The sequence below is a fragment of the Phyllostomus hastatus genome, unplaced genomic scaffold (assembly GCF_019186645.2).
Source record: "Phyllostomus hastatus isolate PE091 unplaced genomic scaffold, TTU_PhHast_1.1 phas_scaffold_55, whole genome shotgun sequence".
In the NCBI taxonomy this organism is placed as follows: Eukaryota; Metazoa; Chordata; class Mammalia; order Chiroptera; family Phyllostomidae; genus Phyllostomus; species Phyllostomus hastatus.
In genome coordinates, this window is record NW_025334035.1 from 10,086,398 (window position 1) to 10,374,755 (window position 288,358).

A 288,358-nucleotide genomic window follows, 5' to 3' on the forward strand; every position below is an offset into this window, starting at 1 on the left:
GTGTAAAGGGCCAAGAATTAACAAGATTTATTTATATCACAAACTCACACACACACACATATGTGTATATATAAGCAGTATGAAGGGACTTGCCGTAGGGAGGACTTCTTATAAAGTTATAGTTTGGGGGCAGTGTGGCTTTGGCATGAGGGTAGACAAATTGATTAGTAGGAAAGAAGAGAAAACCCAGAAATAGGTAGCAAGAGATGTGACATGTGAGATTAGTAGGGAAGAAAAGAGACTTTAATAAATGGGGCAGGAAAAAAACTGGTTGTCCATATGGGAAAAATAACTGCATCTCTATCTCATACCACATATAGAAGTCAATCTGAAATGAATTAAGGGTTCAAATATCAGAATAAAACTTTAAAATACTTAGTATAAATTATAAATAGTATTTAGACCTAGGTATAAGAATGATTTTCTTAAACAAGGAACAAAAAAGACCATGTACAACAGGAAAAAAAACTGGCAGATTTGACTTTTTAAAATTATTAATTAAAACATACTTTTAAAAGGGAAAATAATTTACAAACTAGGAGAAGATATTTTCAAAGTGCAGAAATAAAGCATTCATATCAAGAAGAGGTAACTTATATAAAAAAGTAATAAGAGAACAAATAAAAGATGAGCAAATGTCTTAAACAGGCAGTTCACACATAGCCAACAAACATGTTGGAGATATTTGATATCATTAATGATGATGTCAATGCAATTCATGGTGATAACATTTTATACTCATCTGATTGACAAAAATTTATGAAGCTGACAATATCTGGTGCAGCAGGAGATATAGATCTGTCAGTTCTCTAAGATACAATAATTTTGAGTCATTTGTTCCCAACATTGAATGTTCACATACCCAGTAACTCAGCGTTGCCACTCCTAGATGTATACTAAGAGAAACAAGCATACAGGAGAAATGTACAAGACTGTTGTTAGCAGAGCTGTTTGCTATAGTAAAAACCAGAAAACAACTAAAATTTCCAGGAAGGAAGAGTAGTTGAATAATCTACTATACTGATATAATGGAATATTATATAGCTACCCAAATCCACAAATATAGTGGCATGCAACAGTCTGTATATCTTAGCAATACACCATTAAGTTTGTGAAGACTACATATAGCTCCATATCCTTCTCATAAAACTAAAAATTGTATGTGCTTATAATCTTAGAAACACATATAGGTACTATAAGTGCACATGAAAGGGAATGCAAGGACATTATGAATACAGGACTTGGGACAATGGTACCTCAGGTGGGGAAAAGCAAGGAGTGGGACAGGAAAATCACATGGCTATATGTAAGTTAGTGCCCAATTCCCACTTCTCATTTGGGATGTCAGGATCATGGATACTTATTACATTATTTTACATTATTATGAGCTAAGAAAGAAATAAAGGAAAAAAAGAAGGGAGGGAAGGAGAGAGGGTAGAGAAAGAGGGAGAGAGAGAGAGAAGGAGGAAGAAAAAGAAAAAAAGAGGAGAGCAATGAAGAAAACAAGAAAGCAAGCTTATTAAATGCTGCTCTATCTCTCAACAAGATGAAGTTCTCAAAGCAGACTCTCAAAATTTTTCTCTGCAGAGCAGCACTTGCTAACTTGTTTCCCGGCCTATGGGCTCTGGTTAAATCTGTCCTCATTAGGGATATGAAAGAAAACACTGATGCACCTGGGACATGCACGTATGTGAACAGTTGCCAACCACAGTGGCAAATCTCTGGCACATATTTAGGAAACACACACACATTAGAACAGATATATCCTGTATGCAGAAAAGACAAACCCTCCACCATTTGTATGCTTCCCTTCCTTTACTTTTTCCTTCTCTTCTTTTTCTTTTTTCCTTTTCCTCATTTCCTTTTTCCTAAACCTCTACACCTTGCTCACACTCTGAAGGTACGATCGTGTTGAATTTCCCTAGGGAGAAGAAAGTATGTTAAGTCTTTGTCCTGGTGGTACCAGAATACATTTTGTTTGGGCAATTTATATTTTATGACACACATGTAAATTACTATGTGGAATTTAATAGCCCAATTGAGTACCTTCAGTTGGAGCCAAATTGGCATTTATTTCCTGATTTTTGAAGGGGGTTTCTGGGCTTAAGGATGGGGAACTTCTCACAGATGGCAGCATTTTGATTTAAAAAATTTTTCTGTGGGGAGATCAGTTCCAGACTTGCCCGACTCATAGAGCTTGGGGGGAAGAGAGGAGCGGAAGGTGGTAATTTGCTAAGAAAGGAAGGAAAAACAATAATATTTATTTGATTACATTTTCTCATGTTCTAGTAGGGGGTAAATTATAGGCCTAATGACTTCAGTGTTGAGGGTTTGCCTGGAACAAAGCCTCCTAAGATGCCGAGGGTTTCGGAGTTAAAGGGAACTCAGCAAAGTGGAAATTCTTCCTATGTCCCCACTAGGGTTTTATGTACAAGGTCAGCATTTCCAATGATACTGTTTGGCTCCAAACAGCCACCATTTTCCTGCTCTCCTTATGTTGATCAAAAAAAAAAAAAATAGCAATAAAATAATAGGGGGAGAATTAGTGGATTATTATTGATAAAAATATGAATGTAGTAGTACTTTTACTTCCATTTTAAAAATGAAGAAACTGAGACTTTCTGTCCCTTGCATATGATTTACTGGATGTTTAGACTTGAACTTTGTGCAAGTGTGTGATATTATTTTCCAAACACTGAATTCCCTAGCCTTGCCACAGTAGTTCCAGACCCCATTTTGCAAAGCCTCCCATGTCCAGAAAAGGCAAGGCAGGGTGGGCTCCAGGATCAAATGCGCTGGAATGGCCCTCAACCCGCCTGACTGACCAATCCCAAGGATTTGGTTCACCCCGGTGCCCGAGTCTGCCTGAGGTGAATCCATGCACTGGAAGAGCAGAGGCTTGGGGAGTTTGCGGGCTCGGGATCTGAATCCAGACCTTCTACCACAGGAGTGACCTCGGAGGGATTTTTGACCACTTCAAGTTTCCCATTGCTCACTCTCCATTTAGGAAAGATAATACCTGCCTCTTGTGATGGTTGGAAGCCTATAGAAGCTTCGCCAGCAAAGCCCCAGCACAGCGCCAGGCCAGAGGGGCGGGGGGGGGGGGGGGGGGGGGGGTGGGGTGGGTTGTCTGTGGAGCTGCTCCAGTCCACAGTCCTGGACAGGGGATTTTTATCTTAAAGAACCACAAGGCTTTACACTCTGTTTAGAGAATCAAAGCGACAGAGAAATGGAAACGCACATTCAGGTCCTCCGATAGGATGGAATTGCTTGGAATTTCTACTAGGCCAGAAGGGAAGCCTCTCCTCTTCCTGCAAAACTGAGCCCCGCCCTCCTTAGTGATCCTGGGAGGGGACTGCAATGGCAGAAAGAACACTGTATTGAAAAAAAATCCTTATTACTCAAAATCCCAGCTCTGCCGCTTCAGAGCTGGGTGACCCTGAACCATTCCCATGGCCTATATGAGTCATATAAATAATACCTGCTCTGTCTCCTTCCTGATGTTAAAAGCATTGAAAAGAGGCCAAACATGCAGAAAATACTTTTTAATTATAAAGTAACCTCCAACATAAAGCTGCATTATATTTACTCTTGTAATTATTAATATTCTATTCTGCAACGTATATTTCTCTATAAAATTTCTCAAGGAGACCAATACTTAAAAATCTTCCTAAAATAGACCAAAACTTTCTTTGTTGGTAAAAAGTCTGACTTCCACTGCCCCTGGTGGCCTGGACTCTGTGCTTATGAATATCAGAAGGGTCTAGCTCACTGAGAACCATGGGGAGGTTGGGGGCTATTTGTAATCTATGAGACCAGAGGAGAATAATATCATGTGCTTCCTCATCTCAGTGGCAGAGAAATTCGTTCTTAACATAGCTAGCAACCTTCAAATAAATGGTCCTTGTGACCAGGTATTTGTAAAAGGTTAATTGAAGGTTCATTTCACATTTTCATGGAATCTCAACCCAGGGACCTGATTGCACTTGGCTCAGTTCACTCACTGTTCATCTCCCTTCTACCTGCACTCATCCAATGATAAAATGCCATCTTTCTGTTACTGGCATTTGACCTTTAAATGGCAAAGAGCTGCTTTGTCATCGGATAACATTGTGAAGAGCCATAAAGGGGGAAACAAAGTTAGAATACTAACTCATTTCAAGCCACTGCATTATAAAGCCCTTAGACTCAAGCATCTGTCAAAATAGGGGGAAAACAGGGTTCTAAATCCCCCCCATCCCAGAGTTGATTACTGCAACACTATGTCATTTATTGAGAGCCAGCTTTGCCATGGTTCATCCATTCTCTCTTTCAAATTCAGACTTAAGATTACCGTTTCCTTCTATCTGTCCACCCACTTCCTCTGTTTAGGGTTATGCTAATAATTTACACCTGATTGCTGTTGCATGCTAATGCATAGTTCTGTTTCCTTGGGTTGTCCAGGGTCCCCAGTCATGGGAACTGAAGATTCCCCAGTGCTCGAGCATCCTCTGTAAGCCCCTGTTGGGCAGCCTCAGCAGTACACAGGGTACTGAGGAGTCATGTGTCTGCCGTCAAGTTGCTGGGCCACTCTGCCAAGCCTTTCTGCACCTCTGCTTGCAGAGCTGTAAGGTAGCATGTGTTCAAGAGCATCACCTCTTCCAATGGGAGTATTCTGAGGAATAACTAATGCTAAACCTTGTAAAACACATGGACACCATAAAACAGGATATGAAAATGTGCTTTTAACTTTTCTTTCAGGACTGTGGGGAAGAGAGAAGAGAACAGAAGAAGAAGGCACTGTGTCTGCATGTCAGTGCCACACTCTGAACATCCTAATCCTTTTATGTTTTTGCACCCCACAAATCAATAAGTAATATCTCTGGTATGAAAGACAACTATGTAGGATGGTAAAGGAGAATGAATCCATCAATGAGCCAATGCTAGCTTTTCTAATTCCAGCAAGGTTTCTGGATACTTTAGGAATCTAAGGTGACAAGTGTTCCTCATTACTTGTCAGCCTGTCTCCCTACTCTTGGCCATCATCACCACTCTTCTGCCACTCCTCACTTTGCATCATGGGGAGTTGTCATTCAAGGGGGCATGTTGGAGAGACAGCTGAGTTCATTGTTATCAAATCAGCACCTTAAGAAATTCTTCTCAAGGCCCTGGTGTTTACACTTAAACCCCTGCCTCGTACTGTTTTCAAATCAACACATAAAATGCACAAGAGTTAGATAGGAATTTAAGAGATGTAGAACTATAAGAAATGGTACCTGAAATAGCAGGCATGGAACAATTCAAACATCACATAAAACTTTATATTAGTCAAAGTTAATATTGAATGGGTTGTCAATTTGTAGGGTTCTGGAGAAGAAAAAAATCCTATAAAAATAAGAGTTGTCAGAACAACCTTTGCAAGTAAATAAGAATTGAACCAAGACTTTTAGGTGGATAAAATTGGAATTGGGGCAGGTTGGGGAGGAGATGAGGATGCCATTACAGGGAAGGCAGGATAAACACAGGTACAGAGAAGAGAAAGGGCTGGCATGAGTGTGAGGGGGACATTCTGAGGAACTGGAGAGGGACTGGAGAAAGTGTGTGCTGGGGCAGGGGAGCTCGCTGTCCAGAGCCAAGATTTTGTGGGAATTTGAAAGCAATGCTAATGGCCTTACTTTTCATAAAATGGTTAGATGATGAGGTCTAAAGGAAATGCTACTTGTTTTGTTGTGGACTAAAATTTATGAACATTGTGAGAGCTATTTACAGCTCAAAATCTTTTTCCCTCTAACTTCCCAGTGTAATTTGATGTTTTGGAATCCAGGAATTAAGAGAGGTAGAACTTTTAGATAGCTGGGCTTTATTGTCCCCACTGCAGGTCTACTTTGCAGCATCATTATTATAAACAAATCATTGAAAATATTGTTCAGATGTTATGAAAATATAAAACAGAGTGTAGGATAGAAGAACCCCCAATTCTCTAGCTGCACAGGGTGAGCTTAATACTTAGGCAGAATAGGTAAATGTCTAGTCATGGTGTGGATTCAGGGATTTTGGCAAGTGCACAAAGTGTCAAAGAAGAAAAGGCTCCCCCAGCTTCTAGCTGACTGCAATTCCACCAACAGCCCTAATCTCTTTACTTTAAGGTGTTGATCCCTGTAAAAATGTCTACCTCATGGAAGCGGTAAGAATTTAAGCTGCCCCTCAAGCTACGGTCCCATTTTTTTTGCTTCCTTTTATTGTAAACTTTTTAATTAAGTGGACTACACCCCACAGCCCCCATTTCCTTACCACCCACTTTCTCTTTAATCTTGAAAAATCTAGTTTCTGTCCCACCTTTCACCAGAAGCCATTCTCCCCAAGGTGACCAAAGATCTGCTAACCACCAACTCTCTCCTCACTGCTCTGAACCCTTTACAATGTCCTCTTCCTGAAACTTGCCTTCCTCAGCATCCAAGTCACCATGTGCCATGATCTTCCCCTATTGGACCCAATGGTTTTTCTATGTAACTTCACTGGTTCCTTGTCCTTCTGTGATTCTTTACAATACCTAATACTTGTAAATTCCTTTACTGGTCACTACACACATTCATTCCTATTTTCTCTGATTTTCAAAGCTTTTAGAGGTAGCTATATTATCACCATATCAAGGACGAGAACATCAAAGCTCAGAGCATTGCAAATAAGCCGTGCAAGTGAAGAGTGAATGCAGGTGTCCTGACTCCACTCCTGGCCTTCACTCTAATTACAGACACATATGCACAGCCAGATTCCAGTCCTCTTTCCTTCCTCTGGACTTCCCACTACAATAAATCCAGTTGCCTCCATAACTTCAACGTGCTCATTTATTCAACATGAATTAAGCTTTGTTCCAGGATTTTAAGAATCTGGAAATAAAATTTGGACAACACATCTCTAACTAAAACCCAGCAGTATAGGAAGGCAGAATGAGGAAGGGTTGAGTTCTGTGTTAGAATCCTGGTTTTTCTACTTAGTGGTCTTATATTGTAGGGAAAGTAATCCTTGCTATTCTTACTTCCCTTTATTTGTAAAATAGGAATAATATGAATAATTCTTCCTAGTTTCATAAGGGGGAAAGGAAATAACATGGACAAAACATTTAACATGGGGTCTGAGACATTGAGAGAGCTCACACATACATGTGAGGTACTGTTATTGGCTCTAGTAAAGAGGCCTGAAGAAATGTCTTTGGAATTAGACCAAAGACCTCCTTCTTTCTGTCGATAGTACCAACATCACTCATTCCCCCAGTCACCTGGATTTGAAATCGGGACCTGTTCTTACCTTTATCCAATTTACTACCAGCCCTGGTTTGGTCTTCCTTGACTGGGTCCTCCCATTTAAGTCACCAGTGACTCAGTCACCATGGTCTCTCAGTTCCTGACCTCTCCTGACCCCAATTCAACCTTCCTTTGTTAGTTAGATTACTTTTTCAAAACCACAGCTTTTACTATTTTTTCTGGACTGAAAAACACCTAGTAGTTCTCTATTACCTATAGCAGAAAGCACAAATGGTTCCACATAGAATTCAAAATCATCCTGAATGTGATCCCCACACCTAACCCTCATTTTCTGTTCAAAGTCTGAATTCCAACCAGAATCACTACTCACAGCCCCAGACATTTGACTTGTAACCCTACCTTCCCCACTGCTATGTCCTCTTCCAGGTACTCTTCTGAGATACCCTCTGTTTACTTCTCTTCTCACTGGTCTTGGCCCTAGCTCAGCTTCCACATCCTTCTTCTCCAAGTCATCTCTACTATATTCAAGCCCCCACAGTTACAGCAGCCACTATTTATTGATCACTTGCTGTATACTTTACCCACATTATGTGTTATCAAATACTACTACCCTGCAAAGGAGGTATTGCTACCATCCACATTTTATAGCTGAAGAAACAAAGCCTTTAAGGGTTAATAAACTTCACTATTCACTCATTTGTAACATCCTTTCTTCCATTTAAAAATAAACACCTGTTATGTTGTATAAATATTTTAAATATTTCTGTGATAATCTTCTTTCCTTGCAATGGACTATGTGCTTCTTGAGGCCATCTTTGATGACTTAACAGAATATATACCTGTAGCTATAAATGACTCATGTCTAGATGTTCCATGGAAAATAAAAAAGATTAGTATACCTGATTGTCATGTACATTCTCAATAAATTCTCTATATCTTGAGATACCTGACAAAGGAAAAAGAAGCTCATACTAGCCGAAAGGAGCATGAGTGTGTATCAGTCAAGTTATTATACTTAGAGAAAAAGAGAGGGAAGGTACTGATTTTGATGTAAGAGGTCTTCTTTGAGTACACACTTATATTACTATTTAATGATACTCTTGAAGGCATATTACCAACACCTGGGTCACTCCAGAGATTTGGGGTCACAATGTACCACATTTTGTGACATTGTGGAATGGATCTACATGCCAACTTTGATATTGCTATCCCTAGAATCAATATTTTTGACCACAAGTTTTTTCCCTTTGTTTTTGTGACAATGCATCTTCCTTATAAGTAGGGGTATTGTTCTGTGTTCGCATTGGGATATCCAATATGTGTTTGTATATTACAGGCAGCACTAATTCATCTTCCATTATAGACCCGATAGATAATTATGAGAGAAAGGTGAATGTGAGACCTTAAAAACATTCCACAGAAGGCTCTTCATTTTCTCTTCTCATTCCAATACTCATCCAAATTCTGAAACTAACTCAGTTATTTAAACCTGTGTTTTTGGGAGTACAATTTTAGGAGAGGTTGTCTAATAGATAAGAAAAAAGGACATTCTTTAAAAAGTTAGTAATAAACATAAAATTAAAAGACATTGTCTTGAAAAGACATATTTCTAGGCCAATCTTAAAGACATGAGAATATCTAGGTACAAGATCAAGCTTTCTCCTTGATCTTTATTTAAGGCTCCTACCCTGGGGTTGATGTTCTCTAGTCCCCTCACCTGTGGTGGCTTCTCTGGGTCCCCCAGCTCCCTTCAAAGGGAAGCACCTTGTGTTGTTTCTCTCCAGTTCTCTATTCTTGTTGATTCCTCAGAAGCTTTTATCCCCTGCTTCTTTTTAGAAGTCAACTTTTTTCTTTCATGCAACTTGGCAGGAGCCCCCAAAGACTGAAGATTATGGTATTTCTCTGTATCTGTGTGTGAATCTTTGTAATTATATTCTCAATCACAAAGGAGTAATTTTCTTTACTCCTAAGCCCCAAAGCTCCCCTCTAAAATTTACAACCTGCTTCTGACTCAACCTGCTTTAAGTTGCTAACTTACTAAATTCCAAGACTACGAGAACATAATTACTTTTCAAAAGCAGATTTGGTCAGAATATACAAGTACTAAAAAAGGAATATGAAGCATTTGCCCACAGTCTTATTCCATTATATCGGTCAAAAGAATCAAAGTGAACTCTATATATTCTTGGCATCTCTGGATCACAAGTCTATCAAGAGAGGTGTGGTGTCCACATTAAAATCCTTTTGGTTTCTTAAGTCAAAATTAAGTTTTGAATCCAGAACAGAGCAGACAGCAATGATTCAGCAGTCATTGGGCTCCTGCTCTGTGGGGTCCTGTGTTGGGCTCCATGGGGAATAGGAATGTGAACCAGACACAGCTCTTCTCTTCAATAAGCTTAGAGCCTACTAGATGACAGCAGAGTACACACACAAATCATTCAGACACAAAGCAGAATTTCAAGGGAATAAATAAGAGAGAAGACAGCTAAAGACTCAGTGATAACTTTGTAAATGAAAGACATTTAGGCTTTACTTTAAAAGACAGAGATGATATCAGCAAGCAGAAATGATGGATGGGCGTTCTGGATACAGCAAGAGAGTGAGCAAAGATGATGCAGGCTGAAAAATCCCAGCCATGATCTCAATAATTAAAAAGTCACATTTGGCTAAAGCAGGATTAAAATTAAGTTGAGTGGTGAATAACTGGCCTAAAACTGAGGTTGGTAGCATATAAAGTGAGGCTTAAATATAAAGAAGTTTGAACTTTATTCTTTGGCAATAAGAAACCACTGAAATTTTCAGAAATGATACGATATCAAATCCTTTGGTGATAGAAAATTCAAAATCACCTTTGGTGTGGAATCTTGTCAGAATATGATTGTAACCCTTGGGGTGTGGAAGTCCTTTTTAAGTTTATCAGCACTGAAAAAGAAAGAAAGAAAGATTAATAGAGCAGTGATGGAGGACAGAATGAATCCAGGCATTCTTTGTGGATATTAATGTTCTGTTTCACAGTGCAGGATGCCAACTGCCTCCACCATCGTAACAATGGATGCTCAAAGCCTGGTGTTCAATTGGGTGTTAGGCAACATGTTCCAGAATCTTTCTGTTCTCTAAACAGCTTTGCCATCCATGGGAGAAAATATGTGGTCTCTCCCAAAAATTCAAGCATAGTCTTTACGGGCATTTTGTCGGCATAACAGCAGACTGTTAGCATACAAACAGTCATTAACCACAGGCTGTAGGCAATGCTAATCCAGAGTGCATGGCAACCCTTTGGAACCAGGAAACCTGAGCTATAGCTCTTAGGCTCCCAGCAGCTCAGTCCTTAGCCCAGTTTGGCCCAGCTTCCCATCCATGATAACAGGGCTAACTGCTTGTGCCCTAATGTTTAATTTTCGTTAGTGGATGTTTAACTGGATGAAAGGAAAATCAAAGGTCAACATTCTTTTTCTCTCTGAAAATACAATGTAAGAACTGGACAGGGATCTTAAAATCTTAATGTTCAGCTATAATTCATATGTGGATACTGAGACCCAGAAGAGGAAGAGTGACATGCAAAATTGTGCAGTGGTTTGTGGACGTCTTCCCATTTTCCAACACTACTTCTCTCACCTTCTCATGTTCAATAAATCCAGAAAGCAATGATTCCTTTTCTTCAGTTTTTAATTCATGAATGCCCTTCTTTCAGTGTTTCTCCTGGAGATCTAAACTTATAAACCATTTCATTTAGTTCTGATCCTTCTCCACAATGTCTCCTGAACATAGATCTTCATAGACTGCTTGACAGAATAAGAGCACAGAGAAAAGGAAGTACTGACAGACCCAAGGAGCCAGAATAGGCAGAAGTGTGAGGGAATGTGCCCACAGTGGCACAGCCCACTCAGCCCAATGGATGTCAAGGACAAACTGTGGGATGTCTGTCATGTCAAGGTCATAAGAAAAACAATTCTGGACGTCTCATCCCAACACTTTATTTGTGTATGGACTAAATAAACTATGAAGGCTGTTACCACATGTGAAGTGTTGAGTTTGCTGCAGAGATTGGCCATCCTTTATTTTGCCTATGAAGTTCAAATTTCTATGACATAGAATCTAGACCATAGATCCATATCCTAGTGGCAGCTGCCTCTCACCAAAACTCACATAGGGCAGAGTTGTATAAATGCAGGATGTTGAGTGGCCAAAGTAAATAACCACCCCATGCAGGTGAGAAAACTTATTACCATAAAAAGGCCAGTTCTGGGATTGGATACTGACCATGGCAGAGAGATCCCAGGGTCCAGAAGATATGTGGAAGGGCTGCAGGTAAAAGAAGAGCAAGCTGAAACATTTGGATGCCACACCTGTTCTCCTCTCCAAGTTCCCAGAAAAGAAAGGGCCTTGGCACATTCAGATGGCACACTTTGATCAACTGAAATGATCACAACAGAATCATTACCTCATACTCAGGGAATATGGCACCATAGGAGACATGTTAGACACCGTGACATAGATCCAATGAAGTGCTTTTATATGGAATTTTACTTCCCATGATGGATCCTGGCTTGAAGACAATGCAATTGATCATATTGCTTGGTGTGTAGTTATATGTGTTTTTTGGTGGGGCAGGAGTGAATATAGGACTTGGAAAATTAGGGATATTTTTCCTCTCTGGGATAAAGTTTCTTTGATTCTTGTCATTATAACAAGATAGGGAAATTCAGAATTCTAAGAGAATACCTTAGACTAGTCTCTCTCTGCTCAAAACATCCCCTTTATACTTATTAAAATTCCCTTTTTCAAATTCAATGGGATGTTATGTACCATTCACATATTAACCTTATACCTTTAGTGTTCCACCAAAAGGGAAATCACTTAATAGCCAGAGTAGACTAGACTTTGGCAATAATTTGACTTTCCCAGTGATGGGCTGGGAACACAAGTAGATTTCTTCTATAACCTCATAGCTGATGTTCTGTAGGGGCAACTGGGCAATTGTTCAAGTAGTTGGAGATATTCTGACTCATTTTATTTCCTTCCTTGTGGCAGAATTGTATTATAAACAATTTTATTTCCTAATTTATTTGGGGACACTGAAGGGAAGCTTTCTCTCTACATATATGTACTATATATAACACCTATTATATGGAATATATAATATATATCTCTATGTATAATATCATGCAAACATGATTTCTAAACAAAGAGAGACTTTAAACATGGAAATTATAGATATAACATATTCTTCTCTTTGTCACAGATATGAAACTTATTTTTTGTGAATGAACTTGTAGTTTGCCTCTCTAGGTTAATAACAATACAAAACATTTATATTATCTATTTGCTTTCTATAAAAAAGAAAAATAATTACATTGTAATGTTAAAGGTTTTTGATTCTCAAAAGATCATGTCTTCTTTGCTTGGGCATGAGAGTATTAGGGAATAAGATCGATATTAAATTATCAAATCTGTGATTTCTAGTTCTCAGGAAGAAAGTCTTTTATTTTTTGAAATATAGGCTGACTAGCAATCCTGAAACTCTGATTACCAAAGACAAATTAAAAAAAAATTAGAAAGCTTTTAAATTCACAGATCAAATTGTAATAAAGCAAGAATATTCTTCTAAAGACAGGAAAAATGTGAGCACATGACTTCAGGATGTGAAGTGAACCCAGGAGCCACCACTGTCCTTGGGCAGGCTCTGCTCTAAGAAGCCGGGAATTCTGGCATTAGTGACCACATGCAGATGAGGGAGAGGGGACAAAGCCTTTGGCTTTTCCAGGGTGAAGAGGTATATCAGAGGAATGTCTGTGATTATATATATCTATATATATATATATATATATATATATATCTGTCTGTATCTACCTATCTATATATATACACACATATACAAGAACTTATAGTTTTTATATATTATATTATATATAAATTTTGTATATGTATATAAAATCAGTGGCACATAAGAAAAAGGTGAACTAGGGCAACTCCACAAATGTCTTGGGCTTTGGCTCTAGATGAGCAGGGAAGTGCAGAGAGTTCTCCTCTAAGAAATCACAGTCATCACTGGCTTCACATGGGTTTATACACTGAATTTGCAGTATTTATGTGGCTCCATAACTTACAATTTGAGAATTTTAACTAAAGCTCACTTATGGCTGAACTAGGTTTGGTAGTAGGCCAAGGAATCTGGCAGAAACAAATGCTGTTTCTTCATGACAAATAATCACACTTCAGGCCTTAAAAAATTTCCACTGATGGAGTCTGAGCAAACATATACTCACAATCAAAAATAATAAAACAGCTCTGGCTGGTGTGGCTCAGTGGATTGAGTGCTAGTTTGCTAACCAAAGAGTCGTCAGTTCTATTCCCAGTCAGGGCACATGCCTGGGTTGCAGGCCAGGTCCCTAGTTGGGGGTGGGCAAGAGGCAACCATGCACAGAAGTTTTTCTCACTCCCTTTCTCCCTCCCTCCCCTCTCTCTAAAAATAAATAAATAAAATCTTTAAAAAATAAATAATAACACACATAAAGCTACTGAGCATAATGGGTTGAGAGCAGAACCAACAGCAGAGTCATTCCTTAAAAATTTCAGGTGAAAGTTATTAGATACAGAATACAAAATATGTATGTTTAATATGCTTAAAGAAATATAAGGATAGAAATTATGAATAAGAAGAGGCTATCAAACTTAACAAGATTTATATGTAAATATACTATAATATCTTTATTTCAAAATACATAAAATGATGCAGATATATATTTAAATCAAGACTCAATAAAAGGAGCAAACAGAAGATTTAATTGAATTGGAGAGTAAATAAAATGGAAGGAACACTTAGAGGTATAAACAGAATGCATTACAAAGAGAAAAACAATCAGAAAAAAAGTGAAAGAGATATTGAGTAATGTTGAAGAAAGAGCAAGAATGGTAAAACATGCATTTACTCAAAGTTCCAAAACTTTAATGGAAAAAAAACAAGGGAAATGTAATGTTTATATTTGATGGTTGAGAATTTTCCAGCACTGATAAAAGATATGACTCCTTAGATTCAAAAAGCCCAATAATCTTTATATAAGAAAAATAAAATAAATTGATAATTTAAACATGTCATAGTGAAACAGTAGAACTCTAAATGAAATAAATTGACTTTAAGATGGACAGTGAAAAACAAACATGTACACAGAAAAGAAAGTAGATTGCATCTGACTTCTCAGTAGCACCCAGAAGACACCCAGAAGACAATGGTATAATATTTTTAACTGATGAAAGAAAATAATTTTCAACCTAGAATTGCATTTCTACCTGAGTTACTTTTCAAAAACAAGGATTAAATAAATACTTTTCCTGAGAAAAGTCTGAGAAAGTTGATCAGCATGGACTTGCATTACAGGGACTTCTAATCTTTATATTTCAGGAAGAAAGAAGGTTGAGAATACAAGGAAAACCGAGTAAAGAAAATGGTACTAAGGAAAGAAGTGTAAACAGCTATGGCTTGTATAAGCAACAACAACAACAACAACAACATCTAATTTATTGAGTTAAAAAATGCAGAACTCAAGTACTGGACAATAATACCACATAAACCAAACTGCTCAGCTAGATTTTAAAAACTCTAAGTTCCTTGTATATTTCAGAAAGAAGGTAAAGATTAACTTAAAATTATGCTAATGATACATGTTAATATTTCAAAGGTAATCACTAAATAATATAAATGTGGTATATCAATTTTAAGCCATTAAAAGGAAAAGATGGAATAAGAAGGAAAATACCTCAATCATTCCAAAACAACAAGAGGAAGGAAGAAAATGGAAATAAAGAAAAAAAAGATATCCTAGTGTGGGTTGCCTCCCAAGCCAAGACTGAAAGGAATACTTGTGCGCAGGTAGTTTATTTGGGGAAACTGCCCTGGAGATCTAGGACAGTTTCCTACTCTTCCCAGTAGGATACTGGGAAGAATGAGACAGGGAAGAATGGAAAGCCAGTTCAGGGATGCATTATTTATAGAATCATCACTGAAATGTCAGCAGGAGCCCAGTGTGAAGTCATGGAGAAGATACCCCACAACTGTGCCCCTGAGGTAAGGACAGGGGGAGTGTGTATCTGCTAGTTTCTATCCATCACCTATTGGCCAGAGGGTGTTAGCTGTTCACCACTCCAAGTATCTGCATGCATTGAAAAGGTGAGTGTATTCTTGGAGCTAGGCCATGTGGCGGCAACAGAGCTGCCCCAAGGGGAAGAGATGAAAGACACATGGGGCAGCTGAGATGAATCGCTGTTACGTTACATCTGTGTGGAGACGGTTGCCACAACAATAATTGCAATAAAGTGGTGGATTAATATGATGTATGGCTGGGCACAGGAGATGTCTGATCAAAGCACAGATAGGAAGCAAAAACAAGATGATAGAAACACATACAAATTTATCAGAAGCCACAAGTAATGTAAGCAGGCTCACGTGTAGTTAAAAGGTATAGAGCATCAGTCCAGATTTTAATATTTGTTCTTTGGTGTTTATGAGATAGTGAAACACAAGGACAGAGGGGTGGCAGGTGAAGGATGAAAGGAAATCTCCCTCTTCCTATCATTGGCTCGTGTACTTCCATCTCAGGGACAGGCTGTTTCTTCCCTCTGCACGCCCTGCAGTTCTTTCTTGCTGGCAGCCTTGGGCCACCTTTTTTACTGGGCTTCAGAGTGAAAGTTGCGAAAGAAATGAGAAATCTTTACAGATGAAGACATCGAGACATAGGGAGAAAAAGAGACCTGTTCAAAGACACATACTCATAGAGGTAGATCTGGGACCAGCAGCTGGCTATATTAACTTCAAGTCCATTTTCTCTTCCTAAGACCAAGGAGTTGGTGGACATTTTTACATGAAAGGTCAGTCTTTGCATGCCATTAGGTTCTGTTGCAACTGCTCAGCTCTGCCGTTTCACCACAAAAGCAGCCATAGACAATATGTAAATGAGTGGCCAGGGCAGTATTTCAATACAATTTCACTTACAAAAACAACTCAGTTTGGCCCATGGGCAATGGTTTGCTGACCATCACACTACACCATGATCATTTTCTCAGCTATACCAAAAATAATGTCAACCAACATCATTGCCCAGGTGTCCCACTAGAGAGAAACAGCCTCACATGTTCAGGGATGCTCAGGTTTTGGCTCAGCAAATAAGAGGTAGTGGTCTCCACCTCACCCCACCAGCTGAGGAAAGAAAAAGAAAAGAGAAAAGGTTGATGATGATTCTTTTCAAGATGACCATTTGAGCCCATACCTTTCTGTTTTCTCCAAAACTGCCGTGCAGGTCAGGGTGCCAGTGACCTCCCAATGCGGGAGTCACACTGGGTGGAGAAGGGCCGTCCCTTCACTTCACACCACTCAAGGCGATAACACATTCCTGGATCTCTCCTTCACCCCCACTCTCTCGGCCCCTTGGATAAGTTCCTTCTCCCTGTGAAGACCTTTCCCCCCCTCATTCTAGACAAATACAAAAGAGACCACCCAAATCTAAAACAATATACATTTTCCCTCTTTCCCATTTGTCCAAGAGTAGGGACAAATTTATCTTTTTTCTTATATACATTTTTTCACATTTCCACAAGGATCATAGGTTTCACTTTTAAGAGACAAAAAAGAGTTCAGGACTGCCACAGAAGTACTTTTTTGTCCTTCTTTTTTACTGCTGTAAGCTTCTCTCCCTCCAGACATGACAAAGGATGGCTTATGCTTGTTAAAATACAAAACTTGGCACTCTCAAGGCTAAAAAAGGACAGAATTTAATTTGTCCTTTGTAGTTCCTCTTTTCTATCCCTTTTGGTAACATTTTATTAACTTTGTGCTTTTCTCAAAAGTTAGTGTATTATTCTTTGTTTTTGAAAAAACAAAGCACGATCCAAAGCTAACAGTCCTTCTACAAGTAATAATAGAAAATGAAGAGTCAGGCAGTGATGATGAATATTATTATGAATCTTTGTGAGAAAATGTCACTGGGGCTTGGCCTCAGAATTGAATTCCTCTTACCAATTTCATTGGCACTTACTGGGTCTGACAGTTTCATGAGAGAATAGTGTACTATTTGGAAGCTCTTTCATCTCTGATCAAATTTAGTTTGATAAAAAGCATTTATTGAGTATTACTTACAACGTCAGCTACTGCAAGGAGGAAGAAGAAAAATTTAATCTGATGCCTTGCCTCTAGGAGGAGAGGGAAAGGAGAAATTCATCTTTTTGTACATTTAACCAAGATTTAGTCTTCACTTACATTTTACATGGCCAAGGGAAGAAATGTACAAATTGTTACAATACAGAATGATTAAACAGAGGTTCTCAAGGGGATCTGGAAAATGGGGTGGAGATAACAGGGAAATTTCTCCTCAGGGATTAAACAACGCTAGATCATTAAGGAAAAAAGAAAGTGAGACTCTAGTTTAAAAGAGCCTCCTCTATGCCTAGGATATCACAACTGCAAATCAGAAGATGTACAATTATTCCTTCTTTGAATATTCCCATTCTTTTAAGAAAAACATTTAAATCTCTACCTGAAAAAAAAAGTACCTGCTTCCCTTCCCACTGCTGTTGAGTGTGGGTTGGACCTAGACTCAATCCAAAGAGAAATTGAAAAGAGAGACCTGGCCGATACCACTGGCACCAAGTACCCGGAGTTAGCATCACTAGTGATAAGACACATGGATTTCAGCTGTGCCCTGAGTTGATGTGTTGAGAAAGGCACCTCATCTCTGTAGTATTCTTTCTCCAAAGCCTCAACCCCCATATAATCATGAGAGCAACCTCAGACAAACCCAAGTTAAGAATATTCTATATACAAAATGCCAGTGCAATACACCTTGAAACTGTAAAAGTTGTAGAAAACAAGGAAGGACTGAGAAACTGTCACAAATCAGAGCAAACTGAGGAGACATGATAATTAACTTCAATGAGGTATCTAGATTGGATCCTGGGACAGAAAAAGGACATAAGTGGAAAAATTAGTGAAATCTGAACATAGCCTGTAGTTATCAGTAATGTACAAGTAGAAATGTACCAAAGTGTGGGAATGATTTTTAATTTTGGCACATCCACCACAGTGATGTAATATGTCGACAGTGGGGGGAACAGGTGAGGCGTATATGGAAGCACTCTGTACTATGTTTACTACAGTATTATGAGTGTAGAATAATTCCAAAATGAAGAGTTCAAAGCAATGGAACCAGTTGAAAATTTGAACAACCGCCCCAAGTGCAGCAAATGCTAAAGGTGAATGCTATGATTTTCAGACTGTCTATTGATGTGATTTTGAACTTCAGTTGTATCTGAATGATTTGCCATAGGAAGATCCAGTTTACATGTTCTACTTCACAAGAAAAAGTAATAAAATATGGACTTCTGGCCAAGATGGAGGCATAGGTGACACATTATGCCTCCTCGCACAACCAAAATTAAGGACAACAAAAATTTAAAAACAAAAAACAACCAGAACAGACAGAAAATTGAACTGTATGGAAGTCCCAACAACCATTCATCCAGACCAGTAAGTGGGGCAGAGTCCACGGCTGTCGCAGAGGGGTCTTGGCAGGAAAAAGCAGTGGCTGGCAGTCCCAGGAGCACAGGGTGCAGGCTGTGGCTAGCAATCCCTGGTAGCAGACCCAGGCGCAGGCGTGGGGAGGCAACAGACCCAGTGAGGTGCTCAAGGCAGCTGGCTGTCCACAATCAAACTTTCGCCCACAGATAAACCAGGTGAAAATGGTCAGTGAGACAGACCAAGCAACCTAGGGCCCCAGCACTGGGAAATAAAGCCTAAAAGCACTGACTGAAAACACTTGTGGAGGTTGAGGTGCAGGGAGAGACTCCCAGTCTCACAGGAGAGTTCACTGGAGAGACCCACAGGGTCCTGGAACACACATAAGCCCACCCACCTGGGAACCAGCACCAGAAGGGCCCAATTTGCTTGTTGGAAGTGGCAGAGGGGGCTGAAATCTGACAGAAAGCAGAGCAAGCACCATTGTTCCCTCTCTGACCCAGCCCCCACATACAACTTCACAACCCAGTGACTAGGTTGACCCGCCCTGGCAAACACCTAAGGCTCCTCCCCTTACCCTAAAGTATCCTGTTACATAACAGGTACAACCAGACCCCCCCCCCCGAAAAAAAATGGCTCAAATGGAAGCACAAATCAAAGCCTCAGAGCCAATACTTTTAAGCGACCAGGAGATAGCCAACCTATCCGATACACAGTTCAAAGCATTGGTGATCAGAATGTGCACAGAATTGGTTGATTTTGGTCGTAAACTAGATGAAAAAATGAAGGCTACACTAAGTGAAGTGAAGAAAAATACACAGGGAGCCAATAGTGATGGAAAGAAAACTGGGACTCACATCAGTGGTGTGGACCAGAAGGAAGAAAAAAACATACAATCAGAAAAGAATGAAGAAACAAGAATTCAAAAAAATGAGGAGAGGCTTAGGAACCTCCAGGACATCTTGAAACATTCCAACATCTGAATTATAGGGGTACCAGAAAGAGAACAGGGAGAGCAACAAGTGGAAAACTTATTTAAACAAATAATAAAGGAGAACTTCCCCAATCTGGCAAAGGAAATAGACTTCCAGGAAGTCCAGGGAGCTCAGAGAGTCCCAAAGAAGTTGGACCCAAGGAGGAACACACTAAGGCACATCAAAATTACATTAGCCAAGATTAAAATGAAGGAGAGAATTCTAAAAGCAGCAAGAGATAAGGGGACAGTCACCTACAAAGGAGTTCCCATCAGACTGTCAGCTGATTTCTCAAAAGACATCTTGCAGGCAAGAAGGGACTGGAAAGAAGTATCCCAAGTCATGAAAGGCAAGGACCTACATCCAAGATTGCTCTATACAGCAAAGCTTTCATTTAGAATGGAAGGGCAGATAAAGTGTTTCTCAGATAAGGTCAAGTTAAAGGAGTTCATCATCACCAAGCCCTTATTATATGAAATGTTAAAGGGACTTATTCAAGAAAAAGAAGATAAAAAATATGAACAGTAAAAAGATAGAAAACACACAGTTAACAACCACACCTAAAACAAAAAGCAAACTAAGCAAACAAATAGAACAGAAACAGAACCACAGAAATGGAGATCACATGGAGGAATAGCAACAGGGGAGTGGGAAGAGGAGAGGGGGGAAAAGGTACAGAGAATAAGTAGCATAGACAGTAGATAGAAAATAGACAGGGGGAGGGCAAGAATAGTATGGGAAATGTAGAAGCTAAAGAACTTATGACACATGGACATGAACTAAAAGGGGGGACTGTGGATGGGAGGGGGTGTCCAGATGGGAGGGGAGCGAAGGGTGGGAATGGGACAACTATAATAGCAAAATCAATAAAATATTTTTAAAAAGAAAAAGTAATAAAATATGAAGAATCTTTTTTAAAAAGATAATCTGTAACAGCCACTATTGGATCCTTTGTCAGCTTCCCACTGAGTTGCACATGAGGATGGAACAACACACGCAGATGAAGGCTCCCTCATGAGCAATGAGCACTGAAGTGCAGTGTCCATGCTCCTGGACTCTGCCAGCTGGTTGGAGCTGACTTAAGAAGCACCAGGCAGAGTTCACCTAAATACAGAAAATACCTGCAACCTACAAACTGATCTCAGCCCCTGGTACTCTCCTTGTTCACTCTCCCCTAGCACACTGACCTCCCTGCTATTCCTTGAACATAACAGCTATATTTCCACCTTGGGACATTGCATTGGCTTTTTCTTCTACCTGGAAATTCCTTCCCTTAAACATTCTTATAGCTAACTCTTCTCCTCCAAGTCTTTTGCTATTAAAATATTCAACCCCATTAATATTTCAACTTATACCTACATATCTATTCCCTAGCCCCCTTACTCTACTTTAATTGTTCCATTTTAAACTACTTCCCACCTTCTAACATTCTATAACATTTATTTATGTTTATTATTTGTTACCAAAATAATAAAATCCATCATAATATAATTTTATGAGAAAAAGGATTTTTTTGTTTAGTGAACAATGTCTAGCATATAGTAGGTACTCAAATATCTTGGAATGTAAATGATTCACTGAAGAAGAATGTTTAGTAGGGCAAGAGATGAGAAGAAGATTACAGACCAGCATGCTAGGTAATGGGTAATATAATTTACTACCCATTAATTTACTATATTATTATATTAAATATAATATATTAATATATAATATATTAATTTATTATATTATTTACTATAATATAATATAGATGGGCTTTATAGTGGAGAACAAGACAATGTGGTAAATGGTAGTTTCTTGATAAAGAAGAATTGCTCCAGTGAAAGTCTTCTAAGTCCAGGGAATTGAATGTGGAGCTATGCATGTCAACATGTCCTCCACTGCAGAACTATGAAATATATAAATGGATTTGGCCATCAAATTTTATAGTCAGGTTCTGTAGAAGCATCTGGCCTGTTGATTGTCACTGAGTCTGGACAGTTCTTGTTTTAGTAGAGGATGTGATTTTTTTAAAAAACACCTAAACAGATGAAAAGACAAGTCACATTACTGTCATAAATATACTTGTTACATTTAGTACAAAGGTTGTATATCCTTAATATATAAAGAATTTTCCTGTCCATGAGTAAAAGACAACACTAACACTGGAAAACAAAATGGGCAAAAGATATAAATAGGCACATCACACAGGAAAAAATGTTTAATTTATTTGGTATCCTAAGAAACAGAAATCAAAATTATGATATTGTTTTCTATAGTGAGATTAAAATATGAGTATTACAAAACTACTCACAACAAAGATTGTAGCAATATATACAACATCTTTAGATTTGGCAATCTCATGCCTAGATGTTTATTCCAAGGAAACAACCATGGAGGCATTAACTAATTGTTACAGCTCTATTCATAACATCAAGAATTGGAAACAATCTACACACCTGTATTTAGTTGGTTAACCCAATGGATCACTCAAAGGAAAAGTGCATGTGATCTATTGTCATTGCTTGTATTTCAATCCCAACTCTCTTTCAAGCTGTGTGACTTTAGGCACATTAGTAATCTTCGCAAGTATTTTACAGGAAGGATCCATGGACTAGTGTGGTATATTTTAGGAGGGACAAGAAATTCAGTATGAGTGCATTGTAGTTTCCTTGGTAGGGCTGGTAGGGGTCTGGGCGAAGATGTCTCTGAGAAGACAGGTGAGGTTTAGGCTTTAAATGGTGCTTGTCAATCACAGCAAGCAGTAAAGGAATTGTAAGAATATTCAAGTGATCAGTTCAGCAGAACTGAGAAGTGACCAAGAGAGGTGATGCTAGCGAATGCCTCATAACAGTTCAGCATTGGAAGTAAGGATGATGGAAAATCTGCACTTTGCAACTGAATTGATCCTCACTACTTTTCTTGTCAAAGTCAGGAAACAACTGGGTTGGAGAATGAGACCCTATGTGGGAATGAGAAAAACATTCAGAGACATTGTTGAAATGATCCAATGATAGTGAGTATTGCAAAACATACCTCACCTCCTTCTCTGGTTGAGCTCATCAAGACAGCTGGGATTTAATTTCATATTAAATTGGACAACAATCTAGACAATTTAGAGACCAGTCCTAAGCAACCACATGCTAGCTGTCTTCATGCTTTTGTTTTCCTTCCCCTTAAATACTCAGCAAACAAACATGCATTTTAATACTTTCCATCTTTGGCCAGTGGTTGGGGGAGCTGGCAGTGGCCCAAACAGAGGTCAGCAACTTCTGAATCTTTCACTGTCAAGAGAATGTCCATGTACAATTGGCAAACCAAAGCCAGAGCTTCAAGTTTGGGAGAGAAATATTTGTGCATGTATTGGGGGAACAGAGAATAGGCATAAGAAAAAAAGGAAGGAAGGATGGGAGGGAGGGAGGGAGGGAGGAAGGGAGGGAGGGAAGAGCTGCAAAAGAAAACCTGTAAGGCCAGCTTCAGAAGTCAACACAGCTGCAGCTCTACATGCTGCTGCAGTTATCACACACAGAGAATGATATTCAGTAATCTTTTTGATCAGTTGCTGAAGCTTCAAAATGTGCCTTTGAAACACAAGGCACCATCTGGAGAAAATGACTTCCAGGGGAGCCCAAAGGCCCCATGGGACAAAGAACCATGGCTCTGGAGTTGAATGTTCTAACTCGCCACATCCCTGCACTATTCCCTTCTCCAGGGTGAATCCCCATGAAACAGTTGGCCTCTGAGGCCCAGGGTACTCACTGAGTCTAATTCTTCAGACTTGGTTGCACAGAGAAGAATATGGTTTGTATGTTTCTGCTTTGGGGTTTCTAGATTCAGTTAAGAGAATACAGGGAGTTGGGTACAAATTAAATGACTCCTTAACACAACTCCAGTTTTTCCATCCCGTTTCTACTTTCCTTCTCCCCACCACTCACTTCCAGCATTATGCAGGCCTATCTGGGAAGGGTGTAAATTAGGATTAGCTTGGCTGCAAGTCACAAAGATAATTATATATTACAGTGGCTTAAACAATTCAGAAATCTATTTACCTCTTATGTAAATGAGTTAGGCAGCCCAGGTACTCAGGGAGTTCCAGAGTCAAGAGTTATTCATGTTCTTTTCAACTCATCAGTTAATAATTCCTGGATGCAAACTTGTTCTCATGATCAAAGATAAAGAATGGAACTCCAACCATCATATCTGAGCTCTAGATATCAAGACAGAAAAGATTAAAAAAGAAAAGGAGCAAAGATCACACATCAGTAATCTCTGAAAGACATTTTCTAGAAGTAGCCTCACTCACATATCATTGACCAGAATTTAAACATATTTTCATATCTAAATGTATGGGAAACTGGGAAATGAAAGTTTAGCCAAAATCTGAAATATTCTTACTGAGGCAGAAAGGGTGAATAGAAACTGAGTTATTTGCCATGTTTGAAATTTTGGCTTCTGAAATAATCATGGGAACATACATTATGCACAGGACCACTCATGCCCCTTTCCAAAGGGACAAATGCAAAGTTTCCACCATTTGCTGCCTCCTACCTCACAGTCCAGAATCCATAGTCCTCTTCATCCATCTCCAGGGACTGTATCTGGCAACTCGAATATTTAGAGATAAGTTAGCTCTCGACACACCATGACAGAGAAGGAACAGGCTAATGGCAATGAAATGGTCTGCTCCCAAACAAGGAGAGTGGCAAAGACAGCAGTACCTGGTCCACAGCAAGCTCAACCCTGCTGGGCATAAACTCTGTTGCCCCTGATTCAGAAGTGGAGAACATTCCTCAGTTAAAGAACTTTCCTGGTACCTGACCCTGGGGGGAACATCTTTGTCTGGTGTCATCCAAGCCTCTGTCCCTGGTTGATTCCTGTACATTGTCATCGAAGGGGTCATCTAGACAACACCATTGCATTGGACAGTGTGACCTCCATGTGTGCCATCCAGCTCTCCAGGCCACTTTCTGCTAATGCAAGTTCAGGGGCCCAGAGGTTGTCAGAGACTGGGTTTTAGCAGGCCTGAGTCAGGATTCTTTGGCAATATCTTAACCTTAAAAATGAAGTAGGATTTTGGAATACTTGCTCTTAGTCAATTTTAGGTTTAAGTACCCATAGCCAAAGACTTTGTCCTCACCTAATGTTTGAGCCTGGTGTTTTTATCTGGTATTAGTGTCCTGCCCATCTGGATGCTGCTTTGAAGCATCTGAAATGATAGATTTATGACAGAAGGACCATCCTTCCTTCCCTCTTTGCCACTGGGCCGTAGTCTTCAAATTGCAGAGTAACAGCCTTGCCTTCTGCTAAAACTGCACTTTCACTGCCATCCTGTGTCATTGTCTCTGTATGTGCCACAGAAGTAGCAGCTTTTCTATCTTGCAAGTCTCCAAATTATAGAATGCAGTTGGCTGCAGAGCAATGATTCTACACTTACAGAGCTGATAGTGCTAAGAATGGGCAACCAAGACCACCATTCTGAAATTTTTAGACTCTTGGCCTTAACAATACAAGCCTAGTCAGCTTGTGGTCTCTCCTCCAACCTTGAGCAGACAACAGTTTGACCAATTATATCACTAGTATTTTACACAGGTTACACACTTTCCAGCTCCCATAACCGAGTCCTTGCTCTTTTCCTCCCTTCCTCTACTAATCTAATGTCATACCTCAGGTATTGATCTTACAATTTAACACTTTCCAATGCTAAATTCTGCATCAGTTAGTATTATCTTAGGCATGGCTTAAGCAAGGAGGAAATTTATTTCTCAGGCAAGCAAAGTCATGCATGCAGACAATTGAAAGCATGTTAGTTATGTGGCCCTACAAAATCATTAGAAATGTGACTCCTTCCAGCTCAGGGATTCACCATCCTTCATCCCCAAAGTTTAGATGAGGGCCAGAACTCCAGCTGGTGTTTCTCAGCTCCAGGTATGGGCATGGAGGAAGGGAGAAGAAAGACCCAGCTAGAACCAAAATTTCTGCTGAAAAGCTGTTATCACCTTAGTAATAGCTAAGGTAAAGTGTGCTAATGAATGTTGCCACTAGCAGTATTTGCCACAGTAGTATTATCAACATTTAAAATGAGTTATCTGGAGAGATTTCATCCAGAAATGGTAAGAATATAAATTGGTGCACCATCTGAGGAGTACAGTTTAGCAGTATTTACTTAAATTTGAAGTGGGTAAATTCTTTAAACAAGAAATTTCACTTTTAGAAATTTATCCCACAGAAATACTTATTCAAAGAAAAGAAGAGTTAAATGCAGCCTGCCCTCCACATGCTTGGATTCTGCATCCTCATATTCAACCAACCACAGTTGGAAAACAGTTACCTCGGTCTGCAGTTTGGAATCTGCAGGTGCAGAGGGAGGTCCGTGTGCACTGTGCTATGGGACTTGAGCATCCTGGATGTTGTGAAAAGTGTAATGGACCAAGAAGAGATGATATAATTTTCAGAAAAAGAAAAAAAAACATGGAGAACTTGTCTTGCCAGATATTAAGACATTATTATGCCAGTGCAGGGAGATACTCACAGATCAATGGAGTCAACGAGAGTATATAAAACACACCTAAACCTTTGTGAGGTTTTGTCTTAGGATAGAAATGTTATAATTAAATAGAGGGAAAATGGGGTGACTGTAGCTATATGTCCCTGCCTCACAGTATGCACAAAATAAACTCAAGTTATATCTAAACTCTGGGTGTGAAAATGTGAAACAATATGACAAAAATATAGAAGAATATCTTTATGACATTAGGGTAAAAAAAGGTCCTTTTATTATTAAAATTCATTTTTCAATTATTGTGAAAAATGTGGTTTACTTCATTACAAGTTTAAATATTTAAAAAGAATATTAATTATGGTCATTTTCAAGCATATACAAAATTAGAGAAAATTGTATAAGTAACTCCACTTACCCATTACCCAACTTCAACCTTTTAAAAACTTTGTTCTATTTTTGTCTCATTTAGTCTTCCCTCGCCTCTTCTTTTTTACTTCTTGTTGAAAATTTTAAAACCAATTCTCAGAACAATATCACTTCACCTGTAATGTGTTTCTAATAGAAAAAACTTAAAAATAATATTCTACAGTACCAATTATCATACCCAACAAAATTAATAATAATAATTCCTTAATACCCCCTAATGCTCTGTACATTATTTTCCCAAATTGCCTCAGACATGTCTTTTTACAGTTTATTCAGATCAGAATGCAAAAAGCTCTAAATATTTGCTTGTTATATTTCTTAAGCCCTTTGTAATCTACAACAGTTTCCACTTCACATTCCCTCTCCACACCCCTCTTTTTTCCTTATCTCATTTGTTTTCATGACAAAATTAGCCCACTTTTTTTCATCTTCTACATTTGGCCGACTGCCTCCTGTATCTCCTTTCCTCTTGTAGATAGGTGGTTTGAGCTGGAATTTTGGTTAGTTCCAGTGTTTGTTTGCCAAGAACAGTTTCCAGGTGCTACTGTGCATCTTGGAGCATCCCAGTACATCTCAGTGGGTGCACAGTAGGCCTGGTTATCTCATTGTTAAGATGTCACAATTGATTGCAAGCCTCTGTCCATTAAGTATTCATGAAGTTTTCACCTGGTAATTTCAGCAGTTGTTGGAACCACTATCTTAGGCCCATGTTTTAAATATATTTTATTGATTATGCTATTACAGTTGTCCCATTTTTCTCCTTTTATTCCCCTCCACCCTGCATCCCACTCCTACTCTCATTCCCCCCAGCCCTGCACTTAGTTCATGTCCTTGGGTCATACATATAACTTCTTTGTATTCTACATTTCCTATGCTATTCTTAACCTCCCCCTGTCTATTTTGTACCTACCATTTATGCTACTTATTCCCTGTACCTTCCCCCCATTCTCCCTCCTCCTCTTCCCCACTGATAACACTCCATGTGATCTCCATTTCTGTGATTCTGTCCCTAGGTGCTGCATGGGGCTATTTTCTAATTCTATCCTCTCTCCTGCATTTATTTGCTTAATTCTCCCATAAGAATTCCCTCATCTACTATGTAGTTACTTGGAAGAGTGGTTCTTACTGGGGAGGTAGATCATATAAGGTGGTGCCTTAGCAACTTCCAAAAGTAATCAATAAAGTTTATTTTTTGTTTTACATTACTATGACCTCGTGGACTTTTATATATTTAACTGGTTTTGATTTCCCATAGTCATTATTCATTGTGATGCTCAAATTGCCCCTACTCTAACCAGATTGGTCCCTTCAAGTTGGCTCAGTGTTCTTTTGACACTGCCCCATTATTCTTGATAACTTTCTTGCTTTCAGGTATAAAATGTTTCAAGATCATCTTTTATACTGTCAGTCCTGGATATGAAAACATCAATTTCCCAAGGGAGATATTTACTGTTATGGAAAAATTATATTTGGAGACCATGATATTTATGCTAAAGAAGAAAAGAATTTCTTAAATAGGACATAAAAACTGTATCATGTAGCAAAATGTTGTTTGATTTTGTCAAAATTTTATTATTAAAAAGTTTTAAATGTTTATTTTTATGTAAAATAAATAAATTTTAATTTTAAAAATTATTTAAAATTTTCTGTGCTTCAAAAGGTGCCAAAAACAAAGGTAAAAGTCAAGTCACAGATTGAGAAAAAGAACTCTTGCAAGGAAATAGTACTTAGGACAGATAAAGGACTCCTGCAGCTGAAAAAGTAAAGGGTAAATGTCACATAGGAAAAAAAATCCAATGACAATAACAAGGAATTAAAAGTAGTACAAAAGTAAATAATCAATAAACATCTGGAAAAAGACTACTTCACTAGTGACTAAAAAAATAAATATTAGAACAGGAATGGTTTTACACCCATCACATTGGAAAAACTATGTTTTATAACAGACAATACCAAGTGTCGACAAACATGAGAGGAAAATAATTATAGTCTTGCTACAACTTCAACAGAATTTGATAATTTTTAGTTAGATTAAAAAATGTTTAACTATTGATTCAGTAATTCCCTTTCTAGGTAGTTACATAAGAGAAGCTCTCCATCTGTGTAAAAAAATATGCACAGGAGTGCTCATTGCAGTGTTGTCTGCAGAGGTGAAAAACTGAAAACAACCTTCCATTTACCAATGAGGGAATGAGGTGAATAAATTGTATTATCATCACAGAATGGACTCCTACACAACATTAAAGTGAATGAAGTAGATCCTTATGCATTGACATAGAGAAATCTAAAGAGATACTGAGTACAAAAAGGAAAGTAGAAGAAAATCACAGATGATATTACTCTATATTAATTCAAATCAAATCTAAAAGTGACCACATATTTTTAATCTATAAGTAAATAGATATAAAAAATATAGGCAAGTCGAATATCAAAGTCATGAGTATAGTTTCATCTTGTGAGATAAGAAAACAAAATGGACTTCAGTTTATCCAGTCTTTTCTTAAAAAGACTTTTACTAAAGACAGTACTTTAAAATTACTAAATAATAGCTAAAGTAATATGATAACATATGAACATATATCCATTTTGTTATACTCCTATGCTCATATTAATATTTCTCTATATGTTTTGCTTTTAGTCTTTTAGAAAATATCACTTTTTAGGCCTGGCTAGTATGGCTCAGTGGACTGAGAGCCGGCCTGTGAACCAAAGGGTCACTGGTTCAATTCCCAGTCATGGCACATGTCTGGGTTGCAAGCCAGGTTGCAAGCAGGGGGCACATGAGAAGCAACCACACACTGATGTTTCTCTCCTTCTCTTCCTCCCTCCCTTCCACTCTGTCAAAAAATAAATAAATAAATCTTTTAAAAATATCACCTTTTAAATAATATTTAACTCAGGGCTTCCTCAACAAAGACCACTGAATGTTTTTTAAGTCATGTTGCAAAATACTCTGAGGCATACTGACAGAGAATACTTGAAACTATGCCCAAAACAGTAAGAAATAATGATTTAGATATTTTTTTCTGGACCAAATTTTCCTAAACACCATATGTGAAATTTTCAGGAAGAGAATTCTTTAAATAACAAAAATTTAACAGCCTAGAATGTTTATAAATGACTCTATCATCCTTCTAATTCTGTTTCAAATATTTTACTTTTAAAAACAGTCTATTCCAAAGAGGGGGTAGGATCAAGGGTGGGAAGTGGGGATGACTGGGGTTGGAGGGAGTGCTGAGGGGAGAGTAGAGACAATTGTACTTGAACAACAGTAAAAAGAAACAATAAAAAAACTATTAAAAAAATAAAAACAGTCTATTTTGTCCAGAAGTAGGTTGCTTACACAGGAAGTTGGAAAGTACCGTCTGAGTCAGAATCCAGCTGAATCAGGATCCCCAGAATGGTAGCCACTGTGCTCCCCAAGGTGGCTCAGCAGATGTGCATCAGTTCTAACTCCCAAGACACGAACATTATATGAAAATAGAAGCTAAGTGAAACCAGGAGTCAGTCATAGTCAAAGTATTTTCTAAGGTCTATACAACTTTCAAAAGACTGATTTATTTCAAGTCTTGTCCACTTTAGTACTGATTTCCTTGGCTCTCTTGACATATCAATATCCATTCAGCTGGGGTACCTAATCAATAAAGCCCTAGGTGGAAATATATTATCTAATTTTCACTCAAAGATTCAGTGAAAGGAGATCATAATTTTCACTTGCTATGGAAACTAGGGCAACAAAGGCAAGTAAGTGAGCTTTTAAATGATGTAAGACTGTGTTTTTAATTTACTGTGAATGTAGTAACTTCCTGCTCAAAAAAAACTGTAGAAAGGTTTGTAAGCTTTGTCTCATTAGTCACCAAATTGGACATCTATTTAAAGGCACCAAAATCCAAGTGCTATTACTGGTGGTAGAACCATATTGAGCATTATTTGGAGGGTTTATGTTTTAAAAAGATGAACTGAGCCATATTTTTCTCACTTTCTTAATGATTCACTAAAATACAAAAAATCAATTTACAAAAGCACTAATAATGGGGACAAGTTTGGGGGAATGGAACACAACAGCAGACTAAAGATTTTCCATAGCTTTGGAAAAGATTTAAGTTTATTAGGTTAGCAGAGGTAGTCCCAGCTTAGAGGACAGCCCTGCCACAGACACGGGAGCATTTTTCATAACAAAATTCTGAAATTTAAATGTTTATAAAGCTGGAGGAGGAACAGAAATTGAGGATGGTACTGGAAGATCCTCTAAGAAAAGTTGTTTAGACAACCTCTCTCCATGTCCCTTGTCCATCCCTGTGTGTGCAGCAGACTGGAGCTGAAGATATTCCATTTTAATTAGGCATTTTTGAAGGAGAATTTGAGAGTCCCAGAAAGGAAACTTGGCTCCCCAGAGTTAGCTTCTTTATTTTAGCATTTTATGGAAGTGAAGGTAGTGCTATGAAAGTTCCATCCTGCACACCGTGAAGCAAAGCCTGGGAATCAGTGTCTTGCTTTGCATGCATAGAGCTTTTGTCACCAGGAAAGGGCTGATCCCTGCAGGGAAATTTAACTGTATCAGAAAACTTCACCTCTCTTTCAGAGAGCTGAGTAAGCACTCAAGAATCACCAGACATTTCAGGAAAAGATTAGTACACAACACACAAATGATGTGCACACAAAACACTCACAAAGGATCAAGGGGAAAAACAGAACAGACCACAGAGGCAGGCCAAGTTCCGAAAGGAGAGAGGACCTAAAAGTTATTCTCAACATTGTTCTTAGTGAAACTTGCAAAGATAGTTTAGATACAAGAAAATTATTGGTTGGTATGAAAGAGAATAAAGCACATAAGAAACAAATGTACTTGAAATTAAAAATACTACTGCCAAAATAAATTACTTAGGGAAAGGAACATTAGAAAAAGTTGAAGAAACATCAAATAGAGAGTAAAAGTTGTATAAGATCAGAGATAATTGAGGGGAAGCACTTAAGAAATTACATTAAGAAAAACTGTCATGGAAGAAAGGAGACACTAGTTTTCAGACTAAAACTGTCTGAAAAAAAAAAGAATTACACTTAATCATGTCATCATAAAATTCTGAAATGTGTATGTGTTTTTATGTATTTTCCTTGCCATCCAAGAGAAATTAAATCAACTGACTTCAAACTGTATCAGCAACTCTGGATTCTGGATGAAAATGAAAAATAAATAAATAAAACAAAAACTGTCTTCAAAAACTTAAGAACAAATAAGTTTGTGAAAGTCTCTACCCCCCTGAACTATAAACCAAGCATAAGGAAAAATACTGTTCAGATGGACTCAAAAAGTTGATTAACTACCTACCAAGCTGTACATCAGAGAAATGATAAAGGATCCTGAGAGAGAGAAACACTAGTTCCAAGAGCAGAACAACCCCATTTTTAAAAGTCCAGAACAACCTCTCTGCAGTAGATCTAAACAGCAAGCAACCACACCTAGCTGAAAGTTCAAGGTCCCTGAGAATAATGTCAAAAAGAAAATTAATTTTCCATGAAAATTAAAATGAAGAAGCTAGATCACTTTACTTAAATGATAGAAAATATATAATATTAACTTTAAAGATGTGTAATGCACAGGTCAGTCTCTTCACCCCTCTCAACTACCTATACTAAAACCTATATTTCTAGGTGACATGTGTTTAATGACATAGGATTAGCATTTACTTCTCCATAAATCAAGCTCACTACTTGGATATGCAGTAGATGATATTTAGACAACCATAACATGTTAAATGTCAATTACCAGTACTCAAATTTAAAAATTCATTTGTAGATAAAATACTAATGACTTTTCAGTTACAGTATGAAATATGGAAGCTGTAGACCATGACAATATAAAAGTAATGATTAGATGAATAAAGGGTGGAATAAAGACAGAAAAAGGGGTGGGGGGAAATGTGAGGTGGCTGAAGATTTCATATTGCATAATGGTAAGTTAGAGAAGCTCCTTAAAACAGGTGAGTCAAGAAATAGTTGTTATCGTGTAGCTTTGATGGTAAGCAATAGATGGACTAAACCCTTAAGAGTAGATGACTGGTAAAGAATCAGAAAGGTGGGCAATTATTGCGAGGTCACTAAAACTTTATTTTCATAACAAAGAATCCAAAGGCACTTTCTAAAGATAATCAATCAAGAAACAGAGGTCTAAGAAATTATTTAGAGTTCAACAGAAGTGGTAAAATTTGGTGATCCCTGGGCTGTGAAATTAGAAGTGAAGGTAAAATAGATAATTAATTTTAATTTTATTTATACTCTACAGTCCTAATTAAATTTTCATAACCATGTATGTCTATTGGGGGTAAATAAATCTAGGTATATTTACTTGTAGAACCCAGAAGAAAAAGCACTAGACACCTTGGTGCCTCAAAGGAACAGAGAAAACCAAGAACATGGCAAATGTGAATGGAAGTGATACCTAAATTTGTGAGTAGAGAAAAGAGAGGAATTCTGATCTTACATAGTCATGTAACTTCCATGTTCTATTTTTTCATCTGTAAAATAAAGATCAGTATAGTAATTGTACAGAGTTTTTGTAAAGATGAGTGAATATATGAGTTTCATCATGCCAGCACATGGTAGGTCATCAGTGAATATCAGTTCTTTCTTTCATCGACAAATTAGATCTCATAATCCCCATATTTCTGTCTTTTCCATATACTCAGTGTCCACAAGTTTAGTTCTGTTCCCCGTGCCTTGGCCACTCATTAAGCATAAAGCTTGAATGGAGGGTGCAGGGTTAGTGTCTTGTGTCCCACGCTAACTTGTGAATACTTCCCTCTAATTCCAGCTCCTTGGAAAGTGTCCACTTCTAGTCTGCTGGACTCCAGGTTCCAGATGCTCCTAGCTTGCCCTGCTAGCAAAATAAAACCTGTTTCTACCTTCATAAAATTTCAGTTGTGATGCAAAAACAAGGGCACATCATCCTCATCCCTTCTCACAACATGGTAGCATGAAAATATTTCATATTAAATTTTATATTTTATAGTATTATTGTCGATCATTTACTTCTACAAGTTTACCAGTGAGATCTTTTTATTGTTGTTATCTCTTCTGTCTCCCATGTTGGTCCTTATTATATTTTTTGTTTGTTTTGCTCTGTGTCTATCTGAGAACCCCATCCTTGAAAAATACCAAGAGAACCAAGGTCTTTGAATACAGTGACTGAAATGAAGGGACCAAGAAGGGCAGAGGTGCCTGCAATCTTTGCATTCCCATTCCCATATCAGAGTAGATCAAGACAGAGCTGAGTCTTAAGTTCACTCCCTGTCTTTCTTGCTCTTTCTTATCCTCAAGGGCAACAGACTGGCTTTGCTTGCCTGTAAATCAGCAACAGCTATAAAACACGTCTGTCCTCAGCAATGACTTTCCCCTGTAGGATACCTTACAACCATGGAACCTGCCCAACATATTAATGACACAAATTCATTACTCTAAATGTGCATTCTGACAGACACATTGCAGAGTTGTTGGAAGAGATGTGTGTGGACCAGAGTGGGGCGTGGCAAACACTGGCTGTTTCCAACTGACTCTGAGGACCAGACAGATGAGCAGATCTGCCCCCATCCTCAGACATTTTTCTTTAAATATTTTATTTGTTTATTTTTAGAGAGATAGAAAGGGAGGGAGAAAGAGAGGTAGAGAAATATCAGTGTGTAATTGCCTCTCACCTTCCCCTTACTGGAGACCTGGTCCACAACCCGGGCAAGTGCCCTGACTGGGAATCAAACCAGCAACCCTTTGGTTCACAGGCCAGCACTCAATCCACTGAGCCACACCAGCAAGGGCCCCATCCTCAGATCTTTAATGAATGAATGAGTTTCATTGAAGCAACCTCCCATAGAACCAGCATCCCATGGGGACTTGGGAAACAGGGAGCTCTGAAATGACAGAGGCAGACTGGACATCCCAAGTCACTTGAATCATTTCACAAAAGGAACACTGGCCAACTTACCCAAACCCAGTGCTGTTTCTACATTTTATACATTCTCTGTTCCTATTGTTTAAACATTTCAGCAATAACAAGAGGATTTTAAAATTAAGGAATGGGCTATTCACAGTCTAGTTTTTTATGCTTCTCCTCCCAGGTATCATTGATTTTTGGAAAGATGTTTACATCATTAGAGTATTGTCACAGGTTGCATATTGTTTCCACACATTTACAATGAACTAAAATCCCTAGGGCTCATATTCAAAACTGTAACTGTACATGCTCAGAGACAAGCCACCATGCCTTTCCTGGAGCCTGGGCCAGAATGGCACGAGAGTGCTCACTCCTAAATGCTTGCAGTCAGTGGTTCCCATTGGGTTGGCTTGTTTTTCTAATTGTTGACTTAATATAAAATGTTGCAATCTATACATATCTCTTTCCAACTCCTCAGGGCTCAGCATGCTGGCCTTGCTGCCTAGACAGTAAGAACCTTCTCCTTGGGCTCACCTGAAGGGTCTGTGGGGCCGTGTGGTTGTGATTATTCACCTGGAAAAAGAGCAAGCCCATGTGAATGCGAATAAAGCAGAACTGGCTTCCCCAGGACTCAACATCACCAGAAGCAAACCAGACTGCAAGACTGCACCATAAAAGGTATAAGAGCCCCAAATGAATATATATATATATTGTTTTTTTTTTAACTAAAAGTAACCATTACTTGAAACCATACAGAATGTGTGGGGTTTGGCATGAGTGAACAACAAAGACATTTCTCCTTTAACGCTATTGGTTGATGTAGCCTTTTAATAAAATGATTATTCTCTAGAACCCTCCTATCCACACACAAAAATTATGTGTGAAACCCCCAAAGCAAGGTCTGAAAGGTACCATTAGGGGCACCAAGCCTGTTACAAACTGGTCTGTCTGACAAAGGGGATGAATCTGTGACTGTCTTAGTCAGGATAGATGGTTGTGCCATAGAAATAAATAAATGACCTCAAATCTTGGATTCATTCCCCCACCCCCTCTCCAAAAAGATTATTGTCTTATAGGCTAAATGGCCATTACAAGCTGGTTAGGAACTCTACTCCATGCCATCACACTCACTGGGGCCTGGGGGGATGGAGCAGCCATCAGAGTGCCACTGGCAGTGACCAGAGAGGCAGAGGGAAGGGTCCTGTCATCAGGCACAGGCGTGCACGGGCTCCTCAGTGGGGAGGTGACCACGTCACATCCACTTGTCCTGCATGGGTCAGATTAACTCCCATGGCCACACCTGAAGGCTAGGAGCCCTACCAATTGTCTGGAGGAAAAGAACATTATTTTCTTTGTTGTTGTTGTTGTATGGACAGAACGTTATTTTCAATAGCCCCTGTGACTTCCCCAGCGACCTAGTGACTTCCACAGGGACCTTGCCACTTCAAGACCACCTAAAAAAGAAATCTTGTGAAAGTAAAGAAAGTGTGGTTTATGGGTTCACATGCCCTAGAGAAAATGGAGGAGTGATACACCGATGGTCCAATTAACTTATCCTATCATCTTCAGGGTGGGGCTGCCGTCATCCCCTCCTTCAGAATGGTTATTTGGCAAGATTCCCAGAAGAGATCTACCACTCCTGAGAATGGCAGCACCCACAGACTTGCTCCACAACCCACACTGGGTGGAGCATTGAGCCAAAATCTGAGGATAAAGTGACAGGAGCCAAAAGGTTACCTGTAGGTTACAAGCCACAGAGCTTACAAAGGGATTCCTTTATCCTTTTCAATTAGCTGAAAATCAGAAAACTACATACACCTAATCAGTTAATTAACTAGTTGCTTCTTGTGGCTAGAGATAGGTGTAGACTTTAATCTCTGCCTTAAAGAGGCTCTAAATAATTGTGGAATTAAGTCATATGTATGTGTAGGTGAACGAGGACTATGCATTTGCTTCATAGGTTTATGAAAATATAGTATTTAGTTCAACCCTCAACCCAGTTGGCTTTGTCTGATTTCTACTCTACAATTCTTGCTCACCCCTCCCCAGACACACAGACTTCCCTTGTTTACTTTTGCAGTAAAATGGTGTTTTCACATGGACCCTGAACGAGCCTCACTACGCCAGTGTGTAGAGGTCAACCCTGGCACACAGGAAACCCTGGCTGTGACTGGCAGTGGTAAGCACGGACACAGGCCAGGACACTTGCTACCTGTAATTGAAAGGAACACAGATGCCAAGTGATTTTTTTCTTTACTGAATTGTCTGAATCGCTGAATTGTTTTGGCTTCATCTGTGACAGCCGTGTGTATATCTTACAGCACTTGCACAGTCTGTGCTCAGTCACAGTGACTGAGAATGGATGGATGCAATCTGACGAAGATAAACTCATTGACGAAGATAAACTCATTAAATTCAGATAAGATGAACTTATCTGAACAGTAACTCCAAGATCAAGGTTCAGTTGGTTGTATGGACATAGTTTTGCTCTTCCCAGCCAAAGTTTAGTAGAAGGTGAAGATGATGATATGACTACTCTAAATTACTCAAAAAACTAACTCCACTTACTGGGGACCTTAGCTGAAGAGATGGTGTCAATCATCTTCTAGAAAGATCCAAAGAATTTCACCAATGTTAGTGGCTTGTGACCTGAAGAGGTGTTATACAATTCTGAGCAAAGTCATGCAAAACCTGGGCAGAGGAACTGAGTGTGTGGGATTAGTTTGAGAATGACTTCCTGCACAGAATATCATTACCCACAATTTTCAGGCATTTGCAAGTAGCACTTAGGGTCATTTTGAGCCCATTAAAATGCTTTTTAGGCATGATGCTGAACTAAAAAGTAGTCATTGCTTTAAATCCCAGTGAAGAGCTGATTGCATTACTACGCAAATTACAGGCTTTGGGAAACTATTTGCTGAGAATCCTTCTAACATCAGTTGTTGAATAGAACTTCAGTAGCTTTAATTTAATTATGATTAAAGTAAATTCCTAAGTGAAATGAGTGGGTGAGAGTGGAGAATTTGTTGCTTTTGTTTGAACAAGGGAAAAAGAGTTCTGGAAGCTGTATTGATCTAGTAAATAAAAGAGTGAATGAAGAAGTCACTGATATGACACTTCTTGTTTGACAAATGAAAGGGGTCATTACGCTGCTCAGTTACCTCTTTAAGTTACTGCTTTTAGGATTACTCAAGAAGGAAAAACCAAACGTTACTCCCATTTAATGAACTAGGCAAGAATTGAGTGTAAAATGAACTTTTATTAAGAGCATTTATTTCATCCTACTAAAAAGGCAGTTGAGTCCAAATGTATGAAATCATTCATCGGCATATATTCTTGAACAATTGGGGAAAAATGTTACACTTGGCCTCCTTTTAGATTTGGACACATTGAATTGTGCTACTTATCACCATTCTGCAACTCAAGTTACCACTGGAGGACATTGACAGAATGGAGAAAAGTCAAAGCAAAGCCCAAAAGGAACTGAAACTTCCCAGCACCTGGCACTGCAGCCCCTAGGGTCTGGGATTTGAAAATCGGTGGTATTTTCCCAAACTAGTTCTCAGCAGCTTGTCCACAGGCAGGCAAGTCCCTTTGCACATCTGAGTGGCCCCTTTTAAGTGTGAAGACCGCAGTGGCCTCCCTCTGCTTTCTCTCACCTGCAAAAAGCGTAATACATGTTTTCAGTTCACTGAAGGAAAGTGATAATGAGACACACATTCTTCCTTTACCTTCCAGAGCACAAGTGTCCATCATCATTTTGTTTAAACTCTGTCTTTCCCCTCAGCACTGTTTTAGACACACCTGGGCCCTGTCTAGGGTGACAAAAATGAACTGGGCAGGGTGTATGGGGAGGGGGACACAGGAGACCATCTTGGGAAGCTTTTCTGCACCATGAAAAACAGGATGTGTTTGTTCCCCCCAGTCTTTAGGCCCCACGACCTTCATGAAGTCAGGTCCCACCCCGTTTGTAGGGACTCTGGTCTTGGTCCCTCAGGCCCACTCTGTTCTCAGGACAATCCAGAAGCAAAGCTCACTGAGTGTCCATGTTCTGTTTGCTCATTGTACCTCATGTTATGGGGACCAGGTAAGAAAAGGTGGCTCTTGCCTTCGTTAGTCTTCATCTAATAGCTTCAAGACCCTCTACACCTTGGCCAATGGCCTCCGTGGCCCCAGACAGATGGTGCAATTGCACCACCAGGGCATGGGGTTAGCTCCCTCCTTCCATAATGTTGGTCCATTGTTCTAAGTGAATGTCCCTCACTAGTGGCCCTGTGATTTTGTGGAAGAAAAATGCCACCTTTTTCTGAAGCCTCTGTTCATCATATTAGCTATTTACAAATGCCAGAGGCTCTCCCAATTTACCTCAAAACCAACACTCCTTCTACCCTTACCACCAGCCCCTGTTACATATTGGAGAAATGTTTTAAGCTGAGTGTGTTTGTAGAAAATACGGTAAGCACACAACAGCAAAATGCAAATTCTTCAGGTATTCAATCTTCACATGACGTGAGTCTATTTTTGTACTTTCTACTCTAGTCCAGTACTTGTCTGTGTATTCATGCACCAGTGCCATGCTATTTTAATTAAGGATTTATAGTCTCTTTTGTTATCTGGAAGGGCTAATCCCCCCTTCACATGTTTGTCTTATTCATTGTTTTCCTGGTTATTATTGCTTGATTGCTTTGTTTTATGCAACTTAGTATCAACTTGTCTAGCTCCATAAAAAAAGCTTGTTGGCTTCCTTATTGAAAGGATCTGATTCGTTATTCAAATCTATCCCAACGTTTTCAGCCTGACTTCTCTTGGCTGTCAAACATAAGGCTTGCATTACTTTCCTAGGGCTGCTGTTACCAATTACCACAAACTGGGGAGTTTAAACCAACAGAAATGTGCTCACTCACAGTTAGGGTAGAAGTCTGCAAACAAGGTGTCTGCAGAGCCAGGCTCCCTCTCAAAACTCTAGAAAAGAATCATTGCTTGATTCCTTCTAGATTCAGGTGGCTCCTGGCAACCCTTGGCCTTCCTTGCCTTATAGCTGTATCTCTCCAGTTTCTGCCTCCCTACTCACGTGGGGCTCTCCCTGGAATATGGCTACCTGTGTATTTACATGACCTTCCTATAAAGACACCAGTCACTGGGTGTAAGGCCCACCCTAGTGCAGTAAGACCTCATCTAAACTAATATCTGGAAAGGCCGTGTTTCCAAATAAGGTGACATCCTGAGGTTCTGGGAGGATGTACATATTCGGAGTGCACTATGCAACCCGGTGCAGGGATGCTGATTAAATAAAAGGATGTATGTGGAGACCTAGTGAGAGCCAGGTCCCTCAAATGCTAGCTCTTGTCTTGGGAAAATCTCTCCCTGGTTTGGCCCCTCCCTGCAGCTGCCATCCTACTGTGCTGTGCCCTTTCTCAGTGGACTTCTACACCAAGCAATATGTTCTTTCTACTTCTCTTTCCCTCGGTCACACTCTCCTAACTATCTTTCTTCTGGCTAATAGCTGTCACCACCTAAAGTCCCCTTTTACTAAGCTGAAATCTCCTTGAGGGTAAAATGTGTAGCTCTTGCTTTGTACCATTTGCACATTGAAAACAATGTGCCCTGGGAGGCCTTTGGTACGTTCAGCTTCTCCTTTATTACTCAGCCACAGAATGTGTCTTTCTGTGCCTGCAGTATATTTTCCAGAGCTTCTTGGACTATTTTACTGTTTAGTATTGACATGTAAGTCACAAAGTAGTGGTCCATGAACCAAATTAGAGCAGTACAGCTTTAAACATTAGCGATGATTCACTGATAAGTTTTCTAAGACTTTTGTGGTCCAGTTTACCCAGGCCTCACCACTTCCCATTGCTATGCAGGCATCACACAGCTAAACGCCCACATCTGAAGACATTTGAATTTGGAGCCACATTTAGAGGCTTAGGCCACGAATTACAACCAACTTTGCCCAGGAGCTGTTTGTTTTGCACCAGGAGCTCAACACCTCACTGCCTGCTCCTTTCTAATTCTTAGACATGTCTGTGAAGATTGTTGGCCTTGTTGGCAGTGGGTATTATTTTCTCTCATTGTTTTATAAGAATTAATTTTATATATGAAGGCTATTGAGTTGTTATCTGTGTGATAAAATTTTGCCCCTTGTTCAGCATTCACCATTCAATTATTCCTAAATTGCAGAAGTTAGATAGTTTCACTTAATTGCCAATTTTATTTTATGGCTGTTTCTTTTAGTAGCATTATAATAAAGTGTAGATATAAAAGTGTAGCTAAAATTGTGAGTAAAAAAACATGACATTTTATTGATTATTTTATGAAAATGATAAGAACCAATATATGCAGATTATTCTATGTATTTTCATTTGGTATTCTTATAGGTGACGCACTTTAAATATGTTGTATTTTTAAATCACCTTTTATTGTTGCAAAAACAGATATACAAATTTTTAAAAATTGTAAAATGCAGGGAACAAAACTAGAAATATACAGACATTCTATCCCATTACTCACAGAACACCCCTTTTAACATTGCAGCAGGTTCCTTCCCAGATCCTGTTGTAACTTTTATGCCAAAATGAGTTCGTACTGTACGTAGTACATTGTAACTTTTTTGTTACTATTATTATTCTCTTTATTTCAATAATTTTTCTTATCTGATGGCTAGGTCATATTTAAATTTCCCTACTTGCCCTCAAAAGTATTTTTAGCTTCCTTTTTCAAAATTGTATTTAATCCAGAACTACACATTGCATTTTCTTATTATGTTCCTTACGTTTCTTTTATTTTATTTCATCATTATTGTATTTTTCCCATTACCATTTAGCTCCCTTATATCCCCCTCTACTCAGCAATCACCATATTGTTGCCCATGTCCATGAGTCCTTTTTCCTTTTTGCCCAATCCCTTCCACTCCATACCCTTCTACCACTACTCCCTCACTCCCTGACTGGCTGTCATCCTGCTCTTCATCAGTGAGTCTGTCCCTATTTGCCTTGTTAGTTCACTTTGTTCATTAGACTCTACATATGAGTGAAATCATACGGTATTTGTCTTTCTCTGACTGGCTTATTTTGCTCAGCATAATGTTCTCCAGGTTCATCCATACTGGTTCAAACAGAAAAATTTTCTTCCTTTTTTACAGCCAAGGAGTATTCCATTGTGTAAATGTCCCATAGCTGTTACATCCACTCATCTACTGAGGGACACTTGGGCTGCTTCCATATCTTGGTGATTGTAAATAACACTGCAATGATTCCAGAAGTCTCTTTCAAACAGCACTGGCTTGGGTTAACAGATCAAGCCAATGGCTCAACAGAATGTTTCTCCTTTTGTAATCAATTGCTTGTTCACTATATCATCTAGCTTTTTCCTCTATCTCATGTGCAGCCAGCCCTTAGTACCTGTGGGTTCTGCAGACATACTGGACTGAACTAACCATGGATTGAAATGTATGTTTTTAAAAAAAATGTTACCCTATTGTTGATGTATACTATGTAGTTAGGCTTATGTGTTGCTGGTTGCATCTGTACCAAACATGTACAGACTACTTTTCTTGCCATATTCCCTGAATAGCTATTTAAATAGCATTTATATTGTATTAGGTATTACATGTAATCAAAGGTGACTTAAAGTATATGGAAGGTTGGGAGTGGATTATATGCAAGTATTACTTGGTTTCATATAAGAGACTTGACCATCTACAACTTTTGGTGTCCACAGGTGGTCCTGGAAGCAATCACCCACAGGTAGTGAGGGGTAACTGTATATCTAGTAAAAGAGTTAAATTTAAAGCTTGATGCATTGAAGTCAAATATTTTGACATGTAATGTGATAATTAACATAAGTGATCTGGACTTCATCTTGAACCCCATTAAAAAATACATATTATCTGATTGACCCACTATTTGTGATACTAAGATGGGACAAGATGCTAGATTAACTAAGAGATTAGAGTGATGCAAGTCTGATCTGTTTATAGTACGACTGTATTCCCCCACCCCAGTGACTATGTTGTGTTGTGCACTATCAAAACTCCAGTTCATCTAATTTGTCTTAACAGTGATTTCTAATCATTTTCTGAATCAATGATTTCATTAATGTTTACAAAGTTATATGCTTTAATACTGTAGTCCTCCTTAGTTTTTAGCAGGTATTCTTCTGTATTCACTCATTAGCAGGGCTATTCAGTTGCCTGGAATATGCATATATTTCCACTGTAAAGGCAGGATGAACACTCTCATCCTTCTCATTAGTTAACAATCGCCAAAGAAAAGAGTTGCTATAATTGCTGTCTAGGTTAGGAATTTTTTGTCTTTTTATTTTTTAAGTATTTTTATGATTCATGAATTTTCAGTCTTTGAATTCACTCTAATATCATTTTTAAGTATTATTTTTAAGACTTTATTTTTTCAGGGCAGTTTTTAGGTCTACAACAAAATTGAAAGGAAGGTCCAGAGATTTCTCAGACACTTCCTGTTCCCCTTCAACATGCAAAGCCTCCCTCACTATCCACATTACTCACCAGAATGGTACATTTTTAACCAAGGATGGAACTACAATGACACACCATAATTACTCAAAGTCCATAGTTTACCTGGGGTTCATGTTTTGTGTTGTAACTTCTATGGGTTTAGACAAACGTATAATGACACATAGTTATCATTATAACATCATACAGAGTACTATCACTGCCCTAAAAATCCTGTGTGCTCTGCTTCTTTATCCTCTACTCCCTCCATGCTCCTCCCCTTGCAACTGCTGATCTTTTCATTGTCCCCGTAGTTTGCCTTTTCTATGATGTCATATGTTGGAATCATATAATATATAGCCTTTTAAGATCAACTTTGTTTACTTAGTAATACGCATTTAAATTTCTGTCACATCTTTTCATGGCTTGATAGCTCACTTCTTTTTCACACTGATAATAGTCTCTTGTCTGAATGTAGCATACTTTATTTATCCATTTGCTTACTAAAGGACATCTTAGTTACTTCCAAGCTTTGGCAACTATGAATAAAGCTGCTGTAAACATCCATGTGCAGGTTTTCGTGTGGATATAAGTTCTCAGCTTCTTAGTAAATATCAAGTGATGATTATATTTAGTTTTGTAAGAAACCTCCAAACTGTATTCCAAAGTGGCTGTGCCATTGTCCCTTTCCACCAGCAATTAAAAGTTCCTGTTGCTCCACATCCTCATTAGGATTTGGTGTTGTCAGTTTTCTGGAGTTTGGCCATTATAATAGTGTGAAATCATATTTCATTATTGTTTTAATTTGCATTTTTCTGATGACAATGTGAAACAACTTTTTGTTTGCTTATTTGTCATTCATATATCTTTTTTGGTGCAGTGTCTGTTAAAGTTTTGGGCTTACCTTTAAGTGAAATTATTTACTTATTATTGGGTTTTTATTATTATTTTTAATTTATATCAATACACAATATATTACTATTACTATATATTGTGTTACTATATATAACTATATAGTAATATAGTTATATCAATACACAATATATTACTATTACTATATATTGTGTATTGATATAACTATATTACTATATATTGTGTATAATATATACTTATATATACTATAAAATATATATTAATTTATATCAATACACAGAAAGTATTAGTTGCTGCAAATACAGATAATTCTGTAGTTATGAGCAAGATAGTCTCCAAAAGATCATTTTTAAGCTCATTTTCTTGGAAGTTCAAAACATAATTATAAATACTATTACTAACAATTAGTAGTAGGCAGAGTTGACAAAATTGTGATAGCCTATGTGCTATGAAAGCCTGTATCTGTTCAAAAATTTTAAAGGATCTTGACTACAAAAATAAATAAAGCATGCTTTAATAAAATTTCAGTCCATGGGTAAAAAAAGAGAGTAAATACAATTATGTTACAACATTACCACTTCAAAAAAAGGCAGCCTGAAAAATGTAGATCATTCTCAACTTTTTAAAGCCCTTTATTATGGAAAATATCAAAAATGTAGAAAATTAAACAGAACATTATGATTAACTTCATGCAACTATCACCTCGCTTCAAAAGTTATCAGCACATACCTGACCTTGTACTGTTTATACCTTATTCACTTCTCCCTAGCCCCTGTATTGTTTGAAACAAATTATAAATTGCTCAAATATTTCAGTACCTGTCTCTAAATAGAAGGACTTTTTAAAACATAATTAAAATATCACTACAACCCTATAAAATAAGCAATAAATCCTTATAATATTATCTTGTATTGTTCATATTTTTCCAATTGTTTTATACTAATGATGAACCTTGGTATATTTTTAAGGTAAATTTGAGTCTTGGTTCAAATAAGTTCCAAAAATTCCATTTGATTGATTTGTTACTTTAGATTCAAAGATTCTTTCTCAAAATATTTCTTTCTTTTTGCAAATTTATACTGAAGGAACCTATTGGTTCCTATTGGTTTCTATTGGTTCCTTCATGTAGAACATCATGTAGAATTTCTCACAGCCTGGATTTTGCAGAATCGGGCACTGTAGAATTCCCCATAACATCACATCACACAATCCTTGTACATGGTGTAAATGAACAGTTAGAGTGACAGAGGTGAGTTTAACTCAAAACTAAATTAATTCATTAGTGCTTGCAAAATGTGATGCTTGAATTTTATCATTTTTTCTTTATTCATTAGCTAGAATATTTCTCTAAAGAAATCACTGCTTCCTCATAACTTAGCTACCCAGTGCTGCAATCATACAGAAAAGACAAAATAAATGCTTTTCTTTTATTTACAAATTTTAAAAATAATGGGAAGTATTCATGGAAAAGGTGATCAATATCTTTAATATTATCATGAGTTCATAAGTTTAAGTACATTTAACATACTTCAATCCATTATTGTTACTATTTATCATGCTCTAATTTTCCATTTTTTAGCCAGTGGGAGCCTCTTCAAATTGGTTCTTGAATCCTTTCAAATGATCCCAGTAAATTTTATCTTCTTTACCTTCTTACACCACAACATGCCCACCCTGTGCATTTTCTTCAGACCTGGAATCAGCCATTGTCCCAAGGAGCTCTGGTTCCTTCTAGTGGGAATGGTGTTCAGAAACCATTACACGGGCTCCACACGCCAACAGGGCATTGCATTTTTCATTGGAATTGCTGGTTTTGATAGAAACAGTGATGTCCATTAACTTTGAAAGCAGCCACCCCACAAAACTGCTATTGGCTCACAAACTCTCATTGGGTTCTCTTGGAATGTCCAGGTGGACAACAGAATCTGCACACACAAGTTAATTTTGACTTCTCCTTTAAAATATTTGTTCCCCCTTTAAAAATTTCATATCAGTATCTTGAAATGAACTCTAAGAATGACAAGATGATAAATAGCACTGATAACAGTTGTTACTCTACTCTGATTTCTAATATTAGTGGAAATATAGCTATACATTGCCATTAAGAATGATAGTTGTAATATTTTGAGATAAGTATCTTTTTACATGTAGTTTACCAAGACTTTTTAATTTTATTTTTTTAACAATAAAATTATTTAAACAAGACAGTTGAAAGAAAAACTATCTAGGATTCAAATTGTCCTTGGTTTTACAGTGATAAATAAAACATTAAAATTCTCCAATCAAACAAGGTATGCTTATTTGCAAGGTATGCTTTGCTATGTAAAGGTTTTTATGGTTTCTTTTTTTTTTATTTCTCTCTCTTTTTTTTTGTTAAACAGTGAGAGCAAAATAACTTACTGGAATATAAAAATAACTGACTGATCTTCTCCTAATGAAAAAAGAAGGTATTTTCACAGGACCAGTATTTTCCCCTATCCCATCTCTATTTGATGTCGATCAAAATATATCATTGGCCTTTCAGTTTTAAAAATGCAAGTGCTGCCCTGGCTGGTGTAGCTCAGTGGATTGAGTGCGGGCTGCGAACCAAAGCATCGCAGGTTTGATTCCCAATCAGGGCACATGCCTGGGTTGCAGGCCACGGCCCCCAGCAACTGCACACTGATGTTTCTCTCTCTCTTTTTCCCTCCCTTCCCTCTCTAAAAATAAATAAATAAAATCTTTTTAAAAATCTTTTAAAAAAACGATTAACTAAAAAAATGCAAGTGTTTGTGTGCATACTGCAGTTACTTTATGTACAATAAAGAATAGGGAAGGGGGAAAGGAAAGAATAGAAAAGCCCACACTGTGGTGAAGGATGTGGTAGATCCAAACGGCGTTTTCTGTTCAAGGATGTCTTTTTGGTCTGGAGGAACAGACTCCTGGAGTAGAGTAGCAGGTTCCCTTTTCAGGGAACACACCCATTGTATCTTCGCCCTCCACTCCCATCTGTGCGGTTGCCTCACCCACTGGCTGCCCCGCAGATCTGCATCTGGTCGGCCTCGCTGACAAACCCTGCCCTTCCCAACAGGCTCTCACTACTCTACTCAGTGGCAGGTGTGCTTCTTCGCCTTACACTGCACCCCAGAACAATCCTGTCCCACCACCTCCAAATTAGTATGACCGCTGTTCTCAGTCTGGAGCCCTTCTTTGGGCTTCATGTTGGCCATGGGGAACGCCCCAGTCTCCTTAGCTGCCACCTCACAGAAGAGGAACCAGGCTCGCTGCTTCGAAGCAGCGCGCGGCAGTACCGGGAGCGGGCACGGGAAGAAGGCGGCCCAGGCGGCACAGGTGGCCCAGGCAGCCGTGGAGGAGGAACCTGCCTGCAAGCCCTCAACAAACTCCCTCCTGGCGCCCCAGATCCACAGGCACCAGAACGATCTGCTGGGGCTTTCCATTGGCTGCCGCCTCTTTGGAGCGCGCCACACCCACAGAACCGCATCCAACCCCTCCCCAACCCCGCCCCGCCCCTGCGCTGCCAAGGGCACTTGGCCGACTGCTACCTAGACCTTTCAGAAAAGTAAAGTTGCTGTGTACCAAATCTGTTTTCGATACTTCACAAGGTTGTGAGTGCTTCTCTTTTGATGTAATGATACAATGAGCAGTATAAATATATTTTCTGATACTGAGGATTCATCTCACTCGGTCATGATGCATTACTTTTTTAACGGAGTATTTGTTTAATTTGCTTATATATTATTTAGAATTATGTAATGATATGAATATTCATAAGGCTTTTTAAAAAAATGTTCTTTGTAGTGCTACGCATCAAGATGAAGCTATCCATATGAACTGAATAGGCAAACTTTCTATCTTTCCCTGAGCTAGAGCTGTCTAAGTGGTATAGAAATGTTCCTTTTTGAAGTCTGAAAAACTCATCCCCAAAGCATCTGGAAATGACACCTTTTAAGTTGTTAACTATCTAAAGCTCTTATAAATTCTTTCACTATTACTAATCAACTCGTTTTCAACCTCTTTTTAAATTCATTTCTGTCATTCATATATTTTAGATTAATTCATTCTCCTGCTTGACATTGTGCTCTCTACTCATGGATTTTGTCTAATTTCTATATTTTGACTTTTTTGAGTTTTTTCTTTGTTGCCTAGTATATTAATTATTTGTATAAGTGTTTAATGGATTTTTGGAAGAAATGTATCTTCTTGGGTGAAAATTTTGATATGTAAACATGTTGGTAAAATAACCTTATTAACTTTATTACTCAAATAATCTATGTCATTATGTCTCTTTAGTCTAATGTCCTAGTCTAATTATTAGTTTGATGATCGTAACTTTAGCTAATGTACCTTTGTATACACAATAATTATTTTCATTTATATATTTTAATTCTAGGCTATTTGGACTGTACAGGTTCACAACCATAACAGTTTTATTATGGATTTTTATGCCTCCCTATTTTAAAATTTAATTTTGTCATAAATTCTGTTACTTCTGGCATTAGTTTTGTTAATCTAGTTTTCTCTTTTTATTTTCCCATTTCTTCTATCCTTATTTCTTCCTTCTTCCTGACTCCCTTCTTTCCTTCTTTCTCCCTTTTTTCCTTCTCTCTTAAAATTTATAATATAAAGTTTATATGTGAATAAAGCTTATGCTTTATAATATAAATGTAATCCTCCTCATTTTCTATTAGTCTAACTTTCTACTTTCCCCCATGACTTTTGAAATTAAAATTGTTTGTTTTTTCCCAACTAATATGAGAATCTTCAATTTCAATATAGATGTTTAATAATCCATATTGGTATTATAAATACCATAATTTCCTTTTATTATTATGTGCTTAGCTGTCTTTCTGTAAAGATTTTATTTATTTATTTTTAGGTTGAGGAGAAGGGAGGGAAAAAGAGAGGGAGAAAAACATGGATGTGAGAGAGAAATGTCAAACATCTGTCAGTCACCTCTCACAGGCACCCTGACGGGGACCAAACCCTCAACTCAGGCATGTGCCCTGACTGGAAATTGAACCCGCCGCCCTTTGCCTTGTGGGACAGTGCCCAACCAAATGAGCCATCCTAGTCAGGACTATGCTTTAAGCTTTTTATGTTCCCTGTTGCTGTGTTGCTCATGTTGTTTCTCAAGTACTTTTTTTTTCCTAGTATAGTATTTTTTAAAGAAACTAGGCAAATTAATAGTTTGAGGGGATGCTAATAGACACTCTGGAAAGAAATATGTAACATGTTCCATGGTTAAACAAGGTGAAAGTATTTGGGGAGTTTTCTGGGGGAACCACAATAAATATAACAAAAGTAGTACTCCTAAGATTCTTGGATATTGAGCAGTCTTTTTAACTATGTTTAATCAGATATCACAACCTTATATGAACTCAAAACATATTTTTCATAATACATTTAGTGGCATCCCAGTTTGTAGGAATACCAGGTTGGGAAATGCATGCCTAGTGATTTGGAACATGTACATTCTATATTATTAAATTGCTGTTTACCTTTCAGTATTGTAACAGTACACATTGAACTTATTTTCCAACCCTACTTTTGAGCTGATCTCCTGTTTTGTGTGTCTCTTCAACTAATTCCTTGGATTTATTGCTGCTCCTAACTTGGTGTCATGGTGTAATTCTATCACCACTACAGTCTAAAGCTGAGACATTTGATTAGCAAATTATTAAATTGAACTCTTACAAGAGAAATGTATAGTGACAACTACAGTTTGGCCTCAGGTAGACGTTCATATCACCATTGGTAAGAAAGGAATGTCTAATGGGTGGTAAGAGAGAAACAGAAGATCTGAAAAGTCTACACAAAGATGGACAGGAGATTACCTCCTAAGACATGGAGATTGGTTTTAAAAGGAGTAACATCAGCACAGTAAGCTGGCCCTTTTATTCCAAGGAGTTCAAAGAACTTCAAAGGTTCCACAAAAGAAGTATTTTATTAGAGCCAAGAAATAACATACTTGGCTTTGAAGCAGCCATCAATGGTTTGATGGTTTATTAGTTTGCAAGGAAAGAGAATAGGTGGCCTGTGAGAAACAGTAGTTGAGAAGTCAGAGCAGGGTTCTGCTGAGAACTCAGCACCCACTCACTCCATGTGTCCGAGACTAAGTCATTTCACAACTTCATCCTCAGTTAATGCAGCTGGAAAATCAAGTAGAAAAGTGGATGATGTTCGCATCATTTCATTATGGCCCCAGGGAATCTACAAATCTATGAATGAGTATTGGGATGTTGCTGTAACAATGTCATAAACACCCTTGTGTACATCTCCACGTGTGTTTTTGAGTGTTTCTCAGGGGGAGTATTGGGTGCAACCCACTTAGATGATTATAAACTAAAGTTAGTAAGTCACTATCAAAAATTATTAAGAAAGGTGATAGAGTAGTATAAAAATATGAGAATGTATCACATAGTTATAGGGAATGAATGTTTAATGAAATTATGTTTTATTTTACTTATAAATATTTATGTATATGTACTGAATTGTTCTGTAGAAGGTACTTCTTATTGTGGGTTGTTCAAAACAATTTGAAATACACTCTACCAACAGTAATTTTCCAGATACGGATTTGATGAGTCAAATGCTCTGTTGAAATTTAACTTCATTAAGGATGGCAAGCTTTTCTCCACAGTAGTGCTATCAGCTTACACTCTCACCAGCTACCTTTGGGAGTCTGAATATTTATTAACACATTTTATTCACATATGCAATTCTTTCAAGCTAGAGGTTATAAAACTATATGCTATTTTCAATTTCCAGTTTGAATTTCCTGACTGCTTGCGAGGCTGAACAACTTGTCTTAGATCTATTATTGGTCATTTGAGTTTCCTAATCATTGATTTATTTGTTCTTTCCCTTTGTCTACTTTTGCATTTTTTATCTGGTTCTAATTGGCTTATAAGAGTAAATACACACACAAACATGCATATATACACTTGTATTGTGGATACTTCATGAGATATATCCACTGCTATTTTTTTTTCATTAAGAAATGCAAACTTTATGACTTGCAGTTCAGGTCTTAAATTTTAACATGGTCAAATTTATCAATTTTTCTTTGTTATTTGTGCTTTTTTGGTCTTGTTTAAGAAATGCTTTCCTCTTCCAAGTTCATAAAAACATACTTTCATATATTCTTCTAAATGTTTTAAAGCTTTGCCTTTCAGATTTATGTCTTTATTTTATGTGGAGTTGTTTTTGCTCATTGTGTGAGATAAGGATCTGTCTTTTTCAATATGGAGAGTCAATTGCCTCAACACCATTTATTTAGTAATTCATTTGTTACTCAACTGTGAAGTGAACTTTCTCACACACAATGATTCCTGATACAGGCAGCTCTAAAATGACTTACACCTTATGAAGATAATTTTATTTGCAGTTCGACACTCCCCATAATTCCTAAAAATAGTCTAGAAGAAATTATTTTACAGAAGACTACAGCCTTGCATTGATGTTTAAGTGGTTTCAATTAGCAAGAAACTGGAAATGCAGGTTACATGCATTAAGTAAACATTAAAATATACTGGTATCTTCTATGCAGGAAGCATTCAGTTACAAAATAGTAATAAAGATATAAATATGATTGTTATCCTTGAATAATAAGGAAGATCTTCAAGGAAGTTATGGCCTGATAGAGTAGTTCTCAACCACATCAGACTGAGCACTAGCTTTTTTATAACATTTTTTATTTTACTATTCTGGATTGTATTTTTTATGCAGATAATATAACCCATCTGCTGACATATCAAAAAATTAATAAAACAGCTTCTTGAAGTATAAATAAAAAAATAAAATTGCTGTATAAGAAAATATGTATTTCTATATGTAAATGCCCAGGCAAGGCTCACTATAATGAAGTCATGAAATCCCCACCCCATATCCACAGTCACCTGGGATATGCCAGGAGCAGTTGTAAACTCATATTATTTAGTTGTTACTTTTTATTGACTCAGTTACTACAAGAAACCTTTCTGCTGAAATAGTGAACAATTATCTAGGTTGTAAACAAAGTATAATCTTCCCTTGATTTACATAGTAGCCACATTCCTAGAAAATTCAGTATATATGAAAGTGTGGAAATTTACTTTGTATATAATGTAGCATTAAATTATAGGTTCAGGGGAGTATAAACTGGGTGTTCATCTATATGAATGTCCCTCCAGCTGAACATTCAAAAATCAAGAGAGATGAGGGCCACTTCTTTGTATGGACCTGCCCCCTATATTGCAGGAATGTCCAGCCTCTCGTTAAATGCCAACAGTACACTCTAAATCATTGTGACAACCAAAAAAATACATCTTCCCCACCAGCAAATTCCAAAAATGCTCTCTAGAAAATAGTGCCCACTGATCTATGAGAACTAGAAATACCAAAAGCGCTACCATAATGCATGTGCAGGGTGCATGGGATTTGGTTCCAGAACCCTCTGCAAATACTGAGATCTGTGGATGCTCAAGTCCCTCTTAGAAAAGGGCCTAAAACAGTGAATCCAGTTGCTCCACTGAATATGAAATGGGATATGAAACCTGGGACACAGAGGGTTGACTGTATATTTTTTTAAAGAAATTCCTGTATAAGTGGACTTCCTCAGCTCAAACTTGTGTTCGTGAGAGGTCAGCTGTATGACAGAGGGGTGGCCAGTGCCACCAGGTGGGATTAAGTGTGATCAGCAAAAGGAGCTCTGACAGCCAATAGGAATCTAGAGAACAATGAGAATAGGTGATACTCAGCTGGTGGAGTCTGAAGAGTGGGGTGGAAAGCATTTCTCATTTCTCTGTAAAGAAAACCTTTCTCCTTTTCTGCTGTTAGAAGGCAATTGTAATGTAAGTCACAAACATTGAAAAAAAGTATACATACAAAAATGTTACCACCCAGGAGTCAAAACACTCTTTGTCTTAACTAGGTTAAGACAGAAAAGATACATTACTTTTTTTTTTTAATTTGAGGCAGCAGATTTTTCCCTTGGATTTCTTTCATGTGAAACACTTGTCTAGTTTCATTGCCTGGAGAACTGGCAGCTTTGCCTCAACTATATCTCTCCGAATCTGTTTTGTTAATACATCTCTTCCTTGAACTGAGATCTGCAAAAGGAAAGAGAAAATGAAGAGCCCTTTAATTTTGAAAGGATACTACTCTTTACATGACCCTGTAAAGGTCATTTCTTCCCTGATACATTTATTTTAGCATCAATAGGCAAGTGATAGAAGAGAAAGAGAAGATCTGCTGAATTATAATGCAGAATATTCTCTGTATAAATTTATTAGTGCATCCAGGAATCTCACAGCTGGGACAGGCTGTAAAAATAGTGCATGCCTCTTCCCCTAGAGAGGTAACAGCTAAACCAAAACCTAATAGAAATGATCCCAAGTGACGTGTTTTACAAGGAGACATCTTAACAGTAGATGAGGCAACTCTTGCTGTATTTAACTGTCCAAACATAATGTTTCTGATTATAACTCCATACACATTTTCAAACATTTTTTTTGCCATTACTGGATATGAAGTCTTGATTCCAATTCAACCTGGCGCCATGATTAAGAACAGCATGTCCTCAGCACTGACCCTGTGCCTAGCATAATGAATTTTTGCTGAATTAAAAGAAGAATAAATGAATGAATGGTTGACTCCAAGAAATCAATCACATGAGCAAGTACACTCTGTTAACTTACTCTGCTGATGTTATTTCAGCACTCCATCTTATCCACATTCCTAAATGTCACCATCTAAATCTATAAGGAAGACCCAGTGAGACCTTAAAGCAGGAAGCCCTCAAGCTAAGAGGAACCTGGAAGTGAGCCTAAAATACAACTGATGGCATCTGGTTTTTCTTTTTCAGTTGATCACAATGCTCAGCACTCAATATTTCCATTCATGTTCTTCTCCAGTACATTCCTGCCCAACCTGGGATTCTGGGCAACCTTAAAGAGAGAAATAAAATAAATACTGAGACAAGTAAATACCATTTAATACTCCTACTGGAAAGAACTTCTGTAATGATGGCATCAACTAATGTAGTTCAAAGTCTTTCTTAAACTGTTAAGTACAGCTATTTACTGAGTGTCTAGCACATGTCAGTCACAAGCCTGTATGTTTAGAATATGAATAGGACTTAGCTTCTGTCCTAAAGGAGTTGGCAATCTAGTGAAAATACTGACATATAAAAATTAACCACAGTTTCAGGACAGAACTAAGACTTGTTAAGAGATATCTTAAAAAGGGCTGCAGTCCATTCAGTTTCAATATTGATGCACAAAATAGATAGAGGATGCAGTATCTTAAGAAGTTATGAGGCAATCACAACATCTGACGATAAGCCTGGCCAGGTGACTCGGTTGGGGTATCATCCTGTACACCAAAATGTTGTGGGTTAGAATTTCAGTCAGGGCACAGTCCTAGGTTGTGGGTTCAATCCTCAGTCAGGGCACATATAAGAGGCAACTGATCCATGCTCCTCTATCACATTAGTGTTTTTCTCTCTCTGTCCCTCCCTTCCTCCCTTTAAAATCAAGAAACATCTCCTCAGGTGAGGATAAAAAAAAATCTGATGATAATGACCAGTAGAAATAGTGGAAAGAATATTACATAAAGAATTTATACACACACTCACAAGGGCAGCCAAAAGTAGAAAAGCAGAGATGATAGATAGATAGATAGACAGATAGATAGATAGATTATAGATATAGATATAGATGATATAGGTATCTGTCCGAAAAGAGTCCAGTCATTGTTAATATGATGAGAATGGTTTGCCTGATATGGATATAACCTGGCAACTAAGGAGAGTGGACCGGAATGTGCATGTGTGAACAATGATGACTTCACTGTACTACTCAGCGGGGACAGTAGATGCTGTTGAGTGATTATGTGTACTTTGCAGCTGTCACATTCAAAATGACTGAGTGAGTAGAGCAAAGAATCAAACAGTCCTCCATGGAAACAATTCAGATGATTCAGAAGGCTCCAGCTATGGGCAACTGATGATTGGCAGCTTCATCACAATATGCCCATTCATGCATCACATATCATAGAGTATTTTGGTGAAACATCAAATCACCCAGGTGACTCAGCTCCCCTACTACCCAGATTTGGTGCCCTGTGACTTCTGGCTATTCCCAAAACTAAAATCACCTTTCAAAGGGAAGAGATTTCAGACTATCAAAGAGAATCTGGAAAACACAGCTGGGCAGCTGATGGCAATTAGGAGAACTGTGTGAAGTCCCAAGGTGTTTACTTTAAAGGGGACTGAGGTATCATTGTCTTATGAACAATGTTTCTAATATTTTGTATCTTTTTCAATAAATGTCTCTATTTTTTGTATTACATGGCTGGATACTTTCTGAGCAGACCAATATTGTGTGTGTGTGTGTGTGTGTGTGTGTGTGTGTGTAATCTTAGGGGACATACAGTAGGTTCAGAAATCAACATCTGTTCTCACAAGAAGCTGGTGAAAACCGGCAACCAGGCAGGGCTGCTGCTCTTCCAGTTTGTCCTCACTCTTTTCCTTCTTGTCTGGACTGTGCTGACTGCCTCCTTCTTGCTGAAGAGCCCTGTTAGAAAGCTTTAATCTTTTCTTATAGGCTTATTAAAAACAGAATCTTTATTAATAAATGTCTTTCAATTTTTTATTTCTCTTCAATACATCCAGAAAATGTTAACTAAGGCTTTTGACCTTTCTAATCTGAATGTTGCCTGTTTTTATCTTTGACCTTTTTGGGGTAACTGTTCTGATAAAGATATTTTCTAATTATTTATTTGCCAATATGAGGGATGCTTAATTGATTTAAAATAGAGAAAGTGCTAGTTCAGAAGCTGTGGTTTCCATGTGGAGAGAAGGAAAATACCATACAGATGCTGAAAACTTTGTCTGCAGATTGTCTCTTTTTAACGCCTTCTGGGAATAATCGTTCTCCCGCTCCCATAATCTGGAATTATTGCAACCACAACTGCATGGAATAATTAAATGTTCTCCCATGGTAGAGACAGGCACTGAGGTCAGTTTTGGTGGGAAGGTTTGTGGATTGGGGTCAAGGCTGCGGGGGCAGGGGTGGGGAGGGGTGGCCATGTCCAGTCAGTGAATAAGCAGTGGACCCAGGCTTCAGGCAGAGAGGGATCAGCAGAGGAGACGTCAGTGCTGAAAAGGAGTAGCTGCTCTGAGCACATGAGGCAAATCACAACCCTTATGGCACTTGGTGGCTTTGGCTGTACAGGCGATGCCTTTCAGATGCACAGCTCAGCTGTGCTTCTCACTGGTCCATGTGGCCTCTGCAGCAATGTTGTCCCTTGTCTGCCTGTGCCTTTTGATGCCGGTAAAATTATAGCGTCATCCCTCCCTGCTGCATCAGGTGCACCTCCCCTCCCGGATGGTCTGCCCCACATCCCTCAACAACAGTCTTACCTCGGCTTCCGCTTTCGGATACATTCTGTACCCCTCCGCGGGGCTGGAAGGCCCTCTGCAAGGCTTCGTCATCACAAAGAAGCTGCAAGTCTCCCACATGCAGGACTGTCTGATGTCAGTTTGGGGTTACTATTGCCAGGACTCAGGTTTATTCTGTAGCTGGATAAACTAGAAACTACACTCTCTAAAATCCTCTTTCCCAAAATGGCTTGGGGCAGAGTCTGCCAATGAGGAATACTCATGGGGCATTTAGAAGATGGTTGAGGAGAGACATTACTGCCCAGAGGCAGCCAAAGATGCCAGCAGACATGAGATCCTTAGTGGTCCCCTGGTATGCTCTTGAGAACCCCCCAAGTTGGTGTTCCAGACTGAAACCAATGAGGGCAGCCTTCCATTCTGTTCCTTCACACTTCCAGGCTTTCCAGGGGTTGTCTAAGACCATAAGTCCTTATATAAAAACCCCTCATACCCAAAACACATACAGTATCTTCTTTTCTTGACCTAATCCAGACTAATGAATACATGTAGCCTCTTCTTGGAGGCCCAGTGGGGAATTGGGTAAACATGGTCTGCTTCTGGTTTTCTTCCCATCCTGCTATCTCCTTCCCCCAGGGACTTGGCTCACCCACCCTGCCACTTCTTAGCTCCTGGCGTCCTTCCCCCTTCCCTCACTATTGGTTGGGAAAGGCTTGAGCTGTCATAAATAATACCATGTAATCATAGTATATCATCTTGCTCAACATTCAAAGACATTTAAATAGCCAATGGAATAGGTGGGAGATTTAACTAGAAGTAACTATAGGGGGAACAGGAGATGGAGGACAGTGAAATCCTTAGCTGTGATGGCAGGAAGTAATGTCTAAAATGCAGAAGATGAGAAGACAGTAATATGAACATGCTCTTTAGAAGTGTTGAATTACCTTTTACAGAATCAACTAAAATAACTTTTTTGTTTTTAAATATGTTTATTGACCAGGGAGAGAGAGGAAGGGACAGATAGAGAGAAACAATGATGTGAGAGAGAAACATTGATTGGTTTCCATACATGCCTTGACAGGGGATTGAACCTGCAACCTAGGTATGTGCCCCAACCGGGAATTGAACCCCTAACCATTTGTTGTACAAGAGGACACTCCAGCCAACTGAGCCACACTGTCCAGGGCTCAACTAAAATAGTTTGAAGTGATTGACTCTGGAGATGAAGATTAAGAGGCATGGAGAGATTGAGACAGAATATGGTTATTTTTCACTTTAAGCTTTTTGGTAAATTGTTTTTAGTCATGTATATGTAATACCCCAATTAAAATATTGTTAGAAAATGCAAAGCGGCAGGCAGTGGGCAGTGACAGTCAGAGAGGCAGCTCTACAGGAGAAGTGTGGCTCCTTCCCCCTTCCTGCCTCTGCGTCTCAGGTATGCAGCATGCCAGCAGCAGTCTTGGGGAACCAGCTGAGAAAATAAGATGATACTAATACTCCCCAACAAGTGAACGTGGACACACAACACAAACAGAGCAAACAACTGTCCCTCAAGGTCACACCCAGAAAGCTAGAGAGCTTGGAGAGGTAATTTGTGATCCCAGAAATGGAAGCTTTCTCTTTATCTTGTCTTTTGCCTGTCACAAATGTAGAAATAGGTCCTAAAACTCCCATGAGCTAGAGAGGGCAGAGACTATGATGGTGCACTCAGAGGCAGGGGCTGGTGGGACTGCCCAGGTGTGGAATAAGCAGCAGCAGAACTACAGGCAGTGGCATCACAGGAGTCTTGGGGACTAATAGCCTGTGAGGGGGCCCATCACAGGGGTGAGGTTTAGGTGAGTGTGGGTAGGGGTAGGGGTTGCCATTTCAGACAACCAAGACTAGGTAGAGACAGGTAGGACATTGGAAGGTAAGGGTTATATGTGGTTGCATCAAGATTGGAAAATATAAATCATTACTTGGTAAACTGCAAAAAAGGAAAGTTGGCCACTGAATGAGTTGGCAGGGGCTGCAATAATATAATACCACAGACTTGGGCTTAAACGACAGAAATCTATTCTCTCACAGTTTTGAAAATTGAGAGTCCCAGATCAAGGTTTCAGCAGGGTCACTTTCTCCTGAGGCCTCTCTCCTTGCTTGCAGATGGCCGTCTCTCCTCGTGTCCTCCCGTGATCTCCTCTCTGTACTCTCTGTGTTGAATATCCTCTGCTTATGAGGGTACCAGTCATATTTAGTGACTTCGTCTTAGCTTAAGTACCTCTTTAAAGACCCTATCTCCAATACAGTCACATGATGAGGTGCTAGAGGTTAGGGTGCAACATGTGAATTTGGCAGGGGGTGAGGGGACCCATAGTTCAGCCCATAATGGCCATAATGTCACATCTGACATGGCATGTCACTTTCCCTCCTCCACCTTCCAGATCTTCTGTAAACATCCTAACACATCCATATTTTTAGTCCCTCTGTGTGTTCCTCAGGCCCTAATTCTCTCACACGCCCCACCCCACCATCCTATTTGTTTTTTCTATTGTGCATAACATGTCTTCAAAGATGCGACACTCCCCATGCACACTGCACAGTGCTTTATGACTCCACACTTTGAGAAAATTTCCCCTGAAGTGAAATCCATCAATGATAGAAAAATAATGAATGACATATTCCTTAAATCCTGTCGCATTCCCTAATTAAAAACAAAATATATGTTATTTCTAAATATAAAAACGATGTTAAAAACAAACATTTTAATACTTTTATAATTGGTGCTTGTGATAATGGGGTTGCTCATCGCTGATCCAGGGGTAGTTGAAATCCTGCGTGTGCATGGACACATCCAGCCAGGCCAAGCAAAGGCTTTCTGCAGGCTGCCTTTTCGCTGACACTCTGTGAAATGTTGACAAAAGCAATGCATAATTACAAGCCTGGAATTTTACCTGTTTCAATTAGCATCAAGGCAACAACAAGCACTGTTTTTTCTTTAGAAAGAAAATGCATGAAACCAGATTGAGGAACAGAGAAAAAATAATTCTTCCTTCTACCCTGGGCCACAATACCAAATGGATCCAAAAAAGGACTTAAAACACCATTAAAGTGGTGCCTTGGTGCTTTAAAATAAAAGTCTGAGTAGCAGCGGAGATTTTTTCAAACTTTACAGATGACTAATTATTGATTTTTTTTGTCTTTTGTTGATGTTGGTTTCTCAAACTTTTGACAGGTGGAAAGAACAAATATTTTTTTAATGATTCAGTCTTTTGGATTATAAAAACCTGTGAAGTGCCCATGGAATGAGTTTTATTTTATTTAATGTTATCTGACATTTATTTCAATGTTCATCTGACATTTTGGAACATAGGCTTCTTAGAGTCTTCTCTGCATTTCAATTATTTTTCAGTAACCAGTCTTTTGCTTTATTTCTCTCTGTGGATAAAATCCCTTCTTATCCCAGATGACTCTTTCTGGAAGCTAAATCCGTCTTGTTTTTTTGTTTTTTTTTTTGTTTTGTTTTGTTTTGTTTTAAGCAATAGAAATATATTATACCTTTCTTAAAAATGGATCTACTGTAAGGAAGTGGGAATTTCACCCCTTCACAGTGTGGGGAATGCTGACTCAACCTCACTAGCCAGGGTCTGAGATCAAACTAGAAGGATGCCCACCCCAACCTGCCTGGGACCACCACCACAAAGCCTGGACCCTGGGTCATTACAGTCTCTTTCCAGAGACTTCAAAAGTAGCTCGTTACTTAGAAGTGATTCAAAAGCATGAATTCACTGAATTTCATGACAGTAAACATAGTATCTACCTCACCAGATTGCCACAGGGACCAGAGGAGCTGGCCTGCTATCTGGGCCGACTAGGAATAGACACATATTTGAAGAAATACTGAATTAAAAAAAGTGACAAGTGGAAAGGAGATCAAGAAAATCTCCCGAAACAATAGGAAACTGTTTCTAAAAGCTTTTCCGATTACACATAGCAACATTATAATTTCATCACTGCCTGTGTACCTGGATGGCTTGGCAGGCTGCCCTAAAATAAGCAAGGGCATGCCGGAAAAAGGAAAAAGATAAGTAAGAGTAACCAACAAGCTTACAAAGCTGCATGCCACCTAAGTGATAATTAACAACTGCACATTTCAACGGCAAATTTCTGTGTGGTAGTTTTGCAATAAACAATAAGCACTTTAAATGTGCATGCTCTTCAACAGAATTTCAGATTTGGAAACGGATTCTAAAGAAACAAATAGAGAAATGAGCAAATATTTAGCTGAAAGAATTTACACCACAGCATTCTTTATAAGGGCAAAAAATTGAAAGCAATCTAAATGAACCTCAGAAGAGTATTAAATAAACCTATTTAGTGAAATTCCACATAGCCATTAAAAATTCCACTGGAGAAATATTTTCTGCACACGAAAAAATGTCCATAATGTATTTTAAGTAAAAAATAGGTTACAAAATGATATATTTAATATGATCCCATTCTCTTCCAAAATATATATAGAGAAAAGCTATTTCTAAGAAGAGGTATTGTTCACAGGGTTTACCTCTGATGTATTGTATACAATATTTTCTACTTTAAAAAGTTGTTTTGTACTTTTTTCCATAATAACAAGTTTAATATAAAAAGGGAATTTGATGAACCCTCCCAAAAGTGGAAGACTCCTTTGAAATGTAAATAATCCTATCTTTTACTTCTTAATGTGGGACATGTTGTTTCCTGCAGTGTGCCCCACCCATACAGATGGAAAACTAGCAGTTTCTACTATTCCCAGTCCACGTTTTCACCATAGTCTTTCACTTAAGGAGAATTACATTTTCTCAAAGTGGAATTTGTGTTTCTGAAGTGGAAAACCTTCCCCAAATCATCCACATAGCTTCCATCCGTTGATTCAGCTCTCGGGGACATGCTGTGGGGGTTTCTGTTTTGAGCAGGATTTTGAACTTCCGCTGGAGCTTGCCCAGGTTGCAGCTAGCTGGGTTCTGTGATGCGGGTGCAGCCCCCATGAGCCTGGGAACCCCAGGGGGCTCCTGTGGAGAAGGGGCAATGCTCTACTCCCCAGCCATCAACGTCGGCCACTGCCCGGTTGTATTTCTTCTGAATACCCCCAGACCCTGGAAAGATTACATCAGAAAAAAATCTTTATAGGTCAGTACTTCTATTTTTGACAGGTGAACTCCCATTGACCTCCACGGAATTCTGCCTCTATAAGCCAAGCAAACGCAGCATTCTGCAAAAAACAAATAAAAAGAATTGTTTCATTAATTGTACTGAAAGAGGTATCATGCTAGTTCTTGACATGCTAATGACTGCTGGTTCCTGAAGATGCTAATTTTCAAACTCCAGCTTGGAAAATGTGTTCATTTCCCCAGAAATTCAGCGTTAGCCTTTTTCTTTCTTTTTTCCTTACCTAATCTGGATATTAGTTCACATTTGCATCTTGGCCTAAATAAATAAATTAGAAATAATACATTCAAAAATAAATACATGTTTAATGCCCTCCTCCAAAAAACTTTATTATTATGCACATTTGCACAAAATACAATGTTTGATCTTAAAAACAGCCTCCTCTTTTTTTATCTGAGAATAGCTTTTCTCAGGTATAGAATGAATAGCTTTTATCACATATCTAAAGGCCTTTATATTTTAGGGATAATTAGACTTTTAATTACAGTATGTGCTGGTCTTCATTCTAATGCTTCCCCATTAAAAAAAAAGTTAATTCTTTATTTGCTATAATGTAAATGAGAAAAAGAATGAAGATATATAAATATGGACTTTTCTTCTGTAATCCCTGGGCACACTGGGGGTTTGGCATTACCTCTCAGTGGGAATTGCTACAGCTTGATTTGCTAAGCATCTACCTTTCCAAAAGCAGATGAGCTCTTTTTCTAAAGTTGCTTCTCAAACAAGAGAGGGTGTGGGTTAACAGCTGGGATGAGAGGAGGTAAGTGGCCGTGGGGATTGCAGAGACTTCCCCCTCAGGGTACAGGAGGAAGCATTTTGACAAGTACAGAATAGCTAAGTTAAAAGGAATGCTGGTGGTCAAGTATAAATACCCCATTGTAGCATTTTGACAACTATGAGCCAAACCGTGGTCACTTACTGTATGTCTTCAACAACAGGTCCACTCTAGAGTTTTTCCCACCATTTCAAAACTTTACTTCCACCTACCCAGGCCGGTGTGGCTCAGTTGGTTGGCCATCATCCCATAGACCAGAAGGTTGCAGGTTCGATCCCGATCAGGGGTTGTGTTGCAGTTCTGTCTCCAGCTGGGGCGCCGTGTTTCTCTCTCACACTGATGTTCCTCTCCTCTTTCTCCTTCCCTTCCCCTCTTTATAAAATCAATAGGCACATCCTCAGGTGAGGATAAAATTTTTTTTTTAAACAAAACTTTACTCCCCCCTCCACGCCACTCAGTTTGGCTAGAATGTAGACAGATCCCAGGAGCTGCCAGGTGTTGCTGCCACTCAGGAGCTAGTCTAACTCAATTTCACTCAACAATCACAAATTGAATCATTTCATGCAGACTTCCTCCCAGGCACTGGTTTGTGGGTCGAGGCCAGGGCAGGGGGTTAGGGCCTGGCCTAGCAGAAACAATCCAGGCTTCAGACCAACCAGATTTGAAAATTTATATTCCAATCCTAATGCTAAGTATTGGATCTTGACCATGTTATAATGTTATAGGCCTCAGTTCCTTGTCTGGAATGTGGAAATGGTCATCATACTGTCCTGAAGGAGAATTAGAGTGGGCATAAGCAGAATACTTAGGTCTCTGTGGTTGCTCAACAAACAGCTGTTACTACTCTTACATCCACTTCTAAAATAAATAAAACATAGTCTCTGCCCTTACAGAGCTGACAGTCAAGCGAGAAACATTTCAGGCAACATGGCCTTACCATGTCTGCAGCTGGGTGAACAGATTAGTCACTGGGTTAGTCAGCAAATTGGTTACAGTGGCCTTGTCAACCTAAACAATACTGTGCTGAGGAAATTATCTAAATGTCCTATTGCAGATCCTTGGAATGAGGATGAGAAGAAAGGAGAACCTGGTAATGGGGTAAATTAGACAGGATGCACCCCAAATTTGTCTCATTAGCCAAATCTGGTTGCTGAAAAACTCACCTGTAAACATAAGACATTTGTCTTTTTTTTAAAGATTTTATTTATTTATTTTTAGAGAGCGAAGGGAGGGGGAGAGAGAGAAAGAGAGAGAGAGAGAGAGACATCAATGTGCGGTTGCTGGGGGTTATGGCCTGCAACCCAGACATGTACCCTGGCTGGGAATCAAACCTCTGACACTTTGGTTCACAGCCCATGCTCAATCCACTGAGCTACGCCAGCCAGGGCCCGACATTTGTCTTCATAGGAGGGTGCAGCCAGGGGGTCCCCAAAAGGATTTGAAATGGGGTCCAGAACTCAAGGTGTCTAGGAAATATTAGAAAGATATATAGGATGTCCTCACCCTCCACCACAGGTGTGAGTTGGGGGAACTGACACATGGAGCAGGGCCATTGAGAGCTGTTTTGTATAGCAACAGCTTTGCAGCTAACCTCTGGCGTGGTCATTTAACACATCTATAACCTTTAACTGGTTGCATAGATATGTTAAATAGCTGTGGCCATGCTTTTAGCCAGGGGCCTGGAAGGAACTTTCCCCCAAGATGTAACCGGGGGGCAACTCCCCCTAGTTACAATGCCTGAGTGAGAGCTTGGAGATGATTGGCTCCACAACATGGGGCCACCCCTGCCCAGACTCATGATGACAGCCTAGTAAAGCTGGGAGGATATGGGAGTGCTGGCAAGTGTAGACGATTGTGGGAGGAGTCAGAAATGGGGTTACAGAGGAAGACTGGCACAGGGATTTAAACCCAGACATGGCAGCCTTTGAGAGAGGACCACTTGGCTGTGGCAGTGAGGAGAACCAAGTGCCTTTGGCAGAGTGAGGACCCTCCACAGCCATAAGAAGAATCACCATGCAGCTTTAGCAGAGAACCACCACTCAGGTTTAGCTGGAGATCCAGGTGACACAGCTGATGGTGCTGGGAACCAAGGGAGGCCTCTCAGCTGAGCACGGATTACTGGGAAGAACTGGAGGCTGCCTGAGCCATGGACTTCTATTTCTTTTCCTGAGATACAGCATCCCAGACTGGGCAAAGGGGGGAAGGAAGGACTGTGTGTGTTTGTGGGTGTTTTAAGGGACTTTGGGATTTTGATGAAGACATTAAGTCATTACTCTTAAGTCTGTATAACTTGAATAAATAATTCCTTTCCTTTTCACCAATCTCTAACATGGAGAGCTATAATTCTCTGATGAAGGGAAAGGTGAACCTAGTACAGGGGGACACCAGGAGAAAGGGGGTCAATTCGGTAGCATTGTGGGACCCTCTTCCCTGGTGGTCAATCAGGGAAAATCATGGGAGACCACATGCGAGTAGCTTTAAAGTAATACAACTACTTATCCATGAGTAGTAAAGCCCACCAAAACTAGCCAGAAAGGATCCGTCCTATAAGAATAAAGTCCCTCCAGCCTATGAGGTCAATCTGTGCTTGGAGTTGGCCTGCTCGCATGTTCTCTGCTATAAATTCTGGGTGTTCGGTTCAATTCTTTGTCCTAATCACCAAGAACCTGGTTACCTGTGCCCACCTGTGACATCTTAATTCTGATCGAATTTCAAAATGGAACAGGTTCAAATTGGAATTAGAAAGAATGTAGCTACTTCCTCAAATCCTTCCTACTTGTGTAGGTAGAAGTATATTCTCCTGCTATTCTAATGGACTGTGGAAATAAAAATATTACTAATAGATATCTCTTACAGAACAATGCTTCAATTCTTTGCTCATTGCTTTGTCCACACGTTGGAGAGAAATGAATGGTAACTAGTTCACAGTGCTTGAACTGGTCTCGAGTGAGCACATATTCCTTGCTAGGGCATGGAACAAAGAAAAGACATTTTTTTATGTTTCAAATTTTGTCTTACTATTTTTCACTTCTCTGAGTGAAAAATAATATTAAATATTATTTCTAAATATCAAAGAAATATCTACAGGTGGACCAATCTGTGCTTGGATCAGAAAGACCTCCAGCCAGATGTGGTTCTTCCCCCAAATTTCAAGGCCATTTAATCAGAAGCACAATTCTCTGTAAAGTCTTCTAATTAGCAAGTAGGAGCAATCTGATAAATTCTTTCTTGTTCAAGCAGGAGGAAGGTTCTCAAATTTTAGGAGGCACTAAATCTGTTGAGCTACAGTGTTTGTTTGCTTTCTGACCAGTCTATCTAGATCTGTCCTTCTGGCATATGTAAATACATAAATATCCCATTTAAAATGGGATAAATGAGTTAAAACATTGTTCTATAAACTAAGTGGGTTGAGAAGAAAATAGTGTTCCTTGTCCCGAAAGCATTTGAAATGAGCTGGGGAAACAAGAGTCACAGGAATAGTACGTGACTTCTGAGCAAAAATGTCAATTTTGTTTTCTACTAACTTGGGACAATTAACTTAAACTGTCTGCTTTATTTTTTCATCACTAAAATGGGAGCAAACATATTTATCTTATAGGGTGAACACAGAATTAAATAAGGTCATGTACTTAAAGCATTTAAAAGTGAACTTGCTAATATCAACAATCATGTTGAGCTATTAATATTACTGTTAAAAACTGATAAGGATAAGGGGCAAATAAGGAAGAGAAGAGGGAGTGAAGGCAGTGGTTGCATTAGAAATACAGTTTGGGGGTGGTGGCAATAGCAATGTGTCATCTGGGAAAGCTGGCTGTTGAGGGGACTCTCTGACGTGGCCTGAAAGATTAGGATACCAGTTACATGGCACCAATTGGTTAATTGACTGAGGTTTCTGATGTGTGGGATGAGAACGGGAAGTATCAGTATGAACTGGTGATTCTTATTAAACATCAGGGTGTCCTGAAAGTCTTAGTGCAAGTTTATACTTTAAAAAGTTCAGAAGGTAAATACTGCATACTTCCAAAAAACTGCATTTGAAAGTTTATATGTCTTGTATACAGTTGTTTAATTTTGAAAAATTAATCTTTAATTTTAGGTCTTTGGTGTCAGTCAGTGTCTGCCATCTTAACAGGATTAAATGTAATATAAAAATGTTAATTAAGTTCACAAAACTAAATAAATACGAAAGAAAATAATGAAACTCAAGTTTTACTTTTATAAGTTTGTGATATCTATACACTTCAAGTTACTAAAGCTTAATAGTGCAAAAGATGTTTGGGGCATGACTGATCTCAAAACAGTCATAGACTATGTATAGATGAATGTACATATATGTATATTTGTATGTGTACACATATAGTCCCTACCTCTGACCACTGTGAGGCTTCAAAACAGCTCCCACCTCTCCCCAAAGCAACAAACCCATCTAATGTCCAGGCAAGTTCTAAATACTTCACTAAAATAAACCTAGGCACCTTGAAGGAGTGACCTGAGCCAGAGATGGGGCAATAAAGTACAAGCCAGCCCTGGGACACTGCCAGACAGTCCAGAAGAGTTTGAAAAATGAGGGGCACGTGTCTAAGAGTGTAGAAGTCTGTGTGAAGGATCCACAGACCAAAGCAGGAACACTTGGAGCATGGTGGGGCTAAAAAATATGAATACTTTTCCTTCCATCTTCTAAGTTCTTTGGCTAGACTAATTATTAAATTAGCACAGACAGGTTAACAGGAGAAAATCAAATTTCTAATACATGTCCATAGGAATTCACATAGGGCATGAATATTCCAAAAACAGTGAGGCAACATTGACTACGTAAAACATTTTTGGACAAAGGAGAAAGGGGGGAACAGGGTATTAGATTTCAGAAGTGGGAGTGGGCAATTTACAGGTAGTTGAGGAAGAGTGAAACACACGCACATACAGGGCTGGTGACTCCAAAACAATGGGACACAGGGTGTATGTAGCCAACAGGCACCTGCTGAAGCCCTCTATTTACCCTACTAAATCAAATTAGAAAGGTGACATCCTAACATTTCCTCTCTGAAGCAGGTTTCTCTGTCTAATTCTCTTGGACTGGGAAGGGGAGAAGGTCAAAGGTGCTTTCTGAGTCTTTTGTTTCTTAATGAACAGTTTAGAATTTATAATCCCAAAAGGTAGCTATAGGATGGTAAAACTTTGGTTCCCTTGAGCATCAAAACATTAGATTGCTGCCACAGGGGTTAATATCCAAAATATATAAGGAATTCATGAAGCTCAATAGCAAAAACAAACACAAAACAACCCATTAAGAAGCTGACAAAGGACCTGGATAAATGTTTTTCCAAAGAAAACATACACATGGCCAATGGGTACATAAAAAGGTGTTCAATATCACAGATACCAGGGAAAGTTAAACCAAAGCCACAGTGAGATAGCACCACACATTTGTTAGAATGGCCATTATCAAAATGACAGGAAATGACAAGTGTTGGAGACGATGTGAAAAATGGGAAACCCTAGCACACCATTGGCGGGAATGTAAAACAGCACAGCCTTACAGAGAGATCTGACCAAGATAACTCAGATCACTGGAAAGAAGTAGGAAGGGGCCCTAGGAGCAGTTTGTGGAGGCAACTGTGGGCAGTCTAGGGTGGGATTGGCTGGGAAGTGGAACACCTCCAGAGCCAATGGAAATAAAAGAGGGGGCTGGCTGTCTGGCTCAGAGATTGAGCTCTGGCTCCTGAATTGGCTCCAGCTCTGGTGCAGGCTCTGGCTTGGGCTCTAGGGTCATTCTTAGGCTTGCTCTCAGGCTCTTCTTTCTCGGGGATGCCTGGATGATCATGCTGCAGCTGCCTGAATTCCCCAATGGATGGTATTTTCTTTGGGAAGGAACTCCAGGCACAGCCTAGGATTGTTACAGCATGCAGCCAAGAGGGGGGACCCCAAATAGGCATATGAAATGGGGTCCAGAACTTAAGGTGTCCAGGAGATTTTAAGATGTCTCCACGCCCCCACCCAGGGTGTGGGTTGGGGGAAGGGACAAATGGAGCAGGGCCATTGAGATCTGTTTTGCATAGCAACAGCCTTGCAGCTACCCTCTGGCATGGTCATTTAACATATCTATAGCCTTTGGCTAGTCGCTTAGATATGTTAAATAGCTGTGGTCATCTCTGAGCCAGGGGAATGGAAGTAACTTCCCCACCAAGATGTGACTGGGGGCAGATCCCCCAAGTTGCAGCGCCTGCGTGGGAGCTCGGAGAAGATTGGCTCCAGGACATGGGGCCACGCCTGCCCAGACTCAAGATGGCAGCCCAGTAAAGCTGGAAGGATACGAATTCTGGCATGTGAAGCTGAGTGTGGGAGAAGCTGGAAATGAGGCTGTAGAGGAAGATTGGCCTCGGGGATTTAAAACCCAGACTTGGCGGCCATTAGGAGAGTGAACCACGCGGCTTTGGCAGAGTGGGGACTCTCCCCTTCCCGCAGCCCTGAGAGGGAGAACCACGAGGCCTGGACAGAGTGGGGACCCCCGCAGCTTTAGAAGGGGGAACCACCACCTGGTTTTAGCAGAGATCCTGGCGCCTCAGCCGAGGGTGCCGGGTACCCAGGGAGGTCTCCCAGTCGAGATGGAGGACTAACTAAGAACCAGAGGACTGTCTGAGCCATGGACTTCGTTTTTCTTTCCTGAGATACGGTACTCTGGACTGGGCAAAGGGGGAAGGAAAGAAGGACTGTGACTGTGTTTGTGGGTGTTTTAAGGGACTTTGGGATTTTTGATAAAGACATTAGGTCACTACTTTAAGTTTGTATAGCATTAAATAAACATTTCCTTTCCTTTTCACGAATCTCTGGCATTGAGAGACGTCTTTCCTCTGGCGGCGGACATGACGGACCTGGGGGCCTTTTAAATAATAGTATATTGTCCCAGACCCCCCTTGTCTGTTCTGTAACAGGATCAGGCTGGCCTGGCAGAGGGTGGCAGGTTTATTCTTTGGGTGTCCTAGAGGGAACAGACTCTGAGGCAGAAGCCAGCCATTCTTTAAAAATGGTGTAGCTTTTGTATCTTATGTTGTTTTAGTTTATAAACTAACCCTTTGGAAACAAGGTAACGAAAAACTAATACAGAAAAGCTAGAAGAACTCAGGTGTTGGAGTTTAGCCTTAATTGATAGACTTAAGTGATTAAAGCTGTGACTTGAAAGACTGAAGTAACTGCTTTGGAATAAAGACTTTCTCCCTTTGTCACCAAACCTTTGCCTCTGGAATTTTTGCCTAGAGGGTGGCGGCAAGCAGCAGAACCCTAAATGCTGTTCAGTAACATAGCCACTGTGGAAATAGTATGGAGGTTCCCCAAGAAATTAAAAATAGAACTGCCATCTGATCCAGAAATTCCACTGCTGAGTATTTATTCAAAGGAAATCACTGTCTTGAAGAGGTTTATCTGTATTCCCATAGCCAATGCATGGAAACACTCCCAAGCAACACATGGGAGTGTTCGTGAATACATGAATAGAGCATGAAAATGTGAGAATATATATATGAATATTATTCACCCTTAAAGAAGTAAATACTGTAATTTGAGATAGAATAGATATTTAGTATGCTATATGAAATAAATCAGAAAAAGATAAATAATACTGTATCATATCACATGGGGAATCTAAAAAACAAAAACAAAACCAAACAGTCAAACTCAGAGAGTAGAAAATGACTGCCGGGATGGAGGGGTGAGGGAAAGATTGGTAAAAACTTCCAGGCATAAGATGAGTAAGTTCTGAGGAACTAATGTATAACATAGTAACTATAGTTGATAACACTGTATTTTATAGTTGAAATTTGCTAAGAGAGTAGTACTTAAATATTCTCACCCCAAACAAAATAAAACAATCCCCACCCCCAAATTAAAAACTGGGTAAAAACATGTGAGATTATTAATGAACTTGATAGAGGATGTTTTAATTAACTTGATGCTTTAATTAACTTGATAGAGGAGAATCCTTTTATATATTGTGTGTGTATATATCAAATCATCACACTGTACACTTCAAATATGTCATTTGTATCTCTAACACTAAAAAAATTGATTGCCAGTCACATACTGATATAAACAAATGAATGAATACAGGTGAAGGGAGCACTCTTTCTTACAGCGAAACATCAGCTAACACATGCAGAAGCAATGATGGGGATAAAGGAGTCACTCTGGTAAGTGGTAGGTGATGCAAAGGCTCTGTTAGAATTTGGACAGCTGGCCCATCCAAGTTTCTTCATTCTTTCTGATTTTGTTTAGGAACACACATTACATTTACGTGCTATGTCTCATTACCTCTTTCAGAAACTTACTAGTTTCTTGGTTTTTCCTGGTCAATCACATCTTTGAGTCTTAGAGTACAAGGCCTTCATTGTCTAGGAGAACCCTCAACATGAGTTCATCCAGTATTTCCTTATTATCATATGCTGGTCATATATTCTTGGCACGAATACCACAGAAAAGATCCTGGCTCTTCTCAGTGCCTTGCAGCAGAAGGAACATAATGGCCATGCATGCTCTGTTACAGACCGAATGTTTGTGTTCTCCTAAAATTCCTGTGTAGAAGTTCTAAACTCCAGTGTTATGGTGTAAGGAAGTGGAGCTTTAGGTTAAATGATGTGGGTTCTTATGAGGGAATTAGCACCCTTATAAAAAGAGACCAGAGAGCTTGCTCTCTCTCTCCTGTGTGAGGACACAGCCAGAAGGCAGCTACCTACCAGCTAGAAAGAGTGCTCTTACCAGACCCCAAAGCTACTGGGACCTTGGTCTTGGAATTCCAGCCTCAATCTTTTGAACTTGAATATGGCTGTGAGCTGCTTTTCTACTGTGTTCCAGGGAAGAGAACTACCTAGTGCTCTCTTGGGCAGTGGACTCCTGCCCATGAGCTGCTTTGAAGTCATCTACTGGCCTTCCTGGAGGAGGACGTGATGAAATGGAGTCTCAGCTTTGAGGAGGATTTATTTCACTCCTCCAGACGCTTCCTGTTTTTCCACACTGGTTACATAGCCTCAGGCTACTGTCACTCATGGCTTCCCAGGGACTGGCTCTTGTCATGAGATTGTTTTGCTTATCCTAATTCCTGACCTTTCAAATTGAGTTGAAGTTGTTTTCTTTCTCAACCTTGCAACAACCCTCAGCTGTTTGAGGAGCGTTCACTAGAAAATGTTTGTTTTTCATTAACTCGTTTCTCTCTATTAGAGCAAACAGAAAAACAGAAGAGCAAGGAATAAAGGGGTCCCTGTTCAATTAGCCTAATTAAACTTCCCACGTCAGGACTGTCCCATCAATTCACCACAGCTGGCCCTGGAACAGTCATGTGACTGGTCAGAGCCTCATTGGTTCATCCACTCATGCCCCTGAAGTTCTTATGATATGCTAAATGCTCTTATTGCTATGTTTTTAAAATTTTTATGGTAACACTGAAAGATACGGTTTATTAACGCCATTTAAAGACTAGGAACTTGAAGTTTAAAGAAGGTAGGTAACCTGTCTAAGGTTCAGGTGGGAAATGGTGGACCCAGGTTGGAATCTTTTAATGCCAAGTTGTTTCCTACTCTCAAGGTGTATTTGGGGGAGGTGGTGTAGGCTTTGTTTTGTGGCTGTTGTGGCCTGCAGAGCTTAGGCATGGAGGACATTCCACAGGCCTGGCCTGGACCACTGGCTCATTGTCTTAGGTGTGGGATTATGACATGAGCTAAAGACCTAATAGATCTGAGAACTTGGAAAGGATGAGAAAAGATTGTCCTGTCATTATGAGCTGAAAGCAAAAGGTAAGATTGTTTAGCTCATTTCCCTCTTTTTGGAAGGTGAGGAATAATCTAAGGCCAGAGAGGGAAAATGCCTAAATTTCCTAGCTCATTAATGTCAGAACCAGATGTGAAATTAAAAGTAATGTCAGGGACAGGATGAATAGTTAAAAGTAAACCTAAATATCTATAAACTAGGGTGACAGTATGAGGAACAGGAGATTTGGGAGCACAAGAAATATTCTGCAACATTGTATTCGGATCCTCAATCCTTCTGCTCTCCCAGTGAGTAACATACTCAACAGGCTCAGAACTCTCAGGGAAGGAATTGAAAACATACAAAACTGGCAAAAGTCAACCTGTGGACAGTGTTGGCATATGACAAGGAATATTGACTTATTTCAAAAACAACTATGTTAAGGTGTATATTACATATTGTGAAATTTACCCGTTTCAAATGTACAATTCAATGATTGTGGCCATCTTCATAAACTAATTCTAGAATACTTTATCACCCCAGTAACAGATTCTATTACTGTCTTGCCTCTCCACCATTTGCCAATGAGGAGTCATGGGGAGGTCAGATAACTGCCCAAGGTCACTCAATACCTGGGTGATTTTGAACAAGTTATCTGTCTTGGGTTGGAACCCATGGCCTTGACTTCAATGCATGTTCATTACTCTGCTATCCTGTGTCCACATTAAGAAAGCAGCCCAGCAGAGATTTTCCTATGGTGTGTGCTTCTTTTATGAGGTTCCACAACCGCATTTCTCTTTCTTATTCTATCTTCTCACATTCATAAACATATGGCAGTTCCCTTTAACTAACCAGTTGGCACAGATTGCTGGTTGATGATGTTAAATTGTGTCTTCAGATGTGAAATCCTTTTAAGCAATGCATGGGTGTCTGCATGGGAGGAAGGGGGAGAGCAGCACAATGTCCTGTTAATAATGGATGCTGGAAGCTACGGGTTTCATGTAGCCCGTAGATTCAGAGCACCATACAGTGAGACAGAGAATAGCCATTATGGAGAAAGAGGTGGGAGATCTGTCCACCTCAGTGCATAGAGATGTCCCTGTATAGATGTCTTCTAGAGGTGGACGTCGGGCTGGAAGATGTTTGTTAAGATGTTTAGAAGGGAGATGGGACCCACATGGACCCCCAGTCAATCTACTTGCCTAGAAAAGCCTTACCCTATGTCAGTGTAAGAGGAGCAGATCTCTGAAAATGACTTTTCCCAGGATACAGAAAAAAAAAGTTTCTGGGTTACTTGGTCACCTTAACAGAATACAAGATTGCATAGCCTCGAACAGAAATGATAACTCTCAAGGAGACAATTGTGTAAGACAAAACTGCAACAAGATGAAATTTAAAGGTAGATGACTGACTAAGGAAACATGTCATGGGAACCAGGAGTTCAACTGTAGAGCTGAAATCCACAAGGGTGATGTAAGAGCTGCTGTGACGATGAGGTGGAACAAATCACAAGCAGCTGAACATGATGAAACGATGGAAACTGTTTGTTGGAGACAGACAACAGAGGTCAACATTTAAGAATCAAATATGTTCCTGAAGAATAACACAAATTCCATAGAATAATTAAATGCACATACATAATATATTATATTTTTAGGTTCCCACAATAGCTCTGCAGGTTGACTTTACTACATTATTATATTGGAGAAAAAGATGAAATGAAACCCAACACTCAGAAACTCTGGAGCAAAGCTTTTCCTTATAAGATGAAGAAAAATCCTATGAATGTCCCAAGAATAATTATTGGGCAGATCAAAAACAAAAAAAATAAAAGTCTAATGTTTTTAGATTTCTTCTGTGATATGCCAAACAGCAAAAAATAAGAGAATCAAAAGCAAACAAACAAACCAGTTTAAGGTGAAAGTATTGTGATTAAGCCATAGTGAATTATGCCATTTTTATTTTATATAGGAGTGCAATAGAAATATTGCCAAATATCTGAAGACCTAAAAATATACTCCCAGGTTATATTTTTTGAAAAATATGACTCAAAATTTTAGTCCATGTGAAACAGGAAACAAAATTAAGAACTCAAGACCAGGAAATTCTGTGGGAAAGAACTGGTAGTAAACATTAAAACAGTTGAACAAGGAGTTAATTCACAATACTTGTTGAAATAATAATTTTAAAGCTAAAATTTATTCAGTGCTTACTATGTGCCAGGCACTATGCTAAGTGTTTATCTCTATGTTTATTCATAAAACTTAATGCAGATATGAAAAGATTAATCATTAAATAACAGATTTTTAATATAAAAATAAGCATGTAATAATGACAAGCTGGACCTAAATCTTCAGATTATATACTCAAATCAATCATTGAGGAAAGAGAGTAATGAAAATGCTCAGCTCTTCGCCCTAATATGGGAAAGGCAGACACAAAAGGTACTGTTTTATTTATTGACTTTGATAATCAGAAGAATATTGGACTACAAAATAAGAAAAAACTAAAAGTTACGAAAGAAAATGATAAATTGGAAATGATTTTTCTGACAAAAATGTCAAAAGAAATTATCGATAGGTTAAATTTTTTATAAACAAATAAGAAAATTCATTTAAATGTTGGGAATAAAATAGATCAAGGATCCGAATAGGCAATTGACAGCTATCATTTTAACACTTTAAATGTAATGTAAAGGTGCAAATTAAAGCAGCAACGGCCTATTATGTTAAACCCCTAAAACTGGCAGGTGCTTAAAAAATAATAACAATCCTAGTGTTAATTAGGACTGAGAGAAAGGACCCTTTAATATAATCCAGTAGAAGTATAAACGGACAAATGTGCTCTTCTGGAAGGGAGTTTGGCGTCAAACTTCAAAAGCTTTGTAAAAGCAGATACCTTTGGACTCAAGAATTTCATTTCTAATGGGAGGTAGTTTGAGGTGGCCACACAGATTTAACTCCAAAGACGGGAAAGGCTGACCCCTGCTTGGGGCTTCTCCTTTAAAGTGGAGGCTGTTACCCCGTCCAGAACAAGGAGCAGAGCGATGGTGGAAGGTTAAAAGGCAGCGAGGGTAGCTCCTGAGAGCCCCCAAAGTCTGCTGAACCTGGGCCCTTAGTTGCGGCCTCCATCTCGGGTTTATGTCCTGCTGTATCCCTGAAGCTTCTCTAAAGTCCTGATGAAACATTTCAGGTCACCTCCGCGGTACTCTAGGCACCCAAGGGAAGGGTGGAAAGCCAGGAAGAGCCAAGCTAGAAAAGCATGGGGCGCTGCGGGAGGCTGGATAGGCCAGAACTAGAGTCACAGTGCACCTTCAGGACACAGGTGAGCTGTCCCTGACACTGCCACTTCTTCCCAACACTGTTGTTTCCAGAACTGAACATTGGCCCGAGCTGCCACTCCTGCCCCTGCTGGAGTGAATCCCCAGCGCCTCTGCATGTCTGTATCTCTGGATCCTAGCCAAAATCCATGCAGAGGGCACGGGTAGCCCCATACCGAAAGAGCACCATGCACTTGTTGACATGCACTTGAGGACTGTGGCATCTGGATTGTTTCTGGCTTTCTCAGCTTGCAGCTCACTTTGTGAAAGGGGCTTGGGAGCTAGGGAGCCCCACCCTCTCCTACCTGGGTAAAAATCTTGCAAGTACCTTTCACACTGATACTAGGAATGGAAACCTGCCTTGGGATGCAGGGTGCTTCTTTCCTTGCCCACTGATGCCAGCCTAATGCCCTCCTCCTGACTTCCTTGTAGGAGGAAGCCCTTCTCACTTGCTTCCTAAAAAAGCTCTTAGCAACTTGGAAAGGAAATTGGGAAAGAGACTCAAAGAAGACTTTTGTATACTCAGGGAGCAAGGGCCTTAAGAAGTAAATCCCTACTTGTTTACATTTAGGATCAGGGTTCAGGTTGAAGCTCTCCTTTCTCTGGGCCCCTGCTGTTTCACAAGGGGATGAGAAATGCCTGCCCACAACTCTGGAGCTCTAAAGTTTATAAAGTGCTCCCACACATACAAACCCTAAGTTGCAATTCTGTTGTGCTGTGTGTGGAGTGTATAGACAGGGCTGCTCCTGGTGGGGATTTAATTGTGGATATAATTATGCATATAAAACTGAGGCAGTCAATAAATCAATACTTTGGACCTTTTCTAACTTTATTTTTATTGTTGACACTATTATAATAGGTGGTTTTGAACACCTATCATGTGCTACCTGTGGAGTTCTGTGCTGCAGTGGGTATAAAGGTAACAAAGCCCAGTTACTGATTCCCGGCCACTGGAGGCGGGAGGCAGGGGTGATTACATAGAGAAGTGGCTGTCATTTAGCCAAGTAAGTTGGGCAGCGGAGATTGGGGTAGGAGCTGTGGGAGCTGCAAACATCGGGTCTGAATCCAAAGGTGTGCTGGTCTGGCCCATGTTTGTTAACCTGGCTCTTGGTGCCCACGGACACAAGTATGAGTGGGAGTCTGGGCATCTCCCTAGTGAGAGCTGTCACATCAAATCTCTCTGGAAATACCCTCTGACTGGTCCTCTTCCTTCCACCTTTGCTTCTCAGGACTCTGCTCTGCATTGTAATCCACTGCCCTTTTACTAGATTAGTATTTGTGGAATAGGTGAGCATTCTCACAGACTGCACCCCAACAAATAGCATTTCTACTGCACACAAGAGATTGCCAAGAGGCTGCAGTGACTTTTCTTTGTATGGGGGGGGGGACAGGTACAGTTAATCCAGGGACTCAGCATTAAGTGTGCCTGTGCCCTCCTCTATGGGAGGGGTGGGTTCCCGGACCTCTCAACCCAGTTCAGGATATCACTTTTGCCTTTCATGATGACAGTGGGCCTCTAGGGACTCCATGCCAAAAGTTTACCTTCCAACCCAACCAAGAAATGACACTGCATCCAGACAATGACCAACTTTACAAGAAACACCTTTAATGAAAGGATGGACTGTGAGCTTTGTATTAATGAGACCAAGTTGTCTAGTTCAGCCTCAGGGGGACCTTATGAGGTCACAGAGCCATGGGGCAGGAGGCCATTCGGGCCAGCTGTCCTGCTAGCACACAGGTGGCAAACACAGGCCCTCAGGCTAAATCCGGTCCTCCACCTTGTCTTACCTGGCCCCACACCTTGTTTCTACTAAGCGGAAGCACCAAGCTCTGGCTTAATTGTTAAGGAGTGGTTACATTTATGCAGTTCTAAAATTATATTCAGCCCATTGAAGGCAACCATGAGGCTGATATGGCCCCCAGTGAAAATGAGTTTGACACCCTTGCTCTAGTGCATAGCCTGGACCCTGGAAGGGCTGCTGTGGAAGCGCAGTAGTTCAGCACAGACGCAGCCCTGGCACTGCAGAAGCAGACCCCCCAGGACTGATCAGCACTCACTGGAGAAGCAGACAGCCCCCAGCCAGGGACAGCTCAGGACTGCAGCTGGCCTGCCCGGAACCTGGCTCACCATTACAGACAGGACACTGTGTGTCCTCCCACGGAGCACAGGTGAAACATTTGAACTGAAAAAAACCTGCAGTTGTCCCCATGTAGCAAGCAAGTCAAACTTGAAAAGTTCTTACTAATTTCACCGAATAAAGCAGTAAAAAAAAATAGTCACCAAACATCTGCCTCATTTTAGCAGCTTCATGGCCATTGCACACACAGCGAATCCATTTCTGCTTGTTCTCAGTGCTCCGGCCGCCCCTTCTGGAACTGGAATGTGGAGGGGTCCTGTTCCCTTCAGCCTCCTTCTCTGGGAAAACCAGGCCACTCCAGAGAGGCTGCTGTTGGCTGTGGTCACTGCAGTGCCACCTGGGCTCCTTCCAGAGAGGGAGGGTGGGGGCAGGGGGTGAAGTATTCTCTGTGGTTCCTTCTCTGGTCAGGCGTTTGGAAAACAGCAACCTTCCAGCTCTGCTCTGTCCACTGGCTTCTGGAGGGAAGCTTCCCATTCCATGAAAGCAGTCCTCATTTGCTTTCTAATTTTGCTTGGTTAATAAAAATAAAAAGAATAAATTAAAAGGGGCAAATATCAATAACCAAAAAGAAAAAAAAATCAGTAAGAATACTGCTCTGGTGTATGTCTTTTCCCCACTTTCCTACTGTGTTTCTGTACACACATCAGATGTGTTTGTGTAGAGATGTACACACACACTTCTCCCCTTTCAGTGGCAAGCACCCCTGTCATCTGGGCAGGGCCACACCTTGTCACAAGGGTGGTATTGATTTTGCCTGGTACCTGCTTCTGTTACAACATGTCCTACTCCACTCCCCCAGCTTGCCTGCCCCTGCCTGTGACTCTGGTCCGAAGGTCCTGGCAGGCTTTTCCACACTTGCGCTCCAGCAGGGTCTCTGTCAGAACACCAGCACCGGGAGCGGCACTGGCACGTCCCACTTTGCTGTCTTCAAGTTGCCACATTCCCTTGGTTGGCATTTAAAATATCAGTTCATAGAGAATTGTCTGGTTTGCCCTTAAACAAAGAAGAAAAATGGATAAAGCTTATTTGTTAGGAACTTTTCTGTTACTGGAAAAGAGAGTAGAGAATGCTGGAACCTTACAAAACAATTTGTAAACAAATTGTTTACATGTGAACTTTATCTTAAAAGATAGGTTAGAGATCAGTTTCCCTGTGTGCTCTGGGCAAACTTAGTTAAGTCTAGATCTGGAGGGACAACATAACTGTATGTGAGGGGCCTCTGAGGGGTACTGTCAGAGTGGGAAGGTTAACAAACCTCTTGCAGCCTGAATTCAACCTGTGAGTGGAGCCAGAGCAGCTGTTGTCCTGTCATGAATCTCTCTACAAAGCACTAGCTCAGAGCAGACCCCCAGGGAAGTTGCTACGATTTTCTTCCTTTCTTCCTTTCTTCCTTTCCTCCAACTCCCTACCTGCCTCTGGCCTCCACCCTCACCTTTCTGCTCCCTTTCTGCAGAGAAGATAAAACTTGCATTGTTTCTGTGCTGTGAATTCTTAAAGAATTAAGTGAAAAAAATGCCATGTAAAAGAGCCCCCAAAACCTAAAATGTGATATAGGTATAGAGCTATCACAATGCATATAATAATGGGAACATTGCTCCATGTTTTGGGTCTTTAGTGCTTGTGAGGAATCTCTGGGCAGCACTTGGGAACCAGAGGTGACTACTTGGACCTGTGCTTCCTGATCACAAGGACAGCTGAGGTAGTGCACTCCCTGTCAGCAAGGTCCAGCAACCCCTAAGATGGCGGAGGTTTCTGCCTTCCTTGTCCTCCAGGTCTTCTGTAAAACGGAGCCCCCTCCCCCAATATCCCGGTGTCCATTTCTCCAGCCATTCCTTGCTTTTCATTCATGGATTAACCTCCACCTTTTATATGATCTGCTTGAACCAGGTCTATCTGCACCATTCCCAGAGGCTACCGATCAGAGGGGATTTGGGCCGCAGATGCATCAGCATCAGTTATGGTGTGACACGCTTTCTCTAGCAGGCTGGGCACCCTCAAGCCTCCCTTAGCCTAGGGGCTTTATGTTGGCTTGTTTCCCTGTGGTGGCAGGAAGATGCCATTGTCTGCCCATAAGGCAACCCAAGGGACCACTGCCACTTGCAATATAACTTTTAAATTTTAAACACTTTAATTTATTTATTTTCTTATTTTAAAGGAAACATAGAAAATAAAGGGTATGCAGGAATTTCACTTTGGGATATATATCCAAAGGAACTGAAATCAATACTTTGAAGAGATAGCTGCACTCCCGTGTTCACTGCAGCACTATTCACAACAACCAAGACATGGGGACAACCTACTGACAGGTGCACATGAAGTGCCCATCAATAGGTGAGTGGATAAAGAAACTAATATATGTGGGACAAAATATTACTGAGCCTTTAAAAGGAAAGAAATATTAACGCTTGTGACATGGATGAACCTTATATTAAAAAAGAACATTATATTAAATGAAATAAGGCAGACACAGAACGACAAATACTGCATGATCTTGCTAATATATGAAATCTAAAATAGTTGAATTCATTGAGGCCAAGAGCAGGGTGGTGGTTTGTTGGGAGCTGCCCTGCCTGGTTTCAGGAGCTGTAACCCCCATGGCTAAGGCTGAGTAAGCGACTTTCAGACCATAAGCCACTAAGGAGACAAAGCTTATCTCCCTGGCATGACTGCCACTTCTGCTCCTTTTACTTCACCCATAACAGGCCCCCAGTGCTTGATCAGTTAGCCAATGACAGGTAAAATTCCCCAAGGAGGGAATGACCTAAGGCAGGCATGATCACGTGGAGGTCCCAGGGAAGGATTTGCAGGGGCTACAGCAAAAGGGGGTGTTGGACAAAGCCTGAGTCCTCATTCTGCCTGAGAGAAGTCTCCTAATTTCTTGGCTATCTTGCCTCCTCTGCCAGACTTAATCCTGAAACAATGACAGAGAACATTGCAGCCCTGTGTTGGAAAGGGTGGGCTCCCTGGGTGATCAGGCCTGAGAAATAATACATAAACTCCTGTGAAACCTGCTTTGCTAAAAATGCTCTCAGTTAAATGACAAGGGTCTGAGCAAAAAATGAGTTTGTTTCCCAAAGTTTTGTAGCCCTTCAGCTAACAGACCCTGACTCAACATAAGCCCTGGTAGTTCTTTGTATGCTATCCATTGTTTGACCCTTACTGCCTGACAATGATTAATGAGCTTTACTTGAATTCCTGTGCAGACAAACCCCCCAAAAACCTCTGAAGGCAAGGATTGGGACTCTCTCCCCTAGAGAGAGTGGCCAGGCCACTCAGAGGCACCCTCCCCTTGAGGGGATAGCCGTGCCCTCCCTTTTCCTCCACAAGACTCGGCAGTCCATGTGAATGTATCTCATGTCTCATCCATAACGCCCCGGACACTGCTAGTCAGTGTCTGCATCAGTGGCTGCCAGGAGCTGGGGTGGGGGATGGGAAGATGTTGGTCGAGGGGTACAAACTTTCAGCTATGCAAGATGAATGAGCTCTGGAATCTAAGTTATAGCAATGAGACTATAATTAACAATGCTGTATTACATACTTGAAATTTGCTAGGAGGGTAGATAATAAGTGTTCTCACCACTCACATACTCTCCAAATTAACTATATGAGGTGATAGTTTGATTATAGTGATCTTTTCATAATGTGTGCCTACACCAAAACATCATGTTGTGTACTTTAAATATATATAATTTTTATTTGTTAATTATGCTCAATAAAGCTGAAAAAAAAAGAAAAATTGTAGGGAAGGAGTGATCCTACTGTCCAGAGGTAACCTCTATTAGCAACTTGGTATATAACCTTTTTTGGGGGTGGCAGGAATTATAGCAGAGACTGGGCTTATACTAAACATACAAGGTCTGTCCAGAAAAAGTCCAGCCATTGCTAATATAATGAGAGCAGTTTGTGTGACATCGATGTAACCTGACAGCCAAGGAGAGTGGACTGGAATGTGCATGAGTGAATAATGATGACTTCATTGTATTAGTCAGTGAGGGTGGTAGACAGTATTGAGTGAGCATGTGTACTGCGTGACCATCACATACAAAATGACTGAGCGGGTAGAGCAACAAGTCTGCATCAAATTTTGTGTTAAGCTTGAACATTCCTCCATGAAAACTATCCAGATGATTCCAAAGGCTTTCAAGGATGATGCAATGGGTGCTGCACAAATGAAAGTGCGGCAGAAATGCTTCAAAGATGGTCGAGAATCTGTTGATAGTGATCCATGTTCTGGAAGGCCTGCAACAAGCAGAACACCTGAGAATGTTGAATATGTATGGGCTGCAATAACAAAGATCAATGACCGACAGTGTGAGAAATAGAAGCTGCTCTGTGAATTCCAAAAACTACTGTGTCCAATATTTTGATGCGGAATCTTGTCATGAAATGTGTCCTGGTAAAATTCATTCCACGGCTTCTGCTACCAGAGCAGAAGGAAAGTCATGCTGCAGTTACTAACGACTTGATTCAAACTGCTACCAATGAACCAGATCTCTTAAAGAAGGTCATAACTGGAGGTGAGTCATGGGTCTACGGCTATGATCTGGAAACAAAGGCCCAGTTGTCCCAATGAAAGTCACGTGGTTCTCCACATTGAAGGAGGCATGGCAAAGTCACAGCAAGATCAAGACCATGTTAACTGTGTTTTTTTTATTGAGAATGTGTTGTCCATCATGAGTGTGCCCATCCAGGGCAAACAGTTAATAAGGAGTACTACCTCAATGTTATTCATTGGTTGAGAGATGCAATATGACGAAAACTGCCATAGCTATGGGTGACTGGTGACTGGCAGCTTCATCACAACAATGCACCCACTCATGCATCATGTCTTATGCACAGTTTTTCAGCAAAACATCAAATCACCCATGTGACTCAGTCCCCCTACAGACCAAATGTGGCTCCCTGTGACTTCTGATTTTTTCCAAAACTAAAATCACCTTTGAAAGGGAAGAGATTTCAGACCATTGATGAGATTCAGAAAAATACAAGAGGGCAGCTGATTATTATTCCAGCGAAGGATTCTACAGAGTGTTTTGAACAGTGGAAGAGATGATGGGAGAACTGTGTGAGGTCCCAAGGCACCTACTGTGAAGGGGACTGAGTCATCATTGTCCTATGTACAATTTTTCTTGTATCTTGTATCTTCAATAAATGTTTCTATTTTTCATATTGAATTGATGGATACTTTCAGAACAGACCTACTTGTATAATTATCATTTAAAAAATTTTTCAATTTCAGTATATATCCATTTACTGCACTATCCTTAATGGCTGAATATTATTTCATTGCATGTATGTACAAAAATATTCCTTCAATTGGAAATATTGGTTGTTTCCTTATAAAAACAAGTCAGAGGAATGGACCATTTTTAGAACTATTTTGGAATAGAACCTCCCATACAACTCTGATTAGTTGCTGAAGAATAAGTACCTAGAAGCACTATTTCTGAATGAAGGTCAGGCTCCAGCAGGACTTTTAGTAGACTGGCATCCCAATGGTGAAGCTCATTTGATTCCAGGTGGTAGGAATAGACAGATTAATAACTACAAGGAGGCAGAGAGAAAAGACTCTATTGATACAGAATCTCCAGGTGGGCTCTGAGTCAAGGAAAGATAGAGTAAAAGTATAGAGCATCTTTTCCTCTTGTTTTTGACATTCTCTGTCTTAAGAAGGAAAGCTAGGTTACATCACAAGAGGAAAGTAGAGAAGATGTTTCCCCAAATTAACCTGTCTGTATCAGTTTTTGCCAGATCCTGGCACTGGGTTGTCTCATGTTTTTAGTGTTATTTCTATAATTTAATGTTCTTTGTCTTCATACATGTTTCATTGAGAAGGAAGGAGAGGCTGTATTCAGGCCTCCTCACCCAACTCCTCTGGAAACAGATGTCCATCAGGACATTCTTGTACACAGCTGGCAAGAAATTCCAACTCCCCTGTGATCCTCTCCTGGACAACTGACATCTTCGACCTTCGACCGACTAAAACAGAGATGCCCTTGGCCCATCATAGCCTGTGACTTTCTGCAAGGCTGAGTTCTGCTGCAAAGCCATATTCCACTCTTCAGATTTCATAAAGTGTGAGTATTTATAGATAACCTCTTTATAAGGGACTATTGTGTGAAGATAGAGGGGACTTATTAAAGATGTATCCTTGTCATATTTCTATAAGCCTTTCTACACATTTCAGAGGCTGGCCATAGGGAAATAAGGAAAGAAACTATGTCATATGTGTCTTTACATTTCTAGGGCCTAGATCTATATTTGGAGTTCAGTAGGTGCTCAATGAGCACTTGTTGAGTGTATTAATTTTCTACAACCTCACCATTATACTAATACAACTTGGCTTTGGCCACACCAATTCTGTATTTGCTAGTAGCACATGCCCCACATAGTCATGGCTGTGTGTCTCTAGAAAGCCTACTTCAAGCACTTATTACCCAAGGGCACACTAACTCAAGTTAGACAGTGCCTTTTTAAATGACTGGAAGAGCTGTACTCTAAGTGTGGTCTGGGGACCCCAGGGGTTGTTGAGACCCTTTCAGAGTATCTGTGAAGTCAAAATTAGTTTTATAATACTAACGAGAAGTTATTTTCCTATTTCACTCTCATCTGTGATGCATAGAGTGGAGTTTTACAGAGGCCAGCCACATATGATGATGGCACTGTTTTGGTACAGTGTGTCACTGGGTATTCTTACAGTTTAAAAATTCTCAGTTTTGATTTCTAATGTGATAAATATCAGTAGATGTAACCTCATAAACAAAAGTTCTTTGAAGCCAGAAAGTTTGAGAATCTCTCGACTTGATCATACTTCATCTGGTCTTCACCCAAGTAAGCTGGCCCTTATCAGGGAATAAAATTGCCCTACTTTTCCATTTCCTAATTTATTTGTTCAATGCATATTTCATGAGTTTCTACTTTGGGTCAGACATTGTGCAAGGCCCTGGAGATTTAGCACTAAACAAATTGATGTGACCAAGTTGTTAAAGTCTTGTGGTGAAGATAGATATTCAGGGAAGGCACCGAGGCCCAGCTGTTTAAGGTGGGATCTCACAGAAGAATGGGAGTTACTTGAGGAGGGTGGGGACAATGTTTGTGGACAGGAAGACACATGAAGCTCCTGAAGGTCTCACAGAGGGCCTCGGTGGCTGCACGAGGGGAGCCCATGGTGCTTGAGATGGAGTTGGAGAGGGTAGTCATCACATGATGCCTGCCGCTCCAGGGGAAGGTCTTAGTCTTGACTCAAGGCAATGGCCAAGGGCCAGTGCATGGTTGAGTCTTTCGACTTTTTAAAAATTGTGATGAAATACACATAACATAAAATTTGACATTTAACTATTTTTAAGTGTTCAGTTCAGAGTCATTAAGTACATTCATGTTATGGTGCAACCACACCCACCATCCATCTTCAGAACTTTTTAATCATGCCAAAGTGAAACCCAGAACCCATTAATAGTAATTTCCTATTGTGCCCTGCCTCCAGCACTAGGTAACCTGTCTTTCTGTCTATGAATTTGCTTTCTGCCTTTGCTTTCTGTCTATGAACTTGACTACTCTTGTTCCCTCATGTAATTGGGATAACATGTGATGATGTCATTGTCTGTCCTTTCAGGTCTGGCTTATTTCACTTAGCATAATGTAGTGGAAGGTTTTCAAACCTAAAGAGTTGTTGAAAAAAATGTCTTGGCAAGAGCCCTGACTGATGTGGCTCAGTGGGTAGGACATCGTCCTGCAAATTGAAAGGTCATTGGTTCAATTCTCAGCCAGAGCACAGGCCTGGGTTGCAGGTTGGGCTCATGCAAGAGGCTAATTGCACATTGATATATCTCTCTCTCCCATTCCCTCTCTAAAAATAAATAAATAAAATCTTTTTAAAAAATCTCAGCAAGAGAGTAACACTTTAATCTCAAAAGTCTGTCTTTTCCCATGACCTCTTTTGATGCAAATAAGCTTTGTAATTGTAATGGCCAGTTTCACAGTTCTCTCCTCCATCTAAAGACCAGGCAAGGGCTGTCTTCAGTGACTCTTCTTCAGCTGTTGGCACTCAGAAGGGAGATTGCATTAGATTCTTGCAGGGAATACTAGGTGTGTGCTCAGAGACCATATTGAGATTCAACACTCCAGGTCAGCAGAAACCATGAAATGGACTTAAACAAATAAAACTCAGGATCTGAGACATGAGAACCACGTGTCAACCCATAATCTGGGTGCAGGGTACTGGGTTCTTCTTTCTCTCAACTCTCTTAAGGCCAACACCGGAGCTGAAGTGAGTGTGCTGCAGTGAGGGAGGGGCTTGAATTTGGTGACATGCATTGCTATCCGTCATCTTCCTAGGGCCTCTGTTTTAACAAGAACACATCTCTGATTATTTATTTGATGGGGCACAGACTGATTGTTTTTGGAAAATTTAGCCATCGCAGTCAGGGTGAGAGGAAAGAGGTATAATCAATGGAACCTAATTTCTAGAGCATTGTTCTCAGACTTGCAGGAGCAACAGCATCACCTCAAGCACTTTTTCCCCTCTAATAGGCAAACAATCTGATTAGACAGTTCTTCATAGATGTACAAATGGTCAATAAAAACATGAAAATCAAAACCACAATGACATACCATTTTATATCCATAAAACACCTTTTCAAATACAGATCAATGGACCTCAGCCCCAGAATTTTTGATCCAGTAGATCTGGGGGCGATGTACTAGTATTTGCATTTCTAACAAGTTCCCAAGTGATTTTCATACCTCTGGTTCTGAGACCACAGGTTGAAAATCACTCCTTCAGTGACAGACAAGAATTAGAAGAGAAGGCTCATGATTTGTAAATAGAGACCACTCTAGAATGCATATTCCTCTGTCTAAAATGTTCTTTCCACATGTCTCAGCCTGATAAGGAGCAGAGACTTCAAGGCCATTATATAATATCTTTGCTCCTTTTCTGGCTTATTGAACAGAAGTCACCTGTCAGCTTTCTTATTCTTTCTGCTTTCTGGAGGGAGGGACTAGGGTTTCCTCTGGGGCTTTTGGATGATGAAAGAGGATCCTCACCTTTTTATCACACTGCTGGCCCTGGGGAGGTCTGTGAAGGCCCATTTATTGCATCTGCTGAAGCTCAGTTCCCCAGGGTTTGAAGACACTGAATCTACTGCTCCAGGGTCATTCTTTATTGGGAAGCAGAGTCACTGTCCCTCAGTTAGCCAGGTTTTTACCTCATACTTCACAGATTGGACAATTAAGGCGGGGGAGGGGGGGAGCTTTCAGCCTTAATTGCAAATGATTTAAGTGTTGGGTCAGTGAACTATAGTTTCTTCTGAAGATTGGTAGGAACAATTGACCTCTGGTTAGGGATATAGGATGTAATCACTTCATCCTATTGCTGCTGTCATATCTCTGCATTATCGTGTGAGCGAGCTGGTAGAAAAGCTTGTTTCCCTGAGGAATAGCAGAATAGGCCAACCAGCTCAGCTCAGACCATGCTGCATGAGACAGAGACCCTCAAGACCCTCTGCTGTTCACATTCAGTTGCCTTACCAAGCACAGCCCATTGTTCTTGGGGCTTTTCTGGGCAAGGTTTAATAAGTGACCTAACAACACTGAAGTATGTAATGCCATCATCTCCCCAGTCAAGATGCCTCCCCTTGCTGTAAGAACAGCTACAGCAATAACTACAGCTAATATGTATTAATGATTGGACCATGACCAAATACTGCTACATACACTGTATTCGAATTTATTTCTGATTTTGATGTGTAACGATCTCCAGTTTTCAGATGAAGAAACCCATTCAGCAGTGTTAAGTAACGTCAAAGTAAAAAGAGCACCGAACCCTTGTTAATGGTGGCAAGACAGATCTTATTCAGGCTACTGTAGTCAGGGGAAAAGACTCAGGTATAAACTGAGCTCAACTCCAACTAAGACAAAGGTAACTGAGGTTTTTAAAGGGAGAGCATCTGGTGAACAAAAAAGGGACTATGAGGATGTAAAAAGGAGGAACAAAAAAGGCATGGAGGGTTTTGATATAGGAAAATGATAAATGACAGAAGGTGTGAGAGGAGAATAACTAGAAATGGTTGGGCAAGGTAGTTTGGGAAAATGTATATTCAATGGTTTGGCAGCATTGTTTTTTCTTGAGCAAAGACTCAGCCCTGGGGCTGGGGTCCCCTGTAGGGACATGGGCGACTACAAGAAGAAGCCACACTAAGGTTCAGGCAAGTCTTATGTGCTGCATGGGCATTCACAGTTCTCTGTAACTTCTGAAGCAAGGCCCAGCAGTGAGTAGGCAACAGTCAGGAAGTTAAGCTCAAGCAGTGTGATGGAGTTCAGAAGCACCATCTTTACCGGCCCTGAAGACTTATGTCTAGTATCAGCCTTTCCTTGTTTCCAGAGCTTACACTCCTGTCTTCCTGGCCCATCTTCAGACCCGTCAAGTTCAGCTCAATCTGTTGTTCCCCTACTTCAGGGCCAGAAATCCTGCCTGAAAATAAAGTCCCCAGAGCCTTGGCCTCCTGCTTTTTTGCAATCACAGCCCTGTTAAGATCAGAAGTGCCCTTGGTCCTGGATAACCCTCATCTCCTTACCTTCACCCCTCCCTTCACTCCTCCATATCCTCTGTGTTCTGCCCAAGCTGGGAAAAGAACCCATTTGACCTCTATCAAGGGCCCTAATGACAAGGGAAGATACTTATTTTGCAAGGTTTTATTAACCTTAGAAAAATGCTCCCATCCACTGATAACAACTGACCTTCCCTGCCCTAACACAAAACTCAGCCAAGGGTCCTGGAAAAAAGAGACAAAACAGGAGCTGTCTGTGCAGTTGAAACTGGACGGTTTATCTCACAGGCAGTATATTTTATTTATTTTTTATTTTATTTTTAGACATTTATATAATTTATGAAGTGACCCCCCCATAAGTCTAGTACCCATCTGGCACCATTCACAGTTATTACAATATACTATTGACTATATTCCCTATGCTGTACTTTATATCCCTGTGACTATTTTGTAACTGCCAATTTGTACTTCTTAATCTTCTTTACCTTTTCTCTCAGTTCCCCAGCCTTCTCTGTTTGGCAACCATCAGTTTGTCCTCCATATCTACGATCTGTTTCTACAAACAATATATTTTATAACCATTAATAAAAAAGCTGCTTCCAATGAAAAATATATATATATTTTTGGTTTCACCCTGGGCCACCAGGAAAGCTCACCTATCATCAAAAAGAGATGTGGGACAGTTTGGCACATTCTGGATCCTATCTTTTCTAGGGTCTGAGTTGGGAACAAAAAGTGATATTTTCCAATATCGGTTTGAACTGCCAAATTGTAGCCACATGCCTGACCTCCGGGGCTGTGAAGTCTGCGTCTGAACCTTAGGAGGGCTCAGAGCATCAGAGATCCTGGAGCTCCAAGGAGCTGTCTCTGAGGAGTTTGGGCCACTGCCCAGTCCCAGAGCCCTGCATCAGGGGCAGCGTGCAAGGGGACACAAGTCGTGGTTAGCACTGCACCTAGTACTTCTCAGACAATGTCCATTTTGAGTTTTTATAAAAACCTTATGAAGTCAGCATTGTTGTCTTCAGGTATAAGTAGACTGAGGCTCAAAACAAATCAAATTTCTCATGCTCAGCAAGGAATTTCTGATTTTCCAATGGCTTCTTGTTATCCTTCAGGGTTGCCCTGAAATGTCCCTTCCATGGAGGACCTTTTCTGATCAGCTAATAGAATCCACACCTGTTTCTTCCTTCCACGTCATTCTATATACAATTACCCTGCTCTCTTGTCTTCAGAGCAGTCACCATTACGTGACATTTGTGTTTATTTGTTAGGTTTCTTCTCTATGTTCTGTCTTCTCACAGTAAAAATACAAGCTCATAAAACAAGCAGACTTACAAAAGACTTGACTTGCTGGTACATGGTTGTGCTCCCAGCACCCCAGACAGTAACTAATAGACACTCAACAAATGTTTACTGAGTCAGGTAAGGAGTGAACCTAGAAATTGGAATGAGGACTGTGGAGCCAGAAACCATGTCTGTCTCCTCACCAGAAGCCCAGAGCCTTCCTCTGTTATCATCTCCATCATCATATATCTGATGGTCAGTGTGATGGGAGCCCAGGGCCCAGCACAGTACCCTTATGATGGAAACATTGCTGTCTACTCACAAAAGAGCAACACTTCCTGCCCAATTTTCTTTTTTATTGATTGATTTGAGAGAGAGAGAAACATCTATTTGCTGTTGTACTTATTTATGCATTCATTGATTGATTCTAGTGTGTGCCCTGAACAAATATCAAACTCATGGCCTTAGCATATCTGGACAACTCTCTAACCAACTGAGCTACCTAGCCAGGGCACCTCCTGTCCAAAGATGAAGGAACCAGGCATGTTATCTTCATTTCTTTAAAGAGATCCAGAAAAGAAATCTTACATTTCATTAGAGAGGATATGAAATCCCACTGTTAGTGTATCATGGAAGTGGCCCTCACCTGAGTTCTACTTGGCTTCTTCACTGGTCTTGTTTTGAAACCTTAATTCAGTATCACAAGCTGATTCAGGTCTAAATCAGAGAACTGAGAGAAGCAGGAGCTCTACTCTTCCTGCCAGACAGTACTCTGCATTCTTCCCTATGACCTGATGAAACCTACAGCTGATAGTCATCTCTCCTGCCTCAGGAGTCCCCTGCTACTTTATCTGAAACCCTCCTAAACCACTGGTTTCCTAGATGGCATTATAATTGGTCATCTGCATGCCTCATTTCCCCAGCTATTCTGTGACCTTCTCAGAGATAATTACTGGATCTTAATTGTCTGTGCATGTACCACAAACCTCCAGAGCCTGCAGGTGATGAGAGAGAGGAGATACAGAGACAGAGACAGAGACAGAGAGAAAGGAAGAAAAAGAAAGAAAGAAAGAAAGAAAGAAAGAAAGAAAGAAAGAAAGAAAGAAAGAAAGGAAGGAAGGAAGGAAGGAAGGAAGGAAGGAAGGAAGGAAGGAAGGAAGGAAGGAAGGAAGGAAATGGGAAGGAGACAAAGAACTTGGAAGTGAGGAGGAATGGGGATGGGGAATTACTCTGTCAGGAAGTTATTTCAAGATTACATCCTGGTGAAGCATTTGAAACTTATATCTGCCATATATTAGGCATATAGCTCAATAAATGATTTTTTAAGGATGGAATTGACCTATTGTTCTACTCTGGTTGAGGTGGTCTCATCTAAAAAAAAAAAACATCAGGAAAGTTTATTTTCTGAGTTTTTTTCCTATGAGGGCTGAAGGTTTTACTTCAAACCTTGTCTTTCCTTGTACTTGGTAGTTCTTTGGAATTTTATTCCATGTACTAAGTGAGATTTAACTCGGCCTCTAGGAATAGAGTCATGAAGACAATGGTCACCATGTACTCCCAGCCTACTCCATTACTCAAAGGTCCCGCTCCTTCTCCCCAGCCCAACACACAACTTCCTTGTCCTAAGAAGGCATAAGTCTGCCTTAGAACCTGAAGTAGTTACCTTGATATTTGTGGAAGAACTTCTGGAAGAAACATCTTCAATGGCAGTATAGAAAAACAAGCAGTCATCAAGTCCCAATGAATGTTTCTTTTAATTTGTGAACCCTAGAGCAATGGTTCTCAAAGTGGGGTTCCCAGACCACAGCACCAACACCAGTGGGGGACTTGTTAGAAATGAGAATTCTCAGGCTCCACTCAGACCCAGTGAATCAGAAACTTGGGATGTACTTTAAGAGCTACCAGCCATGGCTGGCATAGCTCAGTGGATTGAGCGTGGGCTGTGAACCAAAGCTTCACAGGTTCGATTCCCAGTCAGGGCACATGCCTGGGTTGCAGGCCATGGCCCCCAGCAACCACACATTGATGTTTCTCTCTCTCTCTTTCTCCCTCCCTTCCCTCTCTAAAAATAAATAAATAAAATCTTAAAAAAAAAGAACTACAATTCTAGAGCATGGACAATATTGACTTGATGGATGGTTTCAATACATCTTTTGTAAGCTGCATTATCATTTTTTTCCATTTTCTAATTTCTTGATTAAAACTTACATTTGCATGTCCTTTGCCACTTATACTTTTTCTTCATGTGTGTTAACACATTTGATATTTATAAGCATTTAATAATGTTAGCAGGGAAGGTATCATAATACCCATTTACTGATGAAAAACTGAGATTCTTTTCCAATGTCACATGGTTAGAAAATCACACACTTTCTGGAGTTAGAACCTGAATTTTTCAACTTTTGTTCACTTGATTATTCAGTCCCATTCTCTCTCCAGTCTTGTTCACCAGTCTCTTACTTTGTTTACACTAAGCTTCTGTCAAAGCTGGTTGCTTGTTTCCACAGAACCTGCTTTGGGTTCCCTTATTTCTGAACACTTCCTTCTTTATTGCCTACTGCTTTGAAGGCATAGGACAATGTTTCTCGAGTTTCAACATCCACACAAGCCACTTGAAGGTCTGGGTAAAAAGGCAAGTTCTGTTCAGAGGTGTGGACTGTGCTGGAGATTGTGCATTTCTAGCAACATCCATGGATGTTCCAGGTCTCCACCAGGCCGGTTGGACACCCTGGTGCTTCGGCATGTGCTTTCCCCTGAGGACATTGCAAGTTCCTTGATGGCAGAACAAGCATTGTTCATCTTTATATTCTGGAATTTGAGGAGTAGCTCCTGGGAAGGAGGTGAGGGAGGAAGAAGGAAGGAGAGGAGAGCACCTTCACACCAGCATGTGAGAAGATGGGTTGTTCACATCCAGTGTCTTGACCCTCACTTTTACCTTAGCATACCAAAAGCAAACAAAACAAACAAAAACAAACCCTGAAAATACTTTATAATTTTTCAAAGTCCAAACACAGATAAATTAGGGAGGTTTGCAAATGCTGAAACTCTGGCTTCTATTTGGCATCTTATTTCTCAATGTCTATCCATTAAAGGATATTGTTCAATATGGAGAAAACATCAGGTCTGGGGTACTCAGTCCCAGCACCATGATTGCAAGAAGCTGTGTCCCTGCCAAGGAATTGAATTGGGTTGCTCTTGTGTCTGCCTAGAATTACCATGTAGGAAATAATCTCCTTAACACCATTAATACTAAATTTAAGTATTATACTTTAGCAGGTAAAACTACCTATGATCTTGTAAAATGTAGCACAGCCATCTGGCAGAAACTTGGCATTGTCAGAAGCAAAAGGGAGATGCAGGGTAATGTACAAGTCATTTTTACAATCCTCCCCATGTGGAGCAAAGTGTGTGGCTTGACAGCCAAGCCCCTCTCACTGTTTGGAAATATTTAATGACTGATGGAAAGGGTTTCTCTCTGTCTCTGAAAGAAAGAAACAGAGCTATAGTTATTGGGGTGGCAGCTATAGATCGATGGTGCTGGTGGGGCTGAGTAAAAGGGGTGGTAGTGGGAAGTGTATATGTCAAAGCTTCTTCAGTTCCAAGAGTATGGTTATGGTTCCTTTGGCTCCTACACTGCTCTCTGGGAAATTCCTGTTTTCACTTAGCCTTTCTGGTGACTACACATGCCACCCATCTGCACAGGAGAGCCTTGGAAGCAAAGGCTGGTGACAATATCTGGGCCTCACCTGGGCTTCCATTCTCCTCCCATTTGTTGATCATAACAAACCTCTCCCCTCCAGCCATTATGCATAATTTGCATAGATGAATGTGCCCTGCTCTTTGGGCACTCTATGCCTTTGTACGCATTATTTCTTCCACCTAGCTGCCCTGACTTCCCTTTTCCTGTCTCACAGGTGGCAAACACTAGGCCTTCAGACAAAATCCTGCCCTCCGCCTTGTTTTATCTGGCCCAGCACCTTGTTTCTACCTGGCAGTAGTGCCAAGCTCCTTGCCCCTAAAGAGTAGTTACATTTATACAGTCCTAAAATTACATTTGTCCCTTTGAAGGCAAACGTGAGGCTGATATGGCCCCCAATGAAAATGAGTTTGACACCCCTGCTCTATCTGGTCAGCTCCAATTGCCCTTCAAAATTCAGCTTAAACTTCTCTTAAAAGTCCTCTGTACCCCTCCCCAATTCTTCCCTTCACACTTAGGGTAGTATCCCATGCCTCTCTACATGCTTCATATTTTGATTTTCTTTATTTGTCTCAACTACTAGACTCATATGTCCTTGTCAAGAAATATGGTGAGTGCCTAGTAAAGTTCCAAGCACTTAGAGGCTCAACAAATTTTAAATACTTAAATGAATAAACACAACAGAAACAAACTCATAGCTACAAAGAACAAATTGATGGTCACCAGGTGGAAGGGAGTAGGTGAAAAAGGTGAAAGAATTTAAAAAGTACAAATCACCAATAATAAAAACAGTCATAGGATCAATATAAAGTAGAGCATAAGGAATATAGTCAATAGTATTGTGATAACTATGTGTAGTGTCAGATGGATGCTAGATTTATAAGGAAGTGATCACTTCATAACATATATGAATATGTAATCACTATGTTGTACACTTGAAACTACTATAATGTTTTGTATGTCAACCATAATTGAAACATAAAATTTAAAAATATGTCATAATGGATATCTGTCTATAATTATACCCTGTGAAGTAAAAGGCCATTTTTCTTTGGAAGAGAGTGAAGTGAAGAGCTTGCTTCCTTCCCAGCTTTAGCCTTAACATGTCTCATGTCATGTGTACAAGGGATGACAGGGAAGAGTTCCAAAGTCCTAGATATAGTAGCAGATTTCCATCTAGAGCAAAGCCTGCTCCCATGTCACCTTGGCACTTCAGTTTTTAGCATGACCAAAGCCACATATCACTTGAAAAGCTACTGGCCCCAAGTACAGAGTTTTCTGGCAGACTCCAGCCTGAGCCTGACGAGTGGCTGTTATTAAGCATCACTCAGGGAGGCTCTGACAGGCTGGAACAATGCCCAGATCAGAGGGGAAGAGATTGAGCTGTGGGGCTGAAGGGGAGGGCCAGTTCTTCCATGTACCTGAATAGTGCTACCACTCTGGGATTGGCCCACCCCTGTTTCCCATGTTATCAACCCAAGGAGAAACACTGACTCTTTCCTGCCCACTGCTGGAGGACCTGCCCTTCAGGAATCACTCCAGTGGAGAGGTTTCTGGTGGACCCTAGCCTGGGCCTGTCATGCAGCCCTTATTGAGGAGGTTTAGGCAGGCTCACCCAGTACCAGAATCTGAAGGGAAGAGACTGAGTGGCAGGGCTAGAGGGGAGGGCCCCTTTTTCCTGTGTGCCTGAGTAGGCCCCTGTTCCTGTGCAGGGCCCTCATTCCATGTGGCCAGATATTGGTCTGTTTTAGCCAGGTGAGCTCTGCTGAGCTCATCCTGATGACTACCTGAGATCTTGCCCTACCACAGAGGCTGGAATATCCCAGGGAGGTGGCAGCTTGCTTTGGTGTACCCTGAGACTTTTTCCTGAGTGGTCTTAGATCCAGCACTGGCACCAACTTTGAATCTGTATCAGCCTGGTAATACCACTGGTCCCAGCTGGTGACTCACTGAGAACCTGTCTCATACAACTTGCAAATTATCAGGGGCTCTTCCAATGACTGAGCCTACCAGGCAGCCATAAGGCAGAGGCAAATCTCAGAGCACCTTGGGCCTTTGGCTTACCTACTCCAGGCCAGAGCTAGTGGAAACCAGCCTTGGTATACATTTTGAGCCCTCCCATGCACATCCTGGCCCAGCAGGAGAAGCCACAAACTGTGGATCACTTGGTAGCTCCAGACAGGTAGCCCAAAGCCAGTTACAGGCAGAATCTGACATCAACCTGCACCAAAGTCTCTCCCAAGAGGCCCCAGAATCAACACACCTGATGGTGGGCTTAAGACCACACCAGAGCATGACCCAAATAGCTCCACAAGTAGCACAACCAAAGGGAGGTCTCAGCAGGCACCAGATCCTGCAGGGGCCAACTCTATTTTGTGGTTCAGCCCCCAAATAAAAGAACAGAAGAAATCCCCAGAAAAAGAATGAAGTAAAATGGGGCAACCAAGGTATCAGATGCAGAGTTCAAAACAGTGGTTATAAGGATGCTCTAGGAACTCAGAAAAAAAAATGGGTGAACCCAGTGAGAGAGAGGTAGTAACCATAAAAAAGAACACAGAAACCATAATAAAGCAGTCAGAAATGAAGACTACAGTATCTTAAATGAAGAATACACTAAAATGAATCAATAGGTTAGATGAAGCAGATGATCAAATCAACAATTTGGAGACAAAATAACAGAGAACACCTAAGCAAAGAAGAAAAAGAATTTGAAAATATGAGGAATGGCTAAGGTACCTCTGGGACAATATGAAGAGTAACAACATCTGTATCATAAGGGCACCAAAAGGACAGGAGGGAGAGCAAGGAATTGAGAACTCAATTGAAAAAAGTTACTGAAAACTTCCCTAACCTGTTGAAGGAAAAAGACACACAAGTCAAGGAACCACAAATATCCCAAACAAGATGAACCCAAAGAGGCCCACACCAAGAAACAACATAATGAAAATGGGAAAGGTTAAAGATGAAGGGAGAATCTCAAAAGCAGCAAGAGAAAGATAGTTATCTACAAGGAAGTTCCATAAGAGTATCAGTTGACTTTTCATCAGAAACATTTAAAGCCAGAAGGGATTGGCATGAAATATTCCGAGTGATGAAAAATAAGGATCTACAACTAAGACTACTGTACCCAGTGAGGCTATCACAAAAAAACTGAAGGAGAAATAGCTTCCCAGGCAAGAGAAACCTAAAGAGTTTCACCAAAAACCAGTATTACAAGAAATGTTAAAGGCACTTCTATAGTAAGAGAGAGAGAGCATATGTCTAAATACTAAAATGGCAATAAATATGTACCTATTTACACTCACTTTAAATGTAAATGGCTTAAATGCTCCAACTGAAAACACAGGGTAGTGAATGGGTAAGAAAACAAGACCCAAATATATATTGTCTACAAGAGACCCACATCACAGCAAAATATACCTACAGACTAAAAATAAAGGAATGGAAAAAGATATGCTATGCAAATGGAAGCAAACAAAAAAAGCTGAGGTAGCAATACTTATACCAGACAGAATAGACTTTAAAACAAAGGGATTAAAAAAAAAAACAAAAAGAATCATTATATAATAATAAAGGGATCAATCTAACAAGACAAAGTGATCTTTGGAATAATTTATGCACCCAACATAGGAGCACCTGAATATTAGAGAGAATATTGATAGACATAAAGGGAGATATCAATAGTAATGCAATGATCCTAGGGGACTTTAATATCCTATTGATATTAATGGATAGATCTTCCAGACAAAAACTCAACAAGGAAACAGTGACTATAAATGAAACAACAGACCAGATAGATTTAATTGATATTTTTTACAACATCACACCCTAAAACTATAGGATATACATTTTTTCAAGTTCCCATGGAAGATTTTCCAGGATGGCCCACATGTTATACCTTAAAACGAGCCCCAATAAATTTAAGAAGATTAAAATTATTTCAAGCATTTTCTCTGACCACAATGGTATAAAACTAGAAATCAATTACAAGAAAAAAAAACACACAAACACATGTACACTAAATAACATGTTACTAAAAAATGAATGAGCTAACAAAAAGATCAAGTAAGAAATCAAAAGATACCTTGAGATAAATGAAAATGAGAACACAACAACCTAAACTCCATGCTACACAGCAAAAGCAGTACCAAGAGGGAAATTCATAGCCATACAGACTTACCTCAAGAAACAAGAACTACCTCAATTAACAATTTAACCTTTTACCTAAAGAAACCGGAAAAAGAGCAACATACAAAGCCCAAAATGAGTAGATACAAGGGAAAAAAAAGTTCAGAGAAGAAATAGATAACATAGAATAAAAAAGATTAATGAAACCAATATTAATGAACCAATAGAATCTACAAAGAAAAGATTAATGAAACCAAGAGCTGGCATTTTGGGGAAGGTAAACAAGATTATTAAATCTTTAATTGAATTCATCTAGAAAAGGGAGAGAGGAGACAAATAAATAAAACAGTAAATGAAAGAGAAGGAATAACAGAAATACAGAAATGCTGAAAATTTATAAGAAAATACAAAAAAAAATTATGTGGCAATACAATGAAAAACCTGAGAGAAGTTGAAAAATTGCTAGAAACATTTAAGCTCCCAAGATTGAATCAATAGAAATCAGAAAATCTGAACAGATCAATTATATCCAACAAAATCAAAGCAATAATCAACTCCCAACAAAGAAAAGTTCTGAACAAGATGGCTTCATAGGTAAATTTTAGCAAAAAATTAAAGAAGAACTAACATCTATCCTTTTCAAGCTATTCCAAAAAAAAAATACAAGTGGAAGGGAGACTCCCAAGTTTATTTAACAAGGCCAGCATTATCCTGATTCCAAAACTAGGTAAAGACACTTAAAAATGATAAAATTATAGGCCACTATCCCTGATGAGCATAGATGTAAAAATCGTCATCAAAACATTAGCAAAACAAATTCAGCCATATATTAAAAAGATTATACACCATAATCTATTGAGATTTATTAATCAGATGCAAGGACTTTTCAACAAACACAAATCAATTAGCATAATATACTGCATAAAGAAAACGAAGAATAGAAATCATATAATCATATCAAGGATGGCAGGAAAAGCATTTGATGAAATTTAATATCCATTTATGATAAAACTTCCCTGCCACGTGGAAATAGAGAAAACATATCTCAACATAATAAAACCATATGTGTATACCAAACCCACATCCAAGATCATATTTAACAGGGGAAAGCTAAAGTGTTTCCCTTAAGACCAGGAACAAGGAATGTTTATTCTCACCACTCTTATTCCACACAACACTGGAAGTCAGCCACAGCATCAGACAGGAAGAAATAAAATGTATCACATTACAAAGAGGTAAAATTGTCAATATTTTCAAATGACATGATAATGTATATCGAGAAACTTAAAAATTCCACCCAAACTACTAGAATAAATGAATTTAGTAAGGTAGCTGTATACAAAATAATTATTGAAAAGTCAGTTGCATTTTTATACACTGACAATGAACTATCAGAAAGTGAAACTAAAAAATAACAATCCCAAGTACAATTGCATCAAAAATAAATAAATAAATAAATAAATGCTTAGGAACAAATTTAACCAAGGGTGTAAAAGACCCCAGAAAATTACAATACAATGAAGAAAGAAATCAAAGAAGATACTAATAAATAAAAGCATATACTGTGCTTATGGATAGGAAAAAATACTCTTTAAAAAAAAAGAAGAAAACATTATCCTTTGCAAGAGTATGGATGGACTTGGAGAACATAATGCTGAGTGAAATAAGCCAGTCAGAGAAAGACAAATACTATATGATTTCACTCATATGTGGAATTTAATGAACAGACTGAACTAACAGGCAAAACAGAGACCCAGAGATGGAGAGCAGGTGACAGCTCTTGAGGGGCGTAGGTTAGGGAGTGGAGGGATTGAGCAAAAAGGAAAAAGGACTCATGAACATAGACAACAGTGTGGTGATTGCTGGGGGGAGGTAGGTTTAAGGGGACTAAAAGGTAATAGAAAAAATACAATATAGATTAAATCAATAAAATAAAATGTTCATACTACCCAAAGCAATCTATAGATTCAATGCAACTCCTATCAAAATACAAACATCACTTTTCACAGAACTAGAATGAGTAATATTCAAAAATTTGTGTGGAAATACAAAAGACCCCACATAGTGATAGCAACCTTAAACATGAAAAACAAAGTGGGAGGTATCACACTACCTGATATGAAACTATACTACAACTATAGTAATCAAAATAGCATGTACTGGCATAAAAAAAGACACACTAGTGTCTTTTTTTAGATCAATGGAACCAAAAAAAGAGCCCATGCCTATAAGTTCAGTAGGGAAAAATAAAACCAATGCCTATAAGTTCAGTAGGGAAAATTGGACAAATACACATAAAAAAATGAAACTAGACTACCTGTTTATACCATACACAAGAATACTCTCAAAATAGATCAAAGACTTAAACATAATACCTAAAACTATAAAACTCCTAAAAGAAAACAGGCAGTAAAATCCCAAACATTGCTGTCAGCAATAATTTTTCTGATATATCCTCAAGAAAGGGAAACAAAAGAAAAAATAAACAAATGGGACTACATCAAACTAAAAAGATTTCACAGAATAAGAGAAACCATTAACAAATCAAAAAGATAACCTACTGAATGCAAGGAAATAGTTGCCAATGATACATCCGATAAGGGCTTAACATCCAAAATTTATACAAAAGAACTTATACAAGTCAACATGAGAAAAACAACCCAATTAAAAATGGGCAGAAGCCCTGGCTGGTATAGCTCAGTGGATTGAGGCTGCGAACCGAAGGGTTGCGGGATCAATTCCCAATCAGGGCACATGCCTAGGTTGCGGGCCAGGTCCCCAGTAGGGGGCACATGAGAGGGAATCATGCATTGGTGTTTCTCTCTCTCTCTTTCTCCCTCCCTTCCCCTCTCTCTAAAATATAAAGAAAATCTTTAAAAAAATAAAGTGAGCAGAAGACCTAAATAGACACTTCTCTAAAGAGGACAAACAGATGGCCAACAGACATAAGAAAAGCCGCTCAGTATCAAAAAAATTGCAAATCAACACCACAATGAAAAGCACCTCACACCTGTCAGAATGGCTATCATCAATAAATCACCATTAACAAGTGTTGATGAGAATGTGAGAAAGTGGAGAAAGGGGAACCCTCATGCACTGTTAGTGGGAATGCAGATTGGTGCAACCACCACAGAAATCAGTGTGGAGTTTCCTCAGCAAATAAAAAAATTGCACTGCCTTATTCTCTAGTGATTTCATGTCTGGGATATATCCAAAGAAACCCAGAATACTAATACAAAAGAACATATGCACCCTATGTTCATTGCAGCATTATTTATGATAGCCAAGATATGGAAGCCACCCAAGTACCTGTCAACAAATGAGTAAATAAAAATATGGTTGTATATTTGCACATTGGAATACTATTTGGCCATGAAAAAGAATGAACTCTTACCTTTTGTAACAGCATGGAAGGACCTAGAGTGTATAATGCTAAGTGAAATAAGTCAGACAGAGAAAGACACACACCATATTCACTTAAATGTGGAATGTAAAGCACAAAATAAACAAAACTGAAACAGACTCACAGGTACAGAGAACAAACTGATGGTGACCAGAGGGGAGGAGCATTGTGGGTCTGGGTGAAAAAGGTGAAGGGATGAAAAGTAAAAATTGGTAGTTTAAAGTGTAGTGTAGGGGATATAGTCAGTAATATTGTAGTAACTATGCATGGGACCAGGTGGATACTTGGAATATTTGGGAGAACCCCTTTCAAAGGTATGACTATCTAACCACAAAGCTGTGAACCTGAAGCTAATGAAGAATAATACTGAATGTTAACTGTAATTGAAAAATTAAAAAAATTAAAAATAAAATGACATATAAATACAGAAAAATAAAACAAAACCAATTTATTGGAGACCTCTAACCACAAATTTCCCTTAAGGATAGTTAAGTGATGAAGATTGCTTTGAAAGCAAATCATAGCTCCCAACCAGGTAGAACTGTCTTGGGCTGAATTGCTCCCATTTAGTAAGACAAGAATCTAAGGGAAAATGGTTTATTTGGCTCCTGTGCAGATAACTGAGGCTTTGTCCCACTGAGGACCTCAGGAAGATGGAGTGGAACACACCTCAGGCTTGACCTACACTAAAGTCAAGGAGGTGGGGTGTTCACTCTCTCAGTTTGTTCATTCATTCACTAGTTGCTGGGCATTTGGTTGTTTCCAGCTTTGGGCTATTACACATAATGCTGCCTTGGACATTCATGGATTTTTGTGTACATGTTTTTATTTCTGCCTAGGAGAACTGCTTGGTGGAATGGTAAGTACATGTTTCACTTTATAAGAAGCTGACTGTTTTCCAAGACAGCTATACCACTTTTAAAAATATATTTTATTGATTATGCTACTACAGTTGTCCCATTTCTCCCCTTCACTCCCCTCCACCCTGCACACCCTCTCCCACCCACATTCCCCCCCCCTTTAGTTCATGTCCATGTGTCATAAGTTCTTTAGCTTCTACATTTCCCATACTATTCTTACCCTCCCCCTGTCTATTTTCTACCTATTATCTATGCTACTTATTCTATGTACCTTTTCTCCCTCTCTCCTCCTCCCACTCCCCTGTTGCAAACCCTCCATGTAATCTCCATTTCTGTGGTTCTGTTCCTGTTCTAGTTGTTGACTTAGTTTGTTTTTGTTTTAAGTGTGGTTGTCAATAATTGCAAGTTTGCTGTCACTTTACTATATATGTTTTTTATCTTCTTTTTCTTAGATAAGTTTCTTTAACATTTCATATAATAAGGACTTGGTGATAATGAACTCCTTTAACTTGACCTAATCTGAGAAGCACTTTATCTGCCCTTCCATTCTAAATGAAAGTTTTTCTAGAGAGAGCCATCTTGGATGTAGGTCCTTGCCTTTCATGACTTGAAATACTTCTTTCCAGCGCCTTCTTGCCTGCAAGATCACTTTTGAGAAATCAGGTGACAGTCTGATGGGAACTCCTTTGTAGGTAACTGTCCCCTTATCTCTTGCTTCTTCTAGGATTCTCTCCTTCATTTTAATCTTGGGTAATGTAATTATGATGTGCCTTGGTGTGTCCCTCCTTGGGAACAGCCTCTTTGGGACTTTCTGAGATTCCTGGACTTCCTGGAAGTGTGTTTCCTTTGCCAGATTGGGGAAGTTCTCCTTTATCATTTGTTCAAATAGCTTTTCCATTTGTTGCTCTTCCTCTTACCATTCTTGTACCCCTATAATTTGAATGTTGGAATGTTTAAAGATATCATGGAGGTTCCTAAGCCTCTCCTCATTTTTTTGAATTCTTGGTTCTTTCTTATTTTCTGTTTGGTTGTTTCTTTCTTTCTTCTGGACCACGCCATTCATTTGAGTCCCAGTTTCCTTCCCATCATTATTGGTTCCCTGCACATTTTCTTTCATTTCACATAGTGTAGCTTTCATTTTTTCATCTAATTTGGACCAAATTCAACCAATTCTATGGGCATCTGATCACCAGTGCTTTGAACTGAGCATCTGATAGGTTGGCTATCTCCTCATCACTTAGTTGTATTTTTTCTGGAGCTTTGATCTGTTCGTTCATTTGGGCCATTTTGAGGGGGGGGGTTGACACTCCTGGTGCGTTGTGAGGGGCTGAGCCCTAAGTGTTCACGAGGGTGGGTCAACCCTCGTGGGTTGTGATGCTGTATGTGGGGCAGGGGTCTCACAGAGAATAATGGCGCTTGATCCACTCTGCCAGATTTCAGTCCCTTCCACAGCTTCCCCCAAGAAAACTAGGCCCTTCTCGTGCTGACTTCCATGTGGCTTTTGTACATTCTAGGACCCTGTGGGTATCTCCACTGGACTGTCCTGTGAGGCTGGGAGTCTCTCCTGGCACCTCAAATCCCACAAGTGTTTTCAATTGGGGTTTTAAGGCTTTATTAACCTGTGCTGGTGTAACAGGGTGCAGGCAAGCAGGGAGGCTCAATAGGGATCTGTAATAAGATCCAGAACAGCTTGGAGACAATTGGCTCCACACCACAGGGCCACACCTGCCCAGAATCTGGCAGCTGTAGCCAATTGTGAGAGGAGCCGGAAATGGGGCTTCAGACGAGGATTGGCGATGGGATTTAAACCGAGAAGCAGCAGCCATTGGAGGGGGAGAGTCATGCTCAGCCCTGCAAGAGAGAAACACACAGCTTTAGCAGAGTGAAGACTCTCGCGGCCCTGAGAGAGAGAACCACGCGGCTCTGGCAGAGTGGCAACTCCCGTGGCCCGGGGAGAGAGGACCACGGGCCTTTGCCAGAGTAGGGACCCCCGCAGCTTGAGGAGATACGGAACTCTGGACTGGGCAAAGGGGGAAGTAAGGAAGGACTGTGTCTGTTTGTGGGTGCTTTAAGGGACTTTAGGATTTTTGGTGATGACATTAGGTCCCTACTTTAAGTGTGTATAGCATTAAAGAAACGTTTCCTTTCCTTTTCACAAATCTCTGGCATTGAGAGACGTCTTTCCTCTGGCGGCGGACATAACGGACCTGGGGGCTTCTTTCAGTAATCGTATATGGTCTCAGGCCCCCCCTTGTTTGTTCTGTAACACTGAAGCCCTGTGTTTTGCAGTCTGTCTTGCTCACCAGTTTTGCCTGTTTTATCTGCATGAGCATGTGGGACTGCCACGTAAGCGTGTGACAGGACATAGTGTCCAGTAGCTATTCCCAGATAGGAGCTGGACAGCAACCAGTCTCAGATAAGTAGTTATCTCAAGGTCATACACTAACCCTGCTTTCTGCTCCTGCATGCCTGCTTTCAGCAGCTGCATTCCTCCCCCCTCCTCCTTTGCCTTTGTAACAAGAATATAAATCAGCCCCAGTCTAAAACTCGGTGCCCAGAATTTGGAATTTATCTCCTCTGGGTCTGCATGCGTGAATAAACTCCACTTCATAAACTCCCAGGCCGTGTGAGTCGTCTTTTTCGTAACAAGCCAACTGCCTCACTGGGTCTGCCCGCTGCCATCTTGCATCCCGAGGTCCACCAGCACCTCTTTTTTTTTGCACTGAACCCTCTCCGCCTGGCCTCCTGACTCCACTCCTCCTACCGGTCTGGATTAATGTGTCTATTTTCACTCCTTGGTTGTTGTACTTTCATACAGTTCAATTTTCTGTCAGTACTGGTTGTTTTTTTGTTTACAGTTCAATTTTCTGTCAGTACTGGTTGTTTTTTTGTTGTTGTTTTTAAATGTTTGTTGTCCTTATTTTGGTTGTGTGAGGAGCCACAGTGCATCTACCTACACCTCCATCTTGGCTGGAAGTCAGTCAGCTGTACCATTTTTACAATCCTATTAGCAATATCGAGTTTCCAAATGCTACTAAAAAAGGCAAGCCTGTGGTTTGCCTTTTTTACTTTCTTAACAGTGTCTTTTGAAGAGCAAGTGTGTTAAACAGTAAAGTCCAACTTATCAGTGCATTTTCTTAGTTGATTTTTCTCACAAAGTCTTCTATTTTTTCTAAAGTTTTTGTTTTAACTCATTTGTGTGATCCAGTTTGATTTTTTTAAATGTTATTTATTTTTAGAGAGAGGGGGAGGAAGGGATTAAGGGAGTAAAAGAAATATTAATGTGTGATTGCCTCTTGCACATCCCCTGTTGGGGACCCGGCCCACAACCCAGGCATGGGCCCTGACTGGGGATTGAACCAGAGACCCTTTGGTTCAGAGCCCTCACTCAATGTACTGAACTATACCAGCCAGGCTTGAGTTAATTTTTAAGTATTACTATAATAAGGGTTGACATTTCTCTATCTGTCTATCCGTCCACCTATCAATATACATATTTATTTATTGGCATATGGATAGCTAATTGTTCCAGCACCACTTATTATAAAGACGATCTTTCAATGAATTACCTTGATAATTTTACTAAAATCAATTGGCCATTTTTATCTGAGTCTATTTCTGGACTCTTTATTCAGTTTCACCCATCTATATTTCTACCTTTCCACCAGTACCACACTGTCTTGATTACTATAGTTTTTAGAGTAAATATTGAACTCTAGTAGTTTATGGGCTCCAATTTTGTTATTTTTCAAAAATTGTTTGGCTATTCTAGGTCCTCTCTACATTTCATATTTTTAAACATATTATTTATTTATTTTTAGATAGAAGGAAAAGAGGGAGGAAGATTGCAAGAGAAATATCAGTCAGTTGTCTGTTGCACATCCCCAACCAGGGACCTGGCCTGTAATCCAGGCATGTGTCCCACCTGGGAACTGAACTGGTGACCTTTCCATTCTCAGGCTGGTACTCAACCCACTGAGTCACACAAGCCAGGGCAGTCCTCTACATTTTAATATAAAATTAAAATATGTATGTCAATTCCTGCCAAAAAGGCCTGATATAATTTTGAGTGAAATGGTGTGGAGTCTTTATGTGAGCTTTGGGATCATGGCTATCTTAATTGTATTTAGTCTTCTAATACATATTTTCTTTATAGTCTCTCAGCAATGCTTTGTAATTTCTAATGTACAAGACTTGCACATATTTTATAAATTTACCCATTTCACATTTTTATTCTATTGTAGGTGGCACTGTTATTTTTATTTAAAATTTAAGCAACACATACTTAACCTATGTTCTTCTTAGGTCATCTATATTTTATGTACTTATATATGTATAATTATATATGTGTTGTTTTGTGAAGTTATTGCCTTCCTCCCAAACAGTTTTAAGGAAGTCTACAAAAACATATAAAACAAAAGCTTAAAAGAGAGAGTAGAAAAAGGAAACAAGAGGATAGGCCCCTCTAGTAGAGCCAGACATGAAGCTAATGTGCACACATATCATACAATCTTTCTTCATTCACTTTTTCCAATGTGATAACTGAAACCTGATTATTACGTATTATAGAGCATCCTTAAGTGACAAAGAAACCAACCATTCCAGAAATCATAGGTATTTTCTATACCTTTCTCCAGCAAAAATCCTCAGAAACAGGATAGAACATAATGTTAATAGAACAAATAGGGTCCTGGACAGTGTCATTATGGAAGTTAATGTTCATTTTGATGCTCTGTTTCTTATATCACTGAATGTATGGAAGAGAAGTGCTGAGAAGAATGTCTTTGAGGCCATTTCATTTGTCTGCAACCTCAGGAAAGGCCCCAAGCCAGAACCGCTCACCCAAACTGGTCGATTCTTTACCTTCGAACCTGCCAGAGATATAATGTTTACTGTTTTAAACAGCTAAGTTTGGCAATTTATAAGGTGGCACTAGGTAACTAACATGGATTTGGGTTCCCAACTACCATGGAGGCAGTGCCTACTTCATGCTGGACAGTTTACTAAGTGCTCTGTAAGTGCTGTCTGATTTAATTCCCATTAGCTCTAGGAGGAAGGAGTCATTCCTGGACTGTTTAACAAGTGAGGACATTGAAGTCCAGAAACATTCATGTCAAGTCACTCATAGGGAATCTGATTTTGAACTTTGTTATCTCAAACTCATGTCATTCTGCCTTATCACATCCCTCTCCCAACTCGATGCTGCCAGTGGCTCATCTATGCATGGTTCCTGGATGGAGATGGCCTTGTCCCAAAGGGGGTAAACATAGGCTTGAGAGAAGTGTGGAAAAATCTTAGTGCAAGGGTTTGTGGTCCTCCAGGCCTCAACTCTCCCTGGCAAAATCATATTATTTATTTAGTTTCTTTTGTTAGGGAGAACTTAAATGAAATATTCTCTTTAGAGGAGCAATAATGGCAAAAACTGACGTATGCTGCTTTATGACAAAGACCATTTTAGTTGTCTCAATGGCCTACAGTCTTGGAAAAAAACCTTCCTAGTGCATAGCAAGTTCTTAGTTAACACTGACTGATAAGTTCTCACACAGGAGACTCAAATCTCTACTTAGGAAATAATCACTACAGAAATAAGTGACACAAGCCAAGTGAGGCTCTGGGCTGCACAGTAAATAAATCAAGTCCTCTGCAAAGTTACCCCTGTGAACAACATCCTTAGGAATGAGGACTCAGAGGCAGCTGGTGTGAATGCCACCTGTCAGTAACTGTGATGGCAAATACAAGTTTACATGCTTCAGTTCCCTGGTGACTGACTCAGTTATGTCTGAGCAACAGGTCTTACCACACTTGATAATTGGTGGATATATAAATAAATGAAGATAATTAATTCAGATGGCTAGACTTCAAAATGAAATGAGCTTCTGGTTTTCAGGAAGTACAGCAGGTATCTGAGAGATCCACAATTCACATTTGGCCCACTCCTGGTGCCTGGGGGAGAGCTAACCTCCTTGGTCTGACTGGTTCAGGGGTACACTCATCCCTTTATGCCCACACTGAGGGCTGTTACCCTGGCCACTCTCCAGTGTGAGGTAAGGGAGGAGGGTGGTGGCTGATGCTCAGGTCTCCCTTCCAATTAACTCCCTTCTAAGCATATGGGTAAGTTCAAGATTATAGAAATCTTAGAAGGATGCTGTCACAGAAGCTCAGTAAGTCTGATGGAAGGGCTCAGGGTTATGCTGCTGGTCTGCAGCAGTGCTGGGCCAGGATCCCCAGGGCCTGACATTCCACCCAGGGCTTTTCCCCTGAGCCCGCCCCTCTCCTCAGGATGCTCACACTTTGCAGCTCATCTCTAGAGGGAGTGAGCATGAGGGAACCTACTTATTTTCTTATAGAAAGTTCATGGCTTCTCTCTCCACATTCCCCCTCCCCTTTCAACCCGACTTCTGTCTGGTTTGAGTTTATTGTCAAAACACACCCAGTCAAATTACTTGTCTGCAGACATTTTTGCTGGCCTTAGTGTATCCACAAGAGAGCTGCTAATGACTACCCTTCCTGCCCATACTTAGCTCATCCTCAGAAGGGAACTGCTCGTTATCATTCTCTGACTGCAGCCTGCACTGTCTGGAAACAGTCGGGCTGGATTCCGGTGGCGGAGTGAAGTCCCGGCATCTTCCGTTGGGTTGGATCTCCACCAGGAGCAGTTCTCAGCTGTTTCATAGCCCTGTGCCTGTGGTCCCTCAGGTCAGGCTCCTCTGAGCTTATGCTGGTGGGGGGGGGGGGGTAAGTAGGTGACAGGCACTTCCATTTATGGTTGACTTCCTACAATCCCTACCAGGGCTAGCTGTGTAATTTTCAGAGCCTGATACAAAATGAAAATTTGGGGCCCTTTGTTCCAAAAGCAGGAAAAAAATCACCTTTTCCTTTTTCCTGAAGTGTCTCTTTCTCTATTTGTATTGATATTGTTTTGCCACTTAATGTACTAAGTAAAAAAGAAAGTAAAATTTTAAATTAGCATAAATTTAGCATCCATCTTTATATTGTGCAATGTCAGCTTTCCATGCAAATCTAAAGGCATTAACCTGTACACAGAATCACCAGAGTTGCATACACTGTATTTTGTAGCTCAAACATACATAATATTCCATTCCATGCTGCACAAAAGTAACTCAACTGTTTTTATGTCATGTCCTGATACCTGTACATTGTACCAACTCTGTCTTTGCCTTACTGATGCATAAGAAAGGACTGAGTAAAGGAATCATTTTCAGTGTAAATAGGTGGCTGCTAAAGGGGAGTACCATTAATAAGAAAGGATATAAAAGGGTTTCTTAGTCCCTTTTGTTACTTACAATGCCATCACCTTCTTTCTGCATTTGAAACAATTTTCAGCTTAAATGGAAAAAATGGCCTCTTGGTTATTCAGTGTACTTGTGCTCATGTTGAATCTCACTGAAGCCTATGCATCTTGGGTCTACCAGAAGTCTGTTCATGGGCATTGTGAATGGTATATGTAAATGGAGTAGCATATTGCATATCTCTTTGCTTGTATGCATGCTCCATTATCCCATAGAATTTTATTTACCAAACAGAAGTTCAAAGATTAAAATATTAGAAATTTTAAGACAAGAGTACCAGAGCATTAAGCCAAGTATGAGGCCCTTCTGAGCACAGGGCCTTGTGTGACAGCATATCTATCACACATCAAGGCAGTGTCCTTGGCTCCCACTCCCACCCCTCAGGCTCAGGCCTCACTCTACTACCAAAATATGGAAAAGGACTCTAGAAATAGATGGAATCAGGAAGCTAAATACAGAACAGTAACCAGCTGAAAGTTCCTTTAGGTTCAAAGATTCTCATTCCTGCTAATATGACCTGGAGAACTAAAAAAAATATATATATATAGATATATATAGATAGATATATAGATATAGATATATAGATATATATACTATATATATATATCTATATATCTATATCTATATATATACTATATATATATATAATGCTGAGGCTTCAGGCTCGGAGCTCTGACTTAATTGATCTGGGGAGGTTCCTGGTAAGCTGTCCAGGTGATGCTAATGTGTATCCAGAGTCCATTGAGTCTCACCCTCCAGCTCTATCATCCAGCTGAAATGTCTGTTTTCTTTTTTGGATTTTTTTTTGTTTATTTATTTAGCCATCCTATTAGAGTGTTTTAATTTACTGTGATGACACAAAATAGATTTTTTTCTCTCTCTTTTTTCAGCTGAAACAACTTTTTTTATCATGTTTAAAATTTAGTGCAATGAACATACTTGCTATGGATTATTTATAATGGTCCAATTTCCACTTCATTCCATCTCAAACGCTAGATGACATCTCTCGTCCTTGTTAGAGATGGCTGCTGCACGAGCCTGGTTGGGCCTGGCTCAGTGGTTCAAGTTTCAGATTTCTTCCCACAAAATGTGAACAATCCACAAATACCTTCAAATAAACTTGAGAGCTTCACTATTTAAAGAACTCTCACACTGAATTGTTTTGTAATAAGAAGTCATCTCCTAATTTGACTTTTAGTCAATGTTTAAAGACTTAGCTAATTTTATCATTTAGATCAATTAATATTTACAAGTTAAAAACTTCTTTTGCCAGATATTTTTTATATTCTATTATACTACAAACATTCATGAAATATATAAATGGACCTTAGATATCAGATTCTGTACATCTGCTCTGGAGTGTAAATAGTCATTGTATAAATGTTTCTTAGTTGGTTTTGACTGCCAACTAGGTTTTGAAATAATGGATCTAACCCAAATTCTTATTTTTTTAAACATATATCATCCCTAGTACTAAAGTCAAATCCTAGAAGCAAAGTACTAAAAAATATGTTCTTGGCAGAAATTCTAGAGACTATAAAAAATAAAAACATAAAAGCTATCCTTAATCTTATTGACTATAGAGAAGTACCGTTTGCCCCTCCAGCTTTTAAAAAAAAAAGAATAAACAAGTGATATTAAAAAATATAGTTGTAGTATGGGCACTAACCAAGGCTCATTGACTGTTATATTATTGGGTACTTTCCTAGAAAAAAACATAGGCTGTAAACACTTTAACATTGCTCTTAGCAATAGCTTCTTGGATACATTTCCTGCAACAAGGGAAACAAAAAAAATAAAAAATAAAGAAAAATGGGATTACGTCAAACTAAAAAGTTTTTGCACAGCAAAGGAAACTATCAACAAAATGAAAAGACAATTTACTGAATGGGAGAAGAATATTTGTAAATGATACACCCAATAAGGGATTAATGTCCAAAATATACTTTTTAAAAAGTCATACAAATTAACACCAAAAAAAAAAGAGTCCAATTAAAAACATGAGCAGAGAAGCCAAATAGACATGTCTCTAAAGAGGATATACAGATGCTAAACCTCACTAATCATCAGAGAAATGGAAATTAAAACCACAGCAAGATATCACCTCACCTGGCAGAATGGCTATTGTCAATAAATCAACAAACAACAAGTGCTGGTGAGGATATGGAGAAAAGGGTATATTTGTGCATTGTTGCTAGTGTTGTAAATTAGGGTAGCCACTATGAAAACCATCATGGAGTTTCCTAAAAAAATTAAAAATAGAGTTTCCATATGAGTCAGAATTTCCACTTCTGGGTATTTATCTGAAAAAAAAAAACCCAATTCAAAAAAATATATGCACCCTTATGTTCACTGCAGCATTACTAGTAATAGCCAAGATATGGAAACAACCTAGATGTCCATCAACAGTTGAATGGATAAAGAAGACGTAGTACATATATACAATGGGACATTATACAGCAACAAAAAGAATGACATCTTGCCATTTGTGACAATGTGGATGGACCTAGAAGGTATTATGCTGAGTGAAATAAATCAGACAGAGAAAGACAAAAACTATATGATTTCACTAACATGTGAAATCTACACAAACTAAATAAATAAATAAGCAAAACAAAACAGAAACAGAATCATAGATATAGAGAAGGTTGCCAAAGGGAAGAGGGTAAGGGGATAGGAATAATAATCATAACAACAACAACAATAATAAAGTTGCAAAAAATAAAAACATTCATTTGGGTTTGTGCATAGATTTGACTGTAAGTTTAGTGTAAACACTGTCAGAGAAAAAATAAATAAGTAAATAAATAATATATATGTACTGCCTACACATATATCATCTACATTATAAAAAACCACAAAAACAGAAAATTTTAGTGAAAATAAATAATGTATAAACAAGTCATATTCAAAGTACTGTTGCAGCACAGGCCTGAAGCAAGGTTTGTGAATTCTTACACTATTCTGTACATACTGACCAAACATTAACCCTGTGTATAAACATATATTTTTTTACTAAAAAAATACAACATGGTATGTACAGTTTGGTAATTTAATATGTTTTCACCTAAAAGTATTTGTAATTTTAAAGTTGGAATTCCACAGGTCCAGCCCTAAGTGTTTCATTCTTTTCGCTCTGTGCTCTTTCCCTTGACTACCCCATCTACTTCAATGAGCACCTCTGTGTTTAATGTCAGATTTTGCCTGTCTGTAGCCATGTTTCTTCTCTGAGGTTTAGACTTCTATACACAGCTGCTTATCAGATATCTCCATGTAGACATCTCTCCAGGTACTTCAACCTCAATATGTCCAAAACTAATTCATATTCTTCTTCCAACTCAGAAAATGAGACCACTTTCCTTTCAGAATCTCAAGTGCTATTCTCGACTTATTCCTCATCTTCAGTTTTCTACATAACCTAATCAAAGACTAAATTTAAATAACTCTATATTCTAAATATCCCTTCAAGCCATGTATTGCTCTTCTCTTCACTGTTATCTCCCTGTACCAAGCCACCATCATTTCTCACCTGGAGATGTGCAATAGATTCCTACCTGGAACCCCCTCCTATAGGGAACCTATCCACGTGGAATGGCAAATGTAGCTCAGCCCTATGGGAAAGCCCATAGGCACATGGTGGCACACAGGATGCCAAATCCACAGATCTGTTCTCCCATGGGAAACCAGGGCTGCATTATACCTAGGCTGCTTTGTGACTTGCTCTTCCTAAAACTCCCTCACCCTGAGTTGAAGCAGCCAAAGCTTACTGCACATCTTTAAAGTAATTTCCTGAAGTCTGTGCGGATTCTCCCAAGGACAGAGCGTAACCAGACCAATTACTCTTATCATTCCCTTGCATTTGCAACATTTCCTCCTTGTTAATCCATAGGAAGTAATCACTAACATCCTTTCCTTTGTTATCTGTAAAAAGTAATCACCTAAAACAAATGTGAGCATAATGAATGAGAACCTTCTTTGATGTATGCTATCAGAAAGCCAATAAAAGCCTGCCAAGGCAAGGGTCATGGAACTTTCCTCTTGAGAGAGTGGCTGAGGCACTCTGAGGTGCTCTTCCCTTGAGAGAGTGGCCATGCTGTCCCTTTTTCTCCATAGGACTCAGTAGTCCGTGTGAATTTGTCTCATCTCATCCACAACACCACAAACACTACAGGCCAGTGTCCACCTCACCCTCCTGCCTTTATTCCCACTGAAATCAGTGAACAAGTATCAGTACAATATTTTGAAGAAGAAAAAAAAAAGGCTATCTTGTGCTCTGAGTGCTTCATTCGCTAATGACACATTAGAAATACTACAGACTGAGGCTGAGGCTTGATTGCCCAACAGAGGACAGAACTCTGAAAATAAGAAGTCAGAGACTTCCCTTTTTACTTTTAGAATTGGCCCATGAAATGATAAAATGGTATTATAATTTTTAAATTAAAATTTTGTTTGTGAGCCAGGGCTTTTCTGCTAGGAAAGGTTTTGACTCCTCAAAGGCCCCGAGTCTGAAGTTTACACAATAGACACTGAGACTGGGAAGCTGATGTCTTTGTCATCATATAAGTACCTATTCTCTCAGAATAACATGCCATTCAAAGGGCCTGAGCAGGGAGACAAGGGGAGAGAGAGAGTGAGGCAAATGATAGTAACTAGGTAATTTTGAGATGACCCCAGTAGAGAATTCATCACTTTCTAGGATACATTCCAGGAAGATTTCAAGGATTTCAAGGTACATGTGGAAGCTTTTCTTTAGCAAGACCCTGGAGAGAAAATTAACAAAGAAGAAAAATCATGTGATCATCTCAAAAAGGACAGAGCAAGCATGTGATACTATTAATCATCTGTTTGAGGTTAAAAAATGTCATAACAAACTAGCAATAGAAAGAAACATATTTAATAAGATACAGTGTACAACAAACCTACAAGAAGAATTATATTCAATAACAAAATAATAAAATCTCTTCTCTTTAAGGTTGAGAATGAAACAGGGATACTTAAATTACTACTTATATACAGCACCACACTGGACATCTCATTATTTTAAAAGAAGGCAAAGAAAATAAATAAAACATAGAGATTGTAAAGGAAGAGAAAAACTCATTTTTTCACAGATAGTATGACTAGAAAATTTGAACTAGAAAAACTGTGCAACTAGAAAAATTGAAAAAATATGGGGACAAATTATTAAATTAACAATATGGCTGGATATAATGTCAATTGTAGCTCTTTATACCAACAACAATTAGAAAATAATATTTAAAATTTACACTATTTACAATACTACCAAAAATATTATATGCCTAGGAATAAATCCCATCTAAGACTGAAATAACTCTGTAAAGAAAATAGACAAATGTAACATATTCTTAGATTGAAAACCTTAATATTAAGAAAATGAACTTTTTTTGTTGTTTTAGCCAAAAACATTGGAGCTGTTCTTTGTTGGGAGCCACCCTGCCTGGTTTCAGGAGCTGTAACGCCCCATGGCCAAGGCTGAGTAAGCGACCTTCAGACCATAAGCCACTAAGGAGACAAATCTTATCTCCCTGGCAGGAGAGCCACTTCTGCTCCTTTTACTTCACCCATAACTGGTCCCCAGTGCTTGATCAGTTAGCTAATGATGGGTAAAGTTCCCCAAGGGGGGACCAACGTAAGACAAGCATGGAGGCCCCATGCTTGGAGGGTCATGTGGAGGCCCCAGGGAAGGACTTAGGGGGCTATGGAGAAAGGGGGTGATGGACCCTCGCCCCTCGGCCTTGACAAAGCCTGAGTCCTCATTCTGCCTTCAAGAAGTCTCCTAATTTCTTGGCTATCTTGCCTCCTCTGGCAGACTTAAGCCTGAAACAATGACAGAGGGCAGTGCAGCCCTGTGCTGGAAAGGGCGGTCTCTCTGGGTGATCAGGCCTGAGAAAATATACATAAACTCCTTTGAAACCTGCTTTGCTAAGAATGCTCTCAATTAAGTGATAAAGGTCAGAGCAGGAAATTAGTTTGTTTCCCAAAGTTTTGTAGCCCTTTAGCTAACAGACCCTGACTCAGAATAAGCCCTGGTAGTTCTTTGTATGTTATCTATTGTTTGATCCTTACTGCCTGACAATGATTAATGAACTTTACCTTTATCCCTGTGCAAATTAAAAGTTAATAAAAACCCTGTAAAGGCAAGGATCAGGGAACTCTCCCCTAGAGAGAGTGGCCAGGCTGCTCTGAGGCACCCTCCCCTTGAGAGGGTAGCCGTGCCGTCCCTTTTCCTCCACAGGACTCAGCAGTCCGTGTGAATGTATCTCATGTCTCATCCATAATGCTGCAGACACTGCAGGCCAATGTCTGCATCAGTTCTTGATGCCTCTGTTTTCCTCACATCCTGAATCCAATTCATGAGATAATCCTATTAGCTTTTTTTTTTTTATTGCATTCCTCTTCTTTTTTACTCTCTGTATTTTCAAAACACAATTTCGGTTTCCCTAAAAGCAAACTGTGAGTCAAAATTCAAGTGGAAATATTTTATTTAGAATTTAGGGAAGATCAAGGGAGTGGGAGAATGAGACAGGGAAGAGGAGAAGGGAAGAAGTCAACATAGAAGTGTCATCTTACCAATTTATTGTCTTTTAGTTCCACATTCATCCTTCATTGCCTGCTCTGCAATATTATAGATGGGCCCGGTAACTATTTTTTTCTATGCCAGCAGGCACAATGTTAGACGTTTACAGCAGAGGGCGCAGGAGGGATAGTGGAGGAAAAAGGTTTCACTTACAAAATTATGGTGCTGTCCTCTCTTCAGGTTCCTTTAGTTCATCCAGCTCCTCCCCCTCAGTGAGTCTGCCGCAGCCCAGACACTTCTCCAGTGCCCAGCCTTTGTAGTGTGCAGTGGTCAGCAGTGTCAGAGCCCAGAAGCTTCCCCCGGAACCCCCTAGCACAACCTTGGAATGGAATGTCACCATGAAGCACTGCCTTATGTCTGTATCCCCTGGCAACCATGAGGGAACTTTTGAGGTGCATTCTGAGGAATGGAATCCCTCTTGGACAGTTTCCCCTGACAACCCAGATGGAGAATTCTCAGAGTTTTCCATGGCATAGAACCGCAAAGACTTCGTCATCCTGTGAGCTACATGTGGTGTGTGGCATCCTTATTCCAGATTTTTCCTCTGCCTCTGCTGAGGCAGAGCCCTAAGGGTAGGTGTTGCTCCCTATATCTGCTTTTTCTCTGTTCTTTAGAGATCTCTCTATATTTTACAGTACAATCCCTGCTGCTCCAAACCCTCTTATAGTTAATAATTCTTTATATTAAACTTTCCATGCTCAAATACCTGTGTGACTCTGTCTTTCTGATTTGAATTTGGCTGATGCAGATACCTTATTAACCCAACTGCTTTGGTGGACCTTAGAATTAACTTGAGCTAAGGGAATTCTGACAAATCATGTAAAATATTATTCCAGTCAATGGTGAGCAGGCTGTGTTATTTATACATCAACTTTCATCAATCGTTCAATCAGTGATTGGGAGGGGCTGCTGGAGAGTGCTAATTCCTGGCACCTCCCACCTGTCTCCACACAACAGAGATACTTTCCACTGTTCCTGAAGAAGACCCCAGTCACACAGTCACAGGTCCTGGTAGGTAGAAACCATGCAGAGCCCACTGAAACAGTAGGGTCCATGGGTTGCAGTTGGGCCATTGACAAAATCTGTTACAGCCTAACACCACACCACTCAGATCTAGTCATGCCTCATATTAAGGTCATTCCACCTTGTTACTGATCCCTCAGGGTGACGACCGGTCCCCATTTTTATAAAGCTAATGAAAGAAGAAGAATACAGACAGAGAATAGAAAAGGCCAGTCGTCTCGACTACTGCAGTTGAAGCTCCTAATGATGTATCATCTCTCCCCTATTCCACCCATTTCTAGATTCCCCTCACTCTCAGCCAGTGTTTCTGCTGGTTTAGGATGCTTACTCAGTGGGAGTGTGGGAGGTCCAAGTGCTGTCCCCTGATGGAGTCTGGGCCCCTGCTGCTCCTTCTCCTTCTGGCTGTGTTTGCTCTAACTCCATGGTGTTCCAGATATGACTCTTCCCATCCCCATTATGCAATAGCATGCCTACTGCCTCAAAATAATTAGGGTCCAAAGTTGCTATTTCTCTGCCTATTGACCTATTGGAATAAAAAGTCCCAAATTGCCAGCTGGTAGCCATAGTTACAAATTCACTGGGATGCTTCCATGGTTCCCTAGTGGAGCCATTCTTCCTTGGGAACCAGGACCTGTAACCCCGAAGAGCTGGAAGATGCAGGGATAGGAAGCATACATCCCCAAAGTGGGTCACTAAAGGATCGGGAAGAGGAGCCACTCTGACTTCCACCCTGTCGTTCTTGTCCCCATGAATTCTACCTACTGCAGACCTGAAACACAGTGCCTCCAAGTCATTCTGCATGTGTTAGAATCGTCTAGAAAGCTTGTTATAACAGGATTCCTGGGCCTCACCAATGAGAGTTTGATATAGAAGGTTTGAGGCAGGGCCTATGGTTTTGCATTCCTAACACACTCCCAAATGGTGTTGAAGTTCTTGGTCCAGAGCCCATAATTTGAGGCTCACTGAGGTATAGTCTACACCTGGAAGGACAGGCTCCCCACTCCACAAACTGTCAGCCCTATGTTGGGGTGCTGAAGTCCCTGTAAGAGGCACTCCACTGTTCCCCAGGCCTAGAACCATGGTGTCCATGGTGCCCATCTCCTTTTGCTAGAAAGTAGGTTCCTTGGACTAAAGCATGTTAGGTGGAGTCCAAGGACAATGACTCAGATACTCCGTGAGCCACTGAATGGTGGTCTTGGAGGGGCACTGTGGGCAATGTGACTTTCTGAGACCCTTAGGAAAAGCCTTCATACACAGAGATGCAATGGAAGATCATATTTCTCATGTGCTCAGATTATGACTCCCAGGGCTTATCCCACAAACTGAAAGGAATGTATTTTTCTCTCCCTCACATGATAAATCCAGATATCAAGGGGAAGTTTGCCTGCTACAGGGAGTCATTCCACTGCCTCATGGATAAGAACCCCATTGTCTGGAGGTCACCAAAGGGCCCTGTCCTCAGCTAGTGCTTAGACACCACTCCCAGACTTTGAAGAGGGCCCACACTCCCATGGATGACCCACCCAAAGCTGATCTGGGCTTCCAACACAACCGCTTTCTTCTAATCTATGCACATGCAAAAAATGTTATGCTTTCCACAAAGTATACTTATTATTCCAGGAAGCCTAGAGAGAAGATATTTACCATGAGCTCAGAACAGGCTGTCATGGGATGATGGTTATTTCTATTAAGCCAGGAGTTACCAGGTAAGAGTACCCTGACTCTTATGATAATTTCCCCTCAGGGACCAATATGCTCATTTTCTGACAACTGGTCTCCATTGGGCAACCTCAACCCATCAGACATGTTGCAATAACTTCAAACCACACATCGAAGGAGCCAAAGCTTGCCTTCTCCCTTCCCAGCTCTTGCTATGAGGGAGAGATGACTTCATTACATATGAGAATGGAGTGTCCATTCCTGGTCTCATCAAAGTATCCAGTAATTGATTATATGGATATTCTGGTGACTTAGCCAGGACAAAAGGGATCATCCAAAGTATTTTAACATCTGTCCATCCTTGGAAAGCAGAAATTTTATTTTCATAAAAGGAGTGATCTCCCAGAAGAAATGAGCCAGCCACCTCTTCAGCTTTGGATGCATTATCCTAAGCCTAAGGCAGGAGAGCAAACCCACACTGAGTTGTCAGCAACTAGAAGATAAACTCCTTGTGTTGTGTGTTCCAGTGGCTTCTTAAATTACATAGGTATTTCCATTTAATGCCTTTTTCAGAATAAATAAGGACTCTCTAAATCTTTATCAATTCTAAAAAAGCATCCATTATATCCAAAACACTTTATTTATTCTATCCATGATTTGGTAGCGTTGCCAAATGGAAGACATTTCCCCCCCCCCCCCCAAAACCCAATTTGCTCAATCCTCAGGGTAAAAACAGGAAAGGGGAACATGCCAGTGTGCAGCCCTTAAATTCCCTGAGAGCACCTCTAAGTGTGCCATGCCAACTCCTGGTGCGATCTGCTGAGGTCTTTGCATGCCATGGTCAGGAGCTTTTAAACACCCAAGTTGAAATCACTCCATCCCACTAGGCTGCTTTCATGACTTGCACAAACTCAGTTCTGCTAGTTACTGCTTCAAAGGCTGACCTCAGCCACTGTCCCTTCTAGGAATCCAAAAAGTTTTCTTCAAAGCTCCAGAAAAGATGGGTGATCATTTTCCATCTTAGATCTTTTAAAAAGTGAGTTCTCCCTGGCTTCTTTTTTCTCTATCTCTCCTACATCCTCAGAAGGGAGAGGGATAAAGGGATGGAGCAGGTCGGAGGGAACCAGGGCGGGGAGAAGAAGCTAGGAAGGTCCTAAGTGTACATATGGCCTCCCTCTGCCTCCACAACTGTTAATGCCTTTGAAAGTACTTTTTAATAACTATAACTGTCATCTGAGCCTCACAGCAACCATGTAAGGCAAATAAAGATGCCCATCTCTCTTTAGCAGGTGAGAGAACCGCAGCATGGAGATATTGCCCCAAAGGCATAGAGTCTGACATCAGGATGTGAACCCAGATTTTTGCCAAATCATAAGTGATTTGATGATGTATTTCCTTAAAAATGTTTTTGTAACTTGGAAAGACTTTTTTTTCCCTTAATGCTGCCTGACATACAATACCCTCCTCCCCTTCCCCCAGATTTTTGCACTGTTATTCCAGCCCAGGCTGAGTAGCAGAAGGAGTTGTGCCGGAGTAAATTAAACTATGAGACATGCTCTGCCACAAATCACAGTTGCTCCTCGCAAGAACTTCCCTGACCAACCTCCACAGGACTTCCCTAAAATGACATTCCATCTGCAGGACACCACCAGGGCAGGGCCACTCAAGCATGGAAAGAAGTGCCCAGAAGTGCTGGAGATGAGACAGAAAAGCAATCTGAATGCAGGTGTTCCCAAACATCCCCCATGAGCCTGTGTTGAAGCATATCGACTGCCCCAGGGAAAAACAAATGAGAGAAAAGGTCATTTGTTAAAACCTAGTCATAAATCCCACAGGACAATGCCACACTGTCAGGCTGCCCCCTCATAACATTTCCCCCCCGATAACACTGGTATGTGTGTGGCTTGGAGAACTCCCAGTAGCAACAGAAAAGAAAATATTGGCATGTCGGCATATTCAGTGAGCTCAGTTTTACAAAGCTCATCATAATTACGTGAGTCATAAAGGTCTACAGCTTTATTTTTCCTGCCCCCAGTCAGGATTCTGTCAACCTTAGTATAAACCTAGTAGCATTGTCTGTGGTCTGATTTAAGGGGGCTGTGAGGTTCATCCTACTCCTCTTACTTATCTTTTCATGCCCATCACTCATAGCAGAGTAATGATGTAATTAAAACTAGAATCCCCGAGAACATGAGGTATTCATGGAAGTTATCACCGTAAAATATCAGGCTTAGGAAAGGCATCAGAAATTACCCAGTTTGAAGAGATAAGTAAACATACCTTAATGATGCTTACCTTCCGGGACCCATGCCTTTTGTAGATCCCAAGGCTGACCTGTGTAACTGACAGGATATTGAAGAAATAATGCTGTGTGACTTCTGAGACATAGCAGTTTTGTTCGTTGTCTATGGCATTCATTCTGGAGGAAATAAACCACCATGTCACAAGGACATTCAAGCGGCCCTAGAGAGGGGTTCATGTGAATAGGGACTGAGGCCTCTCAGCACAGGCAGTGACAACAAATTGTCAGTCACATGAGTGGGACATTTGGGAAAACTTCCTGCTCCATCAGACCTTCCAATGAGTGGAACTTGAGACTCCACCCCAAATTCCTGACCCACGGAAACTGAGATCATATCCGAATAGTCTTATTTTAAGGAATTAAGTCTTGAGGCAATTTATTAAACACCTATAATAATTAATATAGAACCCAAAGTGGAAACATGGAAATCCCAGCCAAGATGGAGGCATAGGTAGGTACACTTTGCCTCCTTGCACAACCAAAAGAAGGACAACAACAAATTTTAAAATAAAAAATAACCATAACTGCCAGAAAATTGAACTATATGGAAGTCTGACAACCAAGTAGGTAAAGAACAAATATTCATCCAGACTGGTAGGAGGGGTGGAGATGGGAAGCTGGGAAGGAGAGGACTCATGGCAAGGCAATAGCTGGAGGACTAGGATGGGCAAGGTGGTAGCTGGTGGAGAGGGCAGTCCTACATTTGCATGCAGATAAACCTGGACAGATCGCACAACCCAGGTCTCCAGCATAGGGAAATAAAGCCTTAAAACCTCTGATTGAAAATGCCTATGGGGGTGGAGACAGCAGGAGAAACTCCCAGCCTCATAGGAGAGTTCACTGGAGAGATCCACAGCATCCTAGAATGTACACAAATCTACCCACCTGGGAATCAGCACCAGAGGGGCCCAATTTGCTTGTGGGTAGCAAAGGAAGTGACTGAAAGCCCTGAGAGCTGAGCAAGTGGCATTGTTCTCTCTTGGACCCCACCACCACATACAGCACCACAATGTAGCAACATGGGTTGCCCCACCCAGGCAAATACCTAAGGCTCTGCCCCTTACTACATAACAGGCACACCAAGACAAAAACATATGGCCCAAATGAAAGAACAGATCAAAGCTACAGAAAAAATACAACTAAGTGATGAAGAGATAGCCAACCTATCAGATACACAGTTCAAAACACTGGTAATCAAGATGCTCACAGAAATGGTTGAGTATGGTCCCAAAATAGAGGAAAAAGTGAAGGCTATAAAAAGTAAAATAAAGGAAAATGTACAGGGAACTAACAGTGAAGGGAAGGAAACTGGGACTCAAATCAATGGTTTGAAGCAGAAGGAAGAAATAAGCATTCAACCAGAACAGAATGAAGAAACAAGATTTCCAAAAAATGAGGAGAGGCTTAGGAAGCTCCAGGATAACTTTAAATGTTCCAACATCCAAATCATAGGGGTGCACGAAGGAGAAGAACAAAAGCAAGAAATTGAAAACTTATTTGAACAAATAATGAAGGAGAACTTCCCTAATATGGCAAAGGAAATAGAATTGCAGGAAGTCCAGGAAGCTGAGAGAGTCCCAAAGAAGTTGGACCCAAGGAGGAACACACCAAGACACCTCATAATTACATTATCCACGATAAAAGTTAAGGAGAGAATCTTAAAAGCACAAGAGAAAAGGAGACAGTTACCTACAAAGGAGTTCCCATGAGACTATCAGCTGATTTCTCAAAAGAAACCTTGCAGGCATGAAGGGACCAGGAAGAAGTATTCGAAGTCATAAAGGCAAGGACCTACATCCAAGGTTACTCTATCCAGCAAAGCTATCATTTAGAATGGAAAACTAGATAAAGTGCTTCTCAGATAAGGTCAAGTTAAAGGAGTTCATCATCATCAAGCCCTTATTACATGAAATGTTAAAGGGACTTATCTAATAACAAGAAGATAAAAAATACGAACAGTAAAATGACAACAAACTCACAACTATCAACAACCAAACCTAAAACAAAAACAAAAACAAAAATAGAAACAAAAATGAACTAAGTAAACAACTAGAACAGGAAAAAAATCAAATAAATAGAGATCACATGGAAGGTTATCAGTGGGGGAGTGGAGGAGAGAGGTTAGGGGAAAAGGTATAGAGAATAAGTATAAATGGAAGGTACAAAATAGACAGGGGGAGGTTAAGAATAGTATGGGAAATGAAGAAGCCAAAGAACTTGACATGTATGACCCATGGACATGAACTAAGGTGGAGGAATGCTGGTGGGAGGTGGGGTGTAGGGAAGAGAGGAATAAAGGAGTGGAAAAAATGAGACAACTATAATAAAATAATCATAATCAATAAAATATATTAAAAATTTAAAAAAACAAAGTGGTGACACGATAGAGACAAAATGAGAAAGGTACAGGATTAGCTTACTGAGTAAAGTCTAGACTCGTTTCTTGGCCTATGAGGCTTTACTTTGATGCAGGAGGTCCCAACCAGTGTGTCACCAGCCACTCTGGCCTTCTGTTTTCTTCCCAACTCTGTTCCTCCCCGGGGACTTCTATACTTACTCTACATTCAGCCTGGCACACTCCACCCCCAGGCTTCACATAGGTGAAGCCTCCTGTCCAGCTCTCACTTCGAAGTCACTCAGAGAGGCTATCCATGGCGACCAGTTCTAAGAATGTGCCTTCTCCATGCTCCCCCCACCCATCCACCCACTGCTGCCCATTACTCTGTATGACAGCACTTGTCTCTATCTGAACATACTTATTTCTGTGTTGACTTGGTTATTGTATTTCCCCAATAAACTACAATGTTCATAAAAGTATCTCGCTTTTCTTATTTTCTTCTCTTTCTCTGGAAGATTAAAAATATGCTTACTATGGTAAGATGCTCAACAATATTTCCAGTAAAGAAGGAATGAAGAATGGAGAGAAGGAAGAAGGGAGGGAGGAAAGAAAAGAGGAAAGCAAGGAAAGAGAGAGGAAGGGAGGGAGAAAGAAACAGAAGGAAAATTTATAAGGAGCACCCCATGTCTTGAACCCTTTCTTTAAAACAGTGGCACCACTTCCCAGCAGCGTCTGTTGAATGAGCACCTACTTTCTGCAGACAAGGCTTGCACAAGCACTAGGGATGAAAAGCCACCATGCCTGGTCCCTCAAGGGGAGCTGGATGTTAAATTAACTTACCAGAATCCTTCCAGCTCTTAGAAGTCAAGTGCCAAGAAGGAATAAAGTCTAAAAGGGGAAGTGCTTCAAGCAAAGGTTGAAAGGAGTGTTGGCATGATCTGGGGAAAAGTGCTGACAGAAGAGCCGGAAAAGAGTTCTCACCAAACCTGTGAAAGGTTTCCCAATTTTTGTGTAGAATCAGCAGGAAGGCAGAGTTGAACCAAATACCCGCAGCCTCTTAACAAGCCAATACTCCATGAACATCTTTTAAAAATGAAACAGTTTTTTCTGGTCCCTGAACAGGGCCTGAAAAGGCTACATCTATGACTTCTCCGTGGGCAAACTCCCTCCCTTTCAGCTTTGGGAAACACAATCCCCCAGGAATCTTAGATCCCCCCCATCACTACACCCTCATCCCCAAGTAGAAACAGGTGGTATTGGTGTGAAAGGATGAGGCTGCAAAACGCACCAGGTAAAAGGGGTGTTTCTAAGCGTGCTGGGCTCATTTGAACAGAACAGAACAATTTATATTTGAATCATAAAATATCTAGAGAACAATTTCAGGGATCTGAGTTCACATTGCTCCTTAGTTTGTTTCTATAATTCTTCCCATTTGTACTGGAAGGAGATACTTGGTCTGGTTGGACTTGTTTGCCATTCCAGGCAGGCTGGGCTCATGTGACTCGCTCTAAGAACTAGTCCTGCGAACTGAGCTGCATCTTTAGGGTTTAAACCCCAAAAGGTGGAGGCTGCAGTAAAGTGAGATCCAAAAAAAATGAAGTAATAAGATGAATTTAAAGAAAGGAAACTTTGGGCTAAAGATGAAAAGCCTTCTTAACTGTGAAAATCTATTAGAATATATAATTTCCTCTCTAGAACCAAAGTTCCATTTCTTACATTATTTAACACAGAGAACAAAGACCCAGAGAACAGTCACTGATCTCACTTCAGCCCCAGAGAGGATGGCAAAATGACCTAATAGTGATTTCCTATCTGTAATTTACATGACAATCTGACTCTGAGAATATTTGAAAATATTGAACCTGACTTTCCCAACAGCAGAAGGGCAAGTGGGCGTGGCCTTCGGCGTCTCTCTGGAGTTTTCCTGGGAGGAAGGACTTCCGGGCGGGTTCCACAAGCCCCACAGAGGAAGCCAACGGGTGGACTGTGGCTCAAACTTAGGCACAGCGGAGGTCCCTTCAGAGGGTCACAAGGTCCCAGTCACAGCGCCGGAGCCCCACAGGCCAAGTGCTTCCCTCACAGAGTTTACTTTAGAGTGGTCGTGTCTAAGAAGCAGGTCTTCCCGGAGACAAGAAAGCATAGGGAAAAATGTTCAGTCTTGTAGTTCAAACACATAAAAGCTCAGTTCTGTTTCTGTCCCTGGTGTAAAGCAGAAGCTGCGTGCAGTACCCGAGACAGCCACCGCTGGATCGTGCAAGTGTTTGGGGGGGTTTCAGAGCCTTCAGAGCCTTCCAGAGCCTTCAGTGCCTTCAGATCGGGGAATCTCAGACCTGCAAGGAGTTTCAGGGTTTACTTAATGCCGCTTTCTCCCATTTTAAAGGGAGCTGTGTCCAGGAAAGGGGCACTGAAACTAAAGAAATTCTGGGAGTAGCAGTAGTCACCTGAGGCCGGGGGTGATCTCAGGAGTTCAGCAGAAGGGGCCTTCGAAGTGTCTGGATGGAGGAAGACAACTGGAAATATTGGCAAAACCCTGAACAGCGTGAGACTGGACTTGTAAACTTCCCTAATTTACGTGCAGGCGGCATTGCACTGTTTCTTTCACGGGAGTAACTTGTACGCATTTCGAAGGTTTACCTGCTCTGTGGGATGAGAGAGCTGCTGGGAGGGGCAAAATTGTTTTGGAATATCTGCCGGGACCACATGTTTTTCCATCCTTACATGTCCAGTGCCTAGCTGGGGCTAATCTGAACAATTTGAGAGTGAGTGTAAAAGAGAAGGTTTCCAGCACCTCATCTGCAGACAGAAACCCTGTCCTCTGGGTGGTGGCGGTGGCAGAGATTTCATCTGAACCTTTCAGACAGACGGGAGCCGTCCTCCTTCCGCTGTGGATTTCCAGAGGAGGCAGGGCTGTCTAAGTCGCCAAGGGAGAGTGACTTGCACCAATTAGGGAAAGGGTGGGGGTGGGACCGTTGGGGTCCGTTTCAGTGCAAAGGTCGAATATATCAGAAACAAGTGCTGCTCTGAGGCCGTTGGCTGCACAGCCTAATCAGACTTTGACATCTCGGTCGCACCCCAGGGCTCGCTCCTGTTTTCACCAAGGAGCAGGGGCTCCTGAAGTTTCCTTCCAGCCCCCGAGGGCCCCGGGAGGAGCCAGGCGCCTGCAGGAACTCCTCCCTGCCTGGCTCCCCTCTGCAGCTCCCTCCAGAGCCAGCGGGTGCTGGAGAATCTCCGCTCTGCAGAGGCTTTAGCAGTGGGGGAGGAGGGAGGATGAGGCCCTCCCTCTCCCCCTTGCCTCGAGGATTAAGACACTCTATTGTTCCTGGCTTTCGGGCCCCAGCTTTTGCATACATCAAGTCCCTGGAGATGGGAAGGGAAGCTCAAGCTGCACCTGCCGCCTAGGGGTCGGAGGGCTGACCCTAGTCAGCCTTTCCTGGTAATTCCATTTGGGTCACCACAAACTCCGGAGTCCAGGCCCAGGAGTGGAACTGTGACTCGAGAAGGGTGCATGACACAGGTAAACAAACACACACATTCCCAGGATGGCTGAAAGTGGTCAGAGGTCTGGGAACAACAGGGCTTAGAATCCGTGGCGCTCATTTAAACAGGCCTTTCTGTGGAGAGCCTTCCAACCTCCTAAGCCTCATTGAACTTGAAAAGCTACAAGCTTCTTTTCTTTCCCGAGACCCTCTGGCCTCTTCGCTTACCGCTTTCATCGAAGCCAGTGTTAGGGCTGCATCAATGGGAACCCTGTCCTTCAGAGGAGGCTCAGTGTCCTATCACAGATGTAAAAATGATGGAACAAAGCGTCAAACAGTCCAACGGAGGGTGGAGAGCCCAGAATGATGTGGGAGGGGATTCAGCCCCACATCAATGACATTTTTCAGTTTACAAATGGCTTACAAATATAGAATTCGCTTTGTCACTCCAACAACTAGTATTTCCATTTGGCAGGTGGTGAAACAGATTTGCCAGCAAGACCTGGAGAGACACTGCTCATCAGTAATATGCCCTGGACCCAAATGCGGGACTTTGACTCTGTCTTCCATCCTCCCACAACACCTGCCACGTGTGCAGGACTCCAGGAAGGAACCTTAGGACAAGTGTCCTCAGGCTTCTCACTTAGGCAGAACTTAGCTACAGGGCTCTGCTTATCTGTTTGTATAATTTTGGTTGGGGGGCATTTTTCTGGCAAACCAAGGGAAAGCATATTGAGCACAGAGGTGTGCAGATCTGGAAGCTGGGCACAGTGCTGCTGAAGCTGCACTCCATGAATCATTAGCAGGTGAATGGTTTGATTCCAGCGTGCACAGAAGAACTGGGATGGGCTCTCCTAAATCACAAGAGGAAGCTTCACCAGCTGGTCGCCTGCCAATCTCCCCTTCAGCCTTATTTTCCTTCTCAAACCTCTAGCACACAACAGTCCTTAGCATTTGTTCTCCCAAATCAGAAAGGGTCATAATGTTACTGTCAGTAGTAAACTAGTTATTAATAAAGGAAAGAGGGCAAAGGGAATTAGACATCAAGTTGACTAAACTGGGAGCATGAACCTGTTTGCTTCACCAGGAAGATAAAACTTCACATGCCAGAGGCTTACAGCATTGCTCCACCAAGGAGATTAACAATCCCCCATTCCCCCTTCAGTACAGGATTGTTGAGGGGTGCAGGGTGAGGTTCTTGACCAAATATACCTGACAATCTAATTATGGGCTGGATCCTATCAAAAGCCTGTGGAAGTCTGAGACGTGATTGGTTCTTTTGAAAGAGTACCTGGTCCATCCCACACCCAAACTAATATAATCCCAACAGAACAAAGAAGGTCTCTCTTACTCACCCACCCGGTAATGCACTTACCCTGTGTACTCGCTTGTCCTGTCTCCATAGACACGTGGCCTTGGAAGCCACCTGGCTGCAGCCACACAGGCTCTGTCTCCAGAGCAGCCAGGAACAAGCTAAGCTATCTGGATGGGGACTGAGATTGCTTAGCAGACTGTGTGGGTTCCAAAAGACTAAGTTTTAATATGAAGCAGAAACTCTGGACACTGGCTTTTGTTTCAGCCTTGCTGAGAACATGGTTGGATTTTTTCCATGGTGGGACAGAGGGAGATGAGACATTGGAAACCCAGGAGGCAGCTTCTATTTCCACCGGAATAAATCATCTTGCCACACCACAATCTCACATGTGTGGGCCCTTGGAATGTTACACTGACAGCATTGACACCAACACAACCCTGGCAGTTGTTGGCTCATTTCCCATCTTTGGGCTTTTAGCCTAGTGTTATCTCTCACAGTTATTTGCATTTTTAACTTAAAAAATTTTAGTGTAATGTACATAGATCAAATTCACTCTATTAAAATGGGACAGTTCTGTGAGTTTTAGCAACTTAAACCATTTCATGATCACAAATCAAGATATAGAACAGTTCTAACACCCCCTAAAACTCCCTTATGCCTCTTTATAGTCAACATTCCCCCACTGGACCCACAGTTCTACCTTCTCTAGAATGTCATTAAAATGACATTGGGCTTCTTTCATTTAGCATAATGCTTTTGAGATGTACTCATGCTGTTGCGTGAACCAGTATTTCATTCCTTCTTTTTTTTTTTTTTTTGGTGAATACTTGTTACTGTGTGTGAGTGTTATATTTGGTTTGTTCATCAGTTGAAGGACATTTGGGGTGTTTTCAGTTTGGGGAAATTTTGAATAAAGTCACTATAAACATTTACATGCAGATTTTTCTGTGAACATATGTTTTTATTTCTTTTGGGTAAATGCCCAGGAATGGAATTAGTCACATATGTTAAGTATATGTTTAACTTTATAGAAATAGCCAAATTGTTTTCCAGAGTAACTATATCATTGTTGCATTCCTACAGTAACAGATGAGAGTTCCAGTTGCTCCACAATCTGGTGTTGTCTTTTATTTTTATTATTATTATTATTATTATTATTATTATTTGCCCTTCTAACAGTTACATGGCTATATTTCATGATGGTTTTAATTTGCATTTCCCTAATGACTAATGATGTTGCTTTTGTATGAGTGTGTGTATTTTAAGAACTTACTTATTTTTCAGAGTAGTTTTAGGTTCACAGAAAATTTGAGAAGATGGTATAGAGATTTCCCAGATGCCCCCTGTTCCCACACATGCACTACCTCCCCTATTATCAATATTCCCCACCAGAGCAGTACCTTTGTTGCAACTGATGAACCTACATTAACACATCATTGTCTCTCAAAGTCTACAGTTCACATTAAGGTTCACTTTGGTGCTGTACATTCTATGGGTTTAAACAAGTGTATAATATGGCATTTTCCCACCATTAAGTACCACACAGAGTACTTTCACTGCCCTAAACATCCTTTATGCTCTACCTATTTATCCCTCTTTCCATGATAATCCCAGGCAACCAATGATCTTTTCCTGTCTCTATAGTTCTACCTTTTCTGGAATGTTGTATAGTTGAAATCATACAATATATAGCCTTTTGAGGTTGGTTTCTCACACTTAATAATATGCATTTAAGGTTCCTCCATGTCTTTTTATGGATTGGTAGCTCATTTCTTCTTAGTGCTGATTAATATTGTCTGTATGTACCACAGTTTATTTACCCATTCAACTACTAAAGGATATCTTGGTTGCTTTCAAGTTTTTCTTAAGTTTTTACTATAGAAAATGTAAAACATATTGGAAAGTAGACAGAAGATTATGATGAACTTACTGTATCTATTACAGAACTTCAAAAATTATCAATACCTGACTAATCTTGTTTCATCTATACCCATATCACTTTCTTTAGCCTCTGGGTAATTTGAAGCAAATTCCAGATGTCAATCATTTATAAACATTTCAATATTTATCTCCAAAAATGGGTTTCTAAAAACATAATCCTATACTACTATCACCCTTAAAATGTACAATAATTTTTACTTTATCAAATATCTTACATTGTTCACATTTTTTTCAAATGTCTAATACAATTTTTTAAAGTTGTTATGAGTCTTGAGACCAAGATATCTGGTTCAAAGATTCTCCTTCAAGATCTTTCTTCTTGCAAATTTGTATTGAAAGGACCAATTTATTTGTCCTGTAGAAATTGCCAGTCTAAATTCTGCAGATTCAGGTACTGCAGAAATTTCCCACAGTGTCATTATAACATCAGTCTTGTATTTTCTGTAAATGAAAGTTACATCCAAAGAGGTAAATATAACCTTAATCCAAATTAATTCATTAGTGTTTGTAAAATGGTGATACTCAAGTCTAATCACCCCTTTTATCATTCATTAGCCAGAATATTTCTTAAAAGATCATTGTTTCATCATCAGTTACTTAATTACCCAGTGCTACAAGTCACATACAAAAGGCAAGATAAATGCATGATTATTTTGTGTTATTATACAAATTTTCAAAATAATGGGGAGAAAAGGGGACCAATTTCTTTAGTATCAATATGAGCTCATAAATTTAAATGTATTTGACATACTTGAATTCATAAAAGTTATTATTTTTCAAGCTCAAATTGTCCCATTATAGAGGCTATAGGAATCTATTCAAATCAGTTCTCTAATTCTTTCAGTATGACCCCAGTAAATTTTGTTAGCTTCCTTATTTCCCAGCACCACAGGTTGTCCCATCTTGTACATTGTATGCCAAGTATCATACTATTTTAATTACTGTAGTTTTGTAATATAGTTTTAAATTGAAAGCATGTGGCTTCCAGCTTTGTTTTTTGTTCTCAAGATTGCTTTGGCTATTCAGGATTCACAGTGGTTACATAATAATGTTCTCATTATTGACTTTTTAAAATTCTTTGTATATTTTGTATAATAGCCCTTAATCAGATATGTCTTTTGAAAATATATTCTCCCAGCCAGGCCTGTCTTTTTACTCTCTTGACAGCATCTTTTGCAGAGCAGAAACTTTTTGACTTTCATAAAGTCTAGCTTATCAATTCTTTCTTTCATCAATCATAACTTTAGTGTTATATGTAAAAAGTCATCACCAAACCCAAGGTCATATAGATTTTCTCATATGTTATCTCTTAGGAGTTTTGTAATTTTGTGTTTTACATTTGAGTCCATGATCCATTTTGAGTTAAAATGTTTTATTGTAAACTGTTTATTTTCATTTATGAATAGAATCTTGTCTAGTTCAAGGAATTTTTGTACTTAATTGCAACTTTCAGACATTTCCATGAGTTTGCTGAGCTTGATTTTTTTAAGTCCTTTGAGGATTATTGCACCTCAGTGAATAATTCAGAAACTTGGAGTCATTCTTCATACTTCCCTTCCAGTACATCTAACTCATTACTGACTTTTATAGAATTTGCTCCTTGAATTTGTCTGCTAAACCAATGTTGGAAGGTTTGCTTCAGGTAGTGTCAGTTGAACCTCAGACCTAAATTTCAGATCAAAAACCTTCCAATGACCTCCTGATCTTTTTCCCTAATCTTGCTTTCTCATAGCCTTCCAACAAAAGGAAGAAAGAGGTAAGGAGAAATCTAAGCATGGGGTAAAACATGAAGGAAGAAAGTCTTTCTCCCTCAAGTAAGACCTGTTGTTTGAGTCTACCACCCTTTCCTTCTCCTCCAGATTTTATTCATGTTGCCTCATTCTCATTAAATTACTGAACACTTGCTCAATTAGAAACTTAGGGGTCAGTCTGTCTTTTAATTTTTTATTTCCAAATTTCTATTTAACTTTTTTCCTGAAAACTTACCCCCAAAAGTTGAATGAATAGGACAATGAACTTTTGTAGAATTTTTGCCTTGTTGCTTTTATTGGTCCTTTTATTTTTGACTGGCCATTTTAAAGCAACTTGCAGATATCATGCTTTATCACACTTGAATACTTCAGCACAAATCTCCTAAAAATAGGCATGTTGTATTCTACAATATGATTGTTTCTTAAGAAAATTAACACGAATTCTCTAATATCACCTACCATCAGTTCATATGCGAATATCCCCAGATGTCCTTTTTTGTTTCAATGATCTGTGATCTAGGACCCAGTAAAGGTTTGTACATTTGGTTGTTAAATTTCTTCAGTCCCCTATCTTATTTTCTTGATCTTCTGTGAAGAGAGTAGGCTAACAGAAGGCCCCAACCCTGTATTGTCAGGACCCCAACCTAATAACCCTGGATTGTCAGGTTGCTTTATTGTGGTGTCATTTAATTCTTTCGTCTATTCATTTATCTCCTGCAAACTGAAAGTTACATGTAAAGGGTCAGTTAGATTCAAGTTGAGCATTTTTTTGTAAGAATTCTATGGACCATAGGTGATATTCTGTATTTCATAACATATTACACAGAAGGCATATAAGGTAACATGTCCTACCATTAGTGATGCTAAATTTGATCACTTGGCTAAAATGCCTTTCCCTCATTGCAGTTAACATGCAAACTTTGGGGTGCATTTTGGCATGTATGAACATTCTGCTCCCCATCTGCCTTAGTAGTTTTATTATCTACTGTTTCTACTTGCCTGAATAAGTTATTTCCCTGGGGATTCCCAAAAGGTGAATTTACAATTTTATTATTTCTTTTACATTCATTAGCTGCCATTTTATATAGAGATTTCCATAATTAATAAACTATATTTTACATTAAAAAAGCAGGACAAATGCTTGCCTTTTTCCTTTAATTATGAATATTTTGAATAAGGTGTTGGTATAATACTCACTTTTAATGGTAGCAAATGAGTCTTTTCTTTTTTCATCCCTCTTCCCTCCCTCCATCCCTTCCTCTCTTCCTTGTTTCCTTTTTCTTTCTCTCTCTTTACATCAATATGGACTCTAATCTTATTTATTCAGTGTGTTTCAATCAGTTATAGATGGTATTCTCCTCGATGCTTTTCTTAAACTAAATTGGTTGTGAGAGCCTCTTCAGGCTGGCGTCTCTGCCCTTTAACAGACTCTCATTTTTTCCTGGGTACTTTCTTATTTTCTGGGCAACAAAATATTTCAGATTTTGTACTTTCCCTGCTCATGATCTGAATTAGCAATTTCACTGAGGAGCCTTATTGACTTCTCATAGGGAATGATACTCAGGAAGCAAATCTAGGTGTTAAGGGGTACTCCTGTTACTAGGGTATCATTGATTCTAAGCTCTTTCAGTGGACTTACACAAAGTATATACACACTTTTAAAAACTGAGTTCATGTTGATATTTCAAATTCAAATTTAACAATATAGTTTTTTCTTTAACTTTAATTTTACATAAAAAAATTGGTTCCTACTAACATCGATATATATATTTCTTTGCCTTGTTCTATACTATACATAAACATACTTAAAACAATAATGCTTTAAAATTATTGAATATATTTTAAGATTTTTTCAATTATCAGTTTTTTTTCTTATTTTTTTACACAAGAAAGAACTGTATACTAAATACACTAGCTTACACTCTACTTTTAGATTCTGGAAATCACTTTTTCTCAGTACATACAGATCTTTCCCCTTCTTTCCTTTCACTGCATAGCATGCCAGGTGATAGACATACCACAGTTTATTCAACCAGTCTGTTAGTGATGAGCATTTGGGCTGTGTTCAATCTAATGCTATAAAAATAATGTGATAATATTTTTTAAAATTTATAAGACAATCCATTCCCTTCACTGCTGTTGGTGTTTAGGGGTTTCCTTGCTATTCTTACTTGTTTTTTAAAGCTTTACAATTATTTTCTCTAGTTTTTTTTTCTTTTTAAGAAAAAAACACAGGCTTTGTTTTTCACCATGTTTTAGGATTATGGCCAAATTCATATTGTCATTATTCCCACTGATGTGTTATGCAATATGGGACATCTAAAATGTACTACAAATAAAATTATTTTCATTTGAATAGAGAAGAAACTTACAGATTCAAAAAAAATGAAGTTTAATGTCAACAGAGGTAATACATCAAAGATCTACATTTCAAAAAATCTGATGGTTAAAATATTACCACTTCGGTAAGGATTGTGATACCCTTTGTGTTTGCCTCTGAAAACTTAGGGGGAGGGTTACCGATATTTTTCCAGCTTTACTGAGATATAATTACCATAGCTTATTTTATAAGTCTAAGGTGTATAGTATAATTGTTTGAAGTAAGAAAGCATAGTAACCGAAATATATGTTAAATAATTACTACTGTAAGTTTAGTTAACATTCATCATCTCATATGCATATAATAAAAAGAGAAAGCATAAACAGAAAAGAAAACTTTTGCCTCTAGCTTTTGGGGGAGTTATATTTGTTAGGTAAATGCATTGGTATTTTTATTGGAATAATTTAAAATATATATATTAGTTTTGGAGAAGTCAACATATTAATAATGTGGAGTCATCCTAACTAAGAACAGAAGATGTCTTTCTGTTTGTCCAAGTCTACTTCTGTGTCTTTCAGGGGAGTTGTAATAATTTCTTAACATAGTTCTAGCAAATTTTTGTTGAGTTTACCTGTGGAAATTTTGTCTTTTAATAGCTCTTTTGCTGTAGATCTACTAGCTGTAATCCACTTCTCCTGGGTGGCACTGGCCTCTTATTTGCAGTTTCTCTTTCCATAGTTTGTTACCCTCAGTCAATCGCAGGCTAAAAATATTAAATGGATAATTCCAAAAGTAAACAATTTTGTAAGATTTAAATTGTGTGGCACTCTAAATAGTGTGATGAAATCTCCACCCCCACCCAGAACATGCATCGACCCTTTTTGTCCAGCCTGTTCAGGCTCTGTATGCTCCCTGCCTGGTAGTCAGTAGCCCTCTTGGTTATCAGATTAACTGTCAACGTATCACAGTGCTTGTATTCAAGTCACCTTATTTTACTTGATAATGGCCCCAAAGCACAGCAGTAGTGATGCTGGCAATTTAGATGTGCCAAAGAGAAGATGTAAAATGTATGGATGGATGGATGTAGAGCATACTCATGTATGTATGCATGGGAAAAATATAGTATATATAAGATTTGGTACAATCTGCAATTTCAGGCATCCACTGGGGGCCTTGGAATATATTTCCCATAGATAAGGGGGACTACTATATTCCAATCAAATATCTACTTCAGTTAAAGTGCCATCGAAAGTCTGTAATGTCCCTTTGCCTGAAACTCCACAATGACATCGCAATGTAGGGTTCCCCCTCATGTCTATGCTCCCTCCTCACCTCTGCTCCAGACCCATGGGGTCGTCTTCCATTGCCGTGTGCTCTTGGTTTTGCCTGTTACAGTCTCTGTCACCATCACTCCCTTCTACTCCCTCTTCCCAATCAACTATTCATCACCTAACTTTTGTTTATCCTTCTAATTTCAGTCACTTCCTTTGGGAAACATTCACTGGCCCATCTAAGACTAGCTCAAGTATCTGAATGTTCCTACATAGAATTTTTGTAATATGTAGCATGTTGTTTATAATTACCTGATTTCTCATCTATAGCCTCAATGGACTGCCAGCACCTTGAGGCAGGGGCCCTGTCTTCACCAGAGCTGTGTTTCCAGTACAAGCACGGTACCCAGCCCCCATTCTCTGTCAGTGGGATGAACGCCCACATTGTGCTGGGAGCCATTGCTCCCCCAGCCTGAGCACACAGGTGCTGGTGATGGACTACAGAGTAGCTGGGTGCCTGAATTTGGATTTAAGGAAGTTCAGAGGTAGGAACAAGGTGCAGGGTTCTCCCTAAGCCAGCCCCATGAGGACTTTGAACATTCATAATTACACTCCCTTTTATTTCTCTGATTATCTTCTACCCCTACCCATAAAGTTCACTTAAAGCAACCTGACACATGAGAAAGGAAGGTTTTGCAGTTGGACCTGGTTTGGCATTTTAGGGTATTCTGTCTTGCAGAGTCTTATGTGGGGCTGATAAGAAATACACAAACTCATATGCTCTTCCTCTCTGCCCCATCCAGAAGCAGATGAGCCTCAAGGCACCAGAGAATACTTGCTGATCTGAGGTTCACTTTGCCCTTTCTCTAATTCTGCTAAAATTTCATTACCTTTAGGGCTCCAAAGATTTAAGGCAAAAACCAGAAAAAGAAAACAAATCCTTGTTTAGCCTAGAGATAGCATGTGAGAGGCCTATTTAGCTCAGTGTCCTGCCAGCAAACCGATTGAATGCAAACCTAACCATCCCTCCACTTTATTCAGAAAAGAAACTGCAATGCAGGCAACCTGAGTCCAGCTCTGGTGATGCTAGAGGATCGATGGTTCTCAGTCTTCCATGTTCTGCCGAATATTTGGAGGGCTTATTAGAAGGCACATTTCTGGGCTCTACTCACAAGCTCCTAATCAGGAGGTCTGGAGAAGGGCTAGAGTATTTGCATTTCTAATAAGTTCCAAGGGCATACTGATGCTGCTGGTCCACAGGCCACACTTTGACAAACTCTATTCTAGAGTTTGCACAGCATTGAAGTGTCAGTCGTGGTGAGAAGGTGAAATTGTCTGTGGTCAGGAAGGGGCAGCTACCTCCCACTCTAAACAGACAAGGGACATGTTCTCTCTTCTTGTCCACTGTCACTATGTCTTGTCTCTTCCTCTCACTATGATGCACTGCACTTGTCTATCAGGACCCTGTCACTAGGGGTTCAAGCCAAGTGGTCAAAACTAAATTAATTTAAATTTAAATTAGGAAATAAGCTTACACTTTCTATTCCTTTGAGAGGTACGGAGGAAGGATGGAAATAAAGTAAGGCTTCAAAAATGAGAGAAGCCACAGTGAGTTGTTAAAGCTCAGTAAGTTCTTAGGGAGGCTGGTCAAGACAGAAGTGGCCCTAATTGTGAGGCTTGTGTCCTTCCTGATGTTTTGGATATATTTGATTATGAAGAATATAAAAATGAGTAAGACCGGACCCCAGGAATTCTCAAGGGCTCATAGTCCAGCCAGAGGGCTGACATAGGATGATATGAAAAATATGCAGAGAGAAGATGCTGCCCCAGAGACTTGGGCAGTACATGTCAGCACAGGGGAAGGAAGGGCTGACTTGAGTTCAGAATATACAGAAGAAAGAACTCGACTCGTATAATCATCTTCTTTGTTTAGGGGCTTTACATGTGTTCTCACATTTTATTTAATCCTCCCAGCCATCTCCCATCTGTGGGGTCAACTGTGTGTCTTCTCATGGCCAGAGTGTTCTGTGGTGTGAGCCCCTCTTTGAGATGTGAGAATCATTGAAAGAAAGCAATGAGCTGTACGCAACAGACCAGGTCAGCGGGGGCAGAGGGAATAAATGATATATTATTACCAAGAGGACCCCTCTTTTTTCTACAGTGATTCCCCTTCCCATACTGAGTTCGCTTTGCCCACTGCCAGAGGAAAGACATCTCTCAATGCCAGAGATTGGTGAAAAGGAAAGGTATTATTTATTTAATAATTATACAGGCTTAGAGTAATGACTTAATATCTTCATTAGAATACTAAAGTTCTTTAGAATATCCACAAACCTACACAGTCCTTCCTTCTCCCCTTTGCCCAGTCCAGGGTGCTGTATCTCAGAAAAAGAAGTAGAAGTCCATGATTCAGGCTTCCAGAACGATCAGCTGTGTCGCTGTCATGATCTCCAGATTATCTAAAGCCATTTGGCACCTTCTCATGGCCCACCAGCCAGAATCCTTTCACCCCTTTTCTTCCAGGCAAAGTCTGTCCTGCTGCCTAAGCCACATGGCAAAAGGGAACACCCCAGAGCCACATGGTCCTGACTCTCACCCAAGCCAAGTGGTCCCAACTCCTCCAAAGCCATGTGGTCCTGACTGGTACAGCCACCATGCCTGGGTTTAACTCCCAGTGCCAATCTTCTTCTGCAGCTCCATTTCTGACTCTTCCCACAATCAGTTACACCTACCACCATTCCCATATTCATCCAGCTTTACTGGGCTACCATAGTAAGTCTGGGCAGGCATGGCCCCATGGCATGGAGCCAATCATCTCCAGGCTCTTATGCAGGTCCTGTAACCAGGGGGAGTTGTTTCCCAGTTGCATCATGGGTTGAAGTCACTCCTATCCCCCTGACTCAAAGCATGGCCACAGCTATTTAACATATCTATGCAACAAGTTAAAGGTTATAGACATGTTAAATGACCATGCCAGAGATTAGCTGCAAAGCTGTTGCCATGCAAAACAGCTCTCAATGGCCTTGCTCCATGTGTCCCTTCCCCCAGCTCAGACTGGTGGGGGTGAAGACATCATATGCATATTTTTCTCTAATATTTCCTGAACACCCTGAGTTCTGGACCCCGTTACAAATCCCTAATTGGGGGCACCCCTTGGCTGCACCCTGTTACAGAGCTACTTAACTAGCTGAACTTGAACACAAAGTTTTATTATTCTTGGGAAGCTTTGGGTTCATACAAAAATAAACCATCTTATACCTTAAACCTGCCTGAAAGTTTTATAGATTTTACCATGACTTACAGGAGCTAAAGATGGAACAAAACAAAACCTTCAATCATAGCTTTACACAGTACTTCCCCTCTCCAACCCCTAACATAGAACCTGAAGTGAATCTCATCCTTCATCTTTGGGAACCAGCGTGATCTCCTGAGCTCTTGGGATATTCCAATGTTTCACACAAAAATGCTAGGGTCCCTGGTCTTACTAGACATTTTTGTCCCATGTTTAGCATTAGAGGTGAGCAGCAGAAAAGGGAGGGTTAGGATAGGTCACAAGGAGAGAGGTTATAGTTCTGTGGCCTGAAATAATAGATGAGCAAGTGCAGGCCTGAGGGCTGGTACTGTGTTTATCCCTGAAGTAATCAAGAATTCAGACCCCTAGTCTCAAGTGAGAACCTGAGAATATTACCCTCCTTCTGATAAAAGGCACCCCCAATATACACACTTCACAGATGAGGAAAGTGAGGGACAGAGATAGGAAATGTATTTTATTTGGGTTTGGTTTGTTTCCCAGTCACACAGGCCCAATTACCTCAGCGCACTGCTTCCCAAGGACATTGAGAGCCCCTCACCAGGCACAGCATCTCAGCTGAGAGGTTCTAATTACCTTACTGTTAACTCCTGCTTTCCTTCCTAGTGACCCCCAGAGAATGCAACTCCAATGTGAGTAAGAAAATGATGGCGGCTGCCTAATGTTTGCTATGTCTCTGAGAAAATGTAGAGCATAAGACTTACGTTACTTACTATATCTGCACACACTGGCACAAACCCATTCATGCACACAGGCACTCAAACCCACATGCAGGCACACACCCATGTGCACACACAGACACCCTACATGCATACAGGCATACACCAGTGCACACACAGGTACCCCACATGCACATGCAAGCACATACCCATATGTACACTCAAGCACGTGTTGGGTGGATTCTAACCCCAGTTTCCAAATTCTCCATTAGGCCTCAGGCCCTATGTGCTGTCCAGATTCCTTTGTGTTCAGTGTTTTTATTACTCCTCCTAGAGGAAAATACTCAAAACCTCCTGGGTCTGCTCATTGCATTCTTCAGTGCTTCTGCTTCCACCTAGAAGGGCCTCATGGGTGCATGCCTTCTAATCCTCTAAGCTGCTGCACTGAAGCATCACCTCCTCTGGGAAACCTTTCTCTCCTAATCTCAAGGGTGATGGTGTGCCTAGGACTTCACCCTGTCAGGGCTTGACCAACCTGGAAACTCCTGTTCATTTCTTAAACTGCCTTTAACTCTGCCTCATTGAACTAGCCTAGACTTCATAAACTGCTGTCACCAGTTAGAGCAATGAGGTGTCTCATGTATTCCTTTCAGCAGGAGCCCAGGATTTGTCAAAATCAAACCATTAAAATAGGGTCATTAAAAAAAAAAAACTTCAGGTGTTGAATGAAGCCATTTCCGGACACAGAGTCAAATGTCTGCTCAGGTATAAATGATGCCAGATTTGGTTCAGACTCATGGAAATTTTTTTATTCTGTAAGATTGTTTTTAATGTTTTTTTTTTTTTTTTGCACTGCAGTTTGAGCATGGTGGGGATGAGGGGAAAAGGAGAAAGCACAGGAAATGTAAAGAATTCTGGAATTTGAAATGTATGGGAAAGATAAGTAACTTCCCTGAATCAAAGCAAAAAGTAGGGGCTGGAAGTTAAATTAAATGGACCACCTGCAGAAAATGGGGACCAGAGGAAGAACACCCCATTGGCACAAATAGAAACCACACATTTCTAAAAGCTTCCATCAGTGGATCATTAAACCTGTAGTGCTGCTTGTCTCAGGTTTGGGTACTTTGGCAACTGTGGCAGGAAGAATGCCAAGGCTCATGCACCCGGGCTGAACGCTCGCCTTGCAGTTCCTGGCAGACACCTTCACTCCCACACACAAGATCTGGTGAGTGTTCAGGAAGAAAAGCACTTGTGTCAAAGCAAGGAAGCCAGTTGCACTTCCATAGCTAGGCTACATGCACACGCAGGTTTATTTTCAGAGAGCCAAGAGCAATTTCCACCTTAATGAAAACATCCTCAGGATGAAAGAGAAATGAGGCCACCACACTGGCCACATCCATCTGTTAACAAAAATCATTCATGCTTCATAGTTTCTTACTCGGCCCCTATATTGAATTCACACTTTGGAATGGATAGTGCCCTTATTTTACAAGGAAGGTAGATGAAGCTTAGAGAATTTAAATCATTTTCCAATTCATTGTAATTGAATTTAATAATGCTGAATATTTATTAAACACTTCCTATACACTGGACACTACGCTAAGAACTTAATTTACATAATCTCATTTATTAATCACAAAATCATCCTTGTTGGTTCTTCCATCAGCAGAGGCAAGACCCCTGGTACCATTTGACTCCTGTTTTACCTCGTGGGTGGTTCCTCCTGTCTGAGCTTAGAATAAAAGCCAAATCCTCAGTATGGCACCCAAGGCTTTGGCCAGCTCCTAATGCCAAGCTCCTTCCTGCCTCACTGCCATTACCTTTGCTCTCCACACTCTCCCCAAACACATCCGCACATAAACATCATCTTAATTGCTACTATCTGCTGAGTAATGTCTACTCATCCTTCATGTCTCAGAGTAAATACCACTCCTTTCAAGAGGTCTTTCCTGACCCTCCTGTCTGAATCAGGTTTCTTTATTTCCAGCTCCCCAAATACCCTGTATTTTCATTTGGAGCACTTACAGATCTGTAGTTCTTTATTCATGTGCTTGGCTTTATCTTTCCCATTAGTTCTTTTGAAGCTACAGACTGAGAGTCTTTTTTATTAAATCCTCACCTGGAGGACATTTTTATTTGCTTTTTTAGAGACAGAAAGGAAGGGAGAGAAGAGAAAAAAGAGAGAAATATCAATGTGAGAGAAGCATCAATTGGTTGCCTTCATTTGCAACCAGACTGAGGATCTACCACTGAGATCATGTGCATCTGGCCTGTGGGTCACATGTGGCAAGACTGGGGATGAACCCACAACCTAGGCATGTGCTCCCAACAGAAACTGAACTCACAACCCTTTGGTTATCAGAAAATACTCCAACCACTGAGACACACCAGCCAGAGCCAGGACTGAGTGTTTTGATCATCATTGTACCCTCATCAGGTAGCTAACCTGGCACATAGTAATTTAACAACTGTTAATAAAAAACAAAAACAACATTTTAAAATTTCTTTTTTAATTTTTAAATTACAGTTGACATTCAATATTATATTTGTTTCAGGTGTAAGCATAGTGGCTAGACTTTTATAAAACTTACAAAATGATTCCCCAATAAGGTGAAGGGATTAAGAAGTACACATTAGTAGTTACAATAGTCACAGGGATATAAAAAGTCTAGCATAGTGAATATAGTCAATAATATTGTAATAAACATCATTTTGAAATATATATATATTTAATATTTTATTCATTTATTTTTAGAGAAGAGAAGGAAGGGAGAAGTAGAGGGAGAGAAACATCAATGTGTGGCTGCCTCTCAAGCACCCCCTAATGGGGACCTAGTTTGCAACCCAGGCATATGCCCTCACTGGGAATTGAACCAGCAACTCTTTGGTCCTCAGGCCAGCACTCAATCCACAGAGGCACACCAGCCAGGGCTGAAGTACATTTTAAAAGTTGCAAAATATACATAGCATGTGCTTTATTGGGACATATGTATACGTACAGTAGTCCCACCTTCTCCTCAGGGTATATGTTCAAAGACCCCCAGTAGATTCCTGAAACTGCAGATAGTATCAAACCCTAAATATACTCAGTTTTTTTCTGTACATACATACCTGTGATAAGGTTTAATTTATAAACTAGTCACAGGTAAGAGATTAACAACAAAAATTCATAAAATGGAATCATATAACAATATACTGTAATACAAGTTATATGAATCTGATCTCTCTGTCTCTCTGTCTTATTTTACTGTATGTACAGTGTGAGGAGGCTAGATGTAAAGGATGATTTGCATCCCAGGTAAAACAGAGCAGGATGGCTCAAGGTTTCCTCACCCTACTTGGAATGGCATGCAATTTAAAACTTATGAATTGTTTTATTTCTGAAATTTTTCATTTAATATTTTTGGATTGCAATTGATTGCAGATAACTAAAACTGTGGAGAACAAAACTATGGATAAGGTTAAACTACTGTTATATATAGTTTCTCAATTTTTGGAATCTAAAATTTTATATAGTATAGTTTATTTTACTTTTAGATTCAACTTACAGACAAAGCAGAGAAGGCTTTATGGAGGCTGTGGAGGTAAATATTAATGACCTTGACACAGGAAGAGTACAGCTGATGGAAGTCAGGTGGTAGAAGTGTGGCCTTGATAAGGCCATGGAACCACTATTAACCTGACTGAGTGTCAATATATACTGTATGAAGCTTTTATATTGAGAAATAAGGGACTAAATATATTATTTTAAATATAACCAATAACAGAACCAAGTATAACAATATACATATTGAACCAAGTATAACAGAACCAAGTATAACAATATACATATCAAATATTGAAGAATGAGGGTGGAATCAGTAAAGTGGCTAAATATTCATCTTTCATGTTAAGAAGTACATAGATATCATCTACACTAGTTGTGTTAAAATAAAGAGATATCAGCATTTTATCTATAATTTTGAAATTACCAAAACTAAAAACTGAAGGAATAAATAAAATTCCTCCTTGAGGAGTTGGATTTGGAAGGAATGGGATCCTTGAATTTTATCAGAGGCTAGTCTGTTCTATTTAACTGCTATTGGGTTGCTTTGGTTTCCCATAGAAGTAGACCTTGAATCAGGACTTGAAGACAAGTTGTCTACCGGGAGATGCAAAGAACACCTGCAAGGGAGTGGGGGAAATGATATAGGGAAGAAGGAGAACCAATAACGACTAGGTTATTAAAGCAGCTCCCACAATGGGCAACTAGAGCTAATCCCAAGGGAAAACTAAAAATAGCATAATCCAAGGTCATACTTACCTTACCTGAAAAGCAAGGGAGCTGGGGGTACTTATTCACGGGGCTGTGGCAGTCAGAGGCTGGCAGTTCCTCCCAGGGTGCTGCTCAATTCCCAAAGCTTTGCACAGCCCACTGTTCAGGAGAGGGCAGAGCCTCCTGCTGTGGCTCCAGAAAGAAAGCCCTCAGGTGTAGCAATGGCCCCAGCCAGCAGTCTCAGGACCAGAAAAGATGAAGGATGGAGGCAGGGCACTGATGGTGTCTGCTACAGCCGCCATGTGTGCATATTACCTTGATTCAGAAATAAGCAAAATAAAGTAGTGAAATGCATTTTAAAATTTATTAGGTATCTCCATAAGGAAATTAGCAGTTTTTAGGCATCAGCTGCATACCAGAAACTGTGCTAAACAGATCTATTTATATCGTATCGTTTAACTCTTATTATGACCCTGTTGTTGTATATACAGTTATTTCTTTCAGGTAAGATGAAGGAAGAGCATGAGGATTACAGGAGAACCAGAAGATGATCATTTTACTTTGGAATATGTGGCGATTGTGGCAGGATTCATGTGCAGCTGTGACTAGACAGCTGGTGATACAGCGGATGGGTCTTGTCTACAGCACAGAGGTCCCTCTGCCTGAAATGCCTTCCTGGACACTTTTGTCTCCCTACAGAGCTCATTCCTTCATACCATTCAGATTTATGCTAAAAACTCTTCTCCTCTGAAAGATCTTGTCTGACCATGCCAACTAAAAGAACCTGCCCCAACCCCACACTTTCCACAGACCTGGATCCCATTTGACACCTAGTCACCTCTGTGCTAGCACTTGAGGACAAGACAAATGTTTGGTCAAGGTAAAAAAAAAAACAACCTGAGGAAGCCAGGGAACAGAGTTGTTGTTTTCCTTCTAGCTAATATCTTTCCTATCTCTGATATCTCATTGACTATACCCAGCTGAGAGATAATAGGTGTGGGGCTCTGTGGATGTAGTTTACCCAGAACTTAGAGTTTGTGAAGGCAGAGGAACTGTATCTGGAGGGATGTGGTGGTTGCTCGAAAGAATACCCCAGTTTCTACCTTTTTATGTTTCCATACTCTTTTAAACTTGATTTTGCAGGTTCTCCTATCCAAAAGTTGAGCCCATTTTCTTATTTCTTGAATCTGGACTAATTTGACTTGCTTTGTGCACAAAAATATGATGGCAGTGATGTACCATTTCCAAGTCTAAGCCTCAGTGGACTTCACACAGTCCTACATGCTCTAGTGGAATACTGCCGCCACTTTGAGAGCCAGCTTTGATAACCTGCTAGGGGATGAGAGACTCTTGGAGGAGAGGCCAGACACTATCCCACTAGAGGCCATTGTAGATGAGCCAGTTTCCAACAAACACAGCAACTAACTGACTGCAGTTGCAACAGTGACACCAGCCAAGAGTGGGAGGACTGCCCAGCCAAGCCCATCTCACACTGCTGATCCTCAGAATTGTGTGCAAAAAAAGACATATTGCTTTAAAACTGGATTTTGGGGTAGTCTGTTATTCAGCATTATAATACTAGATTATTGATAGAGAGTCCTGGCAGAGTGCTCAAAAATATTTGTTAAAATAAATGAATGGCTGCTTTTTTATTCCTTTACTTCTAACATAATTTTACAATATTTACTTTCCCCTAGTAAATATAAACATATTATGTTTCACAATGTATGAAACTGTTTTTGTAGGTGTTTAAATGTTACCTCACATTTTTAACAGTTGCAATGTGTACCTTCACTAGGATATGAAGACATTGCTTTGAGGTGCTGAGTAGCTTAGGTTCATTCCTATCCTCCCTCCACATTTATATCGAAGTGATTACAGATATTATGAAAATAGATATATTTCTGAAGATGATGAGTAAGTAGGGCTAAAGATAAGGAAATGGCCCGTGAGGCATGCTCACAGCTTAGTTTGTAGAGAGAGCAGAGAGAAGAGCCAAAGGAGAGAGACTGCCTTCAGATTTCACCCCTTTTATTTGTAACCTTGACTTATTTGGACTAAAGTGAGTTTGACTGTTTATTTCATTAGTCACTACATTTTCTAAGGGCCAAAATCATCTAGGATCACAAACCTTATGTTTAGGATGAGAGATCAAAGTGTAATAATTGAAGGGATGACATGAAAGAGAGGCATCTTTTCCTCTCTTATATATAAGAAGTCTGAGTTAGCTTTTATCTGTGTAAGAAAAAGAGCTCAGAATCCACACTTTTCTGTTGGTCTTCACTTTAGGTTCTGACACTTATGTAGAATTCTCTTCCAGGTCTGGAGAGAAGTTGTGTCTGAATCAAGCCAAAATGTCTGAATGAAAAATGGAGCAATTTGGTCAATCACTCACATGCTAGGCCTCCATGCCAAACATCTGGACACTTGGAAGCATCTGGGCAATTGACCATTGTGCACTTTCTATTTAGAAATATTAGCAGATGTACAGTCATATTTCACTTAACTAAGGGGCTACATTCAGAGAAAGGAACCATTAGGTAATTTCCTTGTGGTGTGAATATCGCCAAGTACACTTACACACACCTAGATTATATAGCATGCCACACACCTGGGCTACATGGTATAGCTTAGTGCTCCTAGACTACAAGCCTGTAACTGTAGGGCATGTTATGAAACTGAGTACCATAGCTAATTGTAATACAGTGGTAATTATTTATGTAACTGAACATACCTAAACATAGAAATGTATAGTATAAATATGATAAAAGATAAAAGTGGTCCACCTGTACAGAGCACTCACCATGAAGGGAGGTTGCTCTCATTGAGTGAGTGAGTGAGTGATGTGAAGACCTAGCACATTACTGTGCACAACTGCAGATTTTATAAACACTGTATACTTAGCCTGTACTAAACTTATAAAACATCTTTCTTTAATAATAAATAACTTAGCTTTCTGTAATGTTTTTAATTTATAAACTTTTTATTTTTTAACTTTTTGACTTTTTTGTAATAATACAGCTTAAAACATATACCATTGTACAGTTGTACAAAAGTACTTTCTTTCTATCTAAATTTATAATCTTTGTCCTATTTTTAAAATTTTATACATATATTTTACCTTTTAAGCTTTACTGTTAGATACTAAGACACAAATACACACATTAGTCTAGGTGAGGATCACCAATACCACTGTCACCCACCTCTGCATCTCTTCCCAGTGGAACATCTTCCGGAGAAACAACACACATGGAGCCATCATCTCCCAGGATAACGAGGCCTTCTTCTGGGACACCTGCCTGAAGCTCCTCTTGAGGGGTGTCACTCTTTTCAGAAATATGTCCATGGTTGTTTGCTTCATTTGTTTCTATTTTTTTAAATCATATGTTTTTTGTAAGCATATAATGCACCATGAGCATTCTACTCTATTAATCAAAACCTTTCAATGTCCGAGGTCTGTGTTTCAAGCATTTTATGCAGAAGTCTGCATAATGCTTTTTCTGCAGACTTGTTGAGGTCTACAGAAGCTTCTCTTAAATGCTTTACTGTGAATGTTCTTGGAGGCTCTTGTTTTTCTTCTGCAGTCTCCTTTTCTCTTGTCTTTTCTTCAGCTATGTATTCCTGTACCAGTTCCCAGAACTCCATATTACCCAGTTTCTTAGGAACAACTTCTAGGTCTCCTCAATGTCATCCTCATCCACATTCAAATGAAAGTTGTTTGCCAGCTCAACCACAGCCTTGTTGATTTTTGCTACCTCCTCACCCTTGGCAAATTCTTAGAAGTCATAGATGAACCTCTTGAGTGACTTCATCCAAATGCCATTCCTACACAACCCGGTGACACCTCCCAAGTCCAAGCAAGGTTCTCGATGCTGTCATAGATGTTGTAATCCTTCTGGAATTGCATCAGCATCTTCCTTAGTTGCAGTGATAGCCTGGGAAATGTGCTTCTTAGATTGTAGGCCTTAAAACCTGCTGTAACTCTTTGACCCTTTAGTTGCATCAAAGAGGTGGTGTTTTGAAGAACACTACTTTGATATTAGGATGAAGACTGCCATTAAAAGGAAAATATCCAGGAGTATTATCAACAATAAGCAAAATCTTGAAAGCTATGTTCTCCAAAGAGTATTTCTTCATTTTGTTGGTGTAGCAAATTAGGAGGGTATCTTGGAAAAAGAGCAGGGTCATCCATGACTTCTTATTGCTAATGTGGGACAATGGCAGTGTGTGCTTAGTGATATGCTTGGCCATCTTGGGTGCTCACTGCTGCAGATCACAGAAACTTTCAATCTGTAGACTACAACCTGGACCCAAGCAAGACTGCTAAATGTCTTTTTCTTTTCTTTTTATTTAATTGTTGTTCAAATACAGTTTTCTGTCTTTTACTCCCAGCCCAGCCCACCCCCTAGCCCTCTCCATCTCCCTCCCATTTCCATCCCTACCCTAGTTTTTGTCCATGTGTCCTTTATACTTGTTTCTGTAAACCCTCCCCCTTTTCCCCTGAAATTCCCTCCCTTCTCCCTTATGGTCAGCCTGTTCTTCATTTCAGTGTCTTTGGTTACATTTTGCTTATTTGTTTGTTTTGTTGTTTAGGTTCATGTTAAAGAGAACCTGAAAAAGATCATATGGTTTTTGTCTTCCACCGCCTGGCTTATTTCGCTTAGCATAATGCTTTCTATTTCCATCCATGCTGTCACGAAGGGTAGGAGCTCCTTCTTTTTCTCTGCTGCATAGGATTCCATTGTGTAAATGTACCATAGTTTTTTGATCCAGTCATCCTATTCTGTCTTTAAAGGCCTTGAAACCTGGCATTGTCTTGGCCTCCTTATGGATGAGAGTCCTTTCAGGCATCCATTCCAGAACAGGGAGGTTTCTTCCACACTGAATTTTTGCTCTAGCAAGTCATTTTCATTCACAATCACTTCATCCAGAGTTTTCAAAAATTCCTCAGCTGCCTTCCCATCAGCATTCATGACTCACCGCTTGCTTTCACTTTATGTCCTAAAGAACAATTCTCAAATCATTTAAACCATCAGAGCTGGCAGCAAATTCAATATTGCAATGTAGTTGGGTCCAGCCTTTTGTTTTAATATCACAAGCAGACTTTTTGTTTTGCATGTGACTGTCAATACACCAAGGGAAATATACTTTCATGTATGGTGTCTAATCCAGGCCATTGGAAGTTTTTCTATGTCTAATCTAGGACCTTTGTGAGTTTTTGTTAGTTTCATTGCCTTCGATGAAGCATTTCCTTTAAACACTTCTGTTACTTTGTTCTTCTTCAAGATTACAGCTATGATGAAATGGAACATGCCTGACCAGTGAGCAATGACCACCACTGATTTTCCACCTTTGTAGTCCTTAATCACTTTGCTTCCAGGCCATTCACTGAACATGACCTCCTATTGGCAATATCAGCCGTGGATTTTCTATGCTTAGGGATCATGATGAACAGAAAAAGAGGGGATTAAATCAAGCACAAGAGCTCTGGCTGGTATAGCTCAGTGGATTGAGTGCAGACCTCAGAACCAAAGGGTCACCAGTTCAATTCCCAGTCAGGGCACATGCCTGGGTTCTAGGCCAGGCCCCCAGTAGGGAGCTAGTGAAAGGCAACCACACATTGATGTTTCTCTCTCCCTCCCTTTTTCCCTCCTTCCCCTCTGTCTAAAAATAAATAAAGAAATTTTTTTAAAAAATGATAAATCAATCAAGCAGAAGAGAAAATGATACAATCATGAGAGGTCAACATGACATACAGGAGGCTGCTGGCAGTGCAATGTGGCATATTGTTTTACAGCAAACTTTTTTAATAAGTAGAAAGCATATACTCTATAATAATGATAGCACTGGAAATATATAAACCAGTAACATAGTAATTTACTATCAAGTATTATGTACTGCTTCATAATTGTATGTGCTATACCTTTATGTACCTGGCAGTGCAGTAGGTTTAACACGTAAGTGCTACATTGCACTGTGACATTATTATTGCTATGATGTCATTAGGCATAAGAATTGTTCAGCTGCATTAAAATATTACAGAACCACTGTTGTACATGTGTTAATTGTGGATCAAGATGTATCCATGCAGGTCATTGCTGTAGTCTCAAGGAAAGACAAGCAGAGGCTGCTGATCAATTTACTCATGCCCATGACCACATGAAATCCCTCCTAGAATGTTAGACTTGGAAGAGAATTCCTATACAATCTACTGTACCTCTTATTTTACAGATAAAATAAAGCAATAAGAAAAGGGTAACAGAGCAAAAGAGAGGGAAACCATCCTAAGAGCTCTGCAAAGATGATTTCCTTGGTTACTACTGTAGAAACAGAAAAGTGACTGGTTTGCATTTCAAACAAATAGAAAGAACCATTGTTATATCTGAGTGTGAGCAGGGTTAGTCACAGGAGTCTGAATTCTCTGTTATATCCGCTGGCCAGAATTCAGCTGGCCTCATGCTTTCTTCTGTCAAACCCTGAAATGGACCACAACATTTGAACTAAAATGCTGCACACCCAACTCAAGACTCAAACAGCTCTGAAAATGTTCACCACTCAGCAGTCAATTTTAAATCATTCTTGCCCTTGGCTATTTTAAATCATCTCCTCACCATCACCCTGGAAAACATTAGACAACTTTTTATTGCCATATTCCTTGCCAATTTAATTTTTGTAAATCATATCCCAGTGCTTTAGATTTCCCTGTGTTACTGAGAGATTTTTTTCAAGTGAGCTGTTGAATCAGACAGTGGAGTCCGTGGCTTTGGGATCACCATACTCCATCCTTAAAGGGGAGTAGGGTTCACTGGTAGTTTACTTCCTTGGTGTGTTTTAGTCTGTCTGAATACCACTCACAATTACCATGACTAATATGACATGGGCGATTTTGTGGAATTTGAAATATTACATGCCCAATGTCAGCCAAAATAACAGTGGAGGAACTGGCAGAGAGGGATCTGATGAGCATATTTTGTTCACTCTAATAGACCATTTGAATGAAATTCATTTTACCCCCAAAGTCAGAGTAAATGCTCAATAAAAATCTCTCTTAAGTTTATACTTTTATTTCAAGATATTTTTAATTATAAAAGTAATAATAATATGGTCAATACAGAATATAGAAAATGTTAGATACAGAAAAATCACAAAAAAGGGGGAAAAACTCTACTATCCAGTAATAAATACTGTGACTTTTTAGTGTAATTACCTTAAATCAGTCCTTTCTCTCTTTGTTAGGGTGTGTGTGCATTTTTATATTTCTGTTTTAGTATGATTACAGTTTTACCCAATCATATTTGAATCCTTACTCAAAATGGCTTTTTATGACTATCACACAAATATATTGAGCAGTCTTCTATTATAATACATGTTTGTTCATGTCAGTTTTTCCCTGTCATAAGCAACAGTGCAGGAAATATTTTAGATAAATATTTCCATTTATTCATGATTATTCAAGACAAATTCTAAGTTTTTAAGCTTATGAAGTATATACTTTCAGGATTCTTGATAACAAGGACAAATGATCTCTCAGAGTGTCTTAGAAACGTTTGAGAACTGCCAGCCCACACTGCCTATTATCTTCTCTTTTTATTTACTCTCATTTGATGAGGCTGCACTTTTTCATGTGTGAGGGGCATTTGTTTTTTTCTTTTGTAAGCTATTTGTTCCTGCTTCTGCTCCCTTTATTACTGTGGCACTCATATTTCCATGCTGGTTTTTAAGGACTGCAAAGCAAGTTGATGAACAACAGCATGACTGAAGACAGAATTCTTGGGGCACATTCTTTTCCTTTAAGACCTGTTAACCTTGCTTCCTAGGCCTCCTGTGCATAATACTGTAAATGTGAGGTGGAGGGGATCATGGAAGCTGAGTAAATTTGTCATTAAGCAGTTTCTATTCTATATTTTATGTAACCATGTCACAAATCATCATCTCTGCCAAGCTGAGGTAATATCCTTTCCCTTTGAAAGGACATTCCTACGCTCTAGATTAATCATCTCCTTTGAAATTACATGAGTTTATTGCTTGCAGATTAATAGAAATCCAATTAGCCATGTGTTATTTAGAAAATGCAGTCATTCACTTGTCTTTTGTTTTTGAGTCTCTGATCTACATAAATGCCTTCCTGGACTCTCTACGTAAACATCTACTCTGCCTATTACAGATCTAAGGTTTTCCAATTAAAATTAAACTTTATACTGACTTTAAGAAGACCTTGACACAATGCCTCTCTGGAAAACAGTATAGCAATTCCTCAAAAATTAAAAAATAGAATTATCATATAATTCAACAACTCTACTTCTAGGCATATACCCCAGATAATTAAAATCAGAGACAAGAAGAATTATTTGTACACCCATACTTATCACAGCAGTATCAATACTCCCACCAAGAACAAAGGTGGAAGCAACCTAAGACAGATGAATGGATAAACAAATGCAGTATATACATACAATGGAATATTATTCAGCTTTAAAAATATAAAGGAAGGAAATTCTGATACATACTATAACATGGATGAACCTCAATGGCATTACAGGCTAAATTAAATAAGCCAGTCACAAGGGACAGATACTGTATGAGTCCATTAATATGAGGTACTGGAGCAGTCAGATTCATACAGCACAAAGCAGAATAGTGGTTTCCAGTGACGGGGTGGAGGGGGAGGAAGGGATGAGGAGTCACTCACTGTTTAACAGGCACACAGCTTCAGTTTGGGAAGATGAAAACTTTCTGTAGAAAGATGGTGGTGACAGCTGCACAACAATGTGAATGTTCTTAAAGCCACTGAACTGTGTATTTCAAAATGGTTAAAATGAGAAATTTTATGTATACTTCGCTACAATAAAAAATAATAATTCTAAGTTCCACTCCTGCTTCACCCCCTTCAGAGAAGACCCTGAGTGGGTGTTCCACCTTCAGTTAGGACTTATGAGGTTACAGGAGACTCTCTCTCTCACCTAATAACCAAAACAAGCCAGATAAGCTGTAAGTCTCAGGGATTGGTTTTTCTTTTTTCTTTTTCTCTGAACAAATCAAAGAGCTGAGAAAATTAAGTGAACTAAACTTCAGAAAGTGACGATTTCTTTATAGAAAAAGAGATGCTGTTCTCTTACCTGGCAGAGACAGAAGAAATGCCCTATATGATAAAGTATGAAAAATCTAGCTGAAAGTTTTAAATACTTGCAGCAGGTATGTATACAGTGTATAATGACTTAGGACTCTGAGGAGCCCAAGCCATGGAACAAATCTGCCCTCCTCACAGAATCTCTTCATATGCTGGCCTGTGAAACAAGTCTCATATAATATATTATCTGATCACAATAGTATTAAATAAGAAATCAATAACATAAAATACCTTTGAAAATACAAACCATTTACAAATTAAACAACACACTTGTAAATAACCAAGAGGCCTAAGAAGAAATCATAAGAGACTAGAAAACATTTTAAACTGGATGATAATCAAAATGCAACAACCAATCTGTGAGGTGCAGTAAACATAATACTTAAATAAATGTGATAGTTTTAATTACTTATGAAAAAAGGTCTAAAATAAATGGCCTAAGTTTTCATTTCAAGGGCCTATAAAAGAGGACATGAAACCAAAAATAGGATATAAAAAAGGATAAAAATAAGAACAGGAAACAATAAAACAAAACAATCTAAAAATAAAAGTAATTCTTTAAAAATAATAATGAAATTTCAACTCCAGTGATAAAGAATAAAAAAGAGAAAATACAAATTAGCAAGATCAAGAGGAATGAGAGGATACTATTTCAGACCCTACAGACACTAGAGGATAATAGTGAGACATAAACATGGTGATGTCGATAAATTAAACAACTTTGATGAAATTGACAAATTCTCTGATAAGCAAAATATATTAAACTGACAATAAATTGAAATTCTAAATAACTCTATATTTATTAAAGCAATTACATTTGTAATTGAAAAAATCTTTCTATAAAAACTTTTTAAAATCCTTGAAGGTTTACATGGATTCATTGATGAATCCTATCACATTTGAAGAAAGAAAAAATAACAATTATATGAAAACTCTTCAAAAAAAGGGAAGTAGAGAAACTTAAAAATTAATTTTTAAGGGTAGATTAAAACAAAGATAAAACATCTCCTAACAAAATATTAGCAAACATAAGTAAGCAATAGATAAAAATGCATTATGTACAAGTGAGATTAATCCCAGAAATGGAGTGTTGGTTTAATAGTTTAATAATTCATCAATGTAATTTACATTAACAAAATAGAAGAATATATCATCATCTTTTAGATGTAGAAATTATATTGGACAGGATTCAACACTTATTAATGATTTAACAACAAAAAAACCTCTGAACAAAGTAAAATTAAATAGAACTTACTCAACCAGATAAAGAACATTTGTAAATAACCTATTGTTAACAGCATATTCAACCGTGAAATTTTAAAACTTTTTTCCTTTAAAATAAAGAAAAAGGCAAAGATGTCTATTCTCACTATTATTCTCCAACACTAAAATATAAGTTTTAGCCAGTGAAAAAATGCAGGGAGGCAGGAAAGATTGGGGAAAAATGTAAATGTGTCTTTATTCTTTACTAACATGATTCTATATGTTGAAAATTTCATTGAATCTATAAATAAATCTACTGTTACTAATAAGTGAATCTAATAAGGTTGCAATCTACAAAGCCAATATATTAAAAATTGATTGTTTATATTTTAGCAACAATTAAAATATTAAAAATACCATTTAGTTCTTTTAGTCAAGACAGAGACGTAGGCAGACATGGCTCACCTCTTTGCACAACCACATCAAAATTACAACTAAAATAATAGACCATCACTCAGGAATGTCAGAAACTGAGATGAATGGAAGTCTGACAACTATGGAATTGAAGAAAATACATCCATCCTGATAGGCAGAAGGGGCACAGACATGGAACAGGCTGGCCCCACACCCATGTGGGTAAAAATTCTGGAGCCCAGACTTACACCAGGCCCCCCAACCCAGGATTCCAGTGCCAGGAAGATAAGTCCTCACAACTTTTGGCTGCAAAAGCCAGTGGGCATTGAGTCAGTGGAGGAGGTTGCATGAACACTAAGAAGTTCCTCTTAGGGAACCCACACACAGACTCACCTACTCAAACTTGCTCCCTCTGAGCTCCAGCACTAGGGTAGCAGATTGAAGGGCATCAGTAGTATATCAGGAGAGACTGAAGAGCCTGGCATTGGGGTGAGCAGAGACCATTGTCTCTTTGCTGAGCCCTCCCCCCACAGAGCCAGTAGTCTGGTGCCATTTCTGAGACTCCATCAACCTGACTAACACTATGCGACACATCTTGGAGGTCCACAGAGGCTCTACCCCATCCAAGTTACGCACCACCCTGCTTTTCCATAAGAATGACTGGTCTTGGCTCCTAAATCCTATCAAACAAGAAACAGCTGGCTTCAGTGAGCCCCAGTGGCAGCCAGCTTAGAGTTACAGCTTCGCTTCACCTGGGAACCTCCAAGCCCAGCACAAACAGCAATCATCTCAGATTGCTATATGGCTCAGTCAGGGTGCCCTGGACAAAACACAGACAGGGGCCTGACCATGGCCTGTACCACCTGGGAAATCCCAGGGCCAATGCACCCAGTGGACAGCTACAGACCACATAGGAACATACCCACCCTACCCCTCCACAGATGAAGGACGTTGGGGGTCGGTTGTCACATCCAGTCCTTGCAGCTGACTGGCCTGGGTAAATCCCCCGCATTGATCTGCCAATAGCAGCCAAGGCTCAACTTCAAGAGGAGAGTATACTCAGCCCACATGAAGAGCACATGTCGAGTATCCAGCTTAGGTGATAGGGGAGACTGTGCCAGTGGACCCTACAGGACACCTACTACATTAGGCAACACTACCAAGACATGCAGTCAAAGAAGCTCTACCTAATACATAGCAACAAACATAGGGAGGCAGCCAAAGCCAGGAGACAAAGAAACATGGCCCAAATGAAAGAACATATCAAAACTCCAGAAAAAGAGCTAAACAAAATGGAAATGAGCAATCTATCAGATGCAGAGTTCAAAACACTGTTTATAAGGATGTTCAAGGAACTCAGTGAGGGCCTCAGCAGCATTAAAAAGATCCAGTCAGAAATTAAGGATACACTAATTGAAATAAAGAACAATTTACAGGGAACAACAGTAGAATGGATGAAGCTGAGAATCAAATCAATGATTTGGAACATAAGGAACCAAAAAATAACTATGAAAAACAACAAGAAAAAAATGAGGATAGTATAAACATCATCTGGGACAACTTTAAGAGGTCCAACATTAACCTCATAGGGGTGCCAGAAGGAGAAGAGAAAGAGCAAGAAATTGGAAATCTATCTGAAAAAATAGTGAAAGTAAACTTCCCTAATTTGGTGAAGAAAACATTCAAGTCCAAGAAATGCAGAGAGTCCCAATTATGATGTATGCAAAGAGGTTCACTCCAAGACATATCATTATTAAAAGGCCAAAAGTTAAGAGAGACTATTAAAAGCAAGAGAATAGAAGTTAGAAGGTTGCCAGATGGGAGGGGGAGGGGCAGAATGAGTGTAGAGGTGGGGGGGGGCAGGTAAGAACTACAAATAGGTACTTACAGAATAGCCATGGGGATGTAAATACAGTATAGGAAATAGAGTAGCCAAAGAGTTTATATGCATGACTCATGGACATGTACAATGGTGGGGGGATTGCCAGAGGAAATGGGGGTGCTGGGTGAGGGGGAAAAAGGGGGAAAAATCAGGACAGCTGTAATAGTATAGTCAATAAAATACAATTAAAAAGAAAAAGAAAAGAAGAAACATTATGCCAAGTGAAAAAATACCATTTAAGTTTTATTAAAACTAGCGAATATATGAAAACAAATCTTATGTCTACACTGAAAATTAAAGCATTGGCAAGAAAACAAAATAAGATATTCTAGATCATACAATATATTCATAGACTGGAGGAAAATAATGTTGAGCTGGCCATTCTTTCCAAATTGGAAAAATTTCCCTCAAAGTTTCATCAGTCTTCTTAAAGGACATCAAACTGATCCTAAAATTTATATGAAAATTCAAGGGATTTAGGGTAGCCTAAATAATCTTTAAAAAATAAAATCAAAGTTGGATGCTGTATACTACCTGGTTTTAAGACTTCCCACAAAGCTACAGTAATCAAGAAAGTATATTGAGATAAGAATAGGCAAAGAATAATAAGACAGATTGAATACACAAATTGACCCATATGTCAACTGCTTTTTTGGCTAAAGTGTCAGGTAAATTTACTGGTGAATGGAAAATATTTTTAGCAAATTATGCTGGAACAACTAGATATAGGTATAGGAAAAAATAAAAATTAATTCCTTTATTATTCTATACAAAAAATAAATTGAGGTGAACTATAGCTTTAAACACAGCAATCAGAAATATGTAATTTCTAAAAAAAAAAAAAACATGGGTAAATGCCTTGGTGATTTCAGGGTAAACCAAATCTCTTGGGCAGAACACAAAGAATTTTACCCAGAAAAGGATAGAATAACAAATTTAATTTTATCATAATTCAAAATTTCAGCTTATCCAAAGACACCATTAAGAAAATAGATAAGATACAGACTTGAAATATGTTTTTTTATTTATGTCTGACCAAAGGACTCATTCAAAGCACAGAACTTGAATTGTCACACATTGCCAATAGGAGTGTGAAATGATTCAAGCTCTCTGTACAATTCTTCTCTGTATAATTTAAGCTCTCTGTATAGAGCTTCCCAAAATTTAAATGATGACAGTTCTGCTCTTGGTATGGCCAACTAAACTCTGACCAGGCTGGTCCTCCTGTAAACAGTAAGCATAAATATTGTACAAATTATAAACTACACCGCTAAGTGAAGGCTTTGGAGATGAACACAAACTCAGATTATGGCAGGGATTTAATCCTTGTAAAATGAGAATGGCATGGAGAAAAGTTGTGCTTTTTGGTGGGGCATGCTTTTTAAGTCTGGGAAGAGCTTACAGTAGGAACCATCTGGGATAGCTGAAACTCCGTTGGTTTCTTCGTCTAAAGAACCAGAGGATAGATATTGGGGCACCATCACTACTGAAACTGAGGGGCATGGTTACAGGAAGGAGACAACCAGAAAGGGAGAGTACCAACTTCTGCATGTGAATTCTGCCCAAACTCTGGCTGACTTCTGAGTTGTATATGCATGGGGCAGACTCAGAGAAGCTCAGCTAAGGATATAGAACTGAACTGACATATGAGTTGCTACTCAAGAATCAGAGTTTGCAGTGAGAATTCAACCAACTTAACTGCCAATAAAACAAACATAAAATTAAATCAACATTCTTAGGAAAAATAATACAGAATTGAGGGTCACTATTTATAACATTCACAATATCCAGGATACTATCCAAAATTACTCTGTACACAAAGAACCAGAAAATGTGACCAATTCTCAATATAAAAGAAAATCTCTGAGACCAATCTTAACAGATCCAGTTAGTGGAATTAGCAAAGAATTTTAAAGAGATACTATAACTATGCTCAATGTCATAAAAGAAAACATGGTCACAATGCATCAAAAGATAAGAAATCTCAGAAAAATGGAAAATATAATAAAGAACCAAACTGATAAAATTAAGTATAATTCTACCCTATTATCATCAACTTTACTCTTAGGTATTTAACCAAGATAAATGAAAACATATGTACTTGAACAAGAATTTTCACTGGAGCCTTATTGATAATAGTCCCAAATTGGGAAAATTCTGAATGTCCATCATAGGGTAATGGAAAAACAAATTGTGGTATATTTATAAAATAAACTACCACTCCACAATAAAATGTAATTAATTACTAATACTTGTAACAATAGGACTAAAAGATATTATTTTGAGCCAATGAAGCCAGGCACAAAATAATAACATATTTATGATATCCAATAGGGAAAACTAATCTATAGTAATAGATTAAGGAAAATTTCTTGGGTTATTAAAAAATACTCATTATATTGATTTAAAAACTGATCAGACAAAAGATGTGTACATTTCACTGTATGCTAACTGTAAAGAGATTACAGCAAAAAATTGCCCTTGTTTTTTGTTTGATTTTTTTCTCATTATACCACAATGGGCCTACCCAGCCTTCAGAGTGGGGTAGTAGTAGAATAGTTCTCCAGATGCTGCCCACTAGCTTCCTATAACATTGCATTGTTTTCTTGGGATCTGGAGATGAGGATTTTATCAGACTCTTTCATCTTCCTTAGCTTTGGTTCAAATTTTATTGGACAGAATTTCCTTATGGCATACAGTCACCACCTTGTCTTGCTTTCCCTGTTAATTTTTTTTTAAATAATTCATTTGGTTAAGATAAGGGAAAGTGCACTAGTATCTTCATTAAATTATCTGCTGGCTTCTGTACCCTGTGTTTCTTATAGCATTTAGGATGACTGTTTGGAACGCTCAGCTCTGGCTCTTTGTGCGGATGGTCTTAGTTCCCTGCTCTGCTGAGAAATGTTCACCTATTCCTGTCTCCACACTGTCAACTTCATGGGTAAAAGATTTCTTTGGAGACCCCAGTGCAAAGCCAGTGGCCATTTTACTTGACACCTACAACAGTTTTACAACGTTTGTTTGAAGACACATGTGACAGATATAGTAAATAGCATAGGGCTGAAAGAAAAGCGGTGAAGATAATTAAGTGATTCTGAGTATTGATTTATTTATGAAGGACAGTTGAAGATATTAATACAAACCACATTTCTTTCCTGAACACCAAGTGAAAGAGGACGATTAATGAGGCAATAACAGCTCATAAAATAAACAACCAAAGGGAAAAGACATCTGTGGGTGATATCAAGGGTGAATTCCAAATTTTCAGAAGAACTTTAATAAAGAAACATGTAGGCTAAATATCAAAATAAAGTTCCAGTTAGTGGGTGGTCTGAAGCAGGGCATACTTCTCCTATAGACATGTGGTGGTTCCCACATACCTGAGATTCTGGGATCAAATGAAGCCCTGAAATGTTCATGACAGAGCGTCCCTCAGGCACTGTGCATGCGTGAGGTACACTCTCGGTCGTTCTCTAGCCGTGACTTTTAATCACAGTGAAAGTGGGGGAAAATAATGAGTACAAACAATGGCAGACCTTTGGTTTTGTATTTTATTTTAGTTTTTATTTTCATCTTTTTTGTTGTTGTTCATTTACAGTTTTCCCAATCAGTCCGTCTGGAGGGATAGAATTCAATTATTATTCTAGTATAATAAAGACTTAGCTAGGGTGGGGGGAAATGGGGAGATTTGGTCAAAGAGTACAAACTTCCAGTTATAAGATTAATTAGTTCTGGGGGGTCTATGGTACAGCATGGTGATTATAGAGAATAATACTCTATTATATACTTAAAAATTGCTAAGTGAATAGACCTTAAATGTTCTCACCACAAAAATGAAATGGTAATTAGGTGACATGGTAGAGATAGCAGCAAAAGCTATGATGGTAATCATTTTATGATATTAAAATGTATCAAATCAACACATTGTAAATATTAAACTTATACAACGTTGTATCTCAGTTCTCTCTCAGTAAAACTGGAGGAAAACAAGACTATGATTAATTGTCATGTATCTATGATATGATGTGTTATATTGGAGAATATTGGAGTACCACAGTCTCCTGCATTCAAAAGGTAAGTCATTTAAAAAAATGTTTTAGTGGAAAACAAAGGACTGCTGTGACTCTGTGGATGAACCTGACTGTAGGTTCAAAAGGTAAGTCATTTAAAAAAATGTTTTAGTGGAAAACAAAGGACTGCTGTGACTCTGTGGATGAACCTGACTGAAGTCAGACAGGACTGGCCAGCCCTTACTGTGCCCCACCAGGAGGGGCGCATGCGGACATGTTACAGCACCCGTGGGAACCACGTAAGGCAGGCTGATGGGAGACTTTGAACTGAGATGAAACGTGTACCCGAGTCACTCTCTGGCTTTTGTTGACTGTATCTCCTGTCTGCCCACAATTTGTCCACTAGATTTTGAGCTTCTTGAAGTCAAAGTTTATGTTTTTCATTTTTGTATCCTCAGTATAAGACATGAAATAAGCAAGGTTGATTGTATCTCTAAAATAGATATGAAATGTATGTACCTTTCTCTGTCTCCAAAGACACCATCATGGTTCAACCACCATCATCTCATCTCTAAACAAAATGTCAAATCGCCTGACCAATGACTCTATTTATACCCCTGCCTCCTACAACGTGTTCTGGCAAGGTAGCTACCACGACCCAGCCTGCTTAGCCCATTTAATCCACTAACCGTTCCCTTCAGACCATGCTTTTTTTCCTATCTGGACTACCTTCCTCTAAGCCCTCTTTTCATTAGAGCTCTTCCATGTTCCTCTACCAGCTATGTAGATTTTACAGAACATCTTATTAATTTAGTCAGTCATTTATCTTTTAGTCACCTACTACATGCCAGCATCTTCCAAACTTCTGGGAATATAAATATGAATAAGATGAGGTCCCTGTATTCCAGGAATACATGCTAACTCCAGTATATACCAGTGTTCACAAGTCTTGCTGATCCACAGACTCACCTGGACACACAAAAAAATTATAGATGCCCAGCATGTTAGTTCTTGGATCTATCTGTTCTTCATCTTTCCCCTGCTTGGTCCTGTAGCTCAGGAAGGTGACATCTGTGTGCTATTGCTACCAGTCTCTGTTGTCAGCTGGGAAACAGGAGGATGGGAATATACAGCAAGGAGGAACAGATATGCTGGGGTGTTCCTGCCCATCTGTGACTGGTGTGTCGCCTCTTCCAGTGATTGTGATAGTACATGGCTTCAAGTTCCTCTGGACTGTTCCAGCTTCTGCAGGCAAGGTGCTGGTCCCCTGCTGAAGTCACACTTTCTCTGTCCCCCAGCTGAGGGATGATAGTGACTTCCTGCTCCTATTTCTGTCTAGATGGCCTCACTGTTCCCTATTTGATGTCTCAGCTCTTCCAAAACTTGAATAACAAATTTTCCTATATTACATCCCCTTTGTTTTAAATATTCAAAGAAATTTTAGTTTTCCTAGGTGGACCCTGACTACTGCAGTTACTGGACCAGAAGGGGCCCTGAGAAGTCAGACTCTCAGGATGCAAGGCAGGCATTGGGCTGCTCATGTCTCTGCATGCAGTGACCTCCATACAGGATGGCAGAGGACTGCTAGTGCTCTGTAGTATATGGTAGAGTCTCAATTATTTAAATGTATCACCTGTGCTATTTGGGGTAAAATGTCTTACTCATCATGGTGTTGTTCCCTCCACCCTGTGCCCTGAAAGCGTCTGAGCAATAACACACTGCACAAAGGAGGAAGTACAGGAAACGGTTCTTATTATGTTCTCATCACCTGCAAGCAGCAGGCTTGAGAGAATGGTGGCATCACTTCCTGAATACTTAACGTGCCCACTATCGGTATATTGCCTCTCAGCTCCAAATTCAGTTCAGGGGAAGGCTATTTCTTACAGATTCTGTTCCTGTATTATGTAAAGTTCTCATCACTTCTTACCAGCTAGTTCTGCATTACTCCAACTTCTTGCTATTTACCTTGTTTCTTCAAATTACTGAAAAATTTCTGTCTCTTAATTGGATTGAAAGTGATGTCCTCACTTATACTGCCAGCTAGAGGACACACCCTGAGAGGGCGGAGTGCTGCCTCCTACTGTGTGGCACACATTTTGAAATAGCCACCAATGTATGGAGCCACTTCTCCAATAGCCAGAGTGACAAATCCTAGAACCAAGAAGTTGAAGTCATGATTATTCCTAATAACTGAATCATAGAAGTATTGCTTTTGTATTCCTAAAAATGTGAGTTCTTCTGGTTTAAAGTTCTTATTTTATAAGGACTTTACAAGATAAAGTTTTGTAAAGCAATGACCCCATCAAATGAGCAGCTGAGCCTCTTTGGGGCTCCAGACAACACGGAGTGGGCCCGAGGAGAGAGGGTGCACCAGGCACACTTCATGTATCTCCTCAGTGGAGAGGACAGCTTTCAGCTGTTGCTGACTTCGGGGTTGCCTCACAGTTTCTTGTATGACCTCCCAGTTTTCCCATCTGACGTGGTAAACATTCATCATTGACACACCTATAATTGCTTTTGTTGTCTTGACTGAACTCTGTCAAATAAACAGGCCTAATTAAAAATGCACCTCCCCTCTACCAGCTCTCTGTATGCCCCTTCCCTGCTGTATTTTCTCCATAGCAATTACCAATTGGTCACTTATCTAGGCCCTTGTTGGGTCACTGATTAACGTATGCTTCACCAAGGAAAGCAGTGGTCCATTTTGTTTTCACTGCCGTATAGCTGATGCTTGGCACCATGCCTGGCAGTTGGTAGGCACTCAGTAACACTCCTTAAATGCATGAGTCAAGATAGATAAACATTATGAAATGTATAGTGGTGTACGGTGTTTAATTCTCTAAATTAGTCCATAAATTCATTACAATTCAGATCAAATTTTAAATATGATATTTTATTGAAATTAGGAAGCTGATGCCAAAATGCAAATAGACAAATAAAGCAACACAACCAGGAAAGCATTTAGAAGATGTAGGGGAGGAAATTTGCCTCTCTACTTACTAAGATTTATAATAAAACCATATTAATAAAGTTGAGTAGTAACCTATGAATATAAAATAATGGAATACAGATCCCAAAAAGTCAACCACACATGGAAGTGTGATAAAAGACAAAGGGGAAGCATGACAAATTTTTAAGAAAATGATGTTTTATTCAAAAGCAGCACAAGAACATTGGCAAGACAATGAAATAGTTCTCTACTGCATACTATGCACAAAATTAAATTCCAGTTGAATAAATGAACAAAACATGAAAATCTAAACAATAAAAGCTTTGCAGGGGTGTCCAACCTTTTGGTGTCACTGGGCCACACTGGAAGAAGAAGAGTTGCCTTGAGCCACACATTATACACATTAAGACTCGTGATCACAAAAAAGTCTCTAATGTTTTACTAAATTTATGATTTTATGTTGGGCTGCATTGACAGCCATCCTGGGCTGCAGCCACCTGCGGGCCGCAGGCTGGACACCCCTGCAAGGAAGTGTGAGAAAACATTATCGTGACTTAGCATAGGGCAAAATCCTCAAATGAGAGAAAATAATGCAAACAATAAAAATATTTTAATAAATTTAATTACATTTAATTTTAAATATTTCCATATAATAAGCAAAAGAAATGTAAAGTGAACAAATTTACACTGTTCACATACCGGGTCAATATATCTCAGCTTATGTAACTGACAAAGAAATAGTGCCCAGGAATATATTTTAAATTCCAGAAATTAATAAAAAATACAAACAATCAAAAAATAAATGGGCATACATACGAGGAAACCTGAATGGTTAACAAACACATGAAAAATACTAACATTGCTTTTAACCTTGGAGATGCAAGTTAAAAGAAACAAAAATTATTCCTATTTAACTACCAACAGAATGACAAATCATAAAACACTGAAGTTGTAAATTCACAAGGATGTGGGAAAACACAATCCCTGCTACCTTGCTGATTGAACAACCTTTACAAATTTATAAAATTACTTTGAAGAACAATTTGGCAATGTCTATTAAGACTAAAGCTGGGTTATCCCTGACTCAGTAATTTCACTACCTAAGAGATTCTAGAACAAAAACATATGGAGATTCAGAAAATAATATTTGTGGCAGCACTGTTTGTTAGAGCAAAAAATGAAACGACTTCAGTATACAAAAACAAAACAATTGATGAATTACATTGTACCCACAGAACACTTTAAAACTGTTGAAATAAACTAGATCTTCATGTAGCAAATTGATTAAGTCCTATAAACATATGTGAGATAAAGAAACTGATGTGTGGCAGGACCAATGCAATACGATATTTTTACAGATATTTAAAATTCTCACACAACAATAGCATGCATTATTTATGGATACTTACATACATAATAACATGCAGTTATGTCTGGGAAGGGGGGATGGGAAATGGTATTGGAGAGAAGTACAGTCAGGGCTCCAACTGTATTTATAGCATCTTATTTCTTAAAAGTAGTAATGAGAAAAAAATGTGACAAAATGTTGACACTTGCTATATTTGAGTATTGGGTATCTATAAGCTTGTTATGCCATTCTTTGTTCTTTTCCATATTGCAGGATAAAAAACATATTTGACAAAACATGGTGTCATTATTTTCCACTTTCCTCTGGGACAAGTCAATTCAATAGTCATATCTTTATAAAATTTAATATGCCTTCTAGAAGCTCTTTTTGTCTGGACCTCATCCTTTCTTCTCTATTCTCAACCAGGATGTGATATTCCTGCACTTGCCACAGGAGCAGGAAAAGCTGGGCAATCCCCCACCGATATCATGGCTGTGAAAAAACTGGCAGTGAGGCTGCACTAGTGCACACCTCTCAGGAAGAGGATGGACCATGGCCAGGTAAACTAATACAGATGGCATGAAATGCAGTTTAAAGAAATAAAAGCATGTAAATATAAAGTAGCATCTTCTTTTACAATATTTTAAGTTACTGGATTGTACTTTGTCTATTGTTTTCTCTTTCTGTCTCTACTTGAAATATAAAACAAGACTATTCTTTCCTCCAGGGGCAGAGTTGGGCAGCCAGGAGGAGAGGACTCATAGTAAAGCAGTGGCTGGGGACCCCAGGAGCACAAGGAGGCAGCTGACAGACCCAATAAGGTGGTGGATTGTGAGGGGCATGGTGGACAAGGCGGCTGGTGAACTGGGTGGTCCCACATTTGTGAGCAGATAAACCAGGCGAAACTGGGGAGTGAGACAGATGGAGCAACCCAGGGCCCCAGCTCAGAGAAATAAAGCCTCAAAATACCAATTGAAAACACCTGTGGGGGTTGAGGTGCCAGAATACACTCCAAGCCTCACAGGAGAGTTCGTTGGAGAGACCCACAGGGTACAAGAATGTACAGAAACCCACCCACCCAGGAATCAGCACCAGAAGGGCCCAATTTGCTTGAGGGAAGTGGGGGAAGTGACTGAAACCCGGCAGAGAGGTGAGCAAGCACCATTGTTCCCTCTCAGACCCCTCCCTCACATACAGCGTCACAACCCAGTGACTGGGTTGCCCCACCCTGGTGAACATCTAAGGCTCTGCCCCTCACTACATAACAGGTGTGTCAAGACAAAAAAAAATGGCCCAAGCAAAAGAACAGATCAAAGCTCCAGAAAAAATACAACTAAGTGACGAAGAGATAGCCAGCCTATCAGATGCACGGTTCAAAGCACTGGTGATCAGGATGCTCACAGAATTGGTTGAATTTGGTCACAAATTAGATGAAAAAAATGAAGGCTACACTAAGTGAAATAAAGGAAAATATACAGGGAACCAATAGTGATGGGAAGGAAAGTGGGACTCAAATCAATGGGGTGGGCCAGAAGGAAGAAAGAAACAACCAAAAAAAAAAAAAAGAAGAAGAAGAAGACAGAAACAAGAATTCAAAAAAATGAGGAGAGGCTTAGGAACTTCCAGGACATCTTTAAACATTCCAAAATCCGAATTATAGGGGTACCAGAAGGAGAAGAGGAAGAGCAACAAGTGGAAAAGTTATTTGAACAAATAATAAAGGAGAACTTCCCCATTCTGGCAAAGGAAATAGACTTCCAGGAAGTCCAGGAAGCTCAGAGTCCCAAAGAAGTTGGACCCAAGGAAGCACACACCAAGGCAAATCATAATTACGTTAGCTAAGATTAAAGATAAGGAGAGAATTCTAAAAGCAGCAAGGGAAAAGGAGACAGTTACCTACAAAGGAGTTTCCACCAGACTGTCAGCTGATTTCTCAAAAGAGACGTTACAGGCAAGAAGAGGCTGCAAAGAAGTATATCAGATCATGAAAAGCAAGGACCTACATCCGAGATTGCTCTATCCAGCAAAGCTTTCATTTAGAATGGAAGGGCAGATAAAGTGCTTCTCAGATAAGGTCAAGTTAAAGGAGTTCATCATCACCCAGCCCTTATTATATGAAAAGGTAAAGAGACTTATCTAAGAAAAAGAAGATAAAAAACATGTACAGTAAAATGATAGCAAGCTCACAATTATTAAAAATCACACCTAAAACAAAAGCAAAAGCAAACTAAGCAACCAACTAGAACAGGAACAGGACCACAGATATGGAGATCACATGGAGGGGAGTGGGAGGAGGAGATTGGGAGGAGGAGAGAGGGGAAAAGGTACAGAGAGTAAGTAGCATAGATTATAGGTTGAAAATAGATAAAGGGAGGGTAAGAATAGTATGGAAATGTAGAAGCTAAAGAACTTATAAGTATGACACATGGACATGAACTAAAGGGAGGGGAATGTGGGTGAGAGGGAGTGTACAGGGTGGAGGGGAGTGAAGGGGCAAAATGGGACAACTGTAATAGCATAATCAATAAAATATATTTAAAAAACAAAAATACTCAATGACTTATTATTCAATATAAGTTTCTTTGATTAATTGCATTTGATTAAAAATTAATATTTCCAGCTGATTCCACAAAAGAAACTTTACTAGTTAGTAAGCATTGGCAAAAAATATATTCAAAGTCATGAAAAGTGGGCACCTACAGCAAAGATTGTTCTACCCAGTAAAGCTATTATTACAATCAAAGGGGAGATAAAGAACTTCCCAGACAAGAAAAAACTAAAGGACTACATCATCACCAAACCATTATTATGTGTAATGTTAAAGGGACTTATTTAAGAAAAAGAAGATCAAAACTATGAACAATGAAATGGCAATAAATACATATCTATCAACAATTGAATTTAAAAGATTCAATTGAATCTAAAGGGTGTGTGGAAGAATGGGTGAAGAGGTGAAGGGATAAGAAGTACAAATAGATAGTTACAGAATAGCCATGGGGGTGAAAAGCACAGTATAGGGAACTCAGTAATGAAAGAACTTATATGCATGACCCATGTGCATGAAGAATGGTGTGGGGATTGCCTGAGGGAGTTGGGGATGCTGGGTAGAGGGGGGCAAAGTGGGGATATTGAAACAACTGTAATAGCATAATCAATAAAATATAATTTATAAAAATAAAAATAAATAAATAAAATAAAAACTAATATTGCATCTAGAAAAAAATAGACTGCGAATGAAAGTCAGTTTCTTTTTTTAAAATATATTTTATTGATTATGCTATTACAGTTGTCCCATTTTGCCCCTTCACTCCCCTCCACCCTGTACACCCTCTCCCACCCACATCCCCCCTTTAGTTCATGTCCATGTGTCATACTTATAAGTTCTTTAGCTTCTACATTTCCATAGTATTCTTACCCTCCCTTTATCTATTTTCAACCTACAATCTATGCTACTTACTCTCTGTACCTTTTCCCCCTCTCTCCTCCTCCCACTTCCCTGTTGCAAACCCTCCATGTGATCTCCATTTCTGTGGTTCTGTTCCTGTTCTAGTTGTTTGCTTAGTTTCTTTTGGTTTTGCTTTAGGTGTGATTGTTAATGATTGCAAGTTTGCTGTCTTTTTACTATACATGTTTTTTTATCTGCTTTTCTTAGATAAGTCCTTTTAACATTTCATAAAATAAGGGCTTGGTGATGATGAACTCCTTTAACTTGACCTTATCTGAGAAGCACTTTATCTGCCCTTCCATTCTAAATGAGAGCTTTGCTGGATAGAGCAATCTGGGATGTAGGCCCTTGTCTTTCATGACTTGGAATACTTCTTTGCAGCCCTTTCTTGCCTGTAACGTCTCTTTTGAGAAATCAGCTGACAGTCTGGTGGGAACTCCTTTGTAGGTAACTGTCTCCTTTTCCCTTGCTGCTTTTAGAATTCTCTCCTTATCTTTAATCTTAGCTAATGTAATTATGATTTGCCTTGGTGTGTGCTTCCTTGGGTCCAACTTCTTTGGGACTCTGAGCTTCCTGGACTTCCTGGAAGTCTATTTCCTTTGCCAGAATGGGGAAGTTCTCCTTTATTATTTGTTCAAATAACTTTTCCACTTGTTGCTCTTCCTCTTCTCCTTCTGGTACCCCTATAATTTGGATGTTGGAACGTTTAAAGTTGTCCTGGAGGTTCCTAAGCTTCTCCTTGTTTTTTTGAATTCTTATTTCTCCATTCTTTCCTTTTTGGTTGTTTATTTCTTCCTTCTGGTCTACTCTATTATTTTGAGTCCCACTTTCCTTCCCATCACTATTGGTTCCCTGTGTATTTTCCTTCATTTCTTTTATTGTAACCTGCATTTGCTCATCTAATTTGCCACCAAAATCAACCAATTCTGTGAGCTTCCTGATCACCAGTGTTTTGAACTGTGCATCTGATAGGTTGGCTATCTCCCGGTCATTTAAAAGGATGAGTTCTGGGGCATTGATTTTTTTCTTCTGTTTGAGCCATCTCTCTGCTTTTGTTTTTTGTTTTTTTGTTTTTTTTTTGGGTGGGGGGGCGGTCTGGTCATTCTTGTTCCAGTGAGGGGTGGAGCCTTAGGTGTTCACTAGGGCTGGGCACCCCAGTCACTGGATTTTGACGTTGTATGTGGGGGCAGGGTCAAGAGGAAACAATGTCAGCTGCTCCGTTCTCCGTGGGACCTCAGTCCCTCCTCTGGGATCCTGGGTTGCATACTCTGCCCTGGTCCACAATCGCCGACTCACTGGGTCCACCAGCTGCCGCTTGCATACTCAGGGTGCACTCGCTGCTATCTTGCATACTCCAGATGCCTTACACGCCCCCAGATGCCTTATGTGTCCAACTCTCTCTCCTCTCTGTGCCTCCACCCATGCCTGGCTGCTCGTCTCCGCCCTCCTACTGGTTTGGTTGAATGGGTCTATTTCAACTTCTTGGCTATCCAACTTCTATTCAGATAAATTTTCTATCAGTTCTGGATGTTATTCTGCTTCTAAATTGTTGTTGTTCCAATCTTGGTTGTGTGTGGAGGTATGGTGCATCTACCTATGCCTCTGTCTTGGCCAGAAGTCAAAAGTCAGTTTCTTAAATGTGGATTGCTTTAGTGCCTTTTCCAGAAGTAACTCCTGAGCCAAATTGGCCCCCCAGAAATATTCTTTCATATATAATATAGCTATGTTATTATTTATTTATAATCAATGCTATATACATTATTATCTATTTCATATATGGATAAATGTTATTTTTATAATATCCACATTATTCCCCCCTTTTTTACAAGATGGGGCTACATTGTATATACTGGGCTACATCTTGATTTTTATTTTTCGTAACTGTTTGGAGATACATTATAAATAGCTATCAGTTTATAAATATCCACCTCCTTCTTTTGCATAACTGCATACAGATATAACATATTTATGTACCCAGGGCCCTAATAATGGACACATAGATTGTCCCCCTATGTATTGCTATGGTAAACATTGTGGCAGTGGACACTCTAGTATTTTTATCTATGAACCTGTGTGCAGGCTAAATTATGAAGTGTATATTCATTGAGAAAATGACTATGTGCTTTTAAAATTTATGTATATTGCCAAATTGGTCTCCAAACTGGTTACAATTTACTGGTTAGAATTTACCAATCATGTGGGAAAGTGACCATTTCTTTACTCCAGCTCATGTGCCATATATATCCCCATTTTAGGTGCAAAAGGGTTTATAATTTTTTAAACTGACAAAATGCCATAATGACAAAATATTTCACACCTTTCCATCTTTTTCCAAACTCAGAGATTACCACTATTCTAAAGTTGATATGCATCATTTCCATGCTCATCTCTTCTATTACTTGTATAAACATTTAGAAACAATATATTCCACTGCCTGGTTTATAGTTTTACATTTTGTGTAGGCGGTAATATGTGTAGTTGTAGCTGGTCTGTTCAGATCCTCCCTTTTTTCTTGATTCATGTTTGGAGGATTTCCATTTTTCTAGGAATTTATGCATTTTGTCCAGATTGTCCAATTTGTTAGCATAAAGTTGTGATATTTTCATATAATCCTTTGTATTTCTGTAGTGTCAGTTGTTACTTCCCCTCTTTCTTCTCAATAGGCACCCATTAGGCAGATATGCTATGTCTCCCAGTCTTGGTAGGGCGGCCTTATGTAGTAGGCATCCTATAAGACCTAGTGACACAGTCTCCGTAGTCACCTGAGCTAGGTGCTCTAAGTGTGCCACTTGTGTGGGTTATGTAAGCTCTCTTTTTGTAGTTGAGTCTTGATTGCTATTGGCCTATCCATGAGTGAAGTCAAGCCACAAGCTACCTAACTGTGGGGATCAACCCCAACCACAGTGTACGTGCTACTCTGTGGGTACTGACCACACAAAGCAGAATTTGTTTCAGCAGGGTCTGGTGCCTGCCAATATCTCCCTTTGGATGTGCCCCATATACATCTAATTTGGTCTCTTGTAGAGCTAATTTGGTTTTGGAGTTTCTTGGGAAGGACTCTAGTGCAGGTCAATGTGAGATGCTGCCTGTGACTGGCCCAAAGCAGCCTGTTCACAGCTACAAAGCAATTGACAGTTTGTGGCTGCCTCTCCAGGGATTGGGGAATGCATGCAAAGGGCCAAACTGTGTGCCAAGGCTGGCTTCTACCAGCACCAAGCCTGGGGACAGGTCAGCAAAAGACCCAAGGTACCCTGAGATTTGCCTACACCTTCTTCCATCTGCCAGCTGTTTGTTAGACTCAGTCACTCAAAAAGCCTCTAGTTGTAGTTGTGTGAGATAGATTCTCAGTGAGTCACCAGGTAGGCACAGATTCACTCTTGGTGTCAGTGCTGGGTCTCAGACCACTCACCAAAAATCCCAGGGTACACCTAGATCAGCCCTCACCCATCATATATCCACAGACCTCTGTAGTAGAGCTGCTTTTCAGGGAGTTGTCAGGGTGAGGCCAACAGAGTTTAATCAGGCCCAACAGACCAAGAGTTAGCCATGTTGCAGAGGGCTCTGACTAGCTTCAGTGTGTGAGGGAAAATGGCCCTTACCCTAGAACCACACCACTCAGTCTGTCCGGGCTTCTGCCAGGAGCCAGGAGGGTAAGGATAGTAGATCTCCCACTGGCAAATGGCATTGGTCAGACTCATGGGAAATGGGGAGTGGGGCCCACCCCAGAGTCACACAATTCAGTTTCTGACACCCACTGAGTCTGATCAGATTTCTATACCCCAGAGTCCAAGCAGCTGACTTCTTCTTAGGGCATGAACTCAGCAGGGTAGGGCAAGTGGGAGTCAGGAGGATGGGGCTAGTGCATTACTCCTGGCTGATGCAGAATGAAGGGGAGTGCTCAGTCCAGGAAAGGTGACATCTCTTGGCAGTGTGGGGGAAGGACCCAGCACATGTAGCTTGGCAGCTGTTTCTTCGGCTCTCTCCCCAGAGCCATATAACTCAGTCTCTCCTCCCTTCATTCTAGTCCATTCTGAGCCATCCTCTCTCTGCCACAGTCTAGGGTGAGTGGCTACAATTGATATTTTGTGTACTAGCCCTCTAAGAGGGCACCTGGGTTTCTGGCAAACTCATCTCTTCCTGGCAGACAGAATCCTTGCTGGTTTTCACAACAGATGTCATGTGGGCTCTTCTTCCCATCTCTGGTGCTCTGGGCTAGGGAGCCCAGTGTGGGGTTAAGATGCTACTCACCTCTGCAGGAACCTTTGCTGCTGAGATATCCCTCCAGTTTCTCAGCTGCCACACATAAGTATGCGGCTAGCACTTACTGCACTCCAAACTTTCTACCAGTCTCCCTGTGGCTTCTTCTGTGAATCCTTGGTTATAAGACTTCTGCTGAGCTAGTCTTCTGTTGGTTATTCAGGTTGATTGTTCTATGTTAGTTGTAATTTCAGTTTGTTTTTGGGAGGAGGTGACTATAATTTCCACCCACCATTTTAGACCACCCTCCCCAGTATTTTTGCTTTATAGTTAATTGTCTTTTAAGGTGATTAAAATGAGAAAACATATCTTTTATATTTATCTTAATTTTTACTATTTCCAACACTCTTTATTTCTTTGTATAGATCTAAATTTTCACTTGCTATCCTTCCTTTTGGCTTAAGAGTTCTCTTTACAATTTCTTGTAGTATAATATATTCACTACAATTTTGATTATTTGGTGAAATAAAGTCCTTACTTCACTTGCATTTTTTGAATATTATTCCTGCTGGGTGTAAAATTCTGGGTTGACTTTTTTCCCTTTCAGTAATTTAGAGGTGTTGCTCTGCTGTCATCTTGCTCAGATGAAAAGTCTGCTGCAATTATTATCTTCATTCATGTATGTAATTCTACTCCATTCCTGCTTTGCACAAGATTTTATTTTCATCTTTGGTTTTCAACAGTTTGACTGTAATGTGCCTAGTTGTGTATTCCATTGTACTTACTATATCTGGTATTTTGTGAGTCTTTTTTAGATCTATAGTTTAATCTTATTTTTTAACTTTTAGAAATTCTTACCTGTTATCTCTTCAAATATTTTTTCCCATTCTTTCCCTTTCCCTTCAAGGATAACAACTGTACATACACAGCATCGTAGCATACTTGCTGGGTTGGCTGACTTTTAGTTTTTATTTGTATATACATGGATACACTTCTTTGTGGACCATTATTTGTGGAAGCATTAGGTAGAGCCAGAGAATAAGATGTTATAACAGGTTTCTTAATTTTTACTTTATTTTTTCAGCAATAATGTTCATAACTGATGTAGCCAGTCTCCAAGGTAACTCCCAATTATACCCATCCATGGTATTTAAGCTCATGTGTAGTACCCTCTTGTAATGAATAGGACTGACATATGTAATTAGTAGGATATTGCAGAAGAGACAGTGTCACTCATGGGACAAAATATTTTGCATTTTCTGTCTTATCTTGAATTGCTTGTTCTGGGGAAAACCAGATTGCATGAGGACAACCAAGCAGCCCTACGGAGAGGACTGCATGGTGAGGAACTGAGGCTGTCTGCCTATGGCCCTGTGGGAAGAGACTTCAGGTGATTGCAGTTCCAGCTGATAGCTTGACTACAACTTCATGTGAGACCCTGAACTAAAAGCACTCAGCTAAGGTGTTCCTGGATTCCTGACTCACAGAAACTCTGTGAGAAAAATAAATGTTTATTATTGTCTCAAATCATTAAGTTCTTAGATAAGTAGATATTCAACAATAAATAGTACAGATTTCATTTTGTTCCCAGAGGATGATCATTTCATGCTGTTAGCAACCTTTCTCTCTGGTTCTCAGTGAGGCCAGTGCCTCAGAACAAGTGTCTTTTACTCCTGCTTATGATTAATATTATGTGTCAACTTGACGGGGCCTCGAGGTGCTCAGATATCTAGTTAAACATTATTCTGGGTATGTCTGTGAACACATTTTTGGAGGAGATAAACATTTCAGTAGGTAGACTGAGTAAATCAAATGGCCCTTCTACTGTGGGCAGGCTTCACACAATCTATGGAAGGCCTGAATGGAAGAAAAGCTGAGAAAGGGAGAGTTTGATCTTTGCCTGACTTCAAGTTGGGATATTCAACTTCTTCTGCCTTCTGACTTAGATGTGGACTGACACTATATGCATACTATCAGCTCCCCTAGGTTTCCAGATTGCTGTCTATAAGTCTTAGGACTTCTCAGTCTTCATAATCACATGAGCCAATTCCTTACAATGAATCAGACAATCAATCAATCAGCCTATTGGTTCTGTTTCTCTGGAGACTCTTGACTAAACCACTACTTTTACAAAAAGAGTGTTTGGGTATTTCTTCATTCAGTCCCTTCTCTTCTGCCTCTTTGTGGTAGCAGACAGGACTTAATGAAAAAGTCCTGTGTTTTCCCGAGTCATAACTTTCTGAGCAATGAGTCTTCTCAGCTATGTCTGCCAGTCCTGAGTCTCCTGACACTTATTTTTCCAGTACATGCAATGCCTTTCAGTACTACCTTTCAGAGATTACTTAAGAGTAGTTTTGTTCAAGGAGGTAGTCAGTAAACTGTGTTTAGACTGACTTAGAGAAAACCCCTAGGGAAGAAGATGTTTACATATTTTTATTCTCATTGTAATAAAAATTAAAAATTACAATTTATTGAATTGTAATTTTACCAGTGTAAGAATTTACCAGTGTAAGAATGAGCTTTACAAGAAAGGAGTTGCCTAGACATGATGTAAAGTCACGTTGATAAAATTAATGGGGCTGGTCCCTTTGTCAGAAACAGGTAACAGACTACTGGGTAGTTGTTAACAACTACTGAGTTATTAAAGGAATGACCATGAATAGTGGCAGCTCTTGTTTTTGTTTATTTGTGTGTATGTTGATTTATCTTTCTGAGGAGAGTGCATGCTTGTGGTTGTTTCAGGATATGTGATGCATGGACTTTCCCAGAATCTACTCGTACAAGCTGTGGGGCAGTCCCCTTGCCTAGGTCAGTGTGGTAAGCAGTGGCCAAAAGGCCCCAAAAAGATCAGGAATGCTGCAGCCACCTGAGGCTGGAAACTACCCACGATGCCATCTTGCTCATAATCTTAGCTTGAGTGATCGGCTGCCAGAGGTTCACCTCAGACCTATTTCTTCCCTTTGAACTCCATCACCAACCCTCCCATCAAGGCTGATGACTGATTTTGAGTTTTCTTTTTTATACAACAACACTTGAAGAGGTAAAGTGACTCCTTTAAGCCACATTGCTGGCAAGTGGTAGAACTATTACATAAACCCTTAGTCATTTGACTCAGAAAACCACCAACTTTCCCTTAAAATATGTTACCCATAATTTAAGTAGCACTGATTCCTATTCCTACATGCTGAATATGTAATTCTGGAAATGTCACAGTCAGCTTACTCCTTGGTGACACTCTTTTAAATAAAACTAAATCACCTTGAATAAAATGTTACTCTTGCCATGGAATTTTTGCAGATGAAAGCCTTTCTCTGACCAGGGATCTGACCATAGACCTCGCTGCCTCCTTAGGTCAGGGCCAGGCTACAAATTTCTTTCTAAAATTCTCCCACAGCCACAATCCTTCTGCACATTCAGAAGCATTCATTTATTCAGAAATCAGGTCTGGCTGTGCTGTGTGTCCTGTATCTGGACTAATTAGCTGAATCGTGTAAACTTGCTGGTAAAAGAGACCAAATGCACAGATTCAACAGCTCAGAAGGGCAATAAGTGTCAGGAGGTAAACTAGGCTGCTATGCTTTACGGCAGCATCTCAAAGTGTGGCCCTGGACCAGCAGCATCAGTGTCACCTGGGAATGTGACAGAAATCTGGATTGTTGGACCCGAACCCAGACCCACCAATCAGAAATTCTGAAACTTCTAGTTATAAAGTAAATAAGACATAAGAATGTAATGTACAGCATGGTTACTAGAATTAATAATACTGTGTTATATATTTGAAAGTTGCTAAGAGAATAGATTTTAAAAGTTCTCACTACAAGAAGAAATTGTAACTATGCATGGTAATGGATGTTAACTAGGCTTATAGTGATTATTTTGCAATGCATACAAATATCAAATCATTATATTATATACTTGTAATATATTTTATGTTAATTATATCTCAATAGAAATAAAAATAATTGTGGGAGTGGAACCCAGAAGTCTGAGTTTTCATAATTCCCCCAGTTGAGTCTGACACATGCTCAAGTTGGAGAACTTCCGGCTTTGAGTATATTTGTAATAGCATTCAGGGACTCACTCTCCCCACATGCACATCCACAATACATTGCATCCATTATTTTTACATTAGTGTTTACTTATCAGAAGGAAGGGAAATCAGCTCACACTGACAAGGAGGCCATTTCAACACAATGTGGGTTCTTGAAAGGTGAGCAGTTTTACAATAAAGTCACCAAAGAATGGAATCCACGGCCCCATAGTTTTAAAAAATTGTTCGGAGATGCTGAAAGCTTGCCAGCCATTGCCTCCTGGAGCACAGACCTAAACAGAAGAATCGGGGGTAAGAGGGAAGCTGGGGTCAATTCTGATATGGACCCCAGCCCCTATTAGACTAGCAGATTCAACATCTAGTCATGGATCTGGTTCATCAGCCTCTGGAGAGAGCCAGTCTGTGGGACAGCCACACATCTTTCCCCATGGAAGATACAGAACAAGAGCCGTCCTCCTGGCTCTTGTCACTGGTGATGCTGACAGCTTTATATCCTCTGTGGACAGAGGAGCTAAAGGGAGGTGCCATGAGAGCAGATCTGTGTGTCATGGAGGGAAACGGATATTCTTAAAGAGGAAGAAATATACTGCACCAGGGAAATTAGATGGAAAGACCATAAAGGTCTCAGGTTGGCAAAACCAATTAGCAGATGTTTACAGAAGATAACCCCTAAGGTCAGACAGCATTTGCTTTGATGTCAGTACTCTTGAGTTTGAAAAACAGATTAGTATTCTCTGCAACACGTGCAGTAGAGACACCCAAGTTTACTTTCTGCTAGAGCCTTAAACCAGCTGTGCACCCCCAGGCTGGTGACTGAAAGTTCGCAGCATCTCCCCATTTGTGAAAGGAGAGGGTTATGTGAGATCCTTCTGAAGGTCTCTTCCAGCTCTGCCATACCAGGAAATCCTCTCTGGCTCCTGGGAATTTGGGGGAACATGTCAGGGCCCAGTCATCTGAAATTCTACTCCTGAGATTTTCTGAGCAGTGCCTCTTTATCAAATTTGGTGGAAAATAGAATTTCTCATTTCTTTTACCTCTGGTCTACCTCAGCCACTTGCAAACAGAAATCATTTCAATCTGAATGAAAACAAACTGCAGGAAATACCCTGGGAATGGTCCCAGCTTGGCTCACATGTGAGTCATTGGCACAAAAACCAAAATCCAGGAGCTGTAGTGGCAGGTCCAAATAGGCCATGCAAAGTTTCATGACTCGTTTAGGGGCATTTTGAGTGCACTCTCATGGATGCTTTTGTTGAAAGTACAGTAGGGAAAACTTTCTGGACATCTTGGGAGATAAGAAGGGATTTTGGAGGGAGCAAAGTAGAGTCCAGGTAAATCAATATATCAGATTTAGAGAGATAAAATGGATTTACTAAAATGACACAGAAGCAAAGCTTGGGTATGACCCTGAGTCTGCCCACAGATGATGGAAGGAATTGTTATCATTTTCACTGTTTCTACTGTTATTAAAATCAGCAGCTTCCATTAATTGTACTCCTCCCATGCCCAGCCACTATGCAGGTCAGTGATAAGTTATATTTCAGTTCATGCTGTCAACAGTTGTGGAAGGATTTTCCCAGTTCTGGTAAATGTTGAATCACCACCTCTGCATATATATTACATATATATTTATTTACATATACTATTTACATATAAGTATGTAAGCAGAAAAAAGGCTCTACTTTATAGTTCTTGCCAGTTTCCATGGTGGAAATACTCCCACCATGGCCAATTTCAAGCTGCCGATATTATATCACAAAATGTGGACATGGGAAAAGATATACAAAATAGGTTCTCACAAGCAGGTGCAAGCTGGCTTCAGTACAGCCCGGTCTTTTCTTCATTGTAAAGATGAAGACTCAGAGGCCCAGACAGAGCCACTTGCCCAAAACACTCAGCAGTCTGAGTCCAAAACTTGGGCTTTTGCTCACCATGCTTCCCTGTCTCTCTCTAAAAAATAGCAGTCTGACATTTGGGGACCTGCCTGTTGCAAACCTGCCCTCTGGACTATGAACTTCCATTCTATGCACATGCTTGATGCATTCACTTTACTATCATATTTCTTCAGACACTGGTGTGTAAGAAAAAAACTCTCTTCAAGACCTTCTGTCCTGCACTCCAATTTCCCACTCAGATCCCCCAAAATGGTATTTGTCTAGGGTTCATCTTTCCTCTCACATAAGTCTCCAGAATAAGGAAATAGTCTGAACACTTTAAAACCATATCTGGAGTCTTCCATCAAGACCCAGAAATTGATTTTCTTTTCTTTTCTTTTTTTTTTTTAGTATTTTTAAATTAGTGAGTCAGAGCCCATTTGATCATTTGTGGAGAGAGCAGTTTACCCAGAAGCAGCTACATAGTAACAGAAGTTTGCAGCTAGCTCAGAGGAGTTTCTGTTTCTCCCTCTTGACTCATAAACATTTTTGTTGGAAACACAGCCATCTGTCCTGCGAAGCTGTGTCTCTCGAAGCATCAGGGAATGGCCTCTGACTGGGATGGAACATCTTGGTGAAGCAAGAACTGTGGAACTCTCTTGGAGTCAGAGCCCCTGCTGTAGTCCCAGCTCTGGGAGGGAGTCAACTTTTATCATCCCCCTCTTCTCATATGGAGGAAGGGAAGAATCATTCCTGGCCTGCCGTATCTCCTGAGAGTGTTCAGTGGATATACATAAAAGGGTTTTGAAAACTATAAAACATTACACAGATGTAAATTGTATCATCCATTATGGAAGAATACCGACTAAGGGACTGCATAATGTCAAAAATCATGGACTCCTTTGAAAACAATGAAATTAAACTTTTATGTATATAATTCTTACAGAAATCCAAAGAAAACAGTTTCTTGATATGTGGAAAGTATCATTCATATTTAAATGTCTAGGCTCATTAGAGCCTTTCATATTTAAATAGTCTATATTGAGAAATTTCAAAGTAATCCATACTGGTAGAAGCTACAAAACTAAAAAAGAATTAATTTTGTATTTATTCATTTTAGAGAGGGGCAGTGAAAGAGAGAAAGAGAGAGAGAGAGAGAGATCAATTTGTTATTTCACTTATTTATGCATCCACTGGTTGCTTGTTGTATGTGCCCTCATGAGGGATTGAACCTGCAAACTTGTAGTATAAGATGACACTAATCAACCGAGGTACCCAGCCAGGGCTTCAACATTTTTAATGTACATTAATCTGGATATGATTTGTACAAAACATCATATTAACTATTTTTTAATAGAAAGGTCACCTTTATTTAAATTTCAGAATTTGTTAAGATGATATTAAAATAAATATTTCCCTTCATTTTCTTAAAGAAAATCATATAATCAAAACATTGCAGTAACTACTAAAGTTGTAAGTATAAGGATATAATTTAATAATTACTTCTTTATATTTTCCTTGATATTTGTTTATAAAAAAGATTTAATTTACACTGCTTTATGCCTTAGAAAGAGGAAATCATAGTATAAGGCTAATTGTTTTTATGACTACTGATTTGATTTTATTTCTAGAAAAATTTATACAATAAATTTCAGCAAAAGAGATCATAAAAATCAATGTCAGTGCACCTAACATATCAAGTGTTTCTCATATAGGTAAAAGGTTATGATAAGCTATTTTAATTCTCTTACTCTGAACTCATAATTAAAACAAGTCAATAAAATATAACAACATTATGGAAATAAGGCATAAGTCACTCAAAATAGTAAAAAAAGCTAAAAGGGGAAAACAAGTAAATAAAACACAGAAGTTCATAATAGAGAAGAAATGCTGACATTGATATAAATATACAATTTAGCCCCTTTGACTGACAGAGGCACTGGCAATAAATAAACTAAAAGAGATATTTCCGAAACACGTCAATCAAACAAGTCATCGACTAGTACCTTTAGCTAACATTACAGTAGATCTGGTTTATGCATAGCTTTCTTAAAACACACACACAAGCACACACACACACACTCATTTTCAAAGGTGAAAGATAAGAATTCGGTGGGAACTGCTGTAGGGAGTTAGTAATTTTTTTAAAAGATTTTATTTATTTCTTTTTAGAGAGGGGAAGGGAGGGAGAAAGAGAGAGAGAGAGAATCAGTGTGTGGTTGCCTCTCACATGGCTGCCACTGGGGACCTGGCCTGCAACCCAGGCATGTGCCCTGACTGGGAATCGAAACTGAGATGCTTTGGTTCGCAACCTGTGCTCAATCCACTGAGCTACACCAGCCAGGTGAGTTAGTAATTTTAATTTACTAGTAAAACAACTGTAATTTTAGATTTGGAGGAAATATATGAAAATGTGCTTCTCAAATTTTAGCAGCATCAGAGCCAAACACAGACAGCTGGACCCCATGCAGCAAGAGTTTCTGCAGCAGGAGAGTTTCTGCAGCAAGAGACTCAGCAGCAGGTCTGGGCTGGGGCCTCACATGTACATTTCTAATGGGTTCCCAGGGCACCACACGCTGTTGATCCAGGGACCACACTGGGAGAGCTGATGCTCTGGAGCACCTGACTTGATCTCTTTGTTTGATAGGCTTTCTCCAGAGCCAGAGCGAGGTGCAGGCACCTGATTCCCAGCCCAACATCACCCTGCTATTTCCACCAGCATGAACTCTCTGCGAGAGCTAGTCTCAGGAACATAAGCCTCACTAATGATGAGAAACTTTTCCATAAACTTTTGTGCAAAAGAAAAATATACATTTGCTAATTAGCTGTAATTGGGCAGATCTGCTAGCAATAAAATCTGTGCTCAGAGATTTAGAGAGAATGTGACTTTTTTTTCTCTACTGACACAGGCAAACCAGAGACAAAAAAGATAGAAAACTAGTCTAAAGAAAGTCTTCAAAATTAGAGTCAGAAAGTAAGTTAAACCTCACACCTCACAAAATGCTTAAATCATTTAATCTAAGTAATTAGCAAAATACCTTGAGATAATAATATAGCTTTCATATGGATCACATTTATATTTCACTGCATGTAAAGTATATTTAATTATTAAATGCTTGCATAGTCTTGTTGGATGTAGGGTTGCCACAAACCTTTAATTTATAAAAAAAATTAATCTGTGTGAAGCATAGTAAAGCAAAGCTCAATGAAATGAGGTATGCCTGTATTGGCCCAAATTAACACTCAGCAATTGGCGGTAACAGTAGTAGTACTCACGTGGGAAACATCAGCTGCTTGTCATCACATGTAAACCCCAGTCTGGGTCTTACATCTTACTCATCTCCCAGCAACTACCATTAGCCTTGTTAACAGTCAGAGTGATCACAGGAGCGAAGGACCTCTCTCAGGCACGTGGCACTTGTGAAGGGCAGAGTGATCATTTGAACCCAGCTCTGATGCTGAATCAGGACCCATACAAAATGGACAGGGCCCAGTGCAAAATGAAAAGTTGAGGTCCCCAGTCAAAACAGGAATTAAGAATTTGCAAATGGCAGCAATAGAGCCTTGGGCCAAGCACAGTGTCCCAGGTGCGGGGCTGGCCTCAGTGACCATCCAGTAAGAGCCCTGGCCCCTCAGAATCAGCTCAGGGCATCAGCAGCAGCATCCTCTAGGAGCTAATTAGGAATGCAGATCTCTGGCCCCACCAGACCCACTAAATCACAGTCTGCATCTTCAAGGCTCCCCAGGGAATGCATGTGCCCATTGAACTTGAGGAGGCATGGCTGCCAAGCCTTAGCCCTCTGACCCTGCACTGACCAACACCAGGCAGATCTGAGCACTGGATTCTGCCTACTATCATTCCCATCACCACCCTGAGCCAGACCTAGATGAGGGCACCGCCCATATTTGGTGCAAATATGGTTAAATCTTACTGTGTTCTAGGTAGTTGTGCATGTACTGTTTGCACATATCAGCAGGATGTGCATCAAAGGGAAGATGAAATCTTCCCTTTCAAAACAGTCCAACCAACCCTTATAAAGCTGCTCAGGCAGACAGGTCCTAAGCCCTCTGGTCGATGCAGATCCAGGACATCCTGGTTGGCATGCTGCCCAAATGAAGCCTCAAGATGGGCTCACCTGGGTTGCTCTTTTTGTTCCTGCTTATATCCCAGGATATTTCCCCCATAGTGTGATCCTTGGCCAGAGAGGTCAGGTCCAGAGGCTCCTGATGCAGTGCTTGCCTAAGGAGCACTTCCAGGCCCCCTGTGCTGACTTCATTCCTCCACGGGCAGTACCATCAGGGTCCCTGGCTTGATATGCTGGCAGCTGAATTATTTGGGGGATCAACACAATCCATCAGTGAGACTCTGGTAATACTAAGTATCAAAATGTTGGGTATCCTGAGCCATTTCTTCCCAGTAAGATTCAGTGATAGGCAGAACAATGCTGTGCCCCCCAAAGATGTCCATATATCAGTCCCCAAACCAGTGGTTGTGTAACCTTACACTGTAAAAAGGACTTTGTAGATATAATTAAGGATCTGCAGATGAGGAGATTATCCTTGATTATCCTGGTAAGCCCAAGGATCCTTATGAGAAGATGTCAAGAGGGTCAGAGTCAGAGATGTGACAGTAGAAACAGACTGACGTGAGGCCCTGAGCTGAGGAATAGCAGCCACTAAAAGCTGGGCAAGGCCAGGAAACAGGTGCACCCCCAGAGCCTTTGGAAATAGGCATGGCAGCTAATGTATTCTAGACCTCTCACCTCCATAACTATAAAAAAATAAATTTGTGTCTCTTTAAGCCACTAAGTTTGTGATAATTTGTTACAGCAGCAAAAGGAAACTAATACAGCCCCCCTGAAAATTTGTCTGTCTCCTAAAGCAACCAGCTAGCTCAATGTGCAGAGGAATTTCAGGAAAAGTAGCTCCCAGCAGGCTGCCAGGTATTTATTACATACCCAAGAGAGATAACATGCTCCAAGTCATTGACTTAGAAAAATTTACTTCTAGGAATTCATTCTCCAAGAAGTGTTAATAGAAAATGCTGGCATAATTTAAAAATTCTACCTCATAAGTCATGAGGTTATCCAAGACGTTAAAAAGGACTAGGGATGTTCACTGGGTCACCGCTACCCTTGTGCCACAACTTCCTTCTCCTTTGCTTCCTGCCGGTTCTCGGCTTCTTGGGTGTCTTCCTGACATCACCTACTCCCCCTGTCCCATCTGGAGACAGACAGAAGCTCTCCACTTCCTTTGCAAATTTCCCAGAACCTGTTTAATGAGTCCCCTGACTTCCAATTTCTGGTCAAAGGGACAGGTGTAGCCCACAGGTGATGGAAAGGAGAAGACAGAGTGAGAGGTGTCCCCTCTAACTAAGCGGAGTGTCCCTAGACACCTGAGGAGCAACTAGATAGTGGCTGTATATTTGAAACCCTTGGAGGAGTTCAGAAATATATATATACCCTACCATGAACCCATTAAATCAGAATCTCTTCTCACGTGGCCAGGACACCTGCAGTTTAAATCAATCTTCCAGACTTAAATGATGATCTACTCAGGAGGTGAATCCTTCAAATGAGAAACCCTTCATCACAGGTAAGGGAGGAACCTTGCAGATTCCACCACAGACTTTTCACACCAGAGACCTAGCCTCAACTGAGGGCAATCCATGGGGATTGTGACTTAGCAGGTACTTTGCCATTTCTCCCTCTGAAATGCCAACTCTGCCATTTATTAGATAAGTCATCTCACTTCATGTCTTTCATCTGTAGAATGGAATAATAGTCCTTACTTCTTTGGGCAACTCACACCATTAAATCACACAATGGGCCCACTGTAAGCACCCAGCCATTAATATTGCCATGCTTCCCTGTGCTTCCTATGGAGCCTGGGGCTTCGGGACTATACAGTGAAGCATCTCCACACATCTGCAGTTGCTGGAGTATCTTATCCTACCAGGGACAAGGTGTCTGATCAGTAGAAAAGGGGGCACTTCCCACACACTGGCTATGTTCCATTCCTGAGCCTGTGTGCACTGTACTCACTGCACATTGATGGGTGTAGTAGTAGGTTTTCCAGATGGGTGGTGCCTAAGTTCTGTGCAGGGGACAGACACCTATTGCTTTGGTGTCCACAAGAATGGCCAGCCCTTCATGCCTTCCACACAAGGGCAATCAGTGATGCACCACATTCTACCTGATAGCACTTGGCTTTAGATCTTGTTTCCAAAGGTAATAAATCTTACCTGGCACTCAGGCAGGCTGTTATAAAATAGCCGCTGATAAAACTTTTCAATGATACCTTTTCCTCTTTGAATGCCACCACCTTCTCCAGCAGCTGAGGCCCTTTCTGTGTGTGGATACTCACCTGGGCCTTGCAGAATGGCAGAGCACATATGAAAGGCTTTTCCCCTTTCTTGGGCCTCAGATCCGACTCATCGACCCTGCTCTGCCCTGGAAAAATGATAAGTCCTGGTGGTCGCCTTTGTATTCCAAACACTCTGCAAGAAAGAGAGGAAACAGCACAGGAGCATTCATAGCATGAGCTGGAGCTTTCACAGGAGCTGGAGCTTTCACAAAAGCTCAAGCTTTCGCAGGAGCTCTGCGGGTGAGTTAGCACCCAGGGAATCTCGCTTCCAGGAGACCCAGAGAGAAAGTGGACTCAGGAGAGAGAGGAAGATTAGGGAGCAGAAAGAAAGGGGCTGCTCTGCTGCCTACCTCCACAAAGTCCCAGTTGATACGGTGTGGGACAGTTTCCACGTCCTAATTGAACAAGTAATGTATGATTGAGGCTAAGGTATGCTTCTAGAAATTGAGAGCAAACTTCTGAGAAGAGTTTTATCAGCAAGCTTTTTCTGAAGTTTTACACTATTCCAGGAGACTTAAAATTACAGATTCGAAGTAAATAAAAAAAGAAGCATTCAGATTACATATATATCAAGATAAAGCAAAGTGATATATGTGAAACACCTAAGTTATAGTGATGGTTTTTTTAGTCTATAGTGAATTTTTTAATTCTTATCTCTGGTAGTCTTACATATATGTCCAATTTTAATTGGCATATTTATCTGTTGCTTTAAAGTATCTTTGTATGAGGAACCACACAAAAAAGCATACAGACCTGCCTGTTGTGACTGGCACATGTTCACCTGACACCCTCACTAAGGATGAATGAACTCTTTAAAAGGGAACGAACAAGCTTCAATCTACAACGTAACTATTTTCAGACCTTATTGTGGCTGTGTCAATAACCCACATCATCTCCTTGTCTCCACTCCCCTGGTCCTTGTAAGCTTGCACCTTATGACTCAAAGCCCCCCGTCTTTTTCTCATCTCTCTTCCTGTTTCCCTTGGAAGAGCCCATCCAAAGGAAAGCATACTCTTCATTTCCTTGACTTAGCAATCAATCTCTCACAGAAATCTCATCTCTATTCTCTAGTCTCTGTATCTTTAAGGTGGCTTCACTGGAAATGGTCAGAACTGCCATCTGACATTACCGCCCCCCGCCATGAACTTGAGAATTGGATTGGTTTAGATTAGTATTGTGAAACTGATGTATAATGGGTCCAAGTTGCAGATATGCTGGGAAAGAAGAAAATCAGAGAGGCCCCAGGCACTGTGTGGAACCCATTTGTCTTAACGTACAGCGTGTCACTCTGGAAGGGGTTTGCGGCAGTTCTTCAGTGAAGCACAGACAAAGGAGTGTCTCTGAAGGTGTTGGATGCAGCCGTGGAGAAAGAACCCCTAGGAGGTTGGATGTGGCTTCTGTGCCCACTGGAAACCTATTTCATCACAGAGACATCTTATGTCACTCATTTTTAGCTTGCTCCTACAAAGGGACTAGAGCTGCTTTCTCCTTTTAATTTCATTCCCAACAAGCTTTGTGATCATGAATTCACCTCATAGGTATGTTTGTCTACAGGAAGGAAATGTGTGCGTTAGGCTGAGAGATGTCTCCCAGGCAGGTGCCATCTCTCTTCATACAGTAAATGAAAACACTGGGTTAGTCTTTTGAATTTGATCAGTGTATTTGCTCTTCAATCCTGATATACTGAAAGAACAAGCTTGGAAGCCAGCAAGGCTGGGAACCAAACCATGAACGTAGTAAAGTGATCGGATAAGGCCAGCTGACAAGGCCTCATGGGAAACTGTCGCACTGCATGCCACAGGAGACACTCTGACCTCAACAAACATTTTCTCCTTTGAATATCTACAGATGTGTCATGTTAGCTATGTGTCAGGCGTCTTTCACTAGTGAAACACTCAGTGAATTCAAAGTGACTTGAACTTGACTCAACCTGTTGGTGAAGGAAGATTTTCTCTATACCAGTTTCCCAATTGTTCCACTTCTGTCGAGAGTACCAGGATTCTAGCATTAAGTTAAACTCAAAGGCTCAGAAGCATTTATATCAACCTCATAACCCCTTTCTAGTCAGAAAAACATGTCCTGTTGATTTTTTTGCCACCCCTTAACTGTCTTACTTCCCTTTTCTCACCGTCAGGGATCTAATTCCTGACTTCATCAGCTCATGTGAGAATGACATTTCTAGCCTACGCCATTTGGAATACTTTTGATGATTAACATTGCTATTTAGATGTAACCAAATTCCCTCACTAGAATTATCCATAAGTTCGCCCAACACCACCCACTTATTTTGTTGCTTAAATACATACCTTGCACCCTCTGTCACGTGATCCATCTATTGTTGAGTATCAAACCATCCCAAATTTTCATGCTTAAAATAACAATCATTTATTTTGCTCACACAGCAGAAATTTGGGCTATGTGGAAATAGCAAGTCTGTTCCACAACAGGTAGCATCAGATGATGTGGCTGCCTGGGGGCCCAGAGGACCCACTTCGTGGATGACCTGCTCACATAGCTGGCAGATTGGTGCTCTGCCAGGACTATGGGATGGATGCCTCTTCATGTCCACAGGCTGTTTGGGTTTCCTCACATCATGGTAGCTGTGTGGCAATTGTCAGCATCCCAAGAGAACCCAAAGCAAGTTGTATCATATTATATGACCTAGTCAAGTAGTGTCACTTCCACTGTAATCACAAGGCCACCCAGATTCAAGGGGAGGAAACGTAGATACCATTACTCAATGGAAAGTGTATCAAGCCACACAGGAAAAAAAATCATGGCGAATGGGAGATACCATTGCAGTCATATTTTTGGAAAATGCATTCTGTCACATGTAGAGTATGAATCAGTGATTGGTAATCAATTCATACCTCCTGTCTGATGGGGCAAGGTATCATACAGCAATGTATCGCATTCTCAGATCTTGGAGTTTTCCACCTCATCTTAGCACTGAGGAAGCTAAAGCAAAGAAAAATTGTGACTTACACAAGTCATGGTCAATGGCAGATTTTGGATCATCTGACTAATTTTTTTATTCATCAGGTTTGAATGTGTGATTGGAAATATTTATGTTTAAAGGGTGTCCAAGACGATTTGTAAAAACAAGCAAATTCAGGGAATACTGGGCCACAGCTTACTGCTCACTGGGCCTGCAGGAACTGACTGTCACGCAGGCATCTTGTTACCAGAAATTCTGGAGGGTGTGGTTGCATAGCCCAAATAGTTACAGCCCTCTCCAAATGGAAGCCATTATTATTAGTCCATAGCCGGGTGCACACACTAATCTCCCCAGATAATTAGGAGAATGACTAGTCAAGTTCCCCATCCTGCCCTCGAGAAACAGCATCAAGCACTGACTTGTTGGGGACAATTTAATCCATGCTGGTGTGCTGGCATGCTGCCTTTTCCCCTCAAATTATTGAAGAAGAAAGTAACCTGTTGCCACAAGCAGAGTTGTTCAGGTACCAGCTGCAACTGTGAACTGGCAGAGGCAAGCATGCACTTCATTATGCAATTATCAATAATTAGGCACTCATTATTATTCCATCACCTGGGAGCCAGTACCCACCTGTGCAGGGCTATCGGGGGACTGGCAAAGAAGTGAAACAGAGCCTGGCTTGTTCTCTAGGAACGCGACATGTGGCACCAGCAGCTCCACCCTTCACATGCAGTGAGGCCGCACCGACTCACAGGCAGGTGCAGATGAACCAAGGCCCACCGTTTCAACGATGCGAGGGTCACAGTCCCTGTGTTCTCATCAGGCTTCAGGCTTCACTTGTGGTAGATGGACAATATGGAGTCCACGGAGAAGGGAGGGGGAACTTTGGCTTTATTCTCAGTGAACAGAAAACAGTTTCTATTTACAAGCTTCCTTAAGTAAGAAATGCAGGCTTGAACTGGGGAGAAGTCTGACTCTTTCTGTGTAAAACAAATCCTCTTAAGTACCGCCTGGGCCCAAACTCAGAGCAAGAATTCTTTCTTATTCGTCCTTTGACCTCCTGCCACATAGCACCTGGCAAAAGCTGGATGTCAGCATATGTTTCAAGCAGTGAGGGTGTCAGGAAAAACTTATCGTCAACAAAAGAAGACCTGTAGGGAGGGTCTAGCTTTCTCGCACAGAGAACATACATGTGACTGGCTTGTTAAATGAGGAGTTAGAAATGGAAAAGTCCAAGTACTTAAATTAATTATGTAGGGAGGGAACTACTTGTCATGGGCAAATAAACAGGAGATACACAAATAACTATAGATTTTGAATTAGTAGAATCGGAATCAGTAGGATTAATAGGCATAGATTCCATGCAGTGAATTGAGTACCTTCAAAATCTGTTTATACCAAATTGAAAATATTTGAGTTACTTGTATCCAGTAATGATTGGTTTGAAAAATAATTCATTCTTTCCTCTCTTCCATAAGGAAGAACTGGAAAGGTAAATTTATTGATTTAGCTATTGGAATGCACTATATAGTATCAGTAGTTAAATAGACACAGGCACTTTTAATTGACCACAAGTTCAGAATTAGCCTCAAAAAATGTAAGGGTTCTGGCATTTAGATACTGGTGATAGTGGCACAACTCTGCGACTATTCTAAAAACCACTTAATTTTACACTAAATATGCATTTAGAATATGATGCAGGTAGCACTTTTGAAATATCTTATAGCTAATACTGATTCAAATGGATTGATATTGAAGAAAAAAACAGAGAGTTATTTTACTTATTATACCAAGTTCATTGAGAATCTAAACACTGGGAGGGAAATACCAAAAATATTTCAGACAACAATTTGAGCAAACTGTTTTTTAAAATACATTTTATTGATTATATTATTACAGTTTTCCCATTTCTTTCTCCCTTTTATTCCTCTCCCCTGTGCACCCCCCTCCCACCAGCATCCCCCCACCTTAGTTCGTGTCCATGGGTGATACATATAAGTTCTTTGGCTTCCCCATTTCCCATACTATTCTTAACCTCCCCTGTCTATTTTGTACCTACCATTTATGCTTCTTATTCTCTGTACCCTTTTCCCCACTCTCTCCCCTTCCCCTCCCTCCATGTGATCTCCATTTCTGTGATTCCGTTTCTGTTCTAGTTGTTTGCTTAGTTTGTTTTTGTTTTTGTGTTTTTTTAGGTTCAGTTGTTGATAGTTGTGAGTGTGTTGTCATTTTATTGTTTATATTTTTGATCTTCTTCTTTTTATTAGATAAGCCCTTTAACATTTCATATAATAAGGGCTTGGTGATGATGAACTCCTTTAACTTGACCTTATCTGGGAAACACTTTATCTGTCCTCCCATTCTAAATGACAGGTTTGCTGAATAGAATAATCTTGGATGTAGGTCCTTGCCTTTCATGACTTTGAATACTTCTTTCCAGCCTTTTCTTGCCTGCAAGGTTTCTTTTGAGAAATCAGCAGATAGTCTAGTGGGAACTCCTTTGTAGGTAACTGTCTCCTTTTCTCTTGTGCTTTTAAGATTCTCTCCTTAACTTTTATCTTAGCTAATGTAATTATGACGTGCCTTGGTGTGTGCTTCCTTGGTTTCACCTTCTTTGGGACTCTCTCGGTTTCCTGGACTTCCTGGAATTCTATTTATTTTGTTAGATTTGGGAACTTCTCCATTATGTGTTCAAATAAGTTTTCAATTTCTTGCTCTTTTTTTCTCCTTCTTGCATCCCTATAATTCGGATGATGGGACATTTAAAGTTGTCCTGGATGTTCTTAGGCCTCTCCTCATTTTTTTGAATTCTTGTTTCTTCATTCTGTTCTGGTTGAATGCTTATTTCTTCCTTCTGGTCCAAACCGTTGATTTTCATCCCAGTTTCCTTCCCTTCACTGTTAGTTCCATGTACATTTTCATGTATTTGACTTTTTACGACCTTCACTTTTTCCTCTACTTTGGGACCATACTCAACCATTGCTGTGAGCATCCTGATTACCAGTGTTTTGAACTGTGCATTTGATAGGTTGGCTATCTCTTCATCACTTAGTTGTATTTTTTCTGTAGCTTTGATCTGTTCTTTCATTTGGGCCACATTTCTTTGTTTAGGCATACCTGTTACATAGTAAGGAGCAGAACCTTAGTTATTTGCCAGGACAAGGTAACCCATGTTACTGCTTTGTGGTGCTGTACGTAGGGGAGGAGGTCCAAGAGAGAACAGTGCTGCTTGCTTGGCTCTTGACTGTCTTTCAGTCACTTCCTCTGCTACCCATAAGCAAATTGGGCTGTTCTGGTGCTGATTCCTAGGTGGGTGGTTTTGTGTACATTCTAGGACCCTGTGGGTCTCTAGAATGAACTCTCCTGTGAGGCTGAGACTTCCTCATGCTGCTGCAATACCCGTAAGTATTTTTTAAGTCAGAGGTTTTGAGGCTTTATTTCCCCACACTGGAATTCTGGGTCACGTGGTCTGTCTCACTTCCCAGCTTTGACCTCCCAGTTTATCCACATGCAGATGTGGGACCACCTGCTCCACCAGCTGCCACCTTACCACAAGTCCTCATGCCCTGGCTGCCTGTTTCCACCCTTCCTACCAGTCTGGATGAATGTTTCTTCTTTAACTCCTTGGTTGTTGGACTTCCATACAGTTTGATTTTCTGGCTGTTCTGGTTGTTTTTTGTCTCTAAATTTGTTGTTGTCCTTCTTTTGGTTGTTTGAGGAGGCAAAGTATATCTACCTACTCCTCCATCTTGGCCAGAAGTCCCCAAACTATTTTTATGGCCTTGTTATGAAAAGGCCTTTTAAAGTATTATAGAAATCCTCCAAACCAAAATCAATAAATTTAATCATGTAATTTAAATTTCTTGTAAAGAACATAGCAAAAAATTATTTTTAAGGACGATGTACAAAGTCAAAGCATATAAAAGAGAGAAAAACTTGTAGCATGTGATAAAGGACTAAATTTTGTGATATTCAGAACTCAAAGGAATCAATTAAACAATATAATCCAATAGAAAAACAATACCAACAAAAAGAGTATGGATGAGTAGTTTACAGAATAAGTTTCAATAATAAATGAAAACATGGCCTCTCACTCAAAATTAAAGATGTGCATATTCCATCAATGAAGCAATGTCAGTTTTTCCTATAAGATTGGTAAATATTAAGATTTATAGTAGACTTGAAAGTTAAGAGATTAGATCTTAAGTGTTATCACTATACATATACACAAAAATCATAACTAGGTGAGGGAATAGAGGTGTTCATTCACCTTACTGGGGGAATCATTTTTCAATATATGTGTGTAACTAATTATTGCATTGTCACCCAAAACTTACATACATTTCAACAATATCTCAGTTAAACTGGGAAAATAAATGTTTATGGTAGGTAAAGAACCTAGCCTCTTGAATCCAACTACCTGCGTTCACCACATACTAGCTGTGTGACCTTAGGTTAGATACTTAACCTCTCTGTGTCTGTTTTCTCTTTTATAAAATGGTAGTAATAATACCTAACTCACAAATGTGTTTGGAAATAGAATGAGACAATACACAAAAGCATTTGAATAGGACCTAACTCATAGGGCGCGCTAAATGAGTGTATCTGTTGTGGAGAAACAGATACAATTTTTATTTGTTGGCAAAATAAATTAGAAAAAAATATTTTTAGAGGTCAGTTATTGACATTATACCCATGTTTAGAATATGCATACAGTAAATGACTCCAAAATTCCACTGTTAATATTTAAGTACGTGGGTCTCCTCACAAAAGTGCACCATATTATGTGCATAGGATTGCTCCCTATGGCACTGTTAGTCACCAGCCACAAAATGGGTAGCAACCTGTCTCTCAAAATGGAAGTAGTTATTGGAATGTGATGCAGTTCTCAAAAATAATGGGATTCTTATCCATGAACTGATATTTAAAAGATCCTAGATGTATTTTGAGTAAAACCAAGTAATGTATGAGTTCTTATACTGGATAATGATGAACTTTTTTTTGAAATTTTAAATTTTGAGTTACTAAGGAAAAAGAGATGCATGATATTTATCTCCTTTTCCCAAGTGCAAAGAATTTAGGTTGTGTGTATAAAAGTATGTGCTTTTAAATATTCTCCTCAAAATAATATAAAACCCATTTTGAGTGTCAGGCTCACAGAGGAAGACTTTACTAGGGGCTCCAAGAGGGGGAACTGAGGTCCAGTGCTAGAGTTTGAAGGGCAGAAGAGGCTAATCCTAGAAATGTAGAGGTTTATAGCACCCTCCCCGCAACACTGACATCTCATGGTAGCAAGGTTTTGCAGGTTTTGTGAGCAGTGACAACTCAAACTTCCTCTGAGGCACAGAGTCCACATGAAAGGTTTTTTTCTCAGGTGGGGCTAGCTGTATAGGGTGTCAGCAGACTGGGAAAGAGGCAGATTAGTTACCAGACTTGAGCCTAAAGGGAAAACTAGTTTATCTTGTCTTAAAGAAAACATGGGAACTTCAACAATTACCAAATTACAGTGACCAGTGTAGACCAAAGACCAAGGGACACTACCCCAAATACTCTGGGTCATAGAAGACTCAGAAGACAGCAACACAACATGACTGGGACTTAATGTTCCTGCTACAAGAAGATGATTTAAATTTAGAAAAATCCAGGTTTTGTTACCAAAGGTAAGGGACATCATGGACAAATTTTGTCACTGAGACCTGAATTTATTTCCTTTTCCTACATCTTAAATGCAGTTTGTAGAGGAAAACTCATGACCTCATTCACATGTGTGACTTTTCTGGAAAGGTATGCATCAAACAGCTGGCAGTGATTATTTTGGAGACATGGACCAGGGTTAGGAAACTGGAATTTTATTTTATACTTTTCTATATTGATTAGAATGAATACATAATCATCATAGTAATTATAATATAAAACATTTATTTTTAATATACAAATTTTAAAGAGGGAAACAGTACTGGGGAAACATTACATGGTTCGAAAATAAAATAATGTGAGGACACAAGATGGTAGAGGAGTAGGTAGAAGCTACACTTACCTCCTCCCAGGGTGAAACTGGAATTACAAATAAATTACAGAACAATCATCCTGAATAGTGAACTGAAGACTAGTTGAAGAGAAGCCTTATAAACAAGGATTTACAGAAGAGGCAACATTGAGACTGGTAGAAAAGGTGAGATGCAGAAAGGGCTCACCCCACTCCCAGAAGTAGTGTCAGAGGGATATCTCAGCTGTGGGTGTTTCCCCTGTGAAATGTGAGGTCTCAATCCCAAGACAGGCTCTCCATCCCAGAGCACCAGAACCAGGAAGAGGCACCCACATAACATCTGGCCATAAAAAGCAGCAGGGTTTCTGTCCACCAGAGAGAGATGGCTAGAGGCACAGATACTCTCCTAAAGGGCCAACACAGGATATTTCATTTAAATCCACTCACCATGGGCTCTGGAGGAGGGAGGTAGAGTGGGATAGAGTTGCAAGAAGAGAGTCTGGGGTTTGTGGTTCTGGGGAGGGAGCTGATATCAAAGACACCATCATTTCTGGGCAGAGCACTCCCCTCAATGAAGCACTGGTCTGGAGCAAAGCAATAGCCCCACCCTCTGAAGTCCCTCTAGCCCACCTGTGGAGATTACACTTTGCTGAGTAGTACAGCCAAAGGCTCTTTCCTTTGACTGGGCCTAACAGGCAGCTGGCGTGCAAAGGTAGGCAGTGGCAGATCTCAGGCTGCCTTGAGACTTTTGTTGAACTGCTCCCAGGCCTGGTGCTGGTAAAGGCTGGCCTTGGTGCACAGCTTGGTCCTTTCTGCATGCACCCAGGTCCAGCAAGGGTAGCCACAAACTGTGGATCACTGGTAGCTCCAAAGAAGTGGCCACGGACCAATCACAAGCAATGTCTTATATTGACCTGAACCAGAGCCCCTCCAAAGAGTCTCAAAAACAACACAAATAGTGGCCTGCTTCAGACAACTCCAGAGTAGGTTCTAATAATCTTCACAATCTTCATAATCTCCCCATATCCAAGGGGAGATCTCAGCAGGCACCTAACCCTGCTGAGGCGAATTTCATTTTGTGGGATTAGCAACCGCATAGCACCTCACACACCATGGTTGGGGTTGAGCCTTACAATTACCCAGTCTGAGGGTTGATCCCATGCATGAATGGGCCAATAGCAATCAAAACTTAAATACAATAGGAGATCCCACATTACCCATGCAAGGGACATTCTCAGACCAACCAGCTAGGTGATCAAGGAGACTGCATCAGTAGAACCCACAAGACACCTGCTGCACAAAACCACCCTACAAACATGAAGACTGGGAATCCAAGCTGATCTACTTAATACATAGAAACTAACCAAAAAGGGAGCCAAAATAGGGATACAAAGAAATAGGCTCCAAAAAGAAGGAAAAAAAAGAATAGGAGAAATCTTCAGAAAAAAAAGAGCTAAATGAAATGAAGGCAAGCAATTTATCAGAAATGGAGTGCAAACTGATGGTTATAAGGATGCTCAACAGCATGAAAAAGGACATAGAAACCATAGAAAGGGACCAGTCAGAAATGAAGAATACAATATCTGGAATAAAGAATACACCAGAAGGAATAAACAGTAGGGAGAATGAAGCAGAGGATCAATCAGTGATTAGGAAGACAAAATAAGAAAAAAAAAAAACAGAGAGCAAAAAATAAAAAGAAAATAAAACTGAGGATAGTTTAAGAGATCTTTGGAACAACATATAACAACATTTGCATCATAAAGGTACCAAAAGAAGAGACAGAGTAAAGGGTCAAGAACCAGTTTGAAGAAATAGGGATGCAAAATTTCCCTAACTTGGTGAAGGAAAAGACACACAAGTCCAAAAACAGAGAGTCTCAAAAAAGGTGGGTCCAAAGAAGCTCACACCAAGATGCATCATAATTACAATGGAAAAGAATAAACACAAAGAGAGAACCTTAAAACCTTCATGAGAGAAAAAATTAGTTGCCTACCAGGGTGCTCCAATAAGACTGTCAGCTGATTTCTCAAAAGAAATATTTCAGGGCAGAAGAAGGTTGCATGAAATACTCAAAGTGATAAAATGCAAGGACCTATAACCAAGACCACTTTACCCAGCAAGGCTATCACTTAGAATTGAAGAAGAAGTAAAGAGCTTCCCAAAAACAAACAAACAAACAAACAAACAAACACAAAAACATAAAGGAGTTTGTTAGCACCAAAGAAGTATTATAAAAAACATTAAAAGGTTTGCATGAAGAAGAAGAAGAACAAAGAAGCAGGGGAGGAAGAAGAAAAGGAGAAGAAAGAGGAGGAGAAATCAGAGGAACATAGGTAAAAGAATACAATGGCAATAAAAATGTACCTATCAATAATCACTTTAAATGTAAATGGATTAATTGCTCAAATTAAAAGACATATGGATCCTCGCTGGTGTAGCTCAGTGGACTGAGCACTGGCCTGTGCACCCAATGGTCTCTGGTTCGGTTCCCAGTCAGGACCTGTGCCTGGGTTGTGGGCCAGGTCCCCAGTAGGGGGCATGCCAGAGGCAACCACACATTGATGTTTCTCTCCCTCTCTTTCTTCCTCCCTTCCTTTCTGTCTAAAAATAAATAAACAAAATCATTTTTAAAAAAGACATAGGTTAGCTGAATGCATAAGAAAATACAACTCATACATATATGCTGTCTACAAGAGACCCACCTTCAAACAAAAGATACACATAGACTAAAAGTAAAGGAATGGAAAAAGATAGTTCATTTAAATGGAAATGAAAAAATGGGGTAGCAATGCTTATATCTGACAAAAGAGAGACACTATAAAATGATAGAGGTATCGATCCAACAAGTGGTTAAAACCATTGTAAACATTTATATACCCAGCATAGCAGCACCTAAATATATAAAGGACATCTTGATGGACATAAAGGGAGAGATCAACAGTAATGCAGTCATAGTAGGGAATTTTAACACCCATTGACTTCAATGGATAGATCTTTCAGACAGAAAATCAACAAGGAAATAGCCTTAAATGACTCAATAGATTACGTGGATTTAATTTATATATTCAGAGACTTTCACCATAAAACAACAGAATATACATTCTTTCAAGTGCACATGAAACATGTTCTAGGATAAATCACATGTTAGGACACTAAACAAGTCTCAATAAATTTAAGAAGATTGAAATTATATCCTTCTCTGACTACAATTGTATGAACCTGGTAATCAATCACAAGAATAAAACTGAAAAACACACAAACACATGGAGGCTAAATACCATGTAACTAAACAACTGAGAGGTTAAAAATGAGATCAAAGAAAAAAATTGAGACACCTTGAAAAAAAATAAAAATGAGGACAAAACAATTCCAAATCTATGGGACACAGGGAAAGCAGCACTAGGAGAGAAACTCCAGCAATTCAGGCCCACCTCAAGAAACAAACAAAAAAGTCTCAAATGAACAATCTAACTTTATACTTAAAGGAATTTGAAAAAGAACAACAAACAAAGCCCAAAGTGAGAAGAAGGAAGGAAATAAAGATTATAGCAGAAAAAATTAAATAGTGTCTAAAAAATACAAAAGATCAATAATATCAAGAGTTTTTCTTTGAAGAGAAAAACAAGATTGATAAAACTTTAACCAGACTTTTCAAGAAAAAAAGAAAGAAAACCCAAATAAATAAAGTCAGATATGAAATAGTAACAACTGATGAAAAGCAATACAAAGGATTGTAAAAAGTATTATGAACAACTATAATCCAACACTTTGAACAATCTGGTTAAAATAGATACATTCCTAGACAAATACAATTCTTCTAAAACTAAACCAGGAATGTTCAGAGAATCTGAATAGATAGAATAAAAATAGTGAAATTGAAGCAGTAATAAAAAAACTCCCAACAAACAAAAGCCCTGGACTGGATGGTTTCACAGGTAAACTTTATGAAACATTCAAAGAAAAACTAACACCTCTCTTTCTCAAACTATTTTAAAAATTCAAGAAGAGGAAAGACTCCTATGCTCATTTTTCAAGGCCAGCATTATACTAATTTCAAAACCATATAAAGATGCTACAAAGAAAGAAAATTATAGACCAATATCCCTGGTGAGCATATATGCAAAAATTCTCAACAAAATATTAGCCAACTACATCCAGTGATACATTAAAAAAGTGGTACACCATAATCAAGTGGAATTTATTCTGGGGATTCAAGTTTGGTGCAATAGCTGCAAATTAATAAATGTGACCATACCACATAAACACACCATATAAACAAAATGAAGGATAAAAACCACATGATCATATCAATAGATGCAGAAAAAGCATTTGATAAACTCCAGCACCCTTTTATGATAAAAACTCTCAACAAAGTGGAAAAAGAGGGAACATACTTCACCATAATAAAGGCCATGTGTGACAAGCCCACACCCAGCATCATGCTCAATGGAAAAAACTTCCAGTGGTTCCCTTAAGATTAGGAACAAGAGAGGGATGTCCACTTTCACCACTCTTATTCAACATAGTACTGAAAGTCCTAGACATAGCAATCAGACAAGAAGAAATAAAAGGCACCCAAATTGGAAAGGAAGAAGTAAAACTGTCATTATTTGCAGATGACATAATACTGTACACAGAAAACCCTAAAGAGTTCACCAAAAAAAAATACTAGAACTGATAAATAAATTCAGTGAAGTAGCATGATACAAAATAAATATCCAGAAATCACTTGCATTTTTATATAGCAGTAATGAACTATCAGAAAAAAGTAACTAAGTAAACAAAACCATCTATAATTATTGCATCAAAAAAGTAAAATGCCACCCTGACCAGTGTGGTTCAGTTACTTGGAGCATCATTTTGTACACAAAAATATTGCAGATTTGATTCCTGGTTATGGCACATACTAAGGTTGCAGGTCTGGTCCATGTTGGGGTGCATATGGGAAGCAACCAATCAATGTTTCTTTCTCACATCTCTCTCTCTCTCTCTCTCTATCTCTATCTCTATCTCTCTCTCTCTCTCTCTCTCTCTCTCTCTCTCTTCCCCCCTTCTCTCCCCATTCTCTATCTATAAAAATCAATAAATTTAAAAAAATAATAAAATGCCTAGGAATAAATTTAACAAAGAATGTAAAAGACCTGTACTCAAAAAATTATAAGATACTAAAGAAATTAATTGAGAAAGGTACAAATAAGGGGAAGCATACACCATGTTCATGGACAGGAAGAATTAACATCATTAAAATGCCCATACAAAACAAAGTAATCCATAGCTTCAGTGCAATTCTCATCAAGATACCAATAGTATATTTCATAAAACTAGAACAAATATTCTAAGAATTTATATGGAACCATGAAAGACCCTGAATAGCAACAGCAAACTTGAGAAAGAACAACAAAGTTGAAAGAATCATGCTACCTGATATCAAATTATAGTACAAGGTCATAGTAATCAAAACATCATGGTATTAGCATAATAACAGACACATAGATCGAAGAAACAGAATACAGAACTTGGCAATGAACCCACACCTTTATGGTCAATTAATATTTGATAAAGGAGGCAAAAGCACACAATGGGGTAAAGACAGTCTATTTAATAAATGGAGTTGGGCCCTGGCTGAGTGGCTCAGTTGGTTGGAACATCCTCCCATATACCGAAAGGTCATGGGTTTGATCCCTGTTCAGGACACATACAGGAGGTGACCCATCAAATTTTCTCACATATCAGTGTATCTCTCTTTTTTTCTCTCTCTCTTTCTGTAAAATCAGTAAATATATTTCCAAATCTCATTGGAAATCTCATTTCCAATGAGATTTTTTTAATGCAAATAAATGGTGTCAGAAATATTACACAAATAAATGCAAAAAAAAAATGATTAGACCACCTTTTTACACCATACACAAAAATGAATGCAAAATTGATTAAAAGGTTAAGTGTATTATAAAACCTAAAACCATAAAATGCCTAGAAGAAAACATAAGCAGTAAAATCTCAAACACTTTTCTTAATAATTTTTTCTTACCTATTTCTTTAAATAAGGGAAACAAAAGAAAAATAAATAAATGGGACTACATTAAACTAAAATGTTTTTGCACAAGGGAAACAATCAACAAAACAAAACAACAAACTAGTGAGTGGGTGAAGATATTCACCTATGATACACCTAATAAAGTAATAAGGGTTAATATCCAAAATTTATAAAGAACTCAGGCAACCCACCACCAGAAAAACAAAAAACCCAATTAAAAAGTTGACAGAAGAACTGATTAGACATTTCTCCAAAGAGGACATACAGATGGCCAATAGACACTTAAAAAAAATTCTCAATGTCACTAATCATCAGAGAAATGCAAATTAAAACCACTATGAGATATCACCTCATACCTGTCAGAATGGCCATCATCAATAAATCAACAAAAAAGTATTGGTGAGACTGTGGAGAAAAGGGAATCCTTGTGTACTTTTGGTGGGAATGTAGATTGGTGCAGCCACTGTGGAAAGTAGTATGGAGTTACATCAAAAAATTAATAATGGAACTGCATTATGACGCAGTTATTCCATTTCTGGGAATATATTCAAAGAACCCAAAACATTAATTCAAAAGAATATATGCACCCCTATGCTCATTGCAGTGCTATTTAAAACAGCCAGGATTTGGAAGCAGCCCGGGTGTCTATCTGTAGATAGGTGGATAAAAAAGCTGTGGTACATTTGCACAATGCTACTTGGTTGTTAAAAAAAAAAAAAGGAAATTGTACAGTTTGTGTCAGCATGATGGACCTGGAGAGCATATGCTAAGTAAGCCCATCAAAAAAAGACAAGTACCATATGATTTCATGAATATGTAGAATCTAATTCACAAAACTGAACTAACAAGCAAAAGAAAGACAGACTCACAGATGGAGTACAGGGTGATAGCTGTTGGGAATTGGGTTTTGGGAGGGGGAATGGAGGGATTGAGCAAAATAAAGGGAAAAAGAAGCACACATAGACAGGGACACAGAGTGGTCATTGCTGGGGAAACGTGGTAGAGAGAGGTAGGGGAGGAGATGAGGGGATAAATGGTGATGGACCAAGACTTGGGGTGGTGAACACACAATACAGTGTACAGATGATGTGTTGTAAAATTGTGCACCTGAAAACTATAATTTTGTTCAGCTGTGTCACCCCAATAAATTCAAAGGAAAAAAAGAAAATATTGTAATTTCCCTTGGGTAGGTGATCTCTCTTCCATCAATCTTGGTTTCACCACTGGTAGTGTGGAAATAGCACCTAACTACTCCTTGGATGGTTAGGGATTGAATGAAATCTCTAATTTCCTGCAATGGGGGAGGTAATAAAGGGCTGCTAATAATACTCTGTGAAGCCACAAACACTTGCTAGTAAGTATGAAACCCTATTAGAAGAGGTAGTTAATGCCTTGTGTGTTTTTCTTCTACATCTCTGAAATGAATGCATGGTCCCTTGGCTTTATGACTAGGAGAATGGAAGCAGAAAGGGTAGGGAGATCTTAAGAATGCTTAGTTGCATTTTAAGGGGAATGTTTATTATGTGAATATTTTCCCTGGCTTTTTCTTCTGCTTGAAAATCTTTTTTTCCAAGATAACTTCTTTTTTTTTTCTAAGATAACTGCTTTAAGTATTTGCTGTGATGTCACTGCAGCCTACCCTGATCACCCTAATTAAAACTGCAGTGCTCTTGGGACTCTCAATTCACATGATTCTGTTCTAATTCCCAGCCCCTAAAGTTTGTATCATTTTCTGACAAGTGATTTGTTACATACCATGTTTATTTTTGGTTGGTTGTCTTCTCCTTTACACAGACATTCATGCACTCACAGACAAGTGCACCCATATGTCTGCAAGCTGCATGCAGGAAGGGAATATTGTTCTGCTCATTGATTCCTCACAAGCATTTATAAAAATATCCGACACATGGCACATGTTTAAAATTTGTGGAATAAAGCACACATGAATGCTCTTTAATGCTTCTATCGGATACTTTTTAATGTTAGAATCTTCACAAATTTTGTTACTATTAAAAGAGTACTTAGGGATTTAAGGTTTATGATGGGAAAGAGTTCAGAAAAATGGTTAGAATCTGACATTTTGTCCACATGTAGCCAGAAAAGACACTGGCATTTGGGATGCCCTTCACTACCAGACCCAATAAGCAATGGCAGCAATTGAATCTTTTATGGGCACTTTTTTTCAAATGGCTGGCAATCTGAGAAGATGGTAGGTTCATACCCTAACAGACCATCTTGCCTTCTCTTTCTAGGCCAGACTTTTTAGACCAGGGAATAAACAAGGTGAGGCATTTGAGATTCAGGGAGGATTAGGTGATAGAAGCTGCAAGATTCCTGTCCTGAGCAGTTAGCTGTTCCCAAGGGTGGTGGTCATCTGTCTCTCCCTGGAACACAAAGGCCCTGATGCCTCCAACTTGTCCCCAGGTGGTAATCTCTAGCAGTGCCCCAGGAGGTCGCCTGTTTTCCCAGGAGCCAGGATGGGCCTTATCTGTAGTTTCTGAAACAAAAACTTAAACATACTATACATTACTTGCTAGACTTATAACTTTTTACCTTAAGCTAAAATTGTCCAAGTCTTTAGTCCCCTATCACACCCTCCTCTCTGCCAGGAGCAGCTTTTTCTGACTTTGGAAGTCACTTCAACCCCTGGGACTGGAAGAGAAAACCAAGATCTTTATCTTGAATATGGCACTCTCAATAACTCATCACAGAAGTGGAGGTGCCAGATGCTGCCTGTGTGTCCTTTAGGTGTTGTCTCATTGAGCAAATGACTAGGGCAGTGATCTGCTCTCTGTGAAACACCAGAGACCTGATGAGACAAAGTGTCCCTGGAGAGGTGGTAACGAAGTGAGCTCAGGCAGTGTGAATAGAAAAGAGCAAACTATCCCCAAAGTGGCAAGGCTCTAAATCCCCAGGGTGTTCCATTTGCCCTTGGCCATAAAAAATGACAGAGTTGGGTTAAGGATTTTGCATCCCTTATTAGCCATTAGCATTTAACAACAAAGATGAAAGAACTCAACAGGCAATTTTTGTCACTGAGATCTTAATTTATTTCCCTTTGCTGAATCTTAAATTAGTGGTTAACTGATGGCAAGACCTGTACCAAGGGGGTCATGTTTCCAGCCAACATTTCCTAAAGCCATTAGATATCAGTGTTTGCCTCACAATAAATCTGGAAGCTGAAGTCTGACAAGACTTGGGGGGGAAATCCACACTCAATCACACTATCTTTTAGAAGCAAATCTAGGCCTCTTGCCTATCTCTTGTAACTGCCCAACAGGATGCAATATAAGAAGAGATCATAGTAGGGGGGAAATCCTTTTAGTTTTTGATCTTCTTCTTTTCCAGAAATACTGACAGTTGCTGGGAACCATTATCTACTTACCAGGGTTTAACCGTTGCTTAGATCTCCCAGATTACTTTTAAGCTAAGATCCATTTGAAAAGAGAGAACAAAGGAAGTTTGTTTGTTTGTTCCAAACAAAGAAATTGGATGGAATAGTCCTAAAAGACCCTGTGTATTCTATTTTGGTCAAGGGAAGGCTTTTAATCTACCTCCTGCTTCTAAGTGTCTCAGTATAGATAATACTTTTACAAATACTCTGTTTATTATGCTACCTTTTAAATAGCTTAGCAGTAGTTCCTGGAGAGCAATAGAGATTGAAAATGAATACTAGTATTTATTGAGTACCAATTGTTTACAGGGTACTGTGTTTTTTCATATATGTTTGACTTAATTCTGTCAATAATCCTACCACTTCTATCTGATACTTTTTGTTTGTCAGAAATTGTTCCCATTTTCCAGAAGAAACTAAGCACTGTCACCGGTAACATCATAAACTGATTTGGAGACCCCAATTTGAGAACCCTTTAGACCTTGCTCAAACCTTTCATATTTTGGCTTGCAACATATCATACCTTTTATTTATTCATTCAACAAATATTTCTTGAGTTTCACCTATATTTTAACCACTGTGCTAAGTTCCAGATACAGAAGATATCAGAAGACCTATTCTTTGCTCTTATAAAGCATTTAGTCTATTGAGAAAGACAATTATTAAACATATTTATGTGAATAAATTTTAAATCATGGTAAGTGCTGTGAAGGAAATTCCAGGGTGCAGAGACTAAGTAAGAAATTTAATCTGGGCCCACTAGGTTATGAACTGGGAGGCAAAGAGGGATGCTGGAGGAGTAAGAGACCTGGCAGAAGAAACATGCATAGGGGTCCCTGAGGCAGAAAAAGCTTATTTGAGAAACAGAGGAGACCAGGGGGCCTGGAGATTACTATTAGGCAGAGTTTGGGAGACGAGTTTAGAGAGACAAGCAGAAGGCAAATTATGAAGAGTGTAGTTGCTCATGGAAATAATTTTGTACTTTATCATTACATTATTGAAGAGCTATTGAACAAATTTAAGCAGGTGAGTGTCAAAACTGATTTTCATTATTTTAGATCTTTTGGTTGTTAGAACATAGACTGGAGAGAGCCTAGGTAGAATGTAGGAAAACTGGTTCTGTGACTGTGGTCCAGATGAGAGATGAGATAAGTTTGGAGATCTCACTCTCTTATTCCCTCCCTCCCTCCTATTCTCTCTCTCCCTTCCTCCCTTCCTTCCTCCCTCCATCCCCCTTCCCTCCCTTCCTCCTCCTCCTTCTTTTCTCCCCCCCCCCGCCCTCCCTCCTCTCCCTTTCTCTGTATTTCCAGTCTTTGGACAATGATGATTGAATATGCCAACACTGAGTCTTTGAGCAATTGGGAGTGTGTGGTATCATCTGCTGAATGGGGAAGCCAAGGTAAAAGCAGATTTAGAAATCTAGGGGAGGCTGACATTCAGAGTTCAGTTCTGAGCATGTTGAGGTGGATGTGATTCAGTGAAACATTTGGTACATTGGTAGTTGATTATGTAATTATGAAGTTCAGAAAAGGGATCTAGACTAAGGTGAGAATTCGGGCTTGAGGCATGAACTTGGAAACCTATAATATAGTGCAATGATTAAGAAGTTTTTGAAGTCAGGTCACCAACCTTGTAAGTTATTGTATGACCTTGGGCAAATTACCTTATCTTTTTGTTCTTGTTTACTTTTTAGTGTAATGGAGAAAATGTTGTATAAGTTTCTTGTGATAAGATAATACATGCAGAAAATAAATATTATTTTAGTTTCATTGTTAATATGGTAGTAAAAATAATAGTATTTATTTGAGAGAGAGAAAAAAAACATTGATCAGTTGCCTCCCCCATGCACCCTGACCGTGGATTGTACCTGCAACCCATGCTTGTGCTCCGATGGGGAACTATACCTGCAAACTTTTGGTGCATGAGACAAAGCTCTGACCAACTGAGCCACCCAGCCAGGGTACAGTAGTAGTATTTTTAAATAGAGGATATTTAAATGCTTGCTTAAGGGGAGCATAGAGCAAGAAGGAGTGCAAGCCCCAATTTCTAAGGATTGAATAGAAGAGGATAAGTCAGAAAAGTCCATCAAAAAGTAGACATCAGGGAAAAAGGAGAAAATTAAGAGACTGTGGTATGATGAAAGCCAATAGAATGTTCTCAAAGGATGGATGTGTCAACTGAAGGAACAAATAAAGACTGAGAAGTGCCCTGGCCAATGTGGCCTAGTTGGTTGGAGTGTCATTTCATAAGTGAAGGTTTGCAAGTTCAATTCATGATCAGGGCACATACCCAGATTGTGGGTTTGATCCCCAATCTGGGCACAGATGGGAAGCAACCAATCGATGGTTCTCTCTCATATCAGTGCTTCTCTTTCTCCCTTCCTCTCTCTCTATAAGCAATGAAAAAAAGGGTGAAGGTTAATAAAAAAGAGACTGAGAACTATCTTCCCTTTGGCCACGTAAATGCTTTGCTCACTACATCCAGTGTAGTTTCTGTAGCACAGTGAGTGCAGGTATGGAGGAGGGAACAAAGATGGTGTGTGTGTCTACAGCTGTTTAGGGAAGACTGGGAATAGAATACAGTGAGAGCTCATTAAAATGGAAAAGAATAGAGCACATTCAAATATTAAAGGCAATATTCTGGGGGGAAGAAAAAGAGAAAGACAGCAAAACAGAGAGGAAGATTGAAAATGCATGAGAGGGAGCAGAAATGAGGTCACTGAGAAGGAAAGATAGGATGAGGTTGGTGTCAGATTGGAGGAGAAAAAAGTCTTCCACTGTATCTGGGGAGAGAAGATGAGTGCAGAAGCAGGAGGGTCTGCAGCTCTGGTGAAAGAAATAGGGGTTTGTGTGTTTGGTGGGAATGAAGTCCAACATGTGAAGGAATGGCAAGTCACTGCAAAAAGCAGAACACTTAAAATAAAATGCATTGTGACTCCTGGTAGATCCACTCCGAACATTTGCTTATCCATTTACTGTCTGTGAGCTCTTTTCCCACAGGTGTGCGCTGCTCAGGACTGCTGGGAGGTTTGGTTAGGCATGCCCAGGTTTGGGATTTTCCTGGCTGAGTGCCTTGGAAGACCAGAGGCAGGAGGGAATGCATAGAATTTCCTGGCAAGGTGGCTCATTTAGCCAAATAGTGAAGGTTGAGGAAATATCCTGTGAAAAGATAAAGAAAAGATAGGGACTTATTTGCTATGGGACAAAGTTGCAGGGGTCACAGTGTACATATTTGCGAGAAAACAAAGCTGTGGGCATTTAAGACAGAAAGAAAACAATCCAGGACTATATTGAAAGTGGGAGATAGAAAGAGATATGCTCACATCTAGCAAAGGGATATGAGGTGTGTGGGGTTAATCCCTGTCAGAGATTCAAATATATTTGCCCACAAAGTTTCATTTGTTGTTTTGTTGAGTGCTGAGGCCAGGGTACCTGAGATCCGGCAGGTGAAGCCAGAAGCCTACACTGTATGTAAAGAGGCAAATGAGGAAAGAAGCACTGGGTGATATGCACTCATACTTTCTTTCTTTCTTTTTTTTATTGTATCTTAGCTTAATTTTCAGTATTTTATTTTTTATTGAATTTATTGGGATGACATTGGTCAGTAAAATTATATAGGTTTCAAGTGTATAATTCTATAATACACCATCTGCATATTGCATTGTGCTCTCACCATCTGAAATTTAGTCTTTCAGCACCATTTATATTCCATTTATGCCCAAAGCCCTTTCCTCTGGTAATCACCATACTGTTTCTGTGTCCAAGAGGTTTTTTTTTTAAGATTTTTTTTTTATTTTCAGACAGAGGAGAAGGGAGAGAGAAGGAGAGGGAGAGAGAAATATCAATGTGAGAGAGGAACATCAATCAGTTGCTTCTTGGATGTGACCATCCAGAGTCTGAACCCACAACCCAGGCATGGGCCCTGACTGGAAATTGAACTGGTGACCTTTCTCTTTGTGGAACAATGACCAACCTGCTGAGCCACACTGGTCAGAGCCCGAGAATTTTTTTTTTTTGCTTAATCCTTTTACCTATTTCACCCAGCTCCCCTACCCCTTCCTCTCTGACAGCTGTCAGTCTGTTCCCTGTATCTATGAGTATTTTTATTTTGTTTATTTTATTTATTAGATTCCACACAAAAGTGAAATCATGTGGTATTCGTCTTTCTCTGGCTTGCTTATTTTACTTAGCATAAAACCCTCTATGTGCATCCACACTGTCTCGAAAAGTACAATTTCCTCCTTTTTTACAGCTGAGTAGAATTCCATTGTGTAAATGTCCCACAGCGTTTTTATCCACTCATCTACTGATGGGCACTTGGGCTGCTTCCAAATCTTGGCTATTGTAAATAGCACTGCAATGCACATAGAGGTGCATATATTCTTTTGAATTAGTGTTTTGGGCTTTTTGGATATATTCCATTTTTAATTTTTTGAAGTCATTCCATACTGTTTTCCATAGTGACTGCACCAGTTTGCATTCCTAACAACAGTGCACAAGGGTTCCCTTTTCTCCACATTCTCACCAACACTTGTTTGTTGATGTATTGATGACACAGCCACTCTGACAGGTGTGAGGTGATATCTTATCATGGTTTTAATTTGTATTTCTCTGATGATTAGTGACATTGAGAATCATTTTAAGTGTATATTGGCCATTGTATGTCCTCTGGAAAAGTATCTATTTAGGTACTGCCAATTGTCTGCCAATTTTTGAAATTGGATTGTTTGTTATTTTGCTATTGAGTTGTTTTGAGTTCTTTATAAATTTTGGATATTAACCACTTATCAGATGTATCATTGTTGAATATGTTCTCTCATTCAGTGGATAGTCTTTTCATTGATGGTTTCCTTTGCTATGCAAAACCTTTTTAGTCTGATGTAGTCCCATTTGTTTGTTTTTCTTTTGTTTCCTGTGCCCAAGGAGATATATCAGGAAAAGTATAACTACAAGAAATATCTGAAACTTTACTGCCTATGCTTTCTTCTAGGGTTTTAATGGTTTTGAGTTTTACATTTAAATCTTTAATCCATTTTGAATTTATTCTTGTATATGGTGTAAGAAGTTGTTCTGGTTCCATTTTTGCATGTATCTGTCCAATTTTCCCAGCATCATTTATTGAATAGGAAGTCTTTACCCAATTGTTTATTCTTGATTCCTTTGTCGTGTGGAGGTGTATATATATATACACCATATATATATACATAGTTGTTCCTGAAAACCCTTCACTCTTTTCCCCCCATTAACCCCTCCCATCTCCCCTCTGGTTACTATCAATTTGCTCTTAATTTTAATGTCTCTGGTTATATTTTGCTTGCTTGTTTGTTCTGTTGATTAGGTTACACTTAAATGTGAGATCATATGGTGTTTGTCCTTCACCACCTAGCTTATTTCACTTAGCATAATGCTCTCCAGTTTCATCCATGCTGTCATGAAGGGTAGGAGCTCCTTCTTTCTCTCTGCTGCATGGAATTCCATTGGGTAAATGTACCATTGTTTTCTTGATTCATTCATTTACTGATATGCACTTAGGTTGCTTCTAGCACTTGGCAATTATAAATTGTGCTGCTATGAACATTGGGGTGCATAGGCTCTTTTGGATTGGTGTTTCAGCATTCTTAGGATATAATCCTAGCAGTGGAATTGCCGGGTCAAAAGGCAGTTCCATTTTTAGTTTTCTGAGGAAATTTCATATTGTTTTCCATAGTGGCTGCACCAGTCTGCAATCCCACCAACAGTGCTCTAGGGTTCCCTTTTCTCCACATCCTCTCTAACACTTGTTGTTTGTTGTTTTGTTTATGGTGGTCATTCACATCAGTGTGAAGTGGTATCACACTGTGGTTTTAATTATCTCTGATGGCTAGTGATACTGAGCATCTTTTCACGTGTCTCTGGATCCTCTGTATATCCTCCTTGGAGAAGTGTTTGTTCAAGTCCTTTGCCCATTTTTTCGTTGTGTTGCTTGTCTTCTTAGAGTGGAGTTGTGTAAGTTCTTTATATAATTTGGAGATTAAACCCTTGTCTGAGGTATCATTGGCAAATATGTTCTCCCATATGGTTGGTCCTTTTTTCATTTTAATGCTGTCTTCTTTAGCTGTGCAGAAGCTTTTTATTTTGATGAGATCCCACTTGTGTATTATTTCCTTTATATCCCTTGTTCTAGGGGAGATATCGGTGAAAATACTGCTGAATGGAATATCTGAGATTTTCCTGCCTATGACCTCCTGAAGGACTTTTATGGTGTCATGACTTATATTTAAGTCTTTTATCCACTTTGAATTTATTTTTGTATATGGTATAAGTTGGTGGTCAAGTTTCATTTTCTTGCATGTAGCTGTCTAAATCTCCCAACACCATTTGTTAAAGAGGCTATTTTTACTCCATTTTATGTTGCTGTCAAATATTAATTGACCAATGAGACTTGTGTTTATTTCTGGGCTCTCTATTCTGTCCCATTGTTCTATGTGTCTGGTCTTATGCCAGTACCAGGCTGTTTTGATTACAGTGCCCTTGTAATGCAGTTTGATATCAGGTATTGTGATCCCTCCTACTTTGTTCTTCTTTCTCAAAATTGCTGCAGCTATTCAGGGTTGTTTAAGAGTCCATGTAAATTTTTGAAGTGTTTGTTCAATATCTGTGAAGTATGCCATTGGTACTTTAATAGGTATGGAATTGAATCTATAAATTGCTTTGGGTAGTATGAACATTTTGATGATGTTCTTTCTTCCAATCCATGAACACAGTATATGTTTCCACTTATTTATTTCTTCCTTGATTTCTTTCTTCAGTGTTGTGCAGTTTTCTGAGTACCAGTCTTTTACCTCCTTGGTTAGGTTTACTCCTAGGTATTTTATTTTTCTAGTTATATCAAATGGGATTTTTTTTCTGATTCCTGTTTCTGGTATTTCATTGTTGGTGTAGAAAAATGCCTTTGATTTCTGATTATTGACTTTTTATTCCACTATTTTGCCAAGTTTATTCATTAAATTGAGCAGTTTTTTGGTGGAGTCTATAGGATTTTCTATGTACAATATCATGTCATCTGCAAACCATGATAATTTTGCTTCCTCTTTTCCAATGCTTTTTATTTCCTTTTCTTGTCTGATTTCTGTGGCTAGGACTTCCAATACTATGTTGAATAGAAGTGGTGAAAGTGGAAAACCTTGTCTTGTGCCTGATCTTGGTGGGAGGAAAGTTTTTAGTTTTTGCCCACTGAGTCTGATGTTGCCTCTGGGTCTCTTGTATATGGTCTTTATAATGTTGAGGAATGCTCCTTCTATTTCTGCTTTGCTGAGTGTTTTTATCATGAATGGGTGCTGTATCTTTCCAATGCTTTTTCTTCACCTATTGATATGATCATGTGATTTTTGTCTTTGCTTTTGTTTATGTGATGTATTATGTTTGTGGATTTGGGAATGTTGAACCATCCTTGCATCCCTAGGATGAATCCCACTTGGTCATGGTGTATGATCTTTTTAACAGATCATGATGTATTGCTGGATGCTGTTTCCCGATATTTTGTTGAGGGTTTTAGCATCTATGTTCATCAGCGATATTGGCCTGAAGTTTTCTTTCTTTGTTGTGTCTTTATCTGGTTCTGGGATTAGGATGATGTTGGCTTCATAAAAAGAGTTTGGGAGTCTTCCATCTTCTTGTATTTTTTGTAATAGTCTGTGAAGGTTAGGGGTTAGCTCTTCCTTAAATGCTTTGTAGAATTCTTCTGTGAAACTGGTCCAGGGCTTTTGTGTGTTGGAAGTTTTTTTTATTACTGCCTCAATTTTCTCATCTGTTACTGGTCTGTTCAGGCTTTCTGCTTCTTCTTCATTGAGTTCTGAAAGCTTATATTTTTTAGAAGTTTGTCCATTTCACCTAGGTTTTCAAATTTCTTGCCATATAATTAGTTCCTTGTAATAATTTCTTACAATCCTTTGTATTTCTGCGATATCTGTTGTAATCTCTCCTCTTTCATTTTTTACTGTGTTTGTTTGGGTCCTTTCTCTTTTTTTCTTAATGCCTAAAGGCTTGTCAATTTTGTTTATCTTTTCAAAGAACCATCTCCTGGATTTATTGATTTTTAAAATTGTGCTTTTAGGCTCTATGTCATTTAATTCTGCTCAGGTTTTGGTTATTTTCTTCCTTCTACTTGCTCTGGGCTGTCTTTGTTGTTCCTCCAGTTCTTGTAAGTGTAGCGTTAGGTTGTTTATTTAAAATGTTCCTATCTTTTTTAGGTAGGTCCATATCACTATGAACTCCCCTCTCAGGAATGTCTTCATTGTGTCCCATAAGTTTTGGATTGTTGTTTGTTCATTTTCATTTGTTTCCAGAAAATTTTTGATTTCTTCCCTAATTTCATTCCTGACCCATTCATTGTTTAATAGCATGGTATTCAATCTCCATGAGTTTTAGTGTTTTTGAGTGTTTTTCTTGAGGTTGGTTTCTAGTTTCAGTCCCTTGTGGTCAGAGAAAATGCTTGATATGATTTCAATTTTCTTGAACTTATTGAGACTTGCTTTGTGTCCTATCATGTGGTCTCTTTGAAAATGTTCCATGTGCATTTGAAAAGAATGTGTATTTTGCTTCTTTGGGATGAAAGGCTTTATATATATATATATATATATATATAATCAGTTAAGTCCATTTCACCTAAGGCATTGTTCAATGCTGGATTATCTTTGTTGATATTTTGTTTGGGATATCTATTCATTTTTGACAGTGGGGATGTTAAAATCCCCTGCTATAATTGTGTTGTTGTCCATATCTTTCTTGAAATCCTCAAAGATTTTCTTTATGTATTTGGGTGTTCCTCTGTTAGGTGCATATATATTTACAATGTTTATGTCTTCTTGATGGACTTTTCCCTTGAGTATTATGAAGTGATATTCTGGGTCTCTTTTTATGGCCCTTTTCTTGAAGTCTATTTTGTCTAATATGAGTATTGCTACCCTGGCTTTCTTTTCTTTTGAGTGTTTTTCTTGAGGTTGGTTTCTAGTTTCAGTCCCTTGTGGTCAGAGGAAATGCTTGATATGATTTCAATTTTCTTGAATTTGTTGAGACTTATTTTGCTTGGAATATTTGTTTTTAGCCCTTCACTTTAGACTGTGTAGGTCTTTTGTTCTGAGGTGGGTCTCTTTAGGCAGCATATGTGTGGGTCATGATTTTTTATCCATTCAAGTGCCCTATGTGTTTTGATTTGAACATTTAATTCATTTATGTTTAAGGATATTACTGATAGATACTTATTCATTGCCATTTTTTGTACCTATTTTCCCCTCTCTCTCCCTGTTTTTCTTCCTGTTCTTAAAGCAATCTCTTTATCATCTCTTGCAGAGCTGGTTTTGTGGAGGTTTATTCTTTTAGACTTCTTTTGTCTGGGTAGTGCCTTATTTGACCTTCTATTTTAATTGAGAGCCTAGCTAAATAGAGTAGTCTTGGTTGCAGGCTTTTGGTTTTCATTACTTGGAATATTCCTTGCCATTCCCTTCTGACTTGGATCATTTCCATTGAGAGTCAGCTGCTAGTCTTATCAGGGCTCCCTTGTATGTTACTTCTTGTTTCTTCCTTGCTGTCTTTAAAATTCTCTCTTTGTCTTGGAATTTTGCCATTTTAATTATGATGTGTCTTGAAGTGAGCCTCTTTGTTTTCCTCTTGATTGGGACTCTCTGTGTTTCCTAGATTTGTGTGACTTTTTTTCTTGTCAAATTCGGGAAGTTTTCCATCATTACTTTTTCAAAGAGGATTTCTATCCCTTGCTCTTCTCCTCTCCTTCTGGTATCCCTATTATGTGGATATTATTATGTTTCATGTTGTCCTGTAGTTCCCTTAACACCTCTTCATTCCTTCTGAGTCTCTTTTCCTTTTCTTATTCTCTCTGGTGTTTTTTTCTACCTTGTCCTCCAACTCACTGATTTGATCCTCTGCTTCATCCAGTCTGTTTGTAATTCCTTCTAGTATGCTTTTTATTTCTGAGATATTAGTGTTCATTTCTTCCTTGTTTTTGTTTACAGTTTGTACTTCCTTTTTCACACTGTTGTAATTTTCAGTTAGTTCCTTGTAGTTTCCTGTGAGTTCCTTGAGCATCTTTATAACCATTATTTTGAATACTGTATCTGACAGTGTGTTCACCTCCATTTCATTTAGCTCTTTCTGTGGGAAGTCTTTCATTCCTTTTTATTGCATATTTTTTGTCACCCCATTTTAGGTGACTCTTTTTGTTTGTTTCTGCACTTCCTGATGTTTTGCTTTGCTGGCTGTCTTTGTAGGATGAACTTCTATGGTAGGACTTCTATGTGTTTCCAAGGTGTGGTCTCTTCAATCTCCTTGTCTGGACACTCTAGGTTTGCCCTTTCTTCTGTTTGTGTGAGCTCTGTTGTTGTGTTTGTGTTTTTACCTTTGTTGGTGGTTTCTCTCCTCCAGTGGGTATACTGATGTTTGCAGCTCCCACTCATTCTTGTATGTGATAAGTGGCAGGAAGTTGGCAAAATGGATTAAGACAGAAGAAGAGTAGTCTATGGGATTTAAAGTACCAGCAAGTAGAGAAGAGATAGGAGATTCTTTGAATAGTATGTATACTTGTGCAGGGTTAGATGATGAGATATAGTAAGAGCAAAGAATAGAAAGTAGACATAGTGTGAGAGAGAATAGAGTTAACCACAACAATAATAAACTCAGTAATAAAGTGAAGTGGGCCAAGATCAGGGAGGGTTGCTGTATAGTATGTACAATTGTATGGAACAACAATTATTTATAATAGTACTGGAAAAACAATAATATGACAAGAAATATATGACTTGGATAACCAGAATAGAAAGTACATGATAAAGAGTAGTATGTTATTGGAACACAAGTGAAGCAAAAGAAGGAAAATTAATATACAATAAAGAGATAATAAGGAAAACCAGTCAAGTAATTCAATTAAACAGAGTAATAAAATGAAGAAAACTAAACAGAAAGAAGAGGAATAAAAAAAGACCAATAAAATAAAAGAAGTAAAAATAATGAAAAAATAATAATACAAATAAACAATAAAATGCCAGCTCTATGGGATAGTGAAGTGAATTTTGTCTCAGTTTCTCAGTTTGGGGGTTAGCCTTATGCCCCACCTTTGGATCTGTATCTGGACCTTTTCACAACTCTATGTCTTGTTGTCTCACTTAGGGGAAGGATAAAAAGAAAAAAGAGAGAGAAGAAAGAAAAAAATATATAAGCCTCCTCTGACTTTAAACTTGTTGAGCAAGTTCTACTGGTCTTCCTGGATGTCACAGGAAGTGGGGGGCTGGGCTTCACTTTTCTCCCTTCCTATGGTTTTTCGAGGATGGGGGACAGGGCTGGGTTACAATTTTCACAGTTGCCCAGCCTCCAGCCCATGTTCTCAGTGAGCTGCCAGGCCTCCACTGTCCATCTGCACCAGGCCTACGCCTTTAATTCACCAGTTGCACTGAGATCCATGTGATGCACCTTCTCCTTGCTCTTTTTGAGCCCTCCATAGCCGGAGCCCATCACTGGGCACACAGCACCACTCAGCTTCTGGGTGAGCAGTGGGAGTCAAGTGCAGGCAAGCAGCTCAAGTCAGCCTAGGGGTGAGTGGTTCCTGGAGCAGCCAGAATCAGTTGCAGGGCCAGTGGTACAAAACTGCTGCCTGCAAGCTGCCCAAGTGAAACACAGACACTCTAATCCACACTCCAGCAAGTGACCCGATCTGCGGGTACACAGCTCAAATCACTCTCCAGGTGAGCCAGCACTGCACGAGAGTTCCTTACAAAGCAGCTCTGAGTCTTGTGTGTGTGTGTGTGTGTGTGTGTGTGTGTGTGTGTGTGTACATAAAAGCCTCTTGTTTAAGCCCACCATTCTTAACAGGTGCATGGCTTTTTACACAGCCCAACTTTATAGCAAGTCTGGAGACTATCTGGGTGAGGGTCTGACATGGCCCAACTCTTCTCCCTTCTCCAGGTGTCACCTGGCTCCCCAATTTCTCTGGTAATGACCTCGCCAGTATCCATAGTCCCAGCGGGTGTATATCACTTCTGCGTGTCTCCCACTTCATCTCTATTCTCCCCAGCAACTTCCAGCATCCAGGTCCCTCCTGGTGCCAGCTGCCCTCCTTGCTCTGGTAGGGGAGAGAGCTGGTTACCTAACTCCCCTTCCAGTATCCTGCAGCAGGCACTGGGTGAGGGGCCACAGCAGCCCAGGTCCCTCCACAGATCACAGGAACCTTACTGTCCCAATGCAATCTCTTCACAATCTGTTTTTCAATGTCCTCTATAATTTTTGGCCTCCAAACTTCATATAAGCTGGGATTCGGTTGGCTGTTCACTCTGTTCCTCAGAAGGTCTGCTACGTGTTCCAGCTGGGCACAGGGTAAACTGGGCTCCACTCCCACATTCCTTGCCACCATCTTTAATATATGTTTTTGTCATATATTAATTGATCGTATAGGCATGGGTTTATTTCTGGGCTTGCTATTCTGTTCCTTTTATCTATATGTCAGTCTTTAAGCCAGTACCATGTTGTTTTGATTATTATAACCTTGTAGTATAGTCATAATACTACAAGGTTTGATATCAGGAAGTGTGATACCTCCAACTTTGTTCTTCTTTCTCAAGATTGCTATTGCTATTTGGGTTTTTTTGTGGTTCTATATGAATTTTTGAAATATTTGTTCTAATTCTATGAAATACACCACTATTATTTTGATAAAAATTGCATTGAATCTATAGACTGCTTTGGGTAATATAGACATTTTAATGTTAACTTTTCCATTCCATGAACAGAGTATATGATTCTACTTATTTGTGTCTTCTTCAGTTTCTTTCTTAAGCATCTTATGAATTTTTGAGTACAGGTTTTTTACCTCCTTGGTTAAATATATTCCTAGGTATTTTATTTTATTTCTGATGGAATTATATATGGAATTGTTTTCTTAGTTTCTCTTTCTGATAGTTTATTATTGGTGTATAAAAATGCCACCAATTTCTGAATATTAATTTTATATCCTGCTACTTTATTGAATTCATTAATCAGTTCTAGTAGGTTTTTGGTGGAGTCTTTAGAGTTTTCTATATACAATATCATGTCACCTGCAAATAATGACAGTTTTATTTCTTCCTTTCTGATTTGGATGCCTTTTATCTTTTCTTGTCTGATTGCTATGCCTAGGACTTCCAGTACTATGTTGAGTAAGAGTGGTGAGAACAGACCTGATCTTTAGGGAAACTCATTTAGTTTTTACCCTTTGAGTATGTTGTTGATTGTGGGTGGGATCATAGTTTCAAATCAAAGTATTTAATGCATTGACTTTTCATCCATAAGGATGGGGCCCTGTTTCTGGTGTATATACCACCATTTCTGTAGAATAAATCCATTGCCTGGCTCCATCAGGTGCTCCATCAGTTTTTAATCAGTGACATAGATCCCTATTGTCACCATAGCCCTCAATCCTGGTGGCTTCCAACCTATCTTCCAGATTGTTTGATCATGATGCTTGATGACTGAATCTTTGGGAATTGTTGGGGAGAGTGTCTTCAGTAGCTATGACCTTTCCACAGGCACAGACAACTTTTCTGACATGAATTATTTTCTTGAAATGTGTTGAATACAAAACAGAAGAGTAGGATATTAAAAATATTGCCCACTTCATCTCCTAAGTCTCCAGTCAGATTCTGCTTCCTTAATTTCTGAACAAACTGCTCTGATTCTCAGACATTGCTCTTGTATTTATGCATAACCCTTTCTTATATACCCTCCCCTTGTCCCCTTTCATCTACCTGGCTAAATCTGAACCTTCAGGTGAGACCTATCCTAGTTTCCATCCCTTTAATGGAAGTTCTCTGCATCATCCCCTACTCATAGGGTGAGATCTTTTATAATCTCCTAGTGCTTTAAGAAATCAGATGTTCCTTTGGCATGTAATTATATATCCCTACATTGTATGGCTTTTCAGGAGCATAGTCTGCTCTTTACCAATTGCAGCAGCCCCATCTCTGTCAGGAACCTCTTATAATATAGTAAATATTCACATATATTGAACACTTTATGGCAGGGCACTGTATTTAGCACTTTATATATATCATATTATTTAATACTCAAAATCATGTAAGGAAGGTATAATCATTATCATTTTATAGATTTTTTAAACTCAAAGAGCTTAAGTATCTTACCCAAGTTGATGCTGAGAAAAAGTGGTAGACCCGAGATTCTGACCCCAAAAGTCTGACTTCAGTCATCTGTCCTTACTCCACATTGGATTGGTCCCTTGTGACCATTACTTTAGTCTCTGTGTATATCCATACACAGACGTAAGTATCTGCTGTGGGTGGGGGGGGGGGGGGGCCCTGGGAATGAAAATCCTTAATACTATGTCCTGGCAGCTTTTCAAATTGCTTGATGATGTACTTTATTCTGGACAGGGTCTATTTTATTTAAACTTTCTCATATTGATGCACCTCTGGATTTCCCCCCTTGTTTTTTATTATTGTGGTTTGCATGGACATTTTGGTACATATATCTGTAGTTGTGTACAAATTTCTGTCAATAAGCTGAATGCCCAACACTGGAGGTGCTGAGTCAAAGGATACGCTTTTCATTTGAGAAGTGGCCACACTGCTGTCCAAAATATAGACTCCTCCCAGAATTATAAGAACATATCTGTTTCTTTGCATCTTTGATAAAACTGGGTTAGTAAGCTCATGAATTTGTGCCAATCTGATAGGGGAAATGTGATCATTCCATGTTTAATATTTTATTCATTCCACTGAGTAGTAATCATTCCATTAACCACTTCCTTTTTTTGTGAGCTGCTGCTTTCTAGACCTTGCCCATTCACGCAAAGTAATTATTCATTTTCTTATTGAGTTATAAGAGTATTTTATGTGTCCGAAATGTGTGAGAAATAGAGGCTGGAAGAACTGGATGGTCTGATCTAAGTGCCTTTATTTGATGCTGCACTTACAGGTAGACTGAGTCTGGACCAACTGCAACCCCAGGGTAGGCAGAAATTGGCTTTTTAAAAGAAAAAGTGCAGGGTTCATGGGACAATAAATGAAGGGTTAGTTTCTTATTCTTCTGGGTGCTACCTCAGTGTTTCAGGATGTGAGCTGGAACTACGGGTTAGGTAAAGGGCTGGGCTGTTCCCAGGTACAAGAAGGTCACTGTGACCACAGGCCATTATGGCTGCCATTAGATGTCTATGATGCATGGTGGGAGAGAGTTTCAATTAAACTGCAGGCTATCAAGTGAGTTGGGATAATCGAGTCATGAGGAGTCCAGTGGGTCGGAAAACTGACCTGACTGGGTCACAGGCAGTCTGGTGGGTTGGGAAACTGGCCTGACCCTTTCATTATGCATTAAGAAAATTAAATTTTATGATATGTATTTTCTTGGTTTGCTATTGGTTTTGGATAAAGCGATCTTCAAGACACCTTATTCAAATGTGACCATATGCTTGTTATATTACATTACATTATGTTATATTTAGAAATATCCTTGAAGTATATATGAGAAATTTAACATTAGCTATCAAAATGTGGAGAAGTTAATTAACTTTTTACATCTCATCATTCTATACTACAGTTTTAAAATACTATAACTGTATTGTCCTTGTAATTAAAAAGGTCATTCCCCTTTTTCTCTCTGGATATTTTAAACCAATAAACTGAAAGCACACAATTTTTAAAGAGAGGTACAGTAGCGTCCTCTATTTCTTTTCAATCTTTCTTGTTAGTGCTTTAAGCTCCCAGATTGTGAGTCAAGAACTTTTCTGAGACTGAAGCATCACAGTAAAATTCTTCTGTGGGCCAGACCAATGTTAATGGGTAATGTTTGGGGCAAAGGTCTCCATTTCCACATCTGCAGCTTTGTGCAGGCCTCACCTCTGGGAGGCCTGCAAGTATGAAGCCAGGCAGGGTACAATGTGCATTAGCAAGACAAAGGGCACACACGGAGAGAGCCCAGACAAGCTGGGCTTTACTGAAGATTTATTAGACCTCATGAAATCTGCCTGAGCCACCCGGCAGGTGATGGTCATTTAGGATTATCCAGCAACAGTTCTCTCTGCTTAAAAAGGCCAAGAGTACTGACGGAGCACCACATTGAAAGAGTTCATGCTGTACAGAACCCCAAACCTGGGAATTTGGAAATGTGGGAATGCTTTGGCCACTGCAGGGACCTCCCCCTTCACTTTTTGTGGTCTGAGTCCTTTGGTGTGGCTTTTTGTACTTGAGCATGTGAATAAGGCTTAAAGAAGGCAAGGCAGGGAAAGGTTCTTTCACAGAGCAGCCTGGAGTTTGAGAGGATGATTTTCAGAGAAATTTGATGCATTTTGGAAAAATGCTGCTCAAACCTTAAGACTCAATGGAGCATGTCCAATAATACTTTAAAACTCAACTTATGAGCATGAGATCTCTCTGGGGCTATACAAATGTCAGCTTCTCCTTAACTGAATGAAAGTTAAAAGTTATTGGGGCTTGGTTTTCCAGTTAGCCTTAGGCCTGCAGCTCATTAATAGATGGTTAGAAAATTCTTCTGTATTTTATTACTAGGAACTTCCCATTGGGCTGCCTTAAAGTGCCAGTCTCATAAGTCCCTATCTACCCATCTGTGTAATGGGTAAACGTTGAAACCTTCATGACAAAGTAAGGTGTCAAGAAAAAGTGGGAAGGCTTACTGATTTCTCCCCATGGAAAATGATCTCACTCCACTCAGCTCAACTTTGGAACTTAAAGGATACAAAGAGAGGGCTTTGTCCACCTAAATAAAATTTCCATTGTGCTTATTGCTGATATAATGTGAAAAAATACACATTCCTACACTTAACAAGAAAACCAATGAATTATGCCTTTTGATGGTTTTAAAAGAGGTAAGTAGGACTAATGGAGTGCACTCAACAAGTCAGGGCACAGTGGGAATATCCACATTTGGGCCCTTGAAATCAACCCCATGCCAGTGACTGAAGAAGAATGTATGCAGAGCTCACAGCGCATCATGCCAAGAGCTCTGCATTCTTGGCCTTTGATAAAGAATTTGGAGGAAACAAGGAAGACAGACAAAGATTCTGCTGTAATGCATGCCTGGTGATTCTGGTGAATATTGAGAGCCCAAAGCAAATAGCTCTGAAACAACGTTTAAGCTATTCGTTTTCCCATCAATATAATAATCATCTGTTTGACTACGGGTTATAGATGCACATCAGTCTTAATCTGTCATTGCCGAAATCTCCTTCCACACAATGGGATAGGCCTCAATTAATGCAAATTAAACCACAGTTGTCTTGTCTGTAATTGTCTAAACTAGCAAAGCGCCTTTCTTTGGTGAAAAGAGCCATCCAAAACTCCATGCTCTGGCTACCCCTAGGGTACACGCTTCATGCTTTATCTCTTTCTTGTGGCTTTTATCCACACAACATTAAAGGGACTCTATTTCCTTTATGCAGGCAAATAAAAAGTAGATTTAGAGAACAAAGATGAAAAGAACACATTCCACTGACTATGCCCTTCAGAGTCCAGCAGCCTGGTTTTTAGACATTGGCTAAGTTAAAAGTTGCCCTGGGTTCCTTTACATCAGAAATTATGATGAAAAATAAAATCCAGCACACGCTCGTAAGGACTTGTAGTACATTAAAATGAAGTTGTGTCATAGGCAGTTTTTGAGAAGGGATTTCCAGGCCTGCCTTTTAGCCTTGGTTACTGTGGAAGACGAGCTCAAGAGCGGCAAGTTTGCTATGTGCCCTTTCAATCTGTTCCCATTTAAAGAAAATTTTCCTTCAACCTACAAGCAGGTAATAGAGCCTCAGCTGCATCATTAGCTCTGAAAGATCAACCTCCCCACCAATCCAGCAGTTCTCAGGAGATATGTTCCACTAAGAATTTCAGGGGTTTCTGCTGTTTTTCCCAAGCAGATAATCATCAAACAAATCACAATTAAAATTCACTTAGCTCTGCAAATTAGAAACTTTAGAAGAGAGGATTTGAGATTCTTTCCCAAACAAGCCTAACCGCAGAAGAGTACAGATGTTGCAGAGAAGTAATGTGTGTGTCTGAAGGTTGTTCCATGCACCAAGCTGTGCACTAGATGGGGCCCTTTGAGACCCAAACATTGCCTGCCATCTGCCCTGGGCAGCATTGGAACTGCTCTTTTAGTTGTTATCAGGTAGGTTGACATACCTGGATTCAGGTGACACACCTACCCTAGCCTCACTGTAGTCTTACACACCATTTGATTGATATTATCTTCCTCATCACTACCACACACCTTCTTATACCCCATAACCATAAGCCCTTCATCCTCATAAAGTGACCATTGGTTGGCCAAAGTGGAGCACACTGACTTTTGTTCTTATATATATACTCTTTTCTGCTCTACTGACAGCCACCCACTGAGGCACATCCAATATACAACTCCTTCCAGGGCTTCTCTGCTCAGTTTCACCTCCTCTATTCCTATATTTCCTGTGGGCTCAAGCCACCAATGGACCTTGACTAATCTTGGTAGTAAACCCTTATTCAGGCATTTAATAGACCTGGAAAGCCAGACTACACTGGTGCTCCTGTTGCCTGATACCCTTGCTCCAAAGCCCCAGGTGATGCAAACACAGCCACCTTCCCTGAAGCTCACATGGTGCAGCGGGCAGAGCATGGACTCTGGTGCAAATGGTCCTGAGCTCAAACCTTAGATCTGCCACTTAGCAGCTTTTGTGCTTTATTTTCCCCACACATTACCACAAGATAGACAACAATAAATAGAAGTAATACAGAGGACCTGGCCTGTTTTGGTAGGAGCCTATAAGTTTGTCCCCAGTAATCTTCACATCCTGGTATCCATGTTCCTGTGTAATCTCCTCCTGCACTGAATCAGGGCTAGTCTTGTGTGACCAAGAAATTACAGAGGGTATATGATGTCATGTGACTTGTGAAGGTAGAATATAAGAGGCACTGCAGTTTCTTCCCTCCTCCCTAAAGTCAATGTTGTGTCAGGAGGACCCTCAGACAGCCCCATGGGAAAGCCCAGATGGAGAGGAGCTGAGATCCTCCCACCAACATCCCTTACCAAATTGCCAGTCATGTGAATGAGTTACCTTGGAAAAGGATCCTCAAACCTCATTCAAGCCTTCAGATGGCTGCAGCCCAGTTGACATCAAACTGAAATCTCAGGAGAAAGTCCAAGCCACAACTATACAGCCACACTGCTCCTGCACTCATGATTCACAGGAACCATGTGAGATAATAACATCATTTATTATTTTTTAACATTATTATTGATTGATTTTAGAGAGAAATGGAAGAGAATGAGAGAAACATCAATTTATTGTTCTACTTATTTATGCATTCACTGATGGATTCTTGCATGTGCCCTGACCGGGGATCAAACCCACAACCTTGGCATATTGAGACAACACTCTAACCAGCTGAGCTACCCAGTTAGGGCTATTATTGCTTTTAACCACTATGTTTTGGAGACATTTGTTATGCAGCAATAACTAATACATACATAACTAACGCACAAGTGGTTGGTGCTCAGGTGTTTGTGTCATTCTTTCCACTAAGAGGTCAAAAGCTGTCCTTTTTCTTTCCCAAGCATGTTATTCCTTGCCACAATTCACCTTCCCCCAACCCTGTAGTAATGTAATCATTCTTGGCCACATGTTATACAATATCCCTTACATGAAGATCCTTTCAAAGGTACAGGCCCCACCTCTCTCTGCCTTCCCTCTGTTGCACATGGCACTCGAGGGGCATGATTCAGCATCTACTTCCTGCAGAAAATCTTCTACAAAGTGAACCATTATGCAACGAGTGTGAGAAAAAGTCTGGGGCCCATTTGTGAATCCAAGTTGCATGTTAGCAGTCATTGCATAGCAACTATTCCCTATGTTTTTTCAAAAAATATCTTTGAGGGTCATTGAATTCTCCACTGAGGAAGCCTGAAGGTTTGAAAAACTGGTGTTAATTACAGGACAGAAAGATGTGGATTAAGAAAACTCCCACACAGCCTTCAGCACATGGCTGAACTTTGTACAAAAAGAGAGGTCATGGAAAATGGCCAAAGGTGCCTTGAGACAGGGAAGAAGTCAAGTGAGTGAATGTTAATGAGAACATAAGCCAGGTGGCCTCCTCTGTCCTAGCGCAGCTCCTTGGGGCCTACCAAAATATGGTTGTTTTGACTTCTCTTGCCTCTTCTCTGACCTTCCACTCCCACCCCCTACCCTGACACACTTCTGTATCCACACAGATGTTAAGGATACCATGAAGCATCTGGGAGGTAAACAGGAGCAGGGGGTTGGCAGAAAAGGCATTTCTGAGTGCCCCTGGGAAGAGAAGTGCTGCAAGTCAGGTGGATGGAGACAAGGGAAGGGCTGTGATGGTGCTGCCTGCTGATAATGGTGGGTTTACACAGTTTCCAGCCAATCAGAGGTCAAAAGGACGAAGTCATAAGGAAAGAGAAAGATGTCCCCTCCTAAGGATGTGTACCTTCTGGTAAATCTAGGGCAAACACATCATAGGTCCTGTTAGAAAGTAGGAATTGGACTTGGAGCTGTGCACAACAACTTGCCTTCCTACCTGTGGCTTTAAGAAGCAAATTCAACTGTTGTACAAGTAAAGGAGAGGAGGATGGTAGCCCCAAATGCAAGCTGCTCATCCTGACTGGTCAACTAAGTCCAGATGACAGTTTATTCAAAGATAAAGACAGGAGAAAGGAATTGAAGATACAGAAAGGAATTGAAATGACATCTGGAAGTTTTAAAGCAACAGTATGGCCTTGACTGGTGTGACTTACTTGGTTGGGCACCATCCTGCAAAGCCAAGGGTTGCTGGTTTGATTCCCAGCCAGGGTGTATGCCTGGATTGTGGATTTGATCCCCAGTTGAAGTGAGTGTGTGAAGCAGCCATTGGTGTTTCTCTCTCACAGTGATGTTTCTCTCCCTCTCTGTTTTCTTCCCTTCCCCTCTCTCTATAAATAAATAAAATATACAGATTTTTTAAAAAACAACAGTATGGCTATGAAGAGGATATATTTTAGATTTCAAAGTACAAGAAGCCATGGTTCCTCTGAAATAAGAACTAATAGTCATGAAGAGAAAAAGACTGGTGAAAATACATCAAGATATTAAAATGTAAATGTCAACTTGCAAATGCATTTGCTGACATGACAGGGGATTTATACTCCTAATGTAAAGAGCTCACTTATACCAATATAAAAAGAGGCCACAGTAATAATTATTTAAAGGATATAAACAGTTTATTTGCCAGTTATTGTAGAAATAAAAATTTGAATGTAAATAAAATAATTCTGGCCTATTAGATTGGCAAATATTTGAGAAGTTCAACATAGGCTGAGGTTTGGATAAACAAAAAAAAATCTCATATATACTGTTGCTGAGGATGTGAAATATATTTTTCTGAGGTATAATTAGCAATAGATATTTTAAAAGGCTTTATAATGTTAACAAATTTTGACCCAAAGTTTCAGTGCTAAGAATTTATGCTAATAAATATACGAGACTGGATACATTATGGTGTATCTATACAGAAGAAAATTTAAGGACATTTAACAATGAGGATGTGTGTTTTATACCTACACGTTAACCTAAAGGAGAATTTAAGACACTACAGAAAGTACAGGTGGCCCTATATATCTGTGAGTTCAGCATCCATGGATTCAACCAACCTCAGATTGAAAATATGAAAACATAAATGGACTGTGGCTGCAGACGTGCACTGTGCAGTTAGACCTGCAATGGTTGTCTGTAGTGCACATGCACAGAGTTTTTTCTTGTCCTTATTCTCTAAACAATTCAACAACTATTTACACAGTATTTACATAGTATTAGATATGATAAGTAATCTAGAGGTGATTTTAAGTACACAGGAGGATGGGCATAGGTTATATGTAAATCTACACTGTTTTGTATATGGGACCTAAGCACCCATGAATTTTGGTACCTGTGGGGGGTTCTGGAGCTAATGCCCCTTAGGAAGATAAAAGTGCTAACAGTGGTATTTCTGGGTAATAGGAATATAGGTACTTTTATTTTTTCTTTCAACTCTACACATGCTAACTTTTTCTATAATCAGCATTTATTGCTTTCATAATTTAAAAAAAATTAACATTTAGTTTTCCATTGCCTACAGTCACCTATCTTTCATTTAAGTAGAAATAATTTACCTTTCTGCACTGATATACTAAATACTATAAAAATGGTGTCACCAGAATTTAATGTAAATCAAAATGTGAAGAAATAATCATGACAGTTGCTACTGTGCACCATGCTGCCAGCATCTGGGATGAGGGTCATTTTGCATAATAGTAGCATCTATGAGAGATGCTACTTGTGGATACTCTGCTTGTGCATACCATTTTTGACCTTAAAGAAAAGTTGTTGTATAAATTCTTATGAACCTCATTCACCAATTAATCATAATTAATGCATTACTGTACCTATACTCTATGTCTATAATGCTTTGTAATTCATAATTCAATGTGAAAATCTCAATAAAAATGTCTCCAGTCAGTAGTGTTTTTTTTAAGATTTTACTTGTTTATTTTTAGAGAGGGAAGGGAGGGAGAAAGAGAGAGAGAGAGAGAAACATCAATGTGAGGTTGCTGGGGGCCATGGCCTGCAACCCAGGCATGTGCCCTGACTGGGAATTGAGCCTGCGATGCTTTGGTTTGCAGCCCACACTCAATCCCCGGAGCTATGCCAGCCAGGGCTAGTAGTGGTTTTCAATTTATGTTTAAATATAAAACTTTTTAGCATTTAAAATATATTTCTGGATTAGAAAGAATGTCTTAGTCAGCAGTAATATGAAAGGGCTATCATTTCATATTACTGAAATATAATGTTTTGAGATCATTTTTCAAAGCCACCCTATCTTCCATACATACTCATATGCACACACATTAAATCCACACCTAATATCTGGCACATAATATGTGATCAATACATATTAGTTTAAAAAAATGAAAGAGTGGAGTCAAGCAACATTATGCTGACACTGCAAATTTATTCCACACACCCTCCCCCCTCCCCCACCAAATAGAATGCAACATCTTTTCCCCCTCACATTTCCTTCCAGTTCCATTGCCTACCTTGGACATTGAAAACCCCTTTATACAATGTCCTCTCATGGTTGCTGAGTGAATTCAAAACCACAGGTGGAAATAGCTCTATTCTGGGATTTTAGAAAACTTTGTTCTGATATTTAGAAGTCCTGTATGACCTTGAGCAAATCACTTACATTTCTGAGCCTCAGTTTCCACATTTGAAGAAAACATACAATCCTGCCCTTTACATTCTCACTGTATTATTTTGAAGATTTAAGATAACACAAGTGAAATGCTTTGTGTTATGAAACCCAAGGAGGCTTTATTTTAGGAACTTGTGTATGTTCTTTTGTACCTGATAAGATCTGTAACCACCCTGCCCCTGATTTTACCTAGAAAGCTTAGTAATTCCATTGCTCAAAATGAAGTTATTATGGCTGGCATTGACACTCAGATCAGCAAGGACTGCAGCCTCCACCTTTCATCCCAGGCTGTTTACCCAGCCAACATTCTCCCCCCCTCTCCCTAGCCCTTTGCGGACACCCTGGCTGCCTTGAAGAGGCAGACAATGAGAAATCCATCACTCAAGAAGTCTCTCCTTCTTTAGAGCTGCACCTCCTCATTTTGTTTGGGTAGATGAATTGTTCAGGATTGGTTTGATTGCAGTCCAAACAATGGACACCACAGGGAAAAGCAACAAACTCAAGTCACTAAGCTTTTCAGCAAGCAAGGCATTGTCTAATAGACTGCCTGTCCTATTTTGAGTTCAAGCTTGACAGGCCACTCAGAGAAAGTTAGTTCTCTTGACACAGTGAATGAAGTCTGAATCAAACCAGCACCTCCCTCAGTGAAGTCTGAAGGCGAACACTTTTCTTTGACCAGGGCAGATGGTAGTGGATGGCTACGATCGGCCCCACAAAAATAGCTGGTGTCCTTTTCACTGGGCCTACCTTTTCCTAAATGACCTTAGTCCACGTGGACTACCTTAGTCCACTTTACCATTTAGAAAATTTTATTCCTTTTGCTCTTAAAAACAAATGAAAAATAAAAGTGCATCTCCAAGAGAAAAACCATGGCAGCATTGCTGGACTTTTATGTGTGAGTCTATGTGTAGAACAATGTTTTAAGATGGATTTTGAATTGAACATGAAGCTCTTCTTAGAACATCAAATACTCATATGCCATATTTTAATGGTTCCTTAGTATTTATATGGGAGTCCTCTAAGCTTTGAAACCAGTTCATCCTGTTGGGAATGTAAGTGGTTTCTAAATTTTCACTGTGTGCAAACCATACTACAGTGAACATTCCTATGACTAATTTTGTATTATATTGTGATGGTTAGATTTCTTGAGGTGGAATTACTGGGTCAGGGTAAGGACATTTTAAAGATTTTTGAAATATTTGTCAAACTGCCCTCCAGATAAGTTGTTCCAGTTTTCACCCCACCAGCTATATATGTGCTCTTTACAGTATTATAATATTTATCTTTGATTACTAGGTGAAGGACAGCATCTCTTCACACACTGGACCTTTATAATTTTGGTGGGTGTGTGTTTACTATTTATGTATATGTTTATGTATACTGACCCACATTTACAGGGTGATTTTAATTCATTTATAAGGAACTATTGTATATTAATATTAACAATATTAGCTTTCAATTGAATTGTGTTGCAAATATATTCAATGTCATTTGTTTTATTTTTGTTTATGTTTTTTTAACATTGTCAAATAAAGGTGTTTTTTCTCATGAATTCTATCTATCAAGGGCCAAAATCTCTGTTTTGGAGAAAGTGTCAAATTTTCAAGGAAGTGATGGACCACTTGGGAAGAGTCCCATAGTTGACAGGTGGCCCCGTAACCTTTGCTCTCAGGCCTGCAGTGCAGCTGTCTCCAAATGCATTGACCTGCAGAGGGAAGGGTGTCTCCAGACACAGTGGTCCCCACTCTACCACTTGCTGCAAGGACCAGTGCCTCCACTTTAGAAGGTGTTAGCAGCCTTCTGCCAGGATTTTCTTTACTTATTTCCCAAAGTACTACATTTCTTTTTCATGAATTATTACTCAGTTTTTGTGAATTCACTAAATCTGGGCTTGTCTACACTATGCTTTATGGAAAATTCCTCAAAGTTTGAGGCATGTAATAGACATGTCTGCCTGTCTCATAATGAAGGTTTTGTGGTATTTCACTTAACTTGAACAATGTCAGACAGGTATTGGTACTGTTTTTGTGTCTCCATCTTTCCCAGAACAGTATTTTGATATCATGTTGCCTATTATACACGTATTTTACCCATTGTTTTTTCCTTCTTTCTGGGGCTAATATATAGGAGAAGTCTTAGTGTTTTGATTTTTAATAGGAAATCTTACTCTAGCCATTTCCTAGTTAGCCTGTGGACTACCTGGGTAGACAATTAAATCAAGTGAACATAATTCTTTTGTCTTTTTTCCCAATATTTACACATTTTCGTTTTCACGTGCAATTGCATCTGTTGATATTTTTAAGACAATATTAAATAATGGCTATAATGGTGACAATAATGAGCACCCAGATTATAACAGGACTATTTGTAGTGATTTAGTACTAAGTGAAACGCTTGTTTTACATTTTCTGTGTCAATCTGAGGATGCTGCTGGCCTTACTGGGCAGGAGCCAGGATGTTTTCAGCACTGCAATGTACTCAGTTATTACGAATGAAATTTTAGCAAATGTTTTTATCATGAATAGATGACCATAACTTATTCAGGCTTTTCTCCTTTGACTTTTAAAAGATAAAACTAACAGGTTTTTTATATTGAACTATCCCCTCATTTGTAGTTATAATTCTTTAAAACATGATTTTCCAGCTGCTAAGTGAATATTTTTCACACTGTGCCACATGCAAATTTATTTGTTGTAATATTTTTAGTCACCCTCAAATCTTCACCCTACCAGTTGCATGCCTAAGTCTGGATTGAGGTCATCATGACATTTAAACAAATCTCTCAAACTGGGCTCAGAGAAACACAGTGACAAGGTAAATATTGAATTAGAAACTTCACAATCCATCTCAATAGACACAAAAAATCATGTGACATAATCCTCCTTTATGATAAAAACACTAAGTAAACTAGGAATAGAAAGTAATGTCTTCCCTGATAAAGTATATATACAAAAACCCCACAGCTAGCATCACACTACATGGTTAAAGACTGAAAATGCCTTCCCCTAAGAACAGAAAAGGATAAGAATGCCCATGTTTATCATCTCTATTTAACATTTACTGTATGTGCTAGCCAGAACAATTAGCCAAGAAAATGAAGTAAAAGGCATACGGATTGAAAAAGGAAACGTAAAACTTTCTCTATGTGCAGGTAAAATGGTCTTGTACACAGAAAACCCTAGTAAATTCACTATAAAACTATCAGAAGTAATAAATGAACTTATCAAGGTTGCAAGATGCAAGATTAGTATATAAAAATCAACTGTATTTCTATAGTATCAATGAATAAACTGAAAACAAACTTAAAACAATTCAACTTATAGTAGCATCAAAGATAATGAGATGCTTATAAATAAATTTAACAAATAAGTATGAAAATTATTCTGGAAACTACAAAATGGTTGAAAAAATTAAAGACGTTAATAGACATCCTATGCTTATAGATAGGACATTTAACATTATTGAGAGGGCAGTTCTCCCCAAACTGATCTACAGACTCAATGTAAATAAACACTATCGAAATCCCAGCTAACTATGCTGGAAAAACTGACATATTTGTCCTGAAATTCATTTGGAAATTTAAGGAACTTAGAGTAGCCAAAACACATTAAAAGAATAAGAATAAGAAGGAGGAAGAGGAGAAGAAAAACAACTGGAATACTCACATTTTCTAAGTTCAAAACTTACTAAAAGCTTATAGTAATCAAGACAGTGTCATACTAAAGTAAAGATATAGATTAATGGAGAGTCTAAAAACTAACCCTTGCATTTATGGCCAACTGATATTTTACAAGAATGCCAAGGCAAGTCAATGGGGAAAGTGGAATTTCTTTAACCAGTGCTGCTGGGACAACTAGATATCCACTTGAAAATTATAAAGTTGCACCCTTACCTCATGCCATATGTGAAAATTCAACTTAAAATGAATCAAAGAGCTATATGTAAGAGCTAAAACTATACTCTTAGAGGAAGTGTGTCTGTCTTTGTTACCCTAGATTAGGCCATGGTTTTTTAGATAAGAAACAAAAAGTAGAGCAACAACAACAACAACAACAACAAAATAGATAAATTGGACATCAACAAAATTAAAAACTTTTGTGCTTCAAAAGATAACCAAGAAAGTGAAAAGAAACCTAACAGAATGGGAGAAAACTTTGCAAATCATGGATGTGATAAGAGACTTGTATCTAGAATATACCGCCTTACCTCATATTATTGCTTTATTGTACTTCGGAGATTCTGCCTTTTTTTAATATAAATTGAAGGCCAGATCCTTCACTAACAAAAAAATAAAATAAAATAAAATTATGACTCACTTTATTGCGGTGATCTGGAACTAAACTTGGAATATTTCCGAGGCCTGCTAGTAAAAAAAAACCCTACAGCTCAATAATGACACCCAATTAAAAAATAGGAAAGGATCTGAATAGCTGTCTCTCCAGAAAAAAGATATACAAATGGCCAATAAGACCAAGACGACGTATTCAACACTTTGGTCATTGGGGAAATGCAAATCAAAACCACCATCTTATACTCACTACCCTGATTATAATTCAAGAGATAATAACAAATATTTCTGAGGATGTGGATAAAGTAAAAATCCTCATTTTTTTTGTACTCTGGTTGGAATGTAAAAGGGTGCAGCTGCTTTGAGAAAGAGTCTAGCAGTTTTCAAGTGGTTAAATATAAAGGTAAGAGCAACTTCACTCCTATGTATACACCCAAAAGATATCACATCACAACTTCTGGAGTCTATTGTTCAAAGCAAGACATATAGCAAAATTCAACTTAAAGCAGGCAGAGAACTGCATCCTACCATATACCTGCAAGAAAAAACAGAAATATTTAGTGGACTATGCTACTCTTTGCTATAATTTGCTCTTCTTTCCACCAAATAGTCTTTCACAAACAGAACCCACTGTCTTCTCAATGGAAATGAGTCACTGCATCCAGACCACTGTCTGGCATTTCTAACATCCCTTGTTTCTCCAGCAAGACTGAAGTGATTCTTCTTGGTTCAGAGCCCTAAGAAGTAAAAAGACAAATTATCTGTCTTCACACATTCAATATAAAATAGTGAAACAGGGAGAATGGGAGAAAAAAGATCAATCACCACTCTGGCAGTTCTAATGTCCCATGGGCAGACATCGTGGAGACCTGAGTCATAGAATGTTTCTGGCTCTCGTTCTGATCTGGCTACTAGTGTAGAGCCCTTAGAGCCCTTGGAGCTATCCTCTTCAGAAAAGTTTTCCCTTTTCCATTCCCCATTTTGGCCACTTCTAAGCCAGGCATCAGAACATCCTGGACCAGGCCTGGAATGAGGCATAGGAATGCATGCCTTCCTTGGAGGTGAATTTTTGCTCTTAGATGGTCGAAATCCTAAGGCTTGTTTAAAGTTACAGTCTTTTTTTTTTACCAATACAGCTATGCTCAAAATTTAGTCATTATATTTTCTATTTGATTCAAGTCATCAGCAGTTGTCAAGAGTTTTCTAAACATTGCTCATATTTGTTATATATCATTGCTTTTTCATGCCCCCCTTCATTGTGAGTACCTTCAGCCTATCAGGCTTTTATGGAAAAGCTTTGCCTTTATTCTTTTCTTTATCAATTATTGACACAATAAAGATTTGATTAGATTGCCAGGATTGTTTTTTCCTCCTTCTTTACTTCTTTTTGCTTCCTCCTCTTCCTTGTCTTCCTCCTGCCCCTCCTCCTTCTCCTCCTCTCCTCCTTCTTCTTCTCTCTCTGTAGTTAAGTGCAATGAGATTCGTGTAGATTTTGATTCAAGCTCTTGACAGTTTGGGTTATAGGCCTAATAATTAATTCTCCAAACTTACAAAATTCTATGTGGGTTGATCTACTGAAATCCAGGACCAAATATCCTAAAAAGGACTGAAATTGTTCCATATAAGAAATCTATGAAGTAGAATTTGTAATGATGTGTACATTTGGGGAAGAATAACTCATATCTTATGCAATGTACTTTTAAATAGTTTTCCTTTCTCTATCTTACCAAGTGGAATTTATAAACCTTAAAGTAAAATAAATAAATAGCTTGGGGTTAAGTCCTATATTGCCTTGAATAGGGGGAAATTTAAAATTAAGTTTATATTGAGAAGTGTTTTCCCATTAACCTCTGTAAACATATTAAGAGGTCTCCAAGGCTTTAGATAAAGGCAAAAAATCTTCATGCAATCTGCAGAACTTACCTGACTGAACTCTCCTTTCTCACCATGTGTTCTTTCCCTCTTTCTCTGCAATCCAGCCACAGTGGCTTCTCTTAGTTGCACAAATGTGACATGTCCCTTCTAAACTTGGGATGCATACATGCCAGTCCCTCTGCCTGGATCTCTCCATACTTCTCCCCCAAACGCTTTCCCTAGTAATTCCTCTTCCCCAAGATCTCTGTTTAAGTGCTACATTGCTTTAGACTAAATATTTATGTCCCTACAAAAGTCATATGTTAAATCCCAATCCCAAATATGATGGTATTTGGAGGTGGAGCCGTTAGGAGATGACTATGTCTTGAGGATAGAGACCTCATGACAGAAACTAGTGTCCTTACAAAAGAGGCCCCTGAGGATTCCCTGTCCCTTCTACCATGTGAGGACACAGTAAGAAGATGGCCTTCTATGAACCAGAAAGTAGGGTTTTACCAGACACAGATACTTCTAGCACCTTGATTTTGGGTTTCCCAGCCTCCAGTTTCCCTGACTGTGAGAAACAAATTTCTGTTGTGTGTAAGCCCCCTGGTCTGTGGCACTCTGGTGGAGCAGCCTGAAAGGGCTGATACATGCATTTTCATTCTGGTGTCTTCTGTTCTTCTGGATAGACTCATGCTCCCTCTTTTGTGCCTCACAACACCTTGCAATTCTCTTACAGATTGCTCATGGCTATAATTTTTTTGTTCTTGTTTTATTGTGTGATTATTGGTTAATATCATGATCATATCTGATTCTATGTCACTAATACTTAGAAAATTTCTAGTTCTTTTAGGTAGTCAAATATTTGTAGAAAGAAAAGATAAACCTAGGTCATTTTACAACATAAGAAACACATTCCTTTGAATTTTAAAATTCTGGGTGTTTAGAATGGTGAAAAAGCAAACAAATTTTACTATTTCAATGAATAATTGTACTATTCTGGGTTTTATTTTGTTTATATTGCTTTAACTTGTATAAAGATAAACACTTGCCATGGGTAATATTTCCCTGGATTTCCAAATATCTTCATGAGTATTTTAATTATAGATCTTTTACTCACTGACCAGGTATTATGACTCTTAGGAACAGCCCTGCCTGGTTTCAGGAGCTGTAACCCACCATGGCTAAGGCTGAGTAAAGAGACCTTGAGACTATAAGTCACTGAAAAGACAAAGCTTATCTTCCTGGTAGGAATGTAGCCTCTGCCCACTTTTACTTTACCCCCCTTGCCCTAGACAGATGACTGATTAGCCAATGACAGGTAAGATTCCTCAATGGAGGGACAACCTAAAACAGGCATAGTTGTGAAGAGGCCCTCAAGGAAGAACTTGGGGAGCTATAGAAAAAAGGGGTGATGGACCTTCACCCCTCAGCTTTGACATAGCCTGAGTCCTCATTCTGTCTGTGAGAAGTATCCTAATCTCTTGGCTGACTTACTTTCCCTGCCTGACTTAAACCTGAAACAATGCCAGAGGTAGGTGCATCCCTGTGCTGGAAAGGGAGTGTTCCCTGGGGTGATGAGGCCTAAGAAAGAATGCATAAAATCCTGTGAAACCTGCTTTGCTAATACCCTCAATTTAAATGATAAGGGTCCAAGTATAGAATGAGTTTGTTTCCCCAAAGTTTTATGGCCCTTCAACTATCTGACCCTGACTCAGAATAAGCTCTCATAGTTCTTTGAATGTTATCTATTGTTTGCTCATTACTACCTGACAATGATTGATGAGCTTTACATGTATGCCCTATATTCCTATGCAAATTGAACCCAGTAAAAGTCCATTGAAGACCAGGCTCCTGGCCCTTCTCCTTTGAGAGATCAGACACCTTTTCTGCCCAAGCAGATCATGTCTTGGTAGACTTATTCTCATTTGTGGCCACCAGTGGGGGGCCCTGTCGGTGGAGCTCCCCCACATATGACATCTTATTGACCTAAATTATTATTTTTCAAATATTTATGTTTTGTTGTATTTTATTTTTAATACTCACCCAAGTGTATTTTTATTGATTTTGGAGAAACAGGAATGAATAGAGAGAGAAAGAGAAACATTGATGTGAAAAACATCTATCAGTTGCCTCCCATATGTGCCCCGACCAAGAATTGAACCTGAAACCTAGGTATGTACCCTGACCAAAGATCAAACTTGCAACCATTTTGGTGTATAGAATGATGGTCCAACCAATTGAGCCACCTGACCAGGGCTCAAATATTTTTTTAAATAGTTTCAAAAGGTAGTAAAAACTTTCAATTTTTTATTTTGACTCTTGGATTCTCAGAAATCTTTAGTCCTATTCTTTATTTTGCACTTTTACAAATGTATATTTATCCATCAAAAAGGATACACATAATTGTCTTTCACCTCAGAAACAGAAGTGCATTTTGGTAAAACCCAAATGAAAAAAAAGGGAAGCGAAGCTATTTAAAGCAAAGTTCATATGCAGCTGTAATATCCATAAGTTGAAAGTCAAAATCCTTACAGCTGATTCTTGGAAAACCTGATCTAACATTTCCAACTTAAAATAATTGTATGTAGCACTTATTTTTTTATTTTTTAAGCATTCTGTGGACACATATAGTAGATAGTTGTCATAAGATTTTATGAAATGAGAAATTAAGAAGGTTTGTTTCTCTTTGCCTACAGTGAGCAATAATAATAAGCCAACCAAAGCCACCAGATGGGAGAATACTATAAACCATCTCTCCAGGTTCATATACCATGAGTGAGACAAGGCATGTGACAGCTTGTGCCTGGTATTGGCACATAATTGGCACTGGTTTTATTCATTTACTTCTTCACTAGGTTGGGGATAGGAGTTGAAGCAAATGTACTTCCTTGTGTAGAGACACAGATGGAATCCCTCCCAGATCTAATTCTGCACATGCTCACCACCCCCATGTTCTGACCCATGTCTGTATTCATATCACTCCATGTTTGGATTCTCATCATATTCATTAGATACATTTTGGTACAATAATATACTCTCATCAGTCATCCCTAAATCAAATAATAACCTTTAGTCTTCTAGAGACACATCACACTAAGGTAAACTCTGAGAGAAGACCTTTTAAAAAAATGTGTATGCTAAACTGTCAGCCTAAATCTTCACCTGGGTCACTAGTTATTCTGGTCAAATGGCAAGCAGGACCTGAGATCAGACTATTTCAGTCCTCTCACAAAAAAGGATAATAAAATGAATGTTTTTGAGAAAAATGTTTTTATGGAAACTTGTGTAATTCAAACTTTTTGGTGGTGGTTTAACATCAGATTTTACAACAGCACAGTTACATAGTTGCCTGAATTTTTAAAAGGTCTGGGGAATTTAAAGGCAGAAGTTATACTCTTTGTAGTGTTCTCAGTGCAGAGAATCTGAAACTGGGGGTTTGGGATGCCCACTGCTGGGCTTCTGGGTGTGTCTTTATATGGATCATCTTCTACTCTTCAATCTGCTAGACCTTAAATATAACATGGAGAAAGTAGCACGTAGTTAGGAGTGCTGTTTGTTTTCCAAGAGAGGAGTAAGTTAGTCCTGAGTCCTCCAAACCCCAGCAAGTCATACAAAATTTGAGACAAAGGCCTAGGCCATTGTCTGCGAACAGAATTATCTGTGATTGGAATAGAGCTCAACCTAGAGGCTTAAATGCATAATCCTCATTGTTCAATGTCAAAACTGACTGAGCTTCATGCTGTTGGTCATTCCTTCATACATGAGTAGCTCAAATGGCCACCATCCTTGGCCCTTACTAAGACCTATGGACAATAAAAAAAATGAGACTTCATGCTAGTTTTGCCACACTCTACTCAGAGAAGGATGAGTCTAAAGCAACCTAGATAAAGAAATAGACATAAATATAGACATAGACATAAACATAGATATAGATATAGATGTAGATAGATATCTATATAGAGATAGATCTAGGTTGCTTTATCTATGTGTATATATAAGTATATATACACATATAGGTATATCTATATATGTATATACACATATATAGAATGAATATATATGTATATTCACATACATGAATGTGTATATGAATATATATATATTCATTCTATATATGTATTTGGATATGCATTTCTTTGATAAGCAATGGAGTTAAATATATTTATATGTTTTCATAGATTTGTCCAATATTAGTTGTCATATTTTTGTTGGAGAGTACATCCTTTGTTGCTTTATTTTTAGTAGTATTATCTTATAAGAAAATCCATTCTTTGCATGTCATAAATGACACCTATTTTCCCCAGTTTGTATTTTATTGCTTTTAACCGAGGAGGAACTTTAATATTTTTGTTTTAAAATTTAGAATGAAGAGTGCTGGGAAGCCAAGAAGTGGGCAGGAACAGAATATGGCTTTTGAAGGTCTATGAATGCCTGCATAAAAACAGATAGTGCAGTAAGCAAGCCAAAGCAAAAATTCATGAGCAACATTTTCATAAAACTAAAGACAAGGTGTCCTCACAAAGCCCGAAACATGAGTGGCTAAGTACAAACCATGGGCAAGCATAGGACTGGAGTCTGTGCACAGAAGGAATCGAAAGCAATATGGCACTGCCTGAGGCACTTGGAAGCAGGAGAACCTAAATTAGACAATAGACACTACATGAGTCTCCTCAGACTGCCATAATAATGTGACACAGACTCGGGGGCTTAAACAACAGAAATTTATTTCTTCACAGTTCTAGAGGCTGGAAGCCCAAGATCAAGGTGGCAGCAGAGGTGGCTTTTTCTGAAGCCTCTCCTTGGCTTATAGATGGTTGTCTTCTCATTGTGCCTTCACTTGTTGTTCCCTCTGTCTGTGTCTGTGTGCCAATCTCCCCTTCTTATAAGGGTGTCAGTCAGTTTGGATTAGAGCCTAGACTGATGACCTCATTTTACCTTAATCATCTCTTTGAAGGCTCTCTCCCTAAACATAATCACATTATGAGAGTGTTGGTGGTTAGGACTTCAACATTTGGATTTTCTGGGGACACAATTTATCCCATAACAGGAACTCATTACAAAGCAAGCAGGACAATCTGAGAGCAGCTGATGAAATTAAGAGGGGTTATACCTATTGCAGTAGCAGTTGAATAGGAAGGGCCTGGAGGAAGAAAGGGCTGGAGTGGTCAGTTTGTTGTGAAACTCAAAAATAACCCTCAATACAGGGTCCTGTATTAAGAAGAGACTACTGGAATTTGGATGAAAATTGAGCAGAAAAAGGACAAAAGGAAAAAAGAAAAGAGAAGGTCTCAATAAAAGAGAGAAAGTGGAGACTCTCAGCTCCTTCTGTTTGACAGACAGCTGGACCTTCCTGTGCAGTGTCTGCCACACCACTGAGACATGATGGTGAACATTGGAGTGATCTGATTTGGCCATATTGGACGCTTGGTTATCAGAACTGTTTTTAACACTGGCAAAGTGGATATTGTCGCCATCAGTGACACTTTAATTGATCTCAACTAGATAATTTACATGTTTCAGCATGATTCTACTCATGGCAAGTTCAAAGGCAGAGTCAAAGTTGAGAACCAAAAGCTGGTCATCAATAGAAAGCCCATCTCCATCTTCCAGGAGCAAGATTGTGCCAATGTTAAATGGGGTGATGCTGGTGCTGAATATGTTGTAGAGTCCCCTGGTGTCTTCACTAACATAGAGAAGAGGGAGCCTAGAGGGTCATCAACTCTGCCCCTTCTGAGGACAACTCCATGTTCATGATGGATGTGAACCATGACAAATATGACAGCTCCCTCAAGGTTGTCAGCAATGCCTCCTGCACCACCAGCTGCTTGCCCTCCTCTCCCCTAATCCCCATGATAACTCTGACATTGTGGAGGGACTCATAACCACAGTCCATGCCATCACTGTCACCCAGAAGACTGTGGATGGCCCCTCTGGGAAGCTGTGGCATGATGACTGAGGGGTCACCCAGAACACCATCCCTGCTTATGCTGGCATTGCCAAGGCTGTGGGCAAGGTCCTCCTTGAGCTGAATGGGAAGCTCACTGGCATGGCCCTTGTGTCCCCACCCCCAATGTGGCAGTTGTTAATATGACCTATAAAGCTGCCAAATACAATGATGTCAAGAAGGTAGTGAAGCAGGCATCAGTGGACCCCCTCAAGAGCATCTGGGCTATACTGAGGTTCAGGTTATCTCCTATGACTTTAACAGTGACACCCACTCTCATTTTTAATATTGGGTCTGGTGTTGCTAAATGACTACTTTGTCAAGCTCATTTCCTGGTATGACAATGAACTTGGCTACAGAACAGGGTGGTGGACATTATGGTCCACATGGCCTCCAAGAAGCCCCTTGGAACACCAGCTCCAGAAAGAGGAAGAAAGGCCCTCAACTGCCAGGGGATCCTTGCCGCAAATTGATCCCCCGACACACTAAGACTCTCTTGAGATCCACAGTTTCTCCACCCCAGACCCACTGAAGAGGAAAGGGGCTTAAGGAGCCCTCCCTTGTCATGCACCATCAATAACACTCACTGTACCCAGCCAAAAGAAAGAAAAAAAAGAAAAACTGAAAGAGAAAGGAGAAATTTTGAGCCATAATATTTTTCAACAATTAACTTACCATATTTTGTGGTAAATTACAAGATGCACACCCACGTTTTTGGCCCAAACTTTCAGGAAAAAAATATTTTGGTTTAATGTTTTAATTCAGCTTTTTAACATTTATATTTAGATACTTGGTTTTTATATTATAAAGGAATATTAGCACTTATTTTTAACATACAGATATCATTATTGCTTTCTACAGTTACATCTTTAATGTATAAACATAAATTAAAGAATTAAAAACAGTTATATAAATATGGAATTAGTACTGCCCATGTATAATATGCACCTTTATTTTTCCCTCAAAAATTTGGGTAAAAAAATGTGCATTATACATGACAAAATATGGTAAATTGTTATAGTGGAGCAAGTGAAGGGGTGTACTAAAATTAATTTATCTAAAATTTTAAATAACTAAGTTCACAGAAAAATAAAGAAGAAAAAATATCAATATCAAATTCCAAAAAAAATTACTCAACTTTATTGATGTATAATTTACATACAATAAAATTTATACATTTTAAGCAAGCAGGTATATCTATCTAAGTTTTACTAGTTCTACTGTATTTCTCTAGAAAATATGAACTTATACATACAGATTTTGGTACCCAGGGTGGTTCTGGAGGAATAGAATTTTAAGAATGAATTTTCTAAATTGTTTCTGGCTTTCAGGATTTGGATCTGTATCTTATTAGATGCAAAGGCATTAATGACTCTATTTTAAGTAGTAAACAAAGCACTGGTATGTTTATAGTCCATGGCATAATATGGCAACTAAGATAGGTAAAATATCTCCATTGAATACTCTGAATCAACCACTTGTAAGAAGTGAGGAGCTGAGTGATGGTGTACAAGATACTTTCAAACATCTATAAAAAATGAATAAATATAGTGAAATTGGCTGATTTCCCCTAGTATCACTGGACAAAGAGAAGAAAGAAAAGGATGAGCTCAGCGGTTTGGATTCTTAACTCAAGTGCTACATACATGACTCAAAAGTATCTATGCCTGCTCTAAAGGAGACCCTTACCTCCTTTAGCTGTAAGACTAAGATAATTGAAAATCAGGTGCACAATCTCAACAGGCAATTAAATTAATTACAAGTTGAATATTCATCTTCTCAAGGTACCTACTATTGAAATGAGGGCATTGACTGAGAAAAAATTGGAATCTTATAAGTTGAGATGGGGATGTGTTGAAAGCTTCTGAGGAAGCTGAGGGCATTGAGCCCCTAAATTCTGATGAGTCTTCCTTTGCCAGAGGAAGAAGCTTCCCATCCTTCTTCTCTCATCCCCTCAGTGGTAACAGTATCTCCATCCCCAATGGTAGTTGCATTCCTAATCCACACAGTAGCAGCCATTCCTCCTCTGTCTGAGGGGATTTACCTGCTTGCCCAAGGAAACTTTAATAGCCTTCCATGAGGCAATTGCCATGCAAAGCAATGCTGATCCTCCTCAGTAACTGCCCCAACCAGCCCTCATTCCTTCCAGATCTGTACCTGGACTTAAGTTCCAGCAGGCCCCAGAAAAGAGGAAAACACTGTGACCATCAGAAAGCATGCTGCACTCCAAGAGAACTACTGATTTTTCTAGTTTGTACAGAAAAAATCTGGATAACATGTGTGGAAATGAATAATGGTAAAAAAAACATAAGGTTAAATCTGGCTGAATTTATTGATATGGTCCCACTATGTAGAGATTCTACATTGAAAGTTGTAACTCCAGGCATTAGAAAGATCTCTAACAGTTTGTTTGGTTGGTTGAAATATGGACCAAAAGTTGGCCCACAGTAAGCAAATTGGAAATGCTGGCCATGCCTTAACTCAGTATTGAGAAAGGGATTCAGGTTTAGGGAAATTAGAATGTTAGAGTGGGTCTGTCACTTTAGACTTACTTGCCTCTACTGGTAGGGTCCAAAAGACATTATTCCTGAATACTGTAAGAAAAACATTTGTGAGAGGAACCCCATTATTCTTTTAAGAGCTCTTTAATTATTCTTCTTCGTTGGCCAGATTTCACAGAGGGAACTGTAGTCACTGAATTGAGAAATTTAATACAATGAGGGTAACTGGATCTGGGGTAACAGAGGCCAAGTGGTGGCATGAACCACCAAAGGCAGCTGGGTGTCATTATTGGAATGACAACAGGGTCAAAGCAGAAATAGCAACACTTCAACCTGTGCAAACCTATGGCTTTGGCTAATTGATCATAATATTCCTAGAGGTGAAATAGATAGGAAACTTCAAAATTTTTACTTGGTCTCTACAGTAGAAAAGTTCTGGGTCAAGTGAACAAAAGTCTAACCTAAATCATAAAAACAGAAGGTCATAGCCCCTCACTCAAGTCCTAGACTTGAGCCACTTTATAGACCAAGGGTCTATTGAATAGAAGGGAGGTGGGGTCCTCTTGAGGAAGGACCCAAGTACACTACTAAAAATCTATACTATTCATCTTTCTCTTGATGTTTCCAAAAGACCAGAGGGTGACCTCAGCAGAAGAAGATTTTAATAATAATTATGTAGGATGACCTGTCCTGTTACCTGCCAGTAACCTTCTAACTTTAGTCATCCTTGTCATCACCCAATGAGCTCAGGAATAAAGTGGTCATTATGGCAGAAATGAAGATTATTCATAGTTTCTTTTAATTCTTTAAACCTATTATGTACATATTTAGTAAATCTGACATGGGATTTCCTTTGACGGCCACCCCAATTTTATTGAGATATAAATGAAGTATAGCATAGTATAAATTTGGGGTGTTGGACAAAATAATTTGATATACGTATATATTGCAAAATGATTATCACAAGAAGTCTAGTTAACATCCATCACCACAAAGTTACAATTTTTTTCTTATTTATTTCTTAAAATCTACCCTCTTAGCAACTTTCAAATATACATACAGTATTATCAACTGTAGCCACCATGCTGCCCTGTTGCTGCTTTTCATCCCAAGTACGGGCAATACTTCCTCATTTCTTTGTAGGTGTCATAATTTCTTATTATAAAATAAAACATTTTTAATAATATAATGTGAAAACTCTGGAAATCAGGTTCCCTGCCTTTCTTTTTTTCCCTCTTCTGCTTGTTTTTATTTGCTTAGTGACATTTCTAAACTAATTCTAAAAATCATATTCTTTCGTACATACTATTTAAGTCTGTACTTGGTTAGCTTAGTCATCAGGTGATGATCACATCATCCATTTATTTGTACCTTTTCTCTTTATTTTGTCAGTATCTTATAAATTTGTGAGCACAGGTCTACTATCTCCTTGGTTAAATTTATTGCTACATATTTCATTTTTGATGAAGTTGTATAAAGCACTGTTTTCTTAATTTCTCTGATAGTTTGCACTGGTGTATAAAAATGCTACAAATTTCTGAATATTAATTTTGTATCCTGCTACTTTACTGAATTTATTTAGCTGTTCTAATATATTTTTGTGGACTCTTTGAGGTTCTCTAAACATATCATGTCATCTGCAAATAATCATAGTTTTACTTCTTCCTTTCCAATTAGGATGAATTTTATCTATTTTTCTTGTCTAACTGTTATGACTAGAACTTTCAAAACTATTTTGAATAAAAGTAGTGAAAGTGGACATCCTTGGACTGTTCCTTATCTTAAGAAAAACACTTTCAGCTTTTCCCCATTGAGTATTAAATTGGCTGTGGGTCTGTCATATACGGCTTTTACTATGTTGTGGTATGTTCCCTCTATTCCCACTTTGCTGAGAGTTTTTATTATAAATGGATGTTGAATTTTGGTTTTGTAATGTAACCTGTCACTACTCTTCTTTTATTTCTAATTTTATTTATTTGGGTTCTCTTTTTGTTCCCCCAATAAGTATGGTTAAAGGTTTGTCAATTTTGTATATCTTTTTAAAGAAACAGCTCTTGGTTTCATTGACCTATTGTATTTTTGAGGACTCTAATTTATTTATTTCCAGTCTGATCTTTATTATTTCCTTCTTCCTCCTCACTTGGGCTTTTTTTCTTTTTCTAGTTCCTTTAGGTATAACTTCAGATTGTTTATTTGAGATTTTTATTTGTTGTTTCTTGAGGTAGGCTCATATTGCTATGAATTTCTCTCTTAGGGCTGCTTTTGCTGTGTCCCATTGCTTTGGAGCCATTGTGTTTTTATTTATTTATTTATTTTGTCTCAAGGTATCTTTTGATTTTTTTCCTTGATATCATTGTTAACCCATTTATTGTTTAGTAGCATGTTAGTTAGCCTTTATGTGTTGGTGTGGTTTTCAGTTTTCTTCTAGTAAATGATATCTAGTTCCATACCATGTGGTAGTGGAAGATGCCTGATATGATTTCAATCATCTTAAGTTTATTGAGACTTGTTTTGTGGTCTAGCCTAGAAAATGTTCTGGAAAAAATATATATTCTACTGCTTTGTAGTAAAATGCTCTAATACCAATTTAACCCATAAGTTCTAATGGAGGGGTATCAAACTCATTTTTACCAGGGGCCACATCAGCCATGTGGTAGCCTTTAAAGGGCCAAATGTAATTTTAGGACTGTATAAATGTAACTACTACTTAACAGTTAAGTGAGAGCTCAGCACTGCTGCCAGGTAGAAACAAGGTGCCAGGCCAGATGAAACAAGGTAGATTCAGCCAGATTCAGCCCACGGGTCTTATGTTTGCCACCTGTGGTCTAATGTGTTATTTGAGGCTGCTGTTTCCTTTTTAATTTTCTATATGTAAGATCTACCCATTCACGTCAATGAGGTGTTAAAATTCTCTACTAGGACTGTATTATTGTTGACTTCTCTCTTTATAACCATCATTATTTGCTTTATGTATTTAGGTGCTCCTATGGTAGATGCATACATGTGTACAAGGGAACATTTATATCCTCTTGTTGATTGATCCCTTTAATACAATACAGTGTCTTTCTTTGTCTTTTATTACATCTTTTGTTTTAAAGTCTATTTAGTCTGATATAAATATCGCTCCCCACGGTTTTTATTTCATATTCTATTGTATCTTTTCCCATCTCTTTACCCAATTCTGTACATGTATTTTGATGTATACTGGGTCTCTGGTGGACAGCCTTAAGTATGAATTATGTTTTCTTGCCCACTTAGCTGTCCTATGACTTTTGATTGAAGTATTTAAGCCATTTGATTATTTATAAGTACATAGTGATTACCATTCTATTATTTATGTTTCTTTTTATCCTTTTTTTAAAGAAATTTCTTTAACATTTCTTGTAAAATTGTTTCAGGGGTGATGAACTCTTTTAGTTTTTTCTTATCTGGAAAGATTATTATTTCTTTATTAATTTTAAATGACAGCCTTGCTATGTAGACTAGTTTTGGTTGTAGGTCCTTGCTTTTTATCACTTTGAGTATGTCATGCCAATTATTTCTGGCCTGAGAAGTTTCTGTTGAGAAATCAGCTGAGCTTCATTTTAAGTAACTAACTGATTTTCTCTTGCTCCTTTTAAGAGTCTCACTTTGTCTTTAATCTTTAGCATTTTAATTATGATGTCCCTTGGTATGGGCCTCTTTGGGTTTTATAAAATATTTTTTAATTTGTATTTCTTTTGGGGGACAGATGTCTTTTTTAGGCTATGATTATATTATCTTTAGCTTGGGAAGGACCAAGCACTCTTTCATACTAACCAATCAATTTTCCAGTACTTCACAGGCTTGTGCTCATCCCTCCACCTAACCAATCCATTTCCTAGATCTCCATGGCTTGTGCTGGGTTTTCCTTCTAGCTAATCCAGTCTTTTTCCCAGACTGGACACTTCACCTTTATGATTGCCATCTTGGCTCTTACAACCTATGTGCTTAACAAAGGAATTCTTCCTTTATTCTTTTATCACTCTCTCAGTTATCCCAGCTACTGACCTGTAATGCTCCTTCCTGCCTGCTTGAGGATTAGGTCCTGGGGGTGGAAGATGCAGTGGTCCCTTGGGAGCCCATGAATGCTGCAACTTCCTAGTGAATCAAGCTTATTGTTCAGTTCAGCTCCCTATTTTATTATGTTTAACATCTGATTACCTTTGCTGCCTTCATTTGTTAATACTAACTAGCTACCTGCACTAACATATTTCCTTTCTGAAAATCCTTGGACCCTTGTAATCTTTTTTTAAAATTTTTTAAAAGATTTTATTTATTTTTATTTTTAGAAAGGGAAGGGAGGGAGATAGAAAGAGAGAGAGAGAAACATCAATGTGCAGTTGCTGGGGGTCATGGCCTGCAACCCAGGCATGTACCCTGACTGGGAATCAAACCTGCAACACTGGGCCCTTGTAATCTTAAAAGGGTAAATGGATGAAGTTCTCATCTTCTGCAGCTTCTTTCTGCTGTCAAGGGCTATAGTCCTGCCTATCCCAAGGGCCAAAGATTCTGGCTATCTGCCAAAGGAAGAAGGGAGCAAAAGGGAAGGGGAGCCTTTATGTGAGGGAGAGGGTTGTAAAGTCCGGGTCAGTCTGGTGCTGTCCTTGGGAGGTGGCATATGTGATGTTGAGAGGGTGGTGCTGCTGGACAAGCTGGAATCCCTGTTGTACTCTAGAGGAAACAATTTTCGGGGGGAAAAGGTTAAAATAACACGGTCTAAAGTGAGGAATAGTATAACAACTAAGGGTCTGGTGACAGAGGAAAGGTGATAGAGGAAAGAATTAACTTTACAGTGCCCTAGGTTAAATTGGAGAAAGGGCTTCCCTGGAGGAAGGTGTGTAACAGCTATCTGAAGCCCTTTTACTTATTATACTTAATTTAAATCAGACTAAGGGGAACATTCTAAGATTCTCTTCCCACCCGCCCAAATTAGCTTCTTTTTGCCTGAATCTCTTGGGCAGAAAAGGGAAAACAGACTCATGGTGGCAGGACTTTGGTCCCTTCAGTCCCACCTTTTAAATAATAAAGTTTTACATTCTAGAAGTGAAGCTGATAGACCACTTCATAATTTATGGACCAGCCATCTAGTCCTGATAACAAGTCAGTTCAGCCAAACTGCTGAGTTTCATTTTAGGAGGTGGCAATGCATTTGAGCTTCAAGAGTGAGGCTTATATTGTGTAAAGAAGTAATCAGGTAAGTAAGGTGCATGATTATGAAAATAAAAGAAAAAACACAAAAGTTAATGAACATAGCAAATCATAAACCAGTGTTTGAGACTGTGAGACTGTCAGTTGAGAAGACGTCCAGATGTAAGGCTTTGCTGGAGTGAAGGCAAGCAGTGATGGTCTAACAGGTCCTCCTTGTTTGCAGTTTGAACTTCTCTAGTGATGTGACCAGGTGCTCAGGTGAATTCTGTGCGATATATACAACCCTAGGGGGAAAAAGTTTAGTTCTCAACGATTCCTAGTCTAAGGACAGGATAAAAAAATGAAACACTTTTGAGGGTTGAAGAAAACTAGAATAATTCAGGAACCAGTTCAGTTTATAGGTGACAAATAAAACTTTGAAGACAATGAACTGAACTATAGTCTAATATCTAAAATTGGGCATTGTGATTTTTTATTGAAACACATTTTTTATGTCTAAAATCATCCTCACTTTTATCAAAGAGAGTGCGTTAAGCTAGTCTTAATTTGGCCTGATTATTTGGATAAATACAACAAGAATAACAATTGATCATACAAGTTTTTTAAATCTGCTTTACTGGAATCTCATTAAGAATCTCTAGATTGAGTTTTAATCAGCACATCAGGACAAAGAAGCCAAACCATACAGTTGGCATCAGGCTTTGAGTGCAATACCTATAGATCTGGCTAAATTCCTCAAGTTCTTGAGGCCCCCAAAATATCTTGAGTTTCCTTCCTTGCCATTTCTACTAAAAAAGCAACCTTTGTTCCTTACCTGGAAAGACTGCCATGAACTATATGACTAAGCAAGGTACCAAGCTATTTCTCCAATGGTCTTTTATTAGCTTTCAAAGTTAATCACAATTCCTTAAAGCTTTCTGGTGACACCCAGAGTCCAGACATGTCTTTTTCAGACATGACATTCTAGTCAAAGTTTCAGTTAATAAAAACAAAATTGGAAACTGATGTTATATATCTTATTATAAAGAGCATAGATTGTTATTGGATTCATGCAAACATATTGCCATGACTCACTCATTAAGAATAGCCAAATTCTGGAGGAATCAGATAGAAAGAAAAATACAAAGCAAAAGGAAAACCCTGTTCCCTTTATCAGTGAAAAAGACCAAAATCCAACTCTGTATAAGACAGCTAAAGGGTAAGCAATTAGGATATTTTTAGACAAGCAAACACATTTTATAACTTTTAAAAACATAAGCTCCTCTACTTTCATAAGAAGGTATTATAAAGTAAAATCACTGACTTAGAAAGGAACAGCTGAAACAATTAAATTGAATTGACAGATGGCTAAGGTCTTTCTCTCTTGATAAGATTTACCTCCCAGAAATTTGCATTTTAAAAAATGGCCAGAAAAGAGTTCTTGAAGTCCAGGTATCTGCATTTTAAAGGTACAGACTTTAATTTTATAAAGCCAATTATCTATAAGCCTTTTTCTTGAGAGACCAAGGGTTAAATTTTTTCACTTGGTGAGTGAGTATGCACCCCAAAAAGTGTCTCTCCAGTTGGTTCTGCATATTATCTTTGGAGAGAGATACTTTCTTTCCTGCAGAAGAGGGGGAACTTGGTTGGCTAAGGGAAAATATGGGTGTCCCCAATTTTCCCCAGCACTGCATCACGTGGTCAGTGCCTAGGATACACATGACCCCATGAAGGCTCTGGTGTCCCAAAGCCCATGCCTTGCCTCTCCCCCAAATGGTGTGAAGGGCTTCCTGAAGACACATTATGCCCAGGTGTGGAGTGTTACCTGTCTTCTGAGGGTAGCTTTACTTACCAAGAGTCACAGCAGTCATCAGGCACTGCTACTTGGTCTCACTCTTCTCAGTAAAGTGGCTTTAATGTCACATGGATAATAAGTCCTTTAAGAGGCCTAGTAGAAAGAGAGCTACCCCTAAAAGGGAAGAGAGAGCTTCATTCCTGAGACTTTCGATGAAAAGGCATTTTAGAAAAAGATCCTTATGTTAGCTAGGCCAGAATGAGACAGCATGCCCAACCCTGGGGGCAAATCCTGTCAACCTTTTCTAGGATGATTGTAGAATGCTGGGTACCCCTGAGAGGGTGCAAACCTTGTAAGAGAGATTAACAAACATCCAGTCAGTCTCCAGATTAGTTTCTCCTTGTGGGGTTTCTTTTCAAATTACTACTTTCCAATTAGTTGAATATAAACCTTCCCATTTCTATGAATACTTGCAAGTAAAGGCTTCTACTTACTGCACACCTGCAGGAACATTAAGGAGAATTGGGATTTGGGAGTTTTTGGCCTTGGAGGCACCATTTCCCATGAATCCCACATAGGTAGAGGAACTCAGCTGCCCTGGGCCTGTGGCTGCTGGGGCACAGACAAGCAGCCACTGTTGCAGCAGGAGCTAGGAGCAAGGCAGTGTGCTATGGACCCCAGGTGGGTGCTCAGGCCACAGAAGGGGCTCCCATGTACGGGGCCGCAGGCTGTGTAGCAGCAGACAGCACTAGTGACACATACTTGCCAGGGGCTTCTCCCTAGACACCAGTGCACAGTCAGGGTGCTGAAAGAACTAGGGGAATTACCCAGTGTACAGAGACTGAGTTACAGGCAGCTGTGGCAGAGGCACTGAGAATAAGGGGGCCTCAGGGCAGGTGGACTGCAAGTGGGCCTTGTGCTCACTGCTGCACTGGGCCAAGGGAGCTCTGAGCTGTGCTGGGTGGGAGGGTTGCAGGTATAGTGGCTTCAGGGCGGGGATAAGCATTTAGGCAAGCCACTTGGCCTACACTAGTGGAGTGGGGCTGAGGGGTACTCCAGATCTGGAGCTGAGGCAGGGAAGGAAATGAGAAAAGAGAAGCTGGAAAACATACACAGGCAGCAGTAGAGGGGACAGAGACAGGTGAGTGAAGAAAAGACTTCCCAGCTTCCCAGCACAGGGAAAGCAAGGTCCCAGTTCTTACCACAAGCTAGGGCTCCTCCCATCTCTTTGTGATCACCAGATGTTGCTGGTGGAATTGGGGTCCTTTCCTAGAGTCACAAGAAAAATATTTCCCTTTGGGTTCATTTCGCTTGGGACTCTCCATTCTTCCTTTACTAGGCTAGGAAAATTTTCAGTTATTATTTCTTTTTTTATTTTTTTTTTTTAGTTTTTAAAATCTTCACCTGAGAATGGATATGTGTGCTGATTTGAGAGAGAGAGAGAAAGAGAGAAAGAGAGAGAGAATGGAGGAAGAAACATTGATCATTGCCTCCCATGCGCACCAAACCAGGGATTGGACCTGAAATTAGGCATGTGCCCTGACTGTAATCAAACCCTCAACCTTTCAGTGCATATGACAATGCTCCAACCAACTGAGCTGGCTCCAGCCACCCTGCCAGGGCCCAGTTACTATTTCTTTAAATAGGTTGTCAATCCCTTGTGCTCTGTCTTCTTCTTCTGGTAGCCCTGTCATGTGAATACTGTTATGCTTGATGTTGTCCCAGTGGTCCCTTAAACTATCCTCATTGGTTTAAATTCTTTTTTCTTTTTGTTGTTCTCATTAGGTGTTTTCTGCTGCTTTGTCTTTCAAATTGCTCATTTGATCCTCTGGTTCATCTAATCTACTTTTGATTCCCTCTAATGTACTTTTTCATTTCAGTTATTGTATGTATTCTTTATATTTGACTGGTTATTTTATTTAGTTGCTAAGTCCTTTTTTATGTTTAATATCTCTTTGTTAAAGTTCTCACTTAGTTTTTCTAATCTTTCCCCAAGTTCATTAAGCATTCTTATAACCACTGCTTGGAACTCTGTTTCTAGTAGATTGTATGCCTGCATTTTGTTTAGGTCCTTTTCTGGAGTTTTTACCTGTTTTTTTTATTTGGGACATGTTTCTGTGTCTTCTCATTTTGGTTGTGTTTGTTTCTATGTGTTAGATAGATCTGCTACGTCTCCCAGTCTTCACTGGTTGCCTTTATGTTGAAGATTTCCCAATCACCCGGGCCTGGTGCTCCCTGAGTGTTCCTTATGTGGGTTGCATGTGCTCCTCTGTTGAGTTTTGATTGCCATTGGCATGTCAGTGGGTGGGGTCGACCCCAAGGCTGACTGGTTGTGAATATTAGCCAGCAGTATATGAACTACTGTGAAGGGGCTGACCTCACAGAGTGAGATTGGCCCCAGCAGGGTCTGGTGCCTGTGGAGACTACTCTTTGGGTGTGCCACTTGTGGAGCTAATTGGGTGGTGCTCTATTGTGGTCTGAAGTCAGTCACCCATGTGTTGGTCCTGAAGCCTTTTGGGAGAGACTTCAGTGTAGGCAAGGTCAGCTGCTGTCTGGGACCAGCCTGGGACTACTTGGTAGGAGCTACAAAGGAACATATTTGGTAGCTGCCTGTGCTGGGCTGCCTCCAATACTGGGCCAGGGGCCACTAGGCTAAAAAGACAGGGAATCATGAGACCTACAGCCATTGTCTGGCTGCCCATAAGACTCAACTGCTGAGAGAACACTGAGCAGTCTACAAGTTGGGTAAGGTGGGGTCTCAGGGAGTCACCAGGGTGGCTTGAGTGGTGTTCTTCAGGTTACCTAATTCAGATTCATAATTGGGCCAGTGCCAAGCCTGGTACACTAAGCAAAAGGCACTGGACCCAATGAGGCCAGCCACCACCTGTCTGGGGCCTGTGAAACTTGGGGAATTTTTAAGAAAGACCACAGCACAAGCCAAGGCTAACCACCAGCTACTGAATAAGCCTCCAGTAGTCCCTGAGTTGGGGTGGGGTAAGGGTCTCAGGGAGTTGTCTGGGTGGCATGAGTAATGTTTACCAGGCAAATGCAGATTTAGATTTGACCATGTGGGGGGACAGTTCAACAGAGAAAGGATAGCTCCTGCCTGTTGTTGTGTGGGAAAGAGGCTAAATATGAGGACAATGGTGGCTGTCCCTCCAGCCCTCACCCTGAAGCCACACAACTCAGTTTCTCCCTGTGTATCTGGCACGCCCCAGCCATAGTTCCTGCACCAGAGCCCAGGATGAAGCCTGAGAGGTAGTGAGTTTGTGCATGGGCCCTTTAAAAGATCATCTGGGTTTTCAGCAGTCTTCTCTGTCACACAGACTGAGAAAATCGCTGCTTATTTTCACAGCCAAATGTGGGGATGCCTCTTCCCAGTGCTCATGTTCAGGGAGCCTGGTGGAGGGTTGGGACCCCTGGCTCCTCACAGAGGAGCTCTACTGCTAAGATATCCCTCCTGATTAACTGCCTAATGTGGGTGTGGGGACAGCAGGTTTTATGTCTCCACTCCTCCTACCAATTTCATGTGCTTTCTTCTTTATATCCTCAGTTACAGGACTTGTTTAGCTGGTCTTCAGGTTTCTCCAAGTTGATTATTCTATAACTTAGTTGTAATTTTAATGTGGTCATGGAAGCAGGCAGCACAGGGGTTACCTACTCTACCATCTCAACTGGAAGTCTGACAAAGTGGAAATTAGTAAGATAAAGGCAAAATATCTAAAGACCTCAAAATTAAATAACACATTTCTACATAAAGCTATTGGTCAAAGAGAAATCTAAGAATAGAAAGTATTTTAACTGGAAAAAAATCCAGCACATCACAATTTGTAGGATGTAGGTAACAGAGTTGAAAATGATCGCATTAAATGCTTATAGTAGAAAAGAAGAGTGACCTTGAAGATTTCATACTTCCATCTTTAAAAAACTAGAAAAAGAAAAGTGAAATACAATGAAAGAAAGCAGGAGGAAGAATATAATAAAAATAAATAATGAAATAGATAAAAGTGAATTTAAAAGAAAGAGACAAATGTTGAAGACAGGCAAAGAAGATCGAATTTTCAGATAATAGGAATTCCCAGAGTGGGGGAAAAATCAAAGCAAGGACTCAAAATATTAAAAATATAAATTAAGAACATTTTTATGAAATAAAAAGAATTTTAGGATACATTTTTAAAAAGGCATACAATATATTCAAGAATATTGACATAAAATGAACAAAAATAAGACATATTCTAATAAAATTACTAGTTTTTAAATAGTCACTTTTTACAAAATAGTTAAACAGAATTACCATATGATTCAGTATTTCTATTCCCAGTTACATGCCCCAAAATTGAAAATAAGTACTCAAACAAATATTTGTACATGAATATTTATAGCACTATTTACAACAGCAAAAGGTGGAATCAACACAACTGCCCATCAATGGATGAATGGATTAACAAGTTATATATATATAATTTAAACACATAAATATATATAAATTATATATATAATATCCACGTGATATAATATTCATATGAATATATCTATATTACAGTGTATATGTATATATATAGCAATATTATCTGTGTTAGCCATAAAAAGAAATGAAGTATTGCTGCATCTTATTACATGGATGAACTTCAAAAACATTATATGTGAAAGAAATCAGAAACAAAGCATCACATAGTATATGATTTCATTTATGTAAAACATCCCAAATTGGTAGGTCCACAGAGGCAGGAAGCAGATTGGTAGTTGTCATGGATGGGGGGAAGAGGGAAGGAGAAGTGGCCGCTATGGGTGTGGAGTTTTCTTTGGGGTGATGCAAATGCCCACATAGATGTGGAGGTTGCACAACATGGAAAATGTACTAAGTGCTACTTTGCATGTTTTATTTTATGTTATATGAATTTCACCTTAATTCTAAAATGTCACTTGACTGTAAGCAAAAAGCAAAACAGAAAAAAAAGAAAACTAGGTTACCTGATTTTTTGCAACAATTTATGCTAGAATAAAATGAAGTAATATTCATAAACTAACTCGAAGAGAAGAAATGTGAGCCAAAGTTCTTATATACAGAAAATCTAACTTTTATGTGTAAAGGGCACAGATCATCTGTTGTCAAATTGTAAGAACTCAAGGAATTTTGTCCTCATGAGTTCTTCTTGAGGAATAAGCCAGGAACTAACTTCAGACAACCCAGATGACTCAAGGCACATCAGTATAAGGACTGGTGGTGAGGAAAGAACATACAGTTACTAGTGTAACTAAGAGTAAAAGAGGTTAAATTACAGAAAGTACAGTATTAATGAATTTATAACTTATTTTAAAATAAAATTTAATTTATTAAATTTCTAAATTATTTTAAAATTTTATTAATCGTTTTAAAAATGGGAGAACATTCAGGTTGTATGAAAAAAAAACAAATTTTAAGCTATTCTCAAAAAACCATAATTGAGAACTATAATATTAGTATTATTATTCTGAGACTACTGTCTATGTAATGAGATAATAAAGTAAATGAGTCATTAAGGAATATTTCAATTCTATCATTCCCTGCATATTTAAGAATCATAATTCTCAGTGTTGGATAAAAAAGGCAATCTTATAATATACAGAGCTTTTTTAAAAAACAACAATCCTAATAATAGATTTTAATATTCATTCATGAAGTACTTTATTTTGTATGTAATATATTTGTCCTAGTTCTGTCTACTGAAGAGATTATTCAATGACCAGGTTTGTTTTGTTTTGTTTTGTTTTTTACTATTTTACAAATTGTTGGTTTTATGCCTGTGGCAGGAAATGTACAAGATGACTCTGGTTTATCTTTTTATACCAAACAGTGTGGACACTACCTAAAATTACTAGATACATGTAAAAAGACCCAGAAGCCAATGTGAACACACTCCCACTGGCCAAAACCAGGACAGTCTGAGCTTTGATAAGATTATAACCATATAGTAATTGTAATAAATTAATACTCAGCAAATATGTTTCAGTCCCTCAATTCATAGTAACTTATTTTTGAAAACCTAGTTAGTTGCCTGTGGAAATTAGTGGGGAAATTAATTAATTATTTAAAAACTAGTAAGTAAATATAAAACTAGTAAAAAATAGAAAGAGTGCCTAGCACATTTTCATGTCTCTTGTCAGAATTGTCGCTCAAGGTATCCAAGTATTAGATGAGGTGTACTATCTATTTATAGAAGTATTCCAGTTAATAAATTATAAATAAGTGATAGAATTTTAGCATTTTGCAACTCTGCTCCATTAACAAATTTAAATATTAACATCATAAAAAAAAGAGACTGAGCTATCATGCCACTTCTGATGAAAGAACCTGGCACTAGTTGTAGTCTTGCCACAGGGACCAGTCACTAGACTAATCTAGTCTTTGAGTCTAACAGTCAGCATGTGGAGTCTACAGTGGGGGCTGGGATGTCCTGATCTGCACAATGTGTGTGCCATTAAGAAAACCAGGCCAAGGGCAACATACACATCCAATGTCATGGGCTCTGCAACAGCTAGATTGTAATGAAAGAGATTGAGGGGAAACTTACAGGATAAAAGAAATCTAAAGGACATTTTTTTATTGGAAAGATTAAATAATTGTGTTAAGGGAATCACACTGTGGTGGTACAACTATAAAGTGACACAAAGAAGGACTAACATAGAGTCAGGATAGGAGTTACTTTGTGAAGAAGGAAGAGGGCCTTGAGATTGGTGTGGGGCCCAAAGGACTTATGGAGTGGGGGGAAATTCTCTTTCTACACCTCTGTGAAGGTTATAGTAAAAAATGTAAAACATACCTATTGGTTTTTCCCTTTTGTGGACTTTGTCAACTGTGGTTCACTTTGGAAAGTCTTCCTGAGAACAAGACTTTATATTTACTCTCTGTACACTTGACATGATTCCTTTTATGCTTAAATTATGTGTCCTAATTTTTGTTTAGTATATGGTATGAAGTAGGAATTTCATTTTACCATTTTTTCATTCTTTACAAATATATTCAAACCGGTTTTTGCTATTGAAAAGTAATGTATGCATGTGGAGGAAACCCACAAATGATGTGCAAAAGGAAAGTAATCCTCCTTCCATCTACAACTCCATTCCTCTGTCAAAGGCATTCACTGCTAATAGTTCTTTTGCTGTTATCATTGTTATTTTGTACTGCAACAGACAACTATACTTGCCACTTGGTATAAATAATAGTTTTTCTTTGCGGAAATAATTATGAAATAGACTTCACCCAGTCCATATCATTTCTGTAAATCTCACTTAACCTTCAGCTGATATAGTTGTTTGTCACATAAATTACATCATAGACAGAAATAAAATACAAGTTGAGACAACAAAGTTGGATTTTAGGGATTTTTATCCCAATACTGAACAAGGTAGCACACCTTAAATCTATTATTGTCAAAATGATGTCTAGAGGTGCTTCAGACCACAACATGTAGAACCCAAGAAAGGAATCAACAGAGTGAAGATATGGAGAAAATCAGAGTTTGATAACATGGTTTTTGAGCCCTGTCTCACTATACCTAAAGTTAAATTCTAGATGTTCTCAGTTTACATGTGGTAAAGAATTCCTTGGTTGTACACTTGGATTTTTTTGTTGTTACTTACAACCAGAATTCTAGCTGATACTGTATCCTTCTGAAATTTCTTTGTAACTATACACACACACACACACAAACAATTCTTGTTGTCAGCTCTCAGGAACCAAATAAAGTCAATTAAACTGTCTATTATAAATCCTTTTAGTTCACTTCTCACTCTCTGAAACTCAAAAACAAAATAGCTAGTACCTCCTTGAACTGGGTCTCTAAGATCTAGATCTTGCTATTTGAACTGATACATTTATATGTGGGTGTGTGTCCAAAGGGGCATTTATATATAGTTTACCCTCAAACTACTCAGGGGTTAAGGGCACCATCCCCATGCAGTCCAAATTCCATAGGTAACATTTTAATCCTTAAAAACTCACTCATCCCTCAGCATGCACAGGAGACTGGTTCCAAGACCCCCACAGGTAGCAAATTCTGTGGCAGATCACATCACTTATATAGAGTGGCATATAGCAATGCACATGGTTGGCCCTCTGCATCTACAGAGTCCCACCTGTGCATTAGAAATACTGTTTTCCATCTGAGATTGGTTGAATCCACAAATGTGAGACCCAAGGATACAGAGAGCTGATTGTATATTTACTTTTTTAGATCTACATACAGGTAGGCCTATACAGTTCAAACATGTGTTGTTCAAATATTAACTGTTTTTATAGTATTGGAGAGTTTTCATATAAGCTCATAGAGATTACTATTAAAAGCTGAAAAAAAATTCTTACATAACATGTGCTTAAAAAGTGAGTATCCCAAAGTCAATATCCAGAAATCAAAGGCATTTCTATACACCAACAATGAAACAGCAGAAGCAGAGATCAAGGAAAAAATCCCATTTGAAATAGCAAAAAGAAAAATAAAATATCTAGGAATAAACCTAACCAAAGAGGTAAAAGACCTGTATTCAGAAAACTACACAACACTGAAGAAAGAAATCAAGGAAGACATAAACAAATGGAAACATATACCGTGTTCATGGATTGGAAGAATTAATATCATCAAAATGTCCATACTACCAAAAGCAATTTACACATTCAATGCAATTCCTATTAAAGTACCAGTGGCATATTTCACAGACATAGAACAAACACTTCAAAAATTTTTATGGAATTATAAACGACCCTGAATAGCTGCTGCAATTCTGAGAAAGAAGAGTAAAGCAGGAGGGATCACAATAACCGACACTAAACTATACTACAAGGCCACTGTAATCAAAACAGTCTGGTACTGGCATAAAAACAGGCACATAGACCAATGGAACAGAACAGAGAGCCCAGAAATAAGCCCGAGTCTCTATGGTCAATTAATATTTGACAAAGGAGGCAGCAACATAAAATGGAATAAAAATAGCCTCTTCAACAATTGGTGTTGGGAGAACTGGATAGCCACATGCAAAAAAATGAAACTTGAGCACCAACTTACACCATATACAAAAATAAATTCAAGGTGGATAAAAGACTTAAATGTAAAACGTGACACCATTAAAGGCCTAGAGGAGAACGTAGGTAGGAAAATCTCAGATATTTCACGAAGAAACTTTTTTACTAATGTGACCCCTAGAGCAAGGGACATAAAGGAAAGAATAAACAAATGGGACCTCATCAAAATTAAAAGCTTCTGCACAGCTAAAGAAAACAGTATCAAAATTAAAAGAGAACCAACTGTATGGGAAAACATATTTGCCAATGACACCTCAGACAAGGGTTTAATCTCCAAAATATATAGAGAACTTACATGACTGCACTCTAAGAAGACAAGGAATCCAATTAAAAAAGTGGGCAAAGGACTTGAACAGACACTTCTCCAAGGAGGACATACAGAAAATCCAAAGACACATGAAACGATGTTCAATATCGCTAGCTATCAGAGAGATGCAAATTAAAACCACAATGAGATACCACTTCACACCAGACAGAATGGCCATCATAAACAAAGCAACAAACAACAAGTGTTGGAGAGGTTGTGGAGAAAAGGGGACCCTAGTGCACTGCTGGTGGGACTGCAGACTCGTACAACCACTATGGAAAGCAGTATGGAACTTCCTCAGAAAACTAAAAATGGATCTGCCTTTTGATCCTGCAATTCCACTGCTGGGACTCTATCCTAAGAATACTAAAACACCAATTCAAAAGAACCTATGCATCCCAATGTTCATAGCAGCACAATTTACAATAGCTAGATGCTGGAAGCAACCAAGATGCCCATCAGTAAATGAATGGATCAAAAAACTATGGTACGTTTACACAATGGAATTCTATGCAGCAGAAAGAAAGAAGGAGCTCCTACCCTTTGCAACAGCGTGGATGGAGCTGGAAAACATTATGCTAAGTGAAACAAGCCAGGCAGTGAAAGACAAATACCATATGATCTCACCTTTAACAGGAACCTAAATAACAAAACAAAGAAACAAGCAAAAATATAACCAAAGACACTGAAATAGAGGACAGGCTGATGGTGACCGGAGGGGAGAGAAGAGGGAATTTAAGGGGACAGTGGGAAGGGTTCACAGGAACAAACTTAAAGGACACATGGTCATAGACTAAGGGGAGGGTGGTAATGGGAGGGAAGTGGGGAGGTTGGGAGGGGTACTGGATTGGAAGTAAAAAGGAGAAAACTGTATTTGAACAATGATTAAAAACTAATAATTAAAAAAAAATTTTAAAAAGTGAGTATCCCACCAGCAGACACAATGTTTATGTACAATCCCTTGCTGTTCCAAACATGTTGTATGTGCTTTTTTTCATCCAGACCAGTAGGAGGGGCAGAGATGGGCAGCAGGGCGGAGAGGACTCTCGGCAAGGTGGCAGCTGCTGGAGCAGGTGAGGCACAGCTGGCAGAGTAGGTAGTCCCATATTTGCCTGTGGATAAAACTGGAGGAACAACTGGGGAGCAAGACTCATGGTTTCAGCGTAGGTAAATAAAACCTCAAAACCTCTGACTGAAAAAACCTGTGGGGGTTGAGACACCTGTGGGGTTGAAAAAACCTGTGGGGAGGGGAGAGGGTTTCTCCCTCTCCTTAGGGATAAACTCCCATTGTCTCACAGGAGAGTCGTTGGAGAGATCCACAGGGTCCTAGAATGAACACATACCCACTGACCCAGGAATTAGCACCAGAAGGACACAATTTGCTTGTGGGTGGCCAGAGAAGTGACTGAAAGCCAGCAGAGAGCTGAACAAGCAGCATTGTTCCCTCTTGGACACTCTCCCACATACAGCCCCTGGTGAATACCTAAGACTCTGCCCCTTAACTATTTAACAGGTGCATCAAGACAAAAAAATATGGCCCAAAAGAAAGAACAGATAAAAACTCCAGAAAAAATACAACTAAGCAATGAAAAGATAGCCAACCTATCAGATGCACAGTTCAAAACACTGGTAATCAGGATGCTCACAGAAATGGTTGAGTATGGTTACAAAATAGAGGAAAAAGTGAAGGCTATGAAAAGTGAAATAAAGGAAAATGTACAGGGAACCGATAGTGACAGGAAGGAAACTGGGACTCAAATCAACAGTTTAGACCAGAAGGAAAAATAAACATTCAACCAGAACAGAATGAAAAACAGGAATTCAAATAAATGAGAAGAATCTTAGGAATCTCCAGGGCAACTTTAAACATTCCAACACCGGAATCATAGGAGTGCTAGAGGAGAAGAGAAAGAGCAAGAAATTGAAAACTTATTTGAAAAATATTGAAGGAGAACGTTCCCAATTTGGCAAAGGAAATAGACTTCCAGGAAGTCCAGGAAGCTCAGAATCCCAAAGAGGTTGGACCCAAGGAGGCACACACCAAGGCACATTATAATATCATCACCCAAGATTAAGGATAAGGAGAGAATCTTAAAAGCAGCAAGAAAAAAGACACAGTTACCTACAAAGGAGTTCCCATAAGACTATAAGTCAATTTCTCAAAAGAAATCTTGCAGACAAGAAGGAGCTGGCAAGAAGTATTCACAGAGATGAAAAGCAAGGACCTATATCAAAGATTACTCTATCCAGCAAAGCTATTATTTAGAATGGGAGAGCACTTAAAATGCTTTCCAGATAAGGTCAAGTTAAAGGAGTTCATCATCATCAAGCCCTTATTATATGAAACATTAAAGGGACTTATCTAAGAAAAAGAAGATAAAAAATATGAACAGTAAAATGACAACAAACACACAGCTATCAACAACTGAACCTAAAAATAAAATGAACTAAGCAAACAACTAGAACAAGAACAGAATCACAGAAATGTAGATGACATGGAGAGTTATCAGTGGGGGAGGGGACAAGGGAATGGGGGAAAAGGTACAGGGAATAAGAAGCATAAGTGGTAGGCACAAAATAGACAGGGGAAGGTTAAGAATAGTATAGGAAATGGAGAAGACAAAGCACTTACATGTATGACCCATCGACAAGAACTAAGGTGGGGGAATTGTTACAGAAGAGACTGGAGGGCTGTGAATGATATACTATTACAGAATGGACCCCCCTTTCTGCTCCAGCCCCCGCAACCCTGAAAGACATCTCTCAATGACAGAGATTGATGAAAAGGAAAGGAATTATTTATTCAAAGAGTTATACAGACTTAGAGTAATGACAATGTCTTCATTAAAATACTAAAGTCCTTTGGAATACCATCAAATGCACAGTCCTTCCTTCTCCCTCCACCCAGTCTGGTGTACCATATCTCAGGAAAGGAAGTAGAAGGTCATGGTTCAGGCAGCCTCTCAGTTCTGGCACCATCAGCTGTGTCACCACCATGATCTCTAGTTAATCCAAAACCATGTGGTACCTTCTCATGGCCCACCAGCAAGAGTCCTTTCACCCCTTTCCTTCCCAGCAAGGTCTCTCCTGCGTCCTCAGCCATGTGGCAAAAAGGAGCCCCAAAGCCACATGGTCCCAGTCCTCCTTCTTTTCTCTCTCATGCAGGCACTGTAAACAGAGGGAGTTGCCTCCCAGTTACATCATGGGTTGAAGTCATTCCCATCTCCTTGGCTCAAAGCATGGCCACAGCTATTTAACATATCCGTAAAGCCAGTTAAAGGTTATAGATATGTTAAATGACCATGCCAGAGGTTAGCTGCAAAGCCGTTGCTATGCAAAACAGCTTTCAATGGCCCTTCTCCATGTGTCCCATCCCCCAGCTCAGACATGTGGGGGTGAGGACATCCTATATTTTTTTTCTAATATTTCCTGGACACACTGAGTTCTGGACCCCATTACAAATCCCTATCTGGGGCTCCCTTAGCTGTACCCTGTTACAGAATGAGGGTGGGAGGGTGTGTGCAGGACAGAGGGGAATAAAGGGGGGAAAATGGGACAACTGTAATAGCAAAATCAATAAAATATATTTAAAAAATAAAAAACATTTTGTATGTTTCCTCATGAATGTATTAATCTATCTAAAGATAAATTCTTAAGAGTAAAAATGTTGGGGCAAAGGATAAAAACAGCTTAAATTTTGATCAGATAAACCCAAGAATTTGGTTTGGACTTGTGAAGAGCACTGGTAGTAAAACAAGGTTTGCAGAAAATGTCTTCATTATATTGAGGATGCATCACAGTGCTTTTAATAATGACATTTTTACCAAAAATGTTTTTATAATTCATATAAAATCACCTTCATTATCTCTTTATCTATTGATGTGATTGATTATATTGGTATTTTTTTAGATATTGAACCATTTTTGTATTACTAGAAAAAGCCCATTTTGGACATGAAGTCATATTCTTTAGAAATACTGTGATATATTACTTGATTATATTTTTTCAGGATTTTTGCATTTTTGTAATATGTATATACTTATCTTTTTTGCTGCACCTTTCTTAGAATTTCCGAAATTATCTAATGGTAAATGAGAAGCATAATATATTTTTATATCAAATAAAACAATTTATACAACATGGGCTTATTTCTGACATAAGGGTTTCACCCATAAGTTGTTCTGTGCCCAGAATCCTATTTGGAGATATTTCTTTGGCAGAAGTGGAATAAGTTATCATAGCCTTTTAATCTAGGGTGGTTTTTCATTTTTGAATGAGTATTGGTCACTTACCTGCAAAGCACCTATTTCAAATATAATTTTCACTTTATAATATTTATGAATATATTGCTTGTAGATTTCTTAAAATTCTGAAACTAAACATCTCTTTTTCTACATATATATGTAAATTTCTTATTATATATGTATTTCTTTGATTAAATATGAAAAACATTTGTCTCCTTTTCAAGGTTTTTCAAAGTATCAGTTCTTGAATTTATTAATTCTGTCACAGTGTGAATTTTTCTAATTCATTAATTTCTATTTTTTCTATACTTCATCAATCTATTCATAATGAGTATATTTACTTTTGTTTTATTTTAATAAAATTACAAGGCAATGGATTTTCCTCTGACTAAATCTTTGGTCTTATTACCATGTATGGGAAAAGTAGCATTTGTTGCTATTATTCTCTGAGCATCTCATCATTTCTAATTTGATTTCCTTTTACCTAGAATTCATTTGAGAGACATTTGTAGTTTTCATCCAAGTGTTTTGAAGTAAAACAAATATATACACATTTTTAAGTACAGCAGGGAATGTTATTTTGAATTACGTTAGATTATGTCAGAAAATGTGTCCTACACAAATGTATTTTGTACAAAGCAGTGAACTAATATATATACTGAAATTTTGTAACTGTTTCATTGAAAAACTGAGAATGAATAAACTGAAAATGGTGCAAAGTTTGCTCAGCAGCTTGGTTTTAGGGTATTTTTTTTCTTCTTTCCTGAAAGGCATCCATTTGGGGAAATATTCTGTCATGGGATTCAAGTACGTCACACACCATATATACACTCTCCTCGGCTCTCTTCTCTCCCCTCAACCCTGGCCTCCTACCCAAGTGCTGACACAGGCCTAAACGGAGCTACTCAATAAGGAAACTTGTGCTGGAAGTACTAGGGAAAGTGGGCTCTCTTTCCCTAGAAAAGTGTTGCCAAATTGTCATCACGTAAGCCAAAGCTGCCTGTGGTCATCTTTGGGGCCACACTGTGAGAGCTGGTCTGGGGCTGCAGCTGGGCCAGGGCAGGTAAAGGGATAGTGTTCTGCAACAGCTGATGCTGGGTGCCAGCCCTCCCAGAAGCCTGGTGCACCTCTGCACTTCTGTTTCACCCCCCAATCAGTTCTCCTATTTGCTTAAACAAATATTTTTTCTTTAGCACAGAAAATATTGATTGATATAGAAATTAATTTGGTCTCTCCACAGAAACAAGGACTGATCAAGAGCACTGTCAGCTAAGAAGCCTAGTGCTCTGCTGTGCATGCTGAAGACACATGGGGCATTCACAGAAGAATAAAGTTCACTGCTGAAGTATTTCCACTCATAGCTTGTTGAGGTTTTGTTGCCTAAAGGGAGAAGAATCTTGCTGGTTTTTCTAAAATAATACACAGTATTGTTACATTTTGACGTGGCACATATTGAAACACGAACCCAATTCACGGCAAGATCAATGGCCCCAAGCTTATCATTGTCCTGATATTGTTGGCCCTTAGAAATTTCACAGGGGCCCCACTGCTTTCAGAGTAAAAACATCAATCATCCATGTGGTGATGCAGGATTAATTCTCACATTCTAAAGCATCTGGCCCTGACAAAGTGTGCGCCTTCCAAGGGTGGCTTCTGGTTTGAAGCTCATCCCCCCACAAGGCTTAGTGAGATCAATAAATGTCCCAAAGCCCTGAGGACTCACTTGTCTCTTTTATGTTTTCCTTTGCATGATGGCAAAAACAAATCTAGGGCATTTGGAGCAGTTGTCTCTACGTAGAAACTGTTTTGGAGGGTCCTGTTGGTAAATGCCTTAAATACGTAAGATTTAAATGCTGAGAAGATGAAATAATTTTCCTTTTAAGGATCAGCTACTATGAGTGGGACCCAGAATTTTTTTAAATCCATTGACTTAAAAAAAAAACTTTTGAAAACACTTTAGAGAGAAAAAAAAATCCCAGACTATGGAAGCATTATAACTTCTAGTAACAGAGCATTAATAGGTCTTACTTTTCTCAAAAGAATTTTCATTAACCAGTTAAAATACAAAATGAGTCAAGTTATTGTTTGAAATAATGTATTCTTTAACTAAATTGACCATTTAGTTCAACCAGATACATACGGTGTGTGTATGTATATGTGTGTGTTTACACGCTAGTATACATGTGTATTTATAGAGCAATATTCTGAAGATAGTTTGCAAAACCTTCAAATGTCTACAAAATCCCTTTGAAAGACTGAGTAAATCTTTTTTTTAATTTTAGAGTAGCTTGGGGACACATTTTCTTTATCCACTTCAGATTTTTTCTTTAGCAAATATAAAGAATTTTTCTACAAAAGAAATAAAATAAATTTTTTTAAATGTATTCTTCCTTGCTTGTGGTAGTTCCAGGACCAGAAGTAGAATATGCATCCCTAAAGCCTGAAGGAAGTCTATGTGTAAGGTATCAGAGGGCCATTCTCTCCTAACCGTCCACTCAGAGACGATCTATGATAACCTGCAGTTATAAGTCATTAACAATCCATATAACAAACCAGACAGTAAGGAAACGGAGAGAAGTAGTCAATTCAGACAAACTCACTTGTTGGAAATGAACTAGTAGCTATACTTCGTCTTTTCAGGATTTTATTTTTTCAAGTCATTTAGACTTTGAGCCTAATCTTTTAAATTCTTCAAGGATTATTTTTCTCATCCAAACCCTACTATTCTATGCCTTTTACTACATAGAAAGGAGCATCTGAACTCTTGTTTAAGATACTTTCTACATGAGGACTAGAGAGCTATTAAATATTTCCCTAAATTTAGATAAAACTGGGAAAAAGAGAGAGCATTTTTTGTTTGCTTTGTTTTTTGCAAGGTGTTGTTTAGGTGTCTGAGTCTGAGGGATTTTCAACCTTCTGACTTACCCATGACTGGCAGTGAGCCTCAGAGATTTGCTCATTACGCACCATGAATAGCAACATCCATGGTTCTTGCAATGTGTCCATCAGTTGGAGAACTAAGCAGATGTAATGACTGATGAATTACATTTTATGATGCAAATGGTCCTGGGAGGAATTGTGTCCCCTGTATCCCAGATTCTTTCTCCTTTTAAACATCTCGTTTCAATGTCTTGCATGTAACACTTTAAAAGTTATTTTTATTATTTGTGTTTCCTTAGAGAAAAGCCTTATTGTATAGGTAAAGAAGCTTGCTTGACCAAATCACAAAAGACATTTCACTCTAAAAAGTAACAAGAGAAAATGAACGAATCTTTTTTTAAAGTTTACCATTAGTTTGAAGGAGAAAGCAGCAGACAATTTTATTAGACTACATGATCCAGAAGATCTTCAAAGAGGAAAAAAAGTTCTTTGAATGCAGCTTTAGTAACTAAATTAATATTTTAAAAGCTTATGTGTATAACCTCAAGCTATTATGAGAAATAACTTCTGTGAGCTAGTCAGATGTGAAGGAAAATCGATAAACCAACAATATAGAGGAGAATAATATAACAGATTGGCTTTTTTTCATTTAAAATAATGAGGAAAAGACCGTTCCTTTTGTATTTTGTCAAATTAGCATGATGCTATTGATTCTTTGATAAGAAATTTGTTTTGTTGTTTGCTTGTCTCATGAGGAAAGTTCATAGTAAAAAATGCACAATGAGCTATGTTGTCTTACTCAATATATACATTCTTGGGACCTGTACAGTTCAGTGCAGAACTTAGCATGATCACCTTGGGCAGCAAGCATTTCACACTGTCCATAATACACAAATACTCAACATGTCCTCAGAGAAGTCCAAGTCTCTCTCTTTCTCTCTCTCCCACCCTGTGCATGGGAAGTGATTTTTAGGAGGTTTTCTTCTCTTCTTTTTTATTCTCCTGTCTTTATCATCTTACAGATACATAGTTGTGAAAAGCTCATTGTTATTAAATTTATTCTTCCCTACCCTCATTTTCTCACTTGATAAACCATCTTTTCATGAAAGTACCTTTCTTCCATTATAAAATAGGACACCTAAAGCTGAAAAACTTGCTCATATTTATTTTGACTATATAAGCAGTAAAGCTTCCCCATCTTCCCCCTAATATTTTTCCAGAATTTGTTGTGCTACAGTTATTTCTATCAATTCTATCTTTTGCCCATAGGTGACTACAGCATCTGAGATTTTTTTTATTAAATACTTTTAAATTTTATTGTTTTTCAAGTACAGTCTTCTGCCTTTTCCCCCCACCCCTCCCCACCACCCCAGCCATTGCCACCTCTCTCCCCTCTTTCCAATCCCTCCTTGTTTTTGTCCAGGTATCCTTCATATGTGTTCCTGTAAACCCTTCACCCTTTTCCCCCCATTGTCTCCTCACCTCTCTCCTCTGGTTATTGTCAGTTTGTCCTTAATTTCAATGTCTTTGGTTATATTTGGCTTGCTTATTTGTTTTGTTGATTAGGTTCCAGTTAAAGGTGAGATCATATGGTATTTGTCTTTCACCACCTGGCTTATTTCATTTAGCATAATGCTCTCCAGATCCATTCATGCTGTCACAAAGGGTAAGAGCTCCTTCTTTCTTTCTGCTGCATAGAATTCCATTGTGTAAATGTACCATAGTTTTTTTGATCCATTCATTTACTGATGGGCACTTAGGTTGCTTCTAGCACTTGGCTGTTATAAATTGTGCTACTGTGAACATTGGGTTTCTTTTGGATTAGTGTTTCAGAGTTCCTAGGATATAATCTTAGCAGTGGAATTGCCAGTTCAAAAGGCATTTCCACTTTCAGTTTTCTGAGGAAATTCCATAGTATTTTCCACAGTGGCTGTACCAGTCTGCAATCCCACCAACAGAGCACTACAGTTCCCTTTTCTCCACATCCTCTCCAACACTTGTTTGTTGCTTTGTTTATGATGGCCATTCTGACTGGTGTGAAGCTGTATCTCATTATGGTTTTAATTTGCATCTCTCTGTTGGCTAGTGATACTAAGCATCTTTTCATATGTCTCTGTACCCTCTGTATGTCCTCCTTGGAGAAGTGTATGTTCAAGTACTTTGCCCATTTTTTAATTGGGTTGCTTGTCTTCCTAGAGTGGAGTCATGTGAGTTCTTTATATATTTGGGAGATCAAACCCTTGTTTGAGGTATCACTGGCAAATATGTTTTCCCACACAGTTGGTTCTCTTTTCATTTTAATGCTGTTTTCTTTAGCCTTGCAGAAACTTTTTATTTTGATGAGATCCCATTTATTTATTCTTTCCTTTATGCCACCTTCTCTAGGGGACATATCACTGAAAATATAGCTGCATGGAATATCTGAGATTTTCCTGCCTATGTTCTCCTGAAGGACTTTGATGGTGTCATGACCTATATTTAAGTCTTTTTCCACCCTGAGTTTATTTTTGTGTATGGTGTAAGTTGGTGATCAAGTTTAATATTTTTGCATGTAGCTATCTGGCTCCCCCAACACCATTTGTTGAAGAGGCTATTTTTACTGCATTTTATGCTGCTTCCCCCTTAGTGGAATATTAATTGACCATAGAGACTTGTGTTTATTTCTGGGCTCTCTATTCTGTTCCATTGATCTATGTGTTTGTTCTTATAGGAGTACCATACTGTTTTGATTACAGTGCCCTTGTAATACAGTTTGATCTCAGGCATTGTGATTCCTCCTACTTCATTCTTCTTTCTCAAAATTGCTACAGCTATTCAGGGTTGTTTAAGAGTCCATATAAATTTTTGAAGTGTTTATTCTATATTGTGAAGTATGCCATTTGTACTTTAACAGGTGTTGCATTGAATCTATACATTGCTTTGGGTAGTATGGCCATTTTGATGATGTTAATTCTTCTGATCCATGAACACGGTATATGTTTTCATTTGTTTGTGTCTTCCTTAGTTTCTTTCTTCAGTGTTGTGTAGTTTTCTGAGTACCAGTCTTTTACCTCCTTGGTTAGGTTTATTCCTAGGTATTTTATTTTTCTTGTTGTTATATTAAATGGGAGTTTTTTTCTAATTTCTGTTTCTGATGTTTCATTGTTTGTGTACAAAAATGCCTTTGATTTCTGAATATTGACTTTGTATCCCACTGTTTTGCCAAATTCACTTATTAAATCGAGAAGTTTTTTGGTGGACTCTATATGATTTTCTATGTACACTACCATATCATCTGCAAACAATGACAGTTTTTCTTCCTCCTTTCCAATTTGGATGTTCTTTTTCTTGTCTGATTGCTGTGGCTAGGACTTCCAATAATATGTTGAATAAAAGTGGTGAAAGTGTGCATCCTTGTCTTGTTCCTGATCTTAGTGGGAAAGCTCTAAGTTTTTGCCCACTGAGTATGATGTTGGCTGTAGGTATCTCATATATGGCCTTTATTATGTTGAGGGATACTCCCTCTATTTCCACTTTGCTAAGTGTTTTTATCATAAATGGGTGATGTACATTGTCAAATGCTTTTTCCCCATCTATTGATATGATTATGTGATTTTTGGCTTGGCTTTTGTTTATGTGATGTATTACATTTACTGATTTGCGAATATTGTACCATCCTTGCATCCCTGGGATGAATCCTACTCAATCATGGTGTATGATCTTTTTAACGTATTGCTGGATGTGGTTTGCCATATTTTGTTGGGGATTTCAGCATCTATGTTCATCAGTGATATTGGCCTGAAGTTTTCTTTCTTTGTTGTGTCTTTATCTGGTTTTGGGATTAGGATGATGCTGGCTTCATAAAAAGAGTTTGAGAGCCTTCCATCTTGAATTTTTTGGAATAGTCGGTGAAGCTTAGGGGTTAGCTCTTCCTTAGATACTTTGTAGAATTCTCCTGTGAAACCGTCTTGTCCAGGACTTTTGTGTTTCGGAAGCTTTTTAAATACTGCTTCAGTTTCATCTGCTGTTACTGGTTTGTTCAGGCTTTCTGCTTCTTCTTCATTGAGTTTTGGAAGATTATATTTTTCTAGAAATTTGTTCATTTCACCTAGGTTTTCAAATTTCTTGGCATGTAGCTCTTCATAGTAATTTCTTACAATTATTTGTATTTCTGTGGTATCAATTAGACTTTCCATGTAAGTTACAGACATGTTGTCTGCCTCCTAGATTCTTTTGCCCCTTGCCTGTCATATGACTTTATTGGCCAGCTCCTTGTGGCATGAGCTGCACATTTTCAGATCTTCTGATAACATAGTCAATTTAATAGAGAACTGAGATTTTATAATGCCCATGACTTTTATAGCTGACAATCTCTTTGTCTGATTTATTATAAATACTGTGAGCTCATCCAATCCCAAATTCTTCATAATTTAATCTATTTATGGTCTGGCCAGAAATGAAGGTTATTTTTTGTACCCCATTTATTAGCAGTTAGAAGAGTCAATTTATGCTATCTGAGATCTGTGAAGCTGTTTAACACCAGGCATCCTTTGGCATCACCAGGTGAAGGTCCTGTGTGTGTGTATATGCTGACCTTCAGAGTTGACCCCTACTCACTGCCTCCCGGAACACAGGGCCTGGTTTTCTTCCTCAGTGATCCTCAGTCATCTCAGTTATCTCAGATCTCTATTTTTAACTTGTTTTTTCTTATAAAAGATTTAACTATTTTCCTCACACTGCTTCTATTATTTTAGCAAGCAGGCCTTACCTTTATAGTCCTACAAATCCCAACTATTAGATAGTCATAATCATGGGACTGAATGTCTAGCAGGGCTGTCCAACCCATGGCCTGCAGGCCACATGTGACCCAGGATGGCTATGAAAGAGGTCCAACACAAAATCACAAATTTACTTAAAACCTTTTTGTTCTCATCAGTTTTCATTAGTGTTTGTGTATTTAATGTGTGGCCCCAGACAACTCTTCCTCTTCCAGTGTGGCCCAGAGACACTGAAAGATTGGGCACCCCTTATATAGTGCTTTGCTCCACAAATATCTGAATTGAGCATCCATATCCTAAAGGGAAATAATAGGTCTTTTAACAGCTTTTAATATGCCTTTAGCCTCTGGCACAGTGCTTTGTACATGGTAGACAATGATATGTCTGATTGATTTTTAATCAAGTGCACTGATTTCCTTTCATTTTTGGTTTGTTCTAGTTGTGATCCAAACAGCAAGGTCTTCTTTTGTCTGAGTAAAAATAGCTGCTGCAATTTTCTGAATGTTGAGTCAAAATGGACCTGTATACAAGAGATGGATGATACTGCTTACAGAATGCAATAGGGGAGCCTTTAAAGATTTTATTTATTTTTAGAAAGAGGGGAAGGGAGGGAGAAAGAGAGGGAGACAAACATCAATGTGTGGTTGCCTCTGTCACACCACCTACTCGGGACCTGACCTGCAACCCAGGCATGTGCCCTGACTGGGAATCGAACCAGCAATCCTTTGGTTCACAGTGTGGTGTTCAATCCACTTAGCCACATCAGCCAGGGCAGGGAGGGGCCTTTAAAATGTTTCTCCTCTGCTCTATTTTTTCCTCATTATTCTTCCTTTGATTGTTTTTTACATAACTACTTCCATGGAACCCCTCTTGAACTGGAAAGACAGGGAAAGGGTGGCTACCAGTCTTTTAGCATTTACATATCAGCTGTCATTCAGATCTATATAGTCTGGGTATTATTGTGGGTAACAGAGAAAAGTTATGTTGTTTTCCATATGAATTTACATTGGGTCATTCTGTATATGGGTAAGAAATATGCTTGATAATGATAAACTCACCATATTAGATCCAGGGCAAAGGGGATGTAGGGATGTCAAAAGAGAAAGAACAAGTAAGAACAAGAAAAGTAGGATGCAATAAAGGAGAAAAATTTGTAAAATCTGAGCCTGGAAGAAGTAGAAAGGATTCAGGATGAGAACACATCTGTCTGTGTGGTAGAACTCAGTGAGGGCCAAGGGTCCCACACAAGACCAAAAGATCTAGGGTGAGAAAACCTGCAAAAACAAACAGCCAAAAGAGGATCTCAATGGTTTCAGAAAACCTATTTTTAAATTGAATCCAGTCTATCTAAGTTCAGTCATAAAGCTTCTTATTTCTTCACCTTAAAGATCAATGGCTGACAGAAAGAGATCAAATCACACAGAGACAGAGATACGAAGCAGGTCCTGACTGAGAGACATTCTTTGGTATTGATTTGGCACTAGATACGGTATCTATAATTTTTCTACCTGAATATGAGCTATAACATGAGCTGAGGTACCACTGGTATAATATAAGAGCCTATACACTCAAAATAGTGAGTGAAGTGTATAATGTATGAATAAATAGATTTAAGAGTGTAAAAATCCACACCATCATTTCAGTCTTTAAAATTCTCCTCTTTATGACTTTTTAAAAGTATGTTTTATTGATTATGCTATTACAGTTTTCCCAATATCTCCCCTTTTATCACCCCTCTGCCCTGCACCCCACCCCCCACCCTCCAGCATTCTCTCCCTTGGTTTGCTTCCATGGATTGTACACATAAGTTTTTTGAGTTCTCTGTTTCCTATACCATTTTTGACCTCTCCCTGTCTATTTCAGGCCTACCAATTATGTTTCTTCTTTGTACCTTCGCCCCCATTACTCCTTTCCACATCCCCACTGAAATCTCTCCATGGGATGTTCATTTCTCTGATTCTGTTCCTGTTCTAGTTGTTTGCTTAGTTTTGTTTTTGTCTTCTCTCTTAGGTTCATTTGTTGATAGTTGTGACTTTGTTGTCATTTTACTGTTCATATTTATTATCTTCTTTTTCTTAGATAAGTCCCTTTAATGTTTCATATAATAAGGGCTTGATGATGATGAACTCCTTTAACTTGACCTTATCTGGGAAGCAGTTTATCTGCCCTTCCATTCTAAATGAAAGCTTTGCTGGATAGAGTAATCTTGAATGTACGTCCTTGCCTTTCGTGACTTCAAATACTTCTTTCCAGCCCCTTCATGCCTGTTTCTTTTGAGGAATCAGCTGATAGCCTTATAGACACTCCTTTGTAGGTAACTCCTTTCTTCTTGCTGCTTTTAAGATCCTCTCTTTATCTTTAATCTTGGGTGTCTTAATGATGATGTGCCTTGGGGTGTTCCTCTTTGAGACCAACTTGTTTGCGACTCTCTGAGCTTCCTGAACTTCCTGGAAGTCTATTTCCTTCACCAGATTAGGGAAGTTTTCCTTCATTATTTGTTTAAATAAGTTTTCAATTTCTTGCTTTTGTTCCTCTCCTTCTGGCACCCCTATAATTTGGATATTGGAATGTTTCAGGCTGTCCCAGAGGTTCATAAGTCTCTCTTCACTTTTTTTAATTCTTGTGTCTTCATTCTGTTCCAGTTGGATGTTTATTTCTTCCTTTTGTTCCAAATCATTGCTTTGAGTCCTAGTTTCCTTCCTGTCACTGTTGGTTCCCTGAATATTTTTGCTTTATTTTATTTTGGGTATCTTTCATTTGTTCTTTTATTTATGGACTGATCTCAATTAGTTCTGTAAGCATTTTGATTACCAGGTCTTTAAATTCTCCATCAGATAGGTTGGCTATCCTTTCATTGCTTAGCTGTTTCTGAAGCTTTGCTCTGTTCTTTTGTTTGGGCCTTATTTCTGTGTCTCAGGGCACCTGTTAAGTTGTAAGGGGTGGGGTCTTTGGTATTCACCAGGGCAGGGCAACCTTCCTTGCTGCACTGTAGTGCTTCCTGGGGCGGGGCAGAGAGGGAACAATGCAGCTCACCTGCTCTGCTCTAGCCCACTTTCCAACAACCTCTCATGTGAGACTGGGAGTTTCTCCCACTGCAGCAACCACTGTAGTCCACAGTCAATTCTGAATCTCAGTTTTCTGCTCACATGATTCACTTCTTTGTGGGTTCTTAAAGTCTGTTTGTTCTGGTTGACTCTTTTTTGGTTGTCAAAGCTCAGTGCGGTTTGATTTTCTGGCACTTCTGGCTGTTTATTGATTTTGGATTGGTTATTATCTTCCTTTTGGTTGTACGAGGAAGTGAAGAGTTTCTACCTATGCCTCCATCTTGGCCGTACTCCACTAATCTCCTTTTTATGAGTTTAGTTGGCAACAAAACCTATGGAGATCTTGTTCACTAACATCAATCTTTGAGCAGATTAGCAATTTTTTACTTAAAAACCAATAACAAGGCACAGGCATATCTTGATATGTGTTGAGCATATGGGTAAAAAAAGTTAGACACATAAAAGAGTAAAAGAAAGCAAACCTAAGGGGTCCTCATCAGGCAGCAGCCTGAGGATTTGGAGGTAACATGAGACCACAGAATTCAGGGGAGAATAACTTCCTGAGAAAGTTCCTTGAAATCACTGTCACAACAATGATGTGAAATTATGATTACAAACACATGGACTCTCTCACTGATTTTATTTTGTAAAGACAAATACTTTTCATCTGGTGGCACATTTTTGAGAAGACAAACTCTGATTGCTGCTAAAGGGAAGTAGAAAAAGATTCACCTTAAGAAAAACATTGCTTTAGCAAACAGCATGTCTATTGTATATGGATTCCTTAATTGGCTGTGAAGTGAATTTCACCTTTGGCATTAAAGAGAAGTGTTTATTTTCACTATCCCCATTGCTTTAATGTTTACATGAGATATAAATACTGAGATGACCTGTATTATACAACCAGTAAAACAGAAGCATAAATGGATCCAGAGAGAAACCATTCCCAGTCTGGTGAGGGCTACGTGTCTCAGAAGCTCACCAGAGAATTATCTGGATCTATGGATCCAAAGCTGGATGGGTAAGAGTATATGAGCAGGAACGTCCCATGGAGGGTGGCAAGGGCTGGTATAAATGTTGTTTCCCTGATGTCTTTGATGCTGTTCTGTAGTCTTCAGGATGGCTGGTGTAGGTTGTTTTGGCTTCTGTCACCAGTAATAGGAAAGGACCACATGGAAGGCTGTATTTATGTACACATCCTGTCCAGACAGAATTTCCTGTGATAGGGAATTTTGGGAAAAAAGCCTCCTTTGAAAGATAGGAAGACTAATTACAGACAGCAAAAGGGTTCAGTGCTCCTCAGGAGAACAGAAATGTCAAAAATTATATAAACCATTCCCATCCCCCCAAATTTGTAATCTCTCAATTTACAGAGTTAAAATGAAGAGGAAGATTACTGTGAATCAGTGTCATGAGACAGGTTTTTGGAAACAATGGCAATGAACACACATATTTAATTCCCCCAAACAGAGTCTTGCTGAAATGTTGAGAAGAGTCTGCTGCCATGAAACGTGTTGTGAAAGTATATGGAAAAATACACAAAGATAGAATAATATTCCAGTTTTTTAAAATAAATATGTGTAAGTATAAAAAATAAGATAAATCCATCAATATATGTATACAGTTAATCAATTAATAAATACATAGATATATGTGACATAAAACTACAGCAATAAAGTTGGGATTTGAAATGTTCATTAAAAATTTCTTCTATGTAAATTTATTTTCAGTTTCACAAGTAATATGGAAAAGCTTTTATAAAATTGAAATACTGAAGGACATCAAAGAAAACATGTAAGTCTTTCTTTACCACCTACATTCATATTCACTTTGTAGGCTACATATCCTGGAAATGTATGGATTGTTTCCAGCAATGACTTTACTCTTATAGCTAGAAAAAGGAATATTAGAACTAGTAAATAAGCAAAGAAATATAATCATCAATAAATTTTTTATCAGAATTAGAAACTATGGAAGAGTTCTATTCATTTGCAGAAATTCAAAGGAATATATATATTAAGACCAAACCAAGAAAAAAATTAACTCACTGGCAATTCAACACACATGAAGAAAACATTTTCCTGAAAAGTAAAGAGGAAAAGTCTAAACAAGTCGTCCATAACATTTTCCAAGGCAACAGCAGTGGCTGGTGGTGGTGAGGCCCATGGTCAGGCAGGCAGTGAATGGTGAGTGGTGATCTAGAGAACACATCTGCACTGGAATTCATACTTCCTGCTGAGTGAACTTCCTTCTACTTTTTAGCTCAGATTGTCCATCTGAATAAAATGTCCAGTTAGTGAGAAGTATCCACCTTGATGATGAGGAGGTAAAAAGGCTTTATTAGCTTGGACACTGGCATTGTTTTCATTTGGATCAGCTACTTCCCCACTCCTCAAAGCTACTGGATCTCTGACCTAGTTGAAGAACAATTTAATAGACACAGATGCTTTACTCTCCCCTAATCCAGACCTAAAAAATTCAAAAGGGTCCCATGTGATCCATGATAGAACTTATCTCAACCATCAGTATTGGAGAAACACAGATCTTCCTCTCTAAATTTGAGCAGAGAGAGAAAAACCATTAGATACAAAAGCAACTGAATGAGGATATAATCTATGAGATCTTATCAAATGCCCTTTGAAAGGATGTCTAATTTATCTCTAATTTACCAAAGGGATGTGAAGTGACTTCATACAGTGCTCATCAAACATATCTTGCACTTCCCAGATTGAGGCTAATGACTGCTTGTGAGCAGAAATGTTGTGCTTAAGTACTATAGAACCAGAAGTAGTTCTCTGTATTCTCCTTTATCCTCTACAGCTACCCTGGAAGTCACTTGTTGATATGGCAAAACCACAGAATGGAAGCATTCTGGGATATCTGAATTTTTGTTATGGAAAGAACCATCCCAGAGAATCTCCTGAATATATCTGACTTTGCTTGAACAGTAAAGAAAACTTAAGCCATTGAAATTTTGAAGTTTGTCAACTGGAAGTATAACTATGACCATAAAACAGACCACCAGATATTATTTATATGTTTCATAATACATACAATTACTAAAATGGACAACAAAATAAAGGGAGCAACAAGAAAACAAATTAAAGATAATTTATTTGAGGTCAGAGAGTTCACTAATTCTCAGGAAAAAACTAATAATATACAAAATCTGTTATGTTCATATTTAGTTTTTTAAACAATTTTAAAGATAAAACAAGGAAAATATCAACAATGAAAGTCAAACACATTGCCTAGAGAAAAGGTTTGGCATAAAAACTCTCCTCTACAATACTAAATGGAATAATGTCTAGAGTTTTGAGAAAAAGAGCTTAAGACAGTCAGACCACAATTAGTATAAAAGCCACAGGAACATAGTCTCAGACATGTAATAGAATATGAGATCTCTCCATAAGGTATCCAGCCACGTAATATGAAAAAGAGACATTTATTGAAGAAGATACAAGAAACAATGTACATAGAACAATGACACCTCAGTACCCTTCAAAGTAGGCCCCTTGGGACCTCACACAATTCTCTCAATCACCATCAGCTGCCCTGTCATATTTTCCTGAGTCTCATTCATGGTCCAAAATCTCTTCCCTTTCAAAGGTGGTTTTAGTTTTGGAGAAAGCCAGAAGTCACAGGGTGCCAAATCTGGCCTGTAGGAGGGCTGAGTCACTTGGGTGATTTGATGTTTCACCATAAAACTCTGCACAAACCATGATGCATGAGTGGGCACACTGTTGTGAGGAAGCTGCCAATCACCAGTTACCCATAGCTGTGGCCTTCTGAATCATCCAAACAGTTTCCATGGAGGAATGTTCAAGCTTAATGCAAAATTTGATGCAGATTTGTTGCCCTACTTCAGTCATTTTGAATGCAATGGCCACACAGCACACATGCTCACTCAACAGCATCTACTGCCCCCACTGACTATTAAAGTGAAGTCATTCATTATTCATGCATGTTCACTCCAGTCCACTCTCCTTGATTACCAGATTATACTGATGTTGCACAAACTGTTCTCATGATATTAAAGATGGCTGGACTTTCTCCAGACAGACTTTGTACAATAGATAGATCTTAGCTTTTCTAAAGTTGTTTCACTCATAAGAATGCTAAAGTTCAAATATGTCACCCATACACCGAATATACAATAATCATCATGAAAATGGATCCTCTTTACCACTCTGTTACCAGAGTTGATCACAATACTTTGATTATATTAACTGCTCAATAACTATTTGCTGAGTTAAATACCCCCAATGCTTAAAATTACTGAGAAATATATTGGAACTAAAAACCAACAGATAAAACATAGTATATAAACAATGATAGTCAGCAGCAAATCAGTAAAGTAATAAAATTTTTAACAGGGGTTAATACGATTATAAAACTACACAAGTCCCCAAGTTATGTGATATTGATTACAATGTTTAAAACATATTTTTGATCTGAAAATTACTTAATTATTCATTGAAACTAGAAAATGTTGGGAATAATAAATGAGGGATGATAAGCAAGGTACTCTACATCTCATCTTTTACATGGGGAAGCAGCCAGTTACTATCACTGCCATTGTACTGCTATGTAGATGTAAATAGGTGTTGCTACTAGTGCCAATAGAATAAAGACATAATGTAATTTAAGATCTCTAAAGAAAAAACACCAAGAAAACTTGGTTTATGCAACAAAGGCAGAGAAAACTACTTACAATATAGATAGATGGATGGACAGGTAGATACATGATACATAGAAGGATCCAAATCCAAAAGGAGATTGAAGAAGACTTTAAAAATCATTACAACAAATGAGAATGATTTTAGCTCTTTTTCTAAAAGTCAACTTTATTGGGATATAATTTACATGCCATAAAATTTACATAGAGATTAAAGATTTTTAAAAAATTTACAGTGTTGTGCAAGTTTAGAACCTTCACAGGCTCCTCTTACCCATTTCTAGTCACTATCCATTCCAATCCCTGCCCAGGAAACCATGAATCTACCTTATCTTTTTTCCCTCCTGCTTTTTCTGAATATTTCAGTTAAACCCTTGGGTAAAAGAATTTCATATTGTTTTTAGAAAGAACATGCTCTGTTTAATACAGCTAAATCAAAATGGGTCTGGTTGAAAATAAAGTTACTATGATACTAGGAAAATATAAATTAAAAAGAAATCAAATGATATATGGGGGAATCTTAAATGTGGTTTACTAAATGAAATAAGGCAGTCTGAAAAGGCTGCACAGTGTATGACATGCTAGAAAAGGCAAAGCTATGGAGATAGTAAAAAGATTAGTTGTTGCCAGGGGTTGAGGAAGAAGGAGAGAAGAATGAACAGGTGGAGCACAGAAGATATTTGGGGCAGTGAAAATATTCTGCATGGTACTATAATGATGGACACACATACACACACACACACACACACACACTTGTTCAAACTCATAGAATGTGCAATACCAAGAATGAACCCTAATGTAAGTTACAGACACTGAGAGATTATAATATGTCAGTGGAGATCTATCAGTTTTAATAAATGCACCACTCTGGCCAAAGAAGTTGGTAATGGGAGAGGCTATGCATGTATGGAGGCAGGAGATATAAGGGAAAGCTCTGTACCTTCTCCTCAATTTTGCTGTGAACTTAAAACTACCCTGAAAATATAGTCTTAAAATTTCAAATGTAAAAATACTAATATCTTACAAAATAGAATTCAAGCCCATTGAAAAGCTTAGTGTTGAAATGTGATCCAGTTTTGACTTGAAACAAATACTACTGCAGATCTTCCAGAACATTTTTCCAGAGATAAAAAAACACAGAGAAAAATGTAGACTTCACATCTCCTATTTTTCTCTTACATTTCACTTCTGCATGTGACCCTTGGAACTGTGGACAGCCATATTAAGCACATGAGGGAAACCAACATGGTGCTGAAGGCAGAATGTAAAAACAAAAACTGTATCCATGACTAATTGTTTAATCATTGACTTAAATAATTCTGGAGCAAACGTTTCCCTTTAAAAAAAAATTCCCATATCATTCCATCCATTTAAGTCAAGATTTTGTATTGCTGCATCAGAAGCTTCTCAATATTAGATTTACTACACAAAGACTTTAAATCAACTGTGTTGAATATGCTCAAATAGCTGAGCTAGAAAAAACCGGACAAAGACAAATGAAAAAAAAAAGTATCAGTAAGGAATATGAAAAAAAATGTATCAGTAAAGAGATAAACATAAAAGAGATAAAGATAACAAGAGATAGAAATTATAAAAATGAACCTGGAATGAAATGTATAATAACTGAAATGAAAAATTTAATAAAGGGGTTCTATAACAGATATAAGCAAACTTGAAGATAGGATGATTCAATTTATCCATGCTGAAGAACAAAAAGAAAAAAAAATAAACAGAGCCTAAAGAACCTATAGGACACCACTGAGCATACAAACATATATTATAGGAGTTCCAGAGGAGAAGAGTATTGGAAGAGGGAAGAAAAAAAATTTTTTTAAATGACCAAAAGCTTTCCAAATTTGATAAACATATGAATCTACAAATCAAAGAAGTGTAACAAGATAAATTTATAATAAGATAAATGAGGTCTACACCAAGACATATAATCAAACCCTCAAAAGACAAAGACAAAGAAATCTTAAAATCAGCAAGAGAGAAGTGATTCATCATATATAAAGTATTCTCAGTGAGATCAACAACCAATTTCATATCAGAAATCACAGCCAGAAGACAATGGAATGATATATTGAAAATGTTGGAAGAAAAAGGTCAACTAAGAGTTATATACCAAGTGAAGTTATTCTTTAAAAATAAAGAATTTAAGACATTCACCCCCAATTTAAAGACTGAAGGAATTTGTCAAAAGTAGGCATGCTTTACATGAAATGCTAAAGGGACTTCATCAGGCTGAAATTAAAAGAACATTAGACAGTAATTTAAAGTCATAAGAAGAAATAAAGAATTTTAGTAAATGTAACTATATGGGTAAAAAAAAAAATAAAACCAGTATGGCCCTGGCTGGGTATATATTTTACACTTATCCAAACTGGTTAGAGTATTGTCCCAATGTGCCAAAGCTGCTGGTTCAACCCCAGTCAAGGCACATACTAGAATCACCAAATGAATGCATAAATAAGTAGAATAACAATTTCAAACTTCTCTTTCTCTTCCTCTCTCTAAAAATCAATTAATAAAAAAGAAATAAAGTCAGTACTATTAATTTTCTTCTGTAATTAGAAGGGATATATACCATGACCAAGAGGGATTTACACCAGAAGTGGAAAGGTGGTTCAACAAAAGAAAATTAATCAATTGAATACACCATAATAATAGAAAAAACACAAAAAGAAATAAAATAACTGATTATCCAATTCACATAGCAAGAGTATTTAAGAAAATCCAATGTCTTTAATAATAAAAACACTCAAAACTAGGAAGAAAAAGAAACTTCCTCAATGTGATTAAAGCTATTTAGTTAAAACAAAAACAAAAACAAAAATCAGCTGACATACCCAATAATGAAAAATTAATACTTTTCCCTTGATTCAGGAACAAGGTAGGAAAGTGGGAAAGAATTCCCAAATTCCCATTTTCACCACTGCTACTCAACATTGTATTGGAAGTTCTAGCCAGAATGAGGCAAGAGAAAGAAATAACAGTCATTTAAATTATAAAACCATATATAAAGTAACTCTAAAAGAATACATACATGTATACACAAAACAAACAAATAAACAAACAAAACCTACAAGACCTAAAGACCTATAAATTCAGCAAAGTTTCAAGATACAAGATCAACACAAAAAATAAATTTTGTATTCAATACATCTGAATAAACAATACAAAAGGAAATATTGTTCAACAAACAAAAAATAATTCTACTTATAATAACATACAAAAAAATAAAATTTCTATGGGTAAATTCAACCATAGGAACACTTGTATACTGAAGACTACAGATGTTGCTAAAAAATATTAAAGAAGACCCAAATAAATAAAAAGTTATCTGTGTTTATGCATTGGAACATTTCATATTATTATGATAGCCTTATTAACCAAAACAATCTATAACTTAATTCAATTTCTATCAAAATTCCAATGATCTTTATTTTGCATAAATGGAAAAACCAATCCTCAAATTTATATGTGATTGCAATTTTTAAAAAAACAACAACTCACACTTTCTTATTCAAAACTTAATATAAAGCTACAGCAATCAAAAAAGTGTAGTACTGGCATAAGGATAGACATATAAACGAATGGAGAATTGAAAGCTCAGCAATAAGCTCATACATTCACAGTCAATTGATTTTCTACAAAGATGCCAAGATTGAACAACAAAAGAAAAATATGGGACTACTGGTCAAGATGGAGGTGCACATAAACAAGGCTTGCTTCCTCACACAACCACAGCAAAAATTACAACTAAACTAAGAAACAACTATCATCCAGATTCATCAGAAAATTGAGCTGTATGGAGGTCTGACAACCAAGGAATTAATTAAGTCACATTCATCCAGACAGGAAGGAGAGCTGGAGACATGGAGACACTCAGAAACACATGGAGACACAAGGACACAAATAAGCAGCATGGGTGGTCCCACACTCACATGTAGTAGATAAAAAGTCAGGAGGGATACCTTGGGAAAGAGGGATCCCAGCCCCATACCAAACCACCCACCCCAGGGTTCCATTGCCAGAAAGATAAGTCTCCGTAGCTTCTGACTATACAAACCATTGGAGGTTGGGGCAGTGGAAGAAACTGGGGTTCTGAAGCATCTCCTCTTGAAGGGCCTGCAATGGGCTTAGGACTTACGCAAACTCACTCCCTATAGGCTCCAACTCTGGGGCCCCAAATGGAAAGAGACCAGTGGCATACAAAGAGAAATTGAAGTGTCTGGTATCAGGGAGAGTGCTGGGGACAGCTTCCTCCTGGACAAAACTCCAGAGGCCAGGCAACAACATTGTCCCCTTTCTGAACCTTCCCCCACAAAAGAGCCACAGAGTGTGACACCATATTAGAGACTCCATCAACCTATTCACATGAGTTGCCCCATCCTGGCAATTACCTAAGGCTCTGCCCCATCCAACTTAACAATGCACTTTTCTATACTAGGCCATGCTGCTAAGATAAGGTCAAAGCAGCTCTATCTAATACATAGAGACAAACATAGGGAGGCTCCCAAAGTGAGGAGACAAAGAAATATGGACCAACTGAAAGAACAGAACAAAACTCCAGAAAAAGAACTAAACAAAAATGCAGAGTTCAAAACACTGGTTATTAGGATGCTCAAGGAACTTACTGGGTACTTCAACAGCATAAAAAAGACCCTGACAAAAGTGAAGATTATATTAAGTAAAATAATGAAAAATGTATAGGGAACCAACAGTGGAGTGGATGAAGCTGAGAAATCAAATCAATGATTTGGAACATAAAGATGAAAAAATATTGAATCAGGACAGGAAGAGGAACAGGAACAGAAAAAAGAATAAAAAAAGAAAACAAAGATAAGCTAAGGAATCTCTGGGATAACTTCAAAAGTACCAATGTTTGAATCATCAGGGTGCTGAAAGGAGAAGAGAAAGAACAAGAAATTGAAAACTGATTTGAAAAAAGAATGAAAGAAAACTTCCCTAATTTGATGATGGAAATAGACATACAAGTCCAGGAAGCATAGAAAGTCCTAAAAAAGATGGAAAAAAGACCACACCAAGACACATCATAATTAACATACCAAAGATTAAAGATAAAGAGAGAATCTTAAAAGCAGCTAGAGAAAAGCAGAAAATTACCTGCAAAGGAGTTCCCATAAGACTGTCAACTGATTTCTCAAAAGAAACTTTGAAGGCTAGAAGGGACTGGAAAGAAGTATTCAAAGTGATGAAAAGCAAGGACCTACAACCTAGATAACTTTACCCAGAAAAGCTATCATTTAGAATTGAAGGACAGATAAAGTGCTTTCCAGACAAAGTAAAGCTAAAGGAGTTTACCATCAGCAAGCCATTATTATATGAAATTTTAAAGGGGTTTATTTAAGAAAAAGAAGATCAAAACTGTGAACATTAAAATGGCAATAAATTCACAAACAACTGAATCTAAAAAACAAACTGAGCAAACAAGCAACAGAAACAGAATCATAGACATGGAGATCATTTGGAGGATTATCAGTTGGGAGAGGGAAGGAGGAGAATGGGGAAAAGGAACAGGGATTAAGAAGTACAAACTGGTAGGTACAGAATAGACAAGATGTTAAGAAAAGTGTAAGAAATGGAGTAGCCAAAGAACTTATACACATGACCCATGGACATGAACTAAGGGGGTGATTGCCAGAGGAAATGAGGGGTACCAGGTGCAGGGGGTCAAAGGGAAAAATTTGGGACAACTGTAATAGCATAATCAATAAAATATATTTAAAAACAAATAAATGAATAAATTGGACTTTACCAAGTTACAAATGTGCATCAGAGGGATTTATCAAGAAAGTAAAAAGACAAGCCACAGAATAAGTGAAATATTTACAAATCAAATGTCTGATAAGAGTCTGGTATCAAGAATTCATAAGGAATTCTTACAACACAGCAACACAAAAAGATAATTCAACTTAAAAATGCAGGACTGATTTGAATGGGCATTTCTGCAAAGAAGATATACAAATGGCCAATGAACATGTGAAAAGATGCTGAACACCAATGGTCACTAAGGAAAGGAAAATGAAAAACACAATGAAGTACCACTTACAACCCATTAGGATGTCTCTAACAATAACCACTCAAAAGAAAAAAAGAAAGAAAGAAAGAAAGAAGGAAAGAAAGAAAGAAAGAGAGAGAGAGAGAGAGAGAGAGAGAGAGAGAGAGAGAGAGAGAGAAAGAGAGAAAGAAGGAGGGAGAGAAAAAGGAAGGAAGGATAAAAGGAAGGAAGGGAGGGAGGGAGGAGGAGGGGAGGGGGAGGGAGGGGAAGGGGGAGGGGGGAGGGAGGAAGGAAGGAAGTCGGTGAGGATGTGGAAGAATAGGAATTTTCATACAATGCTGGTGGAAATGCAAAATGGTTCAGCCACTGAGGAAAATAGTTTGGCGGTTCCTCAAAATGTTAAACATAGAATTACCATATGACACAATAATTTCAATTCTACCCGTATACCCTAGAGAACTGAAAAAAGTTACTCAAACAAATACTTGTACAGAAATGTTCATAACATCACTTTTCACAATAGTGGAATACAAAAGCCAAAATCTAACAATAACCCAAATGTTCATTAAGAGATGAATAGATATGCAATTATATATTATTTTTTGGCCATAAAAAGGAATGAAATGTTGATGTATTCTACAACATGGATGAACCTTGAAAACATTATGCTAAATGAAAGAAGCTAGACACCAAAGGTCACATATTATATTAATTCATTTAGATGAACTATCCACAATAGATAAATCCATAGAAATAGAAGTCAGATTGGTGATTGCCAGGATTTCCAGGGCGAGGCAGCAGTGAGGATTAAGTGCTTAATGCAAAGGAGATTTTATTTGGGAGTGATGAAAATATTTTGGAACTAGATAGAGATTGTGGATGCACAATACTTTGAGTATACTATATGTCACTGAATTGTTCTCTAAAACAGTTAAATTCACGTAAACTTCCCTTTCATTAAAACAAAACAAAACAAAACAAAACCCTGCTTCAATCTGGCAATCATTAATCTGTAATTCATATCTTCCACAATTTCTCCCAAATACCATGAATCCTCACCATTGTTGTTCAAATCTTCAGAAATGATCCTGGAATCAAAGGACGGTGGGGACTAATGCATGATGGGAGATTAAAGTGAATCCACAAAGGTTCACGTATGAATGCTAATGAGGTAAAGCATTTATTGAACTAATTTTTTTTTCTCACTGAGACATGTGGAAAAACAGAAATGTACTCTTAGAGTTCCTTATCTGCTTTTCTTGTCCTCAGGGGAAGTTCTCATTACACTGAGTTTGAAGAGATAAAACTAATAACATAAAGAAAAATGAGAGGCTGACTAGAATAGACACTTTTTTGTGATAAGTCGATTCATCCCAAATTCTTAGACAGTTTCCACTCCTGTTAGGTAACTGGCAGGCAGAGAAGAATTTGATAATTAAAAGATGAAGAAAATAATAAAACAAAGTGTTTTTGCTCAGCTAGTGATGTCATACTTCCTTGAAATTCTGCCTCAGCAGATCAAAGATAAACAAAGGACGGGTGTGGGGACAGACAGTGAAAAAACGCAAGTGTCCCTTCTCCCGTCCTCCGTAGGTCAGAGCATTCCATTTGGAATATTAATGTTTTAAAACTTTCGATAATTCCAAATGTAAAGAAGAGAAAAGAGCTTTCTTCACAGTAGTGTTTCTTATCTGCTTACTGACCTATCAGCTCCTTCAGATAGGGAGGTGGGCCCCCCACTCTGGGGATTTTAGAAAAGAATATGTTAAAACGGGGGTGGGTGTGGATGAGAGGAAGCTGAAATGTGTGCTGATGGTTTAACATGCAAATGGCCCAACTTTCTTTTAGGTGGAGGATCAAGGTTTGGCTATTTTCAACTTCTTTCCACTCCCCCTCTCTTCCCATCCCAGTTTAGTTTCAAGAGGACTGTCGATGTGACAAGGGCTTTGTGTGGGGAATTCAGGCGAATGAAAGGGCCAAGGAGACCCAGTGGAGGGAACAAACTTTTGGGGGTCACTGGGGTCAGCCTAGAATAAATGTGTGGCATTGTTGTTATTAAGGACATGCTCTCAGCGGGGTGTCCTGAGCCTCGAGCAACGTGCAGGCCTGTTTATTCAACACTGAAATACCTAGTGAAGGCCTTGGGGAGAAAAGGGGGACTTCAGCAGCCAAGGCCTGCACCTTCCAGTATCAGAACGTTCTCCAGAAGCACAAAGACCTGCTTTTTTCCAACTACAGAGACACAAGTGCCTGTGCATAACCCAAAATTAATTGATTAATTAACCAATGCATTAAAAGAAGAGCTTCTCTTAGCCTTATTTTCTTGTTTCTTTTTTTTTTTCTCTCTCACTTTTTTTCCCCTCCACACATGGACAATCCAGGTCATTGAAAGCCTCAGATAGAAACAGTTTCTTAACAGTGTTTGAAAACAGCTTTTGTTTCCATGGAAGTGGCACAGGCCCTGTGTGGTTTCCTTCCAGAAAACATTTACCTCCTCAGAGGGTTTTGTGCTAGTGTGTGTGTGTAAAGATTAAATGAGAGAAAGTGCTTAACACAGTCTGAGTGCATAGTTAGAGCTAAATAAATATTAGTTGTTGTTAGTCTGTATTGCTCTTGTGTTGCCCTGCGTCGAAGAGGTCAGGGAGAAAGATGGGAAGCTGCAAGCAGAAGCTGTCCCAGCTGAGGCAGAAATCAGATTATCAAGGAAGGGCAGGGTGGGGTTAGGAGAGCAGCTGAGACTGCAGTCCTTGGGGCAATGGCAGAGTAAACAGGGGCATTTCCAAAACCTGGATTAAGGAGGGGCTCAAAGGTTAAAATACAAAACAAGTTTACCTATAGTCTCTCCCATTTTAAATTTTTAAAAAGCTGTGTGAATTTGCCCAGATCTGTCTTGGGGCAACAAGGCTAAGCTACATGAAATATTAAAGCATGAAAGAGGTAAATTATGTTTTTTTACAGACTATCAGAATTTTAGGGCATCAGAGGAGAAGATAGACAAGATTAACATGTGAACACTCTTCTAACACAAGCAACAAAAAAATAAAGATGTTACCTTATGTCCATAGGAGTTTGACAAACGAGCTCGCACTTAGCAGGGGCAGTGTGGTCAGGACGCAGCACTCAGAAGAAGTGGTTCTGGACAGAGGCAATGAGGTACGCAGGGAGGAGTGGGGTGATCACATAGGAGACTTAGAGTGCTGGCTGTGAGTGTGAGAAATTAAGGTTCCAGAACATGAATTTGGAAGTAGAGTACCTTACAGTTTGGCATGTGAAGAATATGTGAGCAGGAAGACTAACTAAAAATCTATGGCTATAATCCTTATATAAATTGGCTATGATTATGGTGACGGCAATGCAGTGTGTGTGGATGTGTGTTTAGGGAGTATAGAGGTTAAAGAGATCTCACAAGAAAATGGTTAAACCCAATGAAACTTCATGAAAATATATGATAACATGGTGGCTGACTGGAACAAGGGGCTAGAAAAAAAGGAAGTGACAAGAACATAACTCTAAGTTTTTTGGCATAAGAAACTGTAGAGTAGCAGCTTTATTGGAAGAAAAGTGGAATTTGGGGAAGTTCCCATGTCAAGGGTAGGAAAAATTACATTTAACTCACATGGGATTACAGGTCATGAATGTTGGATGGGTGGTATTGTGCAGAGGGAATCTGTTCTATTGGAGGAGAGGAAAAACATCATAGTTTCGGTAATCGGAACAAAATGAATTATTGGTAAATTTAGGAGGAATATTATAAGTTATCAAAAGATTTCCTGGAAAAGTCAAAATAAAAAGGAGGAAGCTGCAAAATGTGTCTATTCTTAAGACCTTGGGGGTGAGAATATCCACGAACAGAGTTGCATGCAGTGTGAATATTTGGTGCTGAGTATCCTGCCCAAGCCCACTGTCCATGTCTCCTTCTGGGCTCCCCTTTGAGTGTGGGTCCCTCTTTATGATGATGAGAAGAGCCACATGCAAGTGTGGTAAGAAGTCATGAGAGCATTAACAGCCCAGCATGTTCCACCTTGGGAAAAGAGTTTGGGCAAGTTATACGAGAAATTTGCATTGTATACTAAAGGTGAGACTATGAGGAGGAGAATTTGAGTTTTGTGTAATAAAAGGGGATAAAGTGGGCCTGTTTGTTCAGAAATGTGATGGGTTTTCACTGACCTTATATTTCCTGTTGACTTTGCTTATGATTACTCTAAATAATAAACTCATATACTTTTTTTTTGTATCCAAAATTCTTAATTTGATGCCACCACTACATGGAAGAAACCCTAGAAAGGAGAGTTAGGAAATCACACCATGCTATGAGTAGTTAGACGTATGACAAAGGGGCCTGAGTCAAAGGCTAGGTCTGATGCCCTCGGAGGGCAGACCCAGGCTGATCCATCATGATATCTCTAGAACCTAACACAGTGCACAGAACATGAAGGTGTTCAATGAGTGAGCCAGTGAAAATTTAACATTGGGACCTTGGCTACTCAATGAGAAATATAGAGGAAGCATGTCACCAGATTCCAAAGGCAACATGTGCAGTTGCACTAAGGGATGATTTTAGGATATCCTTACGGTTGAATCAGAACACAGAGTTGCACACAAACTATTTCCAGTCATAGAAAGACTGGGGAGAATGCCACATTTATTGCTTTGGGGGGTGGGCATTGAGGTAGTGTAGGGAAGCACTGAGGTATGATATAGAAGGTAATCTGGGATGTGCTATTGCGTGTACCCATTGTAGCCACTTCTGCCCACTATGTTGGGTTGAACAAATGGGTTACCATCATCAGTAAATAAAACAAAAAATATACTACATTGGCCACATTGCTTACCTTCACTTCCCTCTACCCCATAACTCTTGCCTTGGCATCAATTATTCCAGCTGTTTAACCAACACTAAGTATACTATGTATCAGGCATATAGTGCTAGTGATGTAATACAAATAAGATGTGGAACTCTTACAAACAAGTAGACAAGGGGTCTGGTAAATGCTCTGACTTAAAAATACAGAGAACATTATAGAACAGGAAGCTATGCCCATCACCCTTACATCTTTCTTCTCACCATTTGTACCCCTGTACCTTGGATATATGCTACTGCTGAGAGGAAGGTGATGTCTCCCGTCAGCATGACAAGAGTGCCAAAGACCAACAGATTTGGCAGGTATCCTCTTCAGAGGCAAGGTGAAGGAAGAAGACTGCGAAACTAAAAAGCCCTCACTCTGAATAATCTCCTTTGCTAGGAACCCAGAAAGAAAAGCAGCATCAGAATTTTCAGGGTAACCTTCTGCTAACAATACAGTTGCTGGGGCTCAGCCAAGTCCTGGCAAGGCTGCCCAGCCAAGTCCATGATTAATGATGTCATTGCTAACAAGATGAGACCTCAATTGAATAAGCTTTGGCTTTTAACAAAAGCCTTGGCACAGCAGTAAGCTGACCAGAGGCATGACCAACTGTAGAGTGTTCCAAACAGAGAATTGAAAAAGAATGCCAGTCCAGGGTGGTGGGCATATTTAAAGTTGTTTCATTGACTGTATATGGAAAGTACATAGCTAGAGCAGCCTCCTTTTTCAGATGCAGAAACTAAGACCCAAAAGTTAAGGGACTCACTCTTGGACCAGGTAAGTTGGTGGTAAACCAAGACTGGATCCAGGGTTCTTTCCACTATGCCATACAATTTTCAAAAAGCTCGGTAAGGTATCCAGGAAACAGCAACCATTTCTGAAGTCTGGAAACTCATCAGACACATGGGTAACTTTTAGCTTCTCCATTCATCATTGGTTGCTAAATGTCATTAAGGAAGATGTGGGTTTTTTTTCCCCAAGGGAGAGTCATGGGTACAATACTTCAGAAGTTCTCTCACGCTAAAGAAAGACTGCTTGCCATTTTCATTCTTGAACAATGTAGCTGGGTATAATATTATTGGATCATACTTCCTTCTCTTAGACTTACAGACATCACTCCATTCTCTTACAGTGTTGAATGTTATTTATGGAGAACCCTGAGGCCAGCATGATAATATTCTGTTTTATAAATTGCATAATATTTTTTCTTACACAGTTTTTTCACCACTGATGTTCGGTAGCATAACCTGAATTTGTCTACTGTTAATTGCTTGTTAATTTTTTAATTGAAGTGATTTCTTCAAATGCAGGTTTAATTTTGTAAATAAATGTCCATTTATTTTGCTCTTAAATGTATTTTCCACTTTAATACTTGGGTTCTTTAGTTCAGGAATAGTAGTTATTTCTTCTAAGTCATGTCAGTGGGATCGGTACTTTTTAGTTTTCAATGCTTTCCCAGATATCAAATTACTCACTCACAGCAAGTCCATAATTGGAATAATCACTCTGATGAACTCTCCAGAACCTTGCACAAAGTGCAGAAGGCAATTAACTCTGCCTGGGGGAGGAAGCAGACTTGTTCTCAATATAAGGAGTGATAAGTGTTATCCAGCAAAGAGACTGTTTTGAGTAGTCAAGGTCTTACAGTAAGAAGTTGAGCTTGGTGACCACATACATTCCTTCCAGCT